This window comes from Toxorhynchites rutilus, chromosome 3 (genome assembly GCF_029784135.1).
Source record: "Toxorhynchites rutilus septentrionalis strain SRP chromosome 3, ASM2978413v1, whole genome shotgun sequence".
Taxonomy (NCBI): Eukaryota; Metazoa; Arthropoda; class Insecta; order Diptera; family Culicidae; genus Toxorhynchites; species Toxorhynchites rutilus.
Window position 1 is genome coordinate 251761955 of NC_073746.1, and position 288358 is coordinate 252050312.

Here is a 288358-nt window from a genome sequence, read left to right on the forward strand (position 1 = left end):
TCTATCCATCTGTTGCGGGTTCCGGCATTTCGTAGCTTAATTTTCGTATCTTAAAATGAGACTTGCTTTAGCTTCAGCGTATCTTAGTGCTCTATCGTAATCGATTAAATAATCATCGGCTCGATCGTCTTCAGTTCGCCATAGCAATTGACCTCCAGTGGCAAATATCGTTCTGTCTCGCGATGACTTAATTGCTTTCCCCGCAGTAAACGAACACCCGTTGCCATTCTTTTGCTGCACTTAATTTTAAATTAGCTTCTTTCGATTTCGCTCGGTTTTGCTCTGAACTTGGAGAGCTAGATGTGTTCTAGGTCAGTGGTAGAATTTCTTAAAGCAGACCCAGAAAAAGAAAATTGGAAGCGAAGCATGGAATGCCGGTAGCGCAATCGAGGAGATTTTTTCGCTCTAGATACACAAACAAGTTGTTAACATTCCTTTCAAGACGTCTTCTTAGAATCTATTTTTGCATATACTTTGTAATGTAGTTGTACTTTGTTCTTCCTTCGCCGCACGGACATTAAATTTGCGCTGCCTTTTTTCATCTCAAACTGTTTTTTTTTCTTAAATATCTTTTAGTTTTTTTTAATACGTATAAATAGAATCCTAGATCGGACGATTTTCTCTGTGTTTAGAATGCATCTCTGTCGGATTTAAATACTTATCGTTACGTCGGGATAACTTCAAATTTAGAATATAGTGATAAGTGGACATGATAAGTGGTGAAAACTGTAATGTTTTTTCAACTTTGTGGAAGCGGCGCTTTTATACTATCCATTTTTATATAGACGTGTTTAGAAAATTTGGAATAAATAAATAAAAAATCTCGCAACGGTCTAGCACCAAAACCTGGTGTAAGAATATTCCACACCGAAGAGGAGGCTTTCCCATGGCGTAATGACACTGTCTAACAATAAAATAGTACGAATTCATTAATGTAGTCGATATAAGTTTGGAGACTATATTTGAAATTGATATTTGTTTTTGTTTTGAAATCCACAAAAAGTAACCAATTCAGATAGGGGGAAAATAATTTCAATGCTTATTTGCTTGTCTGGATGCGAAAGCCTAATAGCAACTTACGATTTAGTGACCTAACCTTCTATTGCCGGAGCCGTTATTCTTCCGCCGACGCCCGCGCTGATGATATGTAAAGAAAGTTGCCTTCCCCTCACTGACAACGACTAGACTCAAAGTTTCGACACTATCAGCTGCTGTGACTCAACGGTCCGGGAGAAGTGAGCGGCCGATCGGTTCGATTCTATGAAACCTTCGACTTCCGGTGGAGCAGCTCTTGCTTCTTGTGCTCGTGGATGAAATCTTCAACGGTGATATTCAGTCGGAAAATGTGATGCATTATGAAGTCTGCTTCGAGGTACTTTTTAGAGGGCGATCGGAGCACTTCGAGTGTCTCGCACAGTCCATTCGCCTGTTTCCGCACCTTGTGTGAGCTCAGGCTGGCTCCGAGAATAACAAGGGCTACCTTGAAGAGGATCTTGATGCCTTCGCACAGAAAGCAATCCCATACTCGCAGCAGTGTGTCCCAGGGAAGTGTGCGTGTCAAAGCGCACAAGAACCAGTCGGTCATGTAAAGCAGCGGGTCCACCTTGTGCTTCTGCAGGTGGCGATAAACCGAGGGGGATGTTTTCTTGAGCAGACCATTCAGCATCGCGGCGTCTCGCTGCAGCATCTCCAGCCCGGGAGTGAAATAATCCTTAAGGTATCTAGAAAAAAAATAATGAACACATTGAACAATATTCGTTTTTAGCTTGGTCCAGATTTATCACTTGACTAGCTGACCCGGCAAACTTCGTCCCACCCAGAATTTGTTTTTTTTTGTTATCAATACCTTCAAACATTCACTTTTTCTTACTATGAGCAAGTTCGTGGGCCCAATCGCAGAACTGTTCATTGATTGATCTTCTAATCGACCCTGTTGAATTTACCTTTTACTATAAAATTCCTAGTATTTCGAACAAAACTCAACATTATAATATCAGATTATTTTCAGACACAATTCCACAATACCACTATAAAAACATTTATTGCACCCTAAAACGTCCATATGCCTAATTTGGTTTCATTTGCTTGATTAATTCTCGAGTAATGCAGAAATCTGTGTTTCATTTGTATGGCAGCCCCCCTTTAGAGAGGGAGGTGGAGAGTCTAATCACCATAAAATTATTTATTGCACCCTAAAATCTCCACATGCCAAATTTGGTTTCATTTGCTTGATTATTTCTCGAGTAATGCAGAAATCTGTGTTTCATTTGTATGGCAGCTCCCCCTCAGAGAGTGGGGTGGAGAGTCTAACCACCATAGAAACATTTATTGCACCCTAAAACCTCAAAATTCCTGGTTTGGTTTCATTTGCTTGACAAATACCCAAGTAATCTAGAAATTTGTGTTTAATTTGTATGGCAGGGGGGAGGGGTCTCAAACTATCACGAAAACCTTCCCCGGCCCGAAAAACCCCTACATACCAATTTTCATGATGATCGGTTCATTAGTTTCCGAGTCCATAAGAATCAGACAGACAGACAGAAACCCATTTTAATATATATAGATGACGGACTAACTATGACGATTGTTAGCGGGTTTGTCTAATATAAAAATGTTAAATAATAACAAATGAGTAGTGTCTAGACTTAAGAAATAAATTTTCATTGAAAAAAAATATCATTGCCACGATAAATTTAGCCTATTTTATTAGGGCTATAAGAATGTTTTCACAGGAAAAAAACCATGCCGTTAGGACTGTGAATATCTGACTTTGAACAATGGAAATTATAAAAGAAATGATTTTTTATTTATTTACTATGATTCCCATTGAGATTAGATCTGATTCACTACTTTTCGCCAATAAACCCGATCCATGGCTGCAGTTCTCCAACTCCCGGCTGCACCGATTCTTGCCAAGTCCTGCTCCACCTGGTCCAACCACCTCGCTCGCTGGGCTCCTCTCCTTCTTGTTCTCACCGGATTCAATGCGAACACCATCTTTGCAGGGCTGCTGTCCGGCGATCTTGCAACATGCCCTGCCCATCGCACTCGTCCAGCCTTGGCAACTTTCTGGATGCTGGGTTCGCCGTAGAGTTGCGCCAGTTCGTGGTTCACTCTCCTTCTCCATACTCCGTTTTCCTGTACACCATATACTGTTCTGAGCACTCGGCGTTGTAAAACACCAAGCGCTTGTGAGTCCTCTTCAAGCATCGTTCATGATTCGTGCCCATAGAGAACAAGCGGTCGAATTAAGGATTTGTACATGGTACACTTCGTACGGGGTCGGAGTTTGTTGGACCTCAAGGATTTGCGGAGCCCATAGTAAGTACGATTTCCATTGTCAACGAGCCAAGGTAGACGAATTCCTTCACTACCTCGAGCTCGTCGCCGTCGATCACAACACTACTACCAACAAGAACTTTGTTGCGATCAGTCCATCCTGCTAGCATGTATGTAGTCTTAGACGCATTGATCCTAAGCCCAATTAGCCCTGCTTCGTGTTTCAGTCAGATATACAAGTCGGCTACCGTCGCATGTGTTCTTCCGATTATGTCCACGTTGTCGGCGAAGCAGATAAACTGACTAGACTTGTTGAAAATCGTGCCCCGCATGTTGAAGCCCGCTCTCCGCTTAACACCTTCCAGCGCCACGTTGAAGAGCAGACAGGAGAGTCCATCGCCTTGCCGAAGTCCCCTGTGAGTCTCAAACGATTCCGACAGCTCACCTGAGATTCGCACACTGCACCGCACACCGTTCATCGTTGCCTTAATCAGTCTTGTCAGCTTTCGGCGAATGCCGTGTTCGTCCATGATCCACCATAGCTGTTGTCGGTCGATTGTATCATATGCGGTTTTGAAGTCAACGAAAATGTGGTGCGTAGGGACCTGATACTCGGGGCACTTTTGAAGGATCTGCCACAGTGTAAAAATCTGGTCCGTCGTCGAGCAACCGGACATTAATCCGGCCTGATAACTTCCCACAAATCTACTCACCATTGGTGAGAGACGGCGAAAGAGGATTTTGGCGAGAGAAAATTTTGTAGGCACCATTCAAGATTGTGATCCCACAATCCAACTTATCGCCTTTTTTATAGATGGGGCAAATTATCCCGTCCTTCCCTTCCTCCGGTAGCTGCTCTGTGTCCCAGATCCTGACTATGAACCGGTGCATACACTCTACAAGTTTTGCCGGACCTCCCTTGAAGAGCTCCGCTACGAGGCCATCCTTACCAGCTGCTTTATGGTTCTTTAGCGGATTAATGGCCTCCCTAACTTCTCCTATCGTCGGGGGTGGTACGTCGTCGTTGTTCATTGCACCGGTGTAGTCCTCCTCAACGCCGTCTTGGTCTCCTGTCTGCGCGTTGTTCAGGTGTTCAGCGCCACCTTTCAATCACCTCGCGTTCGTTCGTCAAGATGCCTCTTTCCTTGTTTCTGCACGTTTCGGCCCGCGGCACAAAGCCTTTGTGCGAGGCGTTTACTTTCTTGAAGAACCGCGATTCTCGATAACGATAAAGCAGCTCCATTTCCTCACACTCTTTCTCTTCCAGGCGGCGCTTTTTTCCCGAAAGAGATGTGTTCAGTCTGTATCGTTCCACGTTTTGTCGAGTCGCTCGTTGTAGCATGGCTGCACGTGCTGCATTTTTCTCGTTCAGGATCGCTCAGCACTCGTCGTCAAACCATTCGTTCCGTTGTCCTCGTTGTTCATACCCGATGACGGTCTCTGCTGTGCTGATAATTGCTGCTTTCAATGTGTTCCAGCATTCATCGAGAGGAGTGGTATAAAGTTCGTCTACCCCGGTAACGCAGCTTCAAGACGCTACGAGTATGTTGCAGCAACGTTCGGCTCCTGTAGTCGTCGTAGGTAGTACCGTGGTGAGCACTGGTGTCTTATGTTATTGACGACTGACAGTTTAGAACGCAGTTTGACCATCACCAGGTTGTGATCTGCATCGATGTTAGCACCACGATAGGTTCTGACGTCCATGATATCCGAGAAGTACCGACCGTCGATCAAAACGTCGTCAATTTGTGTTTTTGTTTACTGTGGTGATCTCCAGGTGTAACGGTATTGGAGGCAGCGAAGTCGACGAGCCTTAGGCCGTTTTCGTCGGTTCGCTGATGTGCGCTGAACCTACCAATTACCGGTCTGAACTCTTCCTCTTGACCGACCTGAGCATTTAAATCACCGCTGACGATTTTAATGTCGTGTTTTGGGAAGCGATCGTATTCGCGCTCTAGCTGCGCGTAGAATTCTTCTTCATCGTCATCGGTGCTAGCTAGTTGGGGGCTGTGGACGTTGATAATGCTAATATTGAAGAAGTGGCATCGCATCCTCAATCTGCACATTCTTTCATTGATAGGCCACCAGCCAATCACCCGTTTTTGCATCTTCCCCATCACGATGAAAGCTATACCCAGCTCGTGTATGTTGCCGCAGCTATGGTAGATGGTAAACCCACCTTGGAACGATCGCACCCCCGAACCTTTCCAGCACAACTCCTGCTGCGCTACGATGTTGAAATTGCGGTCTCTCAATGTTTCCGAAAGAATTCGGGTACTAGCAAGGAAGTTGAGAGACTTGCAGTTCCTTGTTCCGAGTTTCCAATCTCTAGTCCGTGTTCTTTGCCTGGATCTAGTCAGATTGTCCTGTCTCGAATTTCTTTGTGAATTTTCCTGTTTGTTTCATTTTTACGGATGGCATGCAGGGCCTGCACCAACCTCCTGTCTCGCCGAAGGACCAGCGTGCACTGCTCTTTTTAGAGTCCCGCTGGCACGAAGACAATGATCAGCCGCCCCTGACATGAAGATCAGACGCTGTTTTGAGCCGCACCTCCATGGTGAACAGACGCTCGGATAGGCCCCCTTCCATGTCAGCATACAATCAGAATCCCACCGGGGTTGGTTACCCGATCTTCACTATGGTTGCTCGTACCCCAGCCGGCACCACGGGGAGATAGGGATAGGAGTTACTGGACAGGAAGCTAAGGACCACGAATGGGGTCTATTTTATGCCTGCAGGTACGCGAAGTACCGATGGTACGCTTAGTCCAGTCATTTACCAACCAGGAAATGGATAACTTTGGCAAATTTGAGTAACTTTAGCATATAGTGTCACGTTTAACCCTTTGCGTTCGTACTAAATGTCGATACATTTAGCTCACACGCATTATGCTGTTCTCTTCCAGTTCAATTTGGTTTCTGCAGCCTAACTGATAGATGCATTTAGCGAAAATCGAGGTATCGATGATAATTCGATACCGATGGGTGCCATTGACTATGGATTTGACAGTGACAAATGCGAAATATTTGATGTGGAGTAGTGAATATTTCACCATATCAAAGAAATCATATTGATGAAAGCAGTGTTGTAAGAGTGTTATGCGAATGCTGCAATCGGTCGTAGTTGCTAATTGTTGGGGAGGGGGTCTTATTTTCGCTGTGTAATTCCGAGGAGGAATCCATTTCTTCTCAAGCGTTAATAATTCTGCTTCGGATCAACGATGATTCTAATTGTCGGGGCTTGGGGACGGGGTACAATTTGCGCTATGTATTTCCGAGGAGGCATCGATTCCTCCTTTGAGCGTTAATAATTCCAAGGCGCCTAGAAGTATATCCTAAGGTAAGGCCGTTTCGTCACTAAGTTGGTTAGGGGAGCAGTATATGGACACAGTACGGAAGAAAGCAGAGGGGAGTTATTTGCCTGTAGCGTGAAAGAGACAGACTGATCACGAGCGAGCTTCGGTACTAGCGTATTGTGTTTTGTTTACAAACAAAACACAGTAGACTTCCAAAATGGCTGAAGGGTGGTTTTAGCAAGTTGGTCCACCTCAGGATATACTTCTAGGCGCCTTGAATAATTCATTTCCGGCTAAACGAAGTGGTATGATAATCACTTTATTCGAAAGATGAAATGTCCAAGAGTTATATGCTTGTTAATTATTGATAGCTAAGCCAACGTTAGTTCTACGTCCACATTGCGGTTATATCACAGAAATAACCCACTTCTTGTTTTTAGTTTCGTTGAAATATCATTTTAAACAATTCCTGGTGAATCTTCAACTAGAATGTACCAAAATCACGATTTTTACTCCACTGTACTCATAATATCCAATCAACTTTCACTTTAACGTTGAAATGGAGACGGGGACTTCCACACTGTCGCCACAGGCAAGTACACGTCCGATGTTCGAACGCAATTGATTTTTGTACCTGATACTCCATACGATTCCAGCGAACCGACACCGTCTATTGATCCATCCTCATCATCAGTTTGGATACCGAGAAGCATCCCCGAATCGACCGACCATCCTTTCTCGGTTTATTACCAGAACGTCAGAGGTTTGCGTACTAAAATTGCTCAATTACGATTACTGCTTCTCAGCTGCGATTACGACGTGCTTGTTCTCACGGAAACGTGGTTGCGATCCGATATTGATAACGCCGAAATTACATCTGCATACACGCTTTTCCGATGCGACCGTAGTAGTCTAACCAGCAATTTTTCTATGGGAGGCGGGGTGCTGATAGCGGTGAAAAAGCACCTGAAATATGAGCATGTTCCACTTCCGAATTGCGAACAGCTTGAACAAATCGCAGTTCGTGTGAAAACCGCACATCGCTCAATGCATATTGTGGCCATCTATCTCCCACCGTGCTCTAGTCCAGACTTATATATCGCACACGCATACGCAGTGCAACACATAGCGGATCGTTCTTTTGGGACTGACATCGTCATATCGGTAGGCGACTTTAACCTTCTTCATCTCCGGTGGCTTTTCGACGATGTCTTAAATGGTTACATTCCATCGAACGTTTCATTCGAGGCCGAGCAGTCTCTTATAGAAAGCATGTTTACTACTGGCTTCCAACAAATCTGCAATCTCGTGAACACGAATAATAGACTTCTGGATTTAGTATTTGTTAATAGGCCAGATGAACTAGACCTCATAGCACCGCCTATTCCAATTTTACCTGTGGACAATCATCACCCTCCTTTTATTTTAATACTTGACGAAAACGTGGACGATTCAGCACCTGACGACTGCAATGAAAATGTGTCATTCAATTTTCAAGCTTGTGATTTTGACCGTTTGAACAACATACTCACCAACATCGACTGGAGCGCTTTAATGAGTGACAGAACCGTGGATGAATCACTTTCGACTTTTTACGATAAGTTGTATCAAGTTTTCACTCAACATGTTCCTCGAAAAATACGCGCATTTACCTCGGTTATTGGCAAACCATGGTGGACTCCTGAGCTGCGGCACCTACGCAATAAACTTAGGAAAGTACGTAAAAGGTACTTCCGGACGAGAATTGAGAGAGAACGCAACAAACTTCGCGAAGTGGAATCAAATTACAGAGCACTTCTTCTGTCCACCTACGAAAATTATATATCTAGGATTCAGTCGAATGTAAAAAGTGATCCTTCGCTCTTATGAGACTTTGTGAAAAAACGAAGATCATTCACTCGTATTCCATACCATGTTAAATATGGAGAATCTCATGCAAGCTCAAATGCAGAAGCAGCGGAACTTTTTGCTGCATTCTTTGAGAGTGTGTTCAGCAAAGTGTCGCCCGTTAGTCGTCGCAATTGCTTTGCTAACATTCCATCGTATGACATCGCATTCCCGGTTTTGCAATTCACCATATTGACACCAAGAAAATATCGAGTACCGATGGAATACCTCCCTTGCTTCTTAAAAACTGCTCTTCCACCTTGGCGACGCCCATCGCATTTATACTCAACCGTTCACTGCGCGACCGAACGTTTCCGGCTGCATGGAAACGCGCCTCTATTGTTCCGATCCATAAATCCGGAAACTGCATTTATGTCAGTAACTACCGTGGCATATCAATACTGAGCTGTCTGAGCAAGGTCTTCGAAAAGCTAGTGCACAAGGCTTTGTACAACGTGTCAGCTCCAATCATCTCTGATACCCAGCATGGCTTCATGAAATTTCGGTCTACTGCAACTAATCTGATGTGTTACGTCACCGCTGTATCCCGTGAAATAGAACTCAGGCGGCAAGTAGACTCGGTGTACATCGATTTTGCGAAGGCTTTCGACACTGTTCCGCATATCCTTATAATCAGCAAGATGAAACACATGGGATTTCCCGATTGGTTTATGGAGTGGCTGTGGTCATACTTATCGGATCGTTCCGCTTATGTGGTGGTTAATTCTTCACAATCTAGACCATTCAATATTACATCTGGCGTACCCCAGGGTAGTGTTCTCGGCCCGCTGATATTTAATCTCTTCATAAATGATTTGTCTTCACTGCTCTCTTCGTCTAAGCTATCTTTTGCCGAAGATCTCAAATTTTATCGGAGTATTACCTCGCCTCTGGATCATGCCGCCCTGCAAGACGACATAAACACTGTGCTGACATGGTGTGGCGATAACGGTATGCGGGTAAACAATAAGAAATGCATATTATCACCTTCAGTCGACGTTATAACCCTGCCTACCACGAGTATTCCATGGAAGGAAAATCGCTTGATCGAGTCAAATCCATCTGCGATCTAGGAGTGACCATCGACGCTAAACTCAGGTTCAACGAACACATAGGAATCACGGCCGCCAAAGCTTTCTCTGTTCTTGGATTTATCCGTCGACACGCTTCCGATTTCACCGATGTTCACGCATTGAAGGCGATATACTATTCTCTGGTGCGCAGTATCCTGGAGTATGCTGCTCCTGTCTGGTGCCCGTATCACACATCGCAGATAATCACCATTGAACGCATACAGAGGAAGTTCATACGGTTTGCACTACGTAATCTTCCATGGAATGACCCTGTTAACCTTCCTCCATACTCCGACCGTTGCCAGCTGATCGACCTGGGTACCCTATCCAGCAGACGGGTTTACATGCAGCGCTTATTCGTCTTTGACATGCTACGAGGCTACATTGACTGCTCTGAACTTCTGGAACAAATTCCATTCTACGTTCCACCGCGTCGTTTCCGGAGCTCCTCGTTTTTGGCACGTCCCCGTCACAGGACCAATTATGGTTACAACAATCCGTTCGACTCGTGTCTTCGTGCTTTCAATAACGTGAGTGATGAGTTTGATATGAATTTGCCCAAAAGCTCGTTTCAAAGAAGGATTAGGAATATTTTATAATTTAAGTAGTTTAAGTTAAGTAATAATTTCAGTCTGTGCGGCTAGGGCGAAGACGGTGATAAATAAATAAATAAATAAATATTTCATTTTCGCTTTAAATAAGTCATATTTGAAATATAAAAAAATCATTTTTTTAACTGTATATAACCGAGTCTGTATATAATCGAGTCCGGCCTGTATTAGGTATACATATAATTTTTAAGAGGGTTTCCAGTCAAGAAATTCGAAAAAATCATTTTTTTTCATCATATTTCTGATGTTTAGACATTCAATTTTTTGTTTCGAAATTCTTATCATTTAATGAGTTATAACCAGTTTATTGAAGCGGTATCTAATCTAGTACGTAATTGACTTAAAACTTCTACCGCATTTTTTCTGCCGTACTCCGTATTTCAAACTCTTCTGAACAGAATTATTTCAAATTTGATATGAACATTTTTAATACATCTCTCTAGACTTCAGTGTTCACTTTTACGCCTATTTTTTGATAATAGGAGGTATATTCAATCCATTCGAACCAACCGCTCCACATCTAAGACAAGACCAGACAGTAGGGGGTCGATTTCGGATTTCGGTGGTATTCCGCATTTCGAAACGAGTGGTTTATGTTCGTTTCGACCACTTTTGTCATTATGGATCTCGAAGCGAGCTCGAAACGAGTAAAACGAATAAGGCAGTAGTAGAGTTTCGAGTTTGGCATTACGTAGCATAGTGTTCGAGCGTTTTTTAGCTCGAAACGAGAATAAATGTCTCGATAAGAAATGGTTGATCGTCGTATGGGAAATGCTAGTAAAACGTTGATTTTAATACTTAACCTTACATCAAACAAAATTTCAATTACTTTTTTTTTGTTTTGACGTCTACTTGTACCAATATGTGCCAAAATATTTTTAGTCTTTTGCATAACTGATCACTTGTTATTTTAGCGCTATGGAATCACAAAGAAATGCAATAAGCATCGTTTAAAGAATGTACCCAGTGCGGAATGCCTCGGAGTGGAAAAAGTACACGCGTTCATTTTCCATAGACCGTAGAATGGGTTTATGAGTACCATCACTTCACCGGGTATCTTGAATTTGTCGAAGAAATATTTCTTTGTTCCATTAAACGATGTTGTATCCCATTCGATCCATTTTTCGCATAAGCCTTTTTCTAGAAGTGGTCTCATTTCGTTGAACACTGATAAAAGTGTTGGTTGAGCCAAATCTATTAAAAAAATTTCCTTCTTTATTACATTAGGTACGACCAGAAGCCAGAAGGTTTAAAATGGCCGCTAATTTTAAAGCCGAAGGAATAAGCAGTGCTTCCTTCTTCATTCATATTAAAGTTGGTTAGAGCACGGTAGCTGAAATATTTTCAAATGTTTCTCGACTAAGCCTGAAATACTGCGGAGATCTTGAAACAAAAGAATAATTATTATCATTTATATCGAAAACGTAAATAAGACAAACTCACTCATTTTCACTTTTTTCATTTCGATAGAGGGTATTTTTATCCCTCAGCTCCCGCATCTGTGGAATAAACGTGCTTCTATGTTCACTATCGCTGTCGTTTCGCTTTTATTTTTATTCACAATTCTAATATAATGTAAAATTTAATTTGTTTTTCGATCGATTTCGATTTTTTTTCTCTTTGCAATAGCTGTGCACTTTACCTTGTTTACGAACCCAAAAATATGACATTTCTCGAGACAAATTTTGCTCGAAATGTAGTACACTGAAAATATCACGTACGTGACGTCCAAATTGAACCCCTTTTGGACTGACAGATGCCAACATGTCGAGTTTCCCACTGACATTTCCCTTTGTTTTCTCACTGAATTGGGTTCCCCACCAGGGATGCCAGGATGCCAATTCATAACTTACTTTTGAACAAAGTTTGATAGCTTATTCAATGTTTATTCTAATTGGTATTGTTATATAGCACATTTTATTAAATTTACCTTCAGGCAGGGCTCTGCATAGTCATAATCAACTGAGGATAGTCAGCTGACTATCTGACTGACTATACCCGTATTCAGTTAGTAATGACTTTTGGCTTCTTCACGCAGTCTCTTCGCCAAAACGACTAAACAGTCAGTCGGGCGTTTAGTCGGTATCTCCCTCTCCCGACTCGACAATATCATTTCATTCTTCCCAGTCAAATTGTCCTCATTGCATTTTGAAGTGACTTCCCCCGTGACGAATTCGTTCCTCCCTTTCTCTCTCCCATGTACGTGTGCATGCATCGATGTTTGAGTTCAACATGGTTTGACATACGCTACAGGTGAGCTAGATTCTTTTGTATCATACACGAAAATTACTCACACGTATGAAAAAGCGTCAGTGTGTGTACGCTGTTTTGCACACTAATACTAACGCGAGGACCTTTATAGCATACTTGATAAATGTCTAAGTTCGTTGGTTTGAGTTCACGACGGGTAGACAATAAACCGTCAATTGATGGGGTAACTTCTTTTTTGCATCAGAAATCATGTTTTCGTTCCTCTTTATATGGACGTAAAAATAATATTGCGTACGCGGGTATGAATACGTGTCAGGGGGAAATGGAAGTGTGGATTGAAGTCAGTTGAATTAAGAGGCAAATTTGTATTCATTAGTCGAGTCAGTTAAAATAACCACCGACTGGACTAGTTCACCAGTCATCCTCGCTAGTCAACGCTAGTCGATTCATTTTCTAGTCAAGTCACTTTTTGTTGTCGGCGACTGCCGAGGCAGTTCTAGTCGAAGCGAAGCTACTGAGAGTAGAGTCGGTCCTCATTTTCCACCTTCGAAGATTTCGGGCCCTGCTTTCAGGTTTTGAAGTTTATTGAAATAAATGTGAACAAAGAATATATTACGCAACTACGAACTAAATTTTGTGAGTTTTGAATGATAAATTGCTTGATAAACCGTAGATTTAGTGAATATATCCCCAGTTCTTCCGCAAAAACAGAACTGTGATAACTCAATTTGTTAATTTCAGCTTTGATGTTTTGGTTGGAACTCAAACCATATCCACTGATAAAAAAGCAAGCGAATGACACTGAGACAAAAGCCCTACTTCGTTTAACAATATTTTAGACCATAGTTAGAATTTCATGGGAATAAAATCTCTCAAAAACCCAGGTACGTTATCACACTGAAATGTTTTTACATATTTCATAATGTCTTCCCAAATTAAATTTATTCACAGTAAGTCAAATGTCTTCAAACCTGGCATCTCTGTTTCCCACTGACAGTTCTGTTTGAGAGATGTTAGCCTCAATCATAGCAGCTGGCTAGAACATATCAATTCGAAAAAGATACATAATATCAAATTCAATTCGATTCGAATTCGAATTTTTTCGAATCGGCTTACTCGCTTCGAAATGCGGCATACCACCCCAGTTTTTGGACCATTGCTACTGATTGGTCAATTTTAAATCTATAAATAAAAATGGAAGGCCAAATGTGTTGGTAAGCGCAAACCCCGAGGAAGGAATGGTTCAATTTGAGTCATCTATATTTCGTTGTATTCGTCTCTTCCCGTAGATCAATATAGCGGAGAGAAAAATCGGAGAATATGTTCTACAATTAGCTAAGCGTTGTTAGTCCATTTGATGTTGGCGCTAACGAAATTGATTTTTGTTCGAAAGTGGAAAAGGATTTTCAGACGGAATAACGCATTCCTATATCTTCCATCTATATAAACAAAAATGGAAGGCCAAATGTGTTGGTGTTCCCTTCACCCGAGGAAGGAATGGTCCGATTTGAGCTGTCTTTATTTTGTAATATTCTCTGTATCAAACATGTATTCCAACAACGGAGAAACATGTTATTTCCAAATGCTTGAAGTATCTTGAACGAGAATTGTGTCTGAAAATAATTTTATATTATAAATTGACAGATTTCATTTTTTAAAAGAACTTTGAACTGATTTGACCCAATCCGAAAAAATGGCGGTGAGCTCGCTTAAAGTAGCTGTCCCTATAGCTGGAGTGATGTGGTTTCCATCAGAAAGTTGAGTTTGAAAATTGCTTTTTTTTGCATCTAAATCGATCGGAATGTTTAGAATACTATTACACTAGTACTGCATATTTCCATTAGAAGTATAAGTCTGCCTCACCTATCTAAAAGTTGTGATATCGTCTCTCATTGTATTACGTCCTTTTTGTCTCTTAATACTCCATAGAAACATTTATTGACCTCTAAAACCTCTATGTTCCAAATTTGCTTCATTAGTTCTCGTGTTATACAGAAATTTGTGTTTCATTTGCATGGCAGCGACTATTTGAAACCCCAATTGAAGGAGGTTCGTATAACTATCTTTTCCTGAAATTTTTATACTTAATGTACGTACCCAAACAAACGATTCGGTTGGATCGCCTCTGAAGAAAAGTATGTGAGTGTGATACGAAAAACGATTGATACGATTGCACTTTATCTGCAAATTCATGTTTGATCAAATGACAGAGAGTGTATATTTTTCATTGAGGCATCATATTGCAACAGAAAAAAAATATACACAAACTTTCTCAGAGATACAAACCAAGAATAAAAGAATCGTTAATGTTAGTCATAACGCAAATCACCGGACTCGAATACTTCTACAATCGTATACACAATGAATAAAAAAGTGACGCATTAAAAATCACCACTGTTTTCTTGCGTAAACCGCAATTACATTATATATCCACTCAAGCCGGTAAATCAATATTTTTCTTCTGTGTCATTGATATACGCGTTATTATTCCACCTAATCCACCTACTAATTAGAAATCCAACAAGCTGTACAGAGGAGCCACCATGGATGCGAGCGTTATTACTTCATTCATCAAATTATTTATGTATCAAAGAAATATTCAAAAGAACTTTTGTTCGTCTTTTCATTTTCTAGAGGTTCTAAACTTTCAAATTCCTACGCCTCTGATTCAAAAGGTCCGAATTGGGGCAAACAATGTTTGCAATGTTTTCGAATAGTAGCCGACAATTATTCTGTTGAGTATAATACACTTTCATACCTATAAATCGACATATTTTTTTGAGTTTCCAACTCAAAACACAGAAAAGCTATCTTCGTTTATCAAACTAGTTTCATTGCCTTTACTGTTCTGGTCCGGCGCAAAGTATTCGAAATATTAAAACTAAACGAGTAGTTTTATCTGCGAGGGCGAGATAGGAGTTTTTACATTCCGCAGCTTGCTTGAAAGCGTGCCGAGTAGATTATTTGAGCTGAGTGAGAATAAACCTACATATTACGAGATTTTTTAGCCTGCAAACACATTTCCAGCTGCATTTGACAATGTGGAAGATAGATCAGCACCTCATCTATCAGGTTCTATAGCAAACTCAAATTGGAACGTTTTTGCAATTGAGTTATTAACTAAAGAAAAAGTTGATGAAGAGAAATCGATCAAATAACTTACACCCCTTTTCTTCTGAGTACCTCATATATAGATAGACTCGGGGTAGTAAAATCTGATTCTATAGCTGAAATTAAAGAAAACTTTTATACACGAAGATAGTTATTGTACATAATTTAATCCTTTTAAATCGACGTCTTAACCATCTTTAGAAACACATAAACAATTGAGTGATTCTATAGTTGTGGAACGGGGTGTATATTCGTGTGTTTGTTCAAAAGTGTGATCCATTAAGGCCTTCTATATCTGACGATTTCGTATCCTAATAATTAGTATGCAATGAAGCAACATTAGGAGAACATACAATGTTTCGGCAGACGCACGCCCCCGGTCAGATAATGTTAGCTGGCTGAGATAAAATTATGGGTGTGTGTTTTAGAAGTAGAGTTGTGCCGCGCGCAACAACACAAAGCGCGAACAGTCGTTAACGCGTTTAGGTGATCACAAAACAAACGATAACTAACGGTGGGTTAGCAAATTATCACGCTGATACTCACTTATCGCAAATAGTAACAAAGCACCAAAAGGCTTGCTCACTCGGCAAATGCATTAGTAGAAAGGCAGCAATGGGCGCTTGGGCCTGGCAGTAACCTACTTTAGGGTTGTGTATCGAGTAGGCCTTCAGCACGTTGAACAGCTCCTTCTGGCCGGGTTTCTCCTCGTCGATGAACATCTCGTGATGGGGAAACTGTCGATGCTGGTCTTTCTTGATTTCGTCGATTATCTGCGGATTTCCGGGCTGCAGCAACAATTCGTCGTATCGGTTGGGATACTTTTGATGTAGCTGGTAGGCACCGGTGAGATAGAACCACGCCCGCGGTCGTACCGCCTGAGGGATACCTTTGCGACACCGTTCGCGGAGCTGCAATGGAAAAGCGTTCGGTTGACGAAAAGGACGAACATATCCCCGTAGAAACACAAGCCTACCTTTTTGTAGTTTTTGCTCATATACTCCTGCCAGTGGTTGGTCATGTGAAGCCACTTTTTCTCGCGGGCAATTATCTGCTCCCGAGTGAGTGTTTCCTTGGCTGGCTTCTCGGAGAATTGACTGCCTCCGTAGAAACCATGCCGGTCGGGGCACGTTGAGAAGGCACTAGTGGTAGAACAGAGCGAAATTGAGTCGGCATTTTTACTGGACTGCCGATTCAATGAAACCGAGTTCGAAGTGTTGGTTGAGGTTGGTGAAGTGGCCATTGCTTGTATATGCCGCCAATCGGCAATGCGCGACGTTAGTTTCTGCCTAGATTTGGTTAGTCATCTGCGGATATAAATGGAAAAAAAACAATTATAAAGTTATAAAGACAAATATCGAACTTATCTAGTTCTCGAACTCGAATAGAACGTTTGGTGATTGCTATGAAATTTTGTTCATTTTTATTTTAAAGAAGATTCAGCAATTGAATTGAGTACAGTATTCTCTCGACATGCTCGCCAAACATTTACCATGACATAGCATTCTAAGTACACCATCTAGAGGGGACTGAACTTTGCAGTTTAAAGCCATTCAACACATTCCCGCTCGCGTGTACAACCGGTGGCGCGCACTTGTTGAAGTTGGTCAGAATGTTGATCCAGATAATTGTAAACTTTCATGTAAACTCTTACTAAGTTAGAATAAAACTTAGGAAAACTAACTTTTTGTCGTTGATTTTTGTCTTCAGAAAAATTCTAGAAATTCTACTGAACGTAATTTTTTTTCTTCAAAGTTTGGAGTAGAACGTATACTACTTTTCGAACTCGGGAACTTTTGAAAACATCACTTTTTATGCCAGCGCTTTTTCCTCCATATTTTTAAATTTTCACTTCATACTTCATTTACTACACCCAGGTTTTTTTTAAGGCGGGGGATACGTACCTCGTAAAAAAAACCGCGTTAATTGGAAAATCCGCGTAAAAAAACCGCGTTAATTGGAAAATTTGCGTAAAAAAACCGCGTTAATTCGAAAATCCGCGTAGAAAAAAACGCGTTAATTGGAAAATCCGCGTAAAAAAAACCATGTAACCTAATAATAGATATCAAATGGGACTATCTTTACGTAGAACGGAAGTCAAAAGTTGAGTGTTGCTCGCTTCCGAAAACCCGTTGTTTTGTCCTGCAATTTTTTTTGGTTACTGGTGGCTATAGTTCGGTTTTCCTCACGAATGAGGTCATCTGCTTTTGCTAGTAGATTCCCTAGTAATTTGTACACTCTTCTGCCGATGCGCGTGCAGTACCACTGTTGGACCGTCCAGAGCTAAGTAGACAGGAGAAGACATTCACGAATAGCTGCTCGTAAAAACCTCGTCCCGTTGTACCGCCCGGCGAGCTCTTCGTTACCCAAAATTCACGTATGATTCATGATAAGGTGCGGTACTAAGCGCTAAACTCCGTTACAAGCACCAATTACCGTAATTTGCTCTGAGGGAACATGAGAGAAAAATGCGCGCTGGGTACCGCGTAAAAAAAATCGCGTTAATTGGAAAATCCGCGTAAAAAAAACCGGTTAATTGGAAAATCCGCGTAAATTGAAAAATCCGCGTAAAAAAAACCTCGTAAAAAAACCGCGCAAAAAAAAACCGCGTAAAAAAACCTGGGTGTATTGATGTTTATCTACAACAGTGATTTTCAACCGGTGGGGAATTTGATTACTAGAAGGGGGGAATTTGGCAGGGGAATATTGCACATTTACTTCGCTTAGAAGATGACAATGATTTGCAAAATTTTCCACAAAAACTTCATTGGATACGCTAAAATTTGCGATCTTCGGCAAACATTTCCAAATCTGAAATGTAATGCTAAATTGAACAACTTCTCAATGTTTGAAAGCCTTTCGTCAGTGAATGATGACGGAACAGACGACAAAAAAGTACAGAAGAGCATAAAAAGGAGATTGTACAGCATTTATCAAGACTCTTTACAACAAGTTAAACTTGGAACACGTTTTCCTTATATCAAAAAACAAGATTTGGTCATGGTTTGAAATCCCTTCCGACTGGCAGTGACGAAAGTTTTGGATCAATTTCAGAACAAGCTTGACTTCTGTTTCTAGTTCGCAATCAGAGTTCAAATTTGAGTTATTTTGCAAAAGTTACACTGCAATTGGCGAGAGAAATTGGATTTTCTTCGATCTTTGCTTTCGCGAATTGGTTATCAGAGGATCGGATGGCATAAGCAATCTTACGAAAACGTTCTGAATTTTGACCTTTCTGCAAATTTAAAATTTCGTTACCGATTATTGCCGGTTGGGGAAACTGATATGACAAATATTTCATTCGAAAGATGAAAGGTCTTTTGTGTGATGTTTGTTACATTTTCTTCTTCTTTAATGGCGCTAACGTTCCTCTGGTGGGTTTACTTGTGTCGTTTTTTATTAGTATTTAGTTGAGATTTCTATGCCAAATAACAAGCCTTGAATGTATTCGAAGTGGAAAGCTCTAGAATACGCGTGACCACAGTGCAAGTCGGAAGAAATTTCTTCGACGGAAAATTCGTCAACCAGAACGGAAATCGAACCCACCCCCCGCATGATAGTGCGTGACGTTAGCCACTCGACCACGAGAGCCCGATGTTTGTTTGTTCCTTACCTATCCAAAGATTTGTTTCAATAGCTCGACAATTGCTTTGAAAATAAACTATTAAAGTCACAAAAATCTATGGGCCCTATTATAGAAATCGAGTCGATAAGACAATGCCAATTACGCTCGCTCTGACCAATCCCGTTTCTAAATTTTTACCTCAGAATGCATTCGCAGAATATGCACGAAGGAAGCTCTATGCTTGCCTTGCTTGCACTTGATTGGACTTTTCAGAAATCTTTCAAAATATTCATTCATTGGGAGTTGATTCAGATGCGACTTCAAACACTTCAAACAAATGATTACTGAGCCAACACTAGTCCTACGACAACCTTGTGGTTGTATCATAATCCACCCCTAGGTATTTTAAATATTTTAACTAGAATACTGTTTTAATATAACAAAGTTTGACGTATAGTTAGGTCGTGTTGGACTCAGCAAAATGGAGATATGAAAATCGATGCAATTTAATATTTTGCGGAACCGTAGCAAATCAGAAAAACTCATATAAGAGGGAACCAAATGTGTTGCTTGTCCGCTTACTAAGCGAATGATTGCGGATTCAATCCCAGAACCCACCATTGGACAACCTTCGAAAATGGCGAATTTCATGTTAACTCGACTAGCCGTTGGCAGTACCATCTCGGATTGCAGTGAAACTTGGGTGGCTGTAAAAACATTGGCTTTTAACTCTTTCGCTACGAGCATCGTCTATAGGCGATATCCGAGCGTCGTCTATAGACGACATCAGGGTGATACTGCAAATCAATCACTGGATCATTCAACAAGAGCCAAAGGTACCGCTCATGACAACTCTACACGAACTGATGATTGCGCCGGCTAGTGACCATTCTATCCTGGATTCCTCGAGTCGAGAAAGACGCACCACGCTAGATATGGGGTACAGACTAGGGGGACGTTGCTGATTAACGGTCAGCTGCATTCCAATAGGAAGTATCCCGTGTCGGGCACACGTACAGAGCATTGGAGACAGCAACATCCCAATTACGAAAACACTTGTAATACTAACCTCGAGCCAACCGCGAGTAATCGGTTACATATTACTAACATAGATAATAAGAAAAATTGTCAAAGTATTGAACTCCCGACCCCGTGAGGCTAACGCCATATGAGCCTTGATAAAAATATATATTTTGGAAAAAAAAAACAGTCATTCCATGCCAAATCGATATAGTGGTTCTCAGATTTTCGTCAAAAGTGATAATTTTGTTCTTTATCGCAAAACATTAGATCCGCCTTTTTCTATTTTTTCATTAGGGTGCATATTTCCATTTTAGGGTGGTCTGAAATATCGACCTTTTCCCTATAATGACTTTTTTCGAAAAATCATAACTTTTGAACAGCTGAATTGATTGGGATGACCGATATATCAAATTGAAGCAAATGAGTTAGCCTATCAAAAAATATTGAACTTGCAAAGAAAATCTATTTGAAAATTGATTATATTTCGAAAACGAAAAAAGTCCCCAGCCTTCAAGAAAAAATATACCGTCCTCTAGTCCAAAGCCATGGAAACAATAAAAAACGACTACATATAATGATAACAGATTGTAGTCGTTTTTTTATTGTTTTCATGACTTTGGACTAGAGGGCGGTATATTTTTTCTTGAAGGCTAAGGATTTTTTACATAACATTTTTTTTTCGTTTTCGAGATATAATTTTTTAAAGGTAACCGATTGTTCGAAAAATCTCAAAAAATCCCAGATATGAATCGATTAAAAGTGCTTCAATAATTATATGAAATGCTTAAAAAACATACCGTGTTCTATATGAGCACACTGAACAGACCTGCATGTTTACAATTATAACATTGGTTTCACGAGACATGTACATTTTTTTTTCCTGTATTATAGTGACTTTCAACACTTTTTGGCTGGTTCGTCACTGTTACTTCCATTTTTTGGAAGAATGTCGGGAGTGAGAATTGAACTCATGACCCTTAGCGTGAGAGGTATGGACCACTACGCCAGATCGCCTCCAGACAAGTACATATTCACCACTTAAACACTGAATTTTTAGCGAGCAAAATAATAAATCGGTGCTCCTCGCCATCTAAAAAATTAGTTTTGTTGTTTTATCATAACGTTTACCCTATACACACGCCAAAATGGGTATACATAATTGAGGGTAACGCGATACACTCAAATAATGTATTATAACTGTCCAACAGTTGATTGTTACAATAATACAGAGTGGCCAACTTACCCCGGGTGGCCGTCTTCCCCGCCTTCCCCTACAGAACGAACTCGTATATACTCGATTCCGATTAATTCACCGATTCCTTTTCACTTTAAATAGGGTAAATGATCTTGGTTTGTCCAATTTGGGGTGTTTTTACGCAATTAGTAAATGCAAATCGATTTTTCTTCATGAAAATCACACATAATCGATACGAGTTTGGGTTTGTTGAAAAGCCCCAAGTCTCTAGTTGCTAATACTACCATAAGGTGTTGAAATTATTCAAATTTTTATGTTTTTTAACGATTTTCCTCAAAGAAGAATTATGATCATGGTTTGACCACCTCTGATCATGGTTTGCCCAAAAAAATGATCATGGTTTGTCCGGTTTTAGAAATCTCCATTTTTGAATGAAAACATTCGAATTCACAATTAGATGTTGCATTTATCATTGCTTGAGTTTACTGTTATCATATTGATTCATTCATAATTTAGGCTTTCTTCAGAATATTGCCGTTTTCTTGGGCATTTTAGAAGTGTTCACCTCAACACAATCAACACAGAAAAACCATACTTCTGCTATGCGCGAAGCACACCATAAACAAACATAAACAAACTGCAGCGCACCAAGCGGTTGCCATAGAAATCATGTGGACAAAACAACATTATTGAATTGGACAACTCATGATCAGAATTGAGTTCATCAAAATGCGTTAATTTAATGGTTTAGCTATGTAAATCCGATACAAATGGTGAGCAAGCATGATGTTTACAATATTTATAAGTGTTGTAATCCAGAAAAGGTCTGAATACGTGCCAAATAATCATCTGGTGATCGATTAAAAGTTAGCTCGAATGAGGGGCGCATTGACACAGATAGAAGGTGTATTTTATAATCCTTTAAAACATGTGATTTCGTAAAAATATACTATCAAACTACTATAAATCATGTAAAAGGCAATTTCATTTATATGTTTCGAAACATTCGAAGGCCTTATTTGACACAGGAGCGCTTAAGAGGAATCAAGTTTCAGTGGTTACGAAGTTGAGATGATGATGTTCTTCCTGTTGTTTCTCCTCGTGATGTTAATACGTTTAAGCGTACTGCATAAATAATTGAAATTGCATTTATCCGCTTCCTAAAATAGCAATAGCGAACGCTCACGCGTTCGACCGATATTATTACTAAAACGCCCACAATCGCTCGGCCACTAATGGAATGCGCAAATATTAAAGCATACAGCATACATTCACAATGTTTTACTCATTGACTTTCTGAACTCGGCTGGGAAAAAAGCAATTGATGGTCAGAATCGACAGCGCGCATAACGCAAGGTCCAATTTTCAGTATTGTAGAGCTGACTGCGAATGTTCAATAACCAGCTGGCCAGCTAAATGAAGCCAAACAAAATTCTGGTTAACGCTGGAGCCGTACCAAAAGCAATTTGATTTATTCGCGTACCAATTGAAGTTACTATATGCCAATAAATATTATGATCAGGATAGTGATAAACAGGGTTGCCAACTATAATTCGGAAAAAATCAGAAGAATGAAAATCAAAATCAGGATAAATCAGGATAGCTCATATTCGGTTGTCCGAAAAGTTAAGGTCGATTTTTGGGAAAACAAAAACATCATTTTCAATCAAAGCATTATAATTTAACTTTGTATACATAGTTCTGTTTCACAATCTTTCGCCATCTTTCACAGAGCTTGAATATTCAATCCTCCCAGAACATGTTTGCTTTGTCGAATCCATTCCAAATCCCACCAGAAACGGAGTATATCTTCCTTCGGGCGAAGACCGGATATGTAAAATAATTAATAAGCATGGTATAAATCCTTTGGAATAAATCTTTACTCAACAAATGAAGAAAGCATATCAGCAGTGGAAGACTTCTTGATTTTTTCCTAATTTTTATGATATTCAGTACGGTTATAGATATATTTACCATAGTCCCATCATTTAAGTTTGTTCTAAAGGGTGTGTCACATAAAATTGCATCACGGAAAAAACGCTGTAGAAATTCGCCCAGTAGACCAATCCTTTTGAAAATATTAGACAGTAAAATAAAAACTATTAAACAACTTTTGGCATTTTCTTTTTATTCATACTTCGAGCCCAAGCCCGTATGCTCGCACCTTCCTCTTTACCCCGTCCATAAGGTTCTGTACAACGTCAGGTTGTAGTTTTTTTTTTTTGAACAGAAATCCATTTTCTCTTGAAGTCCGCCTCCGATTTGACAACTTTTGGGTTCTTCCGGAGGGCCTGCTTCATAATCGCCCAATATTTCTCTATTGGGCGAAGCTCCGGCGCGTTGGGCGGGTTCATTTCCTTTGGCACGAAGGTGACCCCGTTGGCTTCGTACCACTCCAACACGTCCTTTGAATAGTGGCACGAAGCGAGATCCGGCCAGAAGATGGTCGGGCCCTCATACTGCTTCAATAGTGGTAGTAAGCGCTTCTGTAGGCACTCCTTAAGGTAAACCTGCCCGTTTACCGTGCCGGTCATCACGAAGGGGGCGCTCCGCTTTCCGCAAGAGCAGATCGCTTGCCACACCATGTAATTTTTGGCAAACTTGGATAGTTTCTGCTTGCGAATCTCCTCCGGAACGCTGAATTTGTCCTCTGCGGAGAAGAACAACAGGCCCGGCAGCTGACGAAAGTCCGCTTTGACGTAGGTTTCGTCTTCCATTACCAGGCAATGCGCCTTCGTCAGCATTTCGGTGTACAGCTTCCGGGCTCGCGTCTTCCTCACCATGTTTTGCCTTTCGTCGCGGTTAGGAGCCTTCTGAACCTTGTATGTACGCAGGTCCTCCCGCTGCTTGGTCCGCTGGACGAATGAACTTGACAAAATCAGCTTATTGGCGACATCCCGGACCGAACTTCTCGGATCACGTCTAAACTGCTTAACTACGCGCTTGTGATCTTTTTCACTGACGGAGCATCCGTTTTTGCCGTTCTTCACCTTCCGGTCGATGGTTAGGTTCTCGAAGTATCGTTTTAGTACTCTGCTGACCGTGGATTGGACAATTCCCAGCATCTTACCGATGTCCCAATCTGACAACTCCGGATTCTCGAAATGAATGCACAAGATTAATTCATGACGCTCTTTTTCGTTCGACGACATTTATCCAAATTTACGAAAATTTGACATGCTTCACCAACGTGATCTATACACTCTTATCTGATTATAAGCGAAAGCTGAAGATATAATTCCTAAAAATTAAATTTCTACAGCGTTTTTTCCGTGATGCAATTTGATGTGACACACCCTTTACTTTGAATCAGACGAACAAATTACATATAAAATCTTTTAAAATTGAATGTGGATTCCAAAATTTTCTCTTGAGTAATTTTACATTCTGAAACGTATTCCTACAATCATAACACTGGGGATACATCTACATAAACATTATCCTCAACGAAGCAATGTTGTTCCTCAAACTTAAACTCGTTGTAATTTCATAAATCCGTCAGACAATCTGGTTTCATGAATTTTCTAGCACTGTTTTGGGAAGCCACGAAGCAATTGGGGGTAGAGATAAAAAAAAGGTTAAGTGCAAAGTTTAACTTAATGTAAGATATATACAAGTGCGAACCGGAGAACTATCATGACAGAAAACTTTGGCATGGAAACCAGTATATTTATTACGAATGATATAAAGAGTACAAAAATCAGGATCATTTCAGAAAAATCAAGATAAATTGAGTCGTCAGGATATAAGGGAGCGTACTAAAAAGCCTGGGAAATGCTGAAAAATCAGGAAGGTTGGCATCTCTATTGATAACACTTGTTCGCGACAAGATCTGGATGCTTAAATTCGGAAATGAAACAAATTTGCTGGAAGTTTGATGATTATCATTAGGCGAGATAAATCGACCGTCCACGCAATCTTCGGATCCTCAGAAGCATATATTGTTCTATGCTAAAATTGTCACTGAAACTTCAATAGCAAAACAAGCAGCAGCAGGTCAGTAGATCAAATTCATAGAGTTTCAGCAAATGGGTTTTCTTTTATAGTTTTCATGTTGATGATTTTTGGAGTTTTGCTGTAATGGCTGATAGAACTTCTATTCACACGTTGATTTATAGACTGAATTGCTCATAGCCGCAAATTTCGTTGCTTGCCGTGTTTACTGTCTACAAATAGCGCATTTTAACAAATGCCTTAATGAATTGGATCCATTCGATCGTTCATGGGATCGATGCAAGTTCCTTAATTATAATTGACGCAACAAGATCAATTTCTATTAAACCTCACATTTTGGACCGTTGCATAGCATTATTATTATGGATTTTCTTCACGTTTATTACTATTTTAAAGAGCCTATCACAATGCGAAACGTGAATCACAACAGAAAAGGGTTACATGTAACGTTTTCGTCTTTGGCTCGGATTATTTGATATCTGTTTTTTAAATCAAACATGCGATTTTGTTCTTAAACAACTTAACTGTATTTCCATAATTACAAGTTTGTGTTTGTAGTGCTAATGTGTTTTTTTCTTTGTAGAGAAATATTTGCATTTTCCATTTTTCACATCACATCACAATTATGTTTCTAAAGTGGAAGAAAATAATTATTTCCGTCTTTTTTGTTTTCTGAACGAATTTCCGCCCGCCCATAGTTCAATACTGTAAATGGCGCAAACACTACAGCTGCATAAAGTGACGAGTGAAAAAACAGGATGTAAGTATGCCCATATGTTTTGTGGTTTCCGAGTTTCGGTAATAAGAATGATGTATGTTCGTGCTGTATACAATTCTCAAATGGGCATACGTGTTGTTGTGCAAGTCGTTCTAGAAATTAGTAAACTAATTTGTAAACTATTTCCTTCCTAGAGAATACATCAAATATCGAATTTTCATCACTGAAAATTGTTCCTGTGAAAAATCTCTACAGCCAAATGAATAAAAATATGGTGTTCAATATTTCATCGATAAATTCATTTGGATGTTTTCCTATCCTTTGCTGATAGAAGATTGACTATCGTTTTAAGATCAGTCGATACGCGTTTTGACAAACTTAAAAAAAATTGAAATATTCATTTCGTCAGTGTATCGTTGCTTTCGGGGACCACATGCGAACTGTTTGTCTTCAATAACCGTTTTCGTCTGACGTTAACTGTCCTGACAGTCGAGTCCAGTCGGATCTTTCTGTGATTTTTTGCAATCTTACAATCTATTCTCTGAGAAGTGAAACGTTTCATTAGGTAAAAACTTTTCTCATCATATTGGTGACGTGTCCAACGGATTGTTATTACTGTCAGCACGTGTTATCATGACTTATTTTAAAAAGTACTGTCTCACGAATAATTTTATGAATGGCAGCACGCGTTTCTTGAGCCATTATTATTTACACAACTCCCCCTATACTCCCGAGCGAATTAATCCATCGATGCTTATTTAAATCCACCGAGGAGATCTCTCATCTACATCGGTCCAGCAATTCAAAAGCTATGAATTTTTAAAAAAGGAAATGGAATTTTTGGAAAAAATGCGAAAAAAATTATTTGGTCAATCGAAATGGTCACCCTAACGAAAAAATAGAAAAAATGGGGTCTAATATTTTACGATAAGGAACAAAACTACCAATTTAGACGATAATAATCTTCATCTGTTTAGATAGATTGGTTGTATATTAAGGTGGCAGCGATTATGTCAAATTTCAAAAACCGACCATGCACATTTTGTTTATTGGTCCAAAAAAATGGACTGTGCTATATTTCTGCTCAATCGGACAAGATTTAGGTGTGCATCAAAACCCTGAAAGTTTTGAGTATTTTGAATTGGATATTGTTTACAGATGGTAAAAAGATTTGTATGGTTTTTAATTTTTTACATTAGCATGTATAGCTATTTATGAATAAGTTTCGGTTTTATGATTATACTCCTGGCATTCATTACCCTGTATTAGAACTTATCACATGCAGAGTGTAGGGTTACTCCATTGATTGTTGTTCAATAAATGGTAGCTCTTCCGTCATGACTACATCGATTACGGAGAGATAGATGAATTGAGACTCGTCACGCCATAGTTTTCTGCTGAGGATCAGCTATCTTTCTTCGTATCTAGTTCTGAGCATTGAATTTCATTCACCCGTAGTATTGGAAAAGGCCAATTTCAGGGAAAACTAAATTTTCCTTCCTATCGAGGCCATGAGAAAGACCATATGAAGAACTTGAAATGAACGAATGACGAATGCACAGATGCACGGTGGTATTGGTAGATAAAAACTGTTTCCTTATTGTAAATGTATGTATTGTATTGTAAATGCACTGGAATGTTGTCTACTGAAGCGTCAATCGTCTGCGGTTTCTCAGAGTATATCAGATACTTCACAAAAAGCTCAACGGTGTTTATTCGCATATTTGAGGACAATTCACTTTCCCCAGCTCCGCGGGAAATTTGTGCTCCACGAAGTTATAGCAAATGCTCCCGCTTGAAAACCCACCTTGAAAAAAAAAATTCTTTAATATAATTCACCAAGCATATGGTGATTTATTTTGTTTACTCCGAGTCAGATGTCGTGTAACTGTGACATGCAACCGAAATAGAGTTTTTCCAGTTGGGTTGGGTTAATGTAAACACGATTGTTTTATTGATTGAAAATTGCAGATGCTCCATCAAATAGTTTTGTTATAAAAAGTGCTCTGCCATAAAACAAATCTGAAAACCCCTGCACTAGGCCATTACACGGTTTTATTCGTTCAAGCATTTCATTCAAGAAATCGATTATGGCATGCTCTGTTCCATGTTGCATCGTCTTGTTGAAACCACAGCTCCTCAACATTGAGGGCTCTCAAATGTGGTACCAAAGCCGCCCTGATCATGGCCCTAGAGCGATCGCAACTAACGATTACGTTCTGACATACACTTTTCGAATATCACGGATAATAAAAGGACGCTCCAAGCGTCGTTACGTACCTTACGATGTCTCCGATGATGCATGTTATACTATAAAGTTAAAGTGATGTGCAAACGATATATGGTTGTTCGAACTAATTGCAAACTAATAACCGTAAAATGAACAAGAACACGACAAGTTCTCAAACTAAACCAATGATTTTCTGAACAGAATCTACACAACTACACAATCTATTCATGATGATATAAAAAATTTAACTAAGCACAAAACAATTGATAAGTTTCGAAATGGCGCGCATATAAAGAAGTGTTGCCAACGTAAAGCTTGATACCTTTATAAACTCTATAAGTAGATCGAACCCGCATCTCTCGTAGTCTTTAAGAACAAACTTTAAAACTTTAAAAGCTAACTCCTAGCCTCAAGAAAGATTCTCGCTGGCTGGAGCGAGACACTCGGTGCAATTTTTGCGCAAGGGCGGAACTTATGTACCTTCCTCTCTAGCACTGTGTTGGATATGCTCGTTTTTGACGGCTACTTGAGGAGCGCACATTGCTCGTACCAATGGAACAATCAGAACGTGAGTACTGAGTGTCCTCCGTGTTCCCACTAGCCATACATATTTGCCGGGTATCACGTCGTCCGGTAGCTTATTGGAACATCGATCCCGACGATTGACGTACATTTAACGTCAATTTCGTTCAAAAGAGTTGTTTGTTTATTTATTGTGCTTAAATAAGATATTTTCAGTAGTCCAGTTTCTATAAGACCAATTTAAAATTCATATGTATTATCTATGAAAAACTCAAAACGATCGGCTGATTTATATGTAAATACCTACGCCGAACCTTGCCATTTCGGCTAATAACTGGTAAATTCGTGTTGGAATACTATTTACCAAGTTCTGCTGAACGAATTTCTCGATATTTTTCCATGTTTCCGAAATTGCGACCTTGAGCTCTTCAATCGTAGTATACCGTTTTCCCTCAGTGTAGATTCTGCGTACAAGAATCCACTTAAGATTTCAACAGGATTCAAGTCTGGAGAGCGAGCCGGCCAGTCCAAAATAAATTTTTGGTCCATAACCCATTGCTTAGTTTCCTTGCTGGTATGAAGAGTAGCATTGTTTTGCTGGAATGTGATTTTTTTGTGACGATATCCACGCAAAAACGGTAGGAGAGAGGATTCCAGAACAATACTTGAATGATGTGAAAGCTATCTTGAGCTTTCCGGTTGCACAGAATCTCGCCCAAACCATGCACGAGCTTTCGCCGAAATTCCTGGTTGAGAAATACTGTTCCTAGGCACTAGGAAGACAATCTGACTTACCGGTGTAAGCTGAGGAGCTTTAACCTTTTAAGCCTTCTTTATGTGAGGATTTTTTACCAAAACTTGAGGAATTGTCACCCGACAAACATTTGAATTGAAATATTGCTTTATTTGCATAAGCGATTTTCAGGTATTCGAATCCTGTTCTAGCTATTTCCCGCTTATCCCGATTAGGGAGCTTCGATTTACGAGGAGCTCTCTCTTTCTTACCGTATGCTCGAGGATTCGCCAAATAATTGAGTACTGCTTCATGGGATCGTCCAATCCGACGAGAAATTTCTCTGATACCAACATTTTCTTGGTGAAATGCATCGATTTGGTTTTCTTCTCTCTCCGTGAGCATTTTTACCTACGACATTTTCCAGATTCGTCGATCAAAACAATTAAAACAACGGAAAATGTAACTAGTCTTATAGAAACTTGACACTTGAAAAATACAAAACCATTCGTTTACGCTCAGCGTTTGAACACACACTTATGTGTATGGTAGTCACCAATACCTACACACTAGAATATAAATTGAAGCATTGTTTGTTTACAATGACACAAAGCAGCAAGTTCACCTGGTCTCATAGAAGTTGGACAGAGTGTATGAGCTATTCAAATCTGGTAAAACCATTAATACTGAACAACAAATCAATTTGAATTCATTCAAAAGATATCGTTGCAAACGAGAAAAGAGAAAGAAAACATTTTCAAGAAAAATCTTCCCAAATCTAGAATCGAAGAATAATTGTTTTCGGGCGAAATCTGGATAACACGTCGCTCGATGAATCGTATGTTTCTATCATTGACAGTAAAATTAAAAAATATCAATTACAAAAACGTTACAAAGCTAGGAACGGGACCACCCCTAGAAAATGATTCTCAATGATGACCATACCATTTATATTAGACGTGATATTTCTCATTCCACATCGCAGTGCTGGGTATAGCAACCTTTTCACAATCGCAATTCTCGTTACCTGCTTGGTTTACTGTTTACAAACAAGTGACGCAAAAATGCATTAATCAATTTGTTCCATTTAAAACTGAGTCAACCATGCGAAAAATGGATGCAAATTAGGTTATTTGGAATCAATAATGATTTCAATCGATGTCAATGTTTATTTGACTGTGATAAGTTATAACCTAGTTTTTATTTCATGGTTATCGCACCTAGAAAATGCGTTACGCAATGTAAAATTATAACCGCAATTGAAAAAAAAAATCACGCAATGTTTTTGCTTTGGCTCGGACTTCTCCAAGTCTAAATCCACCACTTCAAGTTTGAAGTGAACAAATCTGTCTGGACATAATTTTGTATGTAACTAAATCCCTAGATGTTCGTTCGCAACTAAAAATCCTTTGTCAGATCAGAAGCTTTTTAGCATATTTATGAGTCAAAACGAGCATGAACTAATTGAGAACATCTCCTCGAATTTGGCGGTCTTCGTAGCCACATTGGCTGCGCGATCGCACGTTCGATCAATCGTGAGTTAAAAACTCAGGACCCTCAATTTGACCATCTTTGTGTTGTTATAGAATAACTACATCCACGCAACAATCATCAGCGATGGAGATCGATCCACGGTCGGAGTCCTCTCTTCGTCCATACAAGCTATGCTACAGGATGGCACGAAAGAAAGTTAACATTCTCGCAGGATCTTCTACGGGACATTTTCACTGGCTTTGAATTTCAAGGCGATGTCTGAAAGAAGGTTCTGAATACGAGGTTTTTTTTCTAAAAACGTTTATTAATCAAACTCAATTACTTATCATTTAGCTTTTACAGAGTCAAAATTCATCTTAAAATATAACTTATTTTCTATAGAATTAAGACTAACAATTTAATAATAGCTAAATCTAACACTAGATCGATTGGACAGGATTAACATTCAGGACTAGGATGGAGCGAGTGTTGTAGTTTGGTTTGATGAGGAGGGAAGAATCAAACAGTGATATTATTTCTTTTGAGAAATTGGTGAAGAGGGAGCATCAGGTTGAGGTCGCAACTAGCTGAGATGTCTCTAACCGGTAAGTCAGATTGCCTTCTTAGTACCCTGAGTGATTCCGATAGATGAGTCCTGGCAGAATGAAAGTTTATACAGGACCAGAGCATATGCTCGATGTCATGATAACCATCACCACAAACGCAAATATTACTATCAAAGATCCCAATGCAATACTGATGTGCATCTAACAAGTAATGATTAGACATGAGGCGGGACATCACGCGAACGAAGTCCCGACCTACATTCATTCCCATGAACCAATTGTGTTGCCAATTGGAGAGTACGTAACTGCGAGGAGTACAAAAAAATTCATGATAGGTTACTTGTCGCTCAAAAATGGTGCCTTCCAAGGCCCCGAGCTTGGATAACGAGTTCGCTTTCTTGTTACCTGGAATGGAGCGATGGGCTGGAACCCAGACTAATGTAATCCTAAAATATTTTTCCACTAGTCTACCCAAGAGCTGTCTGATCCTCATAAGAAAAAAACATGAGACTCTTATAAGGTTTTATCGACCGAATAGCTTATATCACGGGTGGCCAAACTTTTGGGCATTACGGACGACTAATTGTTCAAATATTAGGTGGCGGTCTACCAACGTTGACTGTATAGAAAAATAATTAGAAAATGCATGTAGTACTAGAGAATAAAACAAAGTTTTAACCCTCCTGTACTCGCGCGTAAAATCATAGCTCGTAAACTCGCGCACGGTATCACAGACTGTGCTTGTCTCTGTTATTTTGCTATGGTGTATCTACAGTAGGATTGGACGATCTCGGATCGATTTTCAGAAGATCGATCTTTTCCATTCCGATTTCCGATTTTTTGGATCGATCTTTTTTACTCGAGAAAATCGAGAAAATCGATCTTTTTGCTTTCGATTTTTCCGATCTTAGATTTCGATCTTTTTGTAAATTTGTTTTTTAGTATACATCGATTTCAATCTCACCAAAGACCACCTAACAATTTTTCCAAGCATAATGTCTACATTTGGATTGCATCTTCTACGAGTTACTTCCGTACAAATGCTGACAGACAGACCTAGCGGCAGTTATTGAGGGTATGTATTGTAACCAGTGGCTCATAGGATCACTGAACTAGATGCTGACATCAATTCCAGGCGAAATGATGTTTTTAGAACTGGCGCCAAAATCAGGAATCGGCTTCGACTCAATGACAGACGTATGACATGATTGGCTTGTATGAGATCGTTGTCAGCTTAGTTCTGGGCAAATACTATTTATTGAATTGCCATCAATGCTTTTTCAAATAATATTCTCCTTAATGACTCCTTGACTGCACAAAATGAATGCCCTGGATTTTTTTCCTGTACTTTAAAATTTGTTGTGACCTGTGCTGAGGAACAAAACAAAATGCTTTTGATGTTTCATTATAAATATGAAATTTGTATTCCCTGTTTAAAGATAAGACATCTATAGAATAAGCGGATAAATTGGAAAAAAAGTTTTCGATTTTTCAAAGATCGATTCTTTGGTACCGATTTAATCAGTGGATCGATCCCTACACCGTTTGGAAAGTCGATTCGACAAGATCGATCTTTTTATAAAGATCCCAATCCTAATCTACAGGCGTTATTTGTTATTTGTAAAACTCCAGAAAGTACCTATTCTTCAACTTCATTCAGTTTCAATAGTCTAATTCAATAAAATTAAAATTCAATCACCTCAAAACAAAATTTGGTCTGTCTATGAGACCGTATGCTCGAGTATAGAAGGGTTAACACGTTGAGTCCCGAATTTTTATTGCTGCGCTTTAGCTAAGCTAAGCCAGCTAAGTTCTGTTCACCAAGCATTACACAACAGAGGCTAATATTAAATTTTTGTAGAAATTTCTAATTTCTCATTCATCATTGTTGCTCGATTCATGGCTATATCTCTTGAAATAAATCTGCACAATTAATTCACATTACTTATCGTAGTTTTAAAATTAAAATAACAATACTGCATTAAAACTCCCATTCGAAGAATTCTGTTTTACTGATTTTCGCATTCTTATTCAGGAAGTTTCCAGCATTTTAAATCGGTCATTGAACAAATGATATGCCTAGAGAAAACTTTGTTGAAATTATTCCTAGTGACAATTTTTTACTTCATTACAAGTTATGGTCGAACAACTGGATATTAAATAACTAGCAATCTGAAAGAAAATATTAATACGGAAACATTATTGAAGAAAAATCTACTCTTGCAACTGATATGTTTTATTAAGGTTAGCATTAACACCTAATAAAATATTCACTACAAAAGTAGGGATTATATATTTAATCCATCGCGTTTGAGGGTGACACTATCCTAGATCAGCTGGCGGGCGCCTAGGAATACCTACGCGGGCGACCGGTAAACCGCGAACTACCATTTGGCCATGCCTCGCCTCTATTGAGCTGGGGCTATCTGAATAGATAAAATAGTGATCAATCGATAAGGATTCAATTTTGTCCAAAGCGTGATAGATTGCAACTATTTCCGTAACGTACACCGAGCATGGATTTCTCAATCTATAATTGGCACTGAAGTTTACATTAAAAATGCCAAAACTAGTGGAACATTAATGTATGATCCATCAGATAAAAACAAATTAGTGGGTTATATCTATGATATAACCGCAAGGTTCACGTGGAACTACCTTAGCTTAGCAATCATTCGTTTGTATTGATTAAATTCTTGATTGAATGAAACAGTTTCCAAATTCAATTGAGTTCAATATATTTGCTCTGTGAGTGAAAAAAATGAACAAATGCCGTGTAAAGTCAATTCATTTATTGTGATTGATTGTTCTTCGTTACAAGTAAATTTAATGACGGACGTTTTACGTTTGGTATGATGACTAGAACAAAATATATGTACGGAAGAATTATCAAACGTTTGATGAACCAGCCTAAGGCTGAAAATCTTTCCAATAAAGACAAAAAAAAAATTATCATACGATTATTTTATTTTACATTTCCCTCTGAAGTTTACATCCCAAAAGTGTACATACTTCTCGAATCTCGAATTTGCTTGAAACTGGGAAGTTCATTCGCTTCTAGTGGCTGCACGATTTTCCCAGGTTCCTAAGTTTAGAAGATCATGTTAGGACAGACATATTCCACTCTGCACAAAGGCAAGCGAGGACAAAAGTACTCGCAGTTTGCATTTATTTGCAGAGCCGATTTCCCCAGAAACCTCGGTTTTGAAGTCTGTGTTAGGGAAACACATTTCAATCGGAACAAAAATACCCCCGATTTGTATGAATTCGCAATGCCGATTTCCCCACGCTTCATGGATTTGAAGTCTGTGTTAGGGAAACACATTCCAGTCGGAACAAAAATACCCCCGACTTGCATGAATTTGAAATACCGATTTCTCCAGGCACCTTGGTTTAGAAATCTCTATTAGGGAACACATTTCGGTGGGAACAAAAGCTCCCCCTACTTTCGTGTGTTCTTTTTCTTCTTTTTGGCTTTAAGAGGGTTTAAACTTTTCAGTTCACTCGCCTCTAGGCTCTTTCGTGTGCTTGCAATGCCGATTTCGCTGCTTGGTTTTAAAGTCTGTGTTAGGGAACATTTTTCGATGAGAACAAAAGTCCCCCTACTTTCATGTATTTGCAATGCCGATTTCCCCAAGGCTGCTTGGTTTTGATGGCTGTGTTAGGGAAACCGTAAATCGGGCAAATCAAAACGATGCAGTTAGGGCGTTTAGATAACGCCTAATATTTTACATTTATTCAATTGTTTATCTAATGAAAAACAACATTTTGTTAGTTGCGATAGATGCGTAGAAATATTCCCTATCAAGTGATGCAAACATCTCTCCTATCCAGTACGAAATGTTCGAGCTATAAGCATTCGAAATCTTTCATTTTTTCCTGCATGTTCTGTGTTTAGGTTTTCATTTTACCCTCCATAGATTCCGGTTAGACGTAGTCCCACGTCAAAAAAATCTATCAGATCTTACTTCGCGAAATTTCGACGAAAACATCCGTGTAACGTGTATGGTCTGAAATATCACGTATTTCTTGATGCATGATTAAATCGAAATTTACAGCGGAACCACAGAAGTTTATGATGCTTGGCAAAGGTTGCAATCCTTGTGAAAGGAACTCAACATATTAGGCTGGCAAAAAAGTCCTGCGGTATTTTTTTTGAATTTTCATTTGTTTAGAAAATTAGTTACAATCATCTGTTTTAAGTCAAATATGCGCCGTTTTGTTCGATGACTTGTTCCCAACGAGATGCCAACTTCATAATACCCCTGTTATAGAAGCTCGCTTCCTTATTGGCAAAAAACTCGGATAGCCAATTTTCACAGGCCTCTTTTGTGGCTAACTTCTGACTACCTAGCTCGTTCGCCATGGACAAAAACAGGTGGTAGTCACTTGGTGCAAGGTCCGGACTATACGGCAGATGCAAAAGAACCTCCCATCCGAGCTCCCGGAGCTTCTGGCGCGTCACCAAAAAAGTGTGTGGCCTGGCGTTGTCCTGATGGAAGACAATGCGGCCTCTGTTTATCAAAGATGGCCTCTTCTTCATGAGTGCTACCTTCAAGCGGTCCAGTTGTTGGCAGTACAGGTCCGAATTGAGCGTTTGGCCATAGGGAAGCAGCTCATAATAGATTATTCCTTGACAATCCCACCAAACACACAGCAGAACCTTCCTGGCCGTTAATGAGGGCTTGGCCACCGTCTGAACCGCTTCAGCGGGCTTCGACCACGACCGTTTTCGTTTCACGTTGTCGTAAGTGACCCACTTTTCATCGCCAGTCACCATCCGCTTTAGAAACGGGTCGATTTTGTTGCGATTTAGCAGCGATTCACATGCGTCGATACGGTCAAAGATGTTTTTTTGCGTCAACGTGTGTGGCACCCATACATCGAGCTTCTTTGTAAATCCAAGCTTCTTCAAATGATTAATAACGGTTTGATGACTTATCCCCAGCTCTTGGCCGATGATACGGTTGCTACTATGCCGGTCTTTCTCGGCTAATTCAGCGATTTTGTCGCAATTTTCGACGACAGGCCTTCCGGAGCGTGGCGCATCTTCGACGACCTCTACACCAGAACGAAAACGTTGAAACCATCGTTGTGCGGTGGAAATGGAAACTGTATCGGGTCCATAAACTGCACAAATTTTATTGGCAGCTTGAAATGCATTTTTGCCTTTGTCATAGTAGTACTGTAAAATATGTCGGATTTTCTCTTTATTTTGCTCCATATTTGCGACACTATAATTCACGAACGACTTAACCAAACAAAACACTGTCAAGAACTATATTATAGCGCTATATATAGCTATATAGCTATATTATAATACCTTTCCAACAAGCTATAGTATGACTCGATACAACGAATACAACTAGAACTACGCGCTTACAACGACACCTCGCGGAAATACCGCAGGACTTTTTTGACAGCCTAATATAAGGTGGAGAATCATGACCCTGGATTCAATTGAAGAAGTTCTTCGAAATTATCAATTACCAACGGATTCATAATCTTTCAGCGAATAAGATACCTGTATGATAGTTCTTTAAATCGAAGAGGCAGAGGAAGACTCCAGCCAGTACCTCAACACTAATCGTATGGGTCGATTGCATGCAACCAGAAGCAATACGCAAACAACGATATTGTATCCGCTCCATCTTTAGAATATGAGCCTTAGCTGCCGTTCGGAAACAAAAACAACCGTACTCGAGGACCAATAATATCGTTGTTTTGTACAAACTCATGAACTCTCCTGGGTGGTCACCCCACCATGTTCCAGTTGTTGTTTTGAGGAAGTTGATTGAAGTTGTAGACATTTCTGTTTCAGACACGCATCATTTAGCCCAGGTACATTTAGAATCGAAGTAGATACCAAGATATTTGAAATCCATAGAGTGGGTTATTGTTTTGCCGAATAAACGAAGCGAAAATTTTATGGTTGGTGCTTTTTTGAAAAAAAAACTACCATCTCTGTTTTATCCGTAGAGAATTCGATACCCAGCTTGTGGACAAATTGTCCGAAGTATCCTGTAGTGGTGTTTGCAGATCGGCGGAGGAAGATCGCCTAATGGAAACCACTCTTTCATCTGCAAGTTGCCGTAGCGTGCAATGTCCAGAAAGGCAATTGTCGATATCATTAACATAAAAGTTGTATATTAGGGGGCTCAAACATGAATTCTATGGAAAGCCCATATACAGGGTGGGCCATTTAAAGTGGAAGGATTTGTTTTTGCAATAGCAAAGTAAAGAAGTGGAATTTTAAATATTTTTTTTGAAATTCATTTATTTTGGTCCAAGGAGATTTGTTCTAACTACTTTTTGATTATGATATCTCGTAAATGACCGCCTCTGGCCTTGACCGCAAAATGTGCCCTTTTTTCGGCATTTTCCATCTCTTTGCCCAATGTTTCGGCCGATATGGCAGCAATTTCTTGTCGGATATTGTCTTTCAGCGCAGCCAGGGTCCTTGGTTTACCAGTGTATACCTTGGATTTTAAATATCCCCATAAAAAAAGTCAGGAGGCGTCAAATCAGGTGATCTCGGTGGCCAGTCATAATCGCCGTTTTTCGATATTAATCTTCCGGGGAACATTTCGAGCAATAATTTGGTCGTGGCAGCCGCTGTATGGCATGTAGCGCCGTCCTGTTGGAACCAGTAATTGTCCGATTCATTATGCGTCGGAGAGTGGTTCGAGCGATGCCTAACTCTTGCGAACGATGGCGACCTGATGTCGATGGAGTCTCTGCAACACTGGCTCGAACGGCATCAATATTCTCGTCGAAACGTCTTGGTCGTTGTCTGGACAGATGACTGGCATTACCAACACTACCAGACGATATAAATTTGGCATATAATCGACGTATAGTGTTGTCTCCAGGCGATGTTTTACCTTTATTTTTATTTTTCCACGCACGTTTAGTTAACACAATTGAGAAGTTATTTTGAATGTACAGCTGAACAATTTCAGCGCGTTGTTTAGGTGTGTATTGTTCCATGGTTAAAATTGTACTGAAATGACGCTTCCAACGCGGTATGACATTTGTTAATCTGACATCTCTGTCAAAAGTTATGGGGTTGCCAGATGCTTCCACTTTAAATGGCCCACCCTGTAGCTTAGTCGAGAGAGTGCCGAATTTCCATGGGCAAAACTCATGTGTTTTTCTGACAGCAAATCATACAAATAATTAGTTAAAGTTGGCAAGAGGTCACAATTGTGAAGTTTATCTGGTAATATATCAATAGAAATAGAATCGAAAACCCCCTTGATATAAATACTTCTGTATCAGTTCTGTAACGTCGTCGAATAATATTCGATCCATCGATAACATTACCGCTTCTTCGCTTCCTGAAATCGGTCCCGTTAACAATGTTGTAGCATCACCGTCGGCACTGTCTGTTTCCGACTGCAACGCGACACCTCTCACCTCGAATGTCCTGATGTACTATCAAAACGTTGGTGGAATTAACAGCTCTCTAGCCGAGTACTAGTCAGCCTTCAGTGAGGGCTGCTATGATATTTATGCTCTTTTCGAAACATGGTTGAACGATAATACTTTGACGATGCAGATTTTTGACGACAAATACTCAGTTTATCGACAAGACCGGTCGACTTCAAACAGCACTAAAAGCACTGGAGGTGGTGTGTTGCTTGCTGTTCGCTCGAATTTCAAATCCCGACCACTGATTCCTCCTGTGAGCTCGACGGTGGAACAATTATGGATCACGATACTCACGACTGACGCTACTCTTTACCTATGTTTAGTTTATATTCCTCCCGATCGAGTGAACGACGAGAATTTGATCGAAAATCATCTTGACACGCTCAACTGGGTGATTTCGCAGATGGGACCAAGAGATAATATTGGGCGCGATCTCGTGGTAGCATTATTCGGATGGCTCCCTCTACCCGGTCAGTTCTCGTTTCTCGGTTGGCTTGAGGTCACGAAAGCTGCTCGATGCATACTGTACTGCTGGACTCAAACAGATGAGTGGAATAGTAAATGAAAACAATCGCATGCTCGATTTGTGCTTCGCCAGCCAAGAACTGTGCCATGACATTATGGTTATACAAGCTCCATCGCCGCTCGTTAAAATCTGTAGGCATCATCCACCCATACTAATGGATTTGAAGATAAAACCGCAACATCAGGCCTGATCACGAACGAAATGAATTGCATGCATTTCATTCCATTTTCACCGTGAAGTGACGTTCGTAATCAGGCCCATCGTTTCTACGACACTACTGAGAGCGTCTCCTACGATTTCAGTAAAGCCAATTTTGATGGCATGAATAATTTCCTTTCTCGTGTAAAATGAAACGATGTATTCCTCGACTGTAACGCCAACCTCGCTGCATCAACTGTTTCTGGAATCTTACTTTATGCTGTAGATTAATTCGTCCCTTTTAAATCCAAACGCCGGCCGATGAAACCAGCCTGGACTAATGCCGATCTGAAATATCTTAAGCAGATGAAGCGTGCTGCTGTCAGACGGTTCACCAAGTACCGCATAGAATCTACTAAGAATAGATACTTGAAGATAAACAACAAATATAAGCTGCTTAACAACTGTCTGTACAACGCTCATCGGGACAATCTGCAAAGACGTCTCAAGAGTAATCCCAAAAGTTTCTGGCGCTACGTCAAAGAACAACGAAAGGAATCTGGATTGCCCTCAAAGATGACCAACGGTTTGGTTGAAGCCAGTACGACCTCTGACATTGCCGACATGTTCCGCTCTCAATTCAGCAACGTCCTCACTTATGAACAACTAAACACACTGAACGTGGCAGCTGCCACCCAAAACGTTCCTCGATTGTCTGCTTCCGTTCTACAGTTTGTTATCCTCCCTGGGTTGTGGCCCAGACGGTATTCCATCACTTGTTATCAAGCGTTGCATGTATTCACTCGCGAAACCACTCGCAACAGCGTTCAATCTATCGTTGAGCACTGGTGTATTTCCGAACTCTTGGAAACAATCGTATGTTTTCCCCGTGTTCAAGAAAGGGTGCAAAAGATCTGTTTCGAATTATCGTGGTATAGCTGCGTTGAGCGCCATGTCTGTTCGAGTTGATCGTTCTTCATGAGCTAGTACATAGATATACACATTATATTTCGGAGGATCAACACGGATTCGTGCCAAAACGTTCAACGACAACTAACTTAACTTGCTTCACATCCTATGTAATACGACAAGTAGAGAATGGTCAGCAGGTGGACGATATATATACGGATTTATCCGCAGCATTCGATAAAATGATTCATCAAATCGTAGTTGCTAAATTTGATAAATTAATCATGAATAGTGATTTGTTATTTTGGCTTGGATCTTACCTCAGTGGTCGTAGCATGACAGTCAAGATTGGAGACCATGTTTCGACACCTTTTCCAGCTTAGTCCGGTGTTCCTCAAGGGAGTCACCTCGGACCGTTTTTATTCCTGCTGTATATGAGTGATGTCAACTTCGTTCTGAAATGCCTCAAACTATCGTATGATGATGACCTGAAGCTGTTCTACACAATAGAGCAGCCAAAAGACGCAGTTTTCCTGCAACAACAGCTAGAAGCATTCGCTGAATGGTGTCGTATTAACCGAATGTCACTAAACGTGTCCAAATGCGCGGTGATGTCATATGGACGCAAGCACTCTCCTCTTCACTTCGGTTATGCTTTGGCTGGCGTGCAATTACAGCGAGAATTGACTGTTAAAGACTTGGGCATCCTTATCGACACGAAATTAACATTCAAAGATCACATCGCATTAGTCGTGTCCAAAGCATCTTCGCAGCTGGGATTCCTCTTTCGGTTCGCCAAAAAGTTTAGGAATGTATAGGGATGCTTAAAAGCTTTGTACGGTTCAATTGTGCGCCCTATTCTGAAATATTCGTCGGTCTTCTGGTCTCCTTACTACCATAATAAACTTCAAAACATTGAAGCCGTACTTTCGTAAATTCGTTCGCTTTGCTCTACGTCATCTCATGTGGACAGATCCATATAACCTACCTAGTGATAAGAGCCGATGTATGCTCATAAATTTAGAGTTATTAGAAGAGAGACGCCACGTGGTCAAAGCATGCTTCATTGGAGACCTGCTGCAAGGCAATACGGATTGTCCTACTCTGCTCGGCGCTTTAGACATCGATATACGTCGTCGCAGTCTCCGTACGCACTCGTTCCTCAGTGCACCTACTGCTAGAACCAATTATGGTTTACATAAACCATTGTAAAGTATGTGTTGTCTTTTTAATATGTGTTACCATGTCTTCAATTTCAATGTGACGCGTGAAACAAGCTTCAGACGTATTCTATGTTAAATTATATTGCTTTATTTTTACCAACTATTGTCATTGGGGTACAATTTTACCTGTTGACCAAATAAACAATAAACTAAACTAAATCCAGATATATAGATTCATTCATTATCAAAACAGGAGCAGATGCGGCATGATGACTTTATTCTCGAGAATTGAATGAATTAAAATTAGTAACGAAACTATATTACGATAGTACCATTTTTAATACATCTGTGTAACGTATGTGTGTAATTTATGATTCGGAACGGTATTTTGCCCAAACTACATTACAGAAAGGTCTGCCAGCAGAACAAGATTTTCCTTCCAAACATACGCGAGCACACGACGCTTTTGTATATATTACAAGTATTTTGAAAGTAGGTTTCCAATTTCCGCGATTTTGCATCCATGCTGCACCACTTATTGTTCATAGCTCGATGGTGCGAAACCCCCATTCTACTGCGATGCCGCCGTTCGTGACGGGCGCAAATGCAGTGAAGAAGCGCGTAAACAACTGGGTTCTAACATATGTAAACTGACTGTGTCATGTCATGTTGTTTTATTCTGCTCTCGTCTCCTTTTGTTCCACTCATATGGATGATGTGGGAGTTGAGAACAAATTAGAAAATTAGGTGATGCTTCGTTAGGGGCGAATGATGTTTCATTTTTAGTCTAAGGAAAGAGCGTTCAAATGTATACGTTGTCAATACGAAATGCATTCGAGATGGATACAATCAAGCGAATACCTCACACAGCGAACGAGGGTGATCTATGTTTTTTCAAATGTACAACATGTCCTTGGAGAAGCAATAAGAAGAGATATACATTATAGTTGAAGTGCGTCTCTGGCTTGTCTAATAGATAAATGACTTCAAAGAGATACATATTTCCGCCCTCTTCTACTCTTATCATGCCCCTTGAAGGGTACTCTGTGAATCTGATGCGTATGCGTTTGTTTTCGCGGATACCGAGATGTTTTCTATATACTTTCACGTCTCACAACAGCAGTTGACCATGAGAAGCGGCGCCACATAATGCCCATACCATGCAGGCATCTCAAATGGACACAGACAATACGAATGTCTCAGACGGCGCGCGTACCAGTTTGTGTATGTATGAGCGGACATAAAACCGGGTGACATATTTTGCTGGTTCGCTTCAAAACACGTTTCCAAAACAATGACCTCACGCCGACCGAATGGTCGCAAGTTAGTATGAGTGCTTCGTTGCGGTTGGAAATGTTATTCATGAATCCTGGCCAATTTCCAATAAGAAACTTTAGTGTGAATACCCAAATCTCGTATCTAGCATTAGTTTACCCCTCCGCCTACCTGTTTATATACATATAAGCAACTACTCACCAAAACAAATAACAGCACATTAAATCCCCAAGTTCAGGATTATCATCGCGCTGCGGAATATTGCATCCAATCGCCTTATCTTTCTTATCTCGCGTATTAGGTAACTACGACGAGTCACACTTCGGTAGTTAGGAGTGTGTATATATATTTATATACACAGACTTCTGTGAACTCAATTAAAACATTTCCTTTTCGTTCAACAATTCGCAATCACTTAGTTATCATTTTCGTTTTCCCGTTGGTACCTATTCCGGACTTTGCCCGTCGCTGTCCGCTACATATGGTGCACTACGGTGAGAGCTGTATTGTATTAATTTACATTTCCTATCTCATATCCACAGGTCGATAAATTTATGCTTCGAATTTTCACCACCGCGCGCACATTACTTTCGCACCGAACGTAGCGAAAAATACAATGAAACAAAAAATATCACCTCTCACTATTCGATGGATGTTAGCACAGCACCAGCGCCATATGTGTACACCAAATTCAGCTTTGCTTCCTTTGAATTCTTTCGCGTTTTATAATGTATACACACAATTAATGATTATACGTGGTCGGTTCACCTTGCAGCGCGATAGAAATTGCAAAATGGACAGGCAGATATCAGCACAATGATTCAGCTCAACCCGACGATCGCACCTACAATCCAAGGCTTGCACCGATGAACTTTTGCAATTTATTGTAGTACCATTTACAGCAGTTGTTTGGCCGGAGTATTTACAAATATTTTCGATTACTTTTTCCCCGTTTAATTTTTTTTACTTCTTTGAAATCGCACGATCAACACCGAACTTCACTCCGCAGGAGAGAGCAAAACTTTACTAATCCCACTGACAGACTGTGTTCTCACGCAGCGAGCCAACAGCAGTGATAGGGTTCCCATCCAGCCATACGTTGTGTATTCACCATTTGCGTGTTTATGTCCCGCCCAAAAACGCCATTATTATTTTACTGACTGCTGCCAGCAAATGGCCCGTCATTGGCAAAGAATTAGCAGTTTTGCTAAAATTAGTTCTCATTTTTTGGGTAAATCTAGAGCAACATGTCAATAGGGCCTAACTCGAATATTACAGTTTCGAGAAAAATGACTTTGAAATTTTAGTTCTCTTTATCAAAATGCTATTTAACGTAACATAACGTAACGTAATTATAACTATAATGACACGTCGACAGAAGCGCGAAAATATATGCTTCAATTATTGATACGTTACTGTACGAAAAATGAACACTAACATTACAAATTTTTGAATGAACGAAACGTAAACATGTAGTCCCTTTTTAAGGCTGGTTTAGAGTTCCCTTGAAAGTGAACTTGAACAAGTGGTGGAATAGTACGATCATTTCACGGTGAACACCTTTGCGAGCAACCAACTCGGAAAATCGTGGTGAATAGAATATATTCGTTCACGTTCACGTTCATATTAAAAGTTCGCCAGTAAGCGTGAAGTAAATATAGTAATTTCAATAAAATAATTTCGGATAAAATATCAACCAAATATCAACCGAATCAACCCAAAGCAATGAAGTTTTTCAACCCGTGCAGAGATCCGATTGAATGAATTTGCATCCACATGAAAGTTTTCATTGAAAACTCAAGAGTTGCCAAACATATCCTTTTATAGTTCACGGCGAAATAATTTTCAGAATGCCTTGGGACATTCGAACGTGAACATGAACGGGGAAACATTTTGACGTCTACATTCACCACTATTTTCACGTTCACGAAGTCGGTGAACTATAATGAGTACACCAACATCTCGATCCCACGGTGGAAATTAAGATTCGTTGTGAAATATTGAATTAATCCACTTTTATTAATATGAATTGTGTTTAAATATGTTTTTCAACTAGAAAATGTTTTTTTTCCTATCGTTTCAAGATGCTTTCCTCGCGTTTCGTATATGGACTGAAGAATTATTAACAAAAAAGTGTTCGTTCACGTTCACGGAAATTCTAAACCTGTCCTAAGCTGTCATTTAGTTTGTTTACAGGGTTATTGCGAACAAGTTAACTTTTCTTGCTCGGCGATATTTCATATGGGTAATTTTATTGATCAGAAATTTCGTGTAGCAAGCAAAACATCATGCGCAAATTACATAACACGTGAAGGGGGGAGGGGGTCGAGGCAGACTCCACTTGCACTGACATGCCAGCAAATTTATTTTGTAGTAACTGTAACTTAGATACTGGTTTACCAAATGGAATTTGTTTTTGGTGGCATAATCTACCGCACATACTAGAGATTCCCAAAAACTTTACCAGCTATTCCAATGCGACCTGTATGTAGTGATTGCATTGCTATTTTGAATCCGCGTCCCGTTTCACCGAGTATATTTATCTTTGGATTTTCGCAATCTTCAAAAGCTGACACGTGGACGTGCCCCGAATTCCAAGCTTGTCTTCTTTCTTGCCGCGACTCAATCCGTTGGAATTCATTGGTACAATGAAGGCTGATATCCCATTGTGTTTTAAGCTTTTATCAGTGGTAGCGAACACAATCCCAGTCTCAGCTTCGTATCCTCCTGATACCCAACATTTTGTACCGTTCAATAGCCAGCGATCACCCTTTAGCGTGGCGGTAGTTGAAGCTGCCCCAGCATCTGAACCATTTCCTGGTTCAGATAACGCAAAGCGACCGATTTTTCTACCATCGGTGTATCCTGGAATGAACTCTTTTTTCTGCCCTAAATATAGTGAATTGTGAAGCGACATTGTCACTCAAATCGATGCCGATCCACGAGAAATTTCCTCCATAGCTATTGGCGATCTAACGTACAAATCTACACCTAGGCGGCGCTGCGGTGAGAGTGAATTTTCAAATTTTTACATTTTAAAACTAGCTTCGTGCCTGTTAACCCTTTCACGTACAACATCGAGTCTCACTCGATGTGAAATGATTGTGCCAAAACGTACAACATCGAGTCTCTCTCGTGGTGCGCTTGTATATCACAAAGCACGGAGACGCTCAGCAGAGAAGTGCGTAGCGTGATCGATCGAAGCGTTTGCATTTGGTTCGCTCTTTCGAAAATCAAATCGTACGGGAAGGGGTTAATATGATAGTCCCCTTCATTCTGCGCGGCGAGTGACGTGTGACAGCAAAGTTTGTCACTTAATTCTGGAAGCCACCTTACTTTTTAGCTTCTTTTTGACACCCCAGTCGATTACAATTGAGGACATGATTTCAAATCTCACCTATCGACGAACGATAGTCGCGCCATTCGCCTATGGACAATGCAGTGACTTGAGCCATCTCACGTCATTCGCCGCGCGGATCATTTACGGATCCAGATTACTGCTCCCAATTTGAAAATCGCCACCAGACGTCGACACTGTACCACTGTCATCGGGAATGTTCATCTACAGATCACAATCGCCTCTAATGCGCGATTCACATAGAACGTTACGGAAAAGAACATCCAAGTTCCGTCATCGTCTTCATTAGTTCACACATGCAGTTTATGATTGCAGCAGCACCTTCACGTCGAATGTCAAACGAATGATTTATTTAATGTTATTCATGGTGTCGCTACCTACAACAGTTTTATTTGAATGCTTAAATGCTTAAACCCCGTAATACCGACGTTCATTCAACAATAATAATATATAACCTATTTTTCTCAACTTGTCGCGAATAATTTTGACTCCGATTATTGGAACTAAGAGATATGTTGGCATAAAAAATAGAACCGAAATCAAAACAAAATCCGAGACACAAAGCCCAGACAAAAACCCAACGAATCGTCCGTCTCCGTCAATTATTCTTTTCTACAAATCCTTCCGGTCGTTTCGTTGAACGTATGCTGACGGGCCGTTACGTTGCCGGTGTATGTGAATGTTTTCTTAAGAATTGAATGGTAGAATGAGTGATGTAACATGACGTTAACGTGACGTGGATGTTGTATGTGAATCGCACTTAATGCGACACTGAGTGGTGTTTCGATATGTCAAATTAAAGGAAAATATATTTATTGTTTAGGCTGGTTTTCGTAGCCTGATTGGTTGCGTGTCCGCTACTAGCGAAAGTTCATGAGCTCATAACTCAGGGCCCTCACCATCTATCTGACCATCTTGTGTGTCTTGTGTGTTATTCTAGTTTAGTTAATGTTGTATTCTGCAAAAATGGGTACAAATTCAATATTCAAAGTATTGCCCATTGCTAGTCACAACTGTTTCCCATCTTTCTGGTAATTCACGGATCCGTTTGCGGAAATAATCGGCCGGTTTGTCGGCTAACCACGAAACGATCCAATTTTTGACTTCATCAAAATTAAAGAAGTGCTGGTTAACCAGGCCATGTTGCATCGATCGAAGAAGGTAGTAATCGAAAGGAGCAATGTCTGGAGAATTCGGCGGGTGGGATAGGACCTCCCATTTCAGCGTTCCCAAGTATGTTTTGATCGGTTTCGCGATCGAATTGTCGTGCTGTAAAATAACTTTATCGTGTCTTTGTTCATATTGTGGCCGTTTTTTATTCAGTGCACGGCTCAAACGAATCAATTGTCGTCAGTAGAGATCTCCCGGAATGGTTTCATAGCTCATAGTACACCACACCCAGCTGGTCCCACCAAATAGCCAACATGACCTTCTGGCCGTGAATATTCCGCGCGGCCGTCGATGTTGATGCATGGCCGAGGTATCCATACGTTGCCCGACGTTTAGAATTGTCGTAATGGGCCCACTTTTTATCGACGGTAACAATTCGATGCAAAAAAACCCTTTCTTTTAAGCCGTTGGAGCAGTTGTTCGCATGTGAAAAAACGGCGTTCGACGTCTCGTGGCTTCAATTTTCATACGACACTCAATGTCCTATCTTTCGGATCATTCCCATTGCTTTTAAACGATCGGATATGGTTTGCTGAGCTACTCAAAGTGTATCTGCAAGTTCTTGTTGAGCTTGTGACATATCTTGATCGATTAAAGCCTCCAGTTTAGCAGTGTTTTCGTCAACGAACATTTGTCTAGAGACCATATATCAGCTGCCGCTAGTGAGGTTCCCATACATCGTGCCATCAAGGCGCCTCTATATATACCAGTCGAAACAATCATATGAAATGCACTTCCAGCCATATTGGAATTGCTGTCGGTATTGTTTACAAACGGCTCTGGTGAAAATTTCTACCCGGTCAGAAGAACAGAAAAATCATCAGAACGCTGCCGGTGGTTTTCTACAAACTGCTACGACGCTTATTCGAACGATGCCTACTATGCTCGGCTTTCGCGAATGTATGTGAAAAAAAGGAATGATTTTGTAGAATTTCATTCTCATTTCTACTACTCTCGCATGTGAATGTGCAAAAAATGGCGTATCCTAGCTATAACAAAACAAACAACCCCCGCTCCACAAACCGTAATCCCCTTCTTATTGAAGTGATGATGTTGTTTCACCTGTTCTACATTGATATAAGCGCCTTGCGTGCCATTAGGTCGCATCCGCCAATTTCGGGTGATGACGTACGGAAAGCTAGCCTCCGTCTCAAGAATTCTGTCTCCGTTGGTCCAGACGGAATACCTTCACTTGTCATTAAGAACAGCATTGAAGTTTTGTTCTCACCATTAGCATCGAACTTCAACCTCTCGTTGAATTCTGGAATTTTCCCCGGAATCTGGAAATTCTCGTTCATTTTTCCTATATTAAAAAAGGGTGATAAGCAATCGGTTACGAACTATCGCGGTATCGCTGCTTTTTGTGCAGTCTCTAAACTATTTGAACTGTTGGTGCTGGATTATTCGAAGTACAATTGCTCCAGCTACATTGCCTCTTAGCAACACGGTTTTATGCCGAAGTGATCTTCTACTACAAATCTCGTATAATACACCTCTTCAATCATAAGCGATATGGTAAAGGAACATCAAGTCGACACTATTTACACCGATCTCTTGGCTGCATTTGATAAAATTAATCATGACATTGCAATTGCCAAATTAGAGTTACTTGGCTTCCACGGTTCTCTTCTTAATTGGCTTCACTCATACCTTACTGGTCGATATATGGCAGTAAAAATAGGTGATGATTAGGGTGGCAATGGATGTATGGAAAAAATTTCATCATCGTATTTCAAAAACCGACCATGTACATTTTGTTTATTGGTCCAAAAAATTGATCTGTGCAAAATTTCAGCTCAATCGGAATTGATTTAGAGGTGCCTCGAAGCGCTCAAAGTTTTGATTTTTTCATCCTCGAAAATCTTCCATGGGGGGGGAGTAAAGGAAATTTGAAAAATCTTTTTTTTTCGATGCTAAATGACTTAAAAATGCACGAAACGTTGAGATCTGGTGTCATCTCGAAAAAAATTTTTTGGCCGAAAATCGACCTTTTGGGCCTGAGAGGCAATGGAGGTATGGAAAAATAATTATCGAATTTAAAGAACCGACCATGTACATTTTGTGTATTGGTCCAAAAAATGACCTGTGCAAAATTTCAGCTCAATCGGACATGATTTAGGGGTGCCTAGAGCACTCAAAGTTTTGATTTTTTGGCCACTCAGGCTAAGTTCCAAAAGGTCGATTTTCGGCCAAAAATTTTTTTCGAGATGACACCAGATCTCGACGTTTCAAAATTTTCAAGTCATTTGGTATCGAAAAAAATTTCGATTTTACAAATTTCCTTCACTCCTCCCTTGGAAGATTTTCGAGGATCAAAAAATCAAAACTTTGAGCGCTTCGGGGCACCTCTAATTCATTTCCGATTGAGCTGACACTTTGCACAGATCATTTTTTAGGCCAATAAACAAAATGTACATGGTCGGTTTTTGAATTTTACATGACCATTTTCGCTGCCACCCTAGTGGTCATATTTCCAAATCGTTTCCAGTACCTTCTGGCGTGCCTAAGGGTAGTCACACAGGACCCTTCATTTTTTTACTCTATTTGAACGACGTTCATTTTTCTATTCATTGCATGAAGCTGTCTTACGCCAACGATTTGAAATTGTATTCTGTTATAAAAAGGACCGAGGTGACGCTTTTTTTCTGCAGCAGCAGTTATACTTTTTCGCTGATTGGTGTCACAAGAACGGAATGGTGCTAAACGCCTCAAAATGTGCAGTTATCACGTTCTGCAGGTAAAAATCGCCAATCTGTTTCGCATATTGCCTGACGGATCATATTACCATTTTTTTTTTCAAACTTCAAAGACATAGGTGCCATACTTGATTCGAAACTAACTTTTAAGGATCAGGTTGATTACGTTTCCACCAAGGCTTCAAGTCAACTCGGTTTCATATTTCGGTTCGTGAAAGAATTCAGGAATGTTTCTTGTTTGAAAGCTCTTTACTCATCTTTGGTTCGCTCAACACTGGAGTACTGCTCGGTAGTATGGGCTCCTTTCTACGGTAATGGTGTGAATCGCATCGAAACTATCCAACGAAAATTCGTACGATTTGCTCTTCGTTGGTTACCTTGCAGGGCAATCTTCCAGACTATAAATGCCGATGCATTTAAATGGACTTAAGTGCGATTCACATACAACATCCACGTCACGTTCACGTTCCGTCCCGTCACGTTGCGTTAATTATTCTTCCAAGCAGTTCTTATGCAAACATTCACATACACCGGCAACGAATGAATGCTTCAATAGGAATTGCATGGAAAAACAATTGACGCAACGTGACGTGACGGAACGTGAACGTGACGTGGATGTTGTATGTGAATCGCGCTTTACAGTTACTAAGCGTTCACCGCGACGTTTCAAAATCTATATTTGTCGCTGATCTGTTGCGGTCTGATATTGATTGTGGTGCATTATTACAACAATTGAACATCAACATCAGACGCGTAAATCTACGTTCTTACAATTTTTTAAACGTCCCAGTCTTTCGCACGAACTACTGTGCAGATAAGCCGATAACCGGTATGTGCAAGGCGTTCAATAATTGTTACAGTTGTTTCGATTTCAATGTGTCCCGTGTTAGGTTTAAGAATTCGTTTTACGATATTCTTCTAATTAATTGATTGTTTTTGTATCCAGACTTTTTTTAATGTGTTCGCGTTTGGTTTAAGATTAGGTTTAAGTCAATGTATCTGTAGAATTTTATGTAGTCTGTTGATACCTAAAAGATGAGGTTTTGCGCCCACTTTGTGAGCTTTTCTCCAATAAATAATAATTCTTCATCTTCGAACTTTTTTGGCGGTCCGGAACGTTCTTCGTCTTCTAAGTCAAAATGACCACTTTTAAGCCGTGCAAACTACGTCTGACTCGTTCGTTGAGTAGGAGCATAGTCACCATAAACTTCCACCAAAATGCGATGACTTTCCGTAGCTTTTTTTTCATATTGAAGTGATTAAGCAACACTCCCCGCAAAAACATTCGTTGGTACGAAATTCGATATATTCGAAGTTTCAAAAAACTATGTTGTTTACGTTTCAACTTTTTGACATATACAGAAAAAGACGCGCAATGACAGTAGCTTTCCAGCGAATGTCTGGAAATTTGATTCACTGAAATAATAATCAAATTACGCCATCTGTTGTAAAACCGAAGAAACTTGCCGGTACACCTAATAGTCCCACTTATTCCGCGCGGAGAATGAGGTGAGATGGCAAAGTTTCTCACATTATTTTGGAAGCCACCTTACTTTTTAGCTCCTTTTTGATACCAGAGTCGATAACATATGAGGACACGACATTAAATCTCACCTAGTGACAAACTATAGTCACCCCATTCGCCTGTGGGAACACCGTGACTTGAGCCATCTCACGTCATTCGCCACGTAGAATAGGAGGGAGTTACTATGTTCACGCAACAATCACCATGTGATGATAATCCCAGTCCCTTACCGCTCACATTACGGTCTGCTGCATCGGTTGTTGATACTATTAAAAACACAACAATGGAAGCCTCATATCAACAGTCTCGCTGTGTATGGTTCAACTGTGAACATTCAAACAATAGGAATATTCTTACGACGAAAAAGGCGACATTGTGTGATTTACAACATGTGTATCGATAAGATAGAAATACTCTTACGTCTGAATGGCAAATGGCTACTGTGTAATATACAACAAAATAATCGCAAGATAAAAATGTACACGAATAAACTCGGTTCGGTTACAGCTGAATTGCTAAATTAGCCTAATAAAATGAACAGGTGGGATAAAACAACTGCATGCAGTAAGAGCTAAAACACAGCCGATCGCTATTGCTGTTGTTGTTTCACTGAACCCATTTCTATAACAATATTTAATTATTAGTAATCGGTAATTTTGCTTCAAAAACCTCCAGTTTCCGCCTGGTCAAGTAAATTTGCACATCAACATTTGTTTTTTATTTTATTTTATTTGGAGTGAGGGAAAAGCCCATTCTGTATCATGTTATCATGTAACGAACATAACATCGGAAGAAAAGTGATGACAAATAATATACATATTATTCATTTATATAATTTTATAAATATTACTTCCATGAACTCCATTATTAGTTGCTATGGGGCTCAAAATACAAATATAAATGAAAACGGTAAGTTTTGAACAAGGAAGAAATCATGAAGCAAGTTCCTTTATAATTTGCCCAGCAATGACAAGTCTTTGAATCTCAGAGGTTCCTTCGTAGATTTCTGTTATTCGTGCTTCACGGTAATATCGTTCCGCAGGCATATCAGACACATAACCCATTCCTCCCAGAATTTGCATACATTGATGAGCACAGAATGTGGCCGTTTCTGATGCGGCTAACTTGGCCTGAGCGGCTTCCTTTGTGAATGGCCTTTTATTATCCTTCAGCCATGCGGCTCTCCAAGTCAGTAATCTAGCCGATTCCACTCGCACTGACATGTCAGCAATTTTGCTTTGTATTAACTGTAACTTAGATATCGGTTTACCAAATGCAATTCTTTTGGTGGCATACTCTGCCGCACACTCTAGAGAGGCCTGAGCTATTCCTAAAGCTTGACCAGCCACTCCAATGCGACCAGCATCCAGTGATTGCATTGCTATTTTGAATCCATGTCCCGCTTCGCCGAGTATATTTTCTTTTGGAATTTCGCAGTCTTCAAAAATAAGCTGACACGTGGACGTACCCCGAATTCCAAGCTTGTCTTCTTTCTTGCCACGACTCAATCCGTTGGAATTCATTGGTACAATGAAGGCTGATATCCCTTTGTGTTTCAGACTTTTGTCAGTGGTAGCGAACACAATTCCAGTCCCAGCTTCGTATCCTCCTGATATCCAACATTTTGTTCCGTTCAACACCCAACGATCACCCTTTTGCGTAGCGCTAGTCGATGCTGCCCCAGCATCTGAACCATTTCCTGGTTCAGATAACGCAAAGCAGCCGATTTTTCGACCATCAGTGTATCCTGGAATAAACGTATTTTTCTGTTGTTCATTCCCATACTTTTCCAGCAGCCCTAGATAGAGTGAATTGTGGATTGACATGGTCACTCCAATCGATGCTGATCCACGTGAAATTTCCTCCATAGCTATAGCGTACGCAAGATAATCCAATCCTGAACCTCCATACTTCTCACTGAGAACAATAGACATTAAACCTAAATCACCAATTTTTGCAATCTGTTCTGCAGGATATTGGTGCTCCCGATCTATTTTAGCTGCAATTGGAATTAGTTCAGTGTCTGTAAAATCACGACAGGTCTTATGGAGCATCTGATGAGTTTCTGGAAGGGCAGCCAAACTAGCAATTGTCCTTTTCTTGATCAACATTGTCAAACCTTAAAAAGATCACAAATTCAATTATAATCCTTCACACTAGGTATCTACTTACTGAAACGGGAAATTGCCTTTGCGAATATCATTTTCTTGTGTTGTTAGATCCAGCTATCTGTTAACAACACTACCTATCAAATGATAACACAGCGTTGGACTTCGAAAACTTTCCTGCATTTGAACTGTGTGACTCTGAATATCATATGCGCGAGGCTAGCGAGCATTGGATTATTTATTACTTTGGCCGGCTATATGCGCAAACAAATACAAGTGAACATAAGCGGATAGAGAACCATAATATTGAATGAGAATTAACATTACAGGAAACCCTGTTTTTGTGCGGTTTTCTGTTCTTGTGCGGTTTTTTCCGCACAAAAAAGAGGTTTCCCTGTAATGTTTTGAGCGTTTCTCATTCTTAAGGCCCATTTATACGTTGCTAGTAGCTGACTTGACAATGAGCAGCTACTGACCCGGTGGACTCGCTTGACAATTGGTTGACTCGCCTTGTCCGTTCACATAGTGTGAGCTGCTGGCGAGAAACTAGATACTACGGCACGGGTTTACCTGGGATGCCAGGCGATTTTTCAAATGTCCATCAAATAGTCAGAAACAGCAATCAGGTCCGAATTTGTCAAATGATTGGTCCGAAATCGACTTCTTTATTGGTAGTTTTCATCTTAGGTTTTCAGTTGAATGTATCATTACACAATTTTATAGAGATTACAGAGCAGTGTTGAGAATAACACCTGAACAAGTGGAAAAACTGTTGAATTTAATTGCTCCACAAATACAACGCCAAGATACACTCATGAAGGATGCTGTACCTGCAAGAGTGATAATATAAATGACATTAATATGCCTTTCTTCTGGAATATTGTTCAGATTGTTGTCGATATTTTTTTTTGAAATCTCGAAAGCATCCATAGCTAAGATAATTCCGGAAGTATGTGATGCTTTAAATGATAGTCTAGAAGACTTTTTAAAATTTTATTCACACGCGTCAAAAATTAAAATAATGAATGAAAATGTACTTTTTTAAATCGAATATGTATTCTGTTTCTTAGAACCTTACTTTTTTTCGCAAGTTGTGAGTGAATTTTGAATGAAAATTGTGCCTGATAATGATTCTATATTAGACATTCTCCAGAAAACTATCTCAAAAAGAAAGCGTGCCCCGCCAGCGTGCAAAACGGAATAACAATGATTTCGTTAAGAAACTATGAGGGTTTTATTTGTTTTTCCAATAATTTTCAAGTCTATAAATATCTTCGCATATTTTCAAATATCTTAAAAATAGAGACATTTCTTTACATTTGGCATCCCTGATTCGAACGCTAAATTCTGTTTTTGACGTTTTGAAGCATGCGAGTGCGAGTAAATTCAAAAAACTTTGAAGTAGCTCGCACGCCGGATCACACATGACAATAACTGGCATGATGTGTTCACACGGTGTGAGTAGCTGCACTGCAGTAACTGACTAGACCGACTCGTATGCTTGCTCGCACCGTCTGAACCCGGCTTTATTCAATGTGGTTCTCTATCCGCTTATGTTCGCTTGTATTTGTTTGCGCATATAGCCGGCCAAAAAAAATATTTGACGAAGTTATCGTCCATTTAGTTTTTTTCGATGGTTTATATGCATTTCAGTGTGAAAAAACACAGGAGAGTTATGATCGAGACACGACCGCATAGTTAACGTAGGATTCCGTTAGGCTATCTATTGTTATGGATATGTCTGATGAATTACATTGTTAAACTCTTCGATAATGATTTGGTGACCTGGAAAATGGCCGTTTTGTCTGGTTGTTAGGTATTGTTTGTTCACTCGACCAGTGTTCACAACCTAGTGATGATGATAGAAGGATGGAATAGGATAGAAGGATGGTGAAGTGGAATGTGATATGTTGAAAGCCGCCCTCTGTGGCCCTGAACGAGATGGCTTCAGTGTTATGTATGGATGAATTGAATAAAAAAAAATCATCAATGTAATAAAGGATAATTATCATTATCGAACACAATTATCAATATCTCACCAGAAAAAATGTGTTACTTTATAATAGAGAAATGGAAATTGAAATTTAAATGGAAAAAGTAATTTCATTTATAATTTTTGCTTTCTTAGTGTTTATTCAATCTAACGGAACACGGATTTCCTTCCTCTTTCCAATTTTTTTTCGTCGCATGAACTTTCCTTGGGAGAAAAAAATCGTTTCATATTTCAAGTCATTTTAACACAACCTATCATACCATATACAACTACCACATACACTTTTACACTTACACTTGTGCTAAAAGTTTTACAATGCATGATCGGTCATTGAAATGAAATTGCACGAGGCAACCAACATAAAAATTCAAAATTTAAATTTTATTAATATTCTATCAAACATAAATTCTATTCAGTTCATTGAAACTTAATTCTTCAATCAATCCATCGAAAGATTCTCATTGAAACGAAAATAAAAAAAAGCACTCGCCCATCGCTTCCAACTTAGTCGTCAGCACGTATGCAATCAGCAATGCCCACGCTAGTTACCATGAGCACTATCCATTTGTGCGCGTCATTTGTTAAACTATCGACCACGAGGGTATTTATATGCTGATTTCCCCCAGGTACTTTGAATTTGAAATATCTGTTAGGGAATACATGTCCGTGGAAACAAAAGCTTCCCCTACTTTCATGTATTTGCAATGCCGATTTCCCCCAGGCAGCTTGGTTTTGATGTCTCTGTTAGGGAACACATTTCGATGGGAACAAAAGTTCCTCCTACTTTCATGTGTTTGCAATGCCGATTTCCCTCAGGCAGTTTGGTTCTAATGTCTCTGTTAGGGAACACACTTCGGTGGGAACAAAAGTTCCCTTTACTTTGATGGTTACATTGATTTACTTTGAATGCAAATGCAATGCCGATTTCTCCGTATCTTCAATTTAGACCAATCAGAACGAGGTATAAATATCTCATAAATCCATCAGGAATTGGAAATAACTGACCAATAATTGTAAGTAAATGAGCCACCGCATGTGTCGTCAATTCAGTGTGTACATGTTCATAAAAGACGTAATCTAACGTCAAAAACATATTTGTGTCTAAATTATCTTCTCTCAAATCATTCCCATCCTTCTAACAAATGCTCTAATTTGCGCATGACACGATTTCTAACAGCAACAAGCTTCGACATGCAACTAAAAGCACAAAACAGCCACGCGCAACCGAAAAGACAAACTGTCCCATAGCAAAGCACTGAAACAAAAGGAAATCGAACGGTGAATGCCATGGATTTGAGTTATTTTCTTGGGGGAAACATTTTTTATGCGGTCCCTATCTACCGCACAAAAAAAAAGTTTTTTTTCCAAATTGTGTACCGAACACAACACGAGTTTTGCACGATATTTTTGTGCGGTCCCTATCCTCCACACAAAAAAAGGTTTGCCGGTACCTTGAATAACTCTTACATATTCGGTATTGGTTTCAATTAGATTTCTTTCGCTCTATTTTACTTATTTTGTAATTCACACATTATACTCGTTTAGTTATTTGAGAATTTATATGTTAGCAGCATCAGACATTCTTGGTTTTCTAACAAATTTTCGTGAACGAGTGGAACTACAATAATAAATGCACGAACTAGAGTATATGGTGAAAATATTCGTTCAATACGTTTAAAAAATTATCAATTGTGTAGCCTATGTAGCTCATTATATAAAACATGGTTCAATTATAAATGTTTTTATTTATGCATTCCCGGCTAATTGTTATTGTAGTTTATGGTACACCGCTTAATGAGCCGTATTCCTGGAAAACTTGCAGGAAAAATATAGGAATTTGTGTCCGAGACCGCATTGTTGACGTAGGCCTGAGGACCGATTCCATGCCGCTGTATTTGTTTTGAGGTCCCATTTACAATTACTATAATAATTTGGTCGAGTGAACATTGGGGCTTCGTCATCCGCGTATTTTATGAGAAAAAAAATTGGTCAGTGATTGCAAAACGAAGAGTCTTCAATCGACATTTTGATAATCTTCGCGCAGAATCGGTCCCCTATGATTGAAGCAATTTGAACTTGCTTAACCCGTGAGAAAAGGCCTTTTTATCGCCAAGAATTTTTTGATCTTCCGAAATCATTTTGCTCTTGAACTTTGTATCAAGCAAAATCGATATGGGTGATATCAGTGAAACTGCCGACTGCTTGCTAGTTGAAGTGAGAATGAGTATTATAAATCGCGAAAGGCTTTTCAATGAGTATTATAAATCACAGGCATGTAAGCACAGAAATTCACAGAACAAATGTGTAAGAAAATGGGTATGCTTCCAATTTTTGTTAATGCCAACCAATTATAATAATGGGATTCGTAATGCACAATATTTTAAACAACCCTTTTTCCATTTGGATTGGTATTTCCCACATGGTAACAGAATTTCCATTTGGATTGGTATGCAAGTCGTTATCCGTTCATTAGTTAACATCCGTTGGCAGCAAAAATAGTTATTAACGTTAAACTATTCCATAAAAATTTGACATGTTTTTTTGATCTGACACCCTTTCTGAGGAGACGCAATATTGACGTAGGACTAGTTGATTCAGATGAAATACTGGAAGCTATCGTTCTTAACACTGTACAAAATTTTCATGATACAGTAAACATTCGCTAACTGGGCGAAAAGGTAAGACCAGTTATCAACATTCGCGTTTTAACTGGTCCGGCATGTAAAACGTCAAATACAATCGAGGGGAACTTCAATGAATTGTTTAATTCGCGTTGATCATGAAATTGGATAAATAAAATGATTCCAATGGAAGTTTCGCATTGAATGCGACAACAGGTATGAAATATAATTTGAGGATATTATTTTTCTGTAATTTAATCAATGTTTTTGTCATGCGAAAATAATGTCAATTTTCATAACATTCCAGATTACATTCGAATGCCCCTCACAGCAAATCTTACATTTGAATATAACGTCGATGGTTTACGAAATTATTTTTTTAAAGTGGTCCAAGGACCACTTAACGTTTGCCCAGTTAAAAATCAGACCAGTTACACCAGGACCAGTTAGTGAACGATTACTGTACTGCGTTGGAATACATTGAAAAATGAAAGACTAGTCATAGAGAAAAATAGCAGTCTTATATGAAAGTCCAATCCGGAAATTCAAAATGGCATTAGTTAAAAAATGGGTGGGTTATATATGTGATATAACCGTAAGGTTGACGTGAGACTGCCATTGGCTTAGTAGCATTCGTTTTTGTTGATTGAACGAAACAATTTTCGAATTCAATTGAATTCAACATATTTGCTTCGTAAGTAAAGAGTTTGAACAGTTGCCATGTAAGATCAATTCATGTAAAGTAAATTTGATGACCGTCCTTATACGTTTGATATGATATCTAGGACTACCAAAATATGTGAACGGAAGGATTGTCAAACGATGTATTTTACATTTCCCTTTGAAATTATTGCATTTCTAATGCATATGTAGTTTTCGAACCGCTAATTTGCTTGATTTTATGAATTTCAGACACTAAATTACTTCAGTTTTCGATTTTGACATGCACGTCCAACGCAATATGTTGAATCAATCGATCGCAGCAAATGATTATCAGCATTTTTATTAATCATTAAAAAGCATGCGTAGAAATTCAGTGAGCGGAATGGAGGCATATCTTCCAATGCAGTCTTGAATAATCGAGCCAAAATAACAAGAAAAAAACCCCGGTCTGCATGTATTTGCAAAGCGGATTCCCCCAGGCACATTGACTTTGAAGTCCGTGCCAGGGGAAACACATTTCGGTGGGAACAAAAATACCTCCGACTTGCATGTACGGTAATTTACATTTAATGCGACATGCCGAGGCACCACTCAGTGTCGCATTCGAGGCCACTTTGACCTGTAATTGGACATTGGCGATGGGAGTGGTACAGTGTCGACATCTAGTGGCGACTTTCAATGTGGGGCCATAATTTGGGTCCCGAACTCGATGTTTACAAAAATGTCCAATTAGAGGTAAAAATGTTTAATTAAACGTATCGCATTACAGGTCTGTCCAATTAGCTAAATTTCGCATTAAATGTAACTTACTGTATAACTTTTTTTTAGGTTTACGTGTCGCATTTTTATTCCTAAACTATTTGGTCAGCCTACTTAACACGCCATCAAGAGGGGACCCTACTCTGGAAGATCGCAAAATTACAGATTTTCATGTTTTTTTAATGTGGGAATTAACGTTGAGTGCTGCATCATTTTGGTGTTTGATGAGGGTATATTTGAAGTTGTATTTTTTTATTTCGTGGATGCCAATATAGTGATTATCATGCTACTGGCAGCTGGATATATGATGCTCGGTCTAAAACAGTTCCTCGCTGGAGGTACGTTTTTCTCAGAATCTAGCGAACCAATCTTGCTTTTTTTTCAACAAAAATCGCTACCAAAAAACACTGTAAACTGTAAAAACCTGAAAATTGAGATTCCAAGAAACGGTTCCATAGTTTTTGTTGTAACTTTACAACGAGTTTAAATATCAATCATTCCTTTCGACACAACGTTTCTGAAGATAAAGTCTCCCGGAAATGCAAAAAAAAAGGTTTTCACAATTTTTCTACAGTAGGTTTCCCTCATAAGTTTTTTTGCAGCAGTCTCAAAACCGAAGAGCGCCAGAACGTGTTTTGCTTCTTCTTCAAGTTCCGCTTGTCGATGACCGAGAGGATTGTGATCTTCGGGCAGCATCACGTTATTCTCGGCATACCATACCGCCCGAAACAGAACGGCTTTGTCGTGTTTGGTGAGGAAAGGTAGTAGACGTTTCTCCAGGTCTCCTTGACGTACATATATGTGGTTAATAGTCCCGGTGGCGATGAAAACATCGCTTTTCTAGCTGCAGATGTAGATAGCATACCAAACCAGGCATTCTTGGGGATTTCGGATAGTTTAACGGCCTTGAAGATGTCTGCCATCTTTCGCTTTCCCGTTGCAGTTTATAAATTCTGTCCCGGAAGGTGCTTGAAGTCTGATTCTATGTACGTTTCATTATCCATAATGACGCATTTAAACTTCATGAGCAACTCCATATACAGCTTCCAGGATCGTTGTTCGGCCGTTGTGTTCTGTCTAGTGATGAAACGGATAGTGGTTTAGCTGGATACCGGATACCGGATATCTTTATTATCAAATATTAGTAATGAGAGAAACGGATGGTGACATGTTGCAAATAAAGTGTTAAATGGAAGAAAGACATAAACACATTTTTAAATAAAAATTTTGAACGAATATTAAATTTTTCGTTTAGAATAAGTATCTAAATTAGCTTTGCGCAGAGGCGATATCGTAGCTAATGAGGTTATACCGAGGTGCGAATATTGCTAATTGAATAAAAATCCTATTTAATAGTGTGTCATGTTTTCTACAAGGAATTTAGAACAGTTTTATTTTGAGAATGGTTTTATCTTATTATAAATAGATTTTTGTGAGAGTATTGAGATAATTCGAATACTGGCCGAGTAAGCGGTAATCGCGGCTTTAAGCCGGATTTAGATGTTGTGAGTTACTTGGTTGCGAGTAAACGTCAATCGATTCGAAGAATTACGAACGCACCCATACCACAAAATTTCACATTTGATTTGTATGTATGGAGCCTCTAGTTCTGTGTGTTGTGGCGATTCGGAGTTTTCAACTTTCTGTAGGATGACAAACCGGCGCGTTTCTTGTGTCGCGGCACTGTTGTGTGCGAAATGCTCAACTTGTATACGACGTCTCGGATTGAGAAGTTGAGGTTCCGCTAGCCACCTTTTCGTCGTCGCTGTAGCTTTCGGCTTCTACGTAACAGTTAACGGTACTTTCGTATTAGCGTCACCGGAGCCGAACATTGAAATATAAATGATATAGTTCAAAGCGATACTTAACCGTGCAAACGTATGCCGTCCGACGCTCGGTCGGACCTAACTAAAGGATCGTCCCCTATATTTCAAACTAACCGGGCAATCGATGGAACACAGGTTTGTTTGCAAAAGGCTGCCGCCTCCGACGGCGGGTCGGCGGCCGACTCGGATTGCGTCACCTCGGCGGCTTAGCGCCGCCTCTGTTCCTTATCCTCAATTGATGGGAACTACGTCCGCATTACGTTGCTCTCAGAATAAATTTCATGACGAAAAAAAAACATAATGAAAATTGCGCTACGGTAGCGTTAATACTTAAATACACCAAATCCCAAATACGCATTTTCGCAGCACTAAAAAATGACAAAACACTGCATACAACAAGGCAACAACAATACAAATAATATTTGAATTCCGGTAACGCTAATACGAAAGTACCCAATCAACCAATAAATTCGATCCTTTGATGACGATTTTTTTCTCTAGTGTATGATTCAACATGCAAAATGCTTTGGTGAACGGGAGCCGTAAAAACGTTTCACTTATCGTTATCATCCATTCTCATTCGTTACTCACTTCTCACTTTACGCCTCTGTCAGGCTTATCAGTTGTATATTTTTGTACCAATGCTATGGCGCATTGAATGAGAAACCATTCAAACAGATCAGACTTGGGCTGGTTTTTTTTTAATTTTTAAGTGCTCTTTTGCATCTAATTTACTTGTATTTTTTAGTCATTTATTAATAATTATAGTTATAATAATCTTGTGATTATATTTTTTTACCGCAATAGAAATGTTATCACTCGGAAAATGCTTGCAAACAGGTAAGCATTATCAAGTTCAATGTCCACACAATAACCTTTGTACCTTGCCTTCAGGAGCACGACTGTGCAAAAGCCGATCAATTGCCAGTTTATCCGCATTGTCTGAGACGCATCAAATGCTGCAGAAAACATGCCGAGATTTTTCTGATAACGAGCTGATCCCAATCGCCGCCAAAGTGGACCGTGAACACCTATATCCGGCTGAACAAATACAAAAGATGGGCGAACTCGGTTTAATGGCTGTTTCAGTAGAAGAGCGGTTTGGTGGCACCGGTTTGGATTACCTAGCATACTCGATTGCAATGGAGGAAATCTCGCGAGGTTGTGCCTCAGCAGGGGTCATTATGTCGGTGAACAACTCACTCTATTTGGGACCAATTGAGCGGTATGGTAATGAACAGCAGAAGCAGAAATATGTAGCTGGGTACACCGACGGTAAAACAGTTGGCTGCTTCGCGCTATCTGAACCTGGAAATGGTTCAGACGCAGGAGCGGCTTCCACCACAGCAACATTGAGAGGAGACCGTTGGATATTGAATGGCACCAAAAGTTGGATCACAAATGCGTACGAAGCTGGTAGTGCAGTGGTATTCGCGACAACCGACAAAAACCTCAAACATAAGGGTATCTCGGCATTCATTGTTCCAAAGGATACCAAAGGCTTCACGTTAGGCAAAAAAGAAGATAAGCTCGGTATTCGTGGATCATCAACTGCTCAGCTAATTTTCGAAGATTGCGAAATCCCAAAGGAGAATCTGTTGGGGGAAACGGGATTCGGCTTTAAAATTGCTATGCAAACGCTCGATGCTGGTCGTATTGGGATCGCTAGTCAGGCACTTGGGATAGCTCAAGCTTCTTTAGAATGCGCTGTTGACTATGCAAATAAACGCATCGCGTTTGGGAAGCCGATATCGAAATTACAAGCCATCCAATCGAAGATTGCCGATATGGCGGTCAGCTTGGACTCGGCCCGCCTGTTAACATGGCGTGCGGCTTGGATGAAAGATAACAAAAAACCTTATACCAAAGAAGCTGCTCAGGCAAAACTAGCTGCGTCCGAGGCAGCAACATTTTGCGCTCATCAGTGCATTCAGATACTAGGCGGAATGGGTTATGTTTCCGATATGCCGGCGGAAAGACACTACAGGGACGCCAGAATTACCGAAATATACGAAGGTACCTCAGAAATTCAACGCCTAGTGATAGCTGGACAAGTTATAAAAGAATTATCATCCTAAAGCAGATTTCATAATACATGTATACATTTTTGTAGATTTCACTTGTAGACTGTGTAGAACATTAGAGATTTTGTAACTTTCGTAGATTCACGATAAATATATACATGTTACACTTTTATAGCATTTATATCCCTCGATTTTTCATGAATGACTTAAATTGTTTGTAGCCTAACAACTGAGTTTAACATTTTCGAAAATGAAACATAAAAATCAAGTAGGACTTCTTCCATAAACGTTCTACTCTCTATTGCGACTGAGTCACAACGGACACATTCGCCCCAAACACGACTCGTTCATCAGTTATCCTCGCTCTTAACGCTCGTCAATTCATTTCTAGTTGAAACAAATGGTTGATTTGAATGGTGTGACGAATGAATATCCATGCCTATCCATTCAACCTGACTTTACTCCATCACTACAACTCCACCCCGACATGTACCTCGGTGCCCGCGTACACATTCTTATTTTAACCAATGGATTGCTAAGATGGCCGCCTTTTTGTAGCCAGCATAGGAAATCAAGGGCATAGAAATCATAACCTAAAATTAAAAATGAAATGCTCCCCGCGATTCTCCAGCAGTGGTGCATTTAATTACAAATCGCCAAGAAAGCTTCCGGATGGGTATCCAAACATCGCTTGCCAAAGGAAACTATCCAACGTAATCAAATATTAACATACATGACTCCAAACATTAAACAATACGTGAGCCCCCTAAGCGTGAGCCCTGTTTTATGCTGCCTACGCTCAATTTCCATTGGTTGGGATAGGGTTGCCAGGGCCCCGATATTTCAACGGCCATATAAAGTGAAACGAAAACATGATTTTTGATGCATAAAAGTAGTTACACCATTAATGGATGGTTTCATTGTTTATCAACCGTGAACTTATCCACATTTTGCGAATGAGAGAGAAACGAATTTCAGTCTGAGAGGGTTTCATTTCAATATGCCGTGAAGTTCATTTGACGGTTAAAAATGAAACGAATATGGACGTAGAGCAGATAGCAACGAAACCGCCCGATTGATTGTTGATTTATGTTGAATGAGAAACTGCTGGTAGAAGCAAAAACTCATTTCCAATTGAATGCGAAGGCCAATGGCTCCACAGTCCCCTGACGATCCTCAGTGGAATATGACTTTGAAGAGCTCTGATTACTTCGTTAAGTTTTCGTGTGCGAACCTTCAACCATTAGAAGATTCAGACGTCAGACACCTGTCGAGTTCTGAACATGACATAGCTCTGGTGGAGATGAAACATCTACGGGAACCAAATGTAAGAAAACTTCGCGAACATCGTGTTGATCATGTGGTATCATGCACTTTGTAACGTTTTTCTGTTGTCAAGTTATAAAAAAAAGAATTATTGCAGAAAATTTAAAAAACCAACAACAACGACATCTATTAGAGGTCCAGTTTTCCTCAGGTATCCATTATCGATAAGGGAACGTCGTACAGTTTCACGGCGAACTAGTCTGCAAGAAACTTTCGGGCGGAAATAAGTCGGCATTTGGCATACTAAGACCTCGGCCTACTATCTTCAGGAACTTTCGGCCATTTCGTTTGCGGAGCGGTCGGAGAGTGGAACGTGTTTTGACATAGGACTATGTCTTTGATTTCTATATAGGGGGGTCACTCTACGAAAAATGTAACGATTTATTAAGAGTTTTCAAACGCATATTACTCAAAATGGTTATTGCGACACATATGTTGTGTTATATATCATTAGACAGAAAATTTATCCAGATTTTTTTTGCTTCAAATATGAACAGTGAATATTGTAAAAAAGTGAACAATTTGACGATTTAATTGAGTATGTTTTTTTTTCGATTGCACTATCCACTCGCTTCCTCCCAACGCAACGAGCAATCTTTTTGCCTAAATTCGGGCGTTAGCTCATAATGTGAGTTGATGCGTGAAATTAATTATTCTCCATTCACCGATAATAGGCATTAGTTTTATATTATTTTTTATGTTGTCCAATCAATTTGTGCTCAATTCATGTTTTTATCGTGTACTCACTACTAACAATTTGTGTAATTGTGATCCATGATGTCATAATATCGAGTATGTTTTTTTTTTCCAATCTGTTACTTTTTTTTTTTTTTTTTTTATCTTCGCTTATTTTTCGTCGGCCTATTTCCGCCACTTTAGTGCCAATCACCGACATCAGGGAGGCGACTCCACCTGTTCCTACCTATCAGACTCAACAACTCATGAGCCGGGCCAACTTCTTTTACTTCCGCTCCGAAGGAAGTAATCTGTTACTTGTAAGGCTCAATCGCATAAGCATTGCGGAGCCGCTAACTCAAGTTTTGTTTATACAAAAATTTCATCTTAAATCTATGTTTAGTAGGTTTCGACCGATTACTCGCGGTTTACTCGAGGTTAGAGGGGCAACAATTTTTGTGGGACGGGTCAGGTTAGGGATATGGATATGAGGTATCATTGTCTCAACCGAGGGTTGCCGCACGCACTGTAGCATTGTGCATAATGACCAGGGATAGCATCTGGTGTTCGACTAGCTGTCTAGGGTGGGCGACGGTGAGATGAGGGGACAAGACAAACAAACTAATAACGAAAAAGAAAAAAAACACAAAAGCATTAAATTGTTATACTAGACCGTTTCACAAACATATAGATCAACTGCATATAGCAGATGTCGCGAGTTCCCAACACGTCTCTAACATAAACTGACCAGACGTCCCGCGTTACGCGGGACAGTCCCGCATTTCAACAAAATGTCCCGCGAAACGTCCCGCATTTGGCAAAAGAAACGAAAATGTCCCGCGTTATCATTATGTTTCAATATCACAATTTGATCATTCTGATTTTCTTAAATGGAATAACCTCAACGTTTACAACGTTAACGTTTGAAATAAGTCGGAAGAAATAGTGTACACTCGACAGGAAGAGGCAGAGTTGTTTGATGAAGTATCGTAAATGAAGCGCTTGGCGGTCTTACGGAAGTTGGCCGGAACCTGAACCATGGCCGATGAATATATGTATATCGGCGTGTTATTTTACCTTTTTGTGGCTTTGGTGGTCGTCTGTCTCTCTATTTTGGCCATTCGCCCAAAAGTATTCTATCGGGTGCAGCTGGGGAATGTTGGGAAGGTTGGTGGTCTTCACGACAATGTTTATCTCCAGCCAATCCATCCTGATCGGCTCTTTTGGCATAATGGGCTGATCCCAGGTTCGGCATAAAGACCACATCACCTTCCCTACTCCGGCAAGCACTTCGTACTATATATTTCTATATATTTATTTTGGACATTCACTTCACGTTTGTCAGAGAACCTTCTTTGAGAACTTGATGTGAATGATATATTCGACGACATCGCTTACCTGGGGAACATAAAGTACCCGGTTCTCATTCGTTGAATTCTAGCATCAAGTACGTCTCGTCTTTCATTACGAGTACGAAAAGAAGTTTTTCACTTCTTTCGCCGGAAACAAGTTTTTCACCAGCACCTCAAGCTACTCCTTCTGGGTGTTTGCCTGCTGCTCAGATCCGTCCGGTCTCGTCTGACGTTTCCACATAAAAATGTCCATTTTGGCCAGATTTTTCTCCACCGTTTGCTTCGATCTCCCGGGTTAAGGAGCGGTAAATAGATGATATTGTAAATACCAGATCGGCTATATCTGGCGGACACAAAGTGCCTCAGGATGTCCAAGTCCTCCGCTGTGGGATGGAGCTTGCAGTATGGAAAAATTAAGTTGCTTGACAGTGCTGCTGCTGCGAATCAACATCTTTGAATCATTTTTGTTGTAGACTTAATAAACGTAAGATTTAAAGAAAATTTGTTCTTATAAATTATCTTTCATCGCCATCCGAAATTAGTCCATTTTTTTTGAATGCATACGTTAACACTAAAATCGATGAAAAATGAATTGAAATTTTCGAGCATTCCATTCGGTAATTTGAAGAAAATTGTAGAATTTGAATCGTGCTTGCCAGGCGTAAATGCTCTGATTTAGTGAGTGATTTTCGGGCGTAAACAAAATCTAAACTAACGAAAAATCACAACTGAGTGCCGATACTCAGAAAGAAATAATACTGATCAGTTTAGACTCGCTAAACTATGGTTTATGTTCACATAACGTTTTGTTGTTTGTGTCCCGCGTTAGACCTCTGAGCATCTGGTCACTTTACTCTAACAGGAACATAGGGTTGTCTTCCTTGGACCTCAAGGGCATTCAAAAGGTACTCTCTAGCTGCGTAATTATCCGTACATTGCCAAACTGCGTGATCGATGTCATCGTAACCGTTTCCACACCGACAGACATTGTTTTGAACAAGATTTATTCTGTGGAGGTGCACATCTAGCGAGTAGTGGTTGGACATAAGTCTACTCATTACACGAATGAAGTCACGACTTACGTCCAAACCTTTGAACCACGCTCTCGAAGAAACATTTGGAATAATTGAATATAACCACCGCCCAAGACTTCCAGTGTTCCAATCGGTTTGCCAACTCAAGAGGGAACTCTGACGCAGTAATTGGAAAAATTCATCGTATGAAATCTGTCTATCAAACAATTCGCCTTCCTGGGCACCCACCTTTGCTAGAGTGTCCGCCTTCTCATTGCCAGGAATTGAGCAATGAGAGGGGACCCATACAAAGGTTATCTTATAAGATCTTTCGATCAGTGCACTCATCTGCAGCCTCACTTTTGTGAGGAAATAAGATGGGTGCCTACTAGTTCTCATCGACTGGAGAGCCTCAAGCGAACTGAGACTATCCGAGAAAATGAAGTAATGGTCTGCAGGCTTGTTGGAGATCATCCCCAATGCGAAGTCGATTGCTGCCAGCTCAGCAACATAAACGGAACAAGGTTCCTGCAGTTTACGGAAGGCGCTCGAATTTTCATTGAAAACACCGAAGCCAGTGGATCCATTGAGGCGAGACCCATCAGTGAAGTATCTTTTCATGCAATTGACTTTTGAGTACTTTCGGTTAAAAATACGGGGAATGTAAGTTGATCGAAGCTGATCTGAGATTCCAAGTATTGCTTGTTTCATCGACAGATCGTATTCAATTGAGGAACTGCTGATGGTGAAGTGAGCACGGTCTGGAGTAAACGATGGAAGACAAATATCTGACGAAATATAGTGGTGGTAAATTCTCATAAACCGAGATTGTATATTTAGATGAAGAATTTTTTCAAAGTTTTCAATCAAAAGTGTGTTCGTGACTCCGCATTTCACCAGTATTCTGAGAGAAAGTTCCCAGAATCGGTTCTGTAGAGGAGTTACTCCTGCCAGAACCTCGAGACTCATGTTATGCGTTGAGTGCATACAGCCAAGAGCTATACGCAGACAATGATATTGAATTCGTTCCAGTTTTAGAAGGTGACTTTTAGCTGCTGAGAGAAAGCAGAAAGAGCCATACTCCAGAATGGATAGAATAGTTGTTTTATAAAGTGTTATGAGATCTCCCGGATTAGCTCCCCACCACGTGCCGCAAATCGAGCGGAGGAAGTTGACCCTCTTTTGACATTTTTGCTTCAAATACGTAATGTGGGTATTCCAAGTAAATTTTGAATCAAACCAGACACCAAGGTACTTGAAAGTCAATGATTGGGTAATGCTTCTGCCCAAAAGCTTAAGTTGCAATTGGGCTGGGAACCGCTTTCGAGTAAACACTACCAGTTCGGTTTTCTGCGGCGAGAATTCGATCCCTAAGTTCCTTGCCCAAGAAGACAAGTTATCTAAGGAATTTTTCAATGGTCTTTGCAAATTTTCGGCATGGAGACCTCTGACGGAAACCACACCATCATCTGCAAGCTGTCTAAGCGTGCATTTTTCTGCCAAACAACTGTCAATATCTTTCACATAAAAATTATAAAGAAGGGGGCTCAGACATGAGCCTTGGGGTAGACCCATATAACTATTTCTGGAAGTTGTCAGTTGTCCAAGGGTGAAGTTCATTCGCTTTTCTGACAACAAATTGTACAAAAAGTTATTCAAAATTCCAGGAAGTCCACATCTGTTCAGATTGTCTGACAGAATTTCTATGGTAACCGAATCAAAAGCTCCCTTAATATCCAAGAATACTGAAGCCAATTGCTCCTTGTGCGCAAAGGCCAGTTGAATATCTGTAGAAAGCAACGCTAGACAATCGTTTGTTCCTTTGCTCTTGCGAAACCCAAATTGTGTACTTGATAGCAAATTATTTGTCTCGATCCATTGATCGAGTCTTCGAAGGGTAATTTTCTCCAACAATTTTCTAATGCACGAGAGCATAGCAATCGGACGGTATGAGTTATGGTCAGACGCTGGTTTGCCAGGCTTTTGAATTGCTATTACTTTGACCTGTCTCCATTCGGGTGGAACAATGTTGTTTTCTAGTAGGGTATTGAATAAGTCTAGCAAGCGTCTTTTCGCGATATCGGGAAGATTTTTTAGAAGAACGAATTTAATCATATCGCTTCCGGGTGAAGAGTTGTTCGATGAAAGAAGAGCCATAGAAAATTCCAGCATTGAGAATGGTCCGTCCAGAGGTCCACTGCTCGGAGACGTTTCTCGAAGAGTATGTTAGGCTGGAACTGAGTCTGGACAGACCTTTTTCGCGAAATCGAATATCCATCGGTTGGAGTATTCTTCACTCTCGTTGGTAGATGAGCGGTTACGCATGTTGCGAGCTACCCTCCACAAGGTACGTATTGAGGTTTCACGAGAAAGACCTTCAATGAAATTGCGCCAGTAACCGCGTTTTTTTGCTTTAATTAATTGTTTCAGCTGTATTTCAAGCTTTGAATATTCCTCGAAGTGTGTGGATGTTCCATGTCTACGAAAAGCTTTGAAAGCATCAGATTTTTTCAAATACAATTTTGTGCATTCATCGTCCCAGCCAGAAGTGGCTGGTTTTCTTTTAAACGGAGCACTTGGAACTTTTCTTTTTTGTGCTTCCAGTGAGCTTTTATACATCAAATCGACAAAGAATCGATATTCTTCCAATGGTGGAAGTATATCTATTGATTCGACACCGATTGTTACCGCCGTTGCAAATTTTTGCCAGTCGATGTTCCTTGTTAGATCAAATTATCGAGTATGTTGTTTGGTTATGTAAAAATGCAATAAATGAACTTAAATGGCTGCTGATTAAGAAGATCGTAAGGGTATACCCACGTAAATCAGATTGTGATAGCTTGAATAGTCGCGATCTTATGGCGGGTTTACATTAGGGAGATCTATAGCTATAGATGGATTTATTCACGTGAAAATAGGTGTAAACGGGTGAGAATAAATATGATACACTTATTCGAGGTATATATAACTTGAATAAATTCAGCATATGTAAACGCTTGTGAATTTCTCACTGGTGAGAAATCACTAAAGTTGGATGCAGTTATACTTTAGGTGAATAAACTCACCGAAAATATGAATATATTCATTATAGAAGTTTACGCTAGTGTAAACGGTTGATGCGATTTCTATAAATCTCATCATATTTCTTCACATGAATATATCACTGGTCTAAACCCACCCTTACAGGGGTATAAAGTTATTACAAATAATTTTCCGGACAACGTGGTAACGAAGGAGATAATGCTGTTTTTATCTATAATATATATTTTTGATTTTACTCAGGCTTACATTTATGTAGGTCTTAACTATATTTAGACTTGTGTTTAAAAATGATACATGATGACTCTTTGTCTTCTTCTGCATGATTGAAAAACCGGAAGAAAAGGGTAGTAATGACTTTAATTGTATTTTTGTGTACATTTTTGAACAGAATGCGGTACCGAATTCTACCACGTTATGTCATCTAACCCGTTCAAAGAATACAAGTACTAACAGAAAATGGTTTTTCCAGGGCATCCATTTGATGTATCAAAAGAGAAAAAATACAGATTTTGAACAATGAAAAACTCAATTTAAATTTAAGATCCCGTCCGTGCCCCTAGGCTCAGACCCATCAACTTTTTTTAGAAGTGCGCGAAAGTACAAAAGGTACTTGATAGAAATGTCATTTCTATAGAAGATAGAAACGGTTAGTTCAAAAGAAAGTTTAATTTATATAGTTTTTTTCTATCATTAGTTGACTAAAATATCGAAGTTTTCGAAAGGATAGCAGGTAAATCCACTTCTCTCATCCCCTTTCCCCAAATTATAATTTTCCTTTACCGTTGAACAGAAAGCCTGTTCAACAGGCGGCATAAGTGGGACACGAATGTTCCCCAATTCAACGAGCTCTTTCGGAACACGATAGGATACTTTCCAACCGATACAAAACGGATGTGAGACAATAAGGATCATCCGACCGGCACTCGACGAAGTCGCAGTGTCCCTCAGCGTCCGCCATTACACGCTGTACTTTCTGATTTGTGACCCAACCGCAATATCCTATGTGGTAGCTACTGAAAGAAACGGTGGCATACCGATGGTAAATCGGGCTTCATCTGTATTTAGCCTTCATCAGTGCACACAGCATCGCAAACAGCCAGTCAGCAACGCACGGTAAAACCCTGCGCATAGGTAGGTGCTAACTTTACATGTTACGTTAATTTATTTAGAATTTCGGAAGTTGGGAAAATTTAGGAAGAAAGAAGGATAATCGGAAGCCCCCGCACACTACAGAGTTTTTTTCAGCCGACAGTTTGGTCGGATCGGCCTACTGATACAAAAACCCAAGATGGTGGAGTTAACAGGTGGCTCGTAATTTACACTATTTAGAAAAGACGTATGAGGAATGGCAAGACGAAAAGTTTGGATTTGTTTATATTTTTACTTACGTTGGTATGGTTACATTTGATTTCGTCGAAGGTATTTGAAGCAGTATAATAAATAAACAGTTGTCGTTGAAAATAGTAACCTAGTAACCTTTATGCATATGCTTCCGCCAGCTGGCTCGGCTAATGTGATTCAGGGAATGCTTTGATCATGGTACCGCCACTGGCGCATAATTTGCAGCTTTGTTTTTTGTGCTGGTTCATAACGGCAATCAACCGTGCCGGCGAAACTTTAGTCAATGTTTAGTGTTGTTTGGATACCATCTATGTAAATAAGTTCAAACTTACGGGATACATCCGAACGGCAATTCTGACATTATGTTTTACCTTCCACTTCACTTTCCTTGCAAAAACCGACCCAACTGAATCGGTGTAATGTGCGCACATGCATAGCTCTCCGTACTGATTAAGAAGCCGACCGAACTATCGACTAGAGATGTGCCATCCGCTCATGAGCTGTTCATTCGAATCGCTTCATCATAGTGAGCGGATTCGGATCGGCTCGCAATCAAAAAAACGCAGCTCATCAGCTCATTACGGAGCTGGAGCTGATGAGCTGTTGAGCTGATGAGCTACTGAGCTGATGGGCTGTTGAGCTGTTGAGCTGATGAGCTATTGAGCTGTTGAGCTGATGAGCTGCTGAGCTGATGAGCTGTTGAGCTGATGAGCTGTTGAGCTGTTGAGCTGAAGAGCTGTTGAGCTGTTGAGCTGTTGAGCTGCATAGCTGTGGAGCGCAAAAGCTGCAGACAGTGTGAATTGCGAGACGCGAAAGGATTTTTCGTCTCCCGCGCTTCATGGCATGACGTCAGTTTGTTTTCGTGTATCCCTCTTCGTACTTTAGCAGAGATGCCAGATAGGAAAAAAGGTTTTTGTTTTGAAGATATTCAATCGTTCGTTACTTCATTAATTTTTTCTTATACGGCCAAACAAAATAAAACACATTATTATATGCTTGTAAATAAATTTAATATATTACATTGTTATTTAAACATTACTGTGGAAACACATACATTTATTTCCGCGTGCTGAATCAAAACAATTCAGAAAACCACCCGGCATAAATGTTGATGATTGATACTGGTCCTTTTGGACCAGTATAGTGGATTTTTAGTGGATTTATTTTTATATCCTCGGATGCAAAAAAAAATCTCGATGGTTTTTTTTTCAAAAAACGTTGTCTCGGCCAATATTCCTGGAGGCATTCTATTTGGCTACTGCTGGTTTTTCTGTTGTTTAAGTTCAGCATATCCTAAGCATTTGTTGTATATTATATTATTAGAATTCATATCAGTTTTAGTTTTTGTACAATTACGAATTTATTTTTTTTTTTTTTTTCTGTATTATAGTGACTTTCAACGCTTCTGGCTGGTTCGTCACTTTTACCTTCCATTTTGGAAGAATGTCGGGAGTGAGAATTGAACTCGTGATCTTGAGCGTGAGAAGTATGGATGTTACCTCCACGCCAGATCGGCTCCACACAATTACGAATTAAATTCGTTTATTTTTTGCTTTCCGTCTATTAAAAAAAATGCACACTATGCAATGTCCCATGGTGATTACGTTTCATATGCAATTGTGTGGACAACTGCAAAATTCAACTGAGCTGAAGAGCTGTTCCAAATGAGCAGCTCACTTGTATGCGCTGAACGGCTCTGAGCCGCTCACCATAATGAGCTGATTTGCCCATCTCTACTATCGACCGACAAGTCAGTCTGCAGTCTGTGGGGGCTCTTAGGGTAGTATCGCTGCCATCACCTTTCGCCTTTCGCCCACTGTGAGAGTGTATCATCTTTGCTTACAGCGAATTCATTTTTAAAACTGAGTTAGTTCCAAACTGACGAATCACGACCTACGAATGCGGCGGTTTGTTGGTGTGCGTTATACAGTCAGAACTTGAAGTTCAGTATAGTTGTATTGGTGAACCCGAGGTCGAACCCGTGGAACATCTCAGTGCAAACACAACTGCTTTCGGGTTGAACCTAGCGCGAAACTAGGTTGAAGTTGAGTGAATAAAAAAACGTTTTGACAGCAGTTAGTTTAGCACTGGGCTTGAAACTGAACAAAAATGAATTCGCTATTAGACGAACTGTTTTTTTTAAATTTGTTTCCCGTTAGTAAACTTTTCTGAATGGTAATCTGCGGATTAATCCACTGTAAACGATCCAAAAGTGGGCTGAATTTTTGTAACTTGAACAGCGAAGATGAAAATGTTGACAATTATTCCTTATCAATGCGACTCTCGGAACCGGCAATGCTATCAAACTACAAAAAAGGCGGATCGTGAATTAGATTTATTGTAAAGATCGAACTTGTTGTAATTGACACGGTTCATTTAATTGGGGATTCTGTTTCTGGATTGTGATCAGCTTGTCCTGCAGATCGAAATCCAAATCAAAAACTACGGAAATCAGACAACAAACATTCTGGAAGGTTTTGAAAAGATTAAAGCAGCAGGTATATTTGCGCGAAGCGAGGTACAAATTTTAACATTGGTTGAAAACATGCCCAATGGTTAGTTCGGCGGGAGAGGTTTTGTACACATGATGTGATGTAATGAGATACACTATATTTCATAACGTTGGAACATCTTAATGTTTTTGAATATCCAATGGGATGGAAACAATGGGTTTAGTTGTAATTGCAGGGAGGGAATATGGAGGAAAAAAAATTGGAAACGAGAACGAATAATCAAGATTCGTACAGCCACAGATGGTCGAATGGGACAAGCTTCAGATAGAACAACAGGATTGCTGAAAAAACCTCCCCCTTATTCTACGCGGCGAGTGACGTGAGATAGCAAAGTTCCTCGCTTCATTGTGGAAGCTACATTACTTTTCAACTTTTTGATACCCGAGTTGACAACGAATGAGGACACGACTTCAAATCTCATCTAGTGACAAACTATAGTCACTCCATTCGCCTACGGGAATACAGTGACTTGAGCCATCTCACCTCATTCGTCGCGCGAAATAAAGGGGCCTGTTTCTAAGCTGGCGATCTGGAACGTGAAGTGCCTAGATAAAACAGCATCGGATACGCTGTGTTACGGGGGCTGGGATGTTGCCGTGAATCGCTGGTCACCATGGCGACTGTTAGCACATCGCGCACTGGTTCTGCCAAAGAAGTATAACGTTATAAAAGATATGAAAAGGATGAGCAAAGAGGTATAACAAAAGAAAAACAAAGTATTCATTGATTATGGTTAATTATGAAAAGTTGATATTTCGATATATACTTAAAACTATTCCTTGAAAGAAGCCATTCTAAGGGTGCTCATACACTGTTTGACCGAAGCCAAATATTTGACTCTTTTTGACAGATAAAATTTGTCCAACGTGTACTGATCAAATACATTCTACACAAAACACGACAAGCAAATATTCAATTATTGGATGCCTAAAATATTTTTTCAGTCCGTTCTTCGAACCTGTCGGCATATGGTTAGGTTACCTTGAATATTTCAGTTGATTTTTTCCATGTTCGGTGTTTGATATTGTTTACTACTGTTGAAAATTGAAGAGTGGCAAACAAAATAGTGTTTGTACAAATATCAAATCAAACCTTATCTGTCAAAAAATATCAAATATTTGACCTCCGGGCAAACAGTGTACGGTCACCTTAACTTAAATTAGTTCGCTGAACTTTTGTTTTCTTACATTTCTTAATGCTTTACTAATATAAAAATCTAATCAAACATAAAATAAATAAACTTAAAATGTAATTTGGGCTCAATTCAATTCATTTCTTGATTTTTTTTATTGTGGAATGTAACGTGAGCAACAGACTTGAAAGGGGTGTGTAGCGTCTAAAATTGTACTTCTTTCCACGTAGTATGTGGACGGTCTTGTAGGATTTCCTATGACCTGCGCTTGATTGCTGAAATTAGGAACGAGCCTCATTCAAATGAGCATCGGATAACAAAAATTGAGCCGTCAAAATGAATTGTCATCAGTTTCCCCTTCTGGTTTGCTTTCTTCTGGAAACACAAAATATTGCACAAACACATCTGCGCGGTATGGGAACTACGTACACAAAAAGTATATTCATTAATGGGAAAGCAAACAAATGTCGACTCACCCAAACAAAACGAGCCAGAGTGTCTCAATTGGGTTACGCGAATGGGCACGGTTTTTGTCAATTACATACTTTTGAATGAATGAATCCGCGATTTTTATGAACGAAGTCATATCATTGAGGTACGAAAAGATAGGCATGTAATAAACTATGGAAGACTTGCTGATGATTGAATGTATTGGATATTCGAAATAATTACAAACTTATTTCATCTTTTAAAGTTAATGTAGAAAAGCTGATGAAAACATTCGATTTGTCAAGCACAAGCTACACAATGCTGATTTTCTTACTATCATTTACATATTTGTCTTTTTTCACAATAACAAATTTTTGGTTGTGCTGAGATTTTACACAGTCGCGATATCGGCTACTATAAACAAAAATGGCTCCCCCATATCTAGAGATAAAGTAGTATGGAAGCTGCTGTGGAACAGACACACACGCGCACATCCACATTGACAGGCCTGCTCCGCACACCGACCGATCATCGCATTGGACTTTTTGGTCGAAAAGTTGGAGTTTTTACTGGATACCATATCTGTACCCCGTAGAGTAGCGAGAGTTCCAAGTTGTAACTCGCTGTCGGATACGTCTCCGTAGTTCGGTGGTCGTTGTCCCCTCCTGCGCTCACTATCCACAGCTCACCTTTTGCGACATCGGATTTCAGGTTGCCATTGAGAAAAGTCGTAACTTTTCTTCCCCCACCTAAACATAAGGCTGTTGGAGCAGCTTCAGCTGGCCACACATAGTTCTCCCACGTTCCCACGTTCTGTGTGTGTTTCCTGTATTCGGTGAAACGCGTAGAGTGCGGAAGAAATTTTGACAAGTGATTTTCCCGAGGAAAACTGTCAAGTGTGTAATTATTAGATGCTATTTGGACTGTCAGTAATAGAGGTGAATTTTGCGAAAGGAAAGAGTGGAGGCACAACAAAAGAAAGTTTTCGGTAGTTCGTGTGTGTTTGCAAATTAAGAAACCGATAGGAAACTGATGTCCAGGAGATTAGTGGAATATGCAGTTTCCAGCATTTTGTTCGTGGGTATCGAGCTGACAAACAGGGGCTACAGACTAGAAAAATAGTGGCGCAGCTGTAATTGTGTGAGTGCGAAAAAAACTAGATGAAATGAAGCATAATCTGCGGTGTTCTAATAGTAGAGCAAATCATGAAGTTTTTTCTTCTGTCTTGGTCACCAAAAGCTCTATTTATTATGATGCATTCCCCTCCAGCCAATTGTTTTGTTTCAAGAAGCATATTGTGCAATTTCATTGCATCGAGCTCTACGTGGTTCCAATAAGAAATTAGATGTGAGAAAACTTACCTGATCTGGACGGGTTTTGCTCTGAGGTAGATTCTATTATGATTTGATTAAGTCTAGTTTAAGATTACAAATTTCAAAGCACGAAACCTTTCATTTCATGTAAACAGTTAGCTTTTTTTAGCAAGAACATTATATTCGTTCTTAAATATAGTATAATGCCCTCAAAAATGAGACTCAAACAGATTCGTAGGAAAATATTAGCAAAAATTGTTTTTTTTAACTTTCGATAAGTAGCAAACCCTTCCATGAGTTTTCCATAAGTAAATAAAGCTATCTGAGAATTTTAATTATCATATAGAATACAACAGTTTACTAAAGCGCTCTGAGATCGGAACACCGTGAGAATGCTCCAGCAATGCTGTGGGTGCGTGTGTGTTTGTGTACAAATGTATGTTAGGAATCGACCTCTCTATTGTTTGGATGCATAAGCCCAATTACAGCGGCGACCTTTAGCAGATCGCGAATTCCACGGAGATTTTCCAACCGCGGGCTTGTGAACCATATCCCCAATAAACGTCGGGTTGAGCCTCACACATATTGCGAAGCGTTGACACCGTTCAAGGGAATGTGCAGTGTTAGATTTAGTTGAAGAGTACTTCCAGGAGAAGAAAAAAATCCAGTGGCACGCAATGTGGTACAAATATTTTGAATCCATCGGGTCCAGCTGAAGTGTCTTTTGGTTTCGCTTAGTGCAGTTTTCGATGAGTGATTATTCAATCAGCTGTTTTTTTTCTTTTCCCATTTATTTTCGTGTCGCAAAAGTTGTTGGTTTCGGTAGAAACAAGCGGCTATAGGTAGCCTGGAAAAAAAACAGAAAAAAGCAACTTTTTGTTGGTGTGAATTGAAAGTGGATCATAAGCCAGCCCCCCAATCAAAAGCAGTGTGTGGCGGCAAGGTAAAAAAATATAAAGAAAAGTATTTGGTTGATTTTGGTTGTAGCTGGTGTGGCAAAGTGTTTGTGAATGTTTGCCGAGCGATTAGAGGATTAATGGTTGCAGGAAATCGAACGAAAGCTCGTGGTGGAACAACCAGCGGCAGGAAAAGAGAATAGCAACAAAAAAGTGAGTCCATTTGATCTCCAAAAATGCAGTCACTTCACTTTCGCATGTTGTTCTCTCACTGACAGCTATTACCAAACCCGAAACAGTGGTTCAGAGGTTTTTATTTCCACAAGTGAAACACAAACAAAGGGTTTTTCGTACATAGTTGCTACAGGTCTGGTTAAATGTTAACTTTTTTCCTTTATGTAATTATTATTGGATCTAGCGCCCGTTTTATGTGGCGTACCTCGCTGGTTGCATGATTCTGTTGCAAGCTCTGACTTAGTGCATTGAGCTCTTTCCTCCGGTTGTTCTTTCGCAGCCACGCTATCATTATTTATCGGTCATTGTTTTGTACTAGAAATTAAGTTCAAATTCTAGACAGTTGTCGTGAATTCAGGCCGTATTTTTGTCGATGTATATTCTTCCATTCCAAATTGTCACACGCGTAACATTGAGCCGAAATTTCCAGCAGGTAGTGCAACTAATACTACGTTGAGTCGTTGAGTTTCCCATAATCCCGTTGTCCTGAAGAACTCTGTCACTTTGTGTTGGGTAACATAGATCTTATCCAATATCCTTGAGTTATCCCTTACCAATAAACTCGGTTCGACCGAGACCAATTTGTACTGTACATAACACTTCAATATCGCTCTTTTTCTAATTCTCATCAAGTTCAATTCTCATCAGCATCAAGCTCATATTCTCGTCCGATCTGGCGACCTTTTCCATACCAGGTTCCAGGTTGTAGAGTTGCATCGGTTCATGGTTTATTCTCCTTTCCCAGATTCCGTTCTAAACGCGACTGCAGATTGTTCTTGGTCCGACACGGTACAAGTTCGATGGCCGGATTGGGTTATCGTAGATTTTGATCGGAAAATGATGTGTGTCCTGCCGGAATAGGTGGGTTGATCGCCGATACCGTCTTGCCGAATCTACAAGATACTAGGTCTGATCAAATAGACGAATTGGTCATTTAAACAACTCTGCATACTTGAAATCTCCAAAAAAGGAATTAGATTACTTTTTGGAAAGGGCCAGAGTTTTTCCTCTAATTTTTTTTTTACCAAAAATACCAACTCAAAAATTATGATACCTACAAAATTTTAGTCAATGAATGAAATGTAGGAAATTGGAAATATGAAATTACGAATTATTATGGGATGACACTCTCTCATCAAGCATCGAAGATAAACGGATGCAGTTCAGCATACCCACTATACATACATTGGTTTACGTATGGAGCGAATTGTCTGCCGATACCTGTATCCATGTAAATTCATATGTTTTGTGACGCCTCTAACTCAAAACCTAAAATAAAATATACGTAACCCGCGCAAATTTAAAAGTCGCGATACTTTTGACAAATTGCATGCCAAATTGTTTTAGGAGTTGGCAACGTCATCTGCAGTGATACGTTGTGAGTGTAAAGACATTGGCCATTTAAGCAACTTTGCATACACCCATACCTCGCTGTACGGCCTAGATACGTTCCACGAAAATCAGCCGCAAAGCGAAAAGCCGTATAAGGAATCAATAATTCTAATAAGAAAGAGTTCATGTAAATTCAATCGCATCGGTTCCAAATTTGTTTGTAACATGGTTTATCATTCTAAATGCATTTTACATTTCTATTTCATTTAATTCAAAAACACATTTTCAAAAAACCTTTTTTTTCGATTTACAAAAAACTCAAATTTTGACGGCTGTGCGACACAAATAAATGAAGTCCGATTGAGCTGATATTTTTCACAGGGTAGCTTTTCGAAAGAATTAACATTTTTAAGAAAGTTCCGTTTAAAAATTCAAGATGGTCATTTTCATTGGCACTCTAATATGAAGCAGGATATACAGGTCGGACTCGATTATATATAATCGCAATTTCACTTTCATCGTTAATTTTAGAATCCAATACATAATCGAATCACAAAAAAGCTATTTTTCTATTAATGTTTGACGTTCAAATATTAATGAAAAAATTGTTTTCTTGAGATTCGATTATGTATAGGATTTGAAAATAATTGTTGAAAAAAAATGGTCGACTATATATAATCGAGTCCGACCTGTATCGACATCGAAAAACAAAAATTGCCGTTATTGCGAAACATTTTAGGCCGTACACCGAAAACGTGCCCTAATTCAAGAGGGCCGCTGTAGCGAAATGCCGTATAAAGAGGTATGGGTGTACTTGAAATCTCCAAAGAAGAATACTTTTTGAATTTTTTGTTACAGGCAAACAGTTTTTCTTACAACTTTTCCATGTTTTCTTTGGAAAATTACTACTAATGATGAGTTCGTAAATTTTGATGGTGTAAACTCTTACGATTGACATGTCTGAAAACTTTTTCTCTATTGAGAAACATGTCAGAAATATGCCAAACGCGAGAACTTACACACGAGTAAAACATTTTTTCAGGAATACCGCATATTCCAGGAAGTATAATAGATAGAAAGTTGACGTCCTGGACAGTAGTCCGTATTTCAATAAGATCTAGAACTTTGTCAAATACACTATATCGCTATCTTGACTATAAACAAAATTAGAATTAGTTGTAAATTTTTTAAAGAAAACATGAAAATGTTGTTAGAAAACTTTTTTGTTGTAAAAGTGCCCATCTTTCGATGTATGGATGACTTGTTGGTACACCCCGGTTTTTTTACGCGGGGGATACGTACCTCGTAAAAAACCGCGTTAATTGAAAAATCCGCGTAAAAAAAACATGTCACCTAATGATAGATATCTTATGTATAACGGAAGTAAAAAGTTGAGTATTGCTCGCTTCCGAAAACCCGTAGTTTTTTCCTGCAATTCCGTTGGTTACTGGTAGCTATAGTTCGGTTTTCCTCACGAATGAGGTCATCTGCTGTTGCTAGAAGATTCCCTAGTAATTTGTACACTCTTCTACCGATGCACGTGCAGTACCACTGTTGGACCGTCCAGTGCTAAGTAGACAGGGAAAAATGTGAGCTGAGGGGGACATGTGATATTGCACCGCGTTAATTGGAAAATCTGCGTAAAAAAAAACGCGTTAATTGGAAAGTCCGCGTAAAAAATAAGAGTGATCGAAAAAAAATGGTAGGGTACGAGTATATGCCACCAACCTACAGAAATTTAGAAATAATACTATATTTTATTTGAAAAGTATACAAAAATATAGTTTTTCTAGCAGTGTAAACTATGTTTTTGAAGATTTTCACTGATATTTCGATGATTAATTGACTAAATTGTATAGAAAACATGTTTGAAAATGTCACTGTGTAATAGTGTTCCTGGAGTCTCGTAATAAGTGTTCCGATGATGGTGATAGTTGGTGTGACATGGAAAAAGTGTTAATAGTGGTGTAGTGGATAACAGTATTGGAGATAAAACAAAATATTTTTTTTGTTTGTTAAAGGTATTGTAGATTAACACAGTATTTTATTAACCAAGTCTAGAGCAAATCCAATCAACCTTATCAATCACCATTCATTTGATTCCAAGAACGCTCCTGTTGGTCATTATACTACAGGAAAAAGTTTTAATAAAATGAAAAAAATCTCTTTTTTCTAATGAAGAATTTTTTAATAATGCGATTAATCCCAAATCGGAAGACAGTTTTGAAAACTCCAATAAATTCCGTGCAAGGTTCATTATTTATTATTATTAATCATTATCAAATATTGCTTAACTCTTGAATAGGTCCCATCTGATTTGATCGATTCTTTTTATGGACTTTCTCTTATGAGAACCACGGCCTTGCAGACAGATTTTGCGTCACATAATTTGATAAACGAGGTTCCCTTCTACACACCTGATATCGAAGTCATCAGGAAATGCTTTTACTGCTGAGCTTTTAACGAAAGAGAGTGCTGAATACCGAATTCCGGATATCCGGAAAGCTTCGAGGCCAGATGGCCGAATATTCTACAGGCGAATGTTCGGCTCTTTATTTGCGAATACGAAACTGGGAACAACATTTAGCATTTTGACGCAAAAATTTAATTTTAGGTAGAAATAAACTAATTTTGACATAAAAATAAATAATTCGTTTAAAATCAATATGTCCTACAATAGAGAATAAGGTTTTCTGCAAAGGATCTTGAATGGATTTTTCCTGATAAGCATTTTTGCTACAATGATGAGATTTTTGTGGATATTTCGAATTAATTTTAATACTGGACGAATAAGATTAAGAACTTCGATGTTAAATATGCAAAGAACATCAACCTTTTATTTGTATTCAAGATGAAAAAGCTTAGAACTTCAGGGATAATAACCTCAGAAGTTACACTGTTATGATTTATCTTCTGTTAATGAGAAATTATAGTTTTTTTTAGTATCCGGTATCCGGCCGGTTAGCCAGAATACTGGACAGTTATCGAATATCGGTTTCATCTCTAGATTAGACCGTTGTTGAGTGCTTCCCGGATGGAAAAAAGCCTAGTCCTCGTTGCTACGCTTCTCTGCTAGCTGACAGAAGAATCACAAAGGGGTGAGGTTTGTGATGCAGTTTTCGCTTCTCTTCAGAAACTGAACGAAAGATATTAACCCATTAACCTAGGATTTAATTTTCAACAGAGCGGACCAAACAAATATGCTTCGGTCGGTCACGCATAGTGCTATTTCACTACGCTACGTATACGTCTACACTGTATTTACAACAGCCATTTCACAGTTAGAAAGTCTTATTGTTTTGATCACATAATCCTTAGCAAAATGCTAAGAAGCAATGGGACTATTTTCAATCTAGATTTTTTCACAAAAGAAAAAGGTTTCACATAGAATCAAGTACCAAAATCGACAAAGGAGAGGGTTCTGATATTTAAAAATCATATATTATATTATAAAAATAAGATTTGTTTTCTAAATCAATGAAAAAATAATACTACTACTATTGCGATAATAGGTACTTTTATATATATATATATATATATATATATATATATATATATATATATATATATATATATATATATATATATATATATATATATATATATATATATATATATATATATATATATATATTTATTTATATATACAGCCATTCCATGTCAAACCGATATAGTGGTTCTTAGATTTTCGTCAAAAGTGGTAGTTTGGTTCTTTATCGCAAATTATTAGACTTTTATGTTTTTATTGTTTTGTTAGGGTGACCATTTCCATTTTAGGGTGGTCCGAAAAACCCTTTTTCGCATTTTTGCCAAAAATGACTTTTTTCAAAAATTCAAAACATTTTAACTACTGGATCGATTCAGATGATCGACATATCAAATTAAAGCCAATCGGCTGGTCTTTGTTGTAAAAAATACTACAGGTGCAGAAAGTTTGAATTATGTTTTTGTTATTATTGATTGTGTTTGTTTTTTTATAGATTTCATGGACTCGGGTGGAAAGCTGAGGATTTTTCACATAACATATCTCGAAACCAGGGAGGCGTTGTTTTTCGTTTTTGAGTTATGATTTTTCAAAGTTAATCGATGGTCCAAAAAATCATTTTTTCCCATTTTTTCCGCTACAAAAAATCATAACTTTTGATTTACTGAACCGATTCAGATGATCGACATATCAAATTAAAGCAAATGAGCTAGTATTCTTTGAAAAAATATTACATTCTGAATTCTGAATGAATAATTATGGCTTACATCGTTTCGGGACCAAAGGCGCCATATTTTTTATATTTTTTCCTGAAAGCTGAGGTTTTTTTCACATAATGTATCTGAATACCAGAGAAGTGCTATTTTTCGTTTTTAAGTTATGATTTTTCAAAGTTAACATGTTTTCAGTTTTCGTTCAATATTTCTATGTGACTAGACTGGATGTATGTGACTATAATCCAATTAATTGGCATTTTTTCTATGAGGCTTTAATTTGACATGCCGATCATCTGAATCGCTCCAGTAGTTCAAAAGTAATACATTTTTGACGTAAGTCATTTTTGGGAAAAAAGGGAAAATTTATTTTTTGGACCATAGGCTAACTTTGAAAAATCATAACTCAAAAACGAAAAAAACGCCTACTTAATTCGAGATATGTTATGTGAAAAATCCCCAGCTTTCCATAAAAAATATAAAAAAATATAGCGCCCTTGGTCCAGAGACCATGAAAACTATAAAAAACGAATACAATCAATAATGACAAAACCAAAACCTGGAATTTTTGCAAGCGTAGGATTTTTCCAAGAATGATTAGCTAATTAGCTTTAGTTTGATATGTCGACTGCTTAAATCGGTTATGGGTTATGTAGTTCACATGTTATGAATTTTTGAAAAATGTCACTTTTGGAATAAAGGGGAAAAGTCGATATTTCGGATCACCTAAAATGGAAATGGGCACCCTATCAAAAATATAAAAAAATACGGGTCTAATGTTTTGCAATAAAGAACAAAACTACCACTTTTCACGAAAATCTGAGTACCACTATATCGGTGTATATATGTATTAGGGTGGCAGCGAAAATGGTCATGTCAAATTTCAAAAACCGACCATGTACATTTTGCTTATTGGCCCAAAAAAATATCTGTGTAAAGTTTCAGCTCGATCGGACATGATTTAGGGGTGCCTCAAAGCGCTCTAAATTTTGATTTTTTGATCCTCGAAAATCTTCCAAGGGAGGAGTAAAGGAAATTTGGAAAATCGAAATTTTTTTCGATGTCAATTGACTTGAAAATGCATGATACGTCGAGATCATCTCGAAAATAAATTTTTGGCCGAAAATCGAGGTCATTTTTGGGAAAAAAGGGGAAAATGATTTTTTGGACCATCGGCTAACTTTGAAAAATCATGACTCAAAAACGAAAAAAAACGCTTCCCTGGTTTCGAGAGATGTTGTGTGAAAAATCAGCTTTCCAGAAAAAATATAAAAAACTATATCGCCTTTGGTTCCGAGACTATGAAAACAATAAAAAACGAATACAATCAATAATAACGAGAGCAGAATTAAAATTTTCTGCAGGTATAGTATTTTTTCAAAAAAAAATATGTGATATGTCGATCATCTGAATCGGTCTAGTAGTTCAAAAGTTATGAATTGAAAAAAAAATATTTCTGGCAAAAATGCGAAAAAATGTTTTTTTGGACCACCCTAAAATGGGAATGGTCACCCAGACAAAAAAATAAAAAAAATACAGGTCTCATAATTTGCGATAAAGAACAAAACTACCACTTTTGACGAAAATCTGAGAACCACTCTATCGGTTTGGCATGGAATGGATGTAAGCATCATCAAACACACGAATAACTTGCAAATGTAAATGTAGTATTTACAGTAAATAAATGATTATTTTTTTCATGCTAATGAATTATTGTTGTTCTCTACAACGTATATTTTCGATGGTACAGATTTTTGAAAAAAGTACAGATGAGAAAGATTTTTGCAACACTGCCCATGTTTGTATAGGAGACGTAAGCGACAAAATGAACAAAATCGACTTTTTCGCCGTTTTGCATTCTACGCAATGAAATACGTTTGCTCAACATGCAAACAAACATTTGTTGTTCGAAAACATTTGAGCAATGTTGGAAAAACGTTTCCGAAAAATCACTGTTTGTCCGCATAACAGACGTAGTTCCATACAGCTTTCGTACATCGTTCGAAAATCAACAATTATAAGTATTATGTGATATAAGCTAAATCTACATTTGAATCACATTCTTTGTAGAGGTCAAACACGCCTGCCACGATAGTGGCTTATTACTTAGTGTTTCCTAATAAATGAATATATGAAACCATTGAAACCCTCCTCATATAATCACTATTTTCTGTACACTGCACTGCGATGAACAAAGAGGAGCAATTGTGTTTTTTAATTTTATAATTACCTGTTTTTTTTTATTTGAATCTTCAAGTAGATAATGAAACAATCAGATCCGTAGTAAAATTAAAATATGTTTGGTTCTTAGCATTATAATTCCTCGGATTCGACATCGAATTATTCCACACACTCAGCATTTACTCATACCGTTGGTGTAAGTCACTCCACCACCTTGTCCGATTGATCGTGATATCGGTAAATCATGTTGCTAAAATTACCAACATTGCAGATTGCCTTTACAAATTCATTTAATTAAAAACCCGGACCTGCTGTTCTTATCATATCTCAGAGAATTCAGGAAAAAAGTACTATCATAGACTTGCAACAAATCCAGAGCACCTTTTCCAGATATTTCACTAAATTTCCTCCAAACCTTTTTGATTTTATCCGATAACAACTGAAACTACCGACGGAGACGTTTTGACTATTATCGGAAATATAAATACCAACGCTACAGACAGAGCAACCTGGTGATTACGTCTAGCTATGCGAACAAATGTTCATTGAAACGATTGATTGTCCGTAGACGTAAGCGTATTCCGAATGAAAAAAATATATTTTAATCCGCAAAATCTCCTAGGCCCTCTTTTTGCCGATAATATCCTTCAAATGGACAGATTATTTCATTGGAAATTTGCATGGTTACGATTGTAGACAAAGAACAACAAAATTGCGTTTTCCCAACACAAATGGTGTTGGTGATTACGTCTCCTATGCAAACATGGGCAGAACACTGGTCGCAATCATTTTTACTTGAAAAAGCAGTGATATATAGCTTTGTGAGGTTATGAAAGATGAACAAGATTCCTTCTATATTTTCTAAACATCTATTTCTATAAGTATTTACTAAACAATGTTTCTTATGTTTATGTTTAAAAAATATTTACTAAAATGCTTCTTCGTATGATATCTTTCGCAAGTATCACAAAAACAATTAGTTTGGCGTCTTTCGTTTTTTATCTCTCTGTTTGAACATACAGAACAACGCTCTTTACACAGTGCTGCAATACATGGAGTTTTCCATTAATCCTTTCCTCAAGCATGGATGACAACTTTTGTTCATACTGAGTATCGTTATCTATCATTCATAGCAGCACCGTTTTAGCTCGCGTATAAGTTAAAATTCGTTTAGAAAAATTATAGGAGGTTGTGTCCAAGAAACGCCCGCATTGTTGACGTAGAATTACGCTGTAGTTTAATTCAAGCCGCTTGTTTATAACTGCGGATATTATTTTATAATACTACAAAAAATTTTAAATAACCATTCTACCAGTTTGGTCGCTCTGAAATGTTTTTATTATTGTAAAATCATTTGACGATAATTGTTTGATGATTCATTCTTGTGCTCGCAGAACAATACATGCTCGAAGTAACCGCAGCTGTCATCCTTAGTGGAGAAAGTTTCGCTACTGGAAAGCGAAATCACATACAAATCACATACAAATTTTCAGAACGACATTTACTTTCTTGTTGACTAAATAAACGAAATAAACTCTATCTGATAATCTAAACTACCTCGAAAAGAGTAGCACTGCTTTATCATAATCAAGATTAGCGCAAATGCAATCCTAGTTGAAAGCAGTTTTGCGACTGCCACGCGGACCCAAATAAATTAATAACCTAATATTAGGCTGTCAAAAAAGTCCTGCGGTATTTTTTTTTGAATTTTCATTTGTTCATAAAATTAGTTACAATCATCTGTTTTAAGTCAAATATGCGCCGTTTTGTTCGATGACTTGTTCCCAACGAGATGCCAACTTCATAATACCCCAGTTATAGAAGCTCGCTTCCTTATTGGCAAAAAACTCGGATAGCCAATTTTCACAGGCCTCTTTTGTGGCTAACTTCTGACTACCTAGCTCATTCGCCATGGACAAAAACAGGTGGTAGTCACTTGGTGCAAGGTCCGGACTATACGGCGGATGCAAAAGAACCTCCCATCCGAGCTCCCGGAGCTTCTGGCGCGTCACCATAGAAGTGTGTGGCCTGGCGTTGTCCTGATGGAAGACAATGCGGCCTCTGTTTATCAAAGATGGCCTCTTCTTCATGAGTGCTACTTTCAAGCGGTCCAGTTGTTGGCAGTACAGATCCGAATTGAGCGTTTGGCCATAGGGAAGCAGCTCATAATAGATTATTCCTTGGCAATCCCACCAAACACACAGCAGAACCTTCCTGGCCGTTAATGAGGGCTTGGCCACCGTCTGAGCCGCTTCAGCGGGCTTCGACCTCGACTGTTTGCGCTTCACGTTGTCGTAAGTGACCCACTTTTCATCGCCAGTCACCATCCGCTTCAGAAATGGGTCGATTTTGTTGCGATTCAGCAGCGATTCACATGCGTCGATACGGTCAAAGATGTTTTTTTGCGTCAACGTGTGTGGCACCCATACATCGAGCTTCTTTGTGAATCCAAGCTTCTTCAAATGGTCAATAACGGTTTGATGACTTATCCCCAGCTCTTGGCCGATGCTACGGCTGCTACTATGCCGGTCTTTCTCGGCTAATTCAGCGATTTTGTCGTAATTTTCGACGACAGGCCTTCCGGAGCGTGGCGCATCTTCGACGACCTCTACACCAGAACGAAAACGTTGAAACCATCGTTGTGCGGTGGAAATGGAAACTGTATCGGGTCCATAAACTGCACAAATTTTATTGGCAGCTTGAGATGCATTTTTGCCTTTCCAAAATATATATTTTATTAAGGCACATGTGGCGTTAGCCTGACGGGGCCGGGAGTCCAATATTTTGACAATTTTTGTCTTACAACTATGTTAGTAATATGTAACCGATTACTCGCGGTTGGCTCGAGGTTAGTATTACAAGTGTTCTCATAATTGGTATGTTGCAGTCTTCGATGCTCTGTACGTGTGCCCGACACGGGATACTTCCTATTGGGATGTAGCTGACCATTAATTAGCAACGCCCCCCTAGTCTGTACCCCATATCTAGCTTGGTGCGTCTTTCTCGCCTCGAGGAATCTAGGATAGAATGGTCACTAGCCGGCGCAATCATCAGCTCGTGTAGAGTTGTCATGAGCGGTACAACCTTTGGCTCTTGTTGAATGATCAGTGGACTGCACAACCTCCGGCCCGTGCATCTGTAAAGAGTGTGTGTATGTATTGCCGCGACTAAGTAAAAGTTTATCGATCGGATAGGAGGGATATGAAACGGGGACACAACGAAGGAAACATCATTAAACGTTGACATCGGCGTTTCTGAGGAACAGGTATAGATGAAGCAAAAGATCGGGATCCCGGCTACCTAAGATATCCCGGACGGGGATATCCGATTGTCTGCCTTGTGCTCTCAGTGCTCTAGAGAGCTGAGAGCGAGCAGCATGGAACCGGATACACGACCAGACAACATGCTCGATGTCGTGGTAGCCATCACAAAGATTGTTTCGCACAATCACAAAGATTGTTTGCTGCGAGCCCCATTTTTGCCTTTGTCATAGTAGTACTGTGAAATATGTCGGATTTTCTCATTATTTTGCTCCATATTTGCGACACTATAACTCACAACAAGCTATAGTATGACTCGATACAATGAATACAACTAGAATTACGCGCTTACAACGACACCTCGCGGAAATACCGACTTTTTTGACAGCCTAATATAATGCAATGGATAACTTGGTATTCCCAGAATAATTTTTTGGTGCACAACCTTAACACCTGCTTTACCATAGCGTCAGTTCAATGCATTGATGACAGAAAACAAACAATGTTAACTGCTGGGAAAAGGCTGAATATTTGCCTCAGCAGAGATTCATCACCAATACCCTAGCGTAAATATTTCCCTCCCGCTATCTTCCCTCCTTGTTTATATTTATCATTACGACTGCATAATTTGCAACACCAAATAATTCTCAATCATAGCACAAAAAAAATAGGTGATTGTTGCATCGTTACATCGGACCAATGCACATATAAACAGAAGCATTTTTGTTAACATTGCCAGTCTAGATTGGCTTAGCTGTCATCCTTTATGGAGAGAGTTTTCCTACCGTCAAGCGAAACCAAATCACTGACAAAATTCCAGAACATTTATTTTCTTGGTGAGCTGATGATAACCTAGCTTGATGATTCCCTACACCAGGGTTTTTCAAAGTGGTCGATATCGACCCCCTGGGTGGTGATAGGAATCGTATTTTTTCGCAAATAATGCGAACAAAACAAAAGTTTGGAACCGTCTCACTACAGAAACTATGAACGCAATAATCAAATCGTAATTATTTGTTAAAATCCTAGGGGAAGTGCCTCAGTACAGTTGTCAAACGACATCGGGGCCAAATCCTGCATGATGTCGAAACACCACGAGCAAAGTGAGGATTGAATGAATACAAAATCTGTTTCCGTCGGTTTTCCTTGAAAATACATTTTAAAATGTTTTAACTGTTTTAATGGCATAATTTTCTATGTATCTAAAATTCTCAATCTAAGATATTTCACATTTTTTATCAAATTGGACCTCTGTGCGAGAAAGAATTGCACAGTAAACTTTTGCCTGAAAATTGAAAAATAGTCTAAAAAAATGGCATGGCAAATGGTATACTACGAGCTTCGAAATATGGATAAGCAGAATATATACACTTTACTACAAGTATGCTATTATTACTTTGTACTTAAATCTAATGTAAAAGTCTTATCAGGTGCAAAATCCGTTATAGAGATTTCAATACAGATTTCCTATTTTCACTGCAGATAAAAAAGATTTTTTTGCTCGGAAATACATATTTCAAGGTGGCAACACTGCTTGACGCTTCTCTTTGAGCCGATTCATAATTCTTTATTTTCAAAATAGAGTCTATCATTGTGGAAGCCAACAGTTTCCCAAAAACATTCTTAGCTGTAATGGAGAAGTGAGGTGACATTTCATATGGTACAACATTTTTATAAATCAGGGTACATATATTCATGACACAACGGTAAAAAAAACAAAATTTATTTGTAAGGAGGTAGGCAGAGAAAATGAACTGTAATTCATTTAACATTTAAATTTGAATTCAAAAAAATCTTTTAATTCTGTGTATTTGCAGTAAATTTGTGATTCTGTATAAACAGATTCTGTATCTGAAATATGGCGAAAATCTGTAAAATACAGAATATTCATTCTGTATGTGTAGCAACCCTGAGAATGACTAATATCTTAACAGAAAATATTATTGAAGTACATTTTAAAAACTCAACAAGACGATGAGTGTGCACAAGATGAAAAAAAGAGCAAAAAGTACAAGATGAAAAATTCGGCAAGCAAAAAAAAAAACTGAACAGGTTCGTGCAAGATAATGTGTTTGTGTGTACGAGTCCTTCAGACATGTTTAACATTTCTCTGTATTTTTAACATATACGCGATTTAACACGAAAGAAGTCATCATCAAATTCATGTCCAAACATACTCCTAATATTTTACTGTATAACAAGCTTGCCCTTAGGTTGCAAGTTCAAATGTGTTCTGAAATACGTTGAAGCTAGAATGATAATGTACTCAACTTCTAATTTAATTCAAGAGATTACACAGCTAAATGAAGTGAGCTAAAATAAAGTGATTGAAAAAGAATTTACAAAATCAAAATCGCATCAGTCTCTACTATATGTTATGAGTGCTATCAAAAACCTTCGAAGCAATTCTTTGAACACTCGATTATTTACTCAGCTATATGAGGAAAACGACGAAATCTACTCGGTTACTTCCACACGCTGAAGTTCGCTGACTACCAAGAATTTCTTGCATAGCAAGATTTCCAACTTTTTTGAATTTGTGTTTCAACTGCAGGGTGACGATTTCAACTTGATTGAAACAATATCAATAATATCGGCTCTTCTGACAAAACTTTCAAAACGAAATTTAAGCAGAAGAGAATATTCACAGTTTCCGCATTTGTCCAAATTATTACAAAAGCTTCAAGACCATGTCATATTATCATATGTCACTCACTTGGACGCATTACACAAGGATTTTACCAAAATGTTTTTAGATCTTCAAAATTTTCAGATGAGGCAGGAGCACAACCGAGGTTGTCATATGTTCTAGTTGTAACGAAACATTGAAAAAAAAGTATCCTGCGATGTGAGACATTGCTGAAAAATATCTTCTCGCTTTTCCATCATCATACTTTGTCGAAAAAGGCTTCATCATGGTTACACACAACGCGAAACCGAAGAAACCATTTGAAAATCAACGAATACGCAGATTTAAGGCTTTAACTAACCAATATTGAACCGTATTTTGATATTTCGGTAGTTGTGGATAGATTGGTTTGCGATTTGAATGTTTTTATAGTTTGTGAGTAATTTGTATTAATACTTATTTATTACACTTGATATTTACTAAATTTTATCTCTATTTATTGTGTTGAATATGATGAGAAAATGTTTTTTTTCTGTATTATAGTGACTTTCAACGCTTTTGGCTGGTTTGTCACATTACTTCCTTTTTTTGGAAGAATGTCGGGAGTGTGAATTGAACTCGTGACATTTTGCGTGAGCGGTGCGTGGATGTTACCTCTACGCCAGATCGCCTCCATGAGAAAATAATGTCAAGTTTATTCAACTGCAAAGTTTTCAAATTGATAATTATTTAGTAAAAAAAAAAAATAAGGATAGGATTTTCAAAGAAATTTGGCTATGGGGGTCTAAGGTATGACTTAATTTTGGAAAAGGGGTCAATTGCCCAAAACAGTTTGAGAACCCCTGCCCTACACAATTATGTAGCTCAGAACCTTAATGCAATGGCGTCAGTTTTAATGCAATAATTGTAATGCCAGAGACATCGAACGATACTGGAAGTTTGCCTTCCTTCCTTGCTTGAGACTCCAAACATCTTCAAAGAGGTCGTTGGAAAACTTTACTTTATCCATAATATTACTCCTCCACCGCATTGCATTGAGAAAGGCATTCGAACCTTCGCCGTCCAGCTCGCCCAGCCACGATGTTGTTCAGTCGATTTCCTCCCGAAGAATGAAATTTAGCCTCAGCGAGATCCAATGTTTATACTCTAGGCAAATATTCCCCTTCGTCCTTCTTCTTTTCCTTTGTTCACTGAGACGTTACATGTTATGATTTCCTAAACAAATGTATGAGGAAATGGAAATGCTTCCAATTTTCATCAATTTAAACCATATACCGACTATGGGATTGTAATGTATAGCATATCAAACAAATCTTAGGGAATTTCCGATTCGTTTGGTATGTAAATCGCCGAAATCCGTTCGCGGCAAAAATAGCTATTAACGTAAATATATTTCATAAAAACGTACCTGTTTTCTGATTTGGCACCCTTAATGAAAGACGTAGTTCTACGTCAAAAGTGTGAACTGATACATTGTTGAATAAATTATAATATTAGTATACTTCTTTGCTGTGGTGGCTGAGAGTAGACAAAAGACCGCAAAGGGTTAATACAGATTTCGATACAGATTTTCTGAGAAAAAACACAGATAAAAAGATTTTTTGCGATCAAAAACACAGATTTTTATAGCAACCCTGCCCTATTCCCTGTTCTTTAATTTGGATCTTTCTAAATAGTTACGAAACTTTCCGCGTATCCCCAAAAAGGGCGGATTTGAGTGACGAGTCGAACAGAGAAAACGTTTCGATTGGGTTTAAAAAGAACAAGTTTTATACCAATACAATTCCTGGAGCTTACCAGTAGTATGGAGGACTCAGGCGGTTTGTGTACCGGAAGTCTAGCCACATACGAGACAAGCAATCGAGAAACACGATACATGCATTTGAACGACAATAAAAGGTCTGCACCAAACGATAAATAAATGGTTCGCACTGTAGGTGTAAACAAAAACCCCAACGAAAGAAAAACACATGCGGAGGAAGCCCAACACAACGCGGTTCGTGAATGGAATTACACCATTTCAATTCGCTCTGTTGTATGGACAAATCAAACTTTTAGTGTATGACTTGTCTCGACACATATGCCAGTCGTAAATGGAGGATCGAACGAAAAAAGGATTTAATCGTTTCCTGTCTTATGGGGGTATGGACACGACTGAACTAGTTGTGAAAATACGCGTCACATGTGCACAAGAGTGTACGATTTATCCGAATGTCAAATATTGGATTGTTGTTGCCCACTTCCAATTTTAATTTTTACTCCTTTTTTCGATGATAATTTTGTTTATGCGTTCAGTTCAGTGTTTGCAGCAGTCCGCAAAATGAAGGGCCAGAGAAGAGAAAGTTTCTTTCGTAATCAACCATGGTGGTGCAGTAGTATCAAATCAATTAATAGTACTGCATATTCTGCGAATAAGACGATTTCCAGGTAACACGAAGTTTATTTATTAGTTTCAAAATTCATTTATCCACTTCAATTACTTTCTTTAAATATCCCTCCGAATGGATCAATATGGATTTTTGGTCCATCTTTTTTTGTCTTATCTGCGGAAAAGTACAGTATGTATGAATAATCCGTGTTGGTATCGACATCCAAAACCATGTTGTGATTTACTTTCTGTGATGAATAGATGTTCGAAGCGGATTAACCGGGTCAAATGATGCGCTGAAGTCGCCGCATCGATTTATAATAAGCATACATAATGTGAAGGTCACATGAATAATACCACCCGTGTCTGGCAAGGGCATTGAAACGCATAATTTGAAGCAGAAGATCATCGGTATAATAACCGCGTATAGACACGATCATAAGGGGTTGTAGGATGATTCATAGCTAACGAGGGTAGGTAATGTGGAAAAAAATGGGCAACAACCAATTGGAGGCATATATCTCAAATTTGTAGTTAATGAGATTCCAGATAATTGATTGGAAATTTTAACGAAAATTGAAAATGGCTACTGACCTTGACGATGAGCAAGCTTGTGGATACGCCTCGCCAATTGATCGATGGTATGCACATTGTGAAATTTGAAGCTTTGTTGGTAAATGTAATGAGAACAATCCACCAAGATAATGTTTCCCATATAAGGTGAAGTATAAAAAAAACCATTATTTCTGCATGAAAATCAGCCATTCTTATGATTCTATTATGCTATTCTCATAGAAACACTCGTCGCAATTGAAAAAAGGTCATTCGATTTTCATAATTCATTGTCTACAATCGTTATACAACTGATTACACCACATATTACCTTAACGAATTCAAGTGTTTTTTTCTGGCCATATCGCCAATTTCTCATTTTAGTGGCAAACAATTTTTCAATATCAAAACGCCCGCGGCGGATGCCATTCCTGAAACAGTTTATTCCACTGACAACAATACTACAGAATGAAAACAAAATAAGCTCTATGTTCTTCAATCAAATTACCAACACATCACCTAAGTTTTTGAACTGCAGGCAAAAAACAGTGTCCATTGTTGAGCATTCACTTTTTGTTCATTTTATCTGAATTTAACACCGAATAACAGACCGAATTTCAGTATGATTTTCCCACACAGCACACCGTAACAATTTTTCTCGAATTCAATTTTAAATTTAATGATGCTTCATGGTTTCATCTGCTCCACAATCTCCACAATAACGATAAGGGTCAAATAAAATCACCGAAGAAATTCCAAACAAAAAAGAACATCGGTTTAGTTTGGTCACTCGCGTTGACTGTCCGACTGTGACTGACTCTTTAGTGGATCAGTGGTCTTACGTACAGTGTGTGGCTGAGCATCTCCTTGATCAGTATTTTTGTACATTTAAAGCACAGTCCTTCAAAAGACATAGAGCATCAATGATATAATTGATACCAATGTTTAAAAAGTTTTGAAGCCGAAAGAATAACATTTACGGTTGCGAATTTTATTTTTGAACAAAGGTAAAATATTGCACAAAATAGTGGAATATAGTAATTAATTTGCAGGGTTTTGCGTGTGTATATAATAAATCTATTTTTTTATCTCAGAAATTGAATGTGAATTCTGAGTTTAGAATTTGAAATATGAAACATAAAATCTGTAAACCCGAGATTAGCCCAAAATCGTAGAAATGCCAGTGCTAGGTCCAGGACTATATGGTGGATGCGTGTTGACCACACGGAAGCAACTAATAATCACTGATTCTTTTCAAGTCCCACCAAATATCCAGTAGAACCTTCCTGGCCGTTAGTGCTGTTTCGGCTACCGTTTGAGTTGCTTCACCAACATCGTTTTCGAACAGTAAAGGGCGAACACGAAATTATTGCGACACCGAACATGTCATGCCAGTTTTCTTATAATGTTTAGAATCGAACCAAAATTTTAGTAAGTTTTATACATATATTTACTTTAAAAATCAAAAGAAAAGTTAATCGATGGAGCCTTGAGTGTGAAATTGAACGCATTTTCGCTTGATGACCTCCATCAAAGTCTTTACAGTGTCATTCGGTACCAGTTTCTCAGTTTTTTTTTCTATTTTCTTAACATGTCTTTCTCGTCTTTGACTGTCTTCTTGCTCTTCCGAAGTTCCCGCTTCAATATTGCCCAGTACCCAGTACATCGAACTTGCTCTTGCCGGTGAAGAACTCCAACCCCGGAATTTGCTTAAAATCGGCTTTTATATACGTTTCGTCGTCCATCACACATCAGACATATTTTGTCAGCATCTTCTCGTAGAGCTTCCGTGCCTGAGTTTTAGCCTTCGATTGTTGCCGCTCATCGCGGTTTGGGAAGTTCTGTACCTTGTATGTATGTACTCCAGCTCTCTTCTTTGCATTCTGGACGTAGCTCTGCGACATGCTGATCTTTTTAGCCAAATCACGGCTTGAGACGTTGGGATTTGCTTTAATCATCCGCTTCACCTTTCCCTCCGTCTTTTTGTTCTCCGGTTCCGGTTTTCTTCCAGCTCCTTTGCCGTGGTCAAACGTCAACCGCTCCTGGAACCGCTTCAACACTCTGGAGACGGTTGAATGGTGAAAGTTCAACATTTTTCCCAACTGCCTGTGCGACAGGTCAGGAAATTCCAGGTGTTTGGAAAAAATTTGTTCTCTCGACTCGCGTTGGTTCACCTCCATTTTCGTTGAATCGAAAAACACGACTTCGAGTTTGACAGCATGTAGACAAAACACATCAATGAGAAAGTGTGTAAAATTTGGTTGATTTTTACCCAATGGTAAAAAAGTTATGCCCTGTTGAATGTGTCGCAATAATTTCGTGTTCGCCCTTTATTGTCGTATTTGACCCATTTTTCATCCCCAGTCACCATTCGTTCAAGAAATGGGTCGATTTCATTCCGTTTGGCCTAGGCTTTGCAGATCCATCGATCTATCATGTTGTTTGGTGTTAGTTGGTGTACACCGAGTTTCTTGTTGAATCTAGCTTTGTGTAAATGGTTTAAAACTGTTTTATGATCGATTTTTAGCTTCTGGCTGATGCTATCACTACTAACATGACGATCAATTTCGATTATTTCTGTGATTTTATCGATATTTTCGAAGACGAGCCTACCTGTACGAGGTGCATCTTTAACATAAAATATGCCCGAAAGGAATCGACGGAACCAAAATTACACGTAATTAGCTGTTACAGTATCGGCAACATAAACGTTATTCATAATTTCAGCGGCCTGGCTTTCATTTTTGCCTTTATCAAATAAAAACTGTAAAATGTATCGAATTTCCTCTTTGTTGACTTCCATTGCTAATAACCTATAACTCACAACGAAATGGAGTATACAAAAAACAGCAAAAGAGTTTTTGACGTAGGACTACGTTTTTCATTTACCGGGGTATCGGGGTGTATGTTTACATTTTCGAAAACGAGAGAGTGACACGGGAGTGCCAGGTTTTGAACGTTAATACTTCTTCACCGGCTTAATGGAGTGGTATAATAATCACTTCATTCAAAAGCTAAAATGTCAAAGAATTATATGATTGTCACTTGTTGGTAAAAAAAAATCGTTTCAATAGCTTAAAAATTGCAAAATAATTACTCAAAAACGAAAAATAATACCTCTTAGATTTTCTATTGTGTAAAGAAACCTCAGCTTTCCAGAAAAAATATAAAAAAAATATAGCGCCTTCTATATTTATCCGAGAAAACTATCTCAATCAATATTTACAAAAATCCAATTTTTTTGCAGAAGTAATATTTTTTTAAAGAATACTAATAACTCATAAACTAATATATCAATAAACTCATAAGCTTCCATTTGATATATCGAACATCTGAATCGGTCCAGTAGTTCAAAAGTTATGAATTTATGTAGTGCAAAAAAGGAGGAAAATGGTTTTTCGACCCATTGGTTAACTTTGAAAAATCATGTCTCAAAAACGAAAAAAAAGCATCTCTGATATCGAGATATGTTATGTAAAAAATCCTCAGCTTTCATGAAAAAATATTAAAAAATATAGCGCCCGCTAGTCCAAAGCCAATGGTGCTCCCGTGGCCGAGTGGTTAGCGTCCCACATTATCATGCCGGGGGTTCTGGTTCGATTCCCGTTCTGGCCGGGGTTTTTTTCGTCAAAGAAATTTTCTCCGACATGCACTGTGATCACGCGTATTCTAGAGCTTGCCACTCCAGAATACATTCAAGGCGAGTTATCCGGCATAGAAATCTCAACTAGGTACTTCTAACAAAATTACGCAAGTAATACCTATGTTGAGAATGGAGGCGATCTGGCGTAGTGGTAACATCCATACCTCTCACGCAGAGATCACGAGTTCAATTCTCACTCCCGACATTCTTCCAAAATGGAAGTAAAAGTGACGAACCAGCCGAAATGTGTTGAAAGTCACTATAATATAGAAAAAAAACTATGTTGAGAAGGCAAAAGTTCCACTGGGAACGTTAGTGCCATCCAAGAAGAAGAAGAAGTCCAAAGCCGAGAGAACAATATAAAACAACTACAATCAATAATTTCCAATAAAATCCTTTTTTTTCGCAAGTTCAATATTTTTTAATAAGACTCATTGAGTTCAATTTGATATGTCGATCATCTAAATCGGTTCATTGGTTCAAAAGTTATGAATTTTTCAAAAAAGTCATTTTTGGGAAAAAATGGATAAAAGTGATTTTTCGGACCATCATAAAATGGAAATGGGCACTTTAACATTTTGATCGCCCCCCTATATCAAAATCCCATCAATATGGGTGTTTGCGTTGATACTTTGTGTGTATGACAATCAGTAATTAGAATAATTCCGCTCGCATTTGAATTCAATTCCAAATTTAAATCCGCGAATTCGAATCAGCGTACTGTATACAAAATCAAATATATGTGCTTGTATATCGTGACTGTGTTTAAATTAAAAAAAATATTCGCGCGCAACCGTACTTAAGTTTTCGGATACTTAATAGAAATACAAAAATTTTAATTCAAATAAAGAACTTAACGCGAACTGTATATTTCTGTATATTTCTGTCCGACTCTGTTCTCTGTCTAATTTGTTGTTGTGTTGCTGTTTTAGTCTGTCTCTAGCGAAAGAGCGATACAAAACAATCGATGACAACTCTGCTCTCCCAAGAGACCTAAGCACTGTGTGAGCTATTGCTGTTTCGCTGTTGTGGATCTCGTTGGCTAGGGATGATCAAGACTTCATATCAGCCATCAAATGGAAGGGCTTGACTAGTAGAGCACAGTTATTTATGAAAATGCAAATTCAAAATGGCCGCCATCACAAAATTTTATTTTCAATTCATCTATATGGGTATCGAACGAAAAGGGTTTGACTAGTAGAACATACTTATTTGTGAAAATGCAAATCCAAAATGGCGATATATGTTTTTATTTCAAAACCCCATCAATATGGATATCAAATGAAAAGACCTGACTAGTGACATTAGATCATGAAAAATCCAAGTTCAAAATGGCCAATTACTCTTATTTATACAACTCCCGTAGCGATTCCGCCCCGAACTAGCCGGCTGCTGACCTGACCCTCTAGGATTTTTTTTTGAAACATGGTACAAATGATGGAAACTATGATCTTACAATTTTGGTTATTATATGACCAATCCAAATTACGACTGATTTTTTAAAAGGGCGTAATTAAAATGATTGATCTTTCTTTCAAAAAATTATGAATCAAAAACCAGATGTCTGATTAAAATATTATGTTTGACAAAATTATTGGAAAATCAATAAACCGTTACATTTTGAATGTACTGTTAGAAAATCGTTCTCAAAAATTGAACTTAATATTAAAATCTTTTATATCTTTATGTCGTCTATAGTAAGTTCTTCTAACATATCGTCCAGGTCTTAACTTGCGTATAGTTCCTCAATATCCGAATCGGAGCTCGATGAGATAACTTGAAACTTTTCTTCTAGCGCTTCGCACTATTTCGTCGTCACTACTTCCCTCGCTTTCAGATTTACTATTACGCCGTCCCGTTACCATTTTGAGGATGAAAAAAGTGGCCTAATAATAATTGCGCAACTCGACGCAATTATTATTCTCATTCTCAGAAAAAAAATTGCAACCTCCCTATTCTCTTTCCACGAATCACGTGGAAAGTCGGAATTGCCAAATGTGATATAGTTTATGACGATTATTTTCCCAGAAAAGTGACGTATATTCTTAGTATGATGTATTCACAGAATCTTTGCAATCGATTGAACCTAATATTTCATATTCTTCAATAAAATTGTAGATATTTATCTTCATCGAATATAATATATAGAGCAAGTACGTTCGGTTGAATTTCATTTTTTATTATCATTGGCAACACTGTACAATTGGCTGAAAAATGCAAATTTCTAATCAGCAGTCGGTTGATTTCATTCCGATTCAACGGAAAAGTAGTACTGAATCGAATCCGAATTCATTATTATTGCTGCCGTCTTATTTCTCGAGCGCACCGACAGTTGGATTTGGGCCCCGCAAGAAACTCGACCGAATCGCTCTGGGCGACGAAAGTGTTAATGAGAAAATACGGGTCTAATGTTTTGCGATAAAGAACTAAATTTACCGCTTTAGACGAAAATCTAAGAACCACTATATCGGTTTGGTGTGGAATAGTTGAATTCGCAAATGAGAAAGAGGGAGAAACGAATTCAAGCTGAGAGGAGGGCCATTTCAATATGCAGTGTGGATCATTTGACGGTGAAGTATGAAAAGAACACGGACCATCGTAGAGCAGATAGGAACAAAAGCGCCCGAATGATTTTTGATTTATGTTGACAGAGAAAGTGCTGGAAGAAGCAAAAACACATTCCAATTTAATGCGAAGGCCGATGGATCCAGTCCCTTGGCACAGACTGATCATCAGTCGAATATAACTTTGCCGGATCCTGTTTTTTTTTTGCTAGCCGAGGAAATGGCCTCTGTTCTTTGGAAATTACCGAAGTTTGTGTTGATTCCGACGAGGGAAACTTGATGAAACTCCAAAATAGCCTGAAAAGTACAGCGCTCGAATCTGTTCGTGGACAACTCCTTCTTCCCCAGTCTTCTCCAACAGGTGGTACAAAATCACCTAGGACGGGTTCGTGAGTTTGAAGCACCGAGAGTTGACAAGTAAATCAGTTTCATTCCGTTCGGAAGAGCGTTGGAACAGCTATGTGGACATCTGGAGGCTGTAGATCTTATGTAGGTGCATCGTGCCGTTGTGAAAATAGATCAATAACCCTTTCGCTACGAGCGTCGTCTATAGGCGACATCCGCGCGATGACCTGTGTGTACGTGTGTCGTCTATAGACGACATCAGCGTGATACTGCACATCAATCACACCAGCGCGATATGCATACTTTTCGGCGCAGTGCACTGTGCTCGTATATGTGGTTTAGCAAATACTTTGTGCAACGGCTGTCCAGGAGTACTCCTAGGACAAGGCAATATCCAAATGTTTGCTTTCTCGGAAGCGCAGATCGGTGCCACAAGCGAACTAATTCACAAACAATCACGATAACACGTACATGAATAGACCAAACTATGGATTTTCCATAGTAGTCATAGTAGCAACGCAAAAACATTTTTCCAACTTGAAGATTCTATGTTTACCTAGTTCATAAATCGCTCAAACTTTCTCCATTTTTTTTCTGATAAACATGAAGTATATGAAAATTGAAAACGCAGAATTAACAAAATATAAATTATAAAATATACAGCTTCGCCTTCAAAACTACGAAAATTTAATTTAGTTTTGAACTCAAAATTGAGTATACATGAAATATACCTACAAAATAATCCCCGCGTCACATGCATTTTGCTTGTAAATAAATGACAATATCGCTATTATTTTCTAGTTTTTAGTGTACTCGTTGTATTTGTCCATTCCGTCCAGCGCAATCTGCTTCCTACCTCTATTCAGTTCAGCTGAACTCATTCGCAAACAGTTCGCTCCCAAACAGTTTACTCTCGATCAATGCGTTCACAAACAGTTTGTTCGGAATCAGTTAGTTCGCAAACAGTTCACTCTGAATCAGTTCGTTCCCAAACAGTTCACTCGCAAACAGTTCGTTCAGAATCAGTTCTTTCGAACACAGATCACTCCCAAGCAGTTCATTCGCAAACCGCTCACTTACTATCAATTCGTATGGCGAACTACCGTTCTTCAAAGAAGAACGACCGTTCATTCACTCTTTTTGGTGAGCTAGTTCTTTCGTACCGTTCGCGAACGGTTTGCCCATCTCTAGTGTAGACCTTACTCTTTCTTTTGTTTATTATCCATCTATTCCAAAGCGATTCGCGTTAGCGACATTTATTAAAGCTAGCACACCCAAAAGCAGTTTCAAATTGTTATATATTGTTGTAATTAATTGATGTTTTCTGAATGCTCATAATACTTAGTCCTGACTCGTACCTAACCATTTGTGTAAACATTTTCTGATATTTCTACAAAAACTAATCAATTGTCAATAAGGGGTGTGGGTTTGACCGAAAAACTTTTGATTGATTGCATCTCCATCAACGACTGGCTCCATAAACTCAACGGAAATGCCGTTTCGAAGCAATTCGTGACTGGTTGCAGTCCATAGAGCACGTGGACAATTTTAGGGAATGGGGGGGGGGGTGCTAAATGGGGTATTTTTACTAAATCATTGGACTTCTTCACTGAAATCCATATTTTGAAAAAAAAAAAAAACTCACGTAAACTCCAATGTAACATTTTCGTCAACTCGAGTAGACCCGAACATTACTCCGCGAATTGTCCTAAACGCTATCGATCTTTATCGCTACTTTCACCACTAGAAGTCACGAATAACTCTAAAATCGTAACTGTTGTTCCGTGATTTGAGATTAAAGTTCAAACCTCGGAGCGAAAAATGTTACATTGGACGTGTCGACTGCTCGTGTTTTCACATTGGTCTTATTCCGTTACACGACAAGAATTTGAAACTAACTACTAAACGACAATCCAAATATCAGCATTTTGTTCTAAAGACAGATTATCATTGTTACCACTCGTTGAATTGCACTGAAATGGATAACAACTAGAGCTGGGCAAACCGTTCACGAACGGTACGAAAGAACTAGTTCGCCGAAAAGAATGAACGAACGGTTGTTCTTTTTCAAAGAACGGTAGTTCACTCCACGAACTGATTCCGAAAGAACGGTTTGCGAGTGAACTGTTTGAGAGCGAACTTATTGAGAGTGAACTGTTTGCGAACGAACTGGTTAAGAACGAACTGTTTGCGAGTGAACTGTATGGGAAAGAACTGATCAAGAGTGAACTGTTTGGGAACGAACTGTTAGAGAACGAAGTGTTTGTTGCGGGCAAACTGTTTGCGAACGGAAGAGTGCAGCTGAACTGATTTGTGCAGGACGGAATAGATCAATATAACGTGAACGCTTGTTAGAAAAATAAAGTAATGTTGTCATTTATGAACAAAATGCATTTACGCAGGGTTTATTTTGTTAATGTATACTCAATTTTGGGTTAGAAATTAAATTAGATTTTCGTAGTTTGAAAGGCAAAGCTATATATTTTCAATTTCATGTATTCTTCCAATTCATATTAATATACATCCTGATTATCAGAAAAAAAAACTTCGGACGTTACTTCGGACGTTTCGGGCGTCGGAGGAAAGTGGCGTCCGAAGTAACAGCCGGGTGCTTAAAATCTTAATCTATTTCATCAAATATAATTTTCTATAGATTTGTTTCTAACTCAAGAACAGTTAGTGTTAGAATGAAAATGTCTGTATAGTTTTTCATGCAGAATTACGTGTAAAATCAATTTTTTGTATTACTTTCCTCGAAAAGTTACAATTTTTCGAAGTATTGGGATTTCATCAGTTCCTAGAATTTAATATTTACATTTGTGTAAGATAATCCATGCACCACTAGTTGTCATAATTTCCTATGATCCTCTCATCTCTTCATGCTAATAACCTTTTGTTCACATCGAGTACCGTTATCTATTATCCATAGAAACTGCGTATTAATTCATGATCAAATTCACTAGACATTAAAAATCGTACAAAAGAAGTAAATTATTGCATGTGGTTGGATAAGGTATTTAGTATGATTCCTTGCTGTGGTGGCTGAGAGTAGACATACGACCGCAAAGGGTGAATGAATTGCAGAATGATCAATAAGGATTTAAAAAATAATAAAATATTTTACTACGCTTGCAATACCCTCTGAAAATTCTCCGAACTATGGCGGAAAGGTTTCGTATTGCGCTACCGACTAAAGGTGAATCGGAGATCCAGAGTGAAGATGAATCGGCATTTGCTATGATCAATCATATTCCAGAGTGGGCAAAGATCTGCACTCAACAAAAAGAAGGACCAGAATTCGGCATTGAAAATTTTGAGTGGGTTTTGGAACGCTGTAACTCTGTCATAAAACGATGCATTTGTCAAAGCAATAACTGGGTCTTGTATAGAACATTTAAAAACTGCCCGTCGATTTGCTATGCGATCGTTATGTCATGAAATATACATAATCCAAAAAGAAAGGATTTTCAGATGGAATAAGTACACTTCTGAAATGAAGCTGAGAACTCAAATTAACATTATTGTATAAATGTATTATATGTGATATCAACACATTTCATTGCAATTGTTGAAAAAATCCTGAACTAAAATTGTGTTTGAAAATAATTTTAAACCAACTTATTTTTATTCGATTGGCGTTTGCAATCACAATTAGTAAAGCTCAAGATCAATCTTTGAAGTTGTGTAGTTTATATTCAGATGCGGATTGTTCCTCACCTGGTCAACTTTACATTACGAGTTTCCGTGTTGGCAATCTAGATAGCCTGCATATCTTCGCTGATAATGGAAAAATAAAAAAATCTTGTTCACTCAAAAGTATTTCAAAATTAAATGAAATATGTGCTTTGTCATGCTACTCATTTCTCTACCGTACAACAACAATGAGCCACAGCAAAGCTGGTACAGCAGGGTACAGCTAGTAAAGTTTAAAATAAAACTTAAATGGAATTCATGCGCAATTCAGTTATTTTCTTAACACTCCTATACTCGCGCATTGGTCTGCCAGACCGAGAAATCAATAATTCGTTCATTTCTCAGAAAATGTGAACACTACGACTTTGCGATTCTCTCTAGCTTCGTTATTCATCGTTTGTCATCGTTCAGCGTATCGCATGTGTTGGTACAAAGGGACGTGTGCCACTTTTTTCACACTTTCGGTCTGACACACCGACGCGAGTATAGGAGTAACTTTTTTGGACAAGTGCCTTTTTTCATCTATATATATAAAAATGGAGTGATGTCTGTCTGTCTGTCTGATTCTTATAGACTCGGAAACTACTGAACCGATCGACATGAAAATTGGTATGTAGGGGTTTTTGGGGCCGGGGAAGGTTTTCGTGATATTTTGAGACCCCTCCCCCCTCTCTAGGGGGGGGGGGGGGGGGGTACTTCCATAAAAAATGAAACACAAATTTCTGCATTACTCGGAAATTAACCAAGCAAACGAAACCAAAGTTGGCATGTGAAAGTTTTAGGGTGCAATAAATGTTTCTATAATGGTTAGACAGTCCTTCCCCCACTCAAAGGGGGGGGGGGGCTGCCATACAAATGAAACACAAATTTCTGCATTACTCGAGAATTAATCAAGCAAATGAAACCAAATTTGGCATGTGGAGGTTTTAGGATGCAATAAATGTTTCTATGGTGATAAGATACTCCGTCCCCCTCTTTTAGAGGGGGCTGCCATACAAATGAAACACAATTTTTTGCATTACTCGGAAATTAATCAATCAAACGAAACCAAAGTTGGCATGTGAAAGTTTTAGGGTGCAATAAATGTTTCTATGATGGTTAGACAGTCCTTCCCCCACTCAAAGGGGGGGCTGCCATACAAATGAAACACAAATTTCTGCATTACTCGAGAATTAATCAAGCAAATGAAACCAAATTTGGCATGTAGAGATTTTAGGATGCAATAAATGTTTCTATGGTGTTAAGATACTCCTTCCCCCTCTCTTAGAGGGGGCTGCCGTACAAATGAAACACAAATTTTTGCATTACCCGAGAATTAATCAAGCAAATTAAACCAAATTAGGCATATGGAAACTTTAGGGTGCAATGAATGTTTCTATGGTGGTTAGATACCCCTCCCCCCTCTCTTAGGGGTGGCTGCCATACAAATAAAACACAAATTTCTGCATTACTCGAGAATTAATCAAGTAAATGGGCGGGACGAAGTTTGCCGGGTTAGCTAGTATTCTATAATATTGTTGAATAAAATGTATAAATTAATGTAAGTGGCGTGGAATATTTATTGAATATAATGCATAAGATCATTACCGGACTATTCTTATTTGATTTCAGTCCCTTTTGAACGGATCCATATATTAACTATTCGTATTTATATTCATACGTTCAAAGGCAAAATATAAATGTTTGATTTTCGTACAGTTATTCGCTAAATATAATGGTCATACATATACACACTTGTGAAAGAATTTCACTTGTGGAAGAATTGTAAACAGTAAAGTATAAACTAATCAGTGGCTTATGGTAATTTTTAACAGTTACAGTTTCGGAGATATTTTTTTAATAATGGATAATATCGGCAAGAAAACGAGGAAAAGAAAAGGAAGTTTCTAGAAATCATTTTATATCATCTTTCTATGCCCCATCTAAAAAGGCATTAATTCTTAGTTTACCAAGAATACAGAGACGAAGAATATGCAAACTTCATATTCGAGAACCTTCATCATCTGGTAATTATTTAGAAGGTCGTTATACATTCTTCTCTTCGATAAAAGACCCGAAAAACACGCAACAACTGCATGAAATGCAAAAAATATGTTTGTTTGGAGCATGCAGTTGTGCTATGTTTTGATTCTTACTCCAATGAATCCACAATCGATTAATACGTTTTTATGTTATTTTATAACTCTTTATACTTCCATGAATTATATTCAGTTGCTTACTTTTCATTAACAACAGTGAAAAATTTGAATTTCGTTATTTGTGTTGGAGTATCGAAAATTACTCTGTTTTGAGGAGGCTGAATTAGATGACTATTAAAACATAATAAAGACAAAGAAAACATATTTTTTGAGTTTTTTCATTCAATCATACCCTCTTCTTCAAATAAACTCCAATTAAACCTGATAAAAATAAAAATGAATCATTAACGACGATATCGAGCGACAAGCAAATTGAAGTTAGCACATTAACCACCATTCGAAGATAGTCATTCTCTGTGTCTGTTGGGATTGGAAAAGCATTCTGTATTATGATGAGCTTCTACCAAGCACAATATATATATATATATATATATATATATATATATATATATATATATATATATATATATATATATATATACAAATAAATAAATGGATTTCTGTTTGTCTGTCTGTCTGTCTGATTCTTATGGACTCGGAAACTACTGAACCGATCAATATGAAAATTGGTATGTAGGGGTTTTTGGGGCCGGGGAAGGTTTTCGTGATACTTTGAGACCCCTCCCCCCTCTCTAAGGAGGAGCTGCCATACAAATAAAACACAAATTTCTACATCAATCGGGCATTTATCAAGCAAATTAAACCAAATTCGGCATGTGTAGGTTTTAGGATGCAAGAAATGTTTCTATGGTGGTTAGACATTCCTCCCGCCCTCTAGGGGTGGGCTGTCATACAAATGACACACACATTTCTGCATTACTCGAAAACTAATCAAGCTAATGGAACCAAATTTGGCATGTGAAGGTTTTACGGGGCACGAAACGTTTCTATGGTGAATACACTCCTCCCCCTCTCTAAGGGGGCTGTCATAAAAACGAAACACAAACTTCTGCATAACTCGAGAACTAATCAAGCACAACTTGGGATGTGAGGGTTTTTGGGTATGAGAAATGTTTCTATGATGGTATGACACCCCTCCTACAAATATTCCAACCAAAAATAACCAACCAAACATGACAATTGAAAATTTTCGGAAAACTCTGAAGGAAAAAAGGAAAATTTGGAAAATTAAATTCCCATATGTCCTACAATTACATAGTGACAAGTGCTGTTAGTCCATTTGATGTTTGCGCTAGCGAAATTGATCTTTTGTTCGAAACTGGAAATGGATTTTAATGTGATGAAACGAACTCCTATATCTTCTTCTATCTATACCAATAAAAAAGTATCGTCGAATGTGTTGATAAGAGCAGAACTCAAGGGAGGAATTGTCCGATTTAGGGCTGTCTTTATTCTATCATATTTTCTGTATAAACCATTTATTCCATGTACCGGAGAAAGATGTTATTTGCAAGTGGTTGAAAAATCTTGAACGAGAATTGTGTCTGGAAATAATCTGATATAATAATGATGAGTTTTGCTAGGAATTTTATAGTAAAAGGTAAATTCAACGGGGTCGATTAGAAGATCAATCAATGAACAGTTCTGCGATTGGACCCATGAACTTGCCTATAGTAAGAAAACGTGAATGTTTGAAGGTATTGATAACAAAAAACAAATTTTGGGCGGGACGAAGATTGCCGGGTTAGCTAGTCAGTCGATAAATTCCCGCCACTGGACAAATAAATGACAGCGATCCAGGACAAATTTCCAGAATTAATAAACTTCATGTCTCATTGACAACAAGACAAATTATATTTTGGAGTATGGCCACCAGTTATATCAACACGTCCAACGCAACGTTTCTGAGTTTCTTGTGGGGCCCAACTTGCGGATAAACTATTAAATGAAGAGCAAACTTAGTTTGTAGACAATGATCTAACAATATTTGTTTGAATTTAGGTGCCTATTCTATCAAATTCTTTTTAAAAATCCTATTCAATTTGAACGAGGAATGTGTCACTCATACCTGGGTGACGGGGCGACGAACGTGTTAATCCGATATTGCACCTTTACATGTTCAGGATCCTTCCAATTTCACTCAAAGAGAAAACTTTCTATCTGATACCTATAGACAACATCAAAAGAGAAAATTCCAAAACATCACGTATTATTGACCAATTTATTTGAAAAGCTTCTACGTAACAAACTGCATTTATGTTAATATTTTTTCATGTAGAATTTTTGTTTTGAGTTTTTTCGGATAGATACGATTTTGCAAAACATTGAGATTTCGTCAAGGTTCGAAAATTCATATCTCCATTTTGGTGCGTCCAATATCCGACCAAATTTGTTAAATTAAAACTGTGCTCTAATTCAAATATTTAAAAAAATATCGAATATAGTTCTGAGAAATAAAAGTTCCTAGTAAGATCAATTTTAGTTAGGTTAGTGATTGTGGGTACGACAGTGATGCGACCGGGGAAGTAGAAATGCTCCGTAAAAATTCTTAACCTGTCCGATTTATCCACAGTTCTCCTATACGGAAACTGGTCTGCCATGGGATTCATATGTTTTATAGCCAGTTCACTATCTATAGTTAATTCATGACGAAAACATCAAATGACCGATGACAATACTGACAATACTGACCATTTTATCAAGTAGATTAGAATTGATGAAAAATTCACATATTATTTAGCTCATGCAACACGAAAAAAATATTTCCTTAGGGTTCCATTGAACCGTTGAATATTCACCGCCTTCCAGGCTCGTTGATTGATGATTACATTTGCCATGCTTCCGATAAATATCCTATAATAATCCTAATAAAATCAAACCGTGTTTACAATAAAATAGTATTCTGAAAATAACGTCTGATATGCACACAGTATGATTCACATGCCGTACTATATCATAAATACAAGGTAAGGTCAGCTTCGATTTCCAGCCGCGCGTTTGAGTTGAGATACGTCGTGATAAAGGGATTTACAAAAAAAAAACAACTTCTGCACTCGGAGAGCTCTTGTGAGCAAATCGATCGCATTGGCATTTTTGATTAACAGAAAAACATCGCAAACACAAACACAAAATATCACAAGATTTCCGTAAATGTGTTTATCGAAATTAACAATCTAGCGAACAGATTAGACTTGTTTCGTCTGTAATCATTCGTTTGAAACCGGCGCTCGTTACTGAGAAATATATCAATATATTTATTAAGGTTTTATCACCCGCCGTCAACGCCTCACTGCCTACCCGCTGGTAAACTGCCTATTGAACTTTGATTCGGTCGGATCACGCTTTTTTTTATATTTTTGTGTTGGATTATTCGTTATAGAGTGTAGACACTATTTCGACATTAGTGTGGGCGCTTTCCGCCGGAGGAGATAATAATCCGCGGACATTGATTGTGACTCTGATGCGCTTTATTATTTGGCAATAGAGACAATTAAAAGTTAGGGCTACATTAAATATCACATCAATACAATTCCTTTCACTTTACTTCAATGCTTATCTGGTACAAGCTCTCGGGCTGAGTGGAGGCTCCAAAGACGACGATCACGTTGGTAATTTTTAGACAAACGATACTGCGTATCGGTTCCATGTAACCAATCGAGAAATCCTCGGCCACCGTAGCACTGGTTGTATCTGTAGATTATAATAAAATACATTTACAAAACGAAGATCAACCAACGAACGGTGTTCACATCTTCTTACCTCAGATGATGATAATCGTGTCTCTCACTGCTGCCCACAAATGGTAAATGATAACCGGAATGTGTCGTTAGCGTGTCATGAATCACATAGGTAAACCAAATGAGCGATGTCAGCAGGTGACTTTTCATCAGCCCAATACCCAGCATCGGCGGAATCATATTGCTAAATATGTGTTCGATCGGGTGGGCGTACATGGCTGCCAGCGAGACCGGGGCGGTGAACTCGTGGTGCTTCTTGTGGACCAGTTTGTACAGATACTTGTGATGCAGCAACCGGTGGCTGTAGTAGAAACCAACTTCCCACAGGACGCAACTGATTGAAAAATCACGGATCACCTCGAGAACCGATGGCAGCACGCGAATTTCCGGATGGCCGTCCCGAGAGAACAGATGAAACAGAATGTAAGATAGCGGCAGACCCACGAGGAATTGGTTAATTAATATTGTATTCGCGATCTGTTTTTAAAGAATAATGAAACGTTATCTGTTCATGTTTAATCAAATGTCGTACTTTTCTAAAATCACTCCAGATCAGTGGCTCATTCATTCCTGGCTGATTTTTGTATCTACGCAGGCATTTCGGCCAACCGGTAATATCCATGAGAACGTAACATGTTCCCATTAGCCAGTAAAAAGAGTACACGTACAGAGTCTGGCCCCAGACATACAATCGTTCCGGGTCGTCACCTGTTTGGAAGAATCATTTGTGCCATAAAAAGATATAAAAATAAATAAAACTCCATTAACCATAATCTCGTTATCCATGACACCTGACAATTCGTATCGTATGTGCAGATCAACATTTGCGACATTCGCCGAATGCTGAACTCGTGCTTACGGTGCAGAAAAAAGGCAAACCCAATGATAACCGGAAAAATAATTAAATATTGCTCACAGAAATATACTAGTCTAATGTTGTCGAATGTTTTATTTTTAGAAATGTGCAGAAAAAAATGTAGTGAGAGAAAGAACACAAAAAGCAATTTTTTGTTCATTTATGATTCAATGTTGAGGACATCTAGGTACCTAATGTTGTCAGTGTAAAACAACAACACAACAAATCACCTGGCTTGAATAATCGAGTGGCAGTGAATTCTTAGAAAGATTTCTCGTATGGCTTTATTTGAATTAAATTAAAATAATTGCAATCCCAAACCGTCATCCCATGGCTCCATCAGTTCACCTGAGACATTCGCCTAAATTGACCACAATGCACAATGGTCCAGGAGATGCATTTAAGTGGAAATTAGCATTTAGAGCTCGACAGTTATTCTCTAGACAAAAATTGTCTTCGATAAAGTTGTTACATATGATAGAGTGCTCATTTTCATGTTGCCAAAAATAGGGTGACCAAAATTTTCGATGAAATAAAAAATCTAACTTATCTCTATAGATAAAGGTAAACATAGTTCGACAATGTTGTAGCCCCAATTATTTTAATTAACTTTGTAGAACAAAGCTTTTTTCTATCTTTTAATATAATTGATTTAGCGTTTACTATGTTATTTTTTGTGTTTGAGTAAATTAAAATTGGAATCATGAGTTTTTGTATAAAAAACCATCAATAACTTTGAGTAGGATTAAGATATTGACATGTTCTGCATCGCAAAATGTTGGTATTGATAAGCTCTAAAAGTCATACGAAGACCATTTTGATGTAAAATTTGGAATATAAAAGTTAGAGTAAAAAAACCCGTTTTTTTATAGTTATCCTAATGCAACTCAGATAGAAAGCGCTAAAAACAACTTTGTGGGAGATATTTATTGTTTAGACAAAAACTGTATTAGACAAAGTTGTTACATACGATAGAGCGCTCATTTTTATGTTATCAAAAATAGGGTGACCAAAATTGCCGATGAAATGAAAAATCTAACTTTCTTATCTTCATAGATAGTGATAAACATAGTTCAAAAATGCTGTAGCCCCCAGTTATTTTAAACAACTTTGTAGAACAAAGCTTTTTTCTATCTTTTAAAATAATCGATTTAGCGCTTTTTTCTAGGTTGTATTAGGGTGACCATAAAAAAAACTTGTTTTTGCTGCTTTAACTTTTATATTTCAAATTCTACATCAAAACTGTTTTCGTACGACTTTGAGAACTTATCGATATCAACATTTTGCGATGCAGAACTTGTCTATATCTTAACCCTACTCAAAGTTATTGATGATTTTTTACCCAAAAACTCATGATTTCAATATTAATTTACTCAAACACGAAAAATAACATAGTTTTGAAACTCACACATCATGTAGAGTGAAATATGCTCTTTCAAATGCCGCTAATAAACTTTGCTTACGTTTGCCCCATTTTTTATTTCATCGATAATTTTGGTCACCCTATTTTTGATAACATAAAAAATGAGCGCTCTATCATATGTAACAATTTTGTCTAAGACAGTTTTTGTCTAGAGAATAACTGTCGAGCTCTAAATGCTAATTTCCACTCAAATGCATCTCCTGGACCATTGTGCATTGTGCAATGATGATTGCCATCGACCAGATGAGCATCCTATGACCCTCGGGTATAGAAATAGAAAGCTGTGGAGTTTGAACTTTGGTAGATTGTACTCTTCGTAGATGTTCTTCGTGATTGACCTTAACCAGCAAAATCTCAAAAAATACATATGGCTCCTCACAGCGTATATGGGATAAATTGGGAAAATTGTTAGTGGAGAGGGGCAATAATCTGGATTCACCACGATGAGTGATGCGATTATGGAAACGTGTACTCTCGACTACACGACGTTAAAATAAGATAAAAAAGGAGAGAAGATGAAAGAAGAGAAGAAGTGAAGAAAGAAGAAATAACAAAAGAAAACTGACAAAAGAGGAAGAAGGAAAAAAGGAAAAAAGAGAAGAATAATGATAGAAGAAAGAAGAAAAAAGATAGAAGATAACAAAAATAGGAAGAAGATAGGAAATAATAAAAAAAAGAAAGAAGAAAGAATAATAAAAAAGGAATAACGTATAACAATATCTGTTCTTTAGATTTGTACACGTTATAACACGTGCAAGTCCGAAGAATTTTCTAGAAGCTTGAGATTGCTATTCAGCACCGCGATTGAAAATTGAAATCTTTCTTTCAACGCACTTTGAAATTTCAAACCACATAGCTGTCATAGAAAACAAAAACTGTGGAATAAATGAAGGTGGTGTATGAAAAAAAGAGATAAGATAAGATAATAAGATAAGAGAAAAGAGAAAATACAAAAAAGGAGAAATAAGAAAAAAAGGAAAGAAGAAAGAAGAAATAAGAAAAATAAGAAAAAAGAAGAAAGAGGAAAAAAGAACGAAGAAATGAAAAAAGATAGAAAAAAATTAAGAAAAAAGAAATAAGAATAAAGTATGAAAAGAAAAAAACAGAAGAATTAAGAAAAAAAGAATACATTCCTCTTTATCTCGGTCGATTTCAATTGATAGAAATTTTAGATGAGAAGAAAGAAAAACATTTTTCTCTTTTCTCTCTTCGTTCTTGTTTTTTTCGTCTCTGCTTTTTTCATTTCTGGTGCAAGTTGTAAGAATTTCAATTGGAGTCGAATTCGAAGCTATATAAATATAAAATATAAAATATAAAATATAAAATATAAAATATAAAATATAAAATATAAAATATAAAATATAAAATATAAAATATAAAATATAAAATATAAAATATAAAATATAAAATATAAAATATAAAATATAAAATATAAAATATAAAATATAAAATATAAAATATAAAATATAAAATATAAAATATAAAATATAAAATATAAAATATAAAATATAAAATATAAAATATAAAATATAAAATATAAAATAAGAAATAAATTCAATAAGCGAACGCGCAACCGTTATGATTACGGAGACTGCCAAACCGAAGCTGATTGATTGATTTTTTCTATTATAGAGGCTTGAAACTACGAAGTACATTCGTCCCTAGTCTTAAAAAAGGCCAACCAATCAATGGTCGGTCCTGGGATTGAACACACGATCGTATCAAAAAAAAAACTACTGGGCAATAAACGCATAAAGATGGACTATTTTTTCCGTGATTTGACCGATTTTTATCATTTCGATTTATACCCTCAACATGTTCCTGAAAGACGTAATCCTACGTCAAAATATTCAGGCCAGCAATTGAAGGAATGATTCTATTTTTTAGAGTTTGTTTGTCTTTCCCGACGATAGAGTTCGTTGAAATATAGAACGACTCTTAATGTTTCCTTGAACTTTTTTTTATATTTAAAAGAAGAAACTCTAGGCTAAGAAAGATTGGTTTTCTTTTGGAAAAATGCGCTTTTTTTTGTTTTTCAGACGATAAGGTTTGTTGAAAAATAGCTCTTATTTATTCGATAATTTTTCGTTGGAATTTACCCAACTGTGAATTGATACTTAAAAGATAAATATTTTTTCTTATGCCATAAATCGGCAATATGGCAATATTTGATTTGAACTTGTTGTTTCGGTTTATCAATCGTGTTATGTAGTATTATCTTAGTGCAATAAATTTGCCAAAGAAAATATACCCCTTCTGAGTAAGTTTTTATGTTTTCAGAATCTTGGAATCCATTCCCCTGCTTTTAATTCTTCAAAATATACTTCAATGCATTGCATTGTGCATTCAAATGACAAGGTTTTTCTTGTATCAAAAATTGTCATGATGTTAGCTTTTCTTCAATGGTGCCACGTACCTGGTAGCAATTCCCGAAGAGTCGCACATGATAAAATTGTAAATGTTAAGAAAAATAAACATAAACGAAATATTTGATTGGTAGCAAAAAATTTCTCTTCAAGCATAAGCATCGAAATCAGGGACTAAAGTAGCAGGAAGGGACAATTATTACCTTCCCAAGAGTGGCAAAGCACAAATCACAGCTATTCATCGTGTATCATCGTGACCGAGTACTTTCTTTTGGTTGTAAATACAGTAGAACCCCGATTTTGAGACTAAGGCATTCAACGATTATAAGATTCTTAAAAGTTTAAACTAGACTATTTTACAAATACACATCGGTTATAGGTCATCATATAAGTTCACCTATGTGATCAAATGAACACTTTATTTTCATGAAAAGATTAAAATCCATTATTTTATTTAAATAGCATTTTGATTCAAAATACATTTAACTAACAATCGTTGGTAAACCTATTATTATTTCCGATCATTCTTTGTCCGGAACGATCTCTCGCGCTGACTTAGAACACCACAAGCGTCGATCTCTCTGATGCTGTTTGGACTGTCGGAACTGAGCATCGGTTCCGTGAAGCCAGTCCAGAAACCCGAACGTACCGTAGCATTGATTGAATCTTCACAGAAAGTAAACGTTACCGAAAAAAAAAACGTGAGTCAAACCATTAATTCGTCTTGACTAAAAACGGTATCAACTTACTTCAGATGATGGTAATCATGTGCTTCCGAGCTCATCAAAATCGGTAGATGATAGCCGGAATGTGCGGTGATAGTATCCTGTATAACGTAATTGAACCATAGCGCCGCAGTCAGAATGTGGCAATTGGTCACTACTAAGCCCAGCATAGGTGGGACCATGTTGCTGAGGACATGTTCGATCGGATGGGCATACATTGCGGCCCAGGATACGGGTGACGTGAACTCATGATGCTTTTTGTGGATTATTTTGTATAATAATCTATGGTGCAGCAGTCGATGACTGTAGTAGAACCCAATCTCCCACAAAAGTATACAGATGGCCAGATCACGAACCACTGTGGTTATTGACGGGAGAATATGAACATCTGGAACTCCGCGATTGATAAAACTGTGGACGCCCATGTAGGTTACAGGTACACCGATCACGAATTGGTTGAATAAAACAGTTTGATCTATCTAAAATTGTATCAATTGTGTTTTAACAGGTACATAAAATGTCCCACTCAGACGGACTAACCTTTTTCAAATCATGCCACGTGATCGGATCGTTAGCACCGGGCTGAGTTTTGTACTTGCGGAGGAACTTTGGCCTACCGGTGATGTCCATGATTATGAACAGGGAACCAACAAACCAGAAATGAGCATACGTGTAAACGAGAAGACCCCAAGAATACAGGGATACCGGGTCATCACCTACAATCATGTGGATAGTTAGGTCAAGGCGTTAAGCATAAATATATAAATATAATATTCACCCAGTTATCACGTCAAATTACGAGATGACACATGATTAGCACATAGCAAGGTTACACTGCCACTACGAGTTCGAACTCTGATTTAAGACACACAAATAATCTATCCTAAAAGCAGAAACATCGAATTCACGTTTTACACTGCATGCACCTTATGGAATGATCAGTCATGATGATGATTGTCTGAGAATACATAAAAAACAGCGTACTTGGTGCACTGAACTTCCTATAGACAGAAATGTTGGTGGTTCACCTACTTAATGGGTCACGTCACTACACGAATACGGTCGAAGTGCAAAAGGTACATAGCTTTAAGATACGTGAGAGCAATCTTCTGCGAAAGTCATGGTCTCATAATTCTTACTGTGCACAAGAATATGTTAAAGAGTAACTATTCAAATAATTGATTGATTTCTGAAGTTGAATCAAGTTATTTCGGTTAGTTTCCATTTAATTAGGAAGTACTTTTTCAAACTGATGTATTAAAAATCTCACGGTCTACCCAACCGAATTAACAAAATATATATAAATTATTGGGTTGGCCAAAAAGTAATTACCGATTTTTTCATGACAAATAAAATACAATTTTTTGTGCATAAAATGAACGCATAATCAAAAGGCAGGTTTAAAGCACTTTTTTGAAATCGATGCAAAAAATTCAATTGATTGGAAATATTTTCCACGCATCAATCGCAATGAAGAAAAATATATATTATTATGAAACAGACAATTGAATAATTGTAAAATGTCAAGCATTATTCGAATGCGCTAAATCTCACATTTTGGTTGGTTCGAATTTGTTCCCCAAATTTTACCGTCCAAAAGGACCAAGTAAAATAGCACTAAAGCATAATTTGAATATATCCAACCTATTGCGAAAGCAACCGTAGCTATCATCAGGTATCCATTCTAAGGAAAAAACAGAAGTGGCTCAACGGTTGTTTTCTCGTAGCGTAAATTCTGCAGTTTATTGTTTGCAGACGTGCTGAGCGGACATGCTAAGCTGTTAGCCTCAGAATACATTCTCAAAATATGAACAACAAAAACTGTACAGTATTGAGCTTGTATTGGTGATACTCGAGCATTGGTCTGTCAGACCGAGAAATCAATGATTCGTTCATTTCTCAGAAAATACCAACACTACGACTTTGCGATTCTCTCTAGCTTCGTTATTCGTCGTTCATCATCGTTTAGCGTATCGCATGTGTTGGTACAAAGGGGACGTGTGCCACTTTTTTAACACTTTCGGTCTGACACACCGACGCGAGTATAGGAGTAACTTTTTTGGACAAGTGCCTTTTTTCATATACTAGAATATTATTGAATGAAATGTATACATTAATGTTAGTGGCGTGGAATATTTATTGCATATAACGCATAAGATCATTACCGGACTATTCTTATTTGATTTTAGTCCCTTTCGTAACTGAATTGAACGGATCCATATATTAACTATTCATATGTTCAAAAGCCAAATATAAATGTTTGACTTTCGTATAGTTCTTCGCTGAATATAATGGTCATACATATACACACTTGTGAAAGAATTTCACTTGTGGAATAATTGTAAACAGTAAACTATAAAATAATCGGTGGCTTATGGTAATTTTTAACAGTTACAGTTTCGGGGATATTTTTTTATAATGGACAATATCGACAAGAAAACAAGAATAAAAAAAGGAAGTTCCTAGAAATCCTTTTATATCATCTTTTTATGTCCCATATAAAAAAAAGCATTAATTTCTAGTTTACCAAAAATACAGAGACGAAGAGTATCAGAAATATGCAAACTTTATATTCCAGAACCTCTATCATCTGGTAATTATCTAGAAGGTCTTTATACATTCTTCTCTTTGATAAAAGACCCGAAAATACGCAACAACTGCATGAAATATAAAAAATATGTTTGTTTCGAGCATGCAGTTATGCTATGTTCTGATTCTTACTCCAATGAAACCAAAATCGATTAATACGTTTTTATGTTGTTTTATAGCTCTTTATACATCCATGAATTATATTCAGTTGCTTACTTTTAATTAATAACAGTGAAAAATTCGAATTTCGTTTTTTGTGTTGGAGTATCAAAAATTACTCTGTTTTGAGGAGGCTGAGCTGAATTAGATGACTATTAAAGCATTATAAAGATGAAGAAAACATACTTTTTGGAGTTTTTTCATTCAATCATACCCTCTTCTTCTAATAAATGCCAATAAAACCTGGAAAATACACAATGGAAACATTACAGAGAAGTTCAATTTTCGGTCTATGGCACCGTGCGCATGTATACGTGTTATGATTTTGCACGCGAGTACAGGAGGGTTAACTATTAACTTAGTTTTCACAATCCGACGTTCTGACCGGTCTTTGCTGCCCCAGTTTTGGACCGCTCAGTGCAAGCATTTAGTTTACTTACATCACATCTGCATTGAATAATGACTAAGAAGCAACATAAACAACTATGTTGTGCTACGTCTCTCCCGTTATGTCTCCGACATTATTCACCCATCTTTTAGAAACCTGAGATTTTTGCAGCGAAATCAAGAAAGATAGAAGTTGGATGTCAAAGAACAAATTCTAAAGATTTTAGAAAGCTTTAATTGGTTTGATAGAAACAATGAAGTTTATTATAATTTTTTTTGGATAAAATTATTAATAATACCCTAACCACTAATAATCACTCACTTTTAAGTTTTTTACTTCCAAAATGTTACTTAAATCCACTAATTTAGATGTTTCACAACTGTATTCTGTATTAAATTTTCTCGTTTTTCAAATGGAAACAACAGCATCGTCCTACGTAGCGTACTTTTTGGAGTAGAGCCAGTTTGAGGCAAACAGAGCCCGTAACAAAAAAAAGGTTCAATAACTCTGTTACTGTTAAATTCGACCATATATGCAGAAGGATTTTTTCTAATCAATGTGATCCTCTATCTTTGCATGATTCCGAATAAATGTAATTTTTTGTGAGAGAGGTGTTTTCTGATTTTAAGGGAATGAATCAAAAATTAAATTCTCTTTTTTTAATCCAAAAAATGAAAATATATGTATATAGCCATACCATACCAAACCGATATAGTGGTTCTCAGATTTTCGTGAAAAGTGGTAGATTTGTTCTTTATCGTAAACAATTAGACCCGTATTTTTTTTATTTTTTCGTTTCCGCTTCGTTAAAAAGTTTATTCAAATTTCATTCATTTGAAGTAAAAAGATCGAAGATTGGGCAGGTGGTTTGAAAGTTACAAATTTTGAAAAATGAGAATATTGTTCAAATTCAACATAAAAAGGGGGAATAATTATATATCTCAAAAATGAATAAATAGGCGTTCCTGACATTTTAATATTTCATGTAACAAATCTCAGTTTTCTAAAAATAACATAAAAAATCTGAAAATAGGCATTTTTACATAAAATAGCATCCATTCACAGCACTACCAGCAATAGCAAAGTTCATTCGTTGAATTTTTTTATTCGATGTCTTATCAATTGTGGTCAAAGTTCTTGGCAAAAATGAAAACTCTATTTGCTAGTAATTTGAACAATAAATATTAAATAATCTTTATGTATCCAAAACATTGGATAAGTTTATCCCTTTCACAGGGGAGCTAATTTTTTTTACTTCATCATAGATTTTTGGCAGGTTCGTCGGATACACCTTTGCTCCGAAGGATGAATGTCGGGAGTGAGAATTGAACTCGTGACATTAAGCGTGAAAGGTGCGAATGTTAACCACTAGGCCAGATCGCCCCCAGGGAAGCTGATTGATTTTACTATTGTAGAGGCTCTAAACGATTAATTCGCTTCTAAGGCTAGAATCCTATTAGAATCATAGGGGAGTTCTGGAATTGAACCCGCGGTCGATTTAATAAGCGGTTGCGCAACCGTTGTTACTACGGAGACCCATCAGAAATTAATCGCACGTGTGCTGTTAGTTCGCAGAGATGAACACAGAACGTCGCGAAAAGGATGATGAAAAGATGATGAGAATGAAAAATTGTTGGGGAACTGGGGGAATACGGAGAGGTTAAGGAGTAATTGGCTTGTATCTGTGGGACGTTAGATTTTCCAAAACTTAGAGCAATTTTTTACAGTTCCATATATTGTTTTCCGAAATAATCCGTCAAATCTTGCACAAAAATGTGTTTTTCTAGTTCTTCACTGGATTGAACATTGACTGAATATCCCATATCTCCGAAATATGTCAAGTATTTCTACGTTTAGCGATTTGATAATTGAAAAACTGAATTAGTCCGCTTAGAAATGATATCTTATATTTCTATACCACCCATATCCCATATCTCCGAAATATGTCAAGTATTTTTACATTTAGCGATTTGATTTATGTGTAGAGACGCGAGGAGACATTCCTTAGGAATAGAATAAACAGATGTATCTTTTTTTTAACTTAAATTCTTTTTATTTCTTAATTTTGTTTACATTAACATATGATATTAAATTTGAAGTGATCAACCTAGGGTTCTACATCTTTAAGTTGAACAGATGTATCAAAAAGTTTTCACTGTCCGTCTTACTTCCACTGCCAACTATCCGTTCCACCCCATCAGTACAATTGTTCCAATCATTTAAATGTTTCATTCCAAAATAAATTTACCTAGGGGCTGTCCACATACCAAGTAGACAGAAAATGCATCGTTTTAGATCCCCCTTCTCACCCTCCGTGGACAAGCATGGACATTGATTATACCCCTCCTCTTGTTGTCCACGTGGACATTTATCCATTTTTTTGCACGGAAAAGGATGGACGAATTTAAAAAAAAAAACAGAAGAACCGTTTCACTCCATATTTTGACCAAGACCTCTCCAAAGCATTGAACATATTTATTTATTTCCAAATCCTTATCAGCCGTTTTGCATTGAGCGACTTATTTTACCCAATGGAATTCATATCTGAACTTGGAACAGTATACTATACGATATATTCATTCAAAAACTTCTAAACACTTTCTAACAGCATCCGATGAAAGATGTGCTGATTGAAGAAAAACATATTTTTGGGATAAAAATCATGGTCATCACCCTCTCATTTTCAGTTCCTCTAAAGGCGCCTCAGATCATAAGAACGCAGACTTAGTCGAGTCATTGGTGGCATTCACAATTATTTGAAATTTAACTCAATTAACCCTTTCCCGTACATGTACATGTACAACTCGACAAAATTGTTGTTCGTCTTCCATTTCCGCAAAAGCTATCTATTTTTGGGAGTTCTAGAAAGATAGAAACAATCATTTTACACAAATTACACTACTATGTCAACCATTTTTAATATTACAGAGCTCGCTAAAAATATTCTTTGGACATTTCTTCATTTTTTATTTATCCAATAATTTATTTTTGCATATACATGTTCATTTTTCTTCTGAAATATTCATCCAATATGTCCACGGAGACATCTTCTATACACCTACCCCCCTCACCGTGGACCAGCGTGGACATTTCTCATAAGAATATCCATTTTACAAATTCCTGAAAAAATTCGTCTTAAAATTATTGAGTAGAGAAATTAATGCACTGAAGTGCTCTGAAGCAAGCACTTTATTCGCTTGGATTGCGTTCCGAGGAATCCGTGGTTCGAAGCTTGGAATAGAATTCTCACGAGTTCGTTCATCATCATAACATCTGAAGCGTATTTATTTCATTGTCAAAGACAGCATAACCATAGAATACCTACTGTGAATTGTATTTTGATAAAGAACTAATCTTATTACCAAGGTTTTCCGAAAATAGTGAGCGAATTGTATACAAATTATCTTCAAAAATACTTCTCGTCCTAATGAAGAATAACTTTTTTACTCCATCACAGTCGGTCCTTTGTTTTTAAGAGGTTTTAAACTTCTTCCTCTATTAATCCATCTCATTATTCAAGAAAACATTAGAATGTACGATTATTCGCACTTTTCTTTCGCAGAAACGAAAAACTTCTTGTAGCAATCGAATGAAAACAAAAATTATCAGATTTAATTAGTGCGTATACTGCGTTCTTCTCGTCCATATTGTTCACATTTTTCATTCACTCACTGAGTTAAGTCACTTCAACAGCTAATTGCTTTGCACATTGAACACAATTTGAAGGTGAAGGTTGTTGAAGTTGAAGGTTATGAAAAAAAAACGATTAACATCACGGCAACAACAATGCTAATCGGCCAATCACACTCCATCCATGCTGATGAGTTTTTGTAACATCCACACAAATCCACCACCACAGTTCTACACGAATTCTGACATCAATTCAAACAATGCATCACCGAACTCCAAACGACCCACAACTAATTTTGTCACACGAATCACACCCGATGTTGGTATAACTTCTGTCCATTTCTTCACGATGCGGTCCAGGAGGCGCCCTTCAACCGGAAACCACTTACCGACAACGTCCAGGAAGGCGTCCCATTTTTGTTGCACATATCCACCGGTGGAAATGTTAAAATCCATCCCGTCTCCTCCGATTTGGTTTGAGTGAAAGTTTAAAGAGTAGCTGAACGAATGTGCGATTTCACTTCGGTACCAATTCGCTGCCGAAAAACAACTGATGTGCTTTGTATCGCAGGACTGTTTTATTGAGCGTGAGTTCGATTCGTTCCCGGTTCGGATGGCGTTCCGAGCGATAAGATTACTGCAAGTTTGTGGTAAAATACATGCTTGAATGTGTGTTAGCCTCAGGGGTCATTCTTCAGGTGACGTCGAGCGCTATGATTCCGATTAGAACGCTTTTCGATTCGTTCCTCGTAAAAAATAATGTTGAAGCTCGACTAATATGATTGAGTTGGGAAGTGAAGTGAAGAGCCTTCCGCTTATTGATGTTTGGACCACCGTACAAAAATTTCAGATAATAACAAAAAGAAAAAAACAAATCCAAAACCGTTGCTTAAAATAATCGACCTAGAGCTTTGGTTATCACTTATTGTGTTGGTTTCACACCTGCAACCGAAGGAATTTACTGATTGGTTCCCGCCTAATGTTACGATTTTTTTGTTCACAATGTTGGAGATTTTTTTAATTGCAACCGATACTTGCGTGATACCTGGTGAATAATATTTGCGACCACTCTCTCGATGGGGGTTCCAATCGATCCACATTATTCATTAAAAGAAGAACATTGTTGATTGATAAATAGAATCTCAAATTTAACCCAGTTGAATTAGAATCGCTCTATTTGTTTACTAATGATGACGAAGCACATAAAAATTTTGGTGAAGCTGTGTATAGGATGCCGTTACCGCGAAACACCGTTTTCGCACTAAACTGGTTTTTCGCTGTGAGTGCGCGCCCTCTCTTGAGACCGGTACCTGTGATATGAAAAATAAGCATCAGAACTATAGAATCGCTGGGTTTTTACAGGGTTTTTCCAAAATCAGCTCTCCTCGATTAAATGAGGACTCTTTGTAAGAATTGTTCTTGGTGCAGTTTTTGGATAGATAAAATATTTTTTTTATTTTACACAATTTTAAGCAACCGCCGAAATTGACAAAATGAACAGCAATCACATTATGTACAAATTTGTTATAAGTAAGCTCCCTGAAGCCGATTATTGTGACGCACAATGCGGACAGCAAATAATGCTAAATGAAGATAATCCTTTTTTTAAATAAATTCCGCGCGGTCATGTTCGATGAAAGGAACAGATTAGATTAGACCTTAACGGATAGTGATACTGCGCTTCTTCTCATTTTTCCTCACCCAATAGTGTTACAGGTGTTACAATATACTCCAACAATGTGTCCAACGTTATCGCAGCTGCTCATAGACCGTTCAAATCGCTCATGCACAATGCTAATATGTGATCAGCTGTTGGTAGCTTATGTACGCGAATTTTATGCAATATCGTCTAAGGAATTGACAGCACCATCTCAGATTGCAGTGAAACGTTGTGGGTGTAAAGACATTGTACAATGGTCAAGGACGCGCATTTAAGTGGAAATTAGCATCTAGAGCTCGACAGTTATTCTCTAGACAAAAACTGTAATCGACAAAATTGTTACATATAATAAAGCGCTCATTTTTAAGTTATAGCCCCAGTTATTTTAAGTAACTTTATACAACAAAGTTTCTTGCTATCTCAATAACCGATGTTGTGCTTTTTTCTAGGTTGCGTCAGGGTCACCATGAGGAAAAAGTTTTTTGCTCTAACTTTTATATTTCAAATTCTACACGCAAACTTTCTTTAGAAGATATTTAGAGCTCACTAGGATAAAAATTTTGCAATGCATTATTCGTCAATATTTCAATTCTACTCGAAGTTATTGATATTTCTTCCTCAAAAATACGCCCTCTTAATTTGTTTGTGGTAAAATTGAGATATTGACAAGTTCTGCATCGCAAAATGTTGAGGTTGATAAACTCTAAAAGTCGAAAGTTTTGTAGGTCTTATAGTTTTAAATTATAAATTTTTGTTAAAATTTGAGACAAATTTTTTGGTCCTTTTCAAAAATCGTCTATTTTTTACAATGATACAATGTTAACTGGTGGAGGCCAGGTCCTGCCAAAAGATCACATATAATCAAAATAAACTATAATCCAAGATGTAAAGCCAGTAGCACAATACACTGGATTCTTTTATACGTGACTTTTTTTGCGTGATTTTTTACGCGATTTTTTTACCATAGTTGTAGACCGTTTCCGAAAAACGGTAAGAAACTCGATCATCGGAATCGGCCCAGTAGTTTAAAAGTTATAAATTTTTGAAAAAAGTCATTTTTGGAAAAAAAAAAAAGGGGAAAAAGTTGATTCTTTGGACAATGGAATTGGGCACCCTAATGAAAAAATAAAAAAATACGGGTCTAATATTTTGCGATAGAGAACAAACTACCACTTTTCACGAAAATCTGAGAACCACTATGTCGGTTTGGCATGGAATGGCATAGGAACCTTAAAGATACCTGACTTCAGTTACAATCTAGGCATAACGTAAACAAGTTAATTATTTTTGTACCCATAACGTCCGGTTGAATCAACGACGTGTATTTGTGTTGTTGAGATTTCAATTCTACTTTAAAAACTGTCAGTGTTTTGATTGTGCCACACGAATAATATGTTAAAAGTTTGTATTGATATAAAAAAGATTTTTTAATATCGGTACGCTCTGTATTAACCCACATGTCTTCAAATGTTTTTCAACGTAACTCCTTAACATATATTTTTACCATAATGTTGAATTTGGAAAAGTTGTTGGAAATTATAAGCAAATCCATAAAATTTCATGAACATGACGGTGTAATACGACAAACATATTAAAAGGGCTTATTTATTATAAAAAATACAGTGAATTAGATTTTGTTTTAATTTCTTGAATAAATTTGTAAATTTGTAAATGACCCTGTAAATGACTTCTATTTTATATGAAAAAAATAAAAATATATATTCAAAAATATGTATTTTAGATATTGCAAATCAAATTTTTTTTATGTAAATAAAAAGCACTACTTTTTTCTCAGTGTATATTTTATCACGTTCAAACATCAATACTCTATAACTCTTTCTAAGACACTATTTCGGTACGACTCATAGTTTTTGAGATATAAATTATCAATGTTTTTCCTTACTAAAATCGATACGCCCTTTTCAAAAGTTACGCTTGTGTCAAAAAATTCCCAATTGCTGTGGAAAACTCATACTTCCTCCTACCCAAACGGAATACAAACTTTCATTCGAATCAAAAATACATTGGGGAAAATATTTTCAAAAAGGCCTGGTTCAGACAGTTTTTCATCAACTCGAATGCACAGTCAGAAGTGCAATGTAGTACCGTCGATGGGGGCGACAATGGGTCAAAAATTGTAGTTTTCGAACATTTTGTTGAATAACTGTCGTAAATTAGAGTAAAACACAATTCTGATTACGTAGAAATGTTCTCTAATGATGAACACTCGTAAGTGTTCGAGAAATTGTTGAATAATATTTATTTTTCACTGAACTACTATTGAAATAAATGTGATCATTTCCATTTTAGGGAAATTACTTCAAATGTTTTCCCTATTTTTCCAGAAATGACATTTTTTTTAAATTCATAACTTTTGAACTATTTTATCGATTCGGGTGATCTACATATCAAATTGAATAGGTGACCATTTCCATTTTAGGGTAGTCCGAAAAATATTTTTTCCCTTTTTTCCGAAAATAATTTTTTTTAAATTCAGATGATCGATATGCCACTTTGAAGCCACATGAAATACCACATATCCATATACATTGGATTTTAGTCGCATAGATGTTGTCCAGTAGCATAGGAATATTAAACGAAAACTGAAAACATGTTAACTTTGCAAAATCACTCGAAAACGAAAAAACACCCCTCTGATAGTCGGATATGTTATGTAAAAACACTCAGCTTTCAAGAAAAAATATAAAAAATATGGTGACCTCTGTTCCGAAATCATGTAAGCTATGAAAAACTATTACAATCATTAATTACGGAAATAAAATCTGTGTTTTTTTTTAAGTGTGACGTTTTCGAACAAAACACATTGGCTTCAATTTGATATATCGATCATCTAAATCGGTTGAAAAAGGTAATTTTTAGAAAAAAGGGGAAAAAGTTGATTTTTCGGACCACCATAAAATGGAAATGGACACCCCGATGAAAAAATAAATAAAAAAGAGGACCCATATTTTACGATGAAGAATTAAACTACCAATTTTCATGAAAATCTGACAATCACTATATCGGTTTGGCATGGGATTCAATTTTGTGCTTGACCCATTCTCACCCCCACTTGGTTAAAATAAGAGATTATTTCCAAAATAATGAAATTCGAGTGGAAAACAATTTTTGATGTTCAAAATCAGTAATGACTCATCTGGCAAGACTTTAAAGAATAATTCTATACAATATTTACAATTTTAGTAGTTCTATATAATGCTGGGCATGAGATTTTTTCTGAGGTGCTATTTGATGGCTATTTACACATCAAACTTTGATTAATTATTAAATAATAACTATTTGTACTATTTGTAAGTATTATGCATTGGAAGTTGTGGAAATATGTCTCCTATTAAACGGCTCACAGCCTTCAAAAATATTCGCAATATTTGTCAAGATATTACTAATAGTAACTTTCTCCATTTTTGACCCATTTTCACCCCCATCGACGGTACTTCTGAATTCTTTACTTCTTCGGGATAATTGGGTAATTTGGCATCAATTCATGAAATCCAAAAAGTCATGGCATGGTTTTATGAATAGGGCCTTCAGATTCTGGACTGGTCAGCTTGTTTACCAGATCAAAACCCTATCAAGAACTTATGAGGAGTGATCGGACGAATAGTGATTTGAAGAGCTTAAACGAGCAGTATCCTCTGCGTAAAACGAGATACACACTACAACATAGCGCAGCTTGGTCGAAACCACTCCGAATGGGTTATTTGAACTGATTGAGAATTCAAGATACAAATTAAACACAAATTTCTGCATTACTCGAGAATTATTCAAGCAAATGAAACCAAATTAGGCATATTGTGGTTTTAGGGTGCAATAAATGTTTCTATGGTGCTTAGACCCTCCACTCCCCTCTCTAAGGGGGGCTGCCACACAAATGAAACACAAATTTCTGCATTACTCGAGAATTATTCAGGAAAATGAAACCAAATTAGGCATATTGAGGTTTTAGGGTGCAATAAATGTTTCTATGGTGCTTAGACTCTCCACCCCCCCTCTCTAAGGGGGAGCTGCCATACAAATGAAACACAAATTTCTGCATTACTCGATAATTAATCAAGAACATGAAACCAAAATTGGCATGTGAAGATTTTAGGGTGCAATAAATGTTTTACGGTGGTTAGATAGTCCTCCCCCTTCTCTTAGGAGCGCCTGCCATAAAATGGAACACGAATTTCTGCATTACTCGAGAATTAATCAAGCAAATGAAACCAAATGTAGCATGTTGAGGTTTTCGGGTGCAATAAATGTTTTTACGGTGGTTAGATACAAATACAAATGAAACCATACAAATGAAACACAAACTTCTGCATTACTCGAGAATTAATCAAGCAAATGAAACCAAATTGGGCATATTGAGGTTTTTCCTCCCGCTCTCTAAGAGTGAGCTGTCATACAAATGAAACACAAATTTCTGTATAACTTGAAAACTAATCAAGCAAATGGAGCCAAATTTGGCATGTGAAGGTCTTTTTTATTCCCTATTATAGTGACTTTCAACACATTTCGGCTGGTTCGTCACTTTTGCTTCCATTTTTGGAAGAATGTCGGGAGTGAGAATTGAACTCGTGATCTCTGCGTGAGAGGTATGGATGTTACCATTACGCCAGATCGCCTCCACAAGGCATGTGAAGGTTTTACGGGGCACGAAACATTTCTATGGTGAATACACTCCTCCCTCTTCTCTAAGGGGGGCTGCCATACAAACGAAACACAAACTTCTGCATGACTCGAGAACGAATGAAGCATAATTTGGGATGTGTGCGTTTTTGGGTATGAGAAATGTTTCTATAATGGTATGACATTTCTCCCTCCTCTGGAATGGAGAGGGGGTCCCATAAAAATATTACACATATTTCATCCAAACCATCAGGGTTTGATGTGTAAATACATCAAACTTTGGTGAGTTATTGAACGGTAACTATTTGTACTGCAGTTGAGTGCTGTACGTTGGGAGTGTTGAGGATATGTATACCGGAAGTATTCGCGGTATTTGTAGGGATATTGTTAGTAGTGGCTTTCTCCGTTTTGGCCTGGTCTCGCCCCCATCGACGGTACATCAAACGGATGGTAGCATTATTTTTAGGAATACAAAATAGGTCTGTGTGTTTTGTTTATAGTTTGTTTCTCCTCCATAGATGTTTATGTGTACGTGGGTTTGATATTCTATGGTATTCATGGATGCCAGGCGATTTTTTACTTCTACTTGTTTTCCACACAGTTTTAGGTGGTCTATAATTTTTTTCACATATTTCGGAATGCCTTCACAAAGGTGCGTGTTTTCACAATATGTCTCTATAACGAAGTGCTATAACAGTACGCCCGACGATTACCGGAATTCTCTCGGTTGCCTTCTCAGGTTTCCTAAAGTTAACTCTCCACTATCGCGATTGGACTTCGATAAAAATGCGTGCGGTGAATAATAGAATATATAGCCGGTCCACTTAATACCACAGGTTTTCTTTCTCAAGATACTTAAAGATAATATCTCCCGCGTGTTATGTTTTATAGGATTTTCTGATTTTCGTTTCGTCAAGCGGTCAATAGTTTAGGTATACATAATCACATCACTTACCACAGTGAATCCTGATTCATACCTCTTCCCACTAACAATTATCCCTCCCATGATATTCGCTAGGGAACCACGCTATAGAGGCGACCCTTCTGGCCTTCGGGCGGCGAATGTCATACTAACATTCCTTCCCTTCCCCTGGTGACTGTAAGGACGTGGCCAGCGTCGTTATTGACCATTTAAAGCTCGAATCACCATAAATTGCACAACGAGAATGATTTGCTAGTCCCAAGCGTCATTCTGTGTGTTCTTTGTGCTATTTGGTAGGTTCAGGTCAATCACGGAGAGCAACTACGAATTGTACAGTCTACCCAAGCTCAAGCTCAAATCTTGGGGATCAAAGTTGATTTTGATCCGCGCGTGCATGACAACCTCAATGCCACACTGATGCAGACAGTGATGTGATTGTAAAAGATTACCGACCGCTATCGCCACTATGTATGCATAATTGCATCACTTTTCACCTTCATTGCATAGTAAGCAAAAAAGACACATTACACAGGACGAGATTGCGAGAATGAACGCGAAAGTTTGGCTCCGATTCGTTAATTGGCTAATTGGAGAATTTTTTTTGGCCATGTGCTAACACACAAGCAATTTGGAAACAAAGAAAATTTTCAAACTCGTTCAATCTGGATGCGATGCTACCTGATTTGATTGACAAACGGCATCAAGTATATATGCAATCTTATTCTGTAATAACCGATTCATACGATCGGATTATGGATGTCAGGAAGCTACATAATCTAAGGCTGGTGGTTGTGTACACATTCGCCGGATCAAAAATTAGACAGTTGCCGTCGGCAACTAACCAGAAGAGCGAGCACATAATAAATAATTGGGCATGATAATGCGCATTCAGGTGTGCTCCGCAAATAAAGTCCACACGGCGAGACGTAAACCACGAGACACTTTCAGAAGGAAAGGCGTTGAGGCACATACATTTACGTTCACCACATGATGATGGTATGCTAATAACGGTTGGAGACGTTACATTTCGTTAAGCATCGTTTCACGTGTTTTTTTAGCATAGTCACTCTCGATGTGTACGACTAGCTGTCATTACCACCTGATATACTACATGTACCGTTACAACAATGGTCGTGATGCAAATCGGCTCTCCGGGTTTTGGAATAATGTTGAGATGGGGCGATCCTACGATGTTTCAGCAATCTTTTCATTCATGTTGTCCGGCAGTTTTTTCATTTCAGTTTAGGAAATGATTCATTTGTTTTGTGATAATAAATATGAATTAACACTTTGAAAATGTACTAATGAATAACGGGGTAGCTGAACAACTGAACGGAGGAATCTTTCAAAGCAAAGATGACGGCTCTAGCCACGCCCACTGCCACGTTAGTGCTAGTATTCCAATAATTTTTACCAATAAATTATGATGTTCGGCTCCTCTGGTAGATGACATTGCGATTTGCATATGTTGAATTGCGAAAAAAATTCTGTTAGAAAACAGAGGCAGACGATTCACTTAAGCATACCATACTGAAGAAAAAAAACAAATTAAAACTAATTGACTCTTTCATTAGAAAGGTGCTCCTGGAAAGACCAAATTAACACTAACTACACCGTCGGGAATAACTTAACCATCACTCGCATTTCATAAATCATTAATGAAGCATGTGAGCGCATCAATAAATCATGTTGAACCGCCTCTTGCTTGAAAAGCAAAACAGCGGCAGAATCCAGCGATTAGCAGCCGCAATTTACATCAGTCCCCGCAGATCGTGGTCGTTGTTTTACTCGCGTAAAACAGAAGCCGCTGCTACACATAGCGTGTGTCCATCGTGAGCATAATCGACGGCTACAACCGGGGTTTGCACCTATACAATTTGGTCCTGTGTGTGAGCTGATGAAATACAACATGCAATGCTAAGAGGCGGGCTCGTGTTTCAACATAAGCGGTAACATTGCGCATATGAAGGGATTTATTACAAAGCATTTGACCACCGAGTGAAGGAAAATAAATCGTCATTACCACCGGGCAAACCATATCCGAGACTCCTATCTGCGTCAAGCTTTCGGGTTAATTGATTTTTACACATGTGTTGATTCAATTTCAAACTAGCCCTCAACGCAGTCGCGTGAAATGAGGAAACTTGTCTGATTACGCAAACAGCAAACCGCTTCGATTTTTCCGACCATATTGAATTCGATCGCGCAGGAACTACTTTGCTGTGCGATGGGCGGAAACAGCAACAACTATCAGCCCAGCAACAATAACGAGCTGTTTTTCTCATAGCAATTGAAAATTTTGGGCAATAGCATTGTGCATTATGAACGAGGCGCGCGTGGAAAAATACCAGACATTCAACAATGGCTGCGATTGCGTATTCGTCTTATACCGTATGCAGCGGCGACAACGTTTATGGGTCTTGATGTAAGTCGAAAACAAAAGTGTCTTTATGGACGATGTGAACGTGAAAAGAAGAAATATTGAAACATATATTATTCACCGCATCAGTCATCCGTTTCGCACACGTCTCGAAATCAAAAGTCGAGGGTGTGATTGAATGCATTACGGTTGACAGCAAACGTTGTACTCTTCGTCTTGACACATACTGCACTATTCTGTCGTTGTCATTGTTTAAAAAACTGATTCCTTGCTGAATTTACCTATAATTTTTATGCTTATTAATAGTGGTAGGGGAACGGGGGGAATGTGGTCACCTTAAGGAACATGCCCATTTCCTGTGTACATATACCACTAAAATTCTCGTTCTTCGAATAATATTGTAGTTCAACCTATTGTAGTTCAAGATAGTAAGTGGTTTTTAATATGAAAATTTAAAATAGTACATTTTTCATTATTAGAAAAAAAGTTAAAAAATCGAACATTTTTTCAGCGAAGAGGTAAAGTGGTCAATCGCACATATCACGCTAGAAGGGATGGATTTTTGCATGTTTTCTTGGCCAAATTTGTTTAAATTATTATTGAAATAGTAGGTACATTGCTCGATTCCGGGGAATGAGAAAGCGGACTCGCTAGCTAAGGTGGGCGCTTCAGAAGGCACACTTTTCGAAAGGCAAATTGCCTATAATGAATTTTTTCACATTCCTCGTCAGGACACACTCGTTAGTTGGCAGCGAATGTGGAGTGAAGATGAGTTCGGTCGCTGGTTACACACGATTATTCCTAAGGTTTCGACGAGTGCTTGGTTTAAGGGATTGAATGTAGGTCGTGATTTCATTCGCGTGATATCTCGGCTTATGTCCAATCACTACAACCTAAACGCGCATCTCTATCGCATTGGGCTCGCAGCAAACAATCTTTGTGATTGTGGCGATGGCTACCACGGCATCGAGCATGTTGTCTGGTCGTGTATCCGGTTCCATGCTGCTCGCTCTCAGCTCTCTAGAGCACTGAGAGAAAAAGGCAGACAATCGGATATCCCCGTCCGGGATATCTTAGGTAGCCGTGATCCTGATTTTCTGCTTCATCTATACCTGTTCCTCAGAAACGCCGATGTCAACGTTTAATGATGTTTCCTTCGTTGTGTCCCTGTTTCATATCCCTCCTATCCGATCTATAAACTTTTACTTAGTCGCGGCAATACATACACACACTCTTTACAGATACACGGGCCAAAGGTTGTGCAGTCCACTGATCATTCAACAAGAGCCAAAGGTTGTACCGCTCATGACAACTCTACACGAACTGATGATTGCGCCGGCTAGTGACCCTTCTATCCTGGATTCCTCGAGTCGAGAAAGACGCACCACGCTAGATATGGGGTACAGACTAGGGAGCGTTGCTGATTAATGGTCAGCTGCATCCCAATAGGAAGTAGCCCGTGTCGGGCACACGTATAGAGCATCGAAGACTGCAACATACCAATTATGAAAACACTTGTAATACTAACCTCGAGCCAACCGCGAGTAATCGGTTACATATTACTAACATAGTTGTAAGACAAAATTTGTCAAAATATTGGACTCCCGGCCCCGTCAGGCTAACGCCACATGTGCCTTAATAAAAAATATATTTTGGGAAAAAAAAAATGTATGAAATGAGCTAGGCCTATTCACATAGAGTCGTAATTGAAATTTTTTCATACGTACAAAAACGTAGTAGGAAACACATATAGTTTTTCATAATGAGGCTTGGTTTTGGTTGAGATGGCATGTTTTTCCTGGGTCAAAACCACAAAAGGGACCCCTTTAGGAGCAGAAGGTGATAAAGTATATCAACTGTAGAAAACAGAATATTGGATATTGGATATTGAATATCAGGTCAAATAAACTAAATTTCACTAGAAATTCCTTGAATGTCTACCGAGAGAGCGAAGTCATGAAAATCTTCAAACATCAATACGGTGTCAATAGTCAATAGTTACACTACCAAACAAACACTCCCACTACCCCTACATGATTATGAAGCTGGCCGATAATTTGCCCAACAAAAAGTCTGCAGTATGCGGGGCTCTTACTGTGATCATTGTCGCCACGCTTGCTTGCTTTCCTAAAAATAGCATTTGGAAATTGAGAAATTTCCTTTTCCACGCTTGAAATGTTTTTGGAGGGCATTTCAGAACTATTTTGGACACAGCCTATTTTACGGAGACTATCAAAGCAATGGCATGGAACTAATTAAAGGGTGTGTCACATCAAATTGCATCACGGAAAAACGCTGTAGAAATTTAATTTTTAGGAATTATATCTCCAGCTTTCGCTTATAATCAGATAAGAGTGTATAGATCACGTTGGCCATGCTTCACAATTTTTCGTAAATTTGGAAAAATGTCGTCGAACGAAAAAGAGCGTCGTGAATTAATCCTGCGCACTCATTTCGAGAATCCGGAGTTGTCACATCGGGACATCGGTAAGATGCTGGGAATCGTCCAATCCACGGTCAGCAGAGTACTAAAACGATACTTCGAGAACCTAACCATCGACCGGAAGGTGAAGAACGGCAAAAATGGATGCTCCGTCAGTGAAAAAGATCACAAGCGCGTAGTTAAGCAGTTTAGACGTGATCCGAGAAGTTCGGTCCGGGATGTCGCCAATAAGCTGAATTTGTCAAGTTCATTCGTCCAGCGGACCAAGCAGCGGGAGGGCCTGCGTACATACAAGGTTCAGAAGGCTCCTAACCGCGACGAAAGGCAAAACATGGTGGGGAAGACGCGAGCCCGGAAGCTGTTCACCGAAATGCTGAAGAAGCCGCATTGCCTGGTAATGGACGACGAAACCTACATCAAAGCAGACTTTCGTCAGCTGCCGGGCCTGTTGTTCTTCTCCGCAGAAGACAAATTCAGCGTTCCGGGGGAGATTCGCAAGCAGAAACTATCCAAGTTTGCCAAAAAGTACATGGTGTGGCAAGCGATCTGCTCTTGCGGAAAGCGGAGCGCCCCCTTCGTGATGACCGGCACGGTAAACGGGCAGGTTTACCTTAAGAAGTGCCTACAGAAGCGCTTACTACCACTATTGAAGCAGCACGAGGGCCCGACCATCTTCTGGCCGGATCTCGCTTCGTGCCACTATTCAAAGGACGTGTTGGAGTTGTACGAAGCCAACGGGGTCACCTTCGTGCCAAAGGAAATGAACCCGCCCAACGCGCCGGAGCTTCGCCCAATAGAGAAATATTGGGCGATTATGAAGCAGGCCCTCCGGAAGAACCCAAAAGTTGTCAAATCGGAGGCGGACTTCAAGAGAAAATGGATTTCTGTTCAAAAAAAAAACTACAACCTGACGTTGTACAGAACCTTATGGACGGGGTAAAGAGGAAGGTGCGAGCATACGGGCTTGGGCTCGATTAATAAAAAGAAAATGCCAAAAGTTGTTTAATAGTTTTTATTTTACTGTCTAAAATTTTCAAAAGGATCGGTCTACTGGGCGAATTTCTACAGCGTTTTTTTCCGTGATGCAATTTGATGTAACACACCCTTTATATTTTCACTCGTTGAAAAAATAAACCGCCAAGGTTTGGTCAGTAGTGCTTCTCCGAGTATGATTAGCTGCACTATTATAATATAGTGGAAGGCAGGGTAAGACGAACAACTTCCAATTTGAGGAATCCACAATATCTTGGCAAATGTGCTATGCATGAATCATTAATAGCATATTTTTATCATATTAAAACACCTTACAGTACCATCCTTCGCGAACAAGTCAAATGAAATTAGTTGTTGTATTTTGTTTACCATGAGAAGCCCTGTAGAACTTTAGTTCAATTTCTTTGAAGTTAGATATTGATCTCGTGTCTTGTTGAAACTTCATTTTGATGTTGTAGTTTGCTAGTTTTGAAGAAAATCCTTCTTTTGATGATTCAGATATCTTTTGATGATTTTAGATCGCGCTTAGCAATTCTTTTTTTTATATAATTATAATGATAGTTTTAAACACGCATAACAGTGAAAATTTTAAATTTCGTTATTTGTATCGAGTATCGAAAATTACTTTGTTTTGAGGAGGCTGAATTAGAACATAATAAAGGCGAAGAAAACGTATTTTTTGAGTTTTTTTCATTCAATCATACCCCCTTCTTCAAATAAATGATAATAAAGTCTGAAAAATACACAATGGCAACATTACAGAGAAGTTCAATTTTCGGTCTGTGACACTGTGCGCGAGTATACGTGTTATGATTTTACACGCGAGTACAGGAGGGTTAAAGGAACCACGGTTCTTTCATGAACCGTGTTTCTTTTATGAAGCGAGGTTCTTTTTTTGAACCGTGCTTATTTTTTCAATCGTGGATCTTTTTCGAACCGTGGTTCTTTTATGATCGGTGGTTCATAAAACTCACCTGTACCCGCGTGCAAAATCATAACACGTATACTCGCGCACGGTGTCACAGACCGAAAATTGAATTTCTCTGTAATGTTGTCATTGTATATTTTTCAGGCTTTATTGGCATTTATTTCAAAAAGAGGGTATGATTGAATGAACAAAAACCCCAAAAAATATGTTTTCTTCATCTTTATTATGTTTTAATAGTCATCTAACTCAGTCTCCTCAAAATGGAGTAATTTTTGATGCTACAAAACAAATAACGAATTTCGAATTTTTTACTGTTATTTATCAAAAGTAAGCAACTGAATATAATTCATGGAAGTATAAAGGGCTATGAAATGACATAAAAACGTATCAATCGATTGTGGTTTCATTGGAGTAAGAATCAGAACATAGCATAACTGAATGCTCGAAACAAACATATTTTTTCACATTTTATGCAGTTGTTGCGTGTTTTTCGGGCCTTTATCGAAGAGAAGAATGTATAACGACCTTCTAGATAATTACCAAATGATAAAGGTTCTAGAATATAAAGTTTGCATATTTCTAATATTCTTTGCCTCTGTTTTCTTGGTAAACTAAGAATTAATGCCTTTTTTTAAATGAGGCATAAAAAGATGATATAAAAGGATTTCTAGGAACTTGCTTTTCTTTTTCTTGTTTTCTTGACGATATTGTCCGATATTAAAAAAATATCCCCGAAACTGTTACTGTTAAAAATTACCATAAGCTACCAATCAGGTTATAGTTTACTGTTTACAATTCTTCCACAAGTGAAATTCATTCACAAGTGTGTATATGTATGACCATCATATTTAGCAAATAACTATACGAAAGTCAAACATTTATATTTTGCTTTTGAACGTATGAATCTAACGACGAATATATCGACGAATAGTTAATATATGGATCCGTTCAATCCAGTTACAAAAGAGACTTTATTCATTTCATTCAACAATATTCTAGAATATGAAAAAAAGTACTTGTCCAAAAAAGTTACTCCTATACTCGCGTCGGTGTCTCAGACCGAAAGTGTTAAAAAAGTGGCACACGTCCCCTTTGTACCAACACATGCAATACGCTAAACGATGACAAACGACGAATAACGAAGCTAGAGAGAATCGCAAAGTCGTAGTGTTGATATTTTCTGAGAAATGAATGAGTTATTGATTACTCGGTCTGACAGATGCGCGAGTATAAGAGTGTTAAGAGCCCTGGTTCATTCAAGAGCCGTGGTTCATTTAAGAGCCACTAAAGGGTGTGTCAGATCAAATTGCATCACGGAAAAAACGCTGTAGAAATTTAATTTTTAGGAATAATATCTTCAGCTTTCGCTTATAATCAGATAAGAGTGTATAGATCACGTTGGCCATGCTTCACTGTCAATTTTTCGTAAATTTGGAAAAATGTCGTCGAACGAAAAAGAGCGTCGTGAATTAATCCTGTGCACTAATTTCGAGAATCCGGAATTGTCACATCGGGACATCGGTAAGATGCTGGGAATCGTCCAATCCACGGTCAGCAGAGTACTAAAACTATACTTCGAGAACCTAACCATCGACCGGAAGGTGAAGAACGGCAAAAATGGATGCTCCGTCAGTGAAAAAGATCACAAGCGCGTAGTTAAGCAGTTTAGACGTGATCCGAGAAGTTCGGTCCGGGATGTCGCCAATAAGCTGAATTTGTCAAGTTCATTCGTCCAGCGGAACAATCAGCGGGAGGGCCTGCGTACATACAAGGTTCAGAAGGCTCCTAACCGCGACGAAAGGCAAAACATGGTGGGGAAGACGCGAGCCCGGAAGCTGTACACCGAAATGCTGACGAAGCCGCATTGCCTGGTAATGGACGACGAAACCTACGTCAAAGCGGACTTTCGTCAGCTGCCGGGCCTGTTGTTCTTCTCCGCAGAGGACAAATTCAGCGTTCCGGAGGAGATTCGCAAGCAGAAACTATCCAAGTTTGCCAAAAAGTGCATGGTGTGGCAAGCGATCTGCTCTTGCGGAAGGCGGAGCGCCCCCTTCGCACGGTAAACGGGCAGGTTTACCTTAAGAAGTGCCTACAGAAGCGCTTACTACCACTATTGAAGCAGCACGAGGGCCCGACCATCTTCTGGCCGGATCTCGCTTCGTGCCACTATTCAAAGGACGTGTTGGAGTGGTACGATGCCAACGGGGTCACCTTCGTGCCAAAGGAAATGAACCCGCCCAACGCGCCGGAGCTTCGCCCAATAGAGAAATATTGGGCGATTATGAAGCAGGCCCTCCGGAAGAACCCAAAAGTTGTCAAATCGGAGGCGGACTTCAAGAGAAAATGAATTTCTGTTAAAAAAAACTACAACCGGACGTTGTACAGAACCTTATGGACGGGGTAAAGAGGAAGGTGCGAGCATACGGGCTTGGGCTCGAAGTATGAATAAAAAGAAAATGCCAAAAGTTGTTTAATAGTTTTTATTTTACTGTCTAAAATTTTCAAAAGGATCGGTCTACTGGGCGAATTTCTACAGCGTTTTTTCTGTGATGCAATTTGATGTGACACACCCTTTATTTTTCTATATTTCTATTTTTTCTGCATAATCGTCGTAAGTGTGTATTGGTGTGGTTACATTGCTTCCTCCTTGCTTCGTTCGAATTCTTCAGCTTCTATCGAACAAAATTGTTTGTTTCTCTTCGTTCAATCGAATTTTCGTGCGTACTACTATCCAAAGTAACCATAGACTAAAAGTAATAACGCTTGCATTAAAAAAGGGAAAATTCTCGGATGGCGATAAAAAATTCTCGGATGGCGATAAAAAATTCTCGGATGGCGATAAAAGATAATATAATGGGACAAATTTCTCATAAAATATAATCTTTTTAAGTATGTTGGCCGGAACTTTCGCCATTGCTGTCGAAAACATACTTGTTGGCATGTTTCTCAGTTCTTTCTTAGCTTCGTGTATTCGATACTCCTCCGTTTTCGCCACAAAATTGTTGGAGTAGAACCTCCGCTTCATTTTTTATTTTGATTTATTGTGCAACGTAACAACTTCACGACATTCACTAAGACGCGACACGAACACTTATTGTTTTTACTATTTTAAACGTTTTAAAATTTTCGTTAATTGTCGACCGGTTTTGGGCACGAAGCTGTTCATCTACGGGACAAAGTGCGATTCTTTTTTGTCTTGTCTCGCGTCGCGCCTTAGTGAACTTCGGCGGCGGACTTCGGAACAACATCTATTTTCAAGCGGTACATCTCCTCCAGCGACTTCTTCGCGTAACGGGTGGAGGCCAGATCCGGCAAAAGCACCACATCCTCATGCGGGTATATTTTTGGATGGAGGAGGCAACTTCCGACAGGCACTTTGTGCTGTAAAGAGTGGCTTAGACATCCCTTTTTCGCTGTTAATTAGCAACAGAGGCACCTTCTTTGGGAATTTGATGTGGGAGATGTACTTCACGTCGGAACTTACCTCCTTAGTAAGGACGTAATGTTTCATTCTCCGTGTTGAGCCTTTGTTTTTTGGGTCACAACTTGCTGTTTCGATATGGCCGGTCTTGACTTGAGTTTCCGGATGATAATGTCCATTTCCACTAGGTATGTTTTTCACTGTCCGGCCCGTTGTTCCGATCTCCCAGTCCAAAGCCCGGAGTGATGTAGCCACCTTCCTCTCCGTCTTCTGCTTAAGCTTCAACTGCAGTTTACGATCACGTAGCACCGTCGGACGACCGGAATCAGGCTTCCGTTCATTCTTCTCCGGAAGTGCGAGGATTAGGATTGGGCGATCTTTAGAAAAAGATCTAGTTTCTAAACGACGCAGAGCTCGATTCACTGATTAAATCTGTACCAAAGAATCGATCTTTGAAAATCGGATGCCTTTTTTCCAATTTATTTACTTGTTCTATATAAGTGGTGTCTTTTCTTTAAACATAGAATAAACATATCACATTTCTATTCAAACATCAAAGGCATTTCATTATGATTCTCAGAATGAAGGTCACAAAAATCACTTGAAAGCTCAGAAAAAAAGTATTTTCCAGGGCATTCATCTTGAATCGTCATGGAATTAATCAAATAATTTGATTATTATTAGAAATTCAACAACTGATACTCATCCAGAACTACGCTAACAATAATCCCGTCGAATCCAACTATATACAATATACATACTAAATGTCATACGTCTGACATTTAGTCGAAATCTTGGTGGCAGTCCCAGTTCTAGAAAAGAACGCTGTGATACTGTAAATAAAACTTGTGCCCACTTGTTTTGTGATGACCAAACTTACAAAACTGCTTCTCTCGAGTTTACGACCACTAATTTGATAACCTTGAATGGGATCAAATGTTTATGAGATTTGTCAAGTGGATTTTAGTGAGATTAAAATCGATGTTTACTGAAAAATAAAAATAACATTTTTTTCTGCAATCAAAAAGATCGGAAAGATCGAAAAGAATAGATCGGTGAAATTAAAATCGATGTACACTGGAAAAAACAACTCTTAGATCGAAAAAATCGAAGGAAAAAGATCGATCTTCATGATTTTTTGGGTACAATGAATCGATCCAAAAAATCGGAAATCGAAATAAAAAAAGATAGATCTTCTGGAAATCGATTCAAAATCGCCCAATACTTGTGAGGATATTATAGATACCGGAACGGGCCTATCCGGCAGATCAAAGCATTTAACGATGTCTACTTTCTTTGCAACGAGATGGAGCTTCCAGTACGCACAAAACATGGAGCGCAATTGTTGTACTGTTTTCGCCATAAATTATGCAGTTGAACTATAACTCTGCCAAATTTTGTTTCAAAACTCATGGGTTACTATGATTGACGATGCTCAAGTGGTCTCATCACCAGGTGTGAACGCATGGAAAAATAGTAACATTTGTCAATTTTTTTAAAGTCAAGCTTTAATTCTCGTGCATCCAAGTGTCTCGCTTTGATTGCCTGCCGAAGTCCGCTTAGATGCCTGCCGCTATACTGTAGCACTTTTTTCTGCTCTAATCCTTTATCCTGTGTTATACTGGAAGCCATTAATAGTATAAGATGTGAGACAACGCCTAGAGCGACGTAAAAAATTACCGGTCTGATATGAACTTCGTATGTAAACAGAAATAAATAAATAACGGCAGCAAAGCGAAAAGTAGTTCGGTGATAATACTGAATATAAATTCGAATTTTCTCATCCATATAATTTACCTTTTTGATACAACGGTTGTATTTGAATTACACATTTTACAGTTTATACAGCACGAAACACACACGCACGTTTCTCGTGTCCATGCTTCCACGAAGCATGAATAATTACATTTTATTGGCTTTTATTCTTAGGCATATACTTTTGTGTTTTTGTTTTGTTCTTGCCAGTTTTAAATATGAATGCTAACTTATTGCGTAAAATAAATTATCATAAAATGAGTCTAGACAAGATATGGTAACATTCAAGCAACGCAAAAAAGCTCAAACGTCCACTTCCATAACTAAAGTAGGAAACAATGGCCTCATGATCTGTTGTCCGAACGAGAAACAGTAAAAATATTAAACCCTGCTAGCAGTTGAATCGCCACGTGCGTGAAGTAATTCTATCCGGCCGGATGACTTGTTGCACTTTTTGTTGGTAAACATAATGGCATACGATGTTACTACCTCCTTTTCTACGTTATATAATATGTAGGAAATTCGATTGCCCATTCGTCACTGTGAGGTGTTTACCTATCTTGTAATACACTTCTATTTCCTATCCTCTGCATGGAACAAATATTGGTAACAATCTAACCCCGACATTGTTGTGCTAGCACAATTGAAAAGCTTATTTATTACCACCTAGCATCAAAGTGTTCTACCTATTGCGATTATTATCATTGTTATTATTCCATGGCATAAACGGCCGCACATATAGCAGAACACCAAGACTTATTTTATCCATTCAATGGTTTTTTTTCTTGCCGTTTCCAAATCACCACCGTATTAAGTGTTTGTATTGTTCGTTTACCGAAACTCGCTTGATCGTTTCGTAGCCTAAGATAATGCTAAAAGAAAACGCGGCTGATTGTACTAAACGAGCGGTGAGACCCTTGAAGAACATGTGGAAATGTTCCTCGTGCCAAAGCTCGCGGAAGGCGACCTGCATTGAGTCTAACCGTTGCACCTGCAGTCGTGCTCGAACGATGTCAAGTGGGTTGGTGATAATCGTCGTTGTGAATCCACCTAAGCTTCCGGCAACACACTGCACCAGCAAGTGGGACACCCAGGGAGGCGACATTTTGAGCAGCTCATCCTGATACAGGTGATAAAACGCCCACCACATGGCTGAGTTCGGTACGTAAGCCATCAAGCTAGCAGTGTACCCCCGGTAAAATCCTTTGAATCCATCTCGTCGCACAATTTCCCGTGCAATGTCCACCGTTATCCTGATCCGGCTGCTTTGTTTGTCGAAGTTGATCCCCAGTGGATTCACGCTTCCTCCTTTGCTGCCCGCCATCGTTCCCATGCCCAGCACCATCGCGTGTTGCGATATCACATCAAACGGAACGATGATAGTTTGACCGACGAGCGAGGCGCAGCCCCCGGCGACCAGTGATTTCGTTCGTTGGCTCGCTCCGTGCTGATTCAGTACGTGCCGCACGCCCTCGTATGTGCTGATGTAGAACACTCCCGAAACTATCTGCACCGAGGATATCCAGAAGCCTCGGTACAGACCAGAAATGCCTTCGTGGCGGTAGATTTTGCAGCCCGCATCGATCATTCCCTTGTACACATCGTTCTTGTACTGGACCTGAATGGGGGAAGATAACCGAAAGATATGTTATTAGTGACATTTTCAATAGTGCTCATTACATAATAATTGTGGATCAGACTTTAGTGGCCTTTTCAAATTTTATTCAATTATTTTGGCTTAGCGTCTTGATTTTTAACAACATGGCTTGATTCACAATGTTTCTGTAATTAACTCGGTTCGTGGCTATTCCTCTCCAATTCCGCTAGCATCCTGTGCTCACCAAGTCCTGTTCCACTTGATCTAACCAGCTTGTTCGCTGCGCTCTTAGTCGTCTTGACCAGTACCAGATCTCCGATGAACACTATTTATGCAGGATAGCTTGATCACTTTCTGGACACTGGGTTCATCGGTGAATTGCGAAAGCCCGTATTCCATCCTTCGTCTTCATACGCTGTCCTCCTGTACACTGCCAAAGATGGTTCCCAACACCCGTTGTTCAAAGACACCAAGTGCTTGCAGGTCGTCTTCGAGTATAGTCTACGTTTCGCGCCCGTAGAAGATAACCGGTATTATGAGCGTTTTGTACAGGGAACATTTCGCACGATTGCTAAGTCTGTTTGGCCTCAAGTGTTTGTGGAGACCGTAGTAGGTACGACTACTATTGATAATGCACCTTAGGATCTCGCGGCTGGTACCATTGTCAAACATTACCATTGAGTCGTTCTCGTCCATAATTCCCCGTAGCTCTTTTCGTGTTATGGAATCATGTGCGGCTTTAGAGTCGATCAATAGATGATGCGTTGGGATTCTATACTCACGGCATTTCTGGAGGTACTGCCTCAAGGTAATGATTTGGTAAGTAGTAGACCGACTTTCGATGAAACCGGCCTAATAACTTCCCACAAATCTGTTTGTAAGTGGCGCTAGACGATTGAAGTTGATTTGAGAAAGCACATTGTAGACTACATTCAGAACGGTGATCGTACGATATTCGTACTCGTTTGACACCTTTCTTGAAGATAGGGCAACTAACTTCATTTTTCTACTCCTCCGGTAGTTGTTCTGTTTCTCAAATTCTGAAAATCAGTCGATGCAGATAGTTAATCAACTTTTTAGGACCCATCTTGATAAATTCCGCCCCTTCATCATTTTTTCCAGTGGATTTGTTGTTCTTCAGCGGTTTGATACCATTTCCAACTTACCTATCGTTGGAGGTGGTACATCTTCCTTATTTACTGCACCCACACAAACGTAAACGTAAATTCATTATACCTCGATAGGGAACTGCACAATATGGTAGATCATTTTTCGTTTCGGAGTTGTTTTCTGGAATGAGCTTCCCCAGGATGTATCCAATATATTTAATAAGGCAGCATTTATTAAAAGGTGTCGCGAAATTTACTAGTTTGTTATTTTTTGTACTCGTTTGTTATTTTTGTACTAATTTAGATTTTTTTCTCAATAATTCGCAAATAATATGTGGCGCACTTCATGTATACTTATTTTTTCGTTTGTAATCAAAAAAGACGGTCTTTATGATACTGAAGTATAAATTTTAAAAAAACGTAATCGCTTCCATCGTTATCTTGGTTCTCTGCCTGTGTGCCATTCAGGTGTTCATCGAAGTGCTGCCTCCATCTTTTGGTCACTTCTCGTTCGTTCGTCAGGATACTCCCATCCTTATTCCAACACATTACTGCTTGTGGATACAATAGTCCACAAGAGGAGCCTCGTTAATTTCGTCCTCTCCCGACAGGGCAGCTTCGAGCGTATGGGCGTTGTTTTCGGCGACGTCTGCTTGCTTGAGCCGCTTAAGATTGTACCGTCGCGGGCATCGGTACCGAATGTTGTTCACAACAGAGTTTACTAAGCGCTTACTAACCATCACTAGATAGTGGTCCGAAACGATGTTAACGCCTCGATAGGTTCTGACGTCAGTTATGTCCGAGAAATGCCGACCGTTTATCAGAACATGGTCGATCTAAGATTCTTTTAGATTTGGTGACCTCCAGATGTATTGGTGGAGGAATTTGTGTTGGAAGACGGTACTGCGTACGGCCATATTCGCCAATAGGACATACTAGGTTTGAACTCCTCCTCTTTACCGATCTAAGCATTGAAATCTCTGATGACTATCTTGAGGCCATGTTTTAGGCAGCGTTTTAATTTAATGAAAGTTTTCCTAACTTTGTCAATTTTCATGAGTTCTCGACTGCGAATGACGAACACCTCATGTTATTACGATTATATCTAATAAACAACTATCGTGATTGAAACAGAAGCATGTTTACGTTTTGTTAAGAACAGAAAAGTGACTTTTATTTGACAGTTTATATTTCAGAATGCGTTCTAATATATTGTTAAATATATTGATTATGGTGATCTCACAATTGTGAATTTTGTTTATCGAAAATAGGAATGCGAAATTGATGTACTCTTCTACAATTAATTTTTCATGAAAGTGCTGATATTCTCACCTGCAATTGTGTTTTAATCACCGTCAGTGGATACAACGCACATCGTACCGAAAAAGAACTCAGCATGGACAGTGGAAAAAACTTTTTCTTATCCATCATATCCCACTCGATTGTTTTGATGAAGGCGCCGCTAGAAGTGTCCATGGTTGAGATATGTACCGGATCAAATCCTCTCTGTCGCACCAATAAATTGCCTTTTTCCGTCACCGCTTTACCTTTTCTTTCGAAATCAACACTTCCTCGCACTCAGGATAGCTACTCTATGTTGAGGGAAACAGCAATGATGTCAAATTCGTATCCGCAACATTGCTATCGTGTTGTCCCACATACCGAAGAATCACCGTGAGATTCGGCGTCTATATGAAATAATAGGTCCCTTATTGACAGCAAAGAAACCTGTACTTTGATAACAGCTGATCGCGTTTTTATCACTTTTTTGCGGCGCAATCGCTTTGAGCACTTTTTGATCACAAGAGAATCTCCAGGAACACACGATTGATGGATGATGCCCTCCGAAACTACTTCACCTAACAATCAGCCGCTGGATGTTGTTAAGAAGAAACCAATCGCTGCAATCCAAACAAAGCGTTTATGTAACAGAACAACACACATCAGAGCCAGAGCAAACATATTTGCGTTCGCGAGACTCACCTTGAACCGAAGTTTCAAAGCCCTTTATCGAACTTCAGTGGCGAATGCAAATTCACCGGATTTGCTTGCAACCCATAGAAAACATCATCCCCGGAGTAACGCCATTATCTTATTATACTGTCCATACGCAGAATATGAGGTTGCAATCTGCCGTTCCTTATCGAAACAGAGAGTTTTTCACCGAAAAATAATCAGTTTCACTTTTTTACTGCCTCTTCTGTCAGTGCTTTGATGTTATTTCACTGTGTACATATGAGTGAGTAAGATTCCCTTGCACACGCAAACTTCATCCGGCGACGAGAAGAAGGTGGATTCTACTTCGCTCACCAAACAAAACTTTCTCACACTTGACGTCCGAGCTGAGAAGAAAAGAAGTTAAGCGATTTTTATAGCATTTGTTTATAGCACCATGTACACAAATAAAGTGAGATGCCGTCGTGTGGGGCTACTTTAGACACATTTTTTAAAGATTTTTCAATTTTGAGATATTTTAAGATGAAGGTGGAAGGAAGCCAATGTAGTAGAAAGGTAAAACCACGTGAAAAATGGAGTAACAGTGTTTGTGAGAGAAGAGTAATTTGTTTCGTTTGTTTTGATTTTTGTACGTAAATAGATCAATTCACTTATCAGACTGTGTGGCGTTTCACTAACACGAGTCTTAGAATACTTTTGAAAAAAAAACACTTCAATACTAAAGTAAAATGTATGAACGATGTGTTCCGATGAATAATTCTATACAGTGCGACGGCAGATGAAAATTTAATATCTTGTGAGTAATCGATTAGAGTTTGATTGATACTACTTGTTCCGCAAAATTATTGATTTTCTGGAGAGGGGTGAGGGAGGGAGATGAAAGAAATGAGCGCCATTGTGGCAGCCATTTGTGGCTTCCTTCCACCTTCACCTTAAGGCTATCAGTTAGCGGCTTCAGCAATCCTCGAAAATGTGGCTTCTGCAAAGTTTTCGCTAAGGAAACGATTTTCTCCTTATACGTGCGAATAGTTTGCCTCCAATTCCACTTCATAGGAAAAAAGCCACTTCTAGGGGCGGTGTAATAAGTGTTGAAATTGGAGAATTGCTACTAATTGTGAGTGTATTGGTGTATTTTTGCATGTACATTGCAACTTAGTTGCATATGTTCAATTTTATGCTTGACCCATTCTCACCCCCACTCAACGTAAATAAGAGTTAATTTCGAAAATGTTGAAATTCCAATGGAAAAAGTTTTTTGATATTCAAAATCAGCAATGACTCAACTGGTAAGACTTAAAAGAATCATTCTATTCAATATTTAACATTATAGTAGTTCTGTATAATGCTGGGCATGAGATTTTTCTGGGGTGTTATTTTATGAATATATGGATTTTTTGAGATATAATTGTTTTTAATATTATACAGGTCGGACTCGATTATATATAGTCGACCATTTTTTTTCAACAATTATTTTCAAATCCTATACATAATCGAATCTCAAGAAAACAATTTTTTCATTAATGTATGAATGTCATTAACGTTGAAAGTGAAATTGCGATTATATATAATCGAGTCCGACCTGTATTTAATTTTCGAGAAATATTTTTAACAATACATTAATACATTTTTTCCCAAATGATTCATTTATTCTCTAACAAATTTGTCAAACATCATATTTTAATCGTCATATCTGGATTTTGAGTTACGATTTTTTGAAAAAAAGTTCAATGTTTCTGCATACGCCCTTATAAAAAGTCAGTCGTAATTAAAATTGGTCAAAACCAAAATTGTGATTTTTGGAAGCTTCCATCAATTGTCTCAAGATTGAATAAACTCGTATAGGATCGCGTCAGAATTTGCTATTTTTTGCCTCGCGTACATATCGATGCGTGAAGTCGACTTGATCTAAGCGATTGGTGTCTCCCACATTTTCCATCAACAATAGAACCTCCACCCTCTGTTGACCACGTGGACATTTCTTCTCTTCTTGGAAACAAAATTCGGCGAAAAAATTGTGTTGCGTATAAATTCCATTTTAAATTCGTTTTTATTTTCTATTCTCTGTTTTACTTGATAAAAATGTTAGCTTCATTAGTAATAGGGGTTCGTAGTCAATTTTTGGTTTATTGCCTAACATTGCCCGTGAAGTTAAACAAAAAATGCCGGTGATTCATAAATAAAGAACCAGATGGAAAACTATCACTCCTTTCCAAAATTTAAATCGATTTTGCATGAATTACTACCAGTTTCTAATCCGTAACTCATTTTAGTTCAATGTCCGTTCAAATAATGATACTGCTTTTTAGCTACATCTACCCTTCATAAGATTATTCATCACTAGTTCTCGAATTGGTTTTCAGGGGGAAGTCCCTAGTTCCTGAAGACCGTCCGGATTTCGTTAACTGGTGCCCAATTACCAAATAATCGCGGTAGTTTTGACACAAAAACAGTAACAAATTATTCCGAAATACTTGTTCTACTCCTGACTTTTCCATCTGGTTCTATAGTTATGAAACACTGGCGGTTTAGTTTTTTTTTATGTTTCGCGCCTGAATAGAACAATTAAATTCAAATAGCCAATCTTATAAACGCTCAAAATAATCTGTCCCTAATAGTTGATGCTGTTCACTTATTTTTTCTAACCATCAATCTGCACTACAAAAATCTACCAATGATTTTGAACAACTTCATAGTGTTGGGATATGTAGAATTATTCGAAATATTTTTGCCAATTTTTAGGGGAAAAACAAAAGCATAGTTTTTAGGATACACACTTATACGATTCTACACTTCATTTCATAACTATAGAACCACTCATTTTTTTTAACCTTTAGAGATGCGAAAGATATCGATCCAAATGATAAAATGGTATACAACGACTATTTTCGTTTATAAAACAAACTTTGTAACCTTCCTTCAAAAAAAAAAATAAGTATCGGTGTTCCATAACTTTAGAACCAGATGTTACTCCCCATTTACCATTATCACTCCTTTATAAAATTAACGAAGATAGGTTATGTTTCCCACTATTTACACTTCGTTTCAACCGAGCTTTTCCTGATCGCTGAAAAATTCAAAAACTTTTTCTAACTTCTTGAAAGGTACTGTATGTGCACCGTTTTTTTCTCCACAAATCCACAGACCTTTTGTTTTCTCGTCAAAAAACTGTGCAGGATACTTTTTATGCCATTTTTATCCATGAGTCATAATTCTTGCCCTTTTTTCCAACGGCATCTGATGCAATATCTGGTGAGTATGGCCCAAATAGGTACTCCACCGAGTACCACATCCCAGCCAAACTCCAAGAATTTTTTTCGGGCTGTCAAAGAAACATGGGATTTGGCATAATTCTGGTGGAACAGCTTATCTATCATATTGACTAATTATAAATCACTGATTTTGGTTCGTTTAGTTGTGTAGTTGCAGAATTGCGTTCGAATCTCACCAGATACAAAGTTGACTTTCTCCGGGTGAAGACCACTTTTGGGGATAGCTGATCATGGTTCATTCCGCTTGCCTCAAAGATACGCTCCAAAATACATCCTCAGAATACACATTTCAGCAAAGAATTTCAACTATATAAAAATATAGATGTTCAGCACTATCAGACAGCTCAATCCTTTTTGTCGATGAATACAACTGAATTTAGTGAAAATTCAGAATGCAGAAATTTCCATATATTGTTGAACACAGATGTGAACAGTTTTTTTTTCAAAATATTCATTCAACGTGTCCACGTGGATATTGTCTATACCCCTCCCCCCTCACCGTGAACAAGCGTGGACATTTCCGTAACCCCTACCCCCCCTAAAGTTGTCCACGTGGTATGTGGACAGCCTCTTACTTTGAACTTATCAAAACATAAAAACATCGCGAGTGGTAATCAAAATATACGAGGGTCATTTCAGTGCCTCAGAAATCGCGGAAAAATAAAGTTAGGACAAAAAAAAGGTGCTTTTCGTAATCTAAGTTTTTATTTTCTATTTTTCTACATAATCGCCGTAAAGTTCGAGGCATTTTTCATAGCGTGGCACGAGTTTTTCCTATTCCGAGCGTAGCGTCCAACTTTTTGAAGTACGATGTAACTGCGTCACGGATTTCTTCAGTGTTATCGAATCGTTGACCACCGAACGCCTGTTTCATCACCGGGAATAAGTGATAGTCGCTAGAGACGAGGTCTGGGGAGTAAGGAGGATGCTCGAACACAGTCCATTTGAATTTATTCAATTACTCTTGAGTTACGCGAGCGGAATGGGGCCGCGCATTATCGTGGATGAGGACCACTCCTTTCGTCAATAAACCTGACCTTTTGTGCTTAATCGCGGTTCTTAATCGGTCCAAAACTTCACAATAGTACGGTGATGAGACAGGCGATGCAATGCGTCAAACGGAATTCGGATAAAGGTTACAGTCTAAATTTGATCGAACAAGAATGCGTCAATTTATGGTGAAATTTTGTATTCATTAAAATCTGTCTGGTGCCCGTATTACACATCGCAGATTGAACGCATACGGTTTGCACTACTTCATCTTCCATGGAATGACCCTGTTAACCTTCCTCCATACTCCGACCGTTGCCAGCTGATCGACCTGGGAACCCTATCCAGCAGACGGGTCTACACGCAGCGCTTATTCGTTTTTGACATGCTACGAGGCTGCATTGACTATTCTGAACTTTTGGAACAAATCCCATTCTACGTTCCACCGCGTCGTTTCCGGAGTTTCTCGTTTTTGGCACTTCCCCGTCACAGGATCAATTATGGTTACAACCAGAGATGCCAACCTTCCTTATTTTTCAGGATTTCAGCACGCTCCCTGATATCCTGACGAACACTCAATTTATCCTGGTTTTTCTGAAATAATCCTGATTTATTGTACTCTTTATATAATTCGTAATAAACATACTGGTTTCCATGCCAAAGTTTTCTGTCATGATAGTTCTCCGGTTCGCACTTGTATATATCTTACATTAAGTTAAATTCTCTAGACGCAAAGCTGTACTTAACTTTTTTATCTCTACCCTCAATTGTTTTGTGGTTTTTCAAAACAGTGCTAGAAAAATTCATTAAACCAGATTGTCTGACGAATTTATGAAATTACAACGAGATTAAATTTGAGGAACAACATTGCTTTATCGAGGATAATGTGTATGTAGATTAGGGTGCCAATGAAAATGGTCATCTCTAATTTCAAAAAAAGTTACCCTATACAAAATGTTCACCACTTCACCCTATGCCGAATTTCACCTCAATCGGATTTAAAGGAGAGTGGCGCAAAGTGATCAAAGTTTGAATTTTTCGAAAATCGAAAAATCACCCAAGGAAATCGGGGTTTTCGAAAAATTTGTTTTGATGTCAAATGTCTTAGAATTGCATGAAACGGGTGAGTTTTAGATTTTCAAAAAACTCAAACTTTGATCACTTTGCGCCACTCTCCCTTAAACCCGATTGAGCTGAAATTCGGCATAGGGTGTTTTTTCGAGGTGGTGAACATTTTGTACAGGTAGACTTTTTGTATAGGTTACTTTTTGAAATTTTAGAGTCGATTTTTTCCCATACATTCATTGGCACCCTAATGTAGATGTATCCCCAGAGTTATCAATGTAAGAAGACGTTTCAGAGTGTAAAATTACTCAAGAGAAAATTTTTGAATCCAAAGTCAATATAAAAAGACTTCATAAGTAATTTGTTCGTCTGATTCAAAGTAGAATCGACTTTAATGATGGGACTATGGTAAATATATCTATAACCGTACTAAATATCATAAAAATTATGAAAAATTCAACAAGTCTTCCAATGCTGATATGATTTCCTCATTTGTCGAGTAAAGTGCGATTAACATACAACATCAACGTCACGTTCACGTTCCGTCCCGTCACGTTGCCTCAATTATTCTTCCCAGCAGTTCTCATGCAAACATTCACATACAACGGCAACGGGAACTTCGACTTGCCGTTGCTGGTGTATGTGAATGCTTCAATAGAAATTCCATGGAAGAATAATCAACGCAACGTGACGTGACGGAACGTGAACGTGACGTGGATGTTGTATGTGAATCGTACTTAAAGATTCATTCCAAAGCATAGACGATGGGTTTAGTGAAAAGTCTGCAATTGACTATAGTGATGCTGTAGGTTTTTTGGAAAAAATATAAACGATCAAAAGGTCAGACGAAACACTAGCATTTCCGCTTATGCGAGGAATTATACAATGCTTCAAAATTCTTTTACACATCCGGCTTCGCCCGAGGAAAGATATACAGGTATAACGTATATTTCACTTTCAAAATTGTACGTTGTATCGAATTGTACGTTATATCGAAGCATAATAAAGTACTCACAAACGTAGTCTATTATACATTATTGTGTTGCTGTTTTAGTTAAGTTAATGAATAACTTCAATCAGAAGACGAAGCCAGCCTTTCTCATGATGTTTCCCTTCGTACTGTTGATTAAAGCTTGATTCATTTAGAATCCGGAATTACAAAACCAGCTGTATTTCGGAATTGATTAAAGGTACAAAACTTGTTTAAGCATCACAATACAGATAATTCATGTTCTATCAGGAAAAAAAAATAATGAAATTTTTTTTTCCTTTACACTTTGGATGTATAACGTACACATTTCCAAAGTGTAAAGGAAAAAAAAATTCATCGAGGTAAAATGTACGTTATATCGAGAGTACGTTATAACGAGAGTACGTTATATCGATGTTTCCCTGTACTCTGTTTCTGGATGGGATTTGGAATGGATTCTGTATTATGAGCTACTATCAAGCAACCTGTTTTTCACATGTATGGCTCGCAGCAGTTTTCGACGAGGAAGCAAAAATGTTCTGGGAGGATAGAATATTTAAGCTGTTTTAATTCTTTAAGATGGCGAAAGATTGTGAAACAGAACTAGGGATATAAAATTAATTGGAAATGATGTTTTTGTTTTCCCAAAAATCGACATTAACTTTTCGAACAAATTAAGTTGGCAACCGTGGCTACAACAATCCGTTCAGCCGGGTTCAGACGGTGCGAGTAAGCATACGAGTCGATCTAGTCAGTTACTGCAGTGCAGCTACTCACACCGTGTGAACACATCATGCCAGTTAGTGTCATGTGTGATTCGGCGTGCGAGCTACTTCAAAGTTTTTTGAATTTACTCGCACTCGCATCCCTCAAAACGTCAAAAAACAGAATTTAGCGTTCGAATCAGGGATGCCAAATGTAAACAAATGTCTCTATTTTTAAGATATTTGAAAATATGCGAAGATATTTATAGACTTGAAAAATATTGGAAAAACAAATAAAACCCTAATAGTTTCTAAACGGAATCGTTGTTATTTTGTTTGGCACACTGGCGGGGCACGTTTTCTTATTGAGACAGTTTTATTGGGAATCTAAATATAAAATCATCATCGGGCACAATTTTCATTCAAAATTCACTCACAACTTGCAAAAAAAAGTATTGTTCTAAGAAACAGAATACATATTCGATTTGAAAAAAGTATATTTTCATTCATTATTTTAGTTTTTGAGACGTATTTATTCCTCCGGCGAATCTACTATCATTTTCATTTCACAAATTGGTACACGAAGCTGCTGTCAACGCGAAGTAAATCAAATTTTGAAAAATCTTTTAGACTGCCATTTGTAGCACCACATACTTTCGGAATTAATTAAGCTATGGATGCTTTCGAGGTTCTAAAAAATAGCGACAATAATCTGATATATATTCCATATTCCAGAAGAAAGGCACATCATTTCTAGTTTCACTCATGAGTGTATATTGGCGTTGTATTTGTGGAGCAATTAAATCCAACAGTTTTTTCACTTTTTCAGGTGTTATTTCCAACACTGCTCTGTACTCTCGGGGATCATCATCGTGGAGTTACTCCAGTATTGTATTTGTTACTCCTTTTCTTTGCATCCAATTCCTGGCCCGAATCCTTTTTTCTTTCTGCTTTTTTCGGATAGTACCCTCAGTTCAAAGAAATTCAGCACAAAGTATTTGTAAACACGGCCAGCGTGTGTCTCGCGATAAAATTTAAAATTGTGTAATGATAAATTCAACTGAAAACCTAAGCCGAAAACAGCCAATAAATAAGTTGATTTCGGATCAATCATCTGTCAAATTCGGACCTGATTGCTGTTTCTGACTATTTGATGGACATTTGAAAAATCGTCTGGCATCTCTGGTAAACCCGTACTTAGTATCTAGTTTCTTGTCAGCAGCTCACATTGTGTGAACGGACAAGGCGAGTCAACCATTTGTCAAGCGAGTTCACCGGGTCAGTAGCTGCTCGTTGTGAAGTCAGCTACTAGCAACGTATAAATGGGCCTTTCGACTCGTGTCTTCGTGTAGTGATCCCCGATTTTTGAAATTAATCGTTCATCAGCTAATCGAATAGTTTTCAGCAGTTTGTTATTCGATACGATTAATCGCCCCAAATAATCGATTAATCGATTAATCGTCACACTGAGAGAAATAATTAGTTAGACTAATATTTCTCATTTGCTAGAAAGCCATATGGAATCAAAAAAGTGTTCATTCCGCCTGAAAATCAATTATTATCTTTTACGCTCCCCTAAAGTCGTAAACGAAACTTAATTCGCGTTAACGCTATTGAGCATCGTTATGAACTTAGTTGAGCATCAAAGATAATAATTGATTTCCAGAATAAAACTGCAGCGGCCGTACTTTTTTTTCTCTCTGGGTTTGGATCGATTAATCGACGTAAATTATTCGTTCGCTTCGATTATTGGTTGTGCAGTATTCGTTCGATTAATAATCGTTTTCTGTAGGAAGTATTCGATTAATCGATTAATCGAACGATTATCGGGGATCACTATCTTCGTGCATTCAATAATGTGAGTGATGAGTTCGATATGAATCTGTCCAAAAGCTCGTTTCAAAGAAGGATTAGGAATATTGTATAATTTAAGTAGTTTAAGTAAAGGAATATTTTCAGTCTGTACGGCTAGGGCGAAGACGGTGATAAATATAAAAAAAATATTTTTTTAGTAAAAAATCGTTCGCAGATTAGTCTTCTTCTTCTTCTTTTTGGCTTTAAGAGGGTTTAAACTTTTCAGTTCATTCGCCTCTAGGCAGATTAGTCTGTTTTTTGTGTTTGGGAAGATTTTATTCAAGCGAGGAAGTATAGCTATTTTTATTTTTTAATTTTTTTAGGAGAGTATGTTGAAAAATAAAAAAAAGACGGGTGGGTAATGTCGGGGACATAACCGGAGTTACGTAGGACTATACAAAGGGGACAGCTTTTGTTAAATATATATTTTAAATGTATTGTTTTATTTTCTTCTCCTACGTGAATACCTATCTACCTGAAAAATGGATTAGTTTACTGTTTACTCTTTATGAATATGTTGATGGTTCTGAAAAGAACCTTTGGTGTTGTGTTTTTGTTATCACTCGATATTCTCATCATGTTCGGTTAAACCTTCCTGTTTAGCTATTGCGTTTGCCACTCGCCACAACTTTCTTTGGAAAATTTCTTCCCATCCAGCTTGTGACATGTGGTTCAGTAAATTACATTTAATGCGACGTGCCGGAGAAACACTTTGCCACTCACTGAAACTAATTGTTGCCTTGATGAGCGCCGAACCGAAGCTGCTCTGTTCTTGATGCGGGTTTTCTGATTGTCGTGAGCAGCTTTGCAAGCCAACTCGAGCACTCCGACGGCCGAAACTCTATAATCGCTGTTAGTTATACTGGTGCTCCGGCACCAATCCGTTCGGCTTAGTTACCCTTGCGGAGCAATCAGTGAATGCGACCAACAGGGAACTGGAGACCTGCACGGTTCGAGTGAGACTCTGCCTTTCCCTTAACTTGTCCTCCTTTGTTACGTCCACGATACCGATGCCGTACAACCACACGGGTTTACGGTTTGAAAGAAAATAAGATATTTTTTTGGGGTCCGCGTGTTTTATACTCTAGCGGTACACACTCACAGGATAGAGACAAATCGGCAGACTCAGCCAGAGGGGCGAGTCCAACGAGACGAACGAATGAGCGTTAAAAAGGAGCGATGGCAAAAAAATACATTCATTATGATTTGTTCGCTCGTTGGATTCACATGCAGGCTAAAAAGGGTCCTTTTCAGGATCACAAAATTATCTTCAATCTAAAGAGTTTATTGTTTTGTTATCACTCGATATCCTCATCTTGTTCGACTAAACCTTTCTGTTTAGCGATTGCATTTGCCACTCGCCACAGCTTTCACAGTTGGAAAATTTCTTCCCATCCAGCTTGTGACATATTTTACAGTAAATTACATTCAATGGCACGTCGCATTACCACCACTCAGTATCGGATTGGAGGTAATTTTAACCTGTAATTGAACATTTGCGATGACAGTGGTACAGTGTCGACTTTCAATGTGGGGTCATAATTTGGACCCCGAACTCTATGTTTACAAAAATGTCCAACTAAATATGTCGCATTACAGGTCCGTCCAATTAGCTAAATGTCGAGATAAGTGTAAATTACTGTACTTTCAATCTAGAAGCAATTTAAGAATTGGTGAAAATCAATAAGCTCAGAACAACTGCAAAATTCACATACTCATCAGATCCTGGCAAACAAATGATGAAAAAATCAATTTGTGTTTTATTATTTTTTGGATAATGTTTTAGAAAGCATTGAACTGTATTTCCTAAACTCTTTTTTGGAAGGTTTAATGGCCCTGAAAAGCGCCTTGTTTTATGGAATGGTTCCAATTTAGAAAACTCAGTACTCGTGGTTTTGAAAAAAACCATTTCGAACGCCCTCGATGCCGCCTTGTTCTGGATTTGCCACCAAAGCAGTTTGTATAAAGAACAAACTTTTTTCTTCTGCTACCTGATGCCGTTTTGCGATTGCGTTTGCCACTCGCCACTCGCTGCAACTGCCTGTTGTCTTGATGTCCACCGAACCGAATGTGTTCTGTTCCGAATGCGGGTTTTCTTATCGTCGCGAGCAGCTTTGCCAGCTAACTCGATCACTTCGGCGGCCGAAACTATATAACGCCGTCTAGGTGGACTGGTGCACTGGTACTAACGCGCTCGGCCTGGCAACCCTTGCGGGGAACTCCAGATCAACACGAGCGGGATTTTGCCTTTCCCTTCACCTTTGCGATCTATTGAGAAATGCTCGATTTATAAGCGTTCCAAATCTTGCATTTTTTCCTACTTGTTCAGTGCCTAGATTTCCATTTCACCCCCTATATCTTCCGGTTAGACGTAGTCCTACGTCAAAAAATTGTAGTTTTTTTTGCACGGGCTTTTCAAACGACTCTTGTACGTAGGTGACAACTGAATATTTGAATCAAAACCAAGGCATGAAAAAGAATTCTTTCTTGCAAAATTCTTTTTTTTTGGATGAAAAAAAAAGTTTTATTTTACAAAAAGATGCATGCCAACACAAGGATGCTGTTCTATTTTTACTTCCATGCTGTGAGAAAACTTCCTACTTTTTTCAAAAACGGAAAAAAAATTTAAAAAAACCTTAAATAAACAATCGTTTTCTTCTTTTGCTTTTCAGGTTGTCCATTAAACTCCATGAAATAATCAGAAAAATGTGTTCCCCAAATCATCCAGTGCCGATGGTCTGATTCGCCCCAGCGATCTCAACGCGACAGAGAGCCGCTGTTAGTGTGGAGCTTTCTTTGTGCCAACACAGGGAAACGTCGCTAGGGAGCATTCGCGCCGCCGTCACTACCGCCGGTTCGGTATTTTCAACGGCTTGCCAAGGAGACGCCTAGACGTGGTCTCTCCCGTTCCGCAATGTCGGAAATTTTCGCTGCAGGACCCCAACAGGACGACATTCTGCAGCAGCAACAGCAACAGACTGAGTACCAGTGGTCCTCCTACTCAATGATGGACTCCTCGCGAGTGTCGACCTGCCTCATCTCAATGCTTTTGATCGTTTATGGTAGCTTCCGGAGTCTCAACATGGAACAGGAACAACGGGAAAAAGAGAAAAAACGCCAAAGCGAGAGTATGAACAATTTGCTCACTGGGGAGCCGGTGCCACCGGAGCAAAGTAATCAACCATGCAGTATAGCTTGTATCAATTAGTTATCTAATGTCTGGGTTTTTATGTTTCTAGATAAATTTGCAACATTGGATACAATGCATGCTCTCTGCCTTCCATTGGGAGCATCTGTGTCGTTATTGGTTATGTTCTTCTTTTTCGACTCGATGCAGATGCTGTTCGCCGTTTGTACAGCAAGTATGAAACGAACTACATTGTGTCCATCTTTGGGATCTTTTTGATACGAAATTACTTTTTTTTTATTTTCAGTCATCGCAACTGTAGCTCTAGCATTTCTTCTGCTTCCGATGTGTCAATATATCATTCGACCGTGTTCAGATGGTAATCGGATATCGTTCGGTTTCTGTGGTCGCTTCACAGCAGCGGAATTATTTAGCTTCTCGCTGGCCGTGTCAATTGTTTGTATCTGGGTTCTCACTGGACACTGGCTACTAATGGATGCCATGGGAATGGGACTATGTGTGGCGTTTATCGCGTTTGTACGGCTACCTAGCTTGAAAGTATCCACACTCCTGCTCACAGGACTACTCATTTACGACGTGTTCTGGGTGTTTTTCTCCTCGTACATCTTTAGCACCAATGTAATGGTCAAAGTAGCAACCCGGCCAGCAGACAATCCGGTGGGTCTCGTTGCCCGCAAACTGAATCTCGGTGGAATTGTGCGAGAGCCACCCAAGCTAAATCTACCCGGAAAACTAGTGTTCCCCAGCATCCATAACACTGGTCACTTTTCAATGCTTGGGCTGGGAGACATCGTTATGCCGGGCCTGTTGTTATGTTTCGTGTTACGTTATGATGCATACAAAAAGACACAGTGTACGACAACGGCAGAAACTGGCGTACCACCACCGAGGGGAGTCGGCTCGAAGCTTACTTATTTCCATTGTTCCTTATTAGGGTGGGTGAAGATTTCAGTATGTTTGTAAACTAATGACTGAATGCATCCAACTTTCATTTCAGGTATTTTCTCGGTTTGTTGACCGCCACCGTTAGCTCGGAAGTATTTAAGGCTGCGCAGCCTGCTCTGTTGTACCTAGTTCCGTTCACACTGCTACCTCTGCTGACGATGGCATATTTGAAGGTTTGTATATAAAATGTACAGCCCTATTCTGTATTCCGGCGGATTTCCATTTCGTTCGAAACCGTTATTTCGTTCGAGTTATAATTGCGCATTCCCTATTTCGAACCTTTTGTTCATTTATTGTACGAAGAGAAACAGATCGAACAAAATGCAAATCAACCCGAACGGAATACAGAATGGAATTTTATGAGGTCGTTCGAAATATTTCGAATCAATCGAAATACAGAATAGGGGTGGTAGTGTTCATCCTGATTCGCAAGCAATAGACGCGAAATGGACGTTACTTATGATATGATATTCTAAAATGGTAATGGTAATGAATTAGAGAGACTTTAAACTCTGAGAGTTCATTCGTCTCTTATTCTAAAATTAAAATCGAATGTCTTTAATAGGCGTCGGAAAGCGTCTTAATATTTAAAAATTATTACAGCAAGCCACGCCCAACGGTTCATGTTTTTTCTGCCGGAAAAAAAATCAAGTGTTTTATAAATTGTCAAGCCGGAGTCTAAAAGCTTAATATCTGGTATAAGCTCCCCTCATAATTATGGATTCACTAAGGTGTTTTCGAACGCCGAGTGCTCAGAACAATATACGGTGGTGTAAAGGAAAACGGAGTATAGAGAAGGAGAATGAACCACGAACTGGCGCAACTCTACGGTGAGCCCGGCATCCAGAAAGTCGTCAACGACAACATGGCCGAAATCACCCGGATCAAAGCAGTAATGTTACGCAAACAAAATGTATATAACGGATTTTTCAGAAAGGAGTCAGCGCCAAGCGGACACTGAAATCGAAAACCTAGGAATGATTCACACGATATCGAGACAGCTGTTTACGAGCACTATAGAGGTCTATTCGGGGGTGAAGAATCGGCCAATCGAAACCACTTTCGTCCTACGAGAGTGGGTCCCCAAAACACTGAAGCCAATGTCACTCTCATGAACCGCATTACAGAGGAGGCCATCAGATTCACCGCTGCTCACAAATCGCCTGGAAAGGACGGATGAACTAGAGCTTTTTTCTTGAAATAATGGTACACTATCAAATCAGAAACAAAGTCATCGTCAATTACTCAGTTTGTAAAGGGGAAGCATTAAGCATCTCTTCGATCTGGTCGTGGTGTATTGACAGCCCTCAATAGGTCAACCCTCCCAAATATGCAATCCTGACATCCTGACAAAACACAGCTAGTTATAGATTGCTTCCGCCAATTTGGGGAAGTATCCGGAGTAATCTTCAGAAAACGATTGATTTAAAACTTGGAGCAAAGTTTCAATCACCAGAGGAATTGATTATTCAAGAAAAGATAAAAATATTTGGAGTTGTCGATAAAAAGTCAATTCAAGACTATATTGCAGTAAACTGGGCGAAATTAAAATGAAGCGTGACTTTATTATTGTGGTTAAACCGTACCAGAATTCTAAATATTAAACAGTGGATCTGGTTTATGTTCCCATACATCTGTTAGAAAATGGAAGTACATTGCTTCCATCCTGCCCTAGGCAGGCATCGAGAAGCTCCTGAAACAGCAAATTACCAAAGTCATCTGGTATGGAGTGCCACATGGAGTTCGTTATGAACAAATAGTTAAAACTAAATCCAAGGATGGCCTCGGTCTGTAATGCCCGATTAGAAATTCTAAATCTCATATCACTAATCGATTTCAATGGACTAGGGATGTACTTCCATATCAACAGGATTACGCTGACAGCGTGAAAAGCTACAGAGACATTAGTGTGATTCTAGAAGAAATGTCACACTTAAAGGAAATTATCGGTGAACTTCTCAAGCTTCCAGACAAATTACTGAGGAATCTGCAGCACACAAAATGTATAATCACATTCTGGAATTACTACCTGAAAATAGGATTCAAAATGTGGTTCAGCGAGATTGGATCTCTCACCTTCGAAGAAAAATTCTTTTAGTATTTGCTTTGTAGCAAAAAATTAGGTCACAATTTTCTCCGTTTTCGAGAAAATCGCATTGTAACATCGGGATGCAATAGTTGCCAAGCGGAAGAAACAATAAAACACAAGTACTCGACAACCATCTGTAGAAACATTGTGGAGTCGATTATCCTTTCATTGCCTTGCATCCAATGTATAACATTTAGAATGTTACATGACTATGGACCTTGTTATAGAAATCGAGTCGATAAAAATTTTGCTTGCCAGCTCTATTTTACTTTTATACATACCAAGCAAAGTCGATAGCATCAACCGAGTGAAAGCTATTGATACAACTGGCATACTTTTTCGAGTTGTTTGTTGTTTGTTGTTTGCGTCTCTGATATTTTCCTTTGGGAAACATTCCAGAAACGCTTAAATACACTCTGTCCAACTTCTATAAGACCACCCTGGTTCTATTTCGTTGCAACACAAACAGTTATAATTTCAACAAGATACATTCATACATTGTTGAATACTTAAAATAAAGTATATTTACTGTCAATTTCGTTCAAAAGAATTGCTTAAATATGATAATTTCAGCTGTCCAGTTTCTATAAGACCATTTCAAAATTCATAAGTATTATCAGTGAAAAATTCAAAACGATCGGCAGATTCACATGTCAATAATTGGCAACCTTGCCATTTCGGCTAATAACCTTGAGAATTCGTGTTGGAATACTATTTTTCAAATTCTGCTGAACAGATTTCTCAATATTTTTCCATGTTTCCGAAATTGCGACCTTGAGCTCTTTAATCGTGGTGTACCGCTTTCCCTCAGTGTAGATTCTGCGTACGAGGATCCTCCTAAGATTTTCAACAGGATTCAAGTATGGAGAGCGAACCAACCAGTCAAAAAAAATATGTGTTTGGTCCTAAGGACCATCCATTGCTTAGTTTCCTTGCTGGTATGAATGATAGCATTGTTTTGCTGGAATGTGATTTTTTTGTGACGATATCCACGCAAAAATGGTAGGAGAGAGGATTCCAGAACATGTATGTAATCCTTGAATGATGTGAAAGCTATCTTGAGCTTTTCGGTTGCACAGAATCCCGCCCAAACCATGCACTAAGCCAAGCCTCCACCAAAAATCCTGGTTGAAAAATACTGTTCCTTCTTCCGTAGATCACGTCCGTACCCGTTGAAACTATCAGGACCATCCAAATTGAACTTTTTTTCGTCAGTGAAAATAACCTATACATTGAAGAACTTTTCGTTATGGTATATAGCAAAATGTATTCTTTTAGAAACATTCTTTGTGATAACAAACCATGTCCCACTGTCGGTTCAAGTGAGCTTTGGCAAAACTCAGACGTCTTCCGATGGGAGATGGTGTAAGATGAGGAGCTTTAACCTTTTAAGCCCTCTTTATGTGGAGATTTTTTTACCAAAACTTGACGAATTGTCACCCGAGTAACATTCGAATTGAAATATTGCTTTGTTTGCATAAGCGATTTTGAGGAATTCGAAGCTGTTTTAGGTATTTACCGCTTATCCCGGTCAGAGAGCTTCGATTTACCTGGAACTCTTTCCTTTTTACCGTATCCTTGAGGGTGGACCCCGGTATGGAAGATCGAAAAACATGAATTTTTGTTTTTTGCATTTTTTGTGAAGCTTATGCCCTCAGAAATGTTGTCCTGAAATGAATTTTCGATATTTCGGAAAGTTACAGCCAAAAGTATGAAGTCAGCTCAAGGGATATGGTATTGCTGTACGAATTTGAAAACACGTTTTTATCGTAACCATGTTATTTCAACTGGTGGTATTGATATCTCAGGATCTACTCAACCGATTTGTCTGAAATTTTTTATCAGTAAAAATGAATTATCTAAGGCGTTACATAGCCGTTTTTTGATATCTCATTTTTTCGATTTTTTAAAAATCGTTATTTGAAAAATATCTAATTTTTAACAAAAATAATCGCTCTTTCGGCAATTTTTAGAATCCCTATGTAACGCTTTAGGTTTAAAGTTTCAAAATATTAATTGGAATTTGTTCTACGACACCCCGTTGCTTCAGAACTGATACCATCAGCAAGGTACCGATTTTCAGACAGCATCTACACATGCAGCTGTCAACAGCGTCATAATCATTATTTGTGCACTCAAAAAATGGAAAATACATCTTCAAATATACCTTGAACAATAATCAAAATACACGAACACTTCACTTTATTCGTAACATCCGAAAAAAAATCCACGAAAATTCATTATTTTCCGACCTTCCAGACAGGGATCCCCCCTTAAGGATTCGCCAAATAATTGAGCACTACTTGATGTCCAATCCGATGAACAATTTTTCTGATACCAACATTTTCTTGGTGAAATGCATTGATTTGCCTTTCTTCTCTCTCCGTGAACACTTTTCCCTTTGGCATTTTTCAAGATTTATTGATCAAAGCAACTAAAACAACGGAAAATGTAAATGGTCTTATAGAAACTTGATACTTGATTTTGATTTTGATTTTGATTGATTTTTTCTATTTTGATACACCAAATGGAAGTTTCCTGAAAAAACGGTTTCCTTTATGAACAAGTATCCTTGAAAAAGTTGAGATAAGATAACGTGGCAGAATCTGGATCTGGTTCTGTTCAAAAATGTACATAAAAATACCGTTAAATCCATCACTCCATTGAGTGTTCTCTTGGGAAGTTCGTGTAGCTGCTTTAGTGAATTGATCTCATTGGGTGCTAAGTTCTGCTTATGTGTAGGAAAGGGAAAGGAGAATGGGCTAGTGCATTCGAGGAAGTGAAGCGGGCTTCTAAGGAAGACACATAAGGGGAACGTAATATTAAGATCGCGACTATTTATGCTGTAAAAATTTGATATGCGTGAGTATATCCTTCCGAACTTCTAAATTAGGAGCCAAAATGGAGAAAAACTCCTGATACGCATCGTTTCACATTGTGAGCTAACGCCGAAATGCAGGCAAAAATAATGCTCGTTGCGTCGGGGAGGAAAGCGGGTGATTAGTGCAGTCGAAAAACATACCCATTTCAATCGTCAATTTGTTCAAATGTTTTACTATATTTCCTGTTCGTGTTTCAAGCAAAAAAAAAAATGCTGGATAAGTTTCCTGTTTAATGGTATATAACATAACATATGTCGCAATAGCGATTTTGAGTAATATGCATTCGAAAACTCTTAATGAATCGTTACATTTTTCGTAGAGTGACCCCCCTATATAGAAATCAAAGACATAGTCCTATGTCAAAACGGCCAGCCACTGTCGGCCAGTGTTAATGAAAAAGTTTAAATTTTTTCATCATTTCAATTTACAGGGCGACTTGAGACGGATGTGGAGTGAACCGTTCATCATACAGCAAGCGTCCAAGCAGTTAGAGGTTTAGGCTGTTAATGCTTTTTATGGAGAAATCAGCAGCATTGACACATAAGTAGTTGTAAGGCCACGTTCAGAGTAAGAAAGATGCATAAATTAGATGAAAAAAAAACAAGATTTAGGGTATAGGTGCATATACATGTAAGAACTGAACGGAAACAAACAAACAAACAAAGCGTTTCTCACATCAATGTATTAAGTATCGAACAGAACAAACAAATGAGCAAACAAACATGTCAACAAGTGTACACAGCGTACACAAAGCTACGATATAAGGATGGAATGTTTACTTTTGGGAATGTACTATCCCGCGCAGAATGAAATTAATAAGTAAGCTACACTAAAGGATAGCTTAGAAGCTAAATATATGTGTAAGGTTTATGATCATTATTTTTTTTTGAGTTTATCATCTTAAGTTTCCCTGAGACTTGGAGACTATAGCAATACAAGCAGACGCATTTATTTAAATCAAACAGCAACCAATTATCATTATGTCTAGTGCGCCAGAGAAGGACAAACTTCTCCACCCATAGAGCAATTATTCTATATACTCTGTTTATAAGTCGATTACTAGCCTTATCGTTTTTTTGGTTCGTTTAAAACCATCCAAATTTTGTTGAAAGCCCGCATCTCATAAATTCACGCACGCAAGTGCCGTCATCACCGTCATTAGGTATTCAGCGGTAGGAGGAGTCTTTGTACCCAAAGTGGAAAATTATGTCAAATTATTAGTAAGCTTAAAGTTTGTATGGGTAATCGACAGTCAGTGGAAAATGGTTGATCGTTTAAGAAAAGCGCCTCATCATCGCATAACTTTGGGATATTTCAAATCCTCCATGCTGCTTGAGTTTATTCATTTCGAAGCCAACCATTTTAACAATGTGTAACACATTTTGGAAAAAAAAAACATTCAAATTTCACCCGAAAACTTTACACTCACATCCACACGCGTAATGATAAAGGAATATAAAAATGTGATAATTTTGTATAATTTCTGCACTCTCTGTGTAAGCCTATCTCGAATGTATACTTTATATTTTTTTTCGGATAGAAAAGTCTGTTTAAAATAGTGAAATAAAACTGGTTTTTGAAAATTCGAGAGTTTATTTCAATACCGCTTATATCACAATACTCCTAAAACTTGAAACATTTAGAATCACTGTTCATTTTATAGCAATGGTCGTAGTAGGTGTATCTGAAATCTTTTGACAACAAAGTTTTTGGAAACCCTGTATCTTCGACGGCAAAAGAATCACGCTATTCCGTTTTGTTTTGAAAAAGTTATGTATGATGGAAGCCGAGAGAAGCAATTTGATATTGGACACACATATTAAAAGTCTTGTGTGGTCTGGTACTAAAATCGCAAAATAACTGAAAGTGGCTTAATCGACCGTGTTTGATGTACTGGAACGTTTCCGTGAACTTTCCACGTATATTATGCTGATGCAGTTTGTGTGTCTTATAAGCATATAATTTAAATCGATTCAGTACTGTAGTAAATCGTGTTGCATGCTGAAGAAAATCATGAAACAGTAAATCATATTAGATCTTAACATAGAACATATTACATCATATTGAAATGTCAATGAAATGCTGATGCACTCGAAAGTTTTAACCGCTGTTGAATTAAATTTCAGATAGCCGCGCGAGATAGCTGGTGGATGATAATCCAGACGACCGGAGTTCGAACCCACATCGGAGCAGTTTTCACCAAACATCAATCTGTGCCATTTTAAACATTCATATTCCACTCCCAACACAAGTCAATCAAACAATTATTATTTCTACAAACATAAATACAGTAAACATTCGCTAACTGGGCGAAAAGGGAAGACCAGTTATTGACATTTGCGTTTTAACTGGTCCGGCATGTTAAACGTCAAATAAAATCGAGGGGAACTTCAATGAATTGTTTGATTCACGTTGATAATGAAATTGGATAAACAAAAGGATTCCATTGAAAGTTTCGCATTGAGTGTGACAACAGATATGAAATATAATTTGAGGACATTATTTTTCTGTAATTCAATCAATGTTTTTGTCATGCGAAAATAATGTCAATTTTCATAACATTTCAAGTTTCATTCGAATTCCCCTCACAGCAAATCTTCCATTTGAATATGGCGTCGATTGTTTACGAAATTCTGCTTTTTAACTGGTCCAAGGACCAGTTAACGTTCGCTCAGTTAAAACGCAGACCAGTTAAAACAGGACCAGTTAGCGAACGATTACTGTACTCATATATAACAATGGCGATTCGTGAGGCTATAATAAACATTTCACGAAAATATTTTGCGCCATTTGTTTTTTTATGTCTGTAATAAATCGTATATGAGTATGTCGTAATTGGTGCATTGACAATTCATGAATATATTTATATTAGATCGCAATTCAATTTCAACATAATCGCTATTATAGCCGGTCAAAGTTGCATATTCATCCAAACAAATTCGGTAAGCATTTGCCATGTATGCATATGGCCTCCACTTTTGCATGCATATGCCAGTTAGGCGCATTATATGCCAACCAAATTTTAGGGCATATGATGTTATATATACACTTGTTATGCGATTTAATGGTTGCTGGGTAGCGCTGTACATGGTGACAGACATACAATTTTCGAAGTACAACGCTAGTACAGTTGTATGTCAGTCATAAATATTAGTGAAGCTTCATAGATAATAATGGGTTTTCAGGCAGAATGAGCACTTTTAAAATAAAAATTATCAATGAAAATTAACTTTTCCGTTTCAAATTAGTGTTCAATGTGAATGGAAAACTTTGTTTTCTTCATGTGGTAAAATAATCTCATACAAACATTTCATCTGAAGATAATTTGTTCTTATAATGTTAAGTTTTAGTGGGAAAATATTATCGTATCCAGATGTCGACACCGTACCGTACCGGATACATTTCATTTCGTTTTCAACGTGAAATGTAAACGGAGATAAGCCCATCATCATTTTACTCGCTGCGCTATTGGCGATCTAACGTACAAATCTACACCTAGGCGGCGCTGCGGTGAAAGTGATGATGGTTTCAAATTTTGCCATGTGAGCTTATGGAAGGTTTGAAGTTCTTTCCATAAATTACAATGTTATAATCATAAAAGATTATTTGATTGCGATGAGTTTGTAAGAAATTTAATTCTGCGCAATTTTATATATAACATGTTATTTATTTACCTCTTTCAGTACTGAAAACTATAAAAATGTTGACAATGGTTGAATTAAAGAAGGAAATTCGAGAGCACAATCAAACACAAGTAGAAAAACGCACGATTCCTGCATGTGAGAACTACCTTGGAAAGCCCGGTAGTAAAATATACGTGATTTGTTTTTGAGTTTTAGGTTACATTAGCATCATTTTCTTAGTTCAAAAGCAAAATCCAGATGTCTCACCGATCGTTTACGTTTTGCGTTATACTTATGACAGACATACAGCTGTACTTGCGTTGTACTTCGAAAATTGTATGTCTGTCACCATGTACAGCGCTAGAACCATGCAAGCAACTCGGTACAATCGCTGTACCTGTACCGACCTGTTTTACCGCTGTACATGGCTACAGTTGTACTGTGCGCAGCGCCATAGACGGTTAGTGGTGGGTAGCATGAACAAGCAGAATCAAATCACTTGATAAACGTTCTTTTCATTGACTTTCTTTTAAGTTAATAACTCAGATTGGAAACTTTTTTGTTGTGTTTGATAGTTTAGACACTAAATAAAAACCTTTTTCATTGAAATATGTGGTGGAAATTGGAAAAATATCTGATTGTCAGTTTCACATACGGTACAATGTACAACCAAAGTATGTCTGTCATGGTACGATGGTACTTGTACAACGCTGTACACGTACAACGCAAGTACAGCTGTATGTCTGTCCCTGGTATTAGATCGCCAATCAGGTTGCGAATCTAATACCAGGGACAGACATACAGCTCTACTTGCGTTGTACGTGTACAGCGTTGTACAGGTACCATCGTAGCATGACAGACATACTTTGGTTGTACATTGCACCGCATGTCAAACTGACAATCAAAAATTCGACCAATTTTCACCACATGTTTCAATGAAAAAGTTTTTTATTTCGCGTCTGAACCATTAAGCACAACAAACAAGTTTCCAATCTGAGTTATCAATTCAAGAGAAAGTCAATGAAACGAATATTTACCAAGTGTTTTGATTCGGTTTGTTCATGCTATCCACCACTGACCGTCTATGCCGCTGCGAACAGTACAACTGTAGCCATGTACAGCGGTAAAATAGGTCGGTACAGGTACAGCGATTGTACCGAGTTGCTTGCATGGTTCTAGCGCTGTACATGGTGACAGACATACAATTTTCGAAGTACAACGCTAGTACAGCTGTATGTCTGTCATAAGTATAACGTAAATTCGTCAACACCTTTTTCAAAAATAGAATTAACACCTTCAGCCATCTATATATCGAATGTGATAATAATGCAAAAATGAAGCGTTCCCAGCCGTGGGGAAAATGTACCCCCGCCTGTCGTTTTTAGGTTAGCAATCTGACGTCTCGGGATTTGACAGCTCTGAATGCTGCTAAAATCGACACACCACTCCCCTTCGTACGTGTTTTGATTACGCTTTCCAGGCGGCGGTGTGGTGTTTCGCATTTTAACCAAACTTAAATCCGTGTTTTGTAACGCAAATCGGGCTCCAGATCGTTCTAAACCGGCTCCAAACAGTGCGCGAGTGTTTCGACCGTTTCGCTACGTGATTTGTTGATTCGAAAATGTGTTATTTAGTGCATGTTAGTGATTTTTTACGACCAAGGCACAAGACCGTCTCGTAAGCCTCGAAAAAGAAGGAAGAAAAATTGTGCTAGCATCATCACTGGTAGCAACCGTGAAGCCAACCAGCCAGCCACGGGAGAACGAGGAGGCTGCAGCTACAAAACATAGCATCATCTTTGAGCAGCGAGAAGGCGGAGGTGTGAAGGAAGCAAAGTGGAGTGAATCTATTTGGTCCCGAGCGAGTAAGGTTCAGATATATGTATTTTTTTTATTGAATGTTTTCTTCGGCGGATGCTCGCCGTCATTTCGGCTTTACACTTATGCTGTATTACGTGAATGTAGCGCTATCGATGTTTCAGAATAGTTTAAAAATATATCCTCGGAAACATATCAGTTGCTAAAGTATAAATATTGAATTTCCTTGTATGAAAATTATGCAAGGTATAGTGCCGGAATTTTAAGACGTGTTCTTGTCTATTCGTATTCTCTCGATTATGCTACAATTTTCGACCGACTATGCTTGGATGGAATGAGAAGAAGCCCGAAGAAGAAATAGAGGAGTATTTATTATAAATGTTATCAATCACTGAACTGATTCGGAATATTAATTTAGAGGTTTTCGAATTCTTTTTGACATATTTTGTTTCATACTTGTAACTCTTTCTGAATATAAGTATCTCTGACTGACATTTTCCTCCCTGATCTTACTCCCAACATAGTTTTCCAATTTGGCACAAGGAAATTATCCATTTCTTTTTAGAATTAATTCAATTATTTATATGTGTGCTTAATTGTACTTGACTTTATTTATGTTTTGTACAGCAATCTAATGGGAAAAAAACTTATTTATCTATTATTTAAACCGTTACTTAATCTTGGTCTCAATGATTTTTCTATACTATTTAATAAAATAGTCACACAATATAAAAACAATACCCAATTTATTGTCTACGAGTAAGCTGACGGTGGAAGGCGACGGAGAAGATATTAAAAGCAAACCGGTTGAAAACATCGTTGAAACAAACTGGCATATAAAACGGACGGGATCGTGCGGCGCAAAATTCACACTGCGTTCTTCAAGATGCACGAAGTTTCTGACACGATATGAAATATAGAGCATATGCTTACGATCCGCGTTGACGGCATTGAGCTTCGTATTACGAAATGGGGGAGCAGGCATGACAATATGGGTTTGCAAAAGACATAAACGTGCTTTTAAAATAAAAATGATGAATGAAAATTATTTTTACCAAACCAAATTAGTACTCTAGGTAAACTAAAATCACTTTTGCTTGCAAGTAGTAAAAAAATATCATACACAAATTGTGTTTAAAGATAATTTTGTATTATAATGGCAAGTTTTGGTGAGAATATCTGAAAATTGATAGAAAATAGTTTAAATTGGGGTCAGAACAGCGTACTTATAGAAGGCAAATAACGCAAAGAAAAAAATTTCATTCAAATTTTAGCAATTTAAAACTGCCTTAGGGTCGACTAATCTGATAGAGAATAGTTGACCTCATACAAACTAATATCGTATCCAGATGTCGACACCATTCCGCCGTCAACGCGAATAGGATATATAGACATTAACCCTTTGCGGTCGTTTGTCTGCTTATCTCGGAGCTATTGAAAATGGCGTGCAAAAAATTGAAAAGTACGTTTTTCACCATAGATTTTATGGCGATCCTTAAAGGGGTTCAAAAACATGCAAAATTTCTTATTTGGTACCCAATACAATATTTTCCATAGAGCTGGTTATTTGGTTTGGGGGCACTTTTTACTTCCTTATCCAGCTAGGTCCTTTCGTTCCATTTGCTTGATTATTTCTCGAGTTATGCACATACCCCCCGAAAGAATCCTACGGAATCCCTCATAAAATACAGACATCTGCCTTATGTCATAAAGGTAATCTTTTTCCACAGTCATCATTATAATTTTGAATAACCGTTTCTGGTCAGATCTCGACCGCAAATAATTCTTGATCCGTCAAACAACAAAAAAAGTTCTTTCAACGGATGCCGTTGTATTAGTCAATGTCAGTATCATTCTGGCCGGCCGTTTCAGAGAAGGTTTGATGCAGGTTTTGTCCAACGATGATCGAAATAATGACTATAATTTAAAAAGAACCGTCAGCTTATTACAAAACATCGCTTCATCTAATTTCGAGTGGTATGAAATAAGCATTTTCAAATTCCCAATAGGTAATGCGACATCGAAGTCGGCAAATTTTTCGTGATTCAACAAAGCGACGAATTTGTATTCATCTAGTTCCTTAAACCGTTTCGTCATTTCGTCAATAATTTTGTCTATAATCGATTCATATAAACGACGACAATTGATGACGTTACTGTCATTCATAGTTTCGCCAGATACATCAATTGCATATTTGAGCGTACTATCGGAATGCTATCGGAAGCCTTGACGATACACACAAATTCTACTACGTCTAATTCCTTTTTTTTTTGGCAAAATTTGATAAAGAACAAAAATGTATGTGCAAAAATATTCGCAAAAAGTTTTAGCAAGAATACAGTGTTGAACTCAAGCATTGTTGTTGTTGGCGGGATTTCACCAGGATGCCTTGGTTCTGGGGCTGGTCGTCTATCACAATACAATCGAACTTCGTCTGCATAGTCGTGTACAGCATCTGAAAGCGTGTTTTTGCCTTTTATTCTTCTGTTTATTTTGAGATTTGGAGAATTGAACTACTTTCTTAAATGTCGAGATACCGGGCACATTATAGAGACGACTTTAATGTAATGAGGTGGCCAGCGTTGTTATTGACCATTTACACACACATTATATGCACGCCTTGTCGTGCTACTCATAAGCGTCATTCAGTGTGTTCTTAGTATTCCATTCACTGCCATTTCGTTGGTTCAGGTCAATTACGAAGAGAAACTACGAATTGTACAGTCTATCCTATAGGAAAAATAGAAAGCCGGAGACCGAAGTGACGATAAAAAAGTGGAAAGTGAACGGAATCCCAATCTCTCCGTCCGAGATGTCGCAAATAAGCGGGGGGTATTGTCTACCAGCGTGCATGTAAAGGCGCACTTCAATTACAAATATTTTTTTAAATATCTCGAGAATGGCTACATTTAGAAGGAGATTGATAATAACCTTTTTTGTTTTAAATAACATCAGGATTCATAATTTGTGATTAAAAATGACTGCTAACATACAAAAACTCGAAATTTAGAAAATTCCTAAAAATTCGATTTTTTTTTATTCAAAATATATATTTTTATTAGGGCTCATATGGCGTCAGCCTAACGGGGCCGGGAGTTCAATATTTCGACAATGTTTGCTTACAACTATGTTAGTAATATGTAACCGATAACTCGCGGTTGACTCGAGGTTAGTATTACAAGTGTTCTCATAATTGGTATGTTGCAGTTTTCGATGCTCTGTACGTGTGCCCGACACGGGATACCTCCTATTGGGAGGCAGCTGACCATTAATCAGCAACGCCCCCCTAGTCTGTACCCCATATCTAGCGTGGTGCGTCTTTCTCGACTCGAGGAATCCAGGATAGAATGGTCACTAGCCGGCGCAATCATCAGCTCGTGTAGAGTTGTCATAAGCGGTACAACCTTTGGCTCTTGTTGAATGATCAGTGGACTGCACAACCTTTGACCCGTGTATCTGTAAAGAGTGTGTGTATGTATTGGCGCGACTAAGTAAAAGTTTATCGATTAGATAGGAGGGATATGAAACGGGGACACAACGAAGGAAACATCATTAAACGTTTACATCGGCGTTTCTGAGGAACAGGTATAGATGAAGCAGAAGATCAGGATCACGGCTACCTAAGATATCCCGGACGGGGATATCCGATTGTCTGCCTTGTGCTCTCAGTGCTCTAGAGAGAGCTAAAAATTCGATGTTCCAAAAAAGTTCGTCAAAAATAGTTTTACTATTTAAGGCCCATTTTTTAAATTTTCTACATGACTTCTATTTTATATGAAAAAATTGTAAAAAATATAAAAAAATACATATTTGTTGATATCGCAAATTAAAATTTTATTTTGTAAATAAAAAAGAGTACTATTTTTTCTTCTCAGTGTATATTTTTTTCAAATTAAGCCAACAATACTCTATAACTCTTTCTAACACACTATTTCGGTACGACTCATATTTTTTGATATATAAATTATCAAATATTTCTCTTACTCAAATCGATACGCCCTCTTCAAAAGTTACGCTTGAGTCAAAAAATTAACCATGATGATGTATTTGGAAAAGTTGTTGGAAATTATAAGTAAATTCATAAAATTTCATGAACATGATGGTATAACACGACAAACATATTAAAATCGATTATTTACTATAAAAAAGACAATAAATTAGAAATATTTTTTTAAATATTTCGAGAATGGCTACATTTAGAAGGAGATTGATAATAACCTTTTTTGTTTTAAATCACATCAGGATTCATAATTTGTGGCTAAAAATGATTGTTAACATACAAAAATTCGAAGTTTCCAAAATTCGTAAAAATTTTATGTTCCACAAAGTTCGTCAAAATAGTTTTACCATCTTGGGCCCATTTTTAAAATTTTCTGCATGACTTCTATTTTGTATGAAAAAATTTTAAAAAAAATTTAAAAATATGTATTTTGGATATTGCAAATTAAATTTTTATTTGTAAATAAAAAAAAGAGTACTAATTTTTTTTCTCAGTGTACATTTTTTTTATTTTCAACCATCAATACTCTATAACTCTTTCTAAGACACTATTTCGGTACGACTCATAGCTTTTGAGATATAAATTATCAAAGATTTCTCTTGCTCAAATCATTACGCCCTTTTCAAAAGTTACGCTTGAGTCAAAAAATTCCCAATTGCTGTGAAAAACTCATATTTCTTCCAACCCAAACGGAATACACTCTTTCATTGGAATCAAAAATACACGTTTTTAAAATCTGCATTTTTAGGACGATTTCATTTGGAAATGCTGTTAAATAACTTCATATGGTCGGTGTTAAGTCGGACCAGAGGGGGTCTTCGTAGCCACTTGGTTACGCGTTCGCTTACTAAGCGATCGGTCGTGAGTTCAAACTCAGGACCCTCAATTGAGCATCTTTGTGTTGTTATAGAATAACTACGTCCAAGCAAACATCATCAGCGATGGAGATCGATCCACGGTCGAAATTAGATCGATTCATCCATACAACTGCTCTGCTCTGCAAGAAACATCGGGCTGCTGTTCTATAAATAACCCAACAATGATCAATATCAACTGTCTCCGCTGTCCGGTCTGCTGAACAATGGAAGAACAGAAAGAATACCCTTATGCTGAAATGGCTACTACTGTGTAATTTACCATAATGTAATGGAACAGAAAACTTAACGCCTAAATGGCTACTACTAACTACTGTGTAATTTACAGTTTATAGAAACATAAACATATGTACATGTACATGATTAAAACCCGGCTCTGTTACAGCTAAAATGCTAATGAGCCTAATAAATAAATAAATGGGATAAAAAAAGTTGGACCAGATCATGTGACATTTTTATGATTTCGAGAAGAACGAATTTGAAGTTTGGGCTATATGGGGCCATTGAGCATTCGAAAAATTATTATAGGAACGCGGTCATTCAGTTCAATGGACAGTTGTAGTTTATTTCTCATCTGTATTATTCAGGATGTTCTTCGTTGAATTCTACCTGCATGTACCTTTCATCTTTGATGTACAACTTTAAATAACACAAATTCAGTACAAAAACTATACCAATTATGTTATGATTAATCGATGTTTGTGTTGAATGTAGTATTGCTAAATTTTACAGTGTGTATTCAAAAATTGTGTGTCATCAACAATGATTGATTTTTCAGCCGAAGATGCGCTGCTGAATCTTATTAACAAAGGACAACGCTCCCTAAGTCAATTTACACATTAGATGGTTGCAGAGACTAACATATGGCCATGAAGAATTGGTTTCGAAATACTGACCCAGACATTGGCGCGCGCCTGCCTACCCATCAACGGTAGTGGTGGTGATAATGATGCTGTCGATGATGACTACACATCACACATCACAGAGAACTTCCGGATGATGATGATGATGATGTATCGAGATGTTTCAGCGACAGAAAGAGCAGTGAGCGCAGTTAACTGTTTGATTTGCTAGCGTTGAGATGAAGTGAGATGCACAAATAACAACAAGAGAAGCAGCAACAGCAGAGGATGTGAGTGCAGGTGAACAAAAATGACAACGCGCGAGAAGCGTACGAATGTAAACAACTCGCCTATTTACGTCGCAATCAATCAATAGAGCGCGCCGCGAGTAGATGCAAAGCAAAGTGGAAAAATGATTTGAGGAATGTGTGAAAAATAGTGCACTGCATATAGTCGTATCACAACCAATAAAATTTTATTAGAGCAGATTCATAATCAAGACGAATTTGAATTGTTCGAATGTGTGTATGTGTGTGGGGAATAAATCCTGGTGGAAACCGTTTAATTAGCAAAAGCCAAAGGCGGCGATTGTGGCGGCGACGTGAAGTGTTACAACAATCAATTTAAACAACCAGGAATAACACCAATAGTCCGATCGCGAATCTAGGGAGGACGAGCGGATTCAAATCTGACTTTGGGGCTGACAGCGATATTTTGTCGACATCGTAGGTTCGGTGTATGTGGTGCCATTTCAATAAATGTATATAAATAAACAGACAGATGCGAGTATATAGTGTATACGGAGTGATAAGAAGTGATCACGGCACGGTGGAATACGAGGTTTGATGATGCACAGTTGTGAAAGTTGTTTTCAGTTACCCAAAATACTCGAGTATGGTTTTTTTATTCAAAGTGTTATACATTTTTAGAATTTTGCTATTTTTCTTCTGAAAGCATTTTTGTTGAATTCAGAGAGGAATGAGTCGAAATGAATTCGTTCATTAATAGTATTTTACTGAAATGTGTCATCTACAGGCTTCATCAGTACTATTACTGATATAACTGATAGAGCATTACTCAACCAATCAACAATCAGTATTGGTCAATAAAGTTAGCTGGAAAACGCTTATCTTTATTGGATGCAAAGACAAGATTGATCAATGCAATTCAGTACGTGTTCAGAGTCACTTATCCAAATGCTTTTGTATTGGGAGATCCCTTAGCCTACAATTTGAATCCCAAGAAAAGTGGACCTTTTGCAAATGCTTCGACGGGTCACAAATCGAGTAATTTCACTACTCTGCTGAGCGTCCTAGCGCCCTATTAGTTATTTCATGCCAAACCGATATAGTGGTTCTCAGATTTTAGTTCGAATTGGTATTTTTGTCCTTTATCGCAAAATATAAGACAAGCATTTTTTATTCTTTTCATTAGGTTGCTATTCCTCCTCAAGGTGGTCCGAAAAATCATTGTTTTCCCTTTTTTTTCTTTCCAAAATGACTTTTTTCAAAAATTCAAAACATTTGAACTACTGGATCGATTCAGATGATCGACATATCAAATTGAAACCAATCAGCTATTCTTTTTGTTAAATAAAGTATAACATTTGCCAAAAAATTGGATTTTGTTATCGTAATTATGGATTGTATTTGATTTCTATAGTTTAAATGGTTACGGGGTCAAGAGCACTTTATTTTTTTATATTTTTTTTCAAAGCTGAATATTTTTGGCTTAATATATCCAAGCACAGAAATGTGATTCTAATCGTTTAGAGTTATGATTTTTCAAACAAAATTACCACTTTAACGAAAATCTGAGAAAATTTTGGGCAGAGAATGAAATGTAGGAAATTGTTTATGTTTTTATTCAAAACTAGCTGACCCGACAAACTTTTTATTGCCTCCATATGGCAAATTTGGTTCCATTTACTTGATTAGTTTCCGAGGTATGCAGCACCGCCCCCACCTTAGAGAGGAGGAAGGAGTGTCGAATCACTGAAACATTTTTTTCCCCTTAAAACCTCCTCATGCGAAATTTGGCTCCATTTGCTTGATAGTTCTCGAGTTATGCAGGAATTTGTGTTTAATTTGTATGGAAAACCCCCCCGCCGCCCCTTAGAGAGGAGGCAGGAGTGTGAAATCACCATAGAAACATTTCTTGGCCCCAAATTTTGCTGGCACAATGATCAATCGGGTTATCGCCCTAAATACAGTGCGAAAACCGCAATGCTGAAAGTCTTCAATGATATTAGTGTTGCTCTAGATCAGTGGTGTTCAACCGTTTTTTTTTTCAGAGGGGCCAAAAACACATGTTAGGCAGGGTGCCGCGGGCGGCAAAAAATGTTTGTAGGGTTGTCCCACATTAATAGAAAATTGACCCCGTTTCTGTTGACTGATTGATCTGAAATTTGAATCATACATTTAATTCTACTGTTATTATAAAACTGCGTATTCCATGACTTGGAGAACGCGAAACATAATAAACAACATAAATTTAAAAAGGTCGCCGCCACAAAATGGTAGACCATTTTTTTTTCAATTCTCTCAATATTGGTATCAAATGAAATGATTTGACTAATAGAATACAATACATCATGCAAATATTCGAAGAAAATTAGATTAAAAATAAACGTTGGAATTCCATTATCCACAGCCAGTTGTTTCATCATATACCCCACGATTTTATTTTAGTCTCATCATTGTCCTAGATTAATGAAGGAACGGATGTGATAACTACTGCTACTTGTCTAATTATTTTCTAGCTAGACCGTTTAACTTAGAAAGTTTTCTTTACTTATTTTATTTTCTATTTTTTAGTAAATTATCTGTATCATTAGTATATTTCTCTACATTAAAACCATTTAAAATGATTTTTTTTAAATTTTTATTTCTTACCTAAATTTACCTAACTTTCTTCTGAATATTCTGATGATATACTGTATTCTATTAGTTAAATCATTTAATTTGATACCAATATTGAGGGGATTGCAAAAAATACATAGTCGACCATTTTGTGGCGGCGACCTTTTCGAATTTATGATGTTCATAGTGTAGTGTATTCTCCAAATCAAGCCATTCAGCCATTTTTTAGCGGCGGCCAAATTGAATTTTTCAAGATTATGGAATACGCAGTTTTATAATGACAGTAAAATTGAATGTATGTTCCAAATTTCAGATCAATCGTTCAACAGGAACGGGGTCAATTTTCTATTAATGTGGGACAACCCTACCAACATTCAAGCATACATAGAAACAGGTCAAGCTGAATGAAATCACTGAAAAATAATTAGTTGTTTCGGGACTGCGGCCATCTTGGAATTGGATTTTTCAAATCTGTTCTACTAGTCGAGAACTTTCTTTTGACACCCATATTGATGATGTCTTGAAAAAAATATGGCGCCATCTTGTGTTGGCGGCCATTTTGGATTTGCATTTTTCATAAATAACTGTGTACTACTAGCCAAGCCCTTTCATTTGATATACATATTGATGGGGTTGTGAAAAAAATATATACGCGCCATCTTGTGTTGGCGGCCATTTTGGATTTGCCTTTTTTCATTAATAACTGTGTTCTACTAGTCAATCCCTTTCATTTGATACCCATATTGATGGGGTTCTGAGAAAATATGAAATCCGCCATTTTGTAGTGGCCGCCATCTTGGATTTACATTTTTCATAAAAAAATGTATACTACTAGTCAAGCCCTTTCATATTGATGGGGTTCTGAGAAAATATGTAATCCGCCATTTTGTAGTGGCCACCATCTTGGATTTACATTTTTCATAGATAACTGGATTCTACTAGTCAAGCCCTTTCATTTGATACCCATATTGATGGGGTTCTGCTAAAATATGTAATCCGCCATTTTGTAGTTTGTACCATTTTGGGCCGGTCAGAAGAGCCCGCCGGGCCACATGTTGAGTATCGCTGCTCTAGATAATACCCCTGGACTATTCAAAAGCATTTGATAGTATTTCTCATGAAATTATGAGCAGCAAACTTCGTCATAATTTTAACTTCTCGAATCACGCCACAATCTGAATTCAATCATATTTAGTAGGTCGAACGCAAGCTGTTCACAACAATGGATTATTGTCATCTTTCCTTCCAATTTCGTGGCTCTGTAGACGATGGCCGTTTACGAAAATCAAACAAAAAACACTAGAAAAAACTTTGTTTTTAATTCAATTTATTTTATTAACGTAACTGACATGTTACATGACATCTCTCAAATGTTAAATGTGTATGAATGTTAACCCTTTTCGCGTACAACGTCGAACCACACTCGTGGCGATTAGACTGTGCCAGAACGTACAACATCGAACCTCACTCGTGGTGTATCGAGCTGGTGAAATTAAATTGTGAAATGATTACACAGCTTCAGGCGTATGATGTTCGTGGGACAGCTAGTTCACAACATGTATTTGCACATCATAGGGCGCCCATGTAAGATACACACGCTCGGCAGAGTAGCGAAACGACTCGTTGTGCTCATGTTTGGACCGTGCTGTTGGAAATTAAATCGTACGGCAAGGGGTTAAAAAGTAATATCTTTTTGTCGTAAAATGTTTACATATAAAAGAAGGATTTTCCCACGTATGTGTAAAATATCATCACAGGAGAACGGCTGATCAGATCAGCGCGGTCAGTGTATTTTTTGAGTTTGTCTTCACCCAAATTATAATGATAGAGTACTTTGGAAAATATTTGAGATGATTAGAAAAATTCGACAAAAATGACTATATCTTTATATATAAAACGAGGATATTTAAAATAAAAAGGGGAAAAATCGAAAAAGAGGTACGCATATGTATGTTTCGCTGTGAAAATCTTCATTTAGATCAATTTTAAAGATAACATACAAACTCTTGAAATATATTCGTAAAAACCAACCAAAATATTCTCTAGAAATAAATTATATGGCAGAATAACGTTGGCGGGTCAGCTAGTAGAAAAATAAATTAAAGAAAAATCAATATTAATTTCATTAAATTCCTGACTCGCTGGTGAAAAATACGCGCGTGCCGTTTTCAATATGGACGGGTAAATTCATAACTGCTGGGTCCCGTTCATGAATAGCTTAATTTTTAAACATTAATGTGAGCATTGAATGTTTGCTCAACTGAGGCGAATATGGTACTACTCAACGATTTCCAGTCCGTCAATGTCTGCGCTTTTGGTATTTGTGAATGATTATTCACCATTATTAGAGTTTCAACGTTAATGAATTGTATGTCTCCCTACACTTTTGATCGTGTCATTAATGAAATTTTTTGGGGAACACTTTGTACATTTTCCATCTGCCATGCAAGGTGATGAAAGTTTTAAATTCCTCATGGGTACCATGTACTATGTTTGTGATATCAATATCGAACAGTCACTCATATTCCGGAATCCGATTGATTTGAATCTCGATTGGATCTCACGATTCAATCATTCGCACAACAATCCGTTCGGGTAATTCTGATTCGATCGGATTTCAGAGTACAGGAGAGCAGTTGATCAGTAGATGAATCTGGAATTTCCGAAGAAATTGGACTATTCTTTTGCTCAGGGTGTATTTTGTCGACTAACCAAACTAAAAATGTGCGTATGAGGTAATCCCCGCTTTTGTCATTCTACCGAATGCATCCAGCAACATGTTGGACGGAATACGTGTAATGTTGTAATGAAACTTTTTAAAGACTTCATTTTTTCGATTGAACACACGTACTGTCATGACAATGCATACGTTTTGGCTCGACAACAGCAAAGGCTGGGTCGGTGTTGCTCGTGATAACGTCTCGCAAGTAAGTATATTCTTTCTCAAACCGCTTCCAGATTATTGTTTCTTTTTCGAATCACATTTCTCGAGCGTCGCTGCGCAGTCACCTAGCATTATTCCAGCATCTCATTAATAATATGCGCATTGGATATACACATGTGCTCTCCAGCCGGTGTTTTATCAGGATGAACGACAATAGCGTGAACGTCATTTTGCAATCCGAGCATGTGTGGTTACATTAATGGCAATAACTCATTGTTCTCATTCAAAAAGGCTTCCTAGAGGCGAATGATCTGCAATGTTTAAAACCTCTTAAAAACAAAGAAAGAAGAAGAAAAAAGGCTTCCAGCTCACAGGTGATGCGGCTAGATCTAGGCGAATTGAGGTTACTTGCGCATGTGTAGGTAAAAGATCGATGATTTTGATTTTGATTCGATCTCACTTTATATGTAACTTATAGTATGCCAAAGTATGTGATTAAATGTTTGCTGGGCTGAACCAGTGAAATTGCACAAAGAACACACTGAATAAGGTTCGGGAGTAGCAAATCATTCTCATTGTGTAATTTTCGGTGGTTCGAGCCACCAGGGAAAAGAGAAGGAATGTTAATATGATATTCGCGCCCAGGAGGGTTGTCTCTATAGCGTGGTTCCTTTGCGATTATCATGGAAGTATTGATTGTTAGTGGGAATGGATAAGAAATATTAGAAATCACTGTGGTGAGTGATTTGATTTTGAAAAGGCGAACTCTGAACTATTCGACTAAACGAAGTTTAGAAAATAATGTCATTCTAATCGAATCGGTCATACATTTCGTTATTCATCGTGCATTTCACGGATGTATTTTTCTAGACCTGAGAAGGTCACTGAGAAAACTCCTCTAAAAACTCTCGAAATACAGTAGAATTCGTTTATTATGACTCCTTTTATATTGACCAATCGCTTATTATGACGTTCACACAACTATGTTTGGTTTCATTTAAAATTCTTTGTAAAAAGTTTGGATATAATGACTTTCTTTACAGTGAAATGTCACTTATTATGACCCCTTTTTTTATAAATTATGTCCGATTATAATGATCGACATTTTTTCTGAAGACGCTTTGTATGACGTCCGCTTATTATGACGCGTTTGTCAATTCCCTTCGATGTCTTTATAAACGGATTCCACTGTATATATAAATTTTATTCATCACTCGTATTACATTTCAAAATACAGGGCCGACTCGATTATATACAGTCTCCTATTTCTTTTCTCTGAATATAATCGAGTCAAACAACTTTGTTTTATTAGTTATGAATATGATTTTTTTTCGTTTTTTGAATATAAAAACGAATTAATTTTTTTATTTATCCCCTTAAAGCCAGAAAAAAACCTTTCTCACATGAAAAAAAAATTATCCACAATCTCTCAGGAGGTGATATATGATAAAATGATAAAATAATTCTTCTACGCATATGGTCGAATTTCAACAATGACTTAGTTATTGAAATTTTTTAATGTTCCGGGATCTGTTTACCTTAAGCTGCTTCAAAAAGTAGGCTACGTATGACGATTCTGTTGCTTTCATTTGAAAGATGGGAAAATTTAGTACAGGATATATTCGTGAAACATCTAAATTAGTTCATTTAAATAACATTTTGGAAGTGAAAAAGTTAAAAGATAGTGATTTTAAAGATGTTATTATTAATTTTAATCAAAACATTCATAATTAACTTGATTGTTTCTATCAACCGAATTGAAGCTCTCAAACTGCTCTACAATTTGTTTCTTTGACCCCCAATTTCTATCTTTTTTTAATTTCGCTGCAATATCGTTGTAAAGAATTCATTCAAAATTCAATCAAAAGCTTAAAAAATCACAATTTTTACTCCATTGTACTTATAATAGTTCATTTAATTTCAACTTGACGTTGAAATATTATATTTTTTCTCGAAATAAATCACATTTGAAATTAAAACCATTAAAAAAATATTTTCAAACTGTATATAATCGAGTCCAAAACTGTATATATAAGGGATAGCCTCATTGGTTGCGAGTTCGCTTACTAAGCGATCGATTGTGAGTTCAAAAATCAGGGCAACAATTGATCATCTTTGTGATGTTATAGAATAACTACGTCAACGCAACAATCATCAGCGATGGAGATCGATTCACCCATTGCAACCTGATCATGCATGGCCGTTAGGGCATGTAACGTTCGAGGATTTCGGATTCAACGTTACACTCGAATTGAAGTCTGACACAGGAATATATTTCTCTTACCAACTAACTTACGAGCTAGGTTCACATGACCGTATGTTTTCTTTACCTGTGTACATTTGGGTGTGTTTTATTTTTGCCTGTATATTATTGTTGTTTATGGCTTTAAGACAACCGTCGAGCGGGGCGGTATGTTATTGTTGTTAGTTGTTGAAGGTCGTATACTGGGGAGTTTGGAACGGCTAGCGCGTCGTAATTAGCGTTCAGCCGGGGTTACGTAATTAGTCAGTTTGGGGGATTTCCATAAGGAAATCCCAAGAGTTTCTTACGAACAAAGCGAAAAAGTGTTAGGTGGAGATTATGCATATGTTAGATGTGATATGTGGAAAGTGGTTATGGTACATAAGCAAGAATGCGGAATTGAGATAGGGTCAGAATATTTTGTGCTAAATTAGAGTTAGGGTTAATTAGTATGCTACAAACTGCTCTGCTCTGCAGGAAACATCGGGCTGTTGTGCTATTAATAACACAACAATGATCATATCCAGGACTCGGCAAGTCAGTTCAACTGAAGATAGTCAGGGGACTATGTGGAAATCCGCCTTCGTATTTAATGGGAAATGAGTTTTTGTTTCTTCCATAAGTTTTTCCGTCAACATGGCTCAACAGTCATTCGGGCGTTTATTTGCTATCTCCCTCTCCAACTCGACATACAGAACATGTGTTGGACACACATCGTTTGTTTACATTCGTAGTTTCTATGCAGCAGAAGCGGATTCATTATCAATCGGCGTTCTTGTAGTTGATTTAAATATAGTTGCGGTCTTTCTACTAGCGTGAAATATTTCATAGAACTAACATGAACTTTGTGGAACAGTTAGGCGAGCTATTTCATGAACAAGAGTTTTTGTGAGACGCATATTACTTAATTTACTAGCACCTATTCCGCGACCTTCATTGAGCGACTTTTCTAGATTTGAATCGAAAAATTGGCAGGAAAAGATTATCAACATGTTCGGACCTAGATTGAAGTCACAAAGGCTCGCGCTCACGTTCGAATGCTTCCTTGTATTTTCCATGAATTAGCTATTTGATGGACATATTATAAACATACTTCACTTCTTCGTAGAACAGATACCTGGAAATCATAATTGGGGATTGGTTGATTTTTCTGGCTGAATGTGTCCTTAATTTCAACATAATCAACCGCTTTTTTGACGGAACTAACCACCGATCAAGGATATCAGCAAATGAATGTTCATTATAGTCTACTTCTTAATGAGACTCACATTCCAGAGCAAAAAACACAAAGCCTACATGGGAACATATTCACCTAATCCAGCTATACAATCGCAATGTAGAGTTCCTGTGCAACTTTTTGAATAATCAATCAGCTTCCATTGATATGGATCATAACCATAATAGAAATTTCAAATTTTCTCCGTGTATATGGCTTTGACTCTAAAAGTAAATATATCTATGTAAAGGCACCTTTGTTCGCATGTTATTAATATCTCTATATATATGAGGCTGTCAAAAAAGTCCTGCGGTATTTCCGCGAGGTGTCGTTGTAAGCGCGTAGTTCTAGTTGTATTCATTGTATCGAGTCATACTATAGCTTGTTGGAAGGTATTTTTGCGCGCTATAATATAGTCCTTGACAATGTTTTGTTTGGTTAAGTCGTTCGTGAGTTATAGCGTCGCAAATATGGAGCAAAATAAAGAGAAAATCCGACATATTTTACAGTACTACTATGACAAAGGCAAAATGCATCTCAAGCTGCCAATAAAATTTGTGCAGTTTATGGACCCGATACAGTTTCCATTTCCACCGCACAACGATGGTTTCAACGTTTTCGTTCTGGTGTAGAGGTCGTCGAAGATGCGCCACGCTCCGGAAGGCCTGTCGTCGAAAATCGCGACAAAATCGCTGAATTAGCCGAGAAAGATTGGCATAGTAGCAGCCGTAGCATCGGCCAAGAGCTGGGGAGAAGTCATCAAACCGTTATTAACCATTTGAAGAAGCTTGGATTCACAAAGAAGCTCGATGTATGGGTGCCACACACGTTGACGCAAAAAACATCTTTGACCGTATCGACGCATGTGAATCGCTGCTGAATCGCAACAAAATCGACCCGTTTCTGAAGCGGATGGTGACTGGCGATGAAAAGTGGGTCACTTACGACAACGTGAAGCGCAAACGGTCGTGGTCGAAGCCCGCTGAAGCGGCTCAGACGGTGGCCAAGCCCTCATTAACGACCAGGAAGGTTCTGCTGTGTGTTTGGTGGGATTGTCAAGGAATAATCTATTATGAGCTGCTTCCCTATGACCAAACGCTCAATTCGGACCTGTACTGCCAACAACTGGACCGCTTGAAGGTAGCACTCATGAAGAAGAGGCCATCTTTGATAAACAGAGGCCGCATTGTCTTCCATCAGGACAACGCCAGGCCACACACTTCTTTGGTGCGCGTGCCAGAAGCTCCGGGAGCTCGGATGGGAGGTTCTTTTGCATCCGCCGTATAGTCCGGACCTTGCACCAAGTGACTACCACCTGTTTTTGTCCATGGCGAATGAGCTAGGTAGTCAGAAGTTAGCCACAAAAGAGGCCTGTGAAAATTGGCTATCCGAGTTTTTTGCCAATAAGGAAGCAAGCTTCTATAACAGGGGTATTATGAAGTTGACATCTCGTTGGGAACAAGTCATCGAACAAAACGGCGCATATTTGACTTAAAACAGATGATTGTAACTAATTTTATGAACAAATGAAAATTCAAAAAAAATACCGCAGGACTTTTTTGACAGCCTAATATATTAATAACATGCGAACAAAGGTGACTTTACATAGATATATTTACTTTTAGAGTTAGACTTTTAGAGTTTTAGAGGTATTAATATCTCTATATATAGGGGGTCTTCGTAGCCTAATTGGTTGCGTGTCCTCTGATAAGCGAATGATCATGAGCTCATAACTCAGGGTCCCTCAACTGACCATCTTAGTGTGTTATTCTAGCTACTATGTCCACGCAACAATCATCATGGGTCGGTAATCCCAGTCCCTTACCACTCACATTTTCGGTCTGCTGCATCGGTAATTGGCACTATTAATAACGCAACAAAGGAAGCTTCATATCAACAGTCCCGCTGTGAACAGCCCAACTGCGAACATTCGAACAATATCAATATTCTTACGCCGAAAAAGGTGACATGTGTTGTGCATCGATATAATAGGAATTATCTTGTGCCTAATAACAAATGTTTATCGATAGATAGAGATACTCTTACGCCTCAAAATGGTAACAGTGTAATACACAACAAAAGTTATCTTAAAATAAAAAATGTACACGAATGAATGATAAAAAAAAATATCTCTATATATCTCTAGCGCGTGTTTTTTGTAACTATTTCACTAAAATAATTATTTAAACAATGATCAATCTTGTCGATCCATATAAATCCTATGCAGTGATCACTTTTGCCTGCCCAACAGATTACTAATACATATGCACTAATACATATTGAAGTGACTCCTCCCAGACTGAATTCGTTTCGCTTTCTCATGTATCACGTATGCATGTATCGATGTTTGAGTTCACAGTGGGTGAACAACGGAGCCGCCTGTTAAGGGTTTAACTACTTTTTTGCATCAGAAATCAAGTTTCCGTTCCACTTCATAAGGACGTCAAAGTAAAATTGTGTACGCGGGCAACGAGATTCATGTCAGCGTGGAGTAGGAGTGGTGGATTGAACTTAGGTTGAATGAAGAGGCAGATTTGTATTCATTCGTCACGTCAATTAGAATAACCATCTGCTAGAATGGTTCATCAGTCATCTTCGCTCTTAACGTTCGTTAATTCAAATCATGTTGACTGTGAATGCCGAAGTAGTCCTAGCTGAAACGAAGTGACAGAGGAGAGTCGTTACCCAAAGTTACCCCATAAAAAATGTCAAATGTCTTGAAATCGCATGGCTCGCCGAGATTTACTGTTATTTGGAAAAAAAAAATTTGGCTTTTGGTCGTTTTTCCGTCTGGAAAGTTTTTTCGAGGTGGTGAGCATTTTGTGTAGGGTAATTTTTTGAAATTTTAGGGTCGATTTTTTCCATACATTCATTGGCACCCTAATGTACACGATTAAAGCTAGTGATGAAACGGATAGTAGTTTAGCCAGATACCGGATACCGGATATCCGGCAAGCTTCGGAACCGGATAGTCGGATATCCGGCGGCCGGATATTGAAACTATTTGTGAAACTGTTGGGCTCGTTCTCTTCTTCTTCAGGGGTCAGACGGACCCCTGGCTACGCCCCTGATTGCTGGTCTAGCCACGGCAACCGTCTGGGGTGGGTCTTGCAATGACCTCTTTTGTTGAGAACGGATAGGGTCATTTTCTATCACGGTCACCTGAAAAAATTCAACTGAACAAAAACCGTCCGCGCACTCACGACGTAATTAGGTTTTTTTTTGTTCGTGGACCGATAACACTTCACACCACAATATCACTCCACTCGACGGCTCCACCAGACCTTTGCTAACGTGTGGTGTCACTAGTGGAACAACGTTAAAGATCTCAAACATCTTTATCTGTAACTATTTAAAAGAACTTTTCTTACGAAACGCCAGGTCACGTGTAGCGAGTGACTAGCCGCGATTCTTCACTCCTCCGGGCGAACAACAAGACAAAAAGCCTCGATAATGGTCCCCAACATCCTTTTATACCATTCCTGGGACGCAGCATCCAACAATAGATACCCATACACAGATCGCCACGTACGTTCCCGCCTTTGCGAATCAGCAACAGCCACAGAGATGACGATGACAGCAACAAGATTCAATTTTATTTGGGGAGGTTGGTATTGTGGCAGAAATTCAAATTTTATAGCAAGAAATCTTGTTTCTCTTATATTTATTAATTTGACAGAAAAAACGGGAACAGAACTAGCAACTAACTATACAAAATAATATAAACAACGCCAATGAACAATACCAACCTTACGCTAATGAACACTCAATATTTGGCATTCAAACACGTAACATGGAGTATTTAAAATTTTTTATGTTTAAACATTTACTGACAATTTGAACGATTTACAAAAATTGAACTGTCCCTGTAACCATAGGATTATTGTAACCATGAAAGCGTTGGTTGCAATATTCGGCTTGCAAATACGAAACTGTTAGAAACTGCATGCGTGCATGAAGTTAATAAAAGATTACATTTTAGGCAGTAATTAACATAAGAATAATGAACCATGATTAAATTTTCCGTATAGAATGAACATCCCTTAACAGAGTATCAAGTTTCCTGCAAGATATATTGAACACTTTTTTCACTTTCAGTCTCAACGAAGTGGAAAATGAAAATGATAGTTATCGACTGTTACGCGAAAACATTTCGAATGAATCGCACATTCCTTACGTTAGATAGTCATTAACCGTTTGAATACGGGGGAGCGCGATAGCGCTCCTCTTGTTGTATGAGAAAAGTGCTTGTTCTATGTTGTTATTTTTGACTTAGCACCTCTGAACGTAGGATTTCGTCTTTCGGGGACATTTTTTAAAGAGGACTTCACGTGTTTTGTGCAGCAAACCATAATTTTGAATGAGATTGTTTAAATATTATTTTTCATTATTTAAAAAAAAATAATTTATTTATAGATAAGGGAGTTTATGTTAGTAAATTTTATAAACCTCTCTTTTTATGTGTTTTTTCCTATTAATACAACTTTTGTGACCTGATCAGCTATCCAAGCTCTTCAGTATTTTTTTTAAATATACCCAAACTCATCCGCATTTTTGGCACATGCTAACAAAATTTGCTCCACACTCAAACGGTTAAATTCTAAGCAGTACCCCGATTGGCAAGGTTTGCTAGAGATTATCTTTCAACTCCTTACAGCAGTGTTTACAAAGAAAGACTGTTCTCTGAAGCTGGCCTGGTGTACGAAGCAAAGCGTAATCGGTCGGTTAAAAAAATGATAATAAAAATAATAGTGTTCATGAATTAATGTGATGAGTTTATATTAAACTAGCTGACCCAGAAAACTTCGTTCCGCCCAAAATTTATTTTTCGTTATCACATTCACGTTTTCTTACTAAGCGCATGTTCATGGATCCAATCGCAGAACTGTTCATTGATTGATCTTCTAATCTACCCTTTAAAATTACCTTTTACTATAAAATTTTTAGTACTTCTACCAAAACTCGTCATTATTATATCAGATTATTTTCAGACACAATTCTCGTTCAAGATTTCTCAACCACTTGCAAATAACATGTATCAACACATTCGGCGATCCATTTTTATGTATATAGATAGAAGAAGATCTAGGAGTGCGTTATATCGCATTGAAAGCCATTTCGACTTTCGAACAAAGCTCAATTTCGTTAGTTCTCGAGTAATGCAGAAATTTGTGTGGCATAATTTGGCTTTGGATCCTCTGCTCTGGTTCTTAATAGTTTCAGGTTCTTTTTCGGACATGCTACTAAAGAGATCCATCATTCGCAGGCGGGGTTCTTACCAGTTTATCGATTGGGCAAATGTACATTAACGTGGTTCTTTTCTTTTTCTGCAGCTTTTGATATGACGATATGACGTTTTGGAGGCAATTCAACACTAGTATATAAGTAAACAAGGAGATCCGCACTCTATTGTATAGCCGATAAGGGAGCCCATTTCCATAGTCGCACACGCAAGGATTGTATCCCGCTCAAAAAAATTGTGATGGCCAATTTAATAGATGGCGATCAGAGCTTTTGCAATGCGACACAATCTGGTGGGACGACGACCGCAACTGGTGCAACGACTGCCGTAACCACCCCGTCGGCAACATCTGCTGGCAATAATACACCAGCAGGAGGAGGAGTGGCTCCGCCTGCCTCACACACATGCAGCGGAAGTGTGTGGGCGGAATTCTGCGAGCGACATGCCCGCGCCGCGTCAGCCGACTTTGCGCGATCATGCGTGCACTACGTTACCAATAATCTGCCAGAATCAGTCCAACAGACCGTCTCGCATCGAGACTTTATGCGACGTTTCATTGAGTGCTTTCAGGAACACTTTGAGCATGATTTCTACCGGAGGCGAATACAGAGCAAGGTGAGCATTGGTGCTGTTTGTTTGCATTGTTTAACATATCGCGGGGAAGGAAAGGATCGAAATACATTTCCCATGTTCTTTGGACTGGATTAGAAAAAGCACAATTCTAAAACTTGATACAAAATCTAGTTAGATATTTTTTAATTCTTTTCATGGTCTGAAACTTGACTAGAGCTTACAACAAAACAACTTCTCGTTTATGTCGATAATCTCGTGTACTTCTCATTTGTAGACCGGAAATGGAGCTGCTATGGTGCTGGAGGAGAGCGACTACTCGGAGGACACGGACTCGCCAAAAACTAACCACAAGCCGTTTTTCCGGCGGTTATCGTTCAAAGGTCTTCGCAAGGGGAAGGTAATTCATGTGAGCATCCACTCCAACTTTGTGTATCCTGCATACAGATATTTCGGAGGGCGGCTCGTGAGTAAAAACACACTTCTCTTCGCAGGCACTTTTCCACAAACAGCATTCGGATGAGGTGGAACTATCCGGGAGTCGATCGAACAAAACCAAACTAGCCAAAATTGTGGTCGAGTGTCGCAAGGAGGGAACGGTTAACTACCTAACGCCGGAAAGCCTGGAGCAGCCGAGCAATTCCCACAAGTGGGAAAAATGTAAGCTGTTGCTGGTGAAAACCGTCGGCGGTTATATGCTCGAGTTTTATTCTCCTCCAAAATCGCAAAAGGTTGGTGTTTGTTCAGTGTTTATTTTTGTGTTCAGTAGAGGATTTAACAACATACTTCTCAACAGCCTCGTAGCGGCGTCTTTTGTTTCCTGATAACGGAAGCACGTGAAACAACTGCCCTAGAAATGCCGGATCACGAGAATACATTCGTGCTGAAGGCGGACAACAATATGGAGTATGTGATTGAGGCTCGCGACACCGACGATATGCGCAGCTGGTTGGCAACGATACGCTATTGCATGCGTAGCACATCAACATCCCAGTTGCCACCGACGTCGGATTTGAACGTGACTATGAATACCTCGATATCACATGGTGGCGGCGGTGGTGGTGGTGGTCCTGGAGGAGGAACAACCAATACTGCGGGGCTGTCCGGCACTTTGGCTAATGATGTTAATAATTTAAGCTTGAACCAGTCCGCACTAAATGCCGTACCCACTATGATGGCTCCAGAGCTACCCCCACGACGACTGGATGATAGAATATCTTCTTCGTCGAACTTCGAACTAACAGAGGGTGACCTGGAGCAGACGCACGAGACTGATACCGATCTGACGGCAATGATGCGTGAATATCCCTGGTTTCATGGCACGCTGGCTCGATCTGAAGCTGCCCAGTTAGTGTTGCACAATGGTATTTCTAGTCACGGTGTGTTCCTGGTCCGACAGAGTGAAACCCGCAAGGGGGAATTTGTGCTCACATTCAACTTCCAAGGCAAGGCAAAACACCTGAGGATGACACTGAACGATTTGGGACAGTGCCGAGTGCAACACTTGTGGTTCCCTTCGATAACCGAGATGCTGGAGCACTTCCGACAGCATCCGATTCCGCTTGAATCCGGTGGAACAGCTGACGTTACCCTGACCAACTTTGTGGTGCTTCCTTCCCACGCAATGGCCGCCACCACACAGTCGAACAGCAATAACTATTCGACCACTACTATCGGGGGTAGCGGTGCAGGCGGCGGAGGAGGAACTGGTGCGGCCGGTGCAGGGTCAGGGATCGGAACAAATGCTAACCCGAACACCAGTCCGAGACATGTGAGATAGTAGACATCTTTTTGTGTCCTTACTTCTTCTTGCTCTGCGTTTTAAAATTTTCTTTTGCGCCTATTTATATGTGTTTGATGGAACAACAACAAAAACAGACAAAACCATTTAATATTAATATTCGTTAGGAAACGAACCAAGTGAACGCGCAAAACACGAGACCGTAGACTTGTGATGGTGAATGATTGCACGGCGATTTTTGGAAAAACAAGTCTGGGAAAACTAACCCCTAATTGAAGGGTTGTGAGAGAGAGGTGCGAAAGTTTGCTTCTGATATATGGAGTATAGTAGTGAACTTTTAAGGAAGATTAAAGGGAAGCTATCGATGCGAACACCATCGAACACTGAAAGGAGTTTTGTTTTGCATTTCTTCTTTCACGTTCTTTCACGCGAAAACAGCGCTACCAAACAAATATCAAAATTATCCAGATAGATTAACCTTTAACGAACAGGTCCATTTTTCTAGAACGATGACCAATTGGTCCAGAGCGAGAAAAGGTGCATAATCAATATCGCTTCATTGGATTGTACGCATGTACGCATGACTTCGTTTCTCTTTCTTCTACCAGATAGTGCTTCGTAAATGACAATAACAAACTTTATTGACCGTATACAAAAATATGTATTTACACTGAATGCTCGGAAAGGAATGTTCCAGATCACGCTGCATGCATGAAAAAGGGATAACCTAACAGAATTCCTGAAATATAATGGAATGCCCAATGTATGACTGCATTCGATTTTTTTAGAATATTAACAATGTCGCGGGTATGGCGGCATTCGTTTGCTAAGGGTTAACACAACTTAATGGGTCTAGGTTGTCGGGTTACACAACCGTGTGACACCAATGCAAATTCGACCTTGACAATTTATCCCATTTCTACACATTTCTACAAACATATTCGTTGCTATGGACACGGTGATAAATAGAAATTTCAATTCCATTTTCGTTACTTAGAGAGTAACTACGTTTTTCATTCTCCTGCGATAGGTTATGGACCCAGCAGCGGAGCAAACGTGATTTTATTAAACGGTCAATTATAGCGAGAAGTGATGGTAGGGAATCGATTTGCGCTACAAAAGCTGAATAACAGCGACTATCCAGCCTGGAGCTTCAAGATCGAGTTGTTGCTCGTTCGGGAGGATCTTTGGTGCTACGTGGAGCCGGCAGTAAAACCGGAAACGAGGGTACAAACAACGTGGGATGTAGGTGACGTCAAGGCAAGGGCCACCATCGGACTCCTGGTCGAAGACAACCAGCAACGGACTGATCGCAGATCGACGACGGCCAAAGCCGTATGGACGGCGCTTCAAAACCGCCACCAGAAAACCAGTTTAACGTCGAAGGTGTCGCTCCTAAAACGTATTTGCGACAAGCGTGTGCGGAGTTTTTGTTCAAGATGAAGGAGTTATTCTCCCGTCTGGTCAACGCTGGCCGGATGCTGGTAGAAAATCTTACGGTTGCGATGATCCAACGGAGTCTCCCTAGCTCATTCGACACTTTAACCACAGACCTCGAAAGTGGTTCCGACGATGAACTAACATTGGAGTTGGTGAATTGGAAGCTGCTCGACAAAGCGGCGAAACGACAAGGTTTCAGTTCTAGTTCGACATTGAAAGTCAGCCAAGACGGTAAGAAGAAAAAACAATCGTTTGTCACTACTGCAAGAAGCCGGGACACAAGCAGAGCGAATGCCGGAAGATGGTTCGTGACTCGGAGAAGAGATCCAAAACTACTGAGAAACCCTCCAACAAGAAAGAATCCGTGTCCTTCGCCCTAGCTGCAGGAGGAGCAGTAGAACCAAACCATGGGTTGTAGATTCCGGCGGAACGCGATATACCATCGCTGATCGAAAGTTTTTCCGAGAGCTGCGTGAAAGTGAAGTAAAATTTGTTAACCTGGCTGACGGCAAGCAAGCGGTCATACATGACGAAGGTTCCTGCGTCATCGAGTGCGCTGATGAACGAGGTTTTCGTCGGTAAGTTACATTAAGTTTCACTCTATACACCCCAAGCCTGTTCATCCGTACAATCACTCATTCAGAAGCAAACAACGGTCGTTTTCGATGCTGCTGGTTGACGTCTTCTACATGAAGAAACTGTCGTCGCCGTGGCGCGCCTTGAGGAAGGCCTGTACCAAATCAAGCAACCGTAAGATACTGTAATGGTAACGGGCGGTCACCACAATAAAGATTGCACGCACGTCTGGCATCGGAGATTCGATCATCGGGACCTGAAGGCTATCGAAATTTTACAGCAGGATGATCTGACGGATGGTTTAACTATTTACGAATGTGGCGTTGATGAAAACTGCGCATGCTGTTTGAAAGGTAAAACTTCTCGCAGTCCTTCCCCGAGCGAATCCAAATTTAGATCAAAAGCGCCAATGGATCTGGTGCACACGGACGTTTCCGGTCCGGTGGAGGAGCAATCGATCAGTGGTTATCGATATTTTATGACCAAGATCGACGACCACAGTCGCTATTGTGTACTCTACCTACTGAGGAAGAAATCGGAGGTCGCAATCAAAATCGAGAAGTATGTTGGGTTTGCCAAATTTTTTTTCGGGTGGACTCCCAAAGCCATACGCTCGGATTAAGGCGGTGAGTTCAGCGGAAAGCAATTGCGGTCTTTCTACAAGCGCGAAGGGATCTCAGTCCAGTAGCCGCTGGCTACAGTCCACAATATAAGGGGAATGCGGAGCGGAAGAACCGCTCGCTTATCGAAATGGTACGGTGCATGCTATTCGATGCACAACTGGATCAACGATACTGGGCAGAGGTGATCAAAACCGGTATCTTCAAAACGTCTTGCCTACGGAATCAACCGACGTTACACCATACGAGCTTTGGAACGGTGTAAAACTAAAGGTCGACCACCTGCGAATCTTCGGTTGCACAGTGTGGGACCACAATCCGAAGGCAAAGAGAAAGAAGCTGGATATCACCACACAGAAATTGATTTTTGTTGGCTATTCAACCGAACACAGCTTATGGTTTCCTCGGCACAGCCACACGGAAAATTCATGTGATCCGCGACGTCAAGTTCATTGAGAGCGGCACGGACACTAATCCAACGGTTGAACTGACAGCAAGCAATCAAGGTGAGGAGGTGGCGTTTGATTTTCTGCAACGAAAAATTCCGAACGAACCCGAAGCACAACCGGAGGCTGCAGAAAACGCTGAAGAGGAATGCGAAGTTGGGAGCCATTCGGAAGACTATTTCTACGGTTTCAGCGATGAAGATATTCTACTTAGAGAGGAAGTCAACATCGAGGAAACAAAACCAAGGCGATCTGCACGACTTATGAAAGGTGTCCCGCCCCATCGATTTGACGATGTCACCAACGTAACGAAGCAGGTAAACGAAGAACCCCAAAACTACTCCGAAGCGATCAATAGTCCGGAGGCAATTGCCTGGAAAGCCGCAATGAAGGAAGAAAATCAAAGAAGATGGTACTTAGGAGCTCGTACAACTGCCTCAAGATCGAAAGGCGGTAGGTTGTGAGTAGACGTTTAAAAGGAAAGAGGACGAACACGGACGAGTGGTGCGGCACAAAGCACGACTAGTCACCCAGGGATTCGCACAGAAATTCGGCCAAGACTACGACGAGGTATTCGCTCCCGTCGTCCGTCAAACAACTCTTCGAACAGTCCTCTTTTTGGTCAGTAAGCAGCAGATGGTGGTCAAGCATCTCGATATCAAGAACGCCTATCTGTATGCGGAGCTGCAAGAAGATATGTATATGAAGCAACCCGCTGGCTTCGATCGACACGACGGCATGGCATCTCAAGCGCAGCATCTACGGGCTCAAGCAGTTCGCTCGAGCATGGAATAGGAAAATCGACGGAGTTTTCAAGTCCATGGGCTTCCGCCAGGCTGAAGTCGATTTGTGTCTGTGTACAGAAAGGTGACCTAAATCCTCATATAAGTGGACGATATGGTCGTTGCCTGCAACTCCGAGGAAGATTTTGAGGAGATTCGCCAAAAGCTCCAGCAACACTTCAAGTTATCCTGTTTAGGCAAACTCAAGAACTTCTTGGGGATTCACGTGACGAGGGACGGTGACCATTGCACTCTCGATCAAACGAGTACATCGAAACGCTGATTTGGACACGATGAAGTAAAACCGTCGAAAGTGCCGATTGATCTCGAATACCTCAAGCAAAAGTAGGAGTAGCATAGCCTATAAACACGTCATTCCGTAGTTTGGTAGGCTGCTTGTTTTACGTTTTGGTCAACACTCGGCCGGACATTTGCGTATCCGTCTCACTGCTGGGCAGAAAAGTTACAAACCCAACAAACCGCGACTGGACCGAAGCCAAGAGGTTCCTTCGATATCTGAAGACTACACAGAAACATCGTCTGCACCTGGGATCCGGATGCGGCGAGATGGAGTGTTCTCTCCTCGACGGAGGCCAAATTCGTAGCGTTGGCGGACGGATGTCAGCAGCTGATGTGGTTTCGAAAACTACTGAACAACTTACGGCAAGTTCAAGCGGAACCTATTATCGTATGGGAAGATAACCAGTCGTACATAAAGATCGTCGAATCCCAGCCTCTCGAGAGACGTTCCAAACCCATAGATGCAAAGTACGCTTTCACAAAGGATCTACACCAGCAGCAAGTCATTGATCTGCGTTATAAGCCAACCGAGCGCATGGAGGCCGACATCATGATGAAGCCGTTGGACCGTGTGAAGCTAGACAAACACCGAACTGCCATTGGAGTCAAAGATCCAACCGAGACATCGCACCAGTATCGTTGAGGAAGAGTGTCGGGTTACACAGCCGTGTGACACCGATGCAAATTCGACCCTAACAATTTATCCCATTTCTACACACATACTCATCGCTATGGATACGGTAATGAATAAAAAAATGCATTCCATATTCCTCACTTAGAGAGTAACTACGTTTTTCATTCTACTCCGTTTTTTTTCATTATCCTGCGATAAAAATTAGGGGACTTATTTTCTTGTTAGGAAGTTATAAGTCAGACACGTATGTCCGTATGTCTCTCACGAAAACGTGAGAGAATTCGTTGTTCATTCGTGTTGGCTCCGTCCTTTCACTTGCCGGTTAGGTATTTTATCTTACGGAACTGCAAGTTCCTTTCCCGATTCCATTCAACCTCCCAAGTGAGGAGAATGGTTCCTTCTTCAAATGAGGTCCTTACTAGAGACTGCTAGATTTCGGATAGCGTTGAAGGTAGAACTGCATTTGCATTTGTGTCAACAGGTCAAGGCTCCGTCACCACTGATATATTAGTCGGTTGCTTCTCAAAAAAAAGTAAAAAAATACCAACATAATTGAAAATGGATTGCGTTCTTCAGAACATGAATTAGTAGCACTCCCAACAATCAAAAGGTATGATCTAGAGTTTTCCAAAAATAGTTGTTCAATCATGACTTTCGCTTACCGTAAGTCTCCTCTCGAGTATCATGTTAAACATGAGATTTACACACGCTTCATTTTAATGTTAATACATGTAGAGCTCGTACAGTCAAATACATACGTGTTTATATTGTTATTCGACCCTTCCACGGAATATAAATGCATACAAAAAGGAAACAAACGTTTTACCTTTGGTTGCATTCGTTCTTCAAACATATTAGGGAAATGTGTCGTCATTTTGTGTCTCACGACCGAGGCAGCTTAGGAACACACATCCATATATATACACACACACAAACCCAATTTGAGATTATAGTTTATGCATGCGTAATTTAATTGTTGTAGCGAGTCAGCAAAATGATGGAGAAATTGGAGAAAAACATCCTTCCGATTTGATTCAGTGGTAGGGCATAACCAAGTGGTACGGTATAACCAAAACGAAAGCACTAAACGTCTCCAAACAGCCAGAATCAGTTACGAGAATAAAGAAACAAAACACAAAATAACGACAGAGTAAAAGTCAAACGGAAGCATGAGCATTTTAACTTATAATTTAACTACATTTTGTTATTATTTCGCCTAAGAGAACATCCGTGGTCTACTACTTTGCTAAACGTTTAAATGTTGTTCAAAATGTGTCTATGTGTATGTGTGTGTATGCCAGAATTGTTGAAATCGAGCTGATATCAATAAGCTCTAATGGCGCCAGCCATATTTGAATAGGGATTAGTCTTGACCACAAGGAACTAGTGTACCTATGAGTAGTAATTTGTTCTGTTTCGTACAATTATATAATGAAATACTGTCGGGGATCACAAATTGGATTGAATAATTTGGACGACAACTCTCCTATTCCTTGCTGCATCTTTTGGTTCTTCCAACATACAGTAAACATTCGCTAACTGGGCGAAAAGGTAAGACCAGTTATCGACATTCGCGTTTTAACTGGTCCGGCATGTAAAACGTCAAATACAATCGAGGGGAACTTCAATAAATTGTTTAATTCGCGTTGATCATGAAATTGGATAAATAAAATGATTCCAATGGAAGTTTCGCATTGAATGCGACAACAGGTATGAAATATAATTTGAGGATATTATTTTTCTGTAATTTAATCAATGTTTTTGTCAGCGAAAATAATGTCAATTTTCATAACATTCCAGATTACATTCGAATGCCCCTCACAGCAAATCTTACATTTGAATATAACGTCGATGGTTTACGAAATTATATTTTTAAAGTGGTCCAAGGACCACTTAACGTTTGCCCAGTTAAAAAGCAGACCAGTTACACCAGGACCAGTTAGTGAGCGATTACTGTATAAATAGATAACACTCAATACATAGCACTTTTCTCCTTAAATATATCACACACGTTTATTCGACAACTACATAAAAACACAAAAAATAAAGTTTGATAGACAGAAGCGGATTGCTATGCTTTTGATCGCTCTGAGCAATCTTAGCAATGTTTTTGATCGGTCAGATCCACTTCACTTGCTGTAACTGTCCACCAGTAAAATAATTTCCAAGCTAGATTATTCGAGCTGTTGATGTATTTTTCTAATAGTAGCCAACAAAACTACAACCGGATCAAATTTCGATCCTCATGATTACCCAGTGAACTGTGGTGAAGTCTTCTAACCACACTGTTCTCAATTTAGCCGGAACATCGATACGATAGGCGATAACAGAATTCCTTTCTCATTACTGAGTTTTCGAATACTAGATTACAAACTCAACTACTCGACCCAAAACTTGTCTATTTGCAATAACTTGCTTCATTAGAGATCGTACTTCAACTCAAATGAAATTCAGGAAACTTACAATACTATTATCAATCTAAGCCTTTCACCAGAAAACGTAACAAGAAATCTGTTGGGAGGTTGTAAGCCCCTTTCACATGACGAATCTCGTAATCGTAGTTTGGCAGTATTATAGCCCACCTCTGTGGGCCTCTTTGGAATTTGCTATTTTCGTAATACCCTTTTAGGCCAAACGAACTAATCAATGGCTTATGATTTGTCATGATTTCATGTAGATCAGAAAGGTAGTTGTTCAGCTCGTTGATTTTATAGTAGATTGCCAGTGCTTCTCGATCATTCACGGAATATTCAGAGGAACCTTGAATGAGCCTAGCAACATTTTGTCAATGTTGAAACGGTCATAACTAACCGAAAAATAAATTTATGCAGATGCAACTGGTTACGTAACGTAATTACTATTTGGTAATTGACCTACTTTTGCTGGGCTCATTCTTCGCGTTCAACTATCCCGCTACCGCAGATTGATGCATACTGAGCGTAGGAATCTTTTGACGCTGAGATGGCGGCTGCAGAAAGCGTTCGTCTCGGGGTACAAGATTTTGAGCGTTAATATCTCTTTACAGATTGAAGGAGGTGGTATGACAAACAAATCATTCCAACAACAAACGGTGTTCGAGTGATATTTGTTACTTATTGGCCCAAAATCTTTCACTAGTTCAAAAACTCTGAAAGCAAACTTTTGGAAACTAAAATAATCTATAAATATGAGCACGTGCTCGAAAAAATCACTCAGTCATGTTTATTCAGTGTTTTATGCATGTAGTCGGTTGGGAGCAAAAGTACTACAACCATCGTGCTCGCCTTGGCCAAAACCGTTGCTTCTTTGCTACCGTGTTGAACGGACGGGCAATTTTTTTCACTTCAGGATGTATTTATATAAAAGATATAACTCACCCCAAGTTTTTCCATAGTTCCGATAAAATCCCTGCGCAATGCGTCAGAGTGGTGCTCACGATGGTTCCGTAGTGCTTTTAATTCGACCACGCACGATGCTGAATCACGTGAGATGTCAGGGTTCCAAATGTTATAAGGTTTCTTGTTTTTGTTTGCCTGTAAAATATGTTTTTCGTATCATATATTTTATGAATACATTTAGTTGACGTAGTACAAAATTGTTTCATGTTTTGCTAAAAATTATAGGTATCTTTTATTTTTTGTCATGAAAACTTGAAACTATTGAAAACTTTGAGAGTATGTACCGTGAGTACATTATGTAGATGTGTATTTACTAATATGATTGGCAGTTATGTAGAATTAACCATCCAGCAGCTGGTCCGAATTTGACAGTGAACTGCTCCGGAATCGACCCCTCTGTTGTCTGGTCTCGTCTCAGGAGTGTATGATGTTTTATTCTTATCCCAGACCTACTTTATGTAATAAACTGCTGATTTTGACACGCAAATTTCTCTGGTCTGAAATCCATGAGCAGGAATATTAGGTGGAGCAGATGGTAGAGTTTGCGAGCGTAGTGTGCGTGATAGCATGCGCTGCCATAGCTACTTTTCACATCGTGACGTCAATATTTGCATTTACAACATCCACAACTTCGAAACACTATTTTCAGCAAGCAAGTTTTTTATCAATTAAAAACGGATCTTTTTTTGAGCTTCCACTGAATATCAGTATAATGTGACAGTGTGCAGTGGATATTCGTGAAATTATGCCGGAAAATATAACAGCAACATTTCATTGAAAATGCTGCTATTCCTGACGAGAATACAACTTCTCTCTGGAGCTTTTTGCTTGTTAAATGATGTAAGTCACAATACAATTGTTATATACTAAAAAGATTCTCCTACAAGATTTCATGAGTAATTTGGCTCACAAGTTAATGGAACCGTGAGTTTTTTAACATTGTTTTGTTTCTTCATATTAGACTTTCCGAGATTTCGCACTGCACACAAAAGAGACAGTGTGCTTTGCGTTATCCAGTCTCGCATCTCACAAAGTCATTGGGAGCTGTCTGCAACAAATGAGCGAGGCAGAAGGCAGCCGAGCGAGCAGACTTCCAGATTAATGAGATTAGCAAAAATTTAGTAATGTTTAGACCTAAGATAAAATCAGAAAAAAGGAGATCTTTTACGGATCAATTTTCTGTGCAATGATGCTGTTCAGCAAATGCGTGATAATATTGCACCTGATTATAAAATGAAACTTTGAAATGTTTTCTATGAGTAAAAAAGGAGCACATGAAGGAGAGCATGGCATCTCCATGTCATGGCTTCGTTTTTGGACGACGAAGAAGAGTAAGAAGCCAATTGTCTGATCTTGTCTTAGGTTTAGACCAGAAGTGGGCAAAGTGTCGCTCTGTTAGAGTGATCCGCCTATCTGATGTGTAAATGTTTTTTGAACACATACGAGAGCAGCTGTTTTTCATGAAATTTTACCGTAAAATGGAAAAGTACGAATTTTTTCGATGGAAAAACATTGTGTAGCGTGGGTACCCAGCAAACATTAAATCGCATAACAAGCGTATATATATATATATAACATCATATGCCCTAAAATTTGGTTGGCATATAATGCGCCTAACTGGCATATGCATGCAAAAGTGGAGGCCATATACATACATGGCAAAAGCTTACCGAATTTGTTTGGATGAATATGCAACTTTGACCGGCTATAATAGCGATTATGTTGAAATTGAATTGCGATCTAATATGAATATATTCATGAATTGTCAAAGCACCAAATACGACTTTTGTCATACTCATATACGATTTATTACAGACATAGAAAAAAAAACAAATGGCGCAAAATATTTTCGTAATTTGTTTATTATAGCCTCACGAATCGGCATTTTAATATATGAGTATTTATGTTTGTAGAAATAATAATTATTTGATTGACTAGTGCTGGAAGTGGAATATGAATGTTTAAAATGGCACAGATTGATGTTTGGTGAAAACTGCACCGATATGGGTTCGAACTCCGGTCGTCTGGATTATCATCCACCAGCTATCTCGCGCGGCTATCTGAAATTTAATTCAACAGCGGTTAAAACATTCGAGTGCATCAGCATTTCATTGACATTTCAATATGATGTAATATGTTCTTTATTAGGATCTAATATGATCTACTGTTTCATGATTTTCTTCAACATGCAACACGATTTACTACAGTACTGAATCGATTTAAATTATACGCTTATACGACACACAAACTGCATCAGCGTAATATACGCATATAATGCGGATTAAATATATTTTACGACAATGTACATCATAAAATTGATGTTTATTATACCGAATTGCGACTTAATTTGATAATGGTATATAAAATCGAGTTTTTACGTTTATGCGATTTCAAATATACACGATACATACTTTGATTGATATTATATGCGATTATGATTATGATTTATTCGGATTTCTTGTAAGACTTGGCACGTGCAAAATTATATGATTTAATGTTTGCTGGGTAAATACCACATGTCTAAATGTCGTCTCGGTGGAATATCGTAACATTTTGTTCTTATCTTGAGCGAGCATGTTAGTGACGCCGCTGTCATCGCATTGTTTTGTGTCAATAAATTAGGAAAGTGTGCGCGTAACACTTGTGTTTATTATTTTTGTCATCACTGTATGGACTTTTTAAAAGTCTTCAATTAGGAGCGTTTCATTTGGATAGTGTTCATTATTTCTTCTGCTGTAAAACTTTGAAAATTAACGACGGAGACGAAGAGTTAGAGCACCAATCGCGATCAATCTTAAAACACTCTCTTTCATAACTATAGAACAAGCAAAGTAGTAGTAATATAATTTATTCGTGTAAACTATCGATTAGCTTGATGATATTCGTTAGTATTTTTCGAACTCACTGAAATGGTCGAAAAAGCTTGCGAAAGGTGAAATTGTAATCTTTGTTGATTATTTAATAGCGAAGATTCCGATGGTATTCCCCGTATGGATTTCGAAAATCAGCAGTGTTTTTGTGAAAGAGTGAGCGAGTGTGCTGTTACTTGAAAATAATATAAAGTGGTATTTAGGAATGTTTTGCTAGATTTTTTTTGGAATTTTTGTTTGAAATAGTTTTGATTATCATTCCGAATTAGTTCCTTAGAGCTGTTGAAAATTGTACTAACGCCAAGAACCGAAAGCCGAAAATCATTACAGCTAAGTTTAGAAAATTTTTTTTCAGTTTCAGCCTCAGGGATTTTAAATGAATTCATTCGCATTCGAATTTGAATGCTGAGTCTGGAACTGAATCCGCAATAAATATAATACAGCCATTCCATGCCAAACCGATATGGTTTGGCATGGAATGGCTGTATTATATTTATTCTAAGTTCTAAGATTTGGGTGAAAATTGGTAGTTTTATTCCTTGTCGTAAAATATTAATCCCATGTTTTTTTTATATTTTTCCATAATGGTGGCCATTTCCATTTTAGAATGGTCTGAAAAATCAAATTTCTCTCCTTTTTTTCAAGAGTTCATAACTTTTGAAGTACTGGACCGATCTAGATGATCGACATACCAAATTAAAGCCAATTAGCTAGACTTGCCTTTGTAATTAAATTTGGTAAATTGTTTATACATGATTTGAAGACAGAGAGCGCGTTATTTTTTTCTAGAAATCTCAGGCCTTTTTACGACGCGCGATTAGCTTCGGAATACCTTCATTTCTCTTGGTTGTCTTTTCAGACTATTCTTTGATGTACTATGCGCAACTAGCCGCGAATTATATCATGGACCAGATTGATTGGAGCACCCCGGCTCATTGAAATACATTCGATTTAAAAAAAGTGATTATTCCATGCGATGGATCAATATGACGCCAGCTAGGAGTAACTAAAAATAAGCATGCTTAATCAATCTATAATGAAGAAATCATAAAACAACTTTCAACAATTCTGGCACACACACCTACTAGGGATGTATTTTTTTGGCTGACTATTGCCCTCACACAGTTCTTATGGTAAGTAAAGTTACCCTTTTCCTACAAGTTGAAATGCTTTCCTAATGCTTTTTATATAAAATGCTACTAACTTCCTACTGACATCAAAAACTCTCTAAAGGTACATTCTCACCGAACGGAACGTCAACGTCAAGACGGACGGAACGGAACGAGAATTCTCACGAAGCGAAACGTGAACGTCACGGAATGGAACAGCAATTTAGCGTCAGTTAACGCAACGTGATGCATCACCATAGCATAAAATTTGTGGGTCTATGATACGATGTTCACGTTAGGTTGCCGTTCCTTTCCGCAATATGTTGACGTTTCGTTGGATGGGAATCAACTTGAACTCAGTACACCTCTGACCAAAATCCACAATCTTTTTTTTCTATCTCCCCTCTGGTATTGGTTCTGCAAAATGTGTGTGTATGCTCGCAGCCCTTACATGTGATCACTATGAATGGCAGCGTGCGTATTAAAACCTGCGATCTAGAGCTGTCACAGCAAACTATCCACACCCACGAGATGCCGACGGTAGGACAGAGCGGCGGAGCAACAAGTGGCGTAACTGGCGGCCAAGTGTCCTCGGGAGGCCAGCCCGGAACCTCACCAGCCGTGGGCGACGATGGCCAGCGAGCAGTGGATAATCAGTACAGTTACGTCTGAAATTTCCGCTGTCACAGATCGAGGGGTGATACGTTCGGTAAGAGAATCGTAGGAATTGGAACTACTGCGAAGAACCTCATGTTTTGCCAGCACTTTTTATAACACTGTAATACATCGCTGTAAAAAAACAAATGGAAATACATGGCCAAAGCTATGCACCCACTATTACCCACGAAATGAACAAATTGTGAACATGAGTTTACTATTCAACAGAAGCATATGACTTGTATAGATTAGCGCTTTGAATTACCATCAAAATGGTATCTCTCGGTTGCCATTCTAGCGGAATACTTCAGCAAAAGTTTCATTAGCTTAGAAAATTAAACACACAAGTTGATCATACCCAGACGAAACGAGCCGGCTTAACGAAATTAACGAGTAGGAGATATACGAAATACATTTGTAATTTTTGAAACAAATAATCTACAAATAGAACGATGTATTCTTGTTACCAAAATGTTCTATGTCGTGCTCAGCCTTGTGTTTACTACGAGCAAATATATTATTGAATGCATTTTAGCAAACATTTATGTATTGTTGTTCTATATAGCAAGCTACAAACTACCATATAGAAACTCTCACTATCTCACTACCACTCGGTTATAACTAATTAATGACAGACATTAATTCGAACTCATATAGAATATCTCACCAACGTAAGATCCATATTGGTTTGTACGAACTTTGTTGTTTCGCGGGTCATGTCCGAAGTTCATGAAGCATCTGGTACGCGTATTGGGTTGTCCGGAAAGTTCGTGCCGCCACCACCGATGATGACCAAATCGAAACGCTGATCAAGAATGGTCCTCGTGGATTAGCAGTTTCACCACAGATATTCAAAATCACCGTTCATGAGCATCTGGTGAACCGTGGTTATGTAAATCACGGCGATGTATGGGTTCCAACAGGTACTGTTTCCAACTGTGAACGCAGTTAGAGAAACTTAGTTAAATTTACCAAAGTATTGTGACATTTCTTTCAAAACGGAAATTATTCCTAAAGTGCTGCAACTTTTAGTGGGACGCAGAATGATGAATCTGGTGAATGCGTCAATGATACCAAGTACTTGAGTATTCTGTCTTTTGCATTTGGGAAAGGCCCACAGTAATCTGCATGAACTACCCAGAACGAAACGGCTTGTTTTACGTGAATGTGGATTTGAATTCGCGTTTCATCCTTTCCTCGCTTATTAGCTGCACACTCAATACAACATTTCACATACTGTTTTATAAAAGCATTCATGTTCTCGAATCAAAAGTCCTGGTTTACCAACTCAATCGTTTTATGTATGCCAGGGTGACCCATGTCATCATGCAACGATTTGACAACATGGAAACGAACGTTCGTGGGAACTACGAACTTCAATCCATGTGAAGTATCACGAAATATGCGTCCCTTGACCAATGTGTAGTTCTTCACAATATCGTTCTCGGAAATTAATTGTCCTTCTAACATTTTCCTTACTTTACAGATTTTGCCATCCTGCAATTGAAGTGCAGCCACTCAATCGAAATAATCCACATTAATTCCCATCACCTGCTCGTTTTCTTGAACGTGCCGCACGACGTTCCTGCTTAGGCTATCAACGTGATTCATCTGTCGTCCCGAGCGAAACTTTAAATCGAACGAAAACTCTTGGATGGTTAACCACCAGCGCGCAATTCGAGTATTGAGTTCTTTCTTGGCACGTGTTAAGGCCAACGACTGACAATCAGTATACACGGTGAAATGCTTATTGAGTAGATAGTATCGGAATTTTTTCAAGCTTTCCACCACGGCTAATACTTCTAGCTCATAGCTATGATAACGAGATTCAATATCAGTTGTCGCTCTACTGAAATACATCACCGGCTGGGCTTCACGGTTTTCGTTTATCTGGATAAGTATTCCTGTCAATCCAAAACTGCTTGCATCACAATGAACTTCAAGTTCGAACGTGGGGCAGTATAGTGCCGAAACTGGTCGTCGAGTTAACGCAAACTTGAGGCTTTCGAACGCTTTCTGTTCAGCTTCGCCCCAAACAAATTGCACTTTTCCTGTAAGCCTGGTAAGCGGCGCAGCGATTTGTCCGTAATTCTGTACGAGGCGACGGAAATATCCTGTAAGACCTAGGAATTACCTAACAGCTCTAACATTCTCAGGTACAGGAAAGCTCTCAACAGCTTTAGTCTTCGTTTCACCGGGTATAACGCATCCTTCAGCAACGACATGTCCCAGATATACAATGGATCTTTTGAAAAACTCGCACTTATTCAACTTGAGTGTTATTCCTGATTAAGACACCTCGACCAGGAAGCGTTCCAGCAATTTCACGATTTCATTTTCCGTTTCTGTAGCAATCACTACATCATCCATGTAGAACGAAATACCTTCATCCTTCAATGGTTCTACGATCTTGCTCATTACTCAACAAAATACACTGACGGAATTAGAAAGCCCAAAAGGTACGCGTTTGAATTGATATTGTCCATCTGGCGTTACGAAAGCCGTATATTATTTTGAATTCTCAGCCACACCAATCTGAAGGTTGCCACACATCATATCTAACAATGTGAATATGCGTTTCCCACACAAATTGTGGATTTTTTCTTCTACACGATTAGTAGGAAAGTACTCCTTTTGAATTATAGCATTAAGCATACGATAATCCACACACATTCTATAGCAACCTGTTTTCTTCGGGACGAGTACCACGGGACTAGCAAACTCTCCTCTCACAGAAGTGTACGCTCGCTACCTAGATCGAGGAAAGCAGTCAATTGAACACCGTTGATGATGGCAATTTTTGAGTAAACCACATTATTTACATGGTGGTGCGGTTCGATACCACCTCGGAACGAAAATCCTTCCTGCGAGGACATTTTCGTGCCAAGTGATCCTCGGAACGACAAATGAAACATTGCCTCTTGTGAGTTACCGGTGTCCATGTAGTGCTTCTAGATGGACCTGGTTTTGGCCCCGCTCTGAATGGAGTCTTGTTACGTGGTGTAAAGTCCATGCGTTGTCTAGTATCCAAGAATTTTCTGTACGGGGTTTAATTTACTCCTAACATTCCACTCGCTTCGGAACCTCGTTTTTCGTTATCCTTCGTTACGCGTTCTATCCGAATCAATGCATTCACTGCGGCAATGTATCTGCAGGATCTTGTGCCATAACCGCGCGAGTAGAAGCATAGGGAAGACCCTTAATTAGATAGTGCTTGATAAGCTCATCAGATAACCTTATTTTCCGGCACAAGGTCACTGTTTCATGGAAGTACGACTCAACTGACTGTTCAGGTTTTCGTTTTAGGTTGATAAGCTTCTTGTGGATTCCAGCCGTGTCAATAACAGTTGGGAAATTTTCCAGAAACTTCTGCTTGAACAGCTCCCAGGTTCGAAGCTGCTGCTTGCATCCATCGATCCAAAATTTTGCAAGTCCTTTTAGACGCATACATGCTATACAACAATGTTCGTCTAGGGTCCCACCCGAATATCTCGGCCATCGAATCAATTTCGTGTATCCATTCCTCTGCTGACTGGTTACAGTTATTGTCAGGATCAAATTCCGAGATAATTACTTCTATTTCATTTGCTCGCATAGCAAGGGCTATATCCTGAGCTTCAGCAACGGATGGCGTTGATCAACTCGTACTTTATTCCTCAAATTCATATTCACACAACTAGCGATTTGACCACCGGCAAAATTATCACTAAACACTTTCAAACTATACCAACGTTCGGATATGATTCAATTTATTCTGTTGAAAATTTGTGCGTCTGATTCACCCGAGTACAATTTTGCAATGGCGCTACACGCTTTCAGCGTCGGCTTGGTTTTTCTGTATCACACGCATACTGACTCAATCTCTCATTCAGCGGTATTATATACACGTATCGTTTACTCACACATATTCTCTCTCAGCTCTAACAAGCAGCGTTGCCAATGGTCCAGTTTAAACTAGATTCTTCCAGTTTTTTTCCTTGATCCAGTCATCCAGTTTTATCCAGTTTTTTATATGTGTGCTCTAGTTTTATCCATTTTATGTAAAATAAATTTACAATGATATATATTATCTCTCCCTCCACTTACCTATTCCTTGAGCAATTTTTTTTGACATTTATCGTTCGACCTTGGATCGATCTCTCTTTTCTTACATAGTCAACTCAGTATTGCTTATATCTCCGAATTCAAGACGGTTAGCACGCAGTGCATGTAGTGAAAATATACTGTTTTTCAGTCGTGTTTGATGTACCTCATGGACTTCTGCGACGGGCGAGGTTGCTATTTGGTTCTTCCCATTTCGTTCAATTCGTCGGTGTTTTGTCGAAAATGCTAAAACGAAAAGCAAACCGAATGCTGGAAAATTATCAAACTACTTCAAAAACAGGTTATCACTCAATTTCTATCTTATTTAACAGCCTACCCAATGAGCTACACTTTGTTTCAATTTATATAAATTTCAGATGTTGTAGGTCCTCCAAACCATTCTGAAGTTCAAACCTATTGATCTACCATAAGAGGTAATATTTAAGGATACCCCATTTTGATCTTCATACTAAAATTTGGGTTGGACAAGTTTCATATAAGAAGTAAATTGCCAATGAATAATACCAAAAAAAATGAGAGAAATAGCTTCTCAATGCCAAAACTTGGTAATTTCAATTTCAAAGTAATACTTGAGCAGTGTTGTTTTGGCATTGGATGTGCTCATTTGAATATTGAAATAAAATTATGGGAAGTTGCTTATGGTATTTTTCTTTGGTGTTTTACCTCGTATCTTATGCTAATCCGTACCTTTTTGGAGTAACTATTCGCAGTTTTGCGACGATCTTCTATCAGCAATTTTATGGATATGAAGCGATAAATGCGAGACTCTTCAAGTTTTGCCCAAATAAAACCGTCCCACAAATATCATTTCACAGTAATTACAGTTACAGTTTTATGAACTCTATATAATTACTATCCGAAACTTCAAAGAAAATTTTATTTCTTTAGCATTGGAATGGATAAAAAAATAATTTTATATAAATCATAGCCAATCTTCTTAAAGTAAAACGGTTCTTCAGGATCCAGTTTTCTTCCAGTTTTTTTGAGAGCAATCTTCCAGTTTTTTCAGTAATATTATTGGCAACCCTGCTAACAAGTATTATCTCTCAACCAACACAACCATGGGCACCCATATCATACATCTCGCATTCATCAATCCAAAATACACAGGTATTTGTAATCATATCAACGTCTCAATATGGGAACTTTTCAAAACTCCACAAATACCACTTCATCAGATTACAATATATCTTACAATATACATCAAGCGGTCATAACTGATGTGCACAAGTTTCAATTACCTTTCATATATTTTACTACGCCATATTGGATACACGTCAATCTGGGCTCACATACGAATTATACTGAACTAATGATCAATAAATCCATACTAGTAATGTAACACTCCAGCGTTAGAAATCCCACTTCTGAAATGTAAACGCAGTTAGAGAAACTTAGTTAAATTTACCAAACTAGCCGAGCCCCGACCTTCTACTACCACTATGGGAATGAGAAAAGAAAGTAAAATTAGGCAGTATGTTCCTAGCTCTCCCCAAATCGAGTTGTGGTTGAAAAAGGCCGGGGCTCGGCTAGTTTGGTAAATTTAACTAAGTTTCTCTAACTGCGTTTACACAGCTATAGAAATAAAAGGCAGCGATCCAAGATAAACGCCGAGAATTCTGACAAGCGTCTTGAACCTTCAGGTCTCAGGTGTTTTCAGGTTCTACCTAAGAGCATGAATTTTTACTTTTTGGACAGCAAAAAAGTACCCTGACCAGTTTTTCGTCGAAAAATCAAGCTGGTTCTGAGAAGATAGAATTTTCAAGCTGCGTGAGAGATGGCAAAATAGTGTCCAACAAAACGGTACATATATAGTTAACTGAATGCATGTCTACATAAAAAATATGAAGCTTTTGATTTTTCCCATAAATCGGCACGAGCTTCCCGGACAGTCGAATACAATTAGGCAAAGAAAATACTATTCGAACTCGGATGTGCAACACATCGCCAACGCAGGAGAATCGAAACAAAACATATTGGTAAAGTGACGCTACCATGCTGCTGTAATTTATATCGAATGGAAATTTGAGACAGATAAATCAATAAAAACCCAACCAATTGATGTTGCTTTATACATATAAACATTTTTAAAGCGGATCGGTTTTATCTTTTGATTTTACAGCTTTGGAGCAATTTGGCTCTCTACTGAAGTCAATATTGGCACTGAATATGTGCAACAAGTGCAAATAAAACATCAATGTTCATCCTCCGAAAGAAAATATTGAGAATATTCCAAAAACATCCTCCATGCTTTGCCAGACGCAGGGTGGCCACAGAGTTTTCTGTTTTGAATTCTCCGTTTTGTCTTTCTGATCTTTTTTTTTCAAGTTAATCCCTAATAAGGCTGTGACAACTATACAGCTATACTGAAAAACCAACTAAGTAAAAAAAGCTTTCCAGCATGTAAAGCAGTATCTTATAATAATGATGATAGACCCACCTCATTCCCATACAAAGTTTGAGCTGGGCTAGTTATCTTGAAGATAATTAATATTAGATTTTTCCTTTATAGCATCAAACTAGAACGAAATAATGAAAAAAACAGGCTGGTTTTGTCACAGACATAGAAATTTCACCAAATGAACAAACTGAGGCGTGAGCGCATCCGACCAGGAGTTCAACCCGATACCTATGTCGGTATCAACCGTTGATTTACAAGAGAATTTCAGCTCTACTAAAGCTTGATTCATTTAGAAATTGGAATCTCAAATCAGTCAAACCTTTCATGAATTTCCGCTCAACAATTGCCTAATATTTTTCGATTAGGTGGAATGCCCTTATAAATGTCTTTTCCAATGTAATTGACCCCTTTGTCACGGTACCACTGAGGCGCCTATCGACTGTAGTGGCAGCTTGTCAAATCTGGTGGAAACTTCCCGAAACTTTGTGATCCTTGATAGAAGGAAGGAGACTTTTCTGCCGGGGCCACAAAAAGGGCAATTCAAGATCAAGCTGGTCCGTAAAACATTTTTGACACAACAAAAAAGCGGTAGAATTATGGACAGTCTTGATACTTCTTTTGAAGTCCGGATGGTTTTTCTTTGTTTTTGATTCGTGTTGTGTCGACTACCTCAACGTACGATATTATATGGGAAAGCTTGTCTAGTCCTGCTACTTGTTGATTTTCTGCCCACCTAACACTGCAACTAAGTCAATATGTTTTTGAAGAACATCCTTCAGCAGGTGATCAATCTTCCACTGGTTCCTGCATATCCCGCTTAATAAACGGCGTTTATACGACTCATGGACAACATGAAGGCCGCTAGTGTCGGGTAAGCTGAACGAACTACTCTGGCGCATAAGCAATGCGCCAGAGTAGTTCGGAAGACAAATTATTGAAAAGCCGCCAACTCACGCCATTTTCATTGGTATTACATACTTAGTTGAGATTTCTTATGGCAAATAGCACGCCTTGGATGTATTCTCTAGAATACACGTGACCACAGTGCAAGTCGGAATAACATTCTTTGACGAAAAATCCCCCGACCAGAACGAGAATCGAACCCGAATCCCCGGGATGATAATGTTTGACGCTAACCACTCCGCCACGGGAGCATCTATGATACCATGGACACTTGATTTTTTACCAGAAATCCATTATGTCAAGCGTATTATACAGTTTACCATTAAGAATACATTCAATGCGTGCTATTCGACCTATTCTCTACTGAGTACTAATAAAAACGAAACAAGTAATACCTACTAGGGATTGCATTACCGTGCCAAAATTTCAATAACCGGTTACTCGGTAATGAAAATTTCATTACCGGTAAAACCGGTAAATCACCGGTAAACAAAATACTTTGAAATGAATCCATTCCATGGCTTTTATTGTTACTAATTAGATAACAAACAAACAAAACATTTAGCAAGTTTTTGCTACTCAGTTTTTTGGCTAAAATAATACTTGAGGACACTAAGGATGTTAATTGTGTCGTCTCCTAATCTAGATCGAATCTTATTAACGAAATTTCCAGAAGCGGAGAAGGCACGTTCAGAGTCCACTGATGTTGGGCGTACAGTACGAAGAGCATCAAATACAATCGTCATGTATTTGCCTCTGATGTTCTCTGCGTCGTAGTAGGAAAACTCTTGTCTGAGGGTCTTCATCAATACGTTTGTAGACGTTGTGTTGGAGCTGGACGTTAAAACCTTTGACTGTTGCAATCGTCGTTCCAGTTTTTCCTTGATGCTCAAATTTTCTGCAGGTTCTGCATCGTCCAGTGGCTTTTCCTCCTGCTGTTTACCAGCTACTGAATCAATACCATCTTGGTCAAATTTCATCAGGTCACGCACAATCTCAAATGCCTGCTTGATCATTGTAGTCCGTGACGTTTGATAGAGAACGCCAAAGTCACCATTAGCTGTGTCACCACCACGAGCAGAATGATTATTCATATATGCGAACAAATCTGCATATACGAAACGTCTTTCTGTAATCCTTTCAATCAGGGCTTCAAGCAGCTGCTTCGAAATTTCTGATGGTTGATCCGATACCTGTTCTAGCATAAATTGCAATCCGACGTCAGCTTCGTAAAGAGTGCAATTCTTCCGGCATAGCAGTTCAACGGCGACCAGAACTGGTTCGAGGGCATCAACCAATTCCTTTATCGCTGTCAGTTCTTGATCGCTGAAGCTTATATTGTGCTTCGTTTTCAGATCGAGTATCGATTTTTGAACTGAAGTTCGGAGGTAGTAGAATCGGCGCAACATTGCCAGAAGACTGTTCCATCTAGTTTTGCAATCAAGGAGCAAACAAATATCCTTCCCGTGGTCCGCGGTGACATGCTTCTGGAGAACTTCGTCGTTTTTAACCGGAGATTTTCTGAAGAGCTTCACCGTTTTTCGTACTTTTTGGATTGTTAGACAGTATTCGGGCTTAATGATACATTCATCGGTTTCCTCACTGTTGATCGCGAAAAAATCGGTGATATCATCATTATCGTCGTCATTTTCTGTGTCCGACCCGTTATAATCGGCAAAATCTGCATTGAACGGAAAATTTATTTATGTTTTATCATTTAATTTATTTTTTACAATTATTACCTGAATACGAAGTTGAATTGGATTTTTGATACAACACGTCTGTGACCGCTAGATGAACGCCATGCGCGAGACAAACTTGATGCGCAGCTGGTATGAGGCTTCCAACTTTTTTCATGACGGACGCCCCATCAGTCGTGACACCCATTATGTCCTTTGTTGTCGATATTCCATATTGGGATGTTTTCTCAGAAAGTAAGGTAACACACCGTTCCGCGTTCATTGAGCCTTCAACACGTTGCAGACCGAGGTTCCAAGTTTTATCGGCCGAATGAGCATTCACGTTCATGTAACGCCGATTTCTAATCGAAGTCCATTCGTCGAAGGTTAGGCTTAATTTTCCCCCGTCCTTTTTGATATTTTCAAACTCTTTCCGATACTCGATGACGACTGTTTCGAAAAATGTCTTGACTCGTTGGCGAATTCCATTGCTGGTTCGAGGAATGTCCGAAAACCCACGAGCTACCAGCCCTTGCCTGATGTCTTCCGAATTGCAAATAGTGCTGAACGGTATTCCATCTTTAGCTGCCAATCTAGCTAGAACAGCATCCAAAGGGCTTGACTTGAAGAAATATCGGATGATACTCCTCTTCTTGGCTTCGGGTCCGGATGTTGATGGAACTTCTTTAGACGGTTCCGGAATGGCAGATGCAGGTCGTTTGTCCAGTAGTATTCCATGTTTCAATCGGAGATGAGCTTTACATCCACTTGTGCTTGAGCCTTCACACTTGATGATTTTATCACACTTGACACATTTTGCAATCCCTCTGTTCTGTTTACCTCGTAAAAAGTACTTCCATACTGAGGTTTCCGACAATCCTGCCTTCACTTTTCCTTCAAAATCCATTTTATCTAACAAAACTTGTTTCGTTCTAACCAAAATCTCGTGCGTGTTAAAAAAAAACAAATGAATGAATTCACAACAATCGATGTTTTTTCGGTATGAAAGCGGTGAGACAGGCACAATGTTGATTCATCATCTCTTTCATTCGTATGCTGCTGGTGATATGTCACGTCAAGCACTCATTCATGTATACAGCGAATGGAAACGATGGAAACGAGAAAGACAGAGAAAGACTTTTGTGCCTCTAGCCATGTTTACATGTAAGTGTCGATATCTTCTCCCGTATGGGTATCGACACTGACGCAGCCGTTGTGTTTTCCCGATCTTATTTAGATTCTCGAGTAAAATTTTAAAGCGGCATAAAGGCAAATATTATTTATGGTGAAAAAATAAAAATTACCGAAATAACCGGTTGTTGATTGTAAAATTACCGGTAATTCGGTAATGAAAAATGGTCCGGTATTACCGGTAAAACCGGTAACGGTAAAACCGGTTAACAATCCCTAATACCTACGTTGAGACGGTAAAAGTTTCTCGGGAAATATAACGATCGTCCGAAAAGCACCGCGTCACCTAGAAAAACCTCTGTATGACAGTGAGAAGTTATATAGTTTCCGGGAATGAGCGTCTTCGAAAGAGGGAGGGAAGCAACGTTCGGCGTCCAAAACAAAACATTTGCCGGAATAATTTTTATCTTTTCTCTTTTTTCAAAGGAGAACGAAGCATTTTTTCGAGTCCTTTTATAGAAAGAGAAAAATAGGGAGGGAGAGAGAGAGAGAGAGAGAAAGAAAGAGAAAAATAGAAGGCCTGATCACGAACGTCACTTCACGGTGAAAACGGAGTGAATTGTACACAACCTTATTACGCCTGCCACTGTGTGTGTAGAATCCGGAAGACAACTTTGATGAACTCGGTGTTATTATGAATACCACGTTACTGTCATGTCACGGAGAAAAACAGGTATTTTTGTGACTTGTGTTTTAGATGGTGAAAGCTAGGCACGCAGAATGGAATAAGTTTAATTTCATATTTATTTAGCTTTTTTGTCAACATTTTGAATCTAGTCTTGTGTTGTTTAGGAAAGAAAAGATAAACAAACAGTAATTTACTCTCTTGGTGGCATTTTTGGACGGAATCCTGACGTATCCAGAGAACGTAAATTTGTTTATTTCGACTAGGACGATTATTATGGTTGGTTATGTATAATATTGATTTGTTGATATTTTGAGTATTGAATAATAACCGTGAAGTTTTTCCAACATTCTAGAGCAGGTTTTTTGTAATTTAAACATTCGTATGATAGTTATAACGGACGATAGTTGTAAAGAATAAGGCCATTATTTTTTTCATTTTCAAGTAATAAATATTCTCAACGATATTGTTTTGAAGATATGCTTTGAATAAAAGAATATTAAAAAAGTGATGATAGAGTTAAGAGCCAAATGAACTGCAAAGTTTAATGTTTCTTAAAATCAAAGGACTGAACTGAACTGATAATAAGTTTCAAACAAGGATAAAATGAGTCTATCATTGCAAAGCATTCACAAGATACTGTTTTGGAATTCTTTTTAATATTGATATCCGTCTAAAGAAAAATAGTATGACTTTCTTGTTTTAGAAAATTACTTGAAATCCATCAGATGTTTTATATGAAGATTATGTTTTTGACAGATGCTGTTAATCAGTTTCTGTTTAAATAATTAAATCAAACCTCGTGTCCCGTATATCAAATTACACGAGAATAGGAAGAATACAGGGTTGGAATTTAGAATCCCATATGGGAGTAACTCAGATTATGCTGATCGTGAGGTGGATAAAGTCGGGTTTTCTATGAGTTAAAGAAAGTATTATTATTCAACAAAATTATAGAAATGGTTCTTACAAAATGATTCTAACCTTGACCTTTACTAAATGCTTCTCACTATTCAAACGAGTAAGACAGAGTTACGAAAAAGAATATGCGAGAGGTTCATTATTATACGTAATAGTCATGTTTTATCTCTAGAGTAATTTATAGAAAGAGAAAACAAAATAACATTCCCATATGTTCAAATACACATTATTCACGACCAACCAAGTATTCTTCATCATCTCTGAACTAGCATTTGATTCAGCAAACTAACGCACGCATGAATCATGGGATGAGCCCGAATTGTTGACGAATTGCTCATCTCGTTTTCTGGAATAGGGCCCAATGTTTAAACTCTGGGAATGAACTCTTTCACTTCACGGAATTTATTTTCACACGCAACTGTCCGTGACAATGATGATAGACACAAAAAGATTCAGTGAAGTGTAAATGACGTGAAAGTGTACGTGGCAGTGATGTTCGTGATCAGGCCCAGAGAGAAATAGGGAGAAAGATAAAGAAAGAGAGAAATAGAGAGAAAGAAAGAGAAAGAGAGAAATAGAGAGAGAGAGAGGAAGAAATAGAAATAGAGAAATAAAAAGAGAAAGAAAGAGAGAGAGAGAAAAGAGAAAGAGAGAGAGAGAAAAAAAAGAGAAAGAGAGGGAGAGAAAGAAAAAAAAGATACAGAAAGAGAGAGAGAAAAAAAAAGAAAGAGAGAGAGAAAAGAGAAAGAGAGAGAAAAGAGAAAGCGAGAGAGATAGATAAAAGAAAAAGAGAGAAAAGAGAGAGAAAGATAAAAGAGAAGACAGAGAGAGAGAAAGCGAGAAAGAGAGAGAGAGAGAGAGAGAGAGAGAGAGAGCTAACACATACACTCTCTTTTCTCCCTGTGCTCCAAATTTTTATTTGCCACCCGTTACTTGGAGCACACGTCAATGCATCATCATAAGATAAGAGAGTCTTTGAGTCGGGAATGGAAAACTCTCTCGTTTTGGAAAAAATCTTCGTCGCAACGACGACTTTTGTTGGTGTTTGTTTGTTTGGTCGACCTTTTTTTCCTACGTCTACCATTGAGAGCGGTTGGCTTTGCGATTTCTGCTACAGATACTTAAAGTACAGGAAAACCTGTTCTTTTTTTGTGGCAGTGCTAAAAGAGCTAATTTGCATCCACATTTTTCGTACCCATCCATCCATCAAATGCAATATGTTGTGGATAACATGATTTCTAAACGCAACAATTTCCGACTTGTATTTCCTCCAACCCTTATTAGTTCGATTTCATTTGGAATTGCACTATGATGACTATACTCAAGCAACGAAAAATGCAACATCTACTTGAAAATTCGAATTTCTTCAGTCAAAAATACAGATTTCTAAAACTGGACAAACCTTGATCAAAATTACTCTTTGAAGAAAATCGTTAAAAAACAAAAAAAAAAAAGATCAATTTAAACGCCTTATGGCAGTGATTCTCAAACTAGTTTGGGCAATAGACCCCTTTTCCAGAATGAAGTGATACCTCAGACCCCTATAGCCAATTTTTTTTCCTGTTCATACAAATTACTTACCAATTTAAAAACTTTGGTTAAGTGAGTAAACTTTACATAATTTTTACAATTACACATTCCATGCCAAACCGATATAGTGGTGCTCAGGTTTCCGTGAAAAAGTAGTTTTGTTCCTCATCGAAAAATATTAGACCCGTTTTTTTCATTAGGGCACTTCATACCATTTAAACTACTGGACCGATTCAGATGATCGACATATCAAATTAAAGACAATGTTGCATACCGACCTTACGTGCGGTGTAAAGACGTTGTCAAATCGTTGCAACCTAATCCAGCGCAGAACATCACACAGATACAACTTTCAACAATTGTCTATTGTCCTTCTATGATGTGGAATTAAAATATAGGAATGTAGTACTTTTTCCATGTTCGACCTCAGTATTGTGCAGACGTGTATTTAATAAAAATTTATTCCTTTTGACTGTCACCATATTTCTTGCGAAATCAAATAAATCAGTTTTTGGTTCAACAAATTGGTGCCGTGACCAGGATTATTCCTGATAGACGATTCACGACGATCGAGATTCCGCTAGAACAATTACCAATTGTGTAGCATTGTAGCAGATCAGCCATTGAAAGTCGTTTGAAGGACCACGAGAACGTTGCAGCCTACCATTTTGACTCTGAAGTTTTATTACAAGGTCTTGAGATAGCCTTGGACAGGTTAGTAATAGTCCAATCTCATCCTGCTCCTCGCTGGTGCCCTTTAGATTCTGTTTTTCCATCCCACATGATATCGGTACCTAACATCATCGATTTTAATCACACGTTGTAAGCATCATCATCCGGAAATATTGGCGCGTTCATCGAACCCTTGTTGGAAGTCTAAACTCGAGGAACATCCTATCCGCATACAAGGATTCTGTTCGTTCCGGAAATTTTATTACAAGGTCTTAAGATAGCCTTGGACAGTTCAATTCCGAAGAGCTTCCTATCCGCGTACAAGGATTCTGTCTGTTCCAGAGGTGAACATAATCACATTGCTTTCGGTGTACGTCGGGGATTTCCATGATGGCAAGCGAACAGGAAAAGCGACAATTGGTCCTTCGTCGCACTTCTTTACTGGCTTCATTGGGACGAGCGAGTAAATTTCTGGAGATGTACGAAGATGAGAAGGATAGGCTCGAGGTAGCACTGCGGATAGAGAATCTTGACGTTGTTCGGGTGGAGCTCGAAAACATCCAAACATCTTTGGAATGCAACGACGAGACGAGCGAAGGTACTAATCTCAACATTCAAATAAGAGCAAATTTCGAATCTCAATTTTTTAAAATAAAGGCTGGTCTTTTATCAAAACTGCCATCATCATCTTCTAGCAGTTGTCCTAATCCTCCCCCGCACACAGTTTCCTCTTGTCTCAAGGGTCTTAAACTACCGACGATTACATTACCTGAGTTTGACGGGAATTACAACGAATGGCTAGCATTCCACGACACCTTTTTGCGTTAATTCATTCAAATCAAGACGTTCCGGACATCCAGAAATTCCATTACCTGAAGTCGTCAGTTACAGGAGAAGCTGCTCAAGTAGTCGAGTCATTCGCGATTAGTGCCGCCAATTATCAATTGGCATGGCAAGCACTCGTGGGAAGGTATGCGAATGAATATCTCCTTAAGAAGCGGCATATACAAGCGATGTTGGAAATCCCACGGATAAAGAAGGAGACGACAGTTTCGTTACATAAAATTGTAGACGACTTTGAGCGACATACCAAAATACTAAGACAACTCGGAGAACCTGTAGAGGCTTGGAGCACAATGTTGGAGCATTTATTATGCATTCGTCTTCCCGATGAAACTCTCAAAGTGTGGGAGGATCATGCAGCATCCAGCAACAATCAAACCTACGATGCGCTGATTGAATTTCTGCATCGGCGTATACGAGTTCTTGAATCTGTTTCCGTGAATCATGCTCAGTCTCCGCAGCAGTACGTACCCTCCTCTCATAGTTCAGCACCTTTGAAAACGTTCCAAATCGAATCGTCCGCCTCGACAGTGATTGATGGTTATCCTAACAGGTGTTATGCTTGCGAACAACGGCACCCGTTGGTGAAATGCACGCAGTTTGGAAAGATGAGTGCTGCTGATCGGTTAACTTTGGTGAGCGGAAATCGACTCTGCCTCAATTGCTTCCGAGGTGATCATTTTTCTAGAAACTGTCCATCGAAATATACATGTAGATTCTGCAAACGACGGCACCACTCCCTCCTCCATTCCGGATTCGGAGATAATACAAGCGCTTCTGGATCAAATAATGTTTCAAGAATAACTACCAACTTGAATTTGGTCTCCGAAAGTGACGAATCCACATCATCTATTCTTTCCGCTGCCACGTCTATTAAACAACCAGAAGTAGAGTGCAGTCTTCCGGTCAAAAACGTAGAGAAAAATGCTTTCCTGTTGACGGCGGTTGTGGTTGTGGTTGACCGTTATGGCAAAGAGCATTACGCGCGAGCTCTTCTGGACTCCGCATCACAACCCAATCTGATGACTGAAAATATGGCTCAACTGCTACGACTAAAGAGAAATAAGACGAATGTTCTCGTCCAAGGAATCGGCGAGCAGCCGCAAAATGCTAGACAATCCGTGCACGCTGAAATACGATCCAGAAAAGAAAACTTTTCCGTGAGAGCCGAGTTTTTAATTCTTCCACGCGTCACTCCTGAACTACCCTCCTACGATGTATTTACTGACACCTGGAATCTTCCGTTAGATATTTTCATGGCGGAGCCGCAGTTCAATAAACGTGCACCCATAGACATGATTTTGGGAATTGAGCACTTTTTCTCATTTTTTCAAACCGCAAAACGAATAAACCTAGCCGCATCCCTACCTATACTCATCGACAGCGTTTTTGGGTGGCTAGTTACCGGTTCCACCAGCAGGATTCTTCCTGCAGGGGTGAATACTTTTTGCTCTATTGTAGCCAAATCCCTACTCAACATCGAAGAAAGCATAGAGAGGTTCTGGAAGGTCGAAGAGGTACAAACGCAATCCCATTATTCGCTCGAGGAGAAACAGTGTGATGAATTTTTTGCATCTACGACGTCCAGGAATTCGGAAGGGAGATATGTTGTACATTTACCTCGACGGTCTAATTTTCATGAACTGATAAGCGATTGCAAATCAATGGCACTACATCGTTTCAACCTTCTCGAACGAATGCTCGAACGCAATCCTGAATTAAAAGTAGACTATCACAAGTTTATGGCAGAATACCTCTCTCTTGGACATATGCGACGCGTTCCGATAGACGGCGAAAAATATTCCGGAGCATACTACCTTCCGCATCATCCGGTGCTGAAAGAAGCGAGCACCACGACGAAAATTAGAGTCGTCTTCGACGGCTCGGTCAAGAACTTTACAGGATACTCCCTTAACGATGCGCTCTTAGTAGGTCCTGTAGTGCAGGACGATCTATTATCAATAATACTTCGATTCCGTACATTTCTGGTGGCATTGGTCGGTGACATCGCTAAGATGTACCGGCAGGTTTTGATCCATCCGAACGATACATCCTTACAAAGAATTTTGTGGCGATTTGATGCAGCGGACCCAATAGAAACCTACGAACTATTGACGGTCACATATGGCTTAAGTCCTTCTTCATTTCTTGCTACCCGCACACTGCAGCAATTGGCTGTTGATGAGGGCAGAGAATATCCACTTGGTGCGCCCGCTCTACAACAAAACTTTTATGTAGACGACTTTATTGGTGGAGCGCAATCAGTCGAAGAAGCCGTTCAACTGAGAACAGAATTAAGTGAGCTCCTCGCGAAAGGAGGTTTTGAGCTTCGAAAGTGGGCGTCCAATCAGCTATCCGTTCTTTCAGGTTTGACGTCAGAACAGATAGGAACGCAATCTTCGATTAAATTTAATGATAATGAAATGGTAAAAGCCCTTGGAATCACCTGGGAACCTGAGACGGATAACCTACGGTTCGATTCAAAGATATTCCAGCGAAACAGTCCTCCGACCAAACGATCCATTCTGTCTGGAATCTCTCAATTATTTGACCCTATGGGATTGATATCTCCAATCGTCATCAAAGGCAAGATGATGATGCAACGTTTGTGGCTTCTTTCGTGTAACTGGGATGACGAAGTTCCAGATTCCATTGCAGTATCCTGGAAGGAATTCGCTGATCAGATCCCGAAGATATCCAACTTCCGCGTCAGTCGGTACGCACTGTTGTCGAATTCCACCATTCAACTGCATACATTTTCTGATGCCTCGGAATTGGCATACGGAGCGGATACTTACGTCCGATGCAACGATTCCAAAGGAACGATTCGTGTCGAGCTTCTCGCTTCTAAATCTCGGGTTGCACCTTTGAAAAAAATTACGTTGCCTCGATTAGAGCTTTGTGCGGCGGATATAGCAGCTAAACTCCATGCCCGAACCGTCAAAGCGCTCCAAATATCCATCGCCGGTTCGTACTTTTGGTCGGACTCCACCGTTGTCCTACAGTGGTTGCAGGCAACCCCTAGCACCTGGAAAACATTTGTGGCGAACCGCGTATCAGAAATTCAAAGCTCGACGCATGGAGCTGCATAGAATCACGTTGCTAGCAAGGACAATCCGGCGGACCTTGTATCTCGCGGAATGAACGTTGACGACTTTTTGGCTAGTGATTTATAGAAGCGAGGTCCCAAATGGCTATCGCACGTTCAGGAAAATTGGCCTATATCCAAACTCCCTGAGTATCCTCAAAATGGAAAAGAGCGACGAAAACTGGTAATTGCTGTTACAAGAACTCAGGTATCACCCCGCTGTAATCACATATTCACGAGATTCTCGTCTTACGAGCGTCTACTTCATGTAACTGCATATGTCCTCAGATTCATCACCAATCTTCGCAATAAATCCCGTACGGAGCCCATCCCTTGGACTAACCCACTTTCCAGTATTTCGTTGACTGCTGAACACCTAAACATCGCCGAACGGACGTTGGTTCAATTAGCTCAAGCAGATGCGTTCTTCGAGGAAATTCGAGATTTGCAAAATAACAAAACTGTCGGGAAGCGATCGTCGACTCGCCTACTGACTCCATTTCTAGACCTTGAGGGAACCATGCGGGTAGGGGGGAGGTTAAATTTGTCAGACCAGCCTTTTTCAGTCAAACATCCCGCTCTTTTACCATGTAATCATCCCTTATCCCATCTACTTGCCAAATCATACCACCTATCGCTCATTCACGGTGGCGGCCGTCTCACTCTCGCGACTATGAGAGAAAAATACTGGCCCATTCAAGGCCGCCGACTCGTCCGTAGTGTTCTCCGCCATTGTTACCGATGCGCCCGAGCCAACCCCGTCCCAATAAGCCAACACATCGGACAGCTTCCACTACACCGAATTACTCCCGCCCGACCATTTGCCGTCACTGGGATGGATTATGCTGGACCGGTTTACTTGAAGCCCATCCATAAGCGAGCTGCCTCGCCGAAAGCGTATATATGCATTTTTATATGTTTCTGTACCAAGGCAGTGCACATTGAATTGGTCAGTGACCTATCAACGTCAGCTTTTCTGGCCACACTTCGTCGGTTCATAGCCCGTCGCGGACGGCCGACCGACCTGTATTCCGACAACGGTAAAAATTTTCAAGGCGCTTGTAACGAGCTCGAAGACTTATACCGAATGCTGCAGGATGAAGAGAAGATTCATCAGATCACAACGAACCATGTCAGCGAGCAAATCACTTGGCATTTCAGTCCACCGAAAGCCCCACATTTCGGGGGACTGTGGGAGTCAGCGGTGAAAGTGGCAAAGTGTCAACTATACCGTCAACTCGGCAATTCCAAGCTGTCCTTCGAAGACCTCACCACTGTGCTGACACAAATCGAATCCAGCATGAATTCGCGGCCCTTAGTACCACTGAGCGAGGACCCAAATGACATCACCGCGTTAACTCCTGCGCACTTCTTGATCGGTGATTCTTTGCAATCGCTTCCGGAACAAGACTTGCATAGAACACCACTAAATCGCCTCGTTGAACGTTATCAACAAATCCAGGGAATCTATCAACAGTTCTGGCATCATTGGAAGAAAGAGTATCTTCAGGAGCTTCAACGGGATACGAAAACCTGTCACCCCAATACGGATATCCAACCAGGAAGACTAGTTGTACTGATGGATGAGTTTCAAATGCCAGTTAAATGGCCACTAGCTCGAATAATTGCTGTTCATCCTGGAAAGGACAAGTTAGTACGCGTTGTTTCATTGCGCACCGGACGAGGAGTGATCGTGCGACCAATTACAAAAATTTGTTTGCTGCCGATGGAAGAAACCAAGGACAATCAGGGATCGACGGAATATGAGCAAGCGGCGATGCCAACGAACACACTTCCAGAGAGTTCTCGTTGATGATGGTTCAGTTCAGGATGTAATATAATTGAAAACAATGTTTTCAAGGTGGCGGCGATGTTGCATACCGACCTTACGTGCGGTGTAAAGACGTTGTCAAATCGTTGCAACCTAATCCAGCGCAGAACATCACACAGATACAACTTTCAACAATTGTCTATTGTCCTTCTATGATGTGGAATTAAAATATAGGAATGTAGTACTTTTTCCATGTTCGACCTCAGAATTGTGCAGACGTGTATTTAATAAAAATTTATTCCTTTTGACTGTCACCATATTTCTTTCGGTTTAGTAGTTAAAAAGTTATGAATTTTTGAGTGAGATCATTTTTGGAAAAAAGGGGAAAAATTATTTTTGGTACCATCGGTTAACTTTGAAAAACCATTGCTCTAAAACGAAATAAATCTTATCTCTGATTTTTGGATATGTTATGCAAAAAAACCTCAGCTTTCAAGAAAAAGTATAAAAATATTTAGCACCCTCTAGTCCGAAGCCATCAGAGCTATAAAAAACAAATACAATAAATAATTACCAAAGCAAAATCCAAATTTTCTGCAGATGTAATATTTTTTCAGAAAAGACTATCTGATTGGCTTTAATTTGATATGTCGATCATCTAAATCGGTTCAGTTGTTCAAAAGTTATTTTTTTCAAAAAGAATTTTTTGGAAAAATATGAAAAACATTGGTATTTCGAACCAAGCTAAAATGGAAATGGGCACCCTCATGAAAAAAAAAATACGGGTCTAATGTTTTGCGATGAAGAACATTATTACCGCTTTTCACGAAAATCGGAGAACCATTATATCGGTTTGGCATGGAGTGGCTGTACATCGCTTTTTACACGGTTTTAGGAATTCACGCGGTTATTTTGACACGGATTTCGGAATTTACGAGTTTTTTATTCACGCGGATTTCGAATTTACGCGGTGATATGACTTTTCGCGAAATAAGTTTGTATTTGTACAGAAAAAGCACGATTTTAGACTCCCACTCCCCCTCCGTGGATATTTTCATACCTCTACCCCTCTTTGACCACGTGGATATTTTTCCTTTTTTAATTAAAATAATTAAGGAAATAACTGAATGGAGCCTAAATTCCATTTAAGTTTATTTTATTTCAAATTTTACTAGCTGCACCCTGCTGTACCAGCTTTGCTGTGGCTCATTGTTGTTGTACGGCAGAGAAATGAGTAGCATAACAAAGCACATGTTTCATTTAATTTGAAATACTTGTGAGTAAACAATATTGTTTTTTGTTTTTACATTATCAGCGAAGATATGCAGACTATCTAGTTTGCCAACACGGAAATTCGTAATGTACAGTTGACCAGGTGAGGAACAATCCGCATCTGAATATAAACTACACAACTTCAAAGATTGATCTTTAGCTTTACTAATTGTGATTGCAAACGCCAATCGAATAAAAATAAATGGATTTAAAGTCATTTTCAAATAAAATTTTAGTTCAGGATTTTTTCAACACTTGCAATAAAATGTGTTGATATCAACAGAACACATATATACAATAATGTTAATTTAGGTTCACAGCTTTATTTCCGAAGTGTATTTATTCCATCTGGAAAACCAGTAACATTTTCGTTAGTAATAATCCAATTAACCTGATTCATTCGCTTCCATTCGATTTATATGACATTCCAGTAGGATCATTCTCATAGAGATGTTCTCGATTGAATGAAAAATTATTCTTTCGTTTTGGATTACAAATATTTCATGACAAAACGATCGCACAGCAAATCGATGGGTAGTTGTGAAATGATAAATGCATCGTTTTATAACAGAGTTACAGCGTTCCAAAACCCACTCAAAATTTTCGATGCCACGTCTTTTTTTTTTTGTTGAGTGCAGATCTCTGCCTACTCCGGAATATGATGGATCACGGCAAATGCCGATTCATCTCCACTCTGGATTTCCGATTCACCTTTAGTCGGTAGCGCAATACAAAACATTTATCGCCATAGTTCGGAGAGTTTTCAGAATTTTTGAATTGAAAACATTTTATTATTTTTCAAATCCTTATCGACCATTCTGCCATTCATTAGCTCTTTGCGGTTGTATGTCAAGGAAACAAACTAAATATTTTATCCAACCACATGCATGAGTTACACTGTTTTTTGTACGAATTTTAATGTCTAGTGAATTTGATCATGAATTAATACACAATTTCTATGGATAATAGATAACGGTACTAGGTGTAAACAAAAGATAATTAGCGTGGAGAGATAAGGGGATCTCTTTCATAGGAAATTATGACGGCTAGTGGTGCATGGATCATTTTACACAAATGTGAATAATAAATCCTACGAATTGACGAAATTTCAATACTTAGAAAAAATGTAACTTTTCGAGAGAAGTAATACAAAAAAATTATTTTACACGTACCGTGAAGTACCCATATACCGCTAAGCTAAGGCAATATTCAACGTTTGTTTACTCTGCTTAAGCTTATATAATGTTCTTAAATGTGCTACTTGCTTGGTATTTGTTCCACTACTGATAAACATACGGATGAGAGCGTTGCTGTATTCAAACCACCAATAATAATGGAAAATATTTTGCACCTTTTGGTCCTAATTCTAACCCGCAAAAACGTCATTTTCCTAATTCCGTTAATTAGTGTTTCTAATTCCAATAATCAAATTGTTATAATAATGAATCGTTTTAAATAGTAGATTTGATAATGTTTTATGTTGTAAACAATTTAAATGAGTCGAGATCAATAATCGAATGAATTACAGTAGTAATATGTCGTTTATGTATTGGCAACACAGCTTGTGATGAAGATGCTTTACTGGATTTTCCAATAAGACCTGAATAATAAACAGCACCAGGATCTAACGTATACAATCCACATTGCCGGAAACCGTTGATCAATGTCGATTGTAGGTTCGTTATTCTATTAACAGCTTTTGAGTGTTGCGAAAAAGCTGACGTCCAGCAGCTAAATAAATTGAGTGGAATTTTGTGGAAGATAAACCAGGATTATGTTTTTTCTCCGTACATAGCAGCATCGTCTCATAAAAGACATGTGACTTATGTCAATTTTGAAAGAAAGTAATAGGGAACGATATTTCCTGTTGGACAAGCCAAGGGTAAAAAACATTCTTGAGAAACAGGAACAATCCGGGACATCCGACCCGATCCCGCTCTTGCTGCAGCCCAGCTTTCGGTCAAGCTCTGTTTGATTTCTTTTGGCATCCTGGATTTGTTAGATTCTCTATCGGCGTTAACTACCTTTCCCTGGACGATTTTTTTTCGCCCGGAACCAGCTAACCAGTTTCTTTGTAGGTATTGTACGTACTACTGTTTCATCCAAATTGAACATCTGTTCCGAAAATTTCAACGCATTGGCCAGCGCTTCTTCGAAATACTCATGGATTTCGTGAAACCAGCTCCTGATTTGTTGCTTGGAAATAGCTGCACGATGCTTTGACAATACCCTTGGCACCCGTTTCAATATTCCTGGATGCCGTTTAATGAACCCACTGGTCCATTACGAGCCGGTATCCCGTTTTTAAATGGAGTAGAACGAGTTGATTTTCTCACTTAATGTGCTATGCTTAACAGTAATCTCTTTGTGTCCACGAGGAATCCAGCTTTTGCTTTGGTTAACAGCCATTCAACTGTTCGTCCTTCTGTGGCATCGAGAACGGTTGCTTTTTCAGAACGTGGTCGGGAATACTTTCCCAAGACTTTCTCGCGCAGTGTTGAATACGGAATTCCGTACTTTCGAAAGGGAAATCCGGTTCTCGCCATTTTCACAGCGTCTGTTTTTTCGACCTATCCTATTCAATGCGTTTCTGACCGGCGTTTGTTTTACTCATCGCAATATAGCAAATGAAATCTGTTGGGTGGAATAATAAACAAGTAGAAATATGGGTGTCCTTGTTCCAGCCATTTTTATCTTGGTGATAACCGGGACTCTGGCAACCCTATCCCAACCAATACAAATTGAGGGTAGGCAGTATAAACAGGGCTCGCGCTCAGGGGGCTCACGTATTGTTTTCTGTTTTGAGTCATATATGTTCAACATTTGATTACGTTGGATAGTTTCCTTTGGCAAGCGATGTATGGATACCCATCCGGAAGCTTTCTTGGCGATTTGCAATTAAAATCACTGCTTGAGGATCGCCCGGAGCACTTCATTTTTAATTTTAGGTTATGATTTCTATGCTCATGATTTTCTATGCTGGCTACAATAAGGTGGCAATCTTAGCAATACAATAAGGTTGGTGATAACCGATCGAATTTGCAATGAAAAGATGCGAAAAAACTATTAAATCAATGAATCGTACCTGTATCGTTCAGTTTTTATTACTTTCTGGGAAAACTATATAGACATTTTTGTTCTAAGACTAACTGTTCTCAAGATAGAATAAAAGCTATAGAAAATTCTATATATTTGATATTTTTGATGAAAAACACTCAATCAGTTTATTGATAATAACGGGAAACTCAGGTTGGGCGGAGTCTTAAAGTTCTTGAATACGGAACAGTTTTTGTTTAATTTAGAATGTATCCTATTCGAATATTATATTTGAAAAAATATTTATTCTTCGTGTCCACGTGGACATGTCTATACCCTCTCCCCCCTCTCCGTGGACAAGCGTGGACATTTTGATACCCCCTACTCCCCCTAAAGTTGTCCACGTGGTATGTGGACAGCCCCTTAATAGCTGAGAATTAAAAGGATAAACAGATATCATGATTGTAGCATGCAAAAAAAAAATCAGTTGATCGTTGATCGTTAGCTGTATTTTAAACTAATAATTCACTGTTAGATTTTCACGCGGATTTTGATTTTTTTTTTTTGAATTAACGATTTTTTTACGCGGCACGCTTCCCCGCGTAAAGAGCGACTTCAGTGTATGTCTGAATCCGGTTCAATATTGGTGAGTTGAAGCCTCAAATCTTCGTTCATTTTCAAACGGTTTCTTTGTTTTGTCATAACTTGTTCGCGCTTTTTTATTTGCCAAATTTTTCGTCTTGTACGAACCTGTGCACGCAGTTTTTGAAAACTACAATAATCATACTTTGTACTAAAATATCTTGAATGTTTCAAATAAGAATTCTAATTAATAGGTATAATAGGGGTCGTTTTTCAGACCTCGTCGATCCCCAAAATCAGTTTTCGCTAATATCGACCCCAAGGGGTTGATATCGACCACTTTGAGAATCCCTGCCTTATACTATTATTATCAACTAGAGACTTGGCGCTTTTCAACAAACCCAAATTAGTTGATTGAAAACACCCAAAATCGGACAAACCAATATCATTTACCTGAGTACTTTGTTGAGATTTCTATGTCGAATACCACGCCATGAATGTATTCCGGAGTGGCAAACTCTTAAATACGCACGACTTCAGTGCAAGTCGGGAGAACTATCTTTGACGAAAAATCCCCCAACCAGAACGGGAATAGAATCCGAACCACGAGAGAGGATGATATCGCGGAGCAGAAGGCAGCCGTAAAGAGGAAATTCTAAAATGAGATTCCAACAGTATCCAGTATCCTTCAAGGTGAGTGCACAGTTTATGTGCATGTATGTTGGTAGATTGTGAGCAATTCACCCTTCCTCGTACAACATCGATTCTCACTCGTGGTGAACTTGCATAACATAGAGCGCTAGAACTAGAGGCGAATGAACTGAAAAGTTTAAACCCTCTTAAAGCCAAAAAGAAGAAGAAGAAGAGCGCTAGAACGCTCAGCAGAGTAGTGAAATCGCTTGATGTGTGACGTATTAAATAATACGGGAAGGGGTTAAATGGATCTATGCTACTTAAATTCCCCCTGTCCATCTGCTAGGTTGTGCAAGAGAATGAACGTGTTTGCATCCAATGCGAGAAGAGTCAATTAACGTTGTAAGTGATATATCACTACGTCTACAGATATACGGAATGTTTTGCAAGCAATCTTGAATCGTTATGGTTTTCATATTTTCTTTTCAAAAATGTTTTCATCCACAATTATTTGCTATACCCTAGCATATTGGAATTACGCCCTTTCTTCACATTCTTTTTGCAGAAAAAAAAGATCCAACCTACATTTCAGTAGTCAAAATAAAATAATAATTTGAAACACTGAAGAACGAAGGATTGTTCCATTTGTTGTTCCTTCCACGTAAAGTAAAACCGTTCAATTAACTAAAATCATGCCATCCATTTTTATTTAGTTCCAGGGGAGTGTCTAAATTCAACCATTTGACCTTTCATTTTTTTTCTCTAATTTCTCACCTTATCGTTGCTAGATTTTAAAATGAGTGGATAGTCTTTGTTCATGATTTTTTCGGTTTTTTCTTTTTTTCAGTATTACATTTCTAAAGTTTCTTACTTGTTCGCATATTGGATTCTCGTTATCCATTTGTAATAAAATCAACCATGGTAAGGCTTTTAAAGTATTGTGAAATGGAATCTGCTAGCTTGCTCAGTTATGTTCAATTGACAAAAATATAGACCGAAATTCGTTAATAAAGCAAAAACTATTAATCATGCACTCAAGTAAAACTTTCCAAAGATAATTTGTGATTGGTGCCGCCAATTTTTACTTCCTGGTATTTTTTCACTGAAATTTAATAGAAATTGATCCATTCTATCATTCTATTCTAAACGTAGTGTCAATGAACCTAATTTAAGTATAACCGCGTTCACTGAATAATTATTAAAACTACGTCACTAACTATGAGACCCATATTTTTGTCAATTAAACCCACGCAGATTGTTCGTTAACGTTGGTTGGGCTTTCCTGATGTAAGTGTTAATAAAATAAATTACATTATACCATTGTCCTACAAGGTTCTGCTGCTATTTTCTAATAGTGTTTACTTCGCTTATTGCCAAATTCCCGCATAGTTACCTATGAGTGTCGCTGGAAGGGGTCCTCCCGCTGTGAACAGTCTGGTGCCACTGCTGTCGTAACAGTGCGTGTAAATAGCTGGAACGTACTTAATCTGCTGAAAGTTGTCCATCTCTTCCTCGGGAAATTGTGCCTTGGCAAAACGTGGAGAAAATGTAAGTATTTTTCAAACAGTCCGTTGTCAGGCAGCATACTCACTACATAGCCTCGACTGGCCTTCAATACAACCGTTCGCGATGCGCTGGTTTGCGATTCGAGATACTTTCCAGCACGGATGTCGTAAAACATTAACATGCCGAGTCCAGTGCCGATAGTCAATATATTACCCTGGAAGCTTGCTGATCGAATACCGCAGCCGCTATAGCGAGAAGCGATTTTTTTCACGGCCTGAATGTAAAGAGAGTTCAAAATGCTCTATTACTGTGAATTATCTAACTTGAATTTTGAAAGTTATAGTTGGCATGAACCGAAAATATCACAATTCCACAGGAAGCTAACCAAAATCTTTTGACCAAAAGTATACCTGTAAGGTTCTGGGATCCAACAGTAACGTGTAGGATCGACAACCGACAGCATAAAGTCCTTCCGGCTGACAAGCGATGCACACATTTTCCTGGCAATTTGGCAATTTTCGGGACAATTTCTGTGCAAACGTCTCCGCGTTAAACAGATGCATGTACCCATTGAGTGAGAGTAGGGCCAGTTCCCGGTACTCTCTGTTGAAGCAGATCGCACGTATTTTTTGCGCACCACGACACTCCTTCACGGCGATGGGATTAACGTGGGCATATGACGGAACCGCTTCCTGTTCTTCACCTTCTTTAGCTACCGGAAATTCCATCGTTTCTTCGTTGATTCTCCACAAAGCAAGCTTGGTATCGCGTGAACCCGATACGAGAAAGTGATCATCCAGCCAACACATATCAAAAACCCAGTCTCGGTGAGCATTCTCTCCTATACATAGTGGATCTAGGGTCGGAAGTCGATATATAGCAATATCGGCCGAGTGTCGCGCCCCAGTTGCCAGCAAGCTATGGCTCGGGTTAAGCTGGCACGCGTGAATACCAGACTGGGTATCCGGGCTAACACCGCGACTATTCGGCAACGTAGGGATTGCGTCCACCTTGCGGGTATTCACATCGTACACCATTAACTTGTTACATTTTGTTCCGAATACTACCTAAGAATGATAAAACATACATGATAAAACATACATGATAAAACATACATAAACATATATAAAACGTCCCACATACTTGTCGATTACTGAGCCATTGGGAACAGAAAACCTTATTGATGTTCCCCAATGAAATTGGAGTCTCCTTGAACATATCGTGCGTCAGTATGTGCCGGCTTGCATAAGATGGATCTACGCTTCTTTGCTCGTTCAAATCAGACTCTCTGCTGCGTACATAGTCTACAAAATTGAACGAAGTGCTGAGGACTTGATGCTGCTGCGCCGGAGTTTCCTCCTCGCTATCACTATCTTCGTATGTCACAAAATCATCCGGTTTGTCAGGCTTTCTCCGTCGCTCCTGGCGAAGAATACGTGCCTTCGTACGCCTATCCTCCAACCGGGAAGGAATATAGCAGCTAGGGCGAGTTCCGGCTGCGGGATGTTTTATCGTTTTAGACATATTGACTTTTTAACATCAGCTGGTCTAATTCAATGGTTGCTCTGTCTCCCAAAATGGATGGAACCTTGATTCTCGCGATAATATGTTTAGCAGTCTTGAATCACTATCGAAGCATTTTTCCTATCATTTGCACTTCTTACTATGTACGGTGGATCATGAACGTTTTTCCCACTCCAGTATTAGAAGATTTTTCTAACAAATTTACGTTTTTGTGATGATCTTTACGGGAGAGAAAGTTTATGATTATCGAAAAATAATACTCTATTCTTTTGACAGTCGACTATACAGACAATTGGACTCCTAAATCACATCGAAAGATATTAGGTCGAAAACAACAGACGATCGAAAGGTGTGTACCAAGGCGCCTAGAAGTATATACTAAGGTGGGCCAACTTGCTAAAACCACTCTTCAGCCATCTTGGAAGTCTACTGTGTTTTGTTTGTAAACAAAACACAATACGCTATTGCCAAAGCTCGCTCGTGATCAGTCTGTCTCTTTCACGCTACAAGCAAATAATTCCCCTTCTACTTTCTTCCGTACTGTTTTCATATACCGCTCCCCTAACCAACTTAGTGACGAAACGGCCTCACCTAGTACCATAGACCCGTCTTGGGTGTGTACAAGGCGTGTACTATAGGTGGACCGCAATGTCAAAATTGCTGTTCGGCCATTGCTCGTGAAAAAACAAATTTGTTTACAAAACAAATCGTATCTTTTGGTGACAAATGCATTCGTGGGAAAATAAGCTACTCGCGCTTTACTGTCGAATCATAACAGTGCAGAGAATGTTTTCAGTATATCTTTTCGCTTCTAGCTGCGCAATCAATACCTTTTTTTCCAAGCAAAATGTACTTCTGTTTGGCTCCCATCGGCGGGGAAAAGAGTACTGTCAGCTTATGGCGATGGTGACGAGAAATAACGCTGATTGTGGCTCCACTGACTTCGCTCAGGGAGGAGGAGAATGCTGTACATATACCGGGAAGAAGATTACCAGATCCAGAAGATCCGGAAAGGGCCGTTACACGTAATTGGCTAAATCAAAAGGAGGGTGTGCACTCTTCTTCACGAATATATATTTGCTTATTTTTCCTTCAGTTTTTTTCCTCAGCGAGTTTATATGAAACCATAACCACACACCCAAACAAAAAGTAAATAATTCTGAAAGTTACGTCTCGCTACTCGTCTCATGTCATGTCCTGAAAGTGTCAAGAACGAAACACCTATCGTTCAGCATCTTGGGTGTGTATACATGGGGGATGCCAGACGTGAAGTCATGGCATTTTGAACATTTTAAATTAAGAAATGAGTGTACAGTGATTTGCCTCTAATTGGACATCTAGTTAATTGGACAGATTTGTAATGCGACACGAATAATTGGACATTTGATCCTTTAATTGGGCGTTTTTGAAAACATGATAATATCGAGCATGTTGTATGGTTATGTAAAAAATGCAATTAATTAATTTAATTGGCTGCTGATTTAGAAGTTCGAAAGGGTATATACACGCTATCAGATTATGCTAGCTTGGGTAGTCGCGATCTTAATATTATGTTCCACATATATGTCTTCCTCAGAAGCCCGCTTCGCTTCCTCGAATGCACTTGCCCATCCTATACATAAGCAGAACTTAGCACCCAATGAGATAAGTTCACTGCAGCAGCTACACGAACTTCTTAAGAGAGCACTCATGTCCGTAGGATACTTGATACATAGCACTTGGCTGTGAAGTTGCTACAACCCTCTGCTAACAATGTTCCGGCAACGTGGCAACGAAGGAGAAAATGCTATTTTTATCTATAATATATTTCTGAAATAATAGATTTATTTTACTTTGGTTTATATTTATGTAGATCTTAACTATTTATACTTGTGTCCAAAAATGATAAATGGTAACCCCTTGCCTTCTTCTGCATAATTGAATAAACAGATGACTCTAGCGGTACATTTTGGAACAGAATGTGGCTCAGGATTCTACCACATTATCTCATCTAAACCCTTTCAAGGATATACATTCACACAGGAAACGGTTTTTTCAGGGCTTCCATTTGATGTATCAATAGAGAAAAAAATACACATTTTGAACAATGAAAAAACTCAAAACTCAAAAATATCAATTCAAATGCAATTACTACACACAATCACAGTCCTATGTTAAGGTTCCGTCCGTGCCCCTAAGTCCAGAGCCATCAACTTTTTCTTCCTTTTCCGTGCTGTGTACAGTAGAGCTCTGAATTGATCGTTATGACATGTGGTACAGTAAGTTACATTTAATTCCACATGGCGAGACACCACTCAGTGTCGCAATGCAGGCGATTTTGACCTGTAATTGGACATTCGTGATGACAGGGGTACAGTGTCGCATCTGATGGCGACTTTCAATTTGGTCCAGAATTTGGATCCCCATCTCGATTTTTACAATAATATCCAATCTCTAAAAGATGTCCAATTAAACGTGTTGAATCACAGGTCTGTCGAATTAGCTAGATGTCGAATTAAATGTAATTTATTGTAGCTCCTCGTGCTCCCGTGGCCGAATGGTTAGTGTCCCACATCATCATGCCGGGGGTTCGGGTTCGATTCCCGTTCTGATCGGGGAATTTTTCGTCAAAGAAATTCACATTTAATACATTTAAGGCGTATTATCCGGCATAGGAATCTCAACTAAGTACTACTAATAAAAATGACGCTAGTAATACCTACGTTGAGAAGGCAAAAGTTCCACTGGGAACGTGCCATCCAAGAAGACGATTTCCTCACAACCCTACCAGACACACAGCCTCATGTTTGGCGTCAATCCAGACTTTGAATTTGTTCGTGGTGATTCACCGCGCTTACTTCATTAATTTTTGCTAAATTGCCTATCGCCTGTGATGATTTTCTCTAGAAATGGACCAGGTTCTTTGAGTCCTATGAGTGATTCGCCGATAGGAATTGGGATAATCAAGTTCCTTTGTGTTAATTCATGCATTGCTCATCTTCTTATAGCATCACAGACCCGTGGGCTAGATTAGCATGAAACGCTGCTTGAATTCTTCAAATTTTGGATCGCAGGTTCTGCTCAGTGAAATGAGGCGAAATCGGTTCAGTGTCCTCTCCAAGTAACCAAATGCATCATAAGTGTCCTTCTAGAAATATCGGATGCTAGTGATTTTATTATTTTTTTTTTCAGTCTATATATACAGGGTGGCCATTCCATGAGCTTAATGCGGATCGAAAGAATGCTTGTATATTAGTCAATTTCTTTTGTATCGTTATCCTACTAGAAGACGAAATTATCTTCCAGTCCCATAGGCTCTTCAAAGTTTTCGCATAGAATGTCGGTCATACTAATTTTGGCCAAAGCTCCCACACCAAATCATGAGATACAGTCCCAAATCATAATATTTCCACTTTCGTGTTTCATGGTTGGTAAGAGATGTCTATCCTTGAGTCCATTATCGCTCTATCTCCAAACTCTTAGTCGCCGTTTATTATTGAACAACTCGAACTTTGACTCATCCGATCTAAAGACACGCTTCTAGAACTCCAGCGACTTTGATATGATTCTTTTCGAAGAGTAGTCCATTTTTTGTTATCATTGTTGATCATCGGTCGCTTCCTAGCAAAATAGCCTTCAAATCACGTTCTGCTATGCGTCATCGAAAGGTCGATCAAACAATACAAAATTCAGCATTTCTTCGATCGCATGAATGGGCGTGAGTGGATCTGTTTGATCTTAAGAAGGTTTTCCGTTCGTGTATCACTTTTACCTTTTTGATTCTCTTCCTAGTGATGTCTAAATTTTTCATTTATTCGATTATCGATTAATCGTTGGGGCATTTTTCAATATTCGATTCATTCAAATAATTGTCTTTCAATATTCGATTAATCGAGCGAATATTTTTTTCTTGTAAGAATCACGTATTATGTTATCATTCTGGTCGCGTGGCCTATCAGGTTGTCGATGTTCAATAATTGGATGCAAAAATTTTTGGATGAAATTATATAGTCTAATTCTTAACCTAAAAATACATTAACCATGAGAAAAATGCCTTCTTTTATTAATCGCGATTACAGTGACAATTATTCGATGTATTCATATTTTGATTTTAAATTATTCGATACAAAATTACTCGATTATAATTTTAGATATTCGATTACTTGAATTAATCGAACGATTAACCGACGTCTCTATCTCTTCCTGGCAACCCTTTCAGGCTGATGTTTCAGAAAAATATTCCGAACTGCTCAACGACTTACCCCATGTTGGCATGAAAGATGCAACCAAAATTAAAACAAAAGCCGAGACACAAGCACAGACAAAAACCCAACGAACAGTCTGTCTCCGTCAATTCTCATTATAGATATGATAAACATGTGATTTGTACACGATTGAAATTCGGCTCTGTTACAGCTAAAATGCTAATGAGCCTAAAAAATAAACAAAAGGGATAAAAAAACCACCATATTTTGTTTACAAATACAAATATACTCTGCCTACTACTCCACCGAGATGAAGAATAGAAGGTGGGAAGATTCACGGGTTTTAGTTGTGTTGAACTTTGATTGTGTTAGTGGCCAGGAAGATAGGAAGTTCACATACCAGGTATACCAGTCAGTTACTCAAATGGTACAAAATCGAATGTGTCAACGAATAACGTTGGAGGAGGATGTACAGAAGCTAATTAGAGATTTCCAAATAATATTTTTCGAATTCTGAACAAAAAATAACAGAACATATCATAAAATGTTATAAAATGTTTAATTTTTCTTTGATTTCAGAAATAGTATTGTAATGTTTACTATATTTGGATTCTAGAGCAACTTCATGGAAGTTTGACTTTTGTCAGCAATTGGAATTACTTTTTTCACAATTAGGTTGCTGAAAACTTCAGTCGTCTAAAACTAAGGCCCACGGGGAACTTTTCGTCTCAATCTAAGTCATACGGAGTCAATTAAACTTATTTTTCAAGTTGATTTTACATGAAAAAAAAAATTGCAACCTTTTTTTACCATGCACTTTCAAATGTTTATCCGTAAAAGGAACAAAAGATTGTGCGACTCTGATTTTGTTCGTTTACGTTTTTGGTCGACGTAACGAGAAGTAAAATTGAATTAAAATTAAGTTTGGAACACTTCAAAAATACTGAAATTTCAATTTCTGTTAAAATGTCGGGCTCTTATGATTTTGAACGCTTGCATTGATTTAGGAAAAAAACTAGTTCGTTCATTTCATTTGCTTACTGTTACTTTTAATAACAACACTTTTCCTATGTATTGGGCTGATAAGATTGATATTGATAAGAAAAGTAACATACATAAACAAAATCTGTGACGTCACAGATTTAAAAATCCTCCCACCTTCCATTTTCCACTCGCTGCTCCACCTCATATGTATCAATGTCCGTCAACGCAGATAATTTCGCGGAACCTTACAAATCCCGTTGTGTATATTTTGCTCGGAGCTTTTCTTTTTTACCTTGCGAACATTTGAATTTTTCATTTTAACTGCATGTTGTTGCTCGTTGTAAACATTAAATTATTTATTAATGGAAACAGTAGAAATTGAGGATTTCTTCGGCGTTTATTTGTTAGTTAGTAAAAGTCAAAACCCGAAGTTCGCTGATCGAACATATATCGGTTATACGGTAGACCCTAACCGTCGTATCAAACAACACAATAGTGGCCAGGATGGAGGTGGAGCAAAGCGGACATCAAATCGAGGGCCATGGTATGTTATTTGTCGAATTCCAGCTACAGGCACTTGACTATTCGTCTTCAATTTTAAAGTAATTGGACATATTGAACTGTATCAATTGTTTGTATGAAGCACCATTGCATTCGCGCCCTATCATTAAATCATACTTGAGATACTGAGCACGTGTTGAATTTTGACTCCTGCTTAACTTCGCCTTTCCTGCTTGATGAGAGCAGAAACAAGAGATGAAATTGACATAACGTGTTTCATAATGTAACACAATTTCAGGATTATGGTAATGATAATACATGGATTTCCAAACAACATTAGCGCTCTCAGGGTGAGTGAACAAGAATTAGTATGACAAAAGTTTACGTTCAAAACAAATTTACGAATCTGCAATCATCGTTAGTTTGAATGGGCCTGGCAGCAACCGAAGGTGTCAAGACGCCTGAAGCAGATTCCAGAGCTACAGAAAAAGCAACGTAAGGAAAGTAGTCTTGATTATAACTTTCGTATTCTAACCGAGATGTTGCGAATTGGTCCATGGAATCGTCTACCGCTCACTGTTCGCTGGTTGGTGGATGAATATCACCGCGAGTTTGTGGTAGGTTTTTACGTGGAGTATTTTTGAATTTCATCGGCATTTTTTGTTTTTGCAGGTCGGGAAAGCACCCCCGATGCATATGCCAATTTGCTTTGGGCGTGTGAAAAAGGTACCAAAAAAGAAAACAACTTGTAAAAGCAAACAGAAAATTAAAACTTCCCAAACAAATTCTATAAATGGGAAAACGAAGGAAAATATCGATTACGATTGTGACCTAGACGAGTATGATCTATTAGTTGAGGGGACAGACGCTGGTAGAGAAGGTGTAGCGCTTATTTCACGCCAGGATGAAAGCGATGACAAGTTGCTGGAAGACAACGATGAATCATTGACTGATTGTGTGATATGCAGTAAGACGATTTGTGTCGATAACAATGCAAAGTCGTTACATCTACGGTGTTTGCAACCGCGCTGTAAATTGATCTGTCACATTGAATGCTTGTCAGAGCGGTGTCTAGAACCGGGGCAATACGTTCCCATTGAAGGGGACTGTCCCATTTGCGACTGTCATTTCTTGTGGGGTAATTTAATCCGAAAGGCCAATGGTTGCAGTGATTTGATAGAGGATTTGAATAATACGAATGCTTTTGTCGTGGAGTATTTATCAGAAAGCGATGGAGAATAGTATTTCAGGATCAACAAACAGCGGAGGCTCAATTTGATTAAACTATTTGTATTTTGTGGAATGGAATATATATATATGTATATACTTCTTAAAGTCAAACTTGCATCGCTGATTGCCAAACATGACTGCTATTTTTTATCAACTCTGGGGAAAGTGCAAAAGAGGAAAAAATCAGTCCAATCTCTATTTTCGGCATATAATGATAATGCACAACGATATGCACTCCAATCTAACAATGCATGAAACATTCTAATGACAGGTGGGCTATAATTTCTGCTGCAACGGTGCGAGATGTGTGGTGGAAATGGAGATTCACGATACGAATGTTTGAATAGAAAGGAAAAAAATGCCTATTAATCCACTGACAAGAAACTGTTTCTCACGAATCGATACTGAGATATTTTGTTTAATTTTTTAATTAATTGAGATGTCTTTTTCGTCTTTTCGATAAATATCTGTCTTTGAGAGAACTTTCAAAACAAAGAAGTCAAAGAGAATGCTAAGGTTCCCAAATAGGTTGACCAAACATGCAGTTTTGAACGAAACCGTACAGTTTTTTCAACCATTTTCAATTTGTAGTGTTGTACTGTGTGATTTATTTTAGAACCTATTGTTTAGAGGTGAATGAACTGCAAATTTTAAAACCTCTTAAAAACAAAATACGAAACGAACGAAAACCGATGCCTCAAACTAACTCAAACTTTTTATCAGAAACCAATTAGTGATCTTTCAAACATTTATAGGCCTTGTTGAAAGATGTGATTTTGTTGATAAATCACTATGAAAGAGAAGTATTGTTGACTAGTTATTTGCAAAGTGTTCTTAAAATTCTAGATGTATCCAGTGATCTGTAGGAGGCTAAATATCTTGAAACTTTGGAAGAGTTTTACGATGCTTGTTGGTGTACATTGAATAATGGAAATCTAGTCTAGAACAAGCACACCAGTATAAATGGAATATACTAAAGTCCACATCTAAGAATGTTTGATTGTTTGATTTCATAAATCCCTTGCGAACCGTTATTGTACCGAAAAAGGAATACCAATGAAAAAAATAGCTACAGCGGATGAAAAAGATGAACTTAAATCGGAATGCAACTCGCAGAAGACATATAGGGAGCAAACATTTGCCAAACGTAGCAAAATTCAGACAAAGAATAGAAGTCACTAACGTGCTGGAATCAATTTTCTGTGAAAAATTCTTCAAGAATTGCTGGTTCGGTAAGCAATTTGTCAATGTGACATGAAATCATTTCTTTTTCACTCTCTGGAATATGAATGGCGTGATTTACCAGAAAGAAAGTCTCCAAAAGCGTGTGTTACTCATCCGGAAGAACACAGGCTTGTTTTGGCATCATGCCACTACGAACGTTCGACCTGGTGGTACCGCTCGGATAGTATCGGCAAGGAAGCTGATGAGCACGAGCAGTTCAAAAAAGGACTAGATAAATGCGAGCAGAAACATCGATGAATTTGTAAGAATCTTAGTACCTAATAAGAGACATAAAGAAGCAGGTACGATCATTGGCATAATATCCTATTCCAGTACACGAGTTACATTGAAATGTGACTTTTTCTCGGTATGATCTGTGATGTCAGATGTGGAGACATGTTTTTATTTTGAGAAAAACATTTTATTGTATAGCTATAAACTTCGAAATATCTACGAACATTGTTTTATCGAAAATTTCTTAGATATTAGTAATGAATTATTCTTTTTTTGTTCAATATGGATAAGAAGACATTTTTCGTGTCGTGTTAATATATTTGAAACAACCCCTGGAATTCCTGGTTATGAAGTTTTTCTCATCCCATTTATTTATTTATTAGGCTCATTAGCATTTTAGCTGTAACAAAGCCGGGTTTTAATCGTGTACATGTACATATGTTTAATGTTTCTATAAATTGTAAATTACACAGCAGCCATTTAGGCGTTCCATTACATTATGGAAAATTACACAGTTTTTTAGGTGTAAGGGTATTCTTTCTGCTCCATTGTTCAGCAGACCGGGCAGCGGAGACAGTTGATATTCTTCTTCTTCTTTTTGGCTTTAAGAGGGTTTCAACTTTTCAGTTCATTCGCCTCTAGGCACAGTTGATATTGATCATCGTTGGGTTGTTAACCCTCCTGTACTCGAGTGCAAAATCATAACACGTATACTCGCGCACGGTGTCACAGACCGAAAATTGAATTTCTCTGTAATGTTGTCATTGTGTATATTTTAGGTTTATTGGCATTTATTTGAAGAAAAGGGCATGATTGAATGAAAAAAATCCGAAAAATATGTTTTCTTCGACTTTATTATGTTTTAATAGCCATCTAATTCAGCCTCCTCAAAATAGAGTAATTTTTGATACTCCAACACAAATAACGAATTTCGAATTTTTCAGTGTTATTATTTAAAAAAAAAGTAACTGAATATAATTCATGGAAGTATAAAGAGCTATAAAATAACATAAAAACGTATCAATCGATTATGGTTTCATTGGAGTAAGAATCAGAACATAGCATAAATGCATGCTCGAAACAAACATATTTTCTACATTCAATGCAGTTGTTGCGTGTTTTTTGGATCTTTTATTGAAGAGAAGAATGTATAACGACCTTCTAGATAATTACCATACGATAAAGGTTCTGGAATATAAAGTTTGCATATTTCTAATATTCTTTGTCTCTGTTTTCTTGGTAAACTAACAATGAATGCCTTTTTTAGATGGGGCATAAAAAGATGATATAAAAGGATTTTTAGTAACTTCCTTTTCTTTTTCTTGTTTTTATGTCGATATTATCCATTATAAAAAAATATCCCCGAAACTGTAACTGTTAAAAATTACCATAAGCTACCGAGTAGTTTATAGTTTACTGTTTACAATTCTTCCACAAGTGAAATTCATTCACAAGTGTGTATATGTATGAACATTATATTTAGCAAATAACTATACGAAAGTCAAACATTTATATTTTGCTTTTGAACGTATGAATCTAACGATGAATATATCGACGAATAGTTAGTATATGGATCCGTTCAATTCAGTTACAAAAGGGACTGAAATCAAATAAGAATAGTCCTATAATGATATTATCCATTATATTCAATAAATATTCCACGTCATTAACATTAATTCATACATTTCATTCAACAATATTCTAGAATATGAAAAAAGGCACTTGTCCAAAAAAGTTACTCCTATACTCGCGTCGGTGTGTCAGACCGAAAGTGTTAAAAAAGTGGCACACATTCCCTTTGTACCAACACGTGCGATACGCTAAATGATGATGAACGACGAATAACGAAGCCAGAGAGAATCGCAAAGTCGTTGTGTTGATATTTTCTGAGAAATGAACGAATTATTGATTTCTCGGTCTGACAGACCAGTGCGCGAGTATAGGAGTGTTAATAGAACAGCAGCCCGATATTTCTTGCAGAGCAGAGCAGTTGTATGGATGAATCGATCTTTGTTCCACCGTGGATCGATTTCCATCGCTGATGATGGTTGCGTAGACGTAGTTATTCTATAACAACACAAAGATGGTCAATTGAGGGCCCTGAGTTTGAACTCACGATCGATCGCTCAGTAGGAAAACGCACTGGTTATGATGTTCAATGTTTACATTTGGTTGTGGTTTGCCCATTTGAAAATCTGTAAAAAATATTAATTACTTAATTAAATTTCATTTTATAAATATTTAACTAACCTTACGTTTTCACGCTGTGCAATTGCATATCATAGGGCGCTTTGGAACGCGCAGCAGTGTAGTGAAATAGCACTATTCATGACCGACCGAAGCATGAAGATGAAACTTAGTTTGTAGACAACTTTTACATGATCTAGCAATATTTTATTCAATTTGAAGATGAATTGACAACAATAACTTATGCCAAAGTCTTGTTATATGAGTTTCGCAAAAAGCTGCAGTACAAACCATCCGCACTATAAATTAATAAAAAGTATAGTATAAATATTATATTGATATGGTTATAATTTGATTATTTTTCTACATATCCTATAGTTACACTTAGATGCCTATTCTATCGAATTCCTTTTAAAAACCCTATTCAATTTGAACAAGGAAAGTGTCACCAATATCTGGGTGACGGGGCGACGAAAGTGTTGATGGGTTAATATCCATTGTTCAGTTCCTGGAGAGAAACGAAAACTGCACCACAACTCTCACCTCTTTGTGATTCTGCCTTATCTAACTAGCTGAGGCCTAGTAATGAGGAGCAGGCAGTTATTTTTCAAAAGGGAAGCACTCAACAACAGTCTAATCTAGAGATGAAACGGCCGGATACCGGACAACAGAAAGAAAAAAAACATTAATTTCTCATTGATAGTAGATGAATCACAACAATCTATAGCTTCAGAGAACATTTTTTCGCTGTGAACACTACTGCAAGGAGCTGAAAGGTAAGCAAAACTTGCCAGTTGAGGATACTGCTGTTTAATGACCATCAAATACAAGGATCGTGATTGCGATTGATTCGAAATATTTTGGATACGCCGAAACATGTAATGCTTGTTATTTCTTTCTTGATTTGTAGTGAAGTAAGTGTAACCTCTCTTAGATTAGCAATCCCTGAAGTTCTTAGTTTTTTAACCTTTAATTCAAATTTCAAATAATTGGTTGATGTTCTTTGCATATTTAACTTCAAAGCCCTTACTCTTATTCGTCCATTATTAAAATTATTTCAATATATCCACAAAAATCTCATCATTGTAGTGGAAAATCCCTATTAGAAAAAATCCATTCAAGACCCTTTGAAAAAAAAAAACCACCATTCTCTATTAGGCAGGAAGTACACTAGAAAAACTTGAAGAAATAAAAAAAAAATCTGATTGAAAATTTTCTCTGGGATGTGTACTGTAGTTTTTGTCCCAGATTTGCCCGATGCTCCATTCCGAAGTTACAAGCCAATAAGTGGACCTGAGTATTTACTTAAGGGGGTATTCCAGTATAGAGAAACGAATTTCTGACGTTTTTTCGAGTTCCGTAAAAATAAAACAAAGAATATTTCTACTATCCATTATATCATCATTTGTTTATCTATCTTTTAACAATAAAACAAAAATTGAACGGAGAAAAAATATTCACAACTAGAATAATTAAGAGCTGATGAAGTGAGAAGATTTAAAAAAGTTTTACCATGGCGTACACGATTCCAGCCCTTCTGGTTGTCTGAAACAAAAAAATCGAACAGATGCTGAATCAGTAAACATGCCGCTATCGCATGAACCTCGGACAAGTTAAAAACATCTTTTTTTGGTAAAATGGCGGCCGTTTGAAAAACAAAATGCGGTTTAAAAATAGTAAAATTTTAAAAAATATTATTTTAGAGGTTCACGATAGAGAGATGCCTGTAGATTGTATCCATATAAATTCGACATGAATCGAATCAGTAAAACTTGAAATATTGTGTACGCCAGTTTGAAAAAATAGTTTCCAGAAGAACGCCCTTGAAGTTCATTGTTATTCTCGTAAATTCGCGTTTCTAGACGCGTAAAGAATGCGCGCAACGCATACATCAGTTGCTTACGGGAATGGATATCCTCCTTGCCTCCATCTATTATATTGCTATAAAACAATATAATAGATGGATATATCTTGATTGATTTTTTAGTTGGTCATATGTGCATTTGTCGATCAAAGATTCGAACAATTTGATTCGCTTACTATCGCGACCAGAGCGGTGGATTTGCAATATTGATGCATGCAACCAAAAGTCAAAAGTTTTGGAGGGGGTCTTCGTAGCCACTTGGTTAAGCGTTCGCTTACTAAGCGATCGATCGTGAGTTCAAACTCAGGGCCCTCAATTGACCATCTTTGTGTTATTATAGAATCACTACATCCACGCAATCATTATCAGCGATGGAGATCGATCGACGGTGGAACAAAGATCGATTCATCCATACAATTGCTCTGCTCTGCACGAAACATCGGGCTGTTGTTCTATTAATAACCCAACAGAAAGAAAACCCCAACGCCTAAATGGCTACTACTGTGTAATTTACCATAATGTAATGAAACAGAAAACCTAACGCCTAAATGGCTACTACTACTGTATAATTTAGAATTTATAGAACCATAAACATTTGTACATGTACATGATTTAAACCAGGCTCTGTTGTTACAGCTAAAATGCTTATGAGCCTAATAAACAAATGAAATAAAAAAAAAGTTTTGTAAATTTCAGCAAATATAACAATCTGTATCTTCAGTGATGATTCAATGATTTGGCAACAGATAAGTGACAGGGAAGCGTTGAAGGACAGTTTTATGGTCCAGGAATTGCAGACTGAGGATACGATGTAAAATAAACGAAACAAATGTACCTAAAATTTAAAACACGTTTCATCTCGAAATCATGTTTTGCAAACTGGTGGGAGTTGAGGAGCGGTCCATCCGTTTTGATGAAATTATTTTTCCCAGATCATCCACTCAATTTCCTGTCATCGTACGTAGAATTTTTTCTATATTTTGAAAAATAATATTTTTGACAGTTATTCTCTAGACATAAACTGTCTTAGACAAAGTTGTTACGCATGATAGAGCGCTCGTTTTTATGTTGTCAAAAATAGGGTGACCAAAATTGTCGATGAAATAAAAAGTCTAACTTTCTTATCTTTATAGATAGAGGTAAACTTAGTTCGACAATGTTGTAACTCCAATTATTTGAGACATCTTTGTACAACGAAGTTTTTCTCTATCTCGGGAAATAACCGATATAGCGCCTTTTTTCTAAGTTACGTTAGGGTCATCATGAAAAAACCTGTTTTTTTGCTCTAACTTTTATATTTCAAATTTTACGTGCAAACTGTCTTCGAAAGACTTTTAGAGCTTACTAATACACACATTTTTCGATGCAGAACTTGTCAATATCTCAACTTTACTCAAAGTTATTGATATTTCATCCCAAAAAACACGCTCTTTTCATTTGTTTGTCATTCTTTCTGGAACAAACATAAAGAATGTTTGTTGACGGAATTTGAAAGAACAGATTTCACTCTATATAACAGGGGTGGCCAAGGCGTAGTCCGCGGTCTACCGGTCGCCCGCGTAGCTACTCGAAGGTGCCCGCCAGGTGATCTTGGATAGTGTATCTTACTATGCGTCACAACTGACGTATTTATTATTATCTCTTCTATATTTTGATAACATCAGTGGAACACGTCAAATAACATTTTTAATTGCACATTTATTTCAATTTTACAAACAAATACCTGTTGTGGTTGCCAAATCTGGATAACACGATAGAAAAGGTGGTAATTCAAATGGCAATACGTATAATTTTATTATTATGGCGATCGACTGCTAGCGATGTACATTAGCTCGATGAAAGTGGAGTTTTTAATTTTTTATTCATCTTTCAATTGTTCTAACAACGTCATATTTTTTCCGCTGATGATAGATGTTATACTTCTCTGTAATTAGGGAGTATAACACTCTACTTCTGTGTCCTTGAAAAAAAAAATCTTTATAAACATACAAACATACGATTTTCTTCAAACATTCTTCGATATTTAGCTTTAAGACTCTGAATAAAATAATGTTTTACCTATCAATTCTATTTTAATCGATAATTAATCTATTTCTATAGAATTATTTTCATTGAATAAGTATTACTATTATTCATGTTTTTCTTTTAGTTTAAACTTTGTTTCAATTTTTGATACTAGATACATTTTCTAATGAATCATTGATACTGTCATCGTTGGTAGACCGCAGTCTGACATTTGTTCAATTAGTCGCCCGCAATGGCCAAAAGTTTGGCCATCCCTGCTATATAATATGTGATTTTCAATATTATGTCATTTTTTGTGTTTGAGTAAATTAAAATTGAAATCGTGAGTTTTTGGATGAAACCCCATCAATAACTTTGAGCATTAGGGAGCATTGTATTAGGGTGACCATGAAAAAAAGTGTTTTTTCTGTTTTAACTTTTTTATTTCAAATTCTACATCAAAACTGTCTTCGTACGACTTTTGAAGCTTATCAATACCAACGTTTTGCGATGCAGAAATTGTCTATATCTCAATCCTACTCAAACTTATTGATGGTTATACCCGAAAACTCATAATTTCAATTTTAATTTACTCAAACTCAAAAAATAACATAGTTTTGAAAATCACACATAATGTAGAGTGAAATATGCTCTTTCAAATGTCGTCAATAAACTTAGTTTACATTTGCCCCAGAAAGAATGTCAAACAAATGAAAAGAGCACGTTTTTTTATAATAAATATCAATAACTTTGAGTAAAGTGAAGATATTGACAAGTTCTGCATGTGTATGCAGTTTGTATTAGTATGCTCTAAAAGTCTTTCGAAGACAGTTTGCACGTAAAATTTGAAATATAAAAGTTAGACAAAAAAACAGTTTTTTTTTCATGGTGACCCTAACGTAACTTAGAAAAAAGGCGCTATATCGGTTATTTCAAGAGATAAAGAAAAACATTGTTCTACAAAGATTTCTCAAATAATTGGAGCTACAACATTGTCGAACTATGTTTACCTCTATCAATGAAGATTAAAAAGTTAGATTTTTTATTTCATCGACAATTTTGGTCACCCTATTTTTGACAACATAAAAACGAACGCTCTATCATGCGTAACAACTTTGTCTAAGACAGTTTTTGTCTAGAGAATACCTGTCGAGCTCTAAATGCTAATTTCCACTTAAATGCATCTCCTGGACCTTTGTGCAGTGGCAACACAAGGTTTTGGCTGCAAGGCTGTAAGGGTCCAACAAACCGGTTGCAGCTATTCAGAAGACAGGTCAATTAGCACGAATTTATTTTTCGTTTGTTTAATAATATAATAATATGTATCTAACTAGCTGACCCGGGAAGCTTCGCCCCGCCCAAAATTTATTTTTCGTTATCACATCCGCGTTTTCATACTAAGTGCACGTTCATGGGTTCAATCGCAGACCTGTTCATTGATTGTTCTTCTAATCTACCCTTTAAAATTATTTTTTACTATAAAATTTCAGTACTTCTACCAAAATTCGACATTATAATATCAGATTATTTTCGGACACAATTCTTGTGCAAGATTTTCCATCCACTTGCAAATAACATGTTTTTTCGTTACATGGAATAGATGTTTGATACAGAAAATATGAATGAATGAAGACATCCCTAAATCGGACAATTCCTTTTTCGAGTTTTACTCTTAGGGGCTGTCCACATACCACGTGGACAGAAAAAGCATGATTTTAGACACCCCCCTCCCCCTCCGTGGACAAGCGTGGACATTCCTTATACCCCTCCCCCTGTTGTCCACGTGGACATTCCTCCGGTTATCGATTGTAAGCTTATTCTCGAGTATTTTTATTAAAGCTGGCTGGCTGTTTGAGTTTTAAAAAAATCAGACAATGAAATCAAGTATTTTGTTTGAAAACAGAATTTTATCGTGTAAACATCAATGACTTTCGCTTTTACAGGTTCGGTAGTGCCTGATGGCTATAATGAACCTAGTAAAAACAAAACATCTGCAGTATCATCGTGATCAATGATTCCGTTGACCTACAACCCTTAATTGTTAAACCATGCTAAATATTGTCCTGAAAAATTCGTACCGGTTCTAAGGAAAAAACCAAAAGCATATTTTTGTAGACATACATCTTTTCGATCATAGATGCACCGTTTTCTCCTGAATATTTCAACATCCTTTATGCAACATGAGAATTCCATCCCCTCAGACCTTATGCTATGCAGTAAGTTGAAGTTCTTACAAGAATCTTAACAGTTAATAATCTGAAGATGCAATATCTAGTGTGTAAGGCGGGTGGAGTTTTAGAAGTGCCCTAGAAGTGTTCTGGATTGTTGATTTTCATACGTTCAGCTGCTAGCAGTACTTGTTGGAATTCATCGAAACTAGTTGCTTGGTAGAATCTTATGATACAGATTTTCTTCCAGTCCTACCAGACCCAGCCATAACTTTCTTCAAGCGAAACCCTGCTTCGGGGTTCCATTCACTTGCTAAGATTTATTTTAACTCAACATTCTTGTAAATGATTTGCCCTTTACAATTCGCTACAAATATGTATTTTCGTCGCGTTTATGAAACGAATCGCAGATTGAGATAAGTCCCTTCAAGTGTTTTTCGGTAAAATAAACCCTTATTCCGGAATCTGGTCGGATTTGAAATTAGCACAATGTAGCCTTTTTTAAGAGGGTATTCTAGTCTAGAAATGAATAAAAAACATTTTTTTTCTTCATATTTCTCTTATTCAGACATTTAAGAATACATGTTTTTTTTTCAAACTGGCTTACACGATATCTCAAGTTCTACTTATCCGATCTATGTTTATATGAATACAATCTGTATGTACCTTTCTATAAAACAATCATAATTTCGTTACATTACTATTTTTAAGAAATCAATTAACTTAAAAAAATGTTTTAAACAGCATTTCTTTCTTCAAATTTCCGCCATTTTATTAAAAACACGTTTTTGACTTGTCCGAGGTTCATGCGATGGTGGCATCTTTACTGATTCAGAATCTGTTTGATTTGTTTGTTTCAGAGAACCAGAAGTGCTGGAATCTTGTACGCCATGGCACAACTTTTTTTTGAACCCCCTCACTTGATCAGCTTCTAATTATGGATATATTTTTTTCCGTTCAATTTTTGTTTTATTGTTGAAAGATAGATCAACAAATAGTGATATAATGGATGGTAAAAATATTCTGTTTTACTTTTTCGTAGCACGAAGAAACGTCCGAAATTCGTGTCTCTATCCACCTTCATCTGATCGAGCCAATTCCTATCGGATTGTACAAATGTTGCAACCTTGAAATGTAGAATGCAAAAGTTTATTTCGTTCGGATTACGATATGTCAAATCCGATCGGGTTCCGTAATATGGGTTAATATGTAGTCCAAGCATTGTTGCATGTTTGCATGTTGCATGCATGTTTTTCTTGATGTTTCGTTTCTGCGATTTCGGTGATTTTCGACATCTGTAGCGAATCTACTATTGGTGCACCCGTGGCCGAGTGGTTAGCGTCTCACATTATCATGCCGGGTGTTCGGGTTCGATTCCCGTTCTGGCCAGAGGCTTTTTTCGTCAAAGAAATTTCCTTCGACTTGCACTGTGATCACGCGTATTCTAGAGCTTGCCCCTCGGAATACATTCAAGGCGTGTTATTTGGCTTAGAAAATCTCAACTAAGTATTAATAATTGACGCTAGTTAATGCATACGTTGAAACGGCAAAAGTTCCACAGGGAACGTTAACGCCATTCAAGAAGAAGAAGCGAATCTACTAATCCATGTGCATGAAAGATAATTCTTTTCTTTTAATTAATCAGCAGTAGCAGCATGAACTTTCCAGACAACTCAAGAGGAGCTTATTACAAAAATTACCAGACATCAATAAAGAACAACATCATTGCAAGAAATAGATCTCCAGAGATACGGCGCGTACACTCATGGAAGAATTTGTTGTTCGTTTCAATGTTTAGAAATCCTTGGGAGTTCTCGAAAAAAAAAACCAAACAGTTTTGTCATCAAGAGCAAAAGCTGAACTCAACCTGCACTTAAGTCGTGATGTTTGGTACTACAAAAAATCCAATATTCTTTGTGTTATTGGGTGTCTTTATCCTGGTGGATTTAATGGGTCTCTATTACCGATTGGAATAAATTGGACCCTAGTTCATGTGCGTTACCTTCAGACTATACTTTCCAGGAAAGAGGTTCAGTCATATGACAAAAAATATGGATGTTTGACCGAGCAGCACTCTCAGGCAGTTCAGTATTTTTATTGATGAATACTGAGTACTCAGGGCGGGCGTGAAGTTCAAAATATCGTGTAAATACAAAACAGATCTCATTCAATTCCGACTACTAATTGAATGTTTTACTTTAAAAAATACTTAGCGTGTCCACGTGGATATTATCAAAACCCCCTCCCCCCTGACCGTGGACAAGCGTGGACATTTTCGTAACCCCTACCCCCCCTAAAGTTGTCCACGTGGTATGTGGACAGCCCCTTATCAACGCATTCGGCGACCCATTTTTATTTATATAGATAGAAGACGATACAGGAGTGCGTTTTGTAACATTAAAATTCATTTTCACATTCGAACGAAGATCAATTACGTTACGCATACATCCAATAGACTAACAACGCTTAACATAACGACGCTTGTCAATATGTAATGGTAGAACACATGCGAATTGAATTTTTCGAATTTTACCATTTTCCTTCAGAGTTTTCCAAAAATTTTCGATTGTCATGTTTGGTTGGAATATGTGTATTATTTTTATGGAACCCCCTCTCCATTCCAGAGAAGGAGGGGTGTCAAACCGTCATAGAAACATTTCTCGTACACAAAAACCCTCACATCCCAAATTTGGCTCCATTTGCTTTATTAGTTCTCGAGTTATGCAGAAATTTGTGTTTCATTTGTATGGAGCTTCCCCTTAGAGAAAGGGGAAGAGTGTCGAATCACCATAGAAACGTTTATCGATCCCTAAAACCTTTATATGCCAAGTTTAATTCCATTTGCTTGTTTAGTTCTCGAGTTATTCAGCGCACTCCATACTCCATACTGATTGAGTAGCTGACAAAACTATGGACCGATAAAATGTCTGCAGTTTGCGGGGGCTCTCAGACAAACACGCCAAATTTTTCAACGAAAACCAAATGGACCAGTATTATCGGTGAAATTAATTCGCTTGATTATCTTTTGTATGTTGATAAATTAGAGATTTTCCAACACCACCTACTGGGTCCCAGATTGAACAAAAAGAGTAACGAAAAAAGGGGTCAACTGGACTATGACTATGGAAAAAAACACCTTGAATTATAAGCACTTGATTCAAGTGTTGAGAACTGATATATCTTTAACTGATCACATTTTTGATTCAAATAATATTACGACAATTTTGGGTGAGCAAGAATCGAATATAGGAATGACGCAAGTTTGCAACGCAGTAAAAGCGATCATCTATTAGTGGAAGTATGGTCACTTATAAAACACAAGAACATTACCTCTTGACACCCTTTCCATCCCAAACGACACCATTCGCTTCGAAATGTGTTAAACGATTAAACGAGAGAAACGAGCTTCTGCAAACAAGAAGACCCAACTGTAAACGGTATATTCGCTGCTTCCTCAAGCCCTGGACATCTCTCTCGTGCTGAGAGCAATGCATCTTTTGTTGGCCACTACTTCCGCCACCTAGTGTACCACAGAAATCAGCATATCGTGAAAGCATTTTCATTCAACGCTCAACGCTCATTGCGAGTGGATCGGTCAATCTTCGAAGGAAAACCTAAGAAAAAAAGATATAGCAAATTGCGTTAAACTGAAAACTAGCAAAATAAACGTTCCATCGTTGCGGTTTCCATAATTACAATAAATTATCGTCTGTTCGCTATGGTTCACAGCTAGCAAATATTTGAAGAGAATTGCTGCTATAAATCAATAAAAGAATAGTTGTAATACGCTACCGGAAAACCGTTTTGTGTTCGATTGTTTACATGCAGAGAATCTCACTGAATGAGATAAATGATTAGACCAACGCGGTGAATTTCGATACGAGAGTCAACAAGACAGAGGCAGCGGTTCGTTGAATTAGTGTTATTTCATTGAAGCAAATAAACTTTTCTAGGATTAGTTTTTGTCCGTTCGCAAGTCATCATAGTGCAGTGAGAGAAACAATGTTCAGTGCAAGCACGCGAAAAAATTTCACCGTATTGCTACTGCTGGCGATACTAATCGTTGGCGCGGATTGTGGCCGGCGGAAACTTAGCCAGCGAAGAAGACAGGAGCTGAAGACTCTGAAGCAGCTTGCGTACGAGGCTCGTGAAACCAATACCCCAAACTTTGTCCGATTGGTGCTGATGCGGTTGGTGTACGGAATTGCAGTGCAGATGGGTGTTGATGATCGTCTTGACAATGTTTTCGGTGGTGCTTTCGTTCCGCCGAATGCGGTGGAAGAAAGTGAAGAATTATTCGACGTATTTGACGACGAAGGAGATGATGAATATCTGTGAATGGGACAAACGAAACTGTCGGCTGGCCATCGATACATATCAGCTTAAGGTAAATGTTGGTGACGATGAGTACATTGTACATGGTATCAGTACAGGTTTTATGACAAAAGTTGCAACATTTTCTAGTACGCGCGATGCATATTTTTACGAATCATTAAATATTCAAGCGCGCAAAATTCCAACCAAATAACGGGTTCGTCGTTCGTTGCCTCATGACGTCCCTCTCCGAAGGGAGAGTACAACAGGCGAAAGTGCGGTAACGGTGATTTGTATGCGCCCTCGTATACAATAATCAGCAGGCGACGAAATTGATTATTCGCTCGATTGAAAACATCGCCACTGCGGCTTTTCGCGATTATTTATGCTTGGATTAGCGTGAATCAATTCCTCCATGCTGCCTTGCCTCCTTACCCATCAATGGCGTTGGCGTGCATTTCATCGTATGGAAATGAGTAAAGTGCTATGCTATGTGTGTCAGCAAGCGGGCAGACAAATAAAAAAAACGGAAAACGACATGAGCAAGTGGAATAACATTCTCTGTTTTTATATTTAAATTCGTCCGGAAAGGTTTTCGATTTCGTTTTCACTATTGGCACGGTGCCTTTTTGCGACAGTTTGTGGGAGCTGACGACAATTTTCACCTCTCTTCTTGTTATGGTAGAATTGGGCAAGCCACTTTCTTATTTCGACAAGCTGTGTCACGGTCGTTTGAAGTGGACAATTACCGGAACTACATATATTCGATGATCAACTACTGATTGATAGTCAAAACTAATTCGACTTCAACGACGAAAAAAAGACAACTAAGTGAATTTTGTTCCGATTCGACACCCTTGATATTTGTATTTTCCCAGCTCGTAAAAGTTAGTAATGGTAATCGTATTGATGTTTATGTACGTGGAAATGGTTTAGTTTGTTTCACATGGCTGTTTAAAGCAATCGTTTTCTATGTTTCTGGAACTGGGAGTGTAACTTTATTTTGGCGTTCTACACTAGATAACACATGTATTTCCTTGTTGTATATGGATAAATATACATTTGGAAGGACTCACGACAAAATCAGTCAAAAGTGTTTAAGATAACTGTGCTGTTGGTTTGTATTACAAACAGTTTCTATCGAATACACAGTATTAGCAGCTTTTTTTTGTAGTGGTCACATCGACGATAAAGATCGCCCAGGGACCTAAATGTCACATTTTTTTGACATTCTTTTGGACCCTGAACGATAACATCCCGATAGAACGATGTCTTTTTTGAAGTGAAATTCATATTCGTTCACCCATTCCCGAATTTCTTCAAGCCACTCAAGCCGTGCTGTATTGATCTGACCATCAATGGCTGGTGAATGTTCTGAGTTGCATTCTAGTGCGCTTGTATCCTTGGTGGTTTTTTCCAGGATGTGACCAGGTGTTGTCATGTGCATACCAATACTGGTTTTTTTACAATTTTTTTTCTGCGTGACATACAAGAAAAACGTTATATTGATACTATTGTGAATTACACTTTTAAACAATTTATGTGGTACCCTTTTTGCTTTCTTACGATTCTTTCTCATGGAGTTTGAACGTTTGAAAACAACTGCTACAGTTACTGCTAACTCGTTGCCAGCGTTCGAGCGGATTTTTCATGCGATAACGATAACCATTTATTGTCTCTGATATCTTTTTCGGCTACCCTGAACGCTTAAATCTTTGCTTTTGAATCGCCTACTCGTATCAAATACTCCATGTTAAATGTGGACGGCATCCAAGAGCATGAATTCGACCATTACCCTATCATAAGCGACCCTAAACTTATGTGGAAATTATTGTTAACCATTACTAGACGTATCAGACTTCGACAAGACTAGAGGTAAAATTAAAATTGTGAATAGAAAAAAGTTCAATTACACTCTAAGAATCCGAAAAATTTCAAGAATTTGAAACAATAAAGTACCTGAACATACAGTGACGAGGATTCCATTTCACTCCAGCACTAAATTGAGCATTGTCGAACATCGCTTTACATAATACAAATAGAGGGAGTGAGAATGGAGTGGGCACCCTAACGAGTATGCCTATTTCCTGCGTCGACACAGTGTTTCAATCCTCGTTTTCCGAAGAATATTGTAGCTCAACTTATTGTTGTTCAAGATAGAAAACTGTCTTTTTTATCCAAAATATATATTTTCATTAAGGCTCATATGGCGTCAACCTGACGGGGCCGGGAGTTCAATATTTCGACAATGTTTGCCTTATAACTATGTTAGTAATATGTAACCGATGTGCTCCCGTGGCCGAGTGGTTAGCGTCAAACCTAACATGCCGGGGGTTCGGGTTCGATTCCCGTTCTGGTCGGGGAAATTTTTCTTCAAAGAAATATCCTCTGACTTGCACTGTGGTCACGCGTATTCTAGAGCTTGCCACTCAGAATGCATTCAAGGCGTGTTATTTGGCATAGAAATCTCAACTAAGTACTAATGAAAAATGACGCAAGAAATACTACGTTGAGACGGCGGAGTTCCTCTAGGAACGTTAGTGCCATATAAGAAGAAGAAGATGTAACCGATTACTCGCGGTTGGCTCGAGGTTAGTATTACAAGTGATTTCGTAATTGTGATATTGCTGTCTCCAATGCTCTGTACCTGTGCCCGACACGGGATACTTCCTATTGGGATGCAGCTTAATGGTCATTAATCAGCAACGCCCCCCTAGTCTGTACCCCATATCTAGCGTGGTGCGTCTTCTCGACTCGAGGAATCCAGGATAGAATGGTCACTAGCCGGCGCAAACATCAGTTCGTGTAGAGTTGTCATGAGCGGTACAACCTTTAGCTCTTGTTGAATGATCAGTGGACTGCACAACCTTTGGCCCGTGTATCTGTAAAGAGTGTGTGTATGTGGACAAGTTTGGGGGGGGGGGGTGTTAGAGGTTACGGAAATGTCCACGCTTGTCCATGGTGAGGGGGGAAGGGAACGTGGACACGTTGAATGAATATTTTGAAAGAAAAAAAACTGTTCACATCTGGAAATTTCTGTTCAACAATATATGGAAATTTCTGCATTTCACATTTTCAATAAATTCATTCGTATTTATCGACAAAAAGGATTGAGCTGTCTGATAGTTCTGAATATCTATATTTTTCATATAGTTGAACTTCTTTGCTGTAATGTGTATTCTAAGAATGTATTTTGGAGTGTATCTTTGAGGCAAGCGGAATGAACCATAATCAGCTATCCCCAAAAGTGGTCTTCACCCGGAGAAAGTCATCTTTGTATCTGGTGAGATTCGAACGGAATTATGCATTATACATTATAAATTCCAGTAGCGAACCAAAATCAGCGATTTATAATTAGTCAAGCTGTTCCAGCAGAATTATGCCAAATCCCATGTTTCTTTGACAGCCTGAAAAAAATTCTTGGAGTTTGACTGGGATGTGGTACTCGGTGGAGTACCTATTTGGGCCATACTCACCAGATATTGCATCTTCAGATGCCGTTGGAAAAAAGGGCAAGAATTTCGAGTCATGGGATGGCATTAAAAATATCCTGCACAGTTTTTTGACGAGAAAACAAAAGTTCTGTGGATTTGTGGAGAAAAAAACGGTGCACATACAGTACCTTTCAAGAAGTTAAAACCGCTCAAGTTTTTGAATTTTTTAGGAAAAGCTAAGTTGAAACGAACGTTAACATTAACTATCTTCGTTAATTTTATAAAGGAGTGATAATGTTAAATGGGGAGTAACATCTGGTTCTAAAGTTTTTTTTAAGGATTACAATACAATGAAGGTTACAAAGTTTGTTTTATAAACGAAAATAGTCATTGTATACCATTTAATCATTTGGACCGATATTTTTCGCATCTCTAAAAGCTAAAAAAAATTAGTGGTTCTATAGTTATGAAACAAATGTATCCTAAAAATTATGCTTTTGTTTTTCCCCTAAAAATTGGCAAAAATATTTCGAATAACCCTACATATCCCAAAACTTACGAAGTTATACAGAAAGATCATTGGTAGATTTTTGTAGTGCAGATTGATGATTAGACGAGGATAGATTTTTTTAAAAGTTAAATGAACAGCATCAACTATTGGGGACAGATTAATTTGAGCGTTTATAAGATTGGCTATTTGAATTTAATTGTTCTATTCAGGCGCGAAACATTAAAAAAAACAAAACCGCCAGTGTTTCATAACTGTAGTATGATTTTCTATATAACCAGATAGAAAAGTCAGGAGTAGAACGAAGTATTTCGGAATCATTTGTTGCTGTTTTTGTGTCAAAACCAATGCGATTAATGGGTAATTGGCCACCAGTTAACGAAATCCGGACGGTCTTCATAGACTAGGGACTTCCCAGATCAAAACCCATTCGAGAACTTGTGATGAATAATCTTATGAAGGGCAGATGTAGCTAAAAAGCAGTATCATTATTTGAACGGACATTGAACTAAAAATGAGTTACGGATTAGAAACTGGTTGTAATTTATGCTGGTTCTTCATTTATGAATCACAGAATTTTTTTTTAAATTTTTAGCCCCTGAACAAAACAATAAAGTTCAAATGGCCTGTCTTACAAATGTTATTATATCCTACACTATATACTCCATTTCAGTCGGAAGCTTAAAGAACATTCCAGCTTAAAAACTGAAACAGCTCAACCAGCTTACGTTGATTTATGACAGAAAATGTCCGAGACTAGATTCACTAGTGATGTTTCTAACTAAACAGTGTTACAAATAACTTCACGGGCAATGTTAGGCAATAAACAAAAAATTGATTACAAATGGGTACAAACAAACAATGCTTGCGAATCAGTTCAGATGAGTATAGGACTTATACATGCATCTAATGTGACTATTGTCATATGTATATACGATTTATGATAGGTATACAGCCATTGCATACCAAAAAGATTTTCGAAAAAAATTGTAGTTTCGTTTCTAATCGCAGAATATTAGACCCGTATTCTTTCAGTTAGGGTGGCCGTTATCATTTAAGTGTGATTCAAAAAATCTTTTTTACACCTCTTTTCCATAAATGATTTTTTTCATATTTTTTAACTACAGGAACGATTTAGATGATCGACATATCAAATAAAAGCCAATTAACTTTAAAATTAAAACTTAGTCTTCTTCGAAAAAATATTAAAATTGTAAAAAAATGGATTTTGTTTTCTCAATTATATATGGTATTTGTTTTTATATTGTTTCATGTTTTAGATATAGAGGGCGCTATATTTTTTAATATTTTTTCTTGAAAGCTCAGACTTTTTTACATAAAATACCCAAAAATCAGATAGGCTTTATTTGAGTTATGATTTTGCAAAGTTAACATGTTTTCAGTCTTCGTTTCATATTCTGACATTCAAATGAAACGCAAATTTCAGCATAACTCGAGAATTAATCAAACAAACGAACCCAAATTTGGGATGTGAGGGTTTTTGGGTACGAGAAATCTTTCTATGATGGTATGATTATATGGAATGTTAGTCCATTTGATTTGTGCGCCAACGAAATTGATTTTTGTTCGAAAATGGAAGTGGAATTTAATGTGATAAAACGCTCTCCTATATCTTCTTCTACCTATATAAATATATAAATAAAAATGGATCGCCGAACGTGTTGATAAGAGCAAAACTCGAAGAATAAAATAACCGATTTAGGGCTACCTTCATTCTATCATATTTAATGTATCAAACATTTATTTACATCGAGAAACATGTTATTTGCAAGTGATTGACAAATCTTGAACGAGAATTGTGTCTGGAAATAATCTGATATTATAATGACGAGTTGGTAGAAGTCCTAGGAAATTTATATTAAAGGTAAATTGTAAAGCAATGTAAATGGCATCCAAAGCGTCTTCAACCTTGTCCTTGTTGTATTTACGCTTCACATCCATAATGAACCTGATAACACACATTGTAGTATCACCAATTTTAATTGTCCGAAATACGAATCGTAGGAAAAAAATTCGAATCAAATTTCGGACATTTTATTTTATAATTTTTTGAAGAAAATCACAATATACTTCATTATGTTTTATAATCAATTGTGAAACACTTACCAAGCAATAACAGTTAACTGATAACGATGATGATCAGGGATGAAACACGAGAGAAATTGAACTATTAATAAACGGTTATATTCTACCTACTCTAACTAAGCTAACGTCAAAAACAAAAAATAATGAGTAGTGCTGTTAGATTTTTGCCTACTATGTTATAATTTAAAAGTACAGGGTTTTCCAACTTTAAATTCCGAAAGTAAATTGAAATAAAACACACTTAGAATTCGAATTTCGATGAAACTTTTATTTCAAATTAAAGTTAAATTTATGCCATTATGTGTGAAATACAACATCATTCAAATGTCCACCTAGGGCTTCCTCGTACTCCTTGATCCGGAACAGGTAATTTTCGATGACTTTTCGGCACATATGGGGTGGTATCTCGGTCATAACTTCACGAATGTTGTCTTTCAAATGTTCAAGAGTTTGCGGAGAGTTGGCATAGACACGGTCTTTCGCATAACCCCACAAAAAAAAGTCTAGCGGGTTCAAATCGCATGATCTAAAGAGTCAATTGTGATATTAATTTCACCGTTATATCATCAGGGCATTAAGCATTTCAAGATATTATTACAAAATGTCCGAAATATGATTCAGAACGGTAACTCCGGAAATTCAAAACAGAGTAGGTCTAACGGTATAAAACATAGTGTATATAATTTACAATGGGCCTATCTTATCTCTTAGAAAGGCCTATTAGAAAATCAATGACTGAAGGGTCCGGGGATTGAAGTCATAGTCATTTGCTTAATACGCTGACCTCCAACCGTTAAGACCACGGAGACTTCCAATTCGCATTTTGACGTATCATTCGCGTTCACTTGAGAGAGTACGAATATATAAAAAAAATTGTAAGGGGTTGTATCTAGGACACGACCGCATTTTCGACGTAGAACTACGCAATTATATTATGCAATCAGCTTGTTTACCACTTCGAATATTATTTTAGAATGCATCGAAATTTTTGTAATAGATTATGTTCTTCGTTACAAATAAATTTGATGAACGTCCTTTAACGTTTGATATGATGCCTTGGACTACCAAAATATGTGAACGGAAAAATTGTCAAACGATCATTGTATTTTACATTTCCCTCTAAAATTATTGCACATCTCATGTTTACGTAGTTCGTGAACCGTGGAAGTTCATTACCCTCTAGTATCTGGAACTACGTTTTTGGGAAACATATTCCGGTCTGCGCAACGTCAAGAACTCAACATCAAAAATTACCCCCGACTTGCATGTATTTGCAAAACGGAGTCCCCCAGGCACATTCATTTTGAAGTCCGTGTTAGGGAAACACAGCTCAGTGGGAAATACCCCCCACATGCATGTATATTTTCAAAGCGAGTTTCCACAGGTACATCGATTTTAAAGTCTGTGTTGGGGAAACCGTAAATTGGGTCTATCAAAACTTAGCAGTTAGGGCGTTTAGATAACGCTTGACATTTTTCCGATCTGTTAAGAAATTAAGAAATTGTTAAGAGTTAAAGCATTTGAAATACGGGTTAGGCTGTTTTCTGATTTGGCACCCTTACTGAAAGACGTAGTTCTACACCAAAAAAACATTGCATTGCTGTTCTCGCAGTATGATTTCCCTTCCATTTCCAAATACACACAATTCATTGTCTCAACAGCGGAAGGAACCATCAGATATGCGACAAAACGTATTTCTAGGACGATTCCCAAGGGTTTGATAGTAATCAAGAGATTCCGCTGGTGACAGTAGTTAATTTCATGATCTTCTGTGTGAAGAAAGCTGTACCGTATAAAATAAAGTCGAATTAATTACCACTGTTACTTCTGGCGCAAACAATAAAGCAAAATATCACCTCATCAGTCACACCCTCTGGTGGAAACAAAAACATCTTCCCTGATGAAATTTGTATGAAAGCATGAAGAGCGATGATAATTTAAATTACACGGTGGCATCGAAATGAAAGCGAAATCTGGGTCACTTTTTGACTTGGAACTTAATCTCGAACGTTTGAAGCGTGCCGTGCTAAATTTAGACTCGAATCCATTCTGCCCAATCCCGTCAGTTTACGTGGAAAACAAAGAGCTCAAAAATACCATATTCATGTTGAATTTCAATGGGTCTTCAAGCACACCTTCATGAGTTGGCTATATAAGATATGCAATGCAGTCGAAAAATGCAAAAAGAAAAAAAAACCTTCAAGGCATGGCCCCCCCCCAATTGTGCCGCTCGTACCGCTTTTGTTTAATTATTAAAACAAGTTCAAGTCGTACTAAGACAGGTGTCTAGGATGCTTCTCGATATCCAACAACACGTATATGTCATAATTTATCAATCAATGAACCTAAAAGTCGTGGAACAGTATCATAAATATCAGAATATCAGAATCCCACAACCAGTGGTTAACACTTATAAACAATGGTTCACTATTGCTGTACGAACGCTTTTTTCTCAAAACTATGTTTTTTCAACTGGTGGTATCGATATCTCAGGATCTACTTGAGCGATTTGGCTGAAAATTTTGATCAGGAATTAAAAAAGAATTTTGTAAAGCGTTACATAGAAATTTTTTGATATCTAATTTTTTCGATTTTTATTAGCTTCTTTCGTGAAAAATAGCTTGTTTTTAACAAAAATGGCCCCCATTTTGGTAACTTTTCCAATTTTCAAAAACTCCTATGTAACTCTTGCGACATCCCGCTACATACAAATCAAATCACAAGGAAACGAAAAAATCCTACAAATTAATTATATACTAAAGTGTGCTGGCAGATAGGCGCCAGTATGAATATGGGCAACATAAATGGGTAATAATAGTGAACAAATAGTGTGAAGAAAAGGCACACCCGATTAAAGATTCACATGGTAATTGATTGAATGGCAAGTGGAGGTCGCCGGCCTAGATGTGAATCGGTTTGGCGTAGATTTGGAGCAATATGGAACGAATTTGTGGGTTTTGGGAAATAGATATAGGACAATCGCCTGATTTTCAAATTTAGAGAACAATTTCGAACGTTTTGGGTTTGGGAGTAGTGTTTGTTTGCTTTACGGTACATACAAAGGTAATAGGGTCAAACGCACTAACTTCTGATACATGTACCTGCATGATTCAAATCTTATCCCGAGCTTAATTTCCTTCCATTGCTGTTAAGAAATTTTTGAGTTTTATCTCAATAACTTCGGTTGAGATAATCATGACTACCCCAGGAACAGTTTTTCAGATAACGTTCATCTATGCAATGAAACAGAGGAGATTTTTTCACCTGCCGTGGTCTCAAAAAATCAAGCATATAATGTACGAAAAGCGCAAATCATTCACATCTGTTGTACCCAATTCGTTGTATTATATCCAAAGAGCGTATGGTAAGCTCGAGTTAAATTGAATCGAGTTTAATTGCTGCTTGAATGTTTGATTAGAATTCTTTGTGTCGAATCCGCAATGATCAAACAATTTTTGAAGACAGGACTTCAAATTAAGTATAGCAGTCGTTTTTTCATCAACGCTCGACTCAAATGAAGCAATTAATGAAGATAACGATCTTCAATTATGCTTTCGTTTTGTTTTTCAGCTATTAACACGTTGCAACAATTTTCTGACCTGACATTTTATGATATTTTATGAGCTTTGGCTCTAAACTAAACGTCCCCGAGTTTGAGTCCTTTTTACGTTAATGTGAGAGAGATAGGTCATTTAAATTTTTTGAAAAATCTTATTTTTGAGGTTATTCGGCCGACACTTTTCCTAGGAGCATTTCACCGAATCAACTTGTTCATTCCTCTTTTCCTTTCCTATAAATATGCAGAGCAGAGCTTAGTTCAATTCTCTACAGGAGCTACACTAATTTAAAAAGACCCTAGGATACTCAGTTAGAAATCCAAAAATTTGACTTATTTAGCAATGTGTACATGTTCATCTTTGTACTTGATCACTTCCTCCAGACGTATTGGCATAAATTCCACATTTTGCGTAGTTTCTGGACGAATAGCTTCCCATGCTGCTTGAATCTCCTCCACTAGTGGCTTTCTGTTTGAAATCTGCTTCTGCTGAGCTGTTCGTTCAATTTTATCCCATAGATGCTCAATTGGGTTTAAGTCTGGGCTTTGGTGCGGATGGTCCAATACATTTATGCCTTTTTCCTCCAAATAATTGATCATAAGCCTTGACTTATGCTTGGGATCATTGTCTTGCATGAACGTAAATATGTTGCCGAGTCGGTACTTCTGGGTAATTTGATGATATCACTTTCCAAACTCTACTCGACCATCTGAAGGTCAGACATTGAATTTGTTCTCATCTGTCCACAGCACTTGTTACTAGAACGCTAGAGGCATGTTTTCATACCTTTGGCGTACACCAAACGCATGTATCTGTTCTGGTCACTTATGAACGGTTTATCCTTTAGTGTGCGGCTCTTGATCTACACAGCTCTACATCTCATTCGAGGCTCTGAAGATGGTGAACCGGCTTACAGGCTCTCCGACGATTGATTCCATTCGTGTCGCCAACTTGCAGCCATTTATAAACGGATCGTTCTTCACAACTCGGGCCAGAAGCCTTTTGTTTTACTCCGATAAGGTTGGTTGGCGTCCAGTTATAGATATAGAGGCAGAGTTTTATTTGAAAATTACTTTTAAAGTATTATTTGAATCCTATTAACACTTTTTCCATGTGACACCGACTATTACCATAATAGGTACACTTATTACGAAACTCCGGGAACACTATTACCATAATGGGTACATGGAAGTGGCATTTTCAAACATGTTTTTTATACAATTCAGTCAATTAATCATCGATATATCATTGAGAATCTTCAAAAACAGAGTTCGAATTGCTAGAAAAAGAATACTTTTGTATACTTTTGAACTAAACAACCTGGGCCATTGGGATAGGGATCGAATTCACCACGGAGAGAACAGAGATGGTGGTTTTTTCTAGGAAGCATAGACCAGCAAAACCAAAGCTTCAACTTTTGGGTAAACCGATCACTCATGCTATGTCATTCAAGTATCTTGGGATCTGGTTCGACTCCAAATGTACTTGGGGGACCTATATTAGGTATTTGAGTAAAAAATGCAAACAAAGAATAACTTTCTCCGTACAATTACCGACATCTGGTGGTGGGCCCATCCAGAAGATCTTATAATGTTGTATCGAACAACTATTCTCTCAGTGATGGAATATGGCAGTTTCTGTTTTCAATCAGCTGCCAAAATACACCTCATTAAACTCGAGCGAATTCAGTATCTTTGTCTCCGTATTGCGTTGGGATGTATGCCCTCAAAGCATACTATGAGTCTCGAGGTTTTGGCAGGCGTACTCCCACTAAAAGATCGCATCAATTTATTATCTCTTCGGTTCCTCTTCCGGTGTAAGGTTATGAACCCATTGGTGATCGGAAATTTTGAACAGCTTATCAAGCTAAATTTTCATTCTGGATTCTTGAGTTCATATCATGAATTCATCCTTCTTGATCCTTCTTCGTATATTCCCAACCGTGTTTGTTTCCCTGACTACATCAATTCCTCTGTGCATTTTGATCTGTCCATGAAGCAGGATATCCATGGAATTCCAGATTATCATCGATCGGAGTTCATTCCAACGATCGAAGCAAAATGTGTGTGCGTGTGTGCAGTGTCGGTGAAAGAGTCGAGGATGGTATATGGAGGAGCGGATATTCGGCTCGGGTGCATGTGTGTGTGTGTGTGTATGCGTTGAAGCGTTACCCGATTAACGGTTGTGTACTGTTGCGCTTGCGGTGGTGGATAATGGTACTAACCCGTTATAGGTCAAGCCCCAAGTTAAGCTATATTGACATTATGTTTTATATGCCACACATCTCCCCCTCTCTCAAAAAAAAAAACAAATTCCAACAGTACAACTATAACCACAACCAACCATTCAATGACTGCAAAAGAGTATGTGATGAAGATGAAGTTGACTTCATTTATCAACATTCCTATTTTACTACTTCTCAGGGTTTTAGAAAGCATTATCTTGAAGCTTTGACAAATATTGCGGTATGACATTTAGGTTATTATAAACAAGGCACTGGTAGCTATCTGTGAGCTTCTCGCTATTGATGCAAATCCCCCAACGCTGTGACACGTCTTACCTGAACGAAGGTCCGAAGAGAAAAGAGGATGAGTAGTGGTTGTTCTCGCAGTTGATGCTTATCCCTTGTAGAGTTTACACACAGACACTAATCGAATTCCCCAGCCCTATTTCGCCTCACGTCAGTCCATGCTACACTGTTCCATATCCAGCCCACACACTATCTAAGCGAGGTACACTTGGAATTACGGGCGACATGCTCAGATTTATTCATTAATATTGTTTCTGCATCCTCTAATTGCAGCTCTTTGTTTTGCGTTTCTACAACTCACTGTAGGTGTGCATTGTTAATATTAAAGTGTATTACAATTATCGATCAAAATTATTTTGACATGCCGTTTGTCGTTTATCCCATTTGAATGGCACAAGTCGTTGCGGGTGGCTAACTGCGCAATATAGATGATGCTGAAAACTAGTGTACAAAGCACAAAGCTTCACATTTCTCTTCAACCGGGCAGGCAACGGCTCATTCGCCTCTTACCTGCTTCATATTCTGGAAATAGGCGTTCGGCAACTGTGTCGTCATCGAGCGTAGAGCGCTTTCGAGTATTCTCGGATACTTCTTGGAAGAGGCTTGATGTATTCCGGACGTAATATCGTGTAGGCTCTTGAATTCTCATAGCTAAAGCCTGGGTTCGGTTTCGGAACCCATCGACTGTGCTAGGCTAGCAGTTAAAACGGGAAGGAGTAGGAGTACGACTACCATCGAGAAATCGGCTAGAATCTACTCTGGTTGCTTTCCTTTTCGCTCATGTTGCTTTCCTTTCGGGTTGTTTGTGCTTATAAGCTTGACTCCTGACTTGCCTGAATTTTTAGGTCTTCAATGTGGGCTCTAAGCATCACTGGAAACACCGTCATGGTCGCTTGCATTGATCTCGTTTGCAGCTTCTTCGTGGCCGCTCCCACCGCTGTAGTTCGATGAACATTTGCTGCTCTTATCATGACTCGCACTTTCGTCGATGTCGCTGGGATTTGTTTCTTGCATCGGTTTTTTTAACATCAGGACGAGGTTCACCTGGGTTCATGGTTCTCTTACGATCGAATGTGCGTTCTGTCGTGTGCCATAGTTCAAGATTTTCGGAAGTATGTTGTAGAGATTACGAGCTTCAACCTGCAATTTACCACATACATAATTTTAGCTATAAGACATCTGTGTGTGAGTCATTGGATACAAGAGCTGTATGCATTGGTCAGTGGATCTTATTCGTTTATGGTTGCTAAAGATCATTATATAACTTTTTCAGCCAAACATTTTATTAATTTTTTTTTGCTTTGAATTTTTTTGTGGCATCGTTTTGGATTGACAGCAGCGAATGCATTTTTAATGGGGGCCGTTTTGGAACGATTGCCACAGATTCATGTATTTTTTCGATTTCGTCGTTTTGAAACGATTGCAGCAGCTTTGCGATTTTGCATTTTTCAAAAGCTTCGTTTTGAAACGATTGCAGCAGCTTTGTAAGTTTGCATTTTTTTTGACTGCAGCGGATGCATTTTCTAATGGGAGTCGTTTTGGAACTATTGCCGTAGATTTGAAATTATGTATTTTCCCAATTGAGTCGTTTTTTGCATTTTTCCGATTCCATCGTTTTGAAACGATTTTAGCAGCTTTGCGATTTTACATTTTTTTTGAATGCGTCGTTTTACACTGACTGCAGTAGATTTGCATTTTTTAAAATTTTTTGGTGTCGTTTTAAAACGATTGCTGAAGTTGTGCAATTTTGCATTTTTTCGATGGCATCGTTTTGAAACGATTGCAGCAGCTTTGCAATTTTACATTTTTTCAAAAACGTTGTTTTGAAACGCTTGCAGGAGCTATGAAAGTTCGCATTTTTTTACAATGGCGTCGGTTTCAAACGATTGCAGCAGCGTTGCAATTTTGCATTTTTTCAATGGCATCGTTTTGAAACGATTGCAGTTTTGCGTTTTTGCTATGGCGTCGTTTTGAAACGAATGCAGCTTTGATATTTTGCGTTACTTAATGGCGTCGTATAGCATTGGCTGCAACAGATTTGCAATTTTTGCATTTCTCGAATGGCGTCGTTTTTAAACGACTGATGCATATTTCCAGCACTGCGGTTATCACAATCCACTTGCTTTTAACTCGGCCTCTTATCTCAAGATTGAAAACGATGGAAGATTCCTGGTTCACTTGAAAGAAATGGCAGGATCGCCAAATGTGCAACTTACCTCGTGCAGTGTCGGTGAAAGAGTCGAGGATGATATATGGAGGAGCGGATATTCGGCTCGGGTGTATGTGTGTGTGTATGTATGCGTTGAAGCGTTACCCGATTAACGGTTGTGTACTGTTGCGCTTGCGGTGGTGGATAATGGTACTAACCCGTTATAGATCAAGCCCCAAGTTAAGCTATATTGACATTGTGTTTTATATGCCACACAGTATGGGCGTGTCAATCGTGATAATATGTACTTTACTGATGGGTCCTCTATGAATGAGTCCACAGGATTTGGAGTGTTCAACGAATTTTTTAGCACCTCCCACAGTCTTCAGAATCCTTGCTCAGTGTATATTGCTGAATTGGCAGCAATACACTGGGCGCTGGACAGCGTCGCCTCACGACCTGTTGAACACTATTACATTGTAACGGATAGTCTTAGCTCTGTCGAAGCTATCCGTTCAGTGAGGCCAGAAAAGCACTCGCCATACTTCCTTGAGAGAATACGAGAAATTTTGAATGCTTTAACCAGACGCTGTTATGTCATTACCTTTGTCTGGGTCCCTTCACATTGCTCGATTCCGGGTAATGAGAGGGCTGATTCATTAGCAAAGGTAGGTGCAATTGAAGGGGACATTTATCAGCGTCAAATCGCCTTCAATGAATTTTATTCTTTAGTCCGTAAAAATACAATCGCTAACTGCCAACGCAAGTGGAACGAAGATGAATTGGGCAGGTGGTTTCACTCGATTATCCCTAAGGTTAGCCTTAAACCATGGTCCAAAAGTCTGGACTTGAGTCGGGACTTTATTCGCACCTTCTCTCGGCTCATGTCCAATCACTGTTCGTTAGATGCGCTACTCTTTCGTATTAATCTTGCCGACAGCAATATCTGTGTTTGTGGCCAAGGCTACCACGACATCGAACACGTTGTTTGGTCGTGCGAGGGATATGTTGTTGCCAGATCGAATTTAGAAAACTCTCTTCGGGCCAGAGGAAGGCAACCCAATGTGCCGGTGAGAGATGTGTTGGCTCGGTTAGATCTTGATTACATGTCCCAAATATATGTTTTCTTTAAAACTATCGATCTTCGAGTGTGATTGTTCTTACACCCTTTCCCCTCCTTTTCGTCCTTTAAGAGTTATCGGTGCACTTCCATTAGAATAAGGTGAATTGTATACCATATAAGATGTAAGGATAGTTTTTAAGAATTGAGTATGAAGTGTGAGTATGAATGAGAATGAGAGTATGAGTGTGAACATTGTTACAATCTCCTTTCATCCCATCCTTTTCCTAGTGAAAATGTGTCACCCTTCGAGTCGACCGCGAGTAATCGGTTTCCTATTTTATTAACCATAGAATTAAGGAAACATGTGAATATATTCTAGTTAAAATATAGTTAAGAGTCTGGCTCCTTTAAACTTATGTTACTGAGCATGTACTAGTTTTTTTCAAATTGACATACACGTTATCTAAAGTTCTACAGAACCGATTTATGTTGAATTCATATGGATAGAATCTGTATTTATCGCATGAACTAAATGGTTAAATTCTACTATTTTCAATGATCGTAGAGAAAAAAGTTTTAAACCGCCTTTTTTTCTTCAAGGCTTTGTCAAAAAAAAACTTGTTTTTAGCGTGTCCAAGGTTCATGCGATGGCGGCATCTTAACTGATTCAGAATCTGTTCGATTTGTACGATATAATAACGATATAATGGATAGTTAAAAATATTCTTTGTTGTATATTTAGCTCGAAAAAACGTTCGAAATTCGTGCCTCTACAATAGAATACCCCCTTAAAAACGATGATATATTGTTGTTATCTTAATTTTGAGGAGTGAAATCATGATATATTCATTTTTACTTAAGAGATTATACATTTCTCCCTAACTAATTAAACAAATTGTTATGAGTTATGAAACAATCCGGACGACTTTATTCGTCGAATAACATTGTTGTAACTTGTATTAAGGGGGTATTCTAGTCTAGAAATCTGAAAAAATCGAATTTTTTTTTTTACCATATTTCTGTAGTTTAGGCATTCAAGAATATACTCTAGAAAGGACTTATCGAAAATCCTATTATTTACCTAGTTAGAGCCATCTTAGTGATGTGGTATCTAACCTGTTACGGCCATCACAATGAACTTCAAACGCGTTTCTCTCGGAACTAGTTTTTTTCTAACTGGCGTACACGATATCTCAAGTTCTACTGAACCGATTTATGTCAAATTTATATGAAAATAATCTGCATACATCTCTCTATCGCATGAACCAATAAAAAATTATAACTTTTTAATTTTACTATTTTTAAAAAATCGGTAAACGCAAAAAAAACGTTTTAAACAGCATTTTTGTTTTCAAACGGCCGCCATTTTGTTAAAACCCATGTTTTTGACTTGTCCGAGGTTCATGCCATAGCGACATCTTTACTGATTCAGAATCTGTTCGATTTTTTTTGTTTCAGATAACCAGAAGGACTGGAATCGTGTACGTCATGGCACAACTTTTTTTTGGACACCCTCACTTCACCAGCATGTAACTGTTCTAATTATGAATATTTTTTTTCCGTCCTATTTTTGTTTTATTGTTGAAAGATAGATAAACGAATAATGATATAATGGATAGTAAAAATATTCTTTGTTTTATTTTTACGGAGTTCGAAAAAACGTCCGAAATTCGTGTCTCTACACTAGAATACCCCCTTAAGGCAGTATTCTAGTCTAGAAATTGAATAAAAAATCATTTTTGTTTCCTTCATATTTCTGTAGTTCAGGCGTTCAAGAATATACTTATCGAAAATCCTATTATTTACCGAGTTGAAGCCAAATGGCGGTATCTCATCTAGGGGCTGTAATCGTGTACGCCATGGCACAATTTTTTTTTGAGCCACCTCACTTCATCAGCTCTTAACCATTCTAGTTATGAATATTTTTTCTCCGTATAATTTATGTTTTTTTGTTAAAAAATAGATGATAAAATGGATAGTAAATATATTCTTTGTTTTATTTTTACGGAGGTTGAAAAAAGGTCCGAAATTCGAGTCTTTACACTAGAATACCCCCTTAATAAACCAGCTTGCTTGAATTCGTCACTCGAAACGCAAAAAAAGCACGTTTTGGACAGCTTCGTTTCAACTAAATGCTCACGAAAATGACGCAAGTAAACGGGGAAATGGGGGTAATACGGACATGTTTAGAAGAACTTCAAATAAATCTGTGGAAACTCATGTTTTCCAAAACTTAAAAGCAGTTTCTTACAGTTCAATATACTGGTTTTCGAAATAATTGGCCAAAAGTTTCATAAAAATGTGGTTTTCCATATTTTTTACTGAAATTAAAACAAACCGAAAATTAGAACATTTTTATCGATGCGGGTATAATGGACATGTAGTGGGGGGAATATGGAAAGGTTAATAATATACAAAGCGTAGAAGTTTATCGCTCGCGAGAGGAATAATTTCGCTCTCTCTCAGTGTTTGTGTGTTTAGTAACTGAAATAGAACAGAAAGAGAAAGCAATATAAAAAAAGAATTCAATATTCTTCCCTTCGATAAGAGACGAATGAACTCTCAGAGTTTAAAGTCTCTTTATAAACGTTAATAAACGTTAAAAAACGCCGTTTTTGTAAAAAAATCGTGATGAGCGATAAAAAGTCTTATAATTTACAACAATTTTGAATGGAAAATTCTTCGGATTACCGTTATCCATTCCCAAAGTCAGCCCTCACCCGCAAAAAGGTTATCGTCTATGTCAGGAACAGCACATCCCTGTTAAACTCCAAAATTGCCTGCCAGATTGTCGAGGAGACATAAGGTCTGACATTCCTGTTATGAGCTTTTTACAAACAATCAGTCGATAAATTCCAATAAATACAGCTCGACAACCATGTGGTCGAAACTATCAAATACACTTACTGAAGCATTTGTGAACATTCGACAAGCGAAAGCTTTAAGAAAGTGTGATTAGGAGTTGAGTTAATTTGCGACTTTTCTGGTCTTGGGATGTTGGTAAAACAGAAGCTTCGCACAAACGAGAGTAGAGCAATTAACTGCAGACCATTTCGTAAATTCAAAACGAAATGACTGGACAATTTGGAGATGATGAATGTATACGCATTATCAGGAACAGTTATAGCATAATTTTTTTGACGTAGAACTACGTCTTTCTGGAAGGGTGTTCAATCCGAAAACAGGTCACGTTTTCATGAAATAAAGTTCACGTTAACAACTATTTTCAAAGCGGAACGGATTCTGATGATTTGTATACCAACCAAATCGAAAATTCTCGAAGACTTGTTTGATATGCTATATATTACAATTCCCTAATCCCTAAACGGTTTGAATTAATGAAAACTGGAAGCATTCCCATTTCCCTATACATTTGTTCTGCCGATTTGTATGCTTACCATACTGTACCGTCAAAAACGAGCAACTAATACATTCATTTTTGTCCGTTTTCATCTTATTTGGTATAAATAAGTCATCCACGATTTGAACCCACACCACTTCTCGTTTGGTGGTCATCGGTGCAACATCGTTGCTGGCGAGCATCGAACGAGAATGGAAGGGAAGGAGGAGTATGGAGTAAAGTTTTCGTTGTACTACGTCGAAAATGCGGTCTTGTTCTAGCTACAACCTCTAACAATTTTTTCATGCACAGAAGCTAACTGTAGACAACATAAATGGAATTCGGAAGAAACTGAAAGTGATACAAATAAATTACCGGGTAATATTGAAGAAAGAAAAGAATAGTGAATAGATCGATATTATGGTATTGTTAACAAACTGCATAACGCCAGAAAATATGGATTTTGGACCTCCCTCCTCCTTAACGTATCGCAAGCTATACCCCTGAAACATAACAAGTAACACAATCTCGCCCCTTGATTAGTTCACGATGATGTTGTTCGAATCTAGAATCTCATCTTGTTCGAAGATATTCAAAATCAAAATACAACAAATATCATAACGTAATCCTACGTCAACTATGTGTTCATGGTTCGGATACAACCCTACAACTTTCTTGTCAAAAAAAATAAGAAAAAAAATCGGGGTTTTCATCAAAAAAGATAGGAATGTCCACGTGGACAAAGAGGGGAGGGGTATAAGAAATGTCCACGCTTGTCCACGGAGGGGAAGGGGGGAGTCTAGAACCGTACTTTTTCTGTCCACGTGATATGTGGATAGCCCTGCTTATTTGGTAGTATAACTATTGACTATAGATGCCGTATTGGTAGTCACCTTATGTTTGAAGAATTTCATGACTTTTGAGCCACCCTGTACTTCAGTAGAGCTCTCGCATGTCAAAATACAAATAAAAACAAAAATTACTCTCTCGATAGCCATTCGGCCGTAGTTCTGTGCGCATGGTATCTAAGGAATTTCTCATGAAATTTAGTTTATTCAATCTGATATGTTGGACAAATCATCACTTTGGACGACTGTTCACATATTCTAGAAGAGGTGAACAGATATTTTGTTTAATTTCAGCGATTAATTAGCATAGAAATTATTTTCATGTTTGGGGGCAAAGTGGTCATAGGTGACTAACAACTTACAATGTTCTGTTTACTAAAGCTGATATACCTCATCGCATTCTGCTCTTGAAGAAGATCCTTTTGTGGCTTTGACCCTGGATAAATATGCCACTCCAACTAAACCAAGCCTCATTATGAGGAACGTTATGTGTTTCTTACTACGTTTTTGTTTGCAAGAGAAAATTTAAATTGAGACTCTAGGTGAATAGGCCAAGCTTATTTCATACATGTTCCTACTGTAACAAATATGATTTAAACAAATTTGGACGAAAAAACGCATAAATCTATCCCATTTGCCTTGATATGTGTGGGTGACCACTTTGTCCTCACTAAAGGGTGTGTCACATCAAATTGCATCACGGAAAAAACGCTGTAGTAATTTAATTTTTAGGAATTATAGCTTCAGCTTTCGCTTATAATCAGATAAGAGTGTATAGTTCACGTTGGCCATGCTTCACTGTCAATTTTTCGTAAATTTGGAAAAATGTCGTCGAACGAAAAAGAGCGTCGTGAATTAATCCTGTGCACTCATTTCGAGAATCCGGAGTTATCACATCGGGACATCGGTAAGATGCTGGGAATCGTCCAATCCACGGTGAGCAGAGTACTAAAACGATACTTCGAGAACCTAACCATCGACCGGAAGGTGAAGAACGGCAAAAATGGATGCTCCGTCAGTGAAAAAGATCACAAGCGCGTAGTTAAGCAGTTTAGACGTGATCCGAGAAGTTCGGTCCGGGATGTCGCCAATAAGCTGAATTTGTCAAGTTCATTCGTCCAGCGGACCAAGCAGCGGGAGGGCCTGCGTACATACAAGGTTCAGAAGGCTCCTAACCACGACGAAAGGCAAAACATGGTGGGGAAGACGCGAGCCCGGAAGCTGTACACCGAAATGCTGACGAAGCCGCATTGCCTGGTAATGGACGACTAAACCTACGTCAAAGCGGACTTTCGTCAGCTGCTGGGCCTGTTGTTCTTCTCCGCAGAGGACAAATTCAGCGTTCCGGAGGAGATTCGCAAGCAGAAACTATCCAAGTTTGCCAAAAAGTACATGGTGTGGCAAGCGATCTGCTCTTGCGGAAAGCGGAGCGCCCCCTTCGTGATGACCGGCACGGTAAACGGGCAGGTTTACCTTAAGGAGTGCCTACAGAAGCGCTTACTACCACTATTGAAGCAGCACGAGGGCCCGACCATCTTCTGGCCGGATCTCGCTTCGTGCCACTATTCAAAGGACGTGTTGGAGTGGTACGAAGCCAACGGGGTCACCTTCGTGCCAAAGGAGATGAACCCGCCCAACGCGCCGGAGCTTCACCCAATAGAGAAAAATTGGGCGATTATGAAGCAGGCCCTCCGGAAGAACCCAAAAGTTGTCAAATCGGAGGCGGACTTCAAGAGAAAATGGATTTCTGTCCAAAAAAAAAAAAAACTACAACCTAACGTTGTACAGAACCTTATGGACGGGGTAAAGAGGAAGGTGCGAGCATACGGGCTTGGGCTCGAAGTATGAATAAAAAGAAAATGCCAAAAGTTGTTTAATAGTTTTTATTTTACTGTCTAAAATTTTCAAAAGGATCGGTCTACTGGGCGAATTTCTACAGCGTTTTTTCCGTGATGCAATTTGATGTGACACACCCTTTAGGTGACCACTTTACCTCCAAGCAAAAAAAAAGTTCGATTTTTCACTTTTTTTCTAATGATGAAAAGTGTACTTTTTTAAATTTTTATAGTAAAAGCCGTTTGCTATCTTGAAGAACAATGAGTTGAACTATAATATTCTTTGAAAAACGGGATTTAAATCGGTATGTGGGCGCTGGAAATGGGCATAGTCCTTAGGGTGACCACTATGCCCCCACTTCCCCTACCTAATATCGCTTTTCTGTCAACTCACAAACCGAAATATAACCATCCGCAAATTCAATTTTGCAATTTAACCACTCAAAATGCCTAATATCGAAGCCGGAAAAATTACATCCACACGCAGAATCATGTTTGATTTCCGGTTTTTGTTTCCTTATTCCACTTTTGATCAGTATTCATTGCCATTGGATGGTTCAAATATTATAGAATAGCATGTAGAAGGGGTTCCCATCAACAGAAATTTGAAATTCATAATGCAACTACACAAATCAGCCACCTGTCCATTATACCCCCACTGTCCGTTTTACCCGCGGTTCCCCTACAAGTGAAGTTCTTCGATGAAAAGTTATGCTAGCAAAAATAAGTAGAGCATTCAACTCTCCAACTCTTTGATTGTAGATGATTTGAATGTGATTCTCTGGTTTTACTGAAAACTATATTTTCCATTATTACGAGTCAGTTTTGTCTTTCCATTTTGCGTCTAAATGTTCATCGGAAGCTTTTACAGTTGATTTTTATGCAATATTCGATGCCGAATCTCATCTCATATTTATTCCGATACATACTTTATTGTTGATTTTAATTGCGATATTCTTATACTTCTTGTCTTTACAGATTGAACATGTCATGATGACACTCAACGTCTTCGAAGAGTTTGCACGAAAGTTGTTTAGTATGTAGCAAATCTTATCTTATAAGCGAAAAAAAAAGGAAATCATCATAAACGACAATCGTATGACTGAGATTCTTTTCTGTGTTGCAGAATATGTTTTACTATAGAAAATAGAAGTTAAATTTATACATTTAATGAGAGCTGCTTTCTCGGAAAAAGAATAATAATCACAATGATCGATCATATTCATTGGACCAAAAATTAAAAAAAACAATACGTCTGTACTTATTCGGATCGATGATCGTCGGAGAATGAGGGTGAAACAAATCGCAATTGTTCCAAGTAAACCACCTGTTTTTTTTTTTAATTATGGTTTAAGATTTTACTCGCACCGAAACAACATCTTGGGTAGATAAACAGAAAGAAAAATAACCAACGAACAAGAGAACTCACGAAGCAGAAAAAATGGACCAATGATAGTCAACGCTATTCGCAATCAAGTCTACGCTGATTATTGAGTGAAAGGGAAGAGCCATGATTGCACATCCGATTGAATGTGGTTATCGTGCGTCAGGTAATATTATTATTCACAAAAAACACTGTATGAAGACGCTAATCAATGATAATGCGCAGACAAGAACTGTTCACTTTCCACTTGCTAATCCGCGGCGGAGTGATGGTTGCAAATGTTGCTTCCAAACTAATCTGAAAAGTTTCGGCATAGGGTAATAATTGGAGAAAATAATTTTTAACGTATGAATTGGAATCGGAAGTAGCTATCAATTAAGATTAACTGTATGCAGTAAAGACGCAAAGAACTTTTCGCTAGAAACATTGGGAATAGTCGCACTGAGAATCACGATGTAAGCTAGACTATTGAGCCATTAGTATGTTATGACAACTGAATAATACACACTTAGCTTACAATATAGTACGAAGTAAGCGCACATCTTACTGTAAAAAGAGTTGGACCTAGTGACATAGAGTAATCGTGTTTATGAAATAGTTTTATTTATCTGTCAGCTCATTCTCATATTTATTAACTTCATTATTTATTGATTTTTCCCTTTGCTTTTATTTTATATTGATATTTTAAGAGCTACCTAATATATTTAATTACTTGTAACATTCACTTCCCGAAACTATCGATATCACATAAACATGTAAATATTGTAAAAAAGTAAATAAATCGTTACCAAGTTGATTTGTTGTTATCTTCATCTGAAAGAAAATCCAAAAAATATAAAATCAATGCTTCGAGTTTTCGTTTTGTCAATAGAGATGGACAACACTATGATTGTTGAAGAACTAATGTTACTGAGAAAAGTAGCTATATGGTAGGATACGTTTCATATCTGGTTTGGTACATGAGTGACATCGCCGTTAAGAGACACAATTTATTTTGGCAGTACTGGATAATTTCGAAACAACCAAACCCAGAAAATTTACATAAACTTACAATTTGAAAAGAGAAACGTAAGCGGATATGGATGTCACTCAGATTGACGAATAAATAAAAAAAGAACAAACAACGTGCTTAACTCCAGCAGCATTGTAAAAAAGCGACAATACCATGAAACAAAATCTGCCATTCCTCAATTTTCTGATCAAAATTTTTTGAAACCCTATCCGCATTCGGTGTTCAAATGTGCAAAGCACATCCAAAGTAAATCAGGGTTTTTTTTCTCTCGCCATTAGAGTACACTAGCGGTAATGCATCTTTGACCTTGCTCAAAGTTAGGTGATACGTCCTGTTTAAAACATAAAAATTCACTTTCATTCCGACGAGCGAGAGCGGATCATCTGGGTCACCAACTGGCGGGATATCATTTGTTCGTAATAAAATCAACTACAAATACACCTGGTAAAACCGAAAGCCTCCAGAGTCTAACGGTATACCGTAACATCGTCTTGAGTCATCGGATATTTGTTGCAGTATGACTTCATTCGGAAAAGATCCAGCTCCAAACTGGAATCGAAATGCGTAAGCATTTAGACTCATTTATAATATTCATGCAGTGCTTGGAGTTAAGTTGATTTTCCTGTATATGTAAATTGCATTCAACACACCTTACATATTTCGAGTTGGGAGTTCAAATAAACCATAAACCATTCATAAGGGATTGACACCGTAGGAAAATTTCGAATGACCGCTAACTGCTGTAAAATCGATTAGAAATTCCCACTACACACACGGTGAGATAAATAAATGGTGCCTGACCTTAACATTCGTGCATTTCCTCTTTCTGAATAGCCATTATCTAGCTGTTTGTTATGCCACGCAATGATGAATGGTTTTTCTTGTATTACAAACACCTACCATATTACCAGAAACCCATTCGTAGCTTCCTTCGGATAAACCGTCGGTACGTTAATTTTGTTTTGAACTGCCATTACTAAAATAAACGCTTCCCCTCGAACGGCAGCCAGTAACAGTCGGAAACGGTTCGATAGCTTCTTAAGTCCGATATGTTATTTGTTGGAATGAATAATGAATGGTTGGGTCTTGCTCGGGATTGCGAGATGTTCATCAACTGATTTGCGTGCTTCGTGCTGGTTCTATTAAAGTTAAGTCTAATCTCTCAAACTGTGCAAACAACACTTCTTGTACCAATCGTCCGGAAAAAACGAGAAGTATCGACAATGAATAGAACTGATCCGAGATTCCCATTAAGATATGCGTGATAAGGCTCTGATGTCGCGAATAGTCATTATCTATACCAGTTATTCTCAAAGTGATTGATATTTGGTCTCTTGGGGTTGATATCAGTTTCCCAGGGGTCGCCATAAGCGAAAACTGATTTTGGAGGTCGACACATATACGCGATTTAACACAATGGAAGTCATGATGATCAAATTCACTTCCAAACATGCTCCCGATATTCTACTGTATAACTGTTCAACCGCTTAGGTTGAAAGTTCATTTGCGTTCTAAAAATCGGTGGAGCTTGAATGATAATATCTACTAATTTAATTCAAGAGATTACATGAGATTGGTAGAAAGTAACCATGTTCATCCGTCACATGGATTTTTCTGTTTTTTATCTTTAACTTGTAATTGTATGTTGTATGTAAAAACTTGTAATTAAGTAATTTGTATTAATAAACATTAATTGCACTTGATATTTACTGAGTTTTATATCTATTTGTTTTGTTGAATTTGGATGGTACAGGACCTGTGAAGGGTAAGTTTGAACCACGTCTTGAAAGTTCATCTGCTTGTTCATTTCCCTCTATACCACAATGGCCAGGAATTCAGTACAGTTATAGCGAACTTATCTGAATAAGTTGTCGTGAAAGGTAAATGCATTCCCAGACTGTTTTTGAAGTACGCTGGAAAACTCTAAGTGTCCGCTTCGTAGTACAGCTTGACTGTCTTAGAAGATGAAAATGTAAGCATAACTATATTTTCTTTTGAGGCAGACATTTATACATTCTATTATTGCAGCTATTTCTGCCTGAAAAACTGTTAGCCAGTTCCCCATAGATACAGAAACATCTATTCTGGGACCATACACTTCAGCAAATGTTTTGATACCCATTTTTGAACCTCCAGTATAGAACATGATTGAACCATTACGAAGACTGGGACCACCCTCATCCCGTACTAAACGAGAAAGTTCGATCACTCTGTATGGAATGTCATAATTAGTCCTAGGTTCCATCCAATCACTGTTCATCTCTGAGTATGGTCCAACGAGAAATAGATTCAGGATACTCAAGTGGCCAGTTTTATCCCCATCTAATATTTTCTTCCATCTCTTTAGCTTCAGAGAACTTTTCGTAGCCTCTAGCTGAACATGTTGAATCAGAGGTTACATGTAAAGGATAACCTCTAATGACTGAGGGTGTGCTTAGTAGCTATCGTCTCCTAAGTCTTTGACCACCATACTAATGAGACATATTCTATCCTAGGCCGCACTATGCCGGTGTATACCCACATAACCATTCTTGGTTTAAGGCTCCATGATGTGCCTATAATTTAGAAAATGCTCATAGGCTTTCCACGAACCATAATGATTAGTTTGTCACCCACGGCCAAGACTTCAACTGTCTCTAAACTTATCAGAAGGTCATCAACCACTAGTGGCCAAACGAGAGGTGATAAAACATCTCCTTGTGGGCAACCTTTCGTTGCAATCACAGATATCGACGATCTGCCCAGCTCCGAGGTGATTTGTCTGTGTTTTACAATGCCATGAATCCATTCGACTGTACCACCGATCATCGAAATGCCTTCTTCTCATAGCCTATTGCCATTGATAGATAAGAAGCATTACCGAAAGCACTTTCAATGTCAAGAAACGCACATAATGCAGTTTCTTTTGACGAAAGAGATGTTTCGTTTGTAACGCTGTGACTGTGGACTTGTCTGATTAATAGCCAAACTGTTATTTAGATAAAGGGCATTTATACATGAATACCGACTTTATGTATTCGTGTAATACTTTCTCCGTAGTTTTCAATAGTATTGATGATAAACTCATTGGCCTGAATGCTTTTGAGAGTGATTTATCACATTTCCCAGCTATTGGAATGAAGACCACTTTAACGAGTCTCCATATGGAAGGGATGTGCTCTAGTATCATACATGCCTTGAAAATTTCGATGAAAGATAGAATTAGCTTTGATTCTCCATTTTAAATCAGGGTTAGAAAAATCCCATCTGCAGATTTGGGAGGTTGAAAGGATCTCAGCGCATTTTCTACTCTGGCCATCGTGAAACATCGATTCACGGTGGATGCAGCACTACGATAAACACCCTAACAGCACACAGACAGAAGACCAAGACGGCGTTGATGAGGGTTACACTGGTGCAGTGAACAATGACGCTGTACCACTTCCTACGATGGGTGAAGTTAAGGAGGCCATTAATCAGCTAAAGAAAACAAAGCAGCTGGTAAGGATGGCCTCGCAGCGAAATACTCCAAGGGTGGTCTGGGAAAGCTTTTAGAGTGTATGTAGCGGTTGCTAGTCAGGATCTGGGACACAAAACAACTACCAGAGGAGTGAAAATTATCAGACCAGACTTTTACGCTGCCGCAGATCCTCCAAAAGTACCGCATGTATCAGGTCCCGAGGCACCACATCTTCGTCGAATCGGAGGTAGCATAACATACAAACGACCGACGACGACGAACTATGGAGAATCATGGACGAATACAGCTTTCCTCGAAAGGCGACAAGACTGATTCAGGCAACAATGAACCGGAATCGTTTGAGACTCACAGGGGATGTTGACAAGGCGATGAACTCTTCTGTTTGCTCTTCAACGTGGCGTTGGAAGGTATTATGCGGAATGCGGGCTTCAGGTTTGCCCAGAAATTTTCGATGGGACGCAACTGGGGGACGTTGGGTGGGTTCGCCGACTTAGGTACCACATCGATATTCAACCGCTCTATCTCCTCCAATGATCGCCGACGCCAAATCCGGCCAGAAACCCGCGTCTTCGCCCTTATGGTATTACTTGATGAACGACGCAACTTCCGGCAGGTACTTCGTACTATAAATTTCCCTGTTCACGCCCAGTTCGGAGCTAAAGAAAAGCGGCTTTGACATCCCCTTCTCGCTGATTGTCAGCCACAGCAGCACCTTCTTGGGGAACTTGGTGTGTGAAATAAACTTCACTTCGGAGCTCACTTCCTTCGTGAGGAAGTAAAGTGCGTAGTGCCCTGCCAGTCGTTGCCATCCATGGTGAGATAGGTCTCGTCGTCCATCAACACCATCACGTCGCGATTCGCCGAGAAAATCTACTTGACCATCATATTCAGCCGCTGCCGCTGCGTCATTGCCTGCAGCTCCGAGACCAGTGGATGGGACTTCCGCTTCCTTACATGTATGTTCATGTTCGTCAGGTACTTTTTCACTTTTTGGCCGGTTGCACCGATCTCCCGGCCAAGCGCACGTTGCGATGTAGCCACTTTCCCTCGATTTTCCTCTTCAGCATCCTTTGGAGCTTCTTGTCGCTCAGGGTCGTCGGCCGTCCGGAAATGGGCTTTCATTCGATGCTCTAATTGTTGCCCAATAGCACCAAAATGTTGTAGATGTCGAAACGGGCGTATCCGGCGTCCACAAAGTGCCGCACGATGTCCGTTTTCGACACGGCTGGGTACCGTTCTTTGAACGCGCGGAACGCGTAACGGGCTAGCTTCACTCTGCTGACCCATGGGTTACTATTATTAATATTGCATGGGTAGTTTCTCCAGTGCGTTTGAAGGTAAACCTATGGAAAATCGGCAATTTTCGTCCATTTTTCTTAATGCAAACACAAGATTTGGGAAAAATTGGTGCCGTTCTGGGTCAGAAAACAGCTGCCAAGAACTGAGTTTATTGGCGAAACATTGTGAAGAATATTTAAACTTTCAATGGGAAATAGAATCAATAAAAAATGAATAAATAAAAATCTCCCCCACCTTGAGATAGCGCAAAATTTACAGCACACAGTACAACGACCATACTCGTTGTACTTTAAAACTCTTAAGTCGGGATACCATTTGCAGCTTTGAAGCAAGATGTTATACGCATTCTTTCCATCTAAGCAGCACGATCAAACTCTTCTACATAAATGACGTGTCGAAAAATGTCTTCTATCTGACAGACAGCGGGTTCGGTACGGCTTCGGAGGCGACCAGTGAAATTTTCACGTCGAGTGTTATGGCACTAGCATTGCCAAAAGAAATTGATTGAATATTTCATGATGAACCCACAGGGGCGTATCTAACTTAACTTCGCTTTCGATTTCTGGTTTTGTCGATAAGTAATTTGTGCATGAATATCAGGTTTTAATCAACTCGCCCTTCATCAATTAAAACGCACATCACGATTCACTTTGTGAAGCAAATCGCCTTTAGAATATAAAATTGCATACATAAACGAGCCAAAAGCTGTATTTTCAAAGCACTGAAAGTAACATATAAACAGCATACGACAATACAAGAATTTGATACAAGAGGGAAGGTTTCGAAGCAATTATCTATACACTCTATTATGAGTTCAATTGTATTCTATTGATTGAATTACGAAACAGTCTTTGTACATAAAAATATAACTGCTAGTTTAGGACACTTTTTGACTACCGAGATTCGCACCGCCACTTCCAGTCGTCCCCAAAACGACCCCTGATATTCCAGTATTATTGGACAGTCCATTCTGCTGGGTCATGATACTGCCGTTCTGCTGCTGTTGTCCTGCGTGCTGTGAATTGTTGGCATTGGTACTGCTGGTGTTATTATTATTATTGGTAGTCATCGGCACCGGTTCGTTCGAAAGTAAAGTGCCCTGGACGCCCCCACCAACCGGTTGTCCACCGACGGCAAGACCAGTGAGGCTAGTCGTGCCCAGCGATGTGAGCCTTGTACGCCTCCGTGTATAGTGTTGCCACAGAAGAATGGCTTGATCGTCAATGAACTTACAGCACTGGGCGTTCACAATTTCGCGCCGGAAATGTTCATATTGTAGTAAATCCAGAAAATACAGACACATCGGATACTTCAAATATTTTGCGTACTCCGGCTCCTTCCAGTAAAGGAGATACTTTAGATAGTTGATAAAGGCGTTGTCCTTAAAGAAACCGCGTTGGGCGAGAACTGTAAAAAAATCATGAATGTTTAGGTGATAATGTTTGAATCGATTAAAGCGAGTTTTCATCAAAAAGCGCACTTCTTGATCAATGTATTTTGTTTTCAAAATAGTTCTCTTTGACAAATGACTGTACGTAACATTCCCTCTGTATAACTGTAACAAAACCAAAATACTTACAGTGTAAATAATTGGGGTTCGCGAGACATTGTACGAATTCAAGTTCGACCTGAAAGCGTAGTTTCTGCGCGTCTTCTGTTTCAACGGGTACTGAAATATACAATGGACAACATGAATGTTTGAGGAGTTTGGAGGGTTCCATTGTTTGCTTGCTAAACCTTGCCATAACATATTCTGTAACCATCGTTTTTGTGCACACGAACTAACAATAAACCCAAAACAAAAATATGTTTATAAATTTCATGCCAATGAACTTTCTGTCTTGTTACCTTTCCTTTCAGACGAACATTTTTCTCTGACAATAACATACTGATAAGAACAGGAAAAAGACGTGTAATACTTACGTTTACCCTTCCCGACCATCTTGTTAGCCATTGTGTGCTTTTTTCTATATCCGGAATTCAGCTAAGACAAAACGACCTATACGATGTACCTTGCCCAGATAGAAAGGAGATCAATCTCTTGGCTTGACTGGCACCAATCGATTCGATCGCAACTTGTGGCCAGAACAGAAATTGTTAAACAGTGACTTAAACCCAATAAAAACTTGACTTCAGCATCTGAATGCTAGTGACTATTTAGCTTTTCTTTGACCATACTCGAGCGCTAGGAACTAAGACGAACAAACAGAAACGGTAGAATTGTACAGAACGTTATTATTTACAGTGACAATTCGATAACAGCTATATTTCGTCGTAATCTTTTCCCTTCCTAATATCAGACATCTAGTGTCTTAAAAAGTGAAGCTAATAATTCCAATTATATACACAGATAGAAACGATATCTAGAGGATCTCGTAAATTATTCCACATTATTTCACAAACAAAATTGGCAAAACATTAAACTTATAGTAAACACTCTAAAGAGGATGCAAACTTTGGGAAAATACCACCTCCACAGAACAGTAGCAGCATAGGAGTGCAAAATAGAAGTTAAAACTATGAACAGATTATATTCTAACACTTCGAATGTGCGCCCGATCCTCTAACTACAAAATAGGGAGATCCGAAACGGTATAAATGAACAACAGCACCACTAATTTTCGTTCACCATTGATGGGGAAACGAGAACTACTCACAACCATATGGATTCATAATAGGCTGTAGGTGTAGTGTTGAAGATGAACTCTGGGACACATAAATAGTCGTACAATAATACACTGCTTTTTTACAATTCTCAAGTAAAATGCATCCGCTAAATTTTGGGACGTCCTGCTATCGCACCGTCAAATACCTGTTTTGACGGGACGAAACATTAGTTGTGTGTCTAGGGGTGATCGATAATAATCACACAAAATATCGATATTTATCAAATCTATATGTGAACCAATATATTGTATTCTGGTAGGTGCAGTAGTTTCGTCACTATATAGGCGAGAGGAACGATCTATGAAAACAGTGTAGCAGGAAGACCAAAGTGTGATACATGATATGGTTCTCGGAAAAAATCGCTCCAGAAAACAACTGCAACAGAAACAACCCAGCAATAATTAAATCGTATAGGGCTCTGGCTACACATACATGCAGAGCATGTGTTGGGCACACATCACTTGTTTACATTCGTAGTTTCTATGCAGCAGAAGCGGATTTATTATCAATAGGCGTTCTTGTAGATGATTTAAATACAGTTGCGCTCTTTCTATTAGCGCAAATTTTTTCATAGAACTAACAGGAACTTTGTGAAACAGTTCGGCAAACTATTTCATAAACAAGAATTTTTGTGTGATGCATATTATTTAATTTACTAGCACCTATTTTGCGATGTTTGTTGAGCGAATTTTTTCACTAAATTTGAATCGAAAAATTGGCAGAAAAAGTTTATCGACATTTTCGCACCTGGATCAAAGTGACAGAGGCTCGAGCTCACATTCGAATGTTTCCTTGTATTTTCCATGAATTGGCTAATCGATGGATTTCTCCGTCCCCGATTTTCTTATAAACATATTTAGTTTCTGCGCAGAGTATTCAGGTACCCGGGAATCATATCTGAGGGTTGGTTGATCTTTCTGGCTGAACATGTCCTTAATTCCAACGTTATCAACTGCTTTTTTGGCGGAACGATACCGATTAAGGATATCTGCACACGAACGTTTATTACAGTTTACTTCTTCACGAGACCAACATTCCAGGACAGAAAGCACCAAGCCTAAATGGAAACACACTAATTTTTATAACTATTTCGCTAAAATAATTGTTTAAATAAAGCTTAATCTTGTCGATCCATATAAATCCATGCAGCGATTTTTCCTGCCCAACAGATTACTAATACATTTGCACGCTGCAAGCGCCCTATAACTTGGCATTTTCTTAGCCATATATCAATGTCCTGGAAAAAAGGTAATGAAGATGGTGGTTTTTCGAGCGACATAGCATGCGCTGCCATAACTATTTCCCAAATAGTGTCGTCAGTCGTTGTGTTTATATTCGATTGCCTACCACATCCATGTGAAAATGCTATTTCCAGTATGTGTTTTATCAATGAAAAACATACATTTTATTGAAGTTCCCGCTGATTATAAATGTAATGTGACAGCATGCAGTGGATATTTGTGAAATCACTTTAAAAACACAAATAAAAGTGATATTTCAGTACAACATTTTCATTCCCCCACGGCCATAGAAACATGCGAACTTTCATTAGTTTTACCATACCATATTGATATTACTATGGCTCTCAGTGTCGCTGTGCGTAATATGGGAAAATAGTGTTCAATTAAGCAGCATTTCACCGGAAATGTTAATGATTCCGAGGACTAAGAATACGACTGCTCTCTGGACCTTTTTACCATATAAATAATGGAAATAAGTAACAATACAATTGCCATCTGTTAAAAAACAAACCGTTGCAAGATTTCATGAGAAATTGAGCTAAAATCATCATAAAACCGTGAGTATTTTGAACATTGTTTTGTTTCTTCCATATACATAGTCCATAGTCAATTAGTAATGACTTTTGGCTTCTTCACACAGTTTCTCCGCCAAAACGACTGAACAGTATTGGTGTGACCAGGGTCCCGCAATTTGGATGCCATCTTCAAATTTAGGTTGCTTCGACCTGAAAGGCA

General features: G+C 38.4%; 10 protein-coding genes and 2 pseudogenes across 38 annotated transcripts; 5 read left to right on the forward strand and 7 right to left on the reverse strand.

The window, feature by feature from the left end:
* Nucleotides 1-287: 287 nt before the first annotated feature.
* Nucleotides 288-43923, reverse strand: LOC129776161 (TBC1 domain family member whacked). 2 transcript variants are annotated; one of them, XM_055781629.1, is made up of 4 exons: nucleotides 43527-43923; nucleotides 16444-16774; nucleotides 16014-16378; nucleotides 288-1721 (listed from the first exon to the last, which is right to left on the reverse strand). In XM_055781629.1, the coding sequence occupies exons 2-4, from the start codon at nucleotides 16708-16710 to the stop codon at nucleotides 1259-1261; spliced, it is 1095 nt and encodes a 364-aa protein (XP_055637604.1). In that variant the 5' UTR covers nucleotides 16711-16774; nucleotides 43527-43923; the 3' UTR covers nucleotides 288-1258. The 2 variants fall into 2 exon arrangements, with proteins under 2 accessions (XP_055637604.1, XP_055637603.1); XM_055781628.1 differs by having other exon boundaries at nucleotides 43093-43923.
* A 1219-nt stretch (nucleotides 43924-45142) lies between these two features.
* Nucleotides 45143-45850, reverse strand: LOC129774131 (short-chain specific acyl-CoA dehydrogenase, mitochondrial-like; annotated as a pseudogene).
* Nucleotides 45851-52349: 6499 nt separating this feature from the next.
* LOC129776157 (short-chain specific acyl-CoA dehydrogenase, mitochondrial-like) lies at nucleotides 52350-54008 on the reverse strand. Of its 2 annotated transcripts, none has more exons than XM_055781619.1 (2): nucleotides 53813-54008; nucleotides 52350-53759 (listed from the first exon to the last, which is right to left on the reverse strand). In XM_055781619.1, the coding sequence occupies exons 1-2, from the start codon at nucleotides 53841-53843 to the stop codon at nucleotides 52573-52575; spliced, it is 1218 nt and encodes a 405-aa protein (XP_055637594.1). In that variant the 5' UTR covers nucleotides 53844-54008; the 3' UTR covers nucleotides 52350-52572. The 2 variants fall into 2 exon arrangements, with proteins under 2 accessions (XP_055637594.1, XP_055637595.1); XM_055781620.1 differs by having other exon boundaries at nucleotides 53809-54003.
* A 7047-nt stretch (nucleotides 54009-61055) lies between these two features.
* On the forward strand, nucleotides 61056-61187 carry LOC129780825 (U4 spliceosomal RNA; annotated as a pseudogene).
* A 1057-nt stretch (nucleotides 61188-62244) lies between these two features.
* On the forward strand, nucleotides 62245-63817 carry LOC129776158 (short-chain specific acyl-CoA dehydrogenase, mitochondrial-like). The gene is made up of 2 exons (XM_055781621.1): nucleotides 62245-62450; nucleotides 62505-63817. The coding sequence occupies exons 1-2, from the start codon at nucleotides 62420-62422 to the stop codon at nucleotides 63686-63688; spliced, it is 1215 nt and encodes a 404-aa protein (XP_055637596.1). The 5' UTR covers nucleotides 62245-62419; the 3' UTR covers nucleotides 63689-63817.
* A 13119-nt stretch (nucleotides 63818-76936) lies between these two features.
* LOC129776155 (signal peptide peptidase-like 3) lies at nucleotides 76937-165962 on the forward strand. Of its 8 annotated transcripts, none has more exons than XM_055781612.1 (7): nucleotides 76937-77597; nucleotides 78581-78879; nucleotides 158900-159400; nucleotides 159467-159589; nucleotides 159662-160310; nucleotides 160373-160493; nucleotides 165722-165962. In XM_055781612.1, the coding sequence occupies exons 3-7, from the start codon at nucleotides 159142-159144 to the stop codon at nucleotides 165788-165790; spliced, it is 1221 nt and encodes a 406-aa protein (XP_055637587.1). In that variant the 5' UTR covers nucleotides 76937-77597; nucleotides 78581-78879; nucleotides 158900-159141; the 3' UTR covers nucleotides 165791-165962. The 8 variants fall into 8 exon arrangements, with proteins under 8 accessions (XP_055637587.1, XP_055637585.1, XP_055637589.1 ...); XM_055781610.1 differs by having other exon boundaries at nucleotides 76937-77534; XM_055781614.1 differs by having other exon boundaries at nucleotides 76937-77445.
* Nucleotides 110887-124787, reverse strand: LOC129776162 (fatty acid hydroxylase domain-containing protein 2-like). Of its 2 annotated transcripts, none has more exons than XM_055781631.1 (5): nucleotides 124622-124787; nucleotides 123966-124213; nucleotides 111973-112148; nucleotides 111463-111917; nucleotides 110887-111393 (listed from the first exon to the last, which is right to left on the reverse strand). In XM_055781631.1, the coding sequence occupies exons 1-5, from the start codon at nucleotides 124681-124683 to the stop codon at nucleotides 111249-111251; spliced, it is 1086 nt and encodes a 361-aa protein (XP_055637606.1). In that variant the 5' UTR covers nucleotides 124684-124787; the 3' UTR covers nucleotides 110887-111248. The 2 variants fall into 2 exon arrangements, with proteins under 2 accessions (XP_055637606.1, XP_055637605.1); XM_055781630.1 differs by lacking the exons at nucleotides 110887-111393; nucleotides 111463-111917; nucleotides 111973-112148 and adding exons at nucleotides 115295-116751; nucleotides 116835-117289; nucleotides 117351-117526 and having other exon boundaries at nucleotides 124622-124768.
* LOC129776163 (solute carrier family 25 member 44) lies at nucleotides 142734-147674 on the reverse strand. Of its 2 annotated transcripts, XM_055781633.1 has the most exons (4): nucleotides 147403-147674; nucleotides 147082-147320; nucleotides 146752-147011; nucleotides 142734-144331 (listed from the first exon to the last, which is right to left on the reverse strand). In XM_055781633.1, exons 3-4 carry the CDS (start codon nucleotides 146893-146895, stop codon nucleotides 143513-143515), a joined length of 963 nt encoding a protein of 320 aa, XP_055637608.1. In that variant the 5' UTR covers nucleotides 146896-147011; nucleotides 147082-147320; nucleotides 147403-147674; the 3' UTR covers nucleotides 142734-143512. The 2 variants fall into 2 exon arrangements, with proteins under 2 accessions (XP_055637608.1, XP_055637607.1); XM_055781632.1 differs by having other exon boundaries at nucleotides 146752-147320.
* Nucleotides 165963-170360: 4398 nt separating the features above from the next.
* LOC129776148 (SH2B adapter protein 2) lies at nucleotides 170361-206556 on the forward strand. 11 transcript variants are annotated; one of them, XR_008743061.1, is made up of 7 exons: nucleotides 170362-170778; nucleotides 190985-191508; nucleotides 191741-191872; nucleotides 191958-192194; nucleotides 192260-193234; nucleotides 205109-205382; nucleotides 205803-205942. XR_008743061.1 is itself a non-coding variant. In XM_055781592.1 (6 exons), exons 2-6 carry the CDS (start codon nucleotides 191134-191136, stop codon nucleotides 206028-206030), a joined length of 1947 nt encoding a protein of 648 aa, XP_055637567.1. In that variant the 5' UTR covers nucleotides 170361-170783; nucleotides 190985-191133; the 3' UTR covers nucleotides 206031-206556. The 11 variants fall into 11 exon arrangements, 10 of the variants coding, with proteins under 10 accessions (XP_055637567.1, XP_055637562.1, XP_055637570.1 ...); XM_055781592.1 differs by lacking the exon at nucleotides 205109-205382 and having other exon boundaries at nucleotides 170361-170783; nucleotides 205803-206556; XM_055781587.1 differs by lacking the exon at nucleotides 205109-205382 and having other exon boundaries at nucleotides 170361-170778; nucleotides 205803-206556.
* On the reverse strand, nucleotides 201391-234580 carry LOC129776152 (DDB1- and CUL4-associated factor 12 homolog). Of its 5 annotated transcripts, XR_008743062.1 has the most exons (6): nucleotides 233916-234580; nucleotides 233183-233839; nucleotides 232858-233046; nucleotides 232660-232792; nucleotides 210102-210344; nucleotides 209898-210036 (listed from the first exon to the last, which is right to left on the reverse strand). XR_008743062.1 is itself a non-coding variant. In XM_055781605.1 (5 exons), the coding sequence occupies exons 1-5, from the start codon at nucleotides 234294-234296 to the stop codon at nucleotides 201489-201491; spliced, it is 1386 nt and encodes a 461-aa protein (XP_055637580.1). In that variant the 5' UTR covers nucleotides 234297-234580; the 3' UTR covers nucleotides 201391-201488. The 5 variants fall into 5 exon arrangements, 4 of the variants coding, with proteins under 4 accessions (XP_055637580.1, XP_055637581.1, XP_055637578.1 ...); XM_055781605.1 differs by lacking the exons at nucleotides 209898-210036; nucleotides 210102-210344 and adding an exon at nucleotides 201391-201514; XM_055781606.1 differs by lacking the exons at nucleotides 209898-210036; nucleotides 210102-210344 and adding an exon at nucleotides 203408-203439.
* A 5150-nt stretch (nucleotides 234581-239730) lies between these two features.
* On the forward strand, nucleotides 239731-246677 carry LOC129779390 (structure-specific endonuclease subunit SLX1 homolog). The gene is made up of 4 exons (XM_055786829.1): nucleotides 239731-240008; nucleotides 240264-240315; nucleotides 240388-240582; nucleotides 240638-246677. Exons 1-4 carry the CDS (start codon nucleotides 239827-239829, stop codon nucleotides 241205-241207), a joined length of 999 nt encoding a protein of 332 aa, XP_055642804.1. The 5' UTR covers nucleotides 239731-239826; the 3' UTR covers nucleotides 241208-246677.
* A 37844-nt stretch (nucleotides 246678-284521) lies between these two features.
* Nucleotides 284522-286541, reverse strand: LOC129776717 (mediator of RNA polymerase II transcription subunit 31). Of its 4 annotated transcripts, none has more exons than XM_055782518.1 (4): nucleotides 286373-286532; nucleotides 285639-285907; nucleotides 285295-285384; nucleotides 284522-285122 (listed from the first exon to the last, which is right to left on the reverse strand). In XM_055782518.1, the coding sequence occupies exons 2-4, from the start codon at nucleotides 285667-285669 to the stop codon at nucleotides 284593-284595; spliced, it is 651 nt and encodes a 216-aa protein (XP_055638493.1). In that variant the 5' UTR covers nucleotides 285670-285907; nucleotides 286373-286532; the 3' UTR covers nucleotides 284522-284592. The 4 variants fall into 4 exon arrangements, with proteins under 4 accessions (XP_055638493.1, XP_055638494.1, XP_055638495.1 ...); XM_055782519.1 differs by having other exon boundaries at nucleotides 286466-286482; XM_055782520.1 differs by lacking the exon at nucleotides 286373-286532 and adding an exon at nucleotides 286187-286356.
* Nucleotides 286542-288358: the final 1817 nt, after the last annotated feature.

Bases quoted from the DNA above. Each gene is read 5' to 3' on its own strand.
- LOC129776161 (XM_055781629.1), bottom strand. From the start codon at position 16,710: ATGGCCACTTCACCAACCTCAACCAACACTTCGAACTCGGTTTCATTG. The intron at 16,379-16,443 runs GTAGGCTTGTGT...TTTCCATTGCAG, and splicing joins TGAGCAAAAACTACAAAAAG to CTCCGCGAACGGTGTCGCAA. The intron at 1,722-16,013 runs GTGAGTATCAGC...TTTTTTTTCTAG, and splicing joins TTTGTTACTATTTGCGATAA to ATACCTTAAGGATTATTTCA.
- LOC129776157 (XM_055781619.1), bottom strand. From the start codon at position 53,843: ATGATATTCGCAAAGGCAATTTCCCGTTTCA. The intron at 53,760-53,812 runs GTAAGTAGATAC...GATCTTTTTAAG, and splicing joins AAAGGCAATTTCCCGTTTCA to GTTTGACAATGTTGATCAAG.
- LOC129776158 (XM_055781621.1), top strand. From the start codon at position 62,420: ATGTTATCACTCGGAAAATGCTTGCAAACAG. The intron at 62,451-62,504 runs GTAAGCATTATC...CCTTGCCTTCAG, and splicing joins CGGAAAATGCTTGCAAACAG to GAGCACGACTGTGCAAAAGC.
- LOC129776162 (XM_055781631.1), bottom strand. From the start codon at position 124,683: ATGAATAATGTGGATCGATTGGAACCCCCATCGAGAGAGTGGTCGCAA. The intron at 124,214-124,621 runs GTATCACGCAAG...ACAAACTTGCAG, and splicing joins TCGCAAATATTATTCACCAG to TAATCTTATCGCTCGGAACG. The intron at 112,149-123,965 runs GTAAGTGGTTTC...TCTTCCAAACAG, and splicing joins CGCCTTCCTGGACGTTGTCG to GTGACGACCCGGAACGATTG.
- LOC129776163 (XM_055781633.1), bottom strand. From the start codon at position 146,895: ATGGACACTTCTAGCGGCGCCTTCATCAAAACAATCGAGTGGGATATG. The intron at 144,332-146,751 runs GTGAGAATATCA...TCCCCCATTCAG, and splicing joins TGATTAAAACACAATTGCAG to GTCCAGTACAAGAACGATGT.
- LOC129776155 (XM_055781612.1), top strand. From the start codon at position 159,142: ATGTCGGAAATTTTCGCTGCAGGACCCCAACAGGACGACATTCTGCAG. The intron at 159,401-159,466 runs GTAATCAACCAT...TTATGTTTCTAG, and splicing joins GCCGGTGCCACCGGAGCAAA to ATAAATTTGCAACATTGGAT. The intron at 160,494-165,721 runs GTTTGTATATAA...TTCAATTTACAG, and splicing joins TGACGATGGCATATTTGAAG to GGCGACTTGAGACGGATGTG.
- LOC129776148 (XM_055781592.1), top strand. From the start codon at position 191,134: ATGGCCAATTTAATAGATGGCGATCAGAGCTTTTGCAATGCGACACAA. The intron at 191,509-191,740 runs GTGAGCATTGGT...TCTCATTTGTAG, and splicing joins GGAGGCGAATACAGAGCAAG to ACCGGAAATGGAGCTGCTAT. The intron at 191,873-191,957 runs GTGAGCATCCAC...TTCTCTTCGCAG, and splicing joins GCAAGGGGAAGGTAATTCAT to GCACTTTTCCACAAACAGCA.
- LOC129776152 (XM_055781603.1), bottom strand. From the start codon at position 234,296: ATGTCTAAAACGATAAAACATCCCGCAGCCGGAACTCGCCCTAGCTGC. The intron at 233,840-233,915 runs GTATGTGGGACG...TATCATTCTTAG, and splicing joins AATGGCTCAGTAATCGACAA to GTAGTATTCGGAACAAAATG. The intron at 206,952-232,659 runs GTAACTATGCGG...CTGCGTTCACAG, and splicing joins CCTTCCAGCGACACTCATAG to TTGGAAACAGTACCTGTTGG.
- LOC129779390 (XM_055786829.1), top strand. From the start codon at position 239,827: ATGGAAACAGTAGAAATTGAGGATTTCTTCGGCGTTTATTTGTTAGTT. The intron at 240,009-240,263 runs GTATGTTATTTG...ACACAATTTCAG, and splicing joins ACATCAAATCGAGGGCCATG to GATTATGGTAATGATAATAC. The intron at 240,583-240,637 runs GTAGGTTTTTAC...TTGTTTTTGCAG, and splicing joins AATATCACCGCGAGTTTGTG to GTCGGGAAAGCACCCCCGAT.
- LOC129776717 (XM_055782518.1), bottom strand. From the start codon at position 285,669: ATGGCTAACAAGATGGTCGGGAAGGGTAAAC. The intron at 285,385-285,638 runs GTAAGTATTACA...TGTATATTTCAG, and splicing joins GATGGTCGGGAAGGGTAAAC to TACCCGTTGAAACAGAAGAC. The intron at 285,123-285,294 runs GTAAGTATTTTG...ATTTTTTTACAG, and splicing joins GAACCCCAATTATTTACACT to TTCTCGCCCAACGCGGTTTC.